This window comes from Lates calcarifer, linkage group LG23 (genome assembly GCF_001640805.2).
Source record: "Lates calcarifer isolate ASB-BC8 linkage group LG23, TLL_Latcal_v3, whole genome shotgun sequence".
Lineage (NCBI taxonomy): Eukaryota > Metazoa > Chordata > Actinopteri > Centropomidae > Lates > Lates calcarifer.
In genome coordinates this window covers 12,078,037-12,365,235 of record NC_066855.1, presented here as the reverse complement: position 1 = coordinate 12,365,235, position 287,199 = coordinate 12,078,037, and the positions used below count along the sequence as shown (strand labels likewise).

The 287,199-nt window shown below is 40.1% G+C and overlaps 17 protein-coding genes and 3 long non-coding RNA genes across 35 annotated transcripts; 10 read left to right on the top strand and 10 right to left on the bottom strand.

Moving 5' to 3' along the window:
• Nucleotides 1–35,150: 35,150 nt before the first annotated feature.
• LOC108899066 (uncharacterized) lies at nt 35,151–81,230 on the bottom strand. 2 transcript variants are annotated; one of them, XR_007809228.1, is made up of 5 exons: nt 81,094–81,230; nt 78,264–78,313; nt 69,055–69,119; nt 62,294–62,433; nt 35,151–35,923 (listed from the first exon to the last, which is right to left on the bottom strand). It is a non-coding gene; the product is annotated as an uncharacterized LOC108899066 (long non-coding RNA). The 2 variants fall into 2 exon arrangements; XR_007809227.1 differs by lacking the exon at nt 35,151–35,923 and adding an exon at nt 51,485–51,562.
• On the top strand, nt 37,098–67,904 carry pax2b (paired box 2b). Its single transcript, XM_051066410.1, has 11 exons — nt 37,098–37,169; nt 37,480–37,482; nt 38,944–39,109; nt 39,683–39,880; nt 43,217–43,296; nt 43,410–43,529; nt 51,416–51,591; nt 54,528–54,642; nt 62,267–62,368; nt 64,474–64,560; nt 66,006–67,904. Exons 1-11 carry the CDS (start codon nt 37,127–37,129, stop codon nt 66,125–66,127), a joined length of 1,212 nt encoding a protein of 403 aa, XP_050922367.1. The 5' UTR covers nt 37,098–37,126; the 3' UTR covers nt 66,128–67,904.
• Nucleotides 81,231–106,754: 25,524 nt separating the features above from the next.
• fbxl15 (F-box and leucine-rich repeat protein 15) lies at nt 106,755–110,048 on the bottom strand. Of its 2 annotated transcripts, none has more exons than XM_018699196.2 (5): nt 109,895–110,048; nt 109,392–109,554; nt 108,335–108,837; nt 108,002–108,220; nt 106,755–107,807 (listed from the first exon to the last, which is right to left on the bottom strand). In XM_018699196.2, the coding sequence occupies exons 1-4, from the start codon at nt 109,921–109,923 to the stop codon at nt 108,031–108,033; spliced, it is 885 nt and encodes a 294-aa protein (XP_018554712.1). In that variant the 5' UTR covers nt 109,924–110,048; the 3' UTR covers nt 106,755–107,807; nt 108,002–108,030. The 2 variants fall into 2 exon arrangements, with proteins under 2 accessions (XP_018554712.1, XP_018554713.1); XM_018699197.2 differs by having other exon boundaries at nt 109,392–109,551.
• Nucleotides 110,049–111,020: 972 nt separating this feature from the next.
• On the top strand, nt 111,021–112,865 carry gpx9 (glutathione peroxidase 9). Its single transcript, XM_018699199.2, has 5 exons — nt 111,021–111,173; nt 111,304–111,397; nt 112,162–112,292; nt 112,404–112,534; nt 112,623–112,865. The coding sequence occupies exons 1-5, from the start codon at nt 111,042–111,044 to the stop codon at nt 112,678–112,680; spliced, it is 546 nt and encodes a 181-aa protein (XP_018554715.2). The 5' UTR covers nt 111,021–111,041; the 3' UTR covers nt 112,681–112,865.
• Nucleotides 112,866–113,810: 945 nt separating this feature from the next.
• Nucleotides 113,811–116,701, top strand: ndufb8 (NADH:ubiquinone oxidoreductase subunit B8). Its single transcript, XM_018699198.2, has 5 exons — nt 113,811–113,950; nt 114,202–114,328; nt 114,521–114,620; nt 115,331–115,486; nt 116,531–116,701. Exons 1-5 carry the CDS (start codon nt 113,860–113,862, stop codon nt 116,621–116,623), a joined length of 567 nt encoding a protein of 188 aa, XP_018554714.1. The 5' UTR covers nt 113,811–113,859; the 3' UTR covers nt 116,624–116,701.
• A 142-nt stretch (nt 116,702–116,843) lies between these two features.
• On the top strand, nt 116,844–128,876 carry sec31b (SEC31 homolog B, COPII coat complex component). Its single transcript, XM_018699194.2, is given in 27 exon segments — nt 116,844–116,992; nt 118,205–118,456; nt 119,434–119,629; nt 119,743–119,838; nt 120,264–120,404; nt 120,711–120,782; nt 120,784–120,854; nt 120,951–121,050; nt 121,161–121,322; nt 121,866–122,018; nt 122,119–122,349; nt 122,445–122,519; nt 122,625–122,717; nt 122,820–122,937; nt 123,028–123,206; nt 123,320–123,446; nt 123,621–123,766; nt 124,031–124,204; nt 124,309–124,461; nt 124,588–124,783; nt 124,869–125,267; nt 125,431–125,469; nt 126,139–126,197; nt 127,244–127,369; nt 127,465–127,584; nt 127,702–127,773; nt 128,515–128,876. Coding segments are annotated over 26 exon segments (3,540 nt in total). The 5' UTR covers nt 116,844–116,992; nt 118,205–118,394; the 3' UTR covers nt 128,695–128,876.
• A 4,335-nt stretch (nt 128,877–133,211) lies between these two features.
• Nucleotides 133,212–139,035, bottom strand: scd (stearoyl-CoA desaturase (delta-9-desaturase)). The gene is made up of 6 exons (XM_051066288.1): nt 138,882–139,035; nt 138,364–138,622; nt 137,094–137,224; nt 136,742–136,950; nt 136,084–136,313; nt 133,212–135,645 (listed from the first exon to the last, which is right to left on the bottom strand). Exons 2-6 carry the CDS (start codon nt 138,596–138,598, stop codon nt 135,446–135,448), a joined length of 1,005 nt encoding a protein of 334 aa, XP_050922245.1. The 5' UTR covers nt 138,599–138,622; nt 138,882–139,035; the 3' UTR covers nt 133,212–135,445.
• Nucleotides 139,036–139,537: 502 nt separating this feature from the next.
• Nucleotides 139,538–140,424, bottom strand: LOC127139188 (uncharacterized). Its single transcript, XR_007809188.1, has 2 exons — nt 140,287–140,424; nt 139,538–139,986 (listed from the first exon to the last, which is right to left on the bottom strand). It is a non-coding gene; the product is annotated as an uncharacterized LOC127139188 (long non-coding RNA).
• A 149-nt stretch (nt 140,425–140,573) lies between these two features.
• dnajb12b (DnaJ heat shock protein family (Hsp40) member B12b) lies at nt 140,574–146,509 on the top strand. The gene is made up of 9 exons (XM_018699191.2): nt 140,574–140,892; nt 142,138–142,315; nt 142,417–142,562; nt 142,673–142,846; nt 142,933–143,003; nt 143,185–143,294; nt 143,883–144,055; nt 144,217–144,358; nt 144,467–146,509. Exons 1-8 carry the CDS (start codon nt 140,760–140,762, stop codon nt 144,336–144,338), a joined length of 1,107 nt encoding a protein of 368 aa, XP_018554707.1. The 5' UTR covers nt 140,574–140,759; the 3' UTR covers nt 144,339–144,358; nt 144,467–146,509.
• Nucleotides 145,895–147,777, bottom strand: ddit4 (DNA-damage-inducible transcript 4). Its single transcript, XM_018699192.2, has 3 exons — nt 147,614–147,777; nt 147,170–147,377; nt 145,895–147,040 (listed from the first exon to the last, which is right to left on the bottom strand). The coding sequence occupies exons 2-3, from the start codon at nt 147,348–147,350 to the stop codon at nt 146,541–146,543; spliced, it is 681 nt and encodes a 226-aa protein (XP_018554708.1). The 5' UTR covers nt 147,351–147,377; nt 147,614–147,777; the 3' UTR covers nt 145,895–146,540.
• Nucleotides 147,778–149,324: 1,547 nt separating this feature from the next.
• On the bottom strand, nt 149,325–151,778 carry anapc16 (anaphase promoting complex subunit 16). The gene is made up of 4 exons (XM_018699258.2): nt 151,629–151,778; nt 151,237–151,401; nt 150,090–150,164; nt 149,325–149,991 (listed from the first exon to the last, which is right to left on the bottom strand). Exons 2-4 carry the CDS (start codon nt 151,376–151,378, stop codon nt 149,882–149,884), a joined length of 327 nt encoding a protein of 108 aa, XP_018554774.1. The 5' UTR covers nt 151,379–151,401; nt 151,629–151,778; the 3' UTR covers nt 149,325–149,881.
• A 32-nt stretch (nt 151,779–151,810) lies between these two features.
• ascc1 (activating signal cointegrator 1 complex subunit 1) lies at nt 151,811–167,683 on the top strand. 5 transcript variants are annotated; one of them, XM_018699256.2, is made up of 10 exons: nt 151,811–152,082; nt 152,404–152,506; nt 152,635–152,732; nt 152,831–153,009; nt 153,185–153,318; nt 154,170–154,289; nt 154,414–154,538; nt 155,181–155,254; nt 156,841–156,985; nt 167,542–167,683. In XM_018699256.2, exons 1-9 carry the CDS (start codon nt 151,968–151,970, stop codon nt 156,955–156,957), a joined length of 1,065 nt encoding a protein of 354 aa, XP_018554772.1. In that variant the 5' UTR covers nt 151,811–151,967; the 3' UTR covers nt 156,958–156,985; nt 167,542–167,683. The 5 variants fall into 5 exon arrangements, with proteins under 5 accessions (XP_018554772.1, XP_018554770.1, XP_050922243.1 ...); XM_018699254.2 differs by lacking the exon at nt 167,542–167,683 and adding an exon at nt 163,891–164,778; XM_051066286.1 differs by lacking the exon at nt 167,542–167,683 and adding an exon at nt 161,313–161,516.
• A 25,492-nt stretch (nt 167,684–193,175) lies between these two features.
• LOC127139187 (testican-2) lies at nt 193,176–200,143 on the top strand. Its single transcript, XM_051066287.1, has 5 exons — nt 193,176–193,245; nt 195,028–195,142; nt 198,483–198,591; nt 199,152–199,266; nt 200,018–200,143. The coding sequence occupies exons 1-5, from the start codon at nt 193,209–193,211 to the stop codon at nt 200,140–200,142; spliced, it is 501 nt and encodes a 166-aa protein (XP_050922244.1). The 5' UTR covers nt 193,176–193,208; the 3' UTR covers nt 200,143.
• Nucleotides 200,144–200,273: 130 nt separating this feature from the next.
• Nucleotides 200,274–205,623, top strand: LOC108899031 (SPARC (osteonectin), cwcv and kazal like domains proteoglycan 2). Its single transcript, XM_018699253.2, has 4 exons — nt 200,274–200,498; nt 201,789–201,851; nt 202,859–202,996; nt 203,659–205,623. Exons 1-4 carry the CDS (start codon nt 200,327–200,329, stop codon nt 203,802–203,804), a joined length of 519 nt encoding a protein of 172 aa, XP_018554769.2. The 5' UTR covers nt 200,274–200,326; the 3' UTR covers nt 203,805–205,623.
• A 1,617-nt stretch (nt 205,624–207,240) lies between these two features.
• On the bottom strand, nt 207,241–212,647 carry sar1aa (secretion associated, Ras related GTPase 1Aa). Of its 2 annotated transcripts, none has more exons than XM_018699338.2 (7): nt 212,561–212,647; nt 211,541–211,613; nt 211,173–211,292; nt 210,555–210,620; nt 209,531–209,634; nt 209,308–209,439; nt 207,241–209,205 (listed from the first exon to the last, which is right to left on the bottom strand). In XM_018699338.2, exons 2-7 carry the CDS (start codon nt 211,596–211,598, stop codon nt 209,089–209,091), a joined length of 597 nt encoding a protein of 198 aa, XP_018554854.1. In that variant the 5' UTR covers nt 211,599–211,613; nt 212,561–212,647; the 3' UTR covers nt 207,241–209,088. The 2 variants fall into 2 exon arrangements, with proteins under 2 accessions (XP_018554854.1, XP_018554855.1); XM_018699339.2 differs by having other exon boundaries at nt 212,547–212,614.
• Nucleotides 209,710–218,214, top strand: LOC108899071 (uncharacterized). The gene is made up of 3 exons (XR_001963517.2): nt 209,710–209,975; nt 210,677–210,766; nt 217,123–218,214. It is a non-coding gene; the product is annotated as an uncharacterized LOC108899071 (long non-coding RNA).
• On the bottom strand, nt 213,568–217,116 carry ppa1a (inorganic pyrophosphatase 1a). Its single transcript, XM_018699336.2, has 11 exons — nt 217,044–217,116; nt 216,787–216,851; nt 216,128–216,181; nt 215,685–215,804; nt 215,507–215,593; nt 215,288–215,414; nt 214,981–215,108; nt 214,654–214,739; nt 214,381–214,450; nt 213,993–214,032; nt 213,568–213,905 (listed from the first exon to the last, which is right to left on the bottom strand). The coding sequence occupies exons 1-11, from the start codon at nt 217,102–217,104 to the stop codon at nt 213,877–213,879; spliced, it is 867 nt and encodes a 288-aa protein (XP_018554852.1). The 5' UTR covers nt 217,105–217,116; the 3' UTR covers nt 213,568–213,876.
• Nucleotides 218,215–218,344: 130 nt separating the features above from the next.
• Nucleotides 218,345–228,033, bottom strand: lrrc20 (leucine rich repeat containing 20). Of its 5 annotated transcripts, XM_051066328.1 has the most exons (6): nt 221,566–221,743; nt 221,282–221,370; nt 219,615–219,703; nt 219,229–219,378; nt 218,882–219,049; nt 218,345–218,784 (listed from the first exon to the last, which is right to left on the bottom strand). In XM_051066328.1, the coding sequence occupies exons 2-6, from the start codon at nt 221,296–221,298 to the stop codon at nt 218,648–218,650; spliced, it is 561 nt and encodes a 186-aa protein (XP_050922285.1). In that variant the 5' UTR covers nt 221,299–221,370; nt 221,566–221,743; the 3' UTR covers nt 218,345–218,647. The 5 variants fall into 5 exon arrangements, with proteins under 5 accessions (XP_050922285.1, XP_018554863.1, XP_018554865.1 ...); XM_018699347.2 differs by lacking the exon at nt 221,282–221,370 and having other exon boundaries at nt 221,566–221,740; XM_018699349.2 differs by lacking the exons at nt 221,282–221,370; nt 221,566–221,743 and adding an exon at nt 220,540–220,838 and having other exon boundaries at nt 219,615–219,697.
• Nucleotides 228,034–230,135: 2,102 nt separating this feature from the next.
• ndr2 (nodal-related 2) lies at nt 230,136–234,210 on the bottom strand. Its single transcript, XM_018699342.2, has 3 exons — nt 233,807–234,210; nt 231,421–232,199; nt 230,136–231,331 (listed from the first exon to the last, which is right to left on the bottom strand). Exons 1-3 carry the CDS (start codon nt 234,069–234,071, stop codon nt 231,179–231,181), a joined length of 1,197 nt encoding a protein of 398 aa, XP_018554858.1. The 5' UTR covers nt 234,072–234,210; the 3' UTR covers nt 230,136–231,178.
• A 910-nt stretch (nt 234,211–235,120) lies between these two features.
• On the top strand, nt 235,121–285,917 carry pald1a (phosphatase domain containing paladin 1a). Of its 5 annotated transcripts, XM_018699290.2 has the most exons (21): nt 235,121–235,333; nt 239,192–239,237; nt 245,541–245,738; nt 245,939–246,041; nt 247,599–247,778; nt 248,257–248,421; nt 248,531–248,691; nt 249,350–249,425; nt 250,270–250,424; nt 250,567–250,663; nt 251,292–251,396; nt 251,749–251,844; nt 251,954–252,088; nt 252,323–252,439; nt 252,935–253,114; nt 253,274–253,471; nt 254,074–254,214; nt 254,363–254,434; nt 258,144–258,284; nt 274,520–274,675; nt 283,998–285,917. In XM_018699290.2, the coding sequence occupies exons 3-21, from the start codon at nt 245,554–245,556 to the stop codon at nt 284,145–284,147; spliced, it is 2,613 nt and encodes an 870-aa protein (XP_018554806.1). In that variant the 5' UTR covers nt 235,121–235,333; nt 239,192–239,237; nt 245,541–245,553; the 3' UTR covers nt 284,148–285,917. The 5 variants fall into 5 exon arrangements, with proteins under 5 accessions (XP_018554806.1, XP_018554807.1, XP_018554811.1 ...); XM_018699291.2 differs by lacking the exon at nt 239,192–239,237; XM_018699295.2 differs by lacking the exon at nt 235,121–235,333 and having other exon boundaries at nt 238,730–239,237.
• The last annotated feature ends 1,282 nt before the right edge of the window (nt 285,918–287,199 follow it).

The following is a 287,199-nucleotide window of genomic DNA, read 5'->3' as shown; positions in this document are numbered from 1 at the left end:
ATCAACTAGTCAGAGTAATTAATAGGAATGTCAGTGACATTGTATTAATAGCATCATGCATAGCATCAATTTAGCATAAATTGTCGTTTTGACAAGCCATTTTAATTAAAACTATCACACAAGAATTAAAGGACCGTGGTTGTCATTTTGGGAGACTATCAAATAATGTTACCATCTGGTATTTTTTGCATGTCTTATCCCTGCTAATTATAAGTGATACTCAAAAGGTTAGAGGCACTTTGGCAGATGCAGTGATCACCACCATACTGTCCCTGCAATAACCCACAGGTCATTACACTATGCATGGTGAAGATATGATGGCCTGCTGTTAGATTATGAAAGACAATAATTATGAATGACCAGAACCTTAAATACCATAAGAGAGCCCTAAAATTATTCAATTTTTACATTATTTTTCATATAACATCTCTGGTTTTGTTTTCTTATCCAACCTACAAGGTCATGTGATGCACAAGCTCAAACCACAATGCACTTCAGTCTTCAGAGAGTGGTGATCTAGCCCTAGAATCAATCTTCCTGACCACTCTCAGAGCCCAGGAGTGAGCTCAATATGGGCTCAATTCCTGTGGGCTGCTCCAGGGATGAATTGAAATAGCACTCCTGAACAGTCGTCTCGCAGACAGTCGTTACAGGAAATGTTGCTTTTTATTCATCCAAATGCAGCTCCCGTGCTCCTCCAGAGAGCACAGGAGCTCTCTGTATGTCAGTGGGTTTCACTATTCTGCAGAGGTCACACACATGACTGAGGAAGATAACCCTGCTTCACAATAAGGTTTTTTGAAAGTGCATGTACAGGTGTGATATTTTAAGTCTCCATGTGTAATAACTAGAATAACCTGTCCTGATGAGTGATGGGGCTTTCTGTTGTACACTGCACCATGGTACTGTGTCATCATGCTAGAGACTGAATTACCATGCCTTTTTTTTTTTTTTTTTTTTTTTTTTTTTTTTTTTAAGGTATAACCATGGTACTGTTTTGAAAGGGACTGGACAAGTTACCACATAACTAGTCATAAAAATGGTGACATTTGCCAGTCAATTTAAGTGGGTTGAATTCTCAAATGTGTAGCAGCAAACACATCATATTTGCAATTTTGCTGTTCTGGTTTGTTCAGTACACACAACATCTATTACACAGCTTCCCATCTACTGATGAGGGATCCTGCCTCTGTTGCTCTTCCTGGGATTTCTTCCATTTTTTTCTGTATTAAAGTTTTTTTTAGGAGTATTTCCTTATCTGAGGATAGATGATGTCATATGCTGTACAGATTGTAATGCTCCTTGAGGCAAATTTGTGATTCGTTATAGAGAAGTATATAAATAAAACTTACTAGATGTGACTAAGCTAAGAGAGACAACTGTAAGATATACAGTATTATGTAATACAAATAAACATGATGATATGATGAACGACCACACACTGCTTTTCTTTGGTTGGTAACTGTTGTTTCATGTTTAATGGGGGCTGAAGAGGGGTGGAGTTTGTATGGGGCCAGGCATAGTTTGGTAAAAGAGAAAATTTAAGAGCAACTAAACAGGTAAACGACATGTTTGCATCCTTGGGTAGTCAGCCTGGTTACTGCAATGTGCAGCTCCTATGCAACTAAATAAAGAGATGTATGTTGTATAATGTTTCAACTCCATATGCTAGAAACATCATTCTAATTTAGGAATGAAAGCTCAAATTCCAACAGTTCAAAAGAACTTCACTGATGTGAACTATTTAACTGTGTTATGTGGATTTGTCAAATTGTCTAATGGAAAGTTAAATCATTGAGTGAGCAAGCGAGCAACAGATCAGTCAGGTGAAAGTGTGATGGGATGAGTAAATGAATGGGTGTAGCGAGTAATTGCAGCAAATGAGTGTGTGAACAGCCTGACCTCTTTGCTGACTTGTGTTTTCAGTCAGTCGTCCTGGTTACTATGCGTCATGCTTTGTTTCATCTGACGTGCAATTATTTTTTCCATTAAATACACAACATGTACTGCACTTAGTTTTTCCGAATGAAATTTCAATCAGAGGCCATTACACTCTTCAGACAGAGAAAGTTTAGAAAAATAACAAGACGCAATGGAAAAGAAAATAATGCTCTGTCAACGGAGATGGAAAACACAAAAATAATCATTTGCAAGAAGCAGGTGATGCATATGTTAAAGTGTCAAGAAGCAGAGGAGAAATTAATAGCTTTCTGCCATAAGCATTCCCTGATAAATATGATTACATTTGCATACTTCATTTTACTCTTGATCTGCTGTCTCGGTGATTCTTGTGATTCTTGCGCGCCTGTTCCAAAAGGAAAAGTAATTTCCATTACTGCTCAAACATGAAACAAGTATTTCGGGTCTCATTAGGGATTTCCCAGCTGCTCGTCCACCGACCAAATAAGATGACAAAAATACAGCAAACATATGTCAGCGAGACCATGTTGGATAATTGTAGATCAACAGCAAAGGAAATGGTTAAGTTACTTGCTCATGTGGACGCTGTGTTTAATTACCTAGGACTATTTCTGCAATGTAAACACTGCAATGTGAATAATGTACAAATCAATGATTTGAGAACATGGTTGTGGGTTGGGTGGCGGATGGGTCTTCTTGGAAGTGTTTTGTGCCTCATTAACTTATCAATAAGGCCATCTGACATTGTCTTCTATTTGCCCTGATGGGGAACGTTGTCCATTCCAGTGTAATGGCCCTGCGTTTGTCCCACATCTTGACATGTGGCTAAAGAATCAAGTCCTGCAGACAGAGATAACCTTGATAACTTGGGTTACATTTACTTTTACATAAGCGGATTAGCTTTAACGCTAATTCTGGTGTAAGTGACAAGCGACATTTAGCTGACAACTACAGATCTCATGGTCGTTCTCCATCGTGTGACGCTACTTTATCAAGGTGTTGCTCTTATTGTGTTTGCACCATAGGTCACTGAACATATGTGTGCCCTCTGGTCTGAGTATGTGCTTTTTATGTGGCCAGAGACACACAGTGATTGAGTTACCTTTTTCCAATCCTGTAATGGACCTGAATACTACACTGCATCTTGGAAAGTGAGCTCTACAGGGTCCCCAGCACTAAATAAATAATAAATGTTGCTCTCATATGATTATTTATCTCTATAAACTCCTATGCTTCAAAATGCTAAACAGTCAATTATCAGCTAAATTAAACTGTAAAATACTAAGAAATGCAACTTGCTCCTCATGACACATTATTAACCATTTGTACAAACTGTACTTCAACATTGTTAACATTTCATGTCTTTGCCATGGATTGGAATCGACACACATGTTCATGGTTTTCATATGGTGATTCTCTGGGTGACGATATTTGCACTTTTCCCCCGCCGTTTTCCAGTTCAGGATTCCAATTAACCTGTGCAAAGCGTGACGCCAATCACAGGACGCTGTATCGACAATGGGCATGAAAAGAATAATGCTGTTAGGATGATGTAGCTTACTGTGGGGGACTCCTCCCTCACTGGTGACAGAGAAGTTTGCTCCAGTCATTTATCAAGTCCTCTCTGGCCACCGAGGGGCTGGCGAGTCCCAGGGCCGCCTGCTGCTTGGGGGGCCAGCATGCAATATGTGCATTTTAGGCCTCTGGTGGGCTGGCAAAAACTGCTGATGTGCTCACTGCTGCTAAGTTTGATGGATTTGTTGTTGTCATTTGCTTTGGTTCTGTTCCCCGCAACAAAACAAAGGGAATCATTAACTCTTTTGTGCTGCATGGGACTTTTATGGGTTAGGGATAATGCAAAACGAGATGGGGTACAGATGGGGTCAGCTGGAGCGTTCTGTGGCTGGAGCTTTCCAGAATGGGGCGTTGAACATGCATGGATGATCCTGCATAGAGAGCTGATTACAGAATGATTTAGTGACCACTGATATCCCCTTTCTTCTCAAGCTCCCATCATCGGGCTCATTTCAGCCGCAAGAGTGCAACTGGCAGTGTTCACCACTTATATTTATAGCCAGTCGCTGTTTAGCACCTCATGCGATGTTCTGGCCAGGCTCAAGATCAGGCCATTACAGTGCATCACCGTTAGAGGCTTGCAGTGTTTACTGATGCAGGCTTGGCAGAGGGATGCTCCACCATTTAGAGCTGCTGCTATAATTCTGATACACTGGGAAGCTAAGTGCGGTCAACTTAAAAAGTCAACACTGATTTAACTAAACTACTGAGATTCTGTTAAAATACTTAAATAAGAGCTAGAATGAATAGAAGATTAATGGGTTAGCTAATCAACAGAAGTAATCAGCAAATATTTGATAATGAAATCATTCAGCCATTTTTTATTAAATAATACCAAAGATTCACTAGTTCTGGCTTCTCAAAGTTTGCTGCTTTTCCCTGAAACATTAGGTTAAATATTATTAAAAATTACATTATTGTTGTTTTTGACTCTTGGTCAGACAAAACAAGAAATGTGAAGGTGTCACCTTGGGCTCTGGGAAACTGTAATGGTTATATTTTCACTATTCTCTCTAAAAGAGAAACCAATTCATTGACAAAATAATCTGTAAAATAAAATTTTTAAAAAAGGAAGAAAAAAAAACAAGTCTGCATATGATTTAAATAATTGTGGATGATTGTACGAGTTCAGGCTAAACACATCATGTTTGTGGAATAACAGCAGCAGTAACAGATGAAGGGACATGTTTGGTCGGGAGCAGGCAGCCATGCGGTTGCTAAACTTCAAGGTGAAGACTTACTTCCTCAAGGGAGAGTTGAAGATCAAGACAAATCCTCTTATTTTTCTCTGTCAAGTCATCACAGTCTGAGACGAAATACAAATTGAGATTGTAGCAACGGGGCTGCGACAGTTTGCTGTTGACTGCAAGGGTTACAGGGGTGATTGAGTGTGTGTTTGACTGCCCGAGGCCGAGGGCTAACAGTACTGTTACACAGACAAGGTCGTCTCAGAGAGAGAGTAGCCTCAGCACATAATCCCAGTGTTCCTGACTACTATGAACACAGGTCTGCCACAAAATTGATTAAGGTGGAAGAACACTACTTGGGGAATAAGATCATCAAGACAGATGGAAGTGTATGGATTTTGGCCAAGAAATGATCTACAATATTTCAGTCACCTCTTGTGTTCAAATGAGCATGAGTCCTCACTTTAGGCATGGGTCCTCGAAAGAGTTGACAGTCATTGAAACTCAGCATAACACTTTGACCAGAGTTGACTCATATTGCCTACTGAGGGGTCAGCAGTCGCGATAATAATTCGATTTAGCTTAATGTCACATCCAAGAAAAATGGCTACAATATACAGTAGCAATATTTTATCAATATTGACCAGAGGCTCAAGCCAACCTTGATATGTTCCCCTTACTCTCATCAATAACACAAAAGAGGGAAGTTATTTCCCATATAAAACTAATCTTTCCTTTTTATTGTATTTTAATGAAACAGACTTGGTTCTAAGGCAGTAATTCATTGCATTTGTTATGTTTGGACAACTCATTAACATTATCATCTATTATCATTAGACTGAAATTTTAAGCTTCTTCTCCCTTGAGATGCAGTGCGTTTCTTCTCTTCAGTTTGCATTAAAACAAATGTGGACCTGCTGATGCATTAGATTAATGTGCTCACTCACTGCCTGCTACAAACCTCCAGTCCAGCTTGAAAACTAGACCGAGTTTCTGTCTTTTTCGCCTCATCCACAAAGGGAAACATGTATTATGACTATTTATTGTGCTGCACAAAAAGCTGGCTGATTGCTGGTTTTATTCAGACAAACAGACAGTAACAAGTGACTGTCAGTACAAGTTCATCATCATGTTACCAAAATAGACAACAAAGCTATCTAGTGCTAGTAAGTCTAGTATATCAGTAATGACTAAATGTAAACATTACTCTCTTGGAAAAACTGAGGGGCCTGTGTTCATTTACATCACATTATAGAATTATTTATCCAGAGATTAATTTGTCTGTTAATTTAGTGACTAATATAATCATCCACATGTCAAGCATTAGCAGCACTGTTTTTGCCTGACTTCATGTAGCATTTACTAAATCATAATGCTAATGAGTTATTTAGATTACCAGATCAAACTCAAAGTTCCTAATTCTTGCTGAGTCTGCTGCAACAGATCAAGCAATTTGCTAATTACAAAGTTTGCTTTTTTCCCCCCGAATAAATAATGTTGATTAATTAGCAAGTCAAAATAAGTGAAGATGATCTATGTAGTATATATCACTGTCACAAAAACGTACTGAAACGTTTCATTTACATTGCTTGACTTCTTAATTACATCCAAACTTTGCAAATTTGATGGAAAATTAATAACATGTAAGGTGAAAGGTTTCCTGGAAAAACCTGTCGACTAAAAATAATCAAGATGTGGGAGGAATGAAAAGATCTAAACAATACAGCACATCCACTGGTTTCTTTGCATCTAAGACAATATTTAAAGGGAAAAGTGTTTAGTTCGTCTGTCAGGTGGATCTACAGTTTCTACTATTTATACATCGGTATTCTGTTGACAAATAAATAATGTCTCCAGTTAATGTTGAGACATGTTAATATTAATGTCTGTGAAATAGTTTCACCCAATTCAGTGAAAATATTTGCAAACCAGGTAACATGACCAGGAACATGGGGTAAATAGATCATATTTATAATATAACACCATCACAAATTGATGGCCTCCACCTCTCCAGCTGTCTCCACAAAAATCTGAATATTTTAAGCTTCACAGACATAGGATTTATAACAGGTCTGCCATGCTGGACTGCATGGTTTCTATACAAATGAACTGTGAACATGCACTAGTCCTTATATGGTCAGCAACTTATCATATCATCCTGAACCAACTTTCACCAAAAAACAGTTAATTTTCTGGGCTTTAATTAAAAATTGAACAGTGTACATATACATCATCTACATACCTAAAGGGGGCAGGTCCTCCATTAGCAGTTTGCAGAGCAGCTTAAACCTCCCTTGGGCCTTTGGTGTTGCATTTCTGCTCTGGGTTTGCACACACTGGACAGAATTCATTCATTATCAATCCCTGGGGTGTGAATGGGGTTGTCTTTGTAGAAGTCAGGAAGAACAGAGGCTTATAACCTAAACAAAAACACATTTAGGTTTATATTACTCAACCTATTGCCAGCGCTGAAAAGTAATATGAAATGGGCCATTCTGCATAAGGACTAACTACTTTTACCTTTGGTGCTTTCAGTAAATTTTGATGTGAATACTTTTGCTGAAGTTAACCACATCCAAAACTCTGTGATACCGCGACTTTCACCGAGCTTTTACTGACAAAAAAAACATGTTCCACTCGCTCACGCATCAATTTATCCCTACGAGAATACCAATGTTTGCTTACCGGAAATACTGCAATTACTTAAGCATGCACCACTGCAAACGTTTTGGAGCTTTGTCGGGGCTTGTAACTAAAGTTTCAGCGCTACTGTTTTAAGACGACTGTTACGAATTACACGTACTTTTAGTAGCTTAATTGTTTACCGGTGGACGTCCTAACCTGACGTTCGTTGCGTGCCACTCATTGTGGTGCTGTGGATTGATTGGTTGGCATGGCAGGCACGTTTTTCTGTAGGCGGGACCTTTGTCATTCCACCACACCTGTCAATCAACATCTCACAAATTCATTGATTAATACACAGACAGTTGCTCTCAAAAATCCACTGCTGTATTGCTGCTTTTTACCTTAGTGATACTGACAGGACTCCCTTATTTATCGAATTGTGATGTGTTACGATGGTTAACACCTGGCACATATATAGTGTTGTTGATTAATGTGCATTGTTCCGGTCAAAAGTAAATAAATACAAAACATTCATATATTTTAATGTGAGAAACATAAGTGAGAATAGAGAGAACAGAACAGAGAAATACAGAAAGATATAGTTACTTATCTAACCATGGTTTGCAGTGACTATGCATGATCAGTGACACCTCCTCCAAGACACCTTCTTCCTATTCAGTGACATTACATTGAAATTGATATTTAGGCAATTGATAATCCCTGTGTGAGTAATGTTGTCAATTTGGCACCTAAATCCTATTTTGGTGGCCATCTGGGCTCCCTAAACTGCTCCCTTGAGAGCAGAGGTTATAGGTAGTAATTATTCAGAAGTCATTCACTTTTAAAGGTGTTCAGTACTTATCTGCTTCATAGTTAAAATGCTGACATAATGCCCAAAGACTGTAAGTTTTTTCCCCAAAAAATATTGTTTGGCCTGACACGTATAGTATGTAACTGTAGAGAAAATACTGTACATTTTATAGGGATTTTAAAGAGAATTTGATTGGATGTACAAAAGTCTTCATGTTGGGCTTCTTTGCTGGATGAATAGGAATATTTAAATCATTTCTGAGAGGGAAAAAAGGTTGGTATAAACAGAATTCAAAACTTTCCAGGCTCTTTTTCTTCGCAGATTACATTTGTGATGTGTGTGACAAATGTTAGACTTACACAGGCTTATCCGACATGCACTGTCTGTGCATTTCACTCACTTATTGCAGAGGCACTCTGTCAAATTGATTATCCAGTCAACTAATTCCCAGTCTATGTTTAGCTAAAGTATGATAGAATCATTGGGTCTCATGGGTGCAATTCTCATTTGTGTGTCTGTCTGTGTGAGTGAGTATTTATGCGAAAGAGGCTAACTAATCAACAAACTGAGCCAGAAGCTGAATATTGAGCAATCTGGGACAGTTGTGGATGTGCTTTAGGGCTCATCACAGCCAAATCCTGGGATGTAGTGTTTGACAGACAATAGCTATAAAGCACAATGATCATGGAGATGTTGTTGGGCTGCTTCATCTAAAACTGATCATCATATAAAGCAGGATATTTCCACTAGGTGATCACTGATGAATAAAGAATAAGAGTTTCATGATGATGGGGCATTTATTTTATGTGCTCAATATATGTTTTAAACAGTCCTCGCTTTGTTTACTGTGCTAAATGAGGTTTATTATTTCTTCTTGTGATATCAGGCTCACTGTTACCTCCTACAAGGAGGTTATGGTTTTATTTTATTTTATTTTTTTGTTTTAGTTATATTTTATGGTCTTATTTGTCTTCTATTCAACAATGTCTAAAAAATTTTATTATAAAAAATAAGGAGGAGAGGCAATAATAATCTCTGTGTTCCACTAATTTCAGTCACAAAATTTTATACGTATATGAATACTGACACTGAAAGAGGATCATAGGAAGCATTTTACAAACACTGAGACCATGTGTCCAAAGTTGTCGTCCTGTCCCTGTAGATTGTCATATATTTATTTCGTGATTCATTTGAGTATATTTCCCAACATGAACATGAAATGTCACAGCCTTCTCCAGATTGACAGAAATGAAACAGGTTATTTAGGCCTAAAAGCAATCATGTTTAATTCTCTCAATGACTTTTGCAATTGAAGCCAAATAAAACACAAATTGAACAATTAGCACGAATTTAAAAAGTATAAACATTTTCTACTCATTTCCATCTAATAATACATTTGTGCAGTCTTGGTAAAGATATTATTCTCTAAGTGCTTCCTAGTTTAGACTGTTTTCACTATGAGCACATGATACTGTACCTGTACTGTACTATCTTGTTGTACAGTAGCATGAACCACAACTCCACATGCTCACAGGTTAGCTCAGATCCATGGAAGAGCACAGTTCAATACCAGTCGGTCACACAAGGACACCTTCTTTATTTCCTATCGGAGCAGAAATATCTTTATTACATTATCTGGTGTGTCTGGCCAAGCAGAGTCCATGGAGAGGAGAGCAGAGGGTGAAAGAGGTCATGTAGAACCAGACAGAGACACTGGCATGACACTGTGACATGTTAAGATCCCCTCCACTGAGCTGTGCCTTGCACAACAACATGAAACAAGGAAATGAACCACAAACATTTTCCTGACCCCACCACCACCACCACCACCACCACCCCCAGCTACTCTAACATGTACACACATACAGACACGCACCAGTGTAAACACAAGGATGGGAACATAAAATAACTGTAAAAATGAACCGATCTCATTCTTGTCACAATAAAAGCCTCAAGTATATTTAGATGTCTGTTTTCAATATCATTTAAATATGACAGGATCTCATATGACGCCACGTCTTCTGCAAGGTTAGGGTTGTTCAACTAGACAGCAGCACTACGGCCATGTGTTCATCTTGTTTAGTGCACAGAGCTGACAAGACTCCGCTGAAAGGGAATTATACGTCCTCCGCTGGGTCTTCTCTCTAAATGAGAGCCATTGCCCCTATTAGATAAAGGTTAATAGTCATTTGGTGAAGAAAACAGCTGATTTTATGTCTGATCCAGAGCACAAACACAACCAAGTAATAGTGACATTTGTTGTCCACCTCATGAGGCCCTTCTTGTTCTTGAAAACCCTAAATATTTTTAATTTTGACCATGTGAAAAGATTTTATGTTCATTTTGTCTTTGCCCCGCAGGCAGGAATCAATGACATTTGAAATAATTGTTGTTACAGGGGAAAATCTCTGGAGGGAGAACAGGGCAAAACTGTAGAGAAGATTTGAGTAAATTACTGTGTCAGCTTCTATTTATTTGCGACCGGATTGCCAGAGGCAGCACTTCAAGATAGCCATTAGGAGTCAGGGCAATAAAGACAGAGCGTGTAGCCATTGTCGAAAAGTTAGCGTGTAATGCAGCAAGTTATCATCAAAGTGCTCCCTGTGGAGCGAGCAGGGCGCACACTGGGGAGAATACATGTGAGGAGAACCAATTATGGCTCCTCAAATCTCTCTTTCACAGAGGGAGAGGTCATAAATAGGTTGCTATAGTTGTGTACACTCGCTGTATATCACACCATATGGAGATGTTTGTCTGTCTGTATCATTAAAGGTAGCAGCTATTCTGAAACTGAGTACATGTGCTATACTTTTGGAGAGAACAGTAAAAAGCTACGAGCCAAAAAAAAAAAAAAACAGACAAAGTTCTGAAAAACTTTGTCATATGTTTGCAATGAAAATGACTGTTGACATTGCACTGATGCATTCATTTGTACATCACTTTAATGTGGTAGTGTTTTCCATCTTAAAAAGAAAACTGAAGGACACCTGAACCTTTCTGCACGTGCCTGAATTGTCACACAAACTGTTCAAGAATCACAGATTATTGGATCTCTATATTTCACAGAATCCAATGATGTGACATGTGATTATTGTTTGTTAAGACCCTGGCTAACTTTGAGGTCTGTCCTTCATATTACTTTTGTAAATATCGGGTCATAATGACCTGCTATAATCCCTCACAAATTACACACAGTTTACATTGTATGAGTTTCTAAAGTCTGATGCTGTTATTCTGACAGAGGTAGAATTCTTACATTTGACTGCTTTGTGTATAAAGCCCCCAAAATTCATATAAATGGATTTGATGTTGAGATAAATGTACAGAATGTATAGCTGAACAGATGAATGAAAATACAAACTTTACAGTTTAAGGGATATAATTTAGACTCATGACCTCAGTATTTTTTAAATCCTTCGTACAGCCCTGCCCCTTTATGACCACTTTTCTGTTAATATGGCTCTTTTAGCAGCTTCTTCTCTTGGTAATCACTCAGAATTTATCATTATGTAACAGATATCTACTCTGTTTCAGGCATACAGTGTCAGACTATAACTCCGTCTCTTGGGATATCCTAATTAAAATGCTAATTTCATGAACAATGTGAAAGCACAAAATTAGCTGCAAATTAAATCACACGAAGCTGCTTCAAATAACAGGAGAGCATGAACTGGTTAATCCTTTTTACTCCGTTTAAAATGAATCCTGACCTCTTTAACTGCATCTCTGAGGATATTAATAGAAGTAATGGTAAAACAGTGAATATGTAAGAAAGTCATAATCCACAGAAAAAAAAACACCTTTTTAATCCTCAGCCACTCAAATATGGTATGATAACCAGTGGAGGCAGTGACTTTTAAATCTGGGACTTAAGAGAGGAGGGGGGGAAGAGGATCAAACAATAAACAGGAAGTGGAGATGAAAAGGGAGGCTGCATTAATTAGATGATAGCGATGGGCTACAGCAGTGAAGACAAGGCAGGGAGAAAAGGGGATTGAAACTGTTTGTAGGGTCTGCCAAACAAATGGTGCAGGTCCCTACGGGAAAGAGATTATTATGGGCTCTGTGTCTGTCAAACATGCGAGCACAATACAAAAAAGGGGAATGGGGAGGTGGGAAGGAACGGGGGGGGGGATGGGGGCCCGAGGCAGTGCTGCAGCCTCAGAGGGCCTGCAAAAAGGGACCCGGCGCTCTCCGCAGCAACACTGGCCCTGCCAAAGAATGTCTGTAATCCGCAAGGCTGACTGAGGTGATCCCGTGGCTCTCCCCGGCAATGCAGCAGGCTTCCCTATTGTCAGAGGCGCTCAAAGAGGAGAGGGAGGAAGCCAGAGAGAGGGTGGTGTGTGGGTAGGGTGGGGTGGGGAGACGGCGGGGGCACTGGGGAGGTGGTGTCCCTTTCTCAGCCAGGCCTTATGAGAGCTCCCTGCCATTGTCCGAAAATTACAATTGCACTTTTCTGATCTTTTGTGCACTCCTGTTGACAGTGGTTATTGACTAAGCAGTTGGACATGGAAAGGATATGACCCCCACCCTTACACCCTAGCCCCCTCCCTCCCTTCCTCCTCCCATTTTTTTTTTCGTCTTTGGGGGGCCTCCATGAACAAGAGAGGAAGCAGGTCCGAGGTTTACATGTAGCATTAGACTTAAAAAGGGTTTGAGGAGGCTTATGCGAAAAAGGAAGACAGAGAGGGGCGGAGGCTTTTGGCTCTGACAAAGACGGCGGAAGATACAATGAGCAAGACAGAAAAAAGTTAGAAGAAGAAGAGGAAGAAGAAAGAACAGACTTTTTCCCTCAATGTGAAGATTTTTTTTCCCCCCAGTTTCTCCTCTCAAACAGATGCTAAGGCAGATGGCAGTGAATTAGCAGAAAATGGGCAAAGAAGAAATGAGACAGTATATTAGAGGTCCGGGGAGGACGGACATGACGAAATAAAGATTAAAGTGCCACTGCAGAGGGGAGGAAATCTCACCCAGGGGTTGTGGGAGGTCTGAGGTGTCATCTCCGAAACATAATGTATAATGGCTTTTGGTGATGAGCGATATGCTCTGGGCCTCGTGTTGCAAAAGACTCATCATACAGTAGCAGCAGGACACTGTGTTTCTCAGTGTGGAATTCAGGGTGAAAATCATCTTGTTAATGTAATGATGGGGTTAAATTAGATTGAGTTAACATTGGAGACACAGACTCAGCAAATGGACATTGATAAAAATGTTATTTTTAAGTAAGAAAATGACTTAGATATATATAATTATCATGTTAGGATAAGGAAAGATAAGACATGTTCCCTGATACTGAAACTGGAAAAAAGAGCAGAGAACATTTGTCAGTGAAGGGATCAGTGCAAATTTGGATTTCACATACTTTATTCAAAAGAAAAGACATGGCAAAGTTCTGTATTCATAGCCCTCATGTAAGGTTTTTCACACTGTAAAAAATGTGTGCGTCTAACCTCTTTTCGGCCTTGTGCTACATTCTATAACTCTATAAATAGAAAGCAGTCCCCAGCTATTCCTGCAGAGTATCCATTAGTTTGAGAGATTGACAGAAATAAAAATAGTGAAAGAGCAGACTAGGTTAAGACTACACAACATTACAACCAGTAATTCTGGCTGCCTATTAGATTTATCTGTTGCGGGCTGAGGGAAAGCATGCACTTTGTCTTCAGACATGAAAACAGCATCTCAAGTGTTACAATTCCAGAGGGGGTAAAGTGGAATTGCTGTTTTTACATTTCTGTATCATTTTTTTTGCCCATAAGGAATATGGATAACAAATGAAATATTCAGCCCCATTGTCTGATTTATTTCTTTTATTATCTGCAAAGATCACCCCAGCAATTTAAAGGATAGCTCGCTTCATTCTGGGCCTTTTCGCTGGGGGCCTGACAGCCTATCAACTTTATACTGCATAAACAGGTCAGGACAGTATGAGCATTCTTGTTATACTTTAAGGTTTTGAGCTCGCAGAATTTCTAAATAGAAATTGAAAAAAAGGGGGGCAAAGGATCCTTAAGGGGATGCTGCAGAGCCCCTTGCCCAAGAAATGATAAATTTGCGCTGTGTCCGTTTTTGAAACGGGGGAACAAAATGTTATTAATTTCAAACCAACTGGAGACCTCCGTATCACAATTCCTCAGACTGTAAGTAATATGGCTCTCCTGGAGAGGATGATTGACTGACAGGCGCTCCAGCTTGCCTTTTTGTGCGGGCTGAGTGTTTTGGAGCATCCCCACGCTCCAGTTTGTCTTGAAGCAGTCAAACGATATAATAAGCCTCGGTTCTTGTCCTCTGAAGGGGCACTGACTTCACAAAAACTATTAGTGTTTCATATCTGACCACAGATACATAATTAAGAGCCTCCATCCAGGCTGAAGAGCTCTGCAGTTAAAGAAAAGAAGGATATCATTTGATGACCTGAGAAAGCCAAGACCCAATGTATTGGAATTGAATGCTGGTTACATGTTGTGTACTCAGTATAGTTGGTATTAAACAAGTTGAATGTATAACAAGAAATTTTTGACCCTTCTACACATCTGTTGCTAAGCACTGCTTGAAGTAGTTTGTCAAAACAAATATGTGTGTAACTACCTTATAAGAATATTATTTGGAGGCTTTCTGTCCTTTGTTCATATACAATACAGTAATGCAAGTAATCATATAATTTGCTCTATGTTCTTCCCAGGGTCTGTTCTGGAGACCCAGGCCATCTTTACCAGCTCCGAAAAACATATTTAATGTTAAGAGACTTTAGCTGCAAGACATGATTAAAAACAATGGAAATGTATCTGAGTGGCATACTGTTACCTGTACTTTTTACGCAGCAATAACCCTCCCAAATATTCAACTAATATAACTGATGGAGTTTTATAATTACCTCAAACATAATGTCACTGTATAAGATAACATATTGTTTGTGAATATATAAAACGTAACATGTAAAGCATTTAATATTTTCCTATTTAATATATGCGAAGTCCAGTTTGTGGCAAAAGAAAGGGTTATATATTCAGTATTTGTTATATATTGTTGTTAATAAGGTCAGAAGAAAAAAATTAAGAAAGAATTGGTTGATTTTGCAGTTATTACACAAACAGGTTCATCCACAGTGGTTTTCTGTCACAGAAAATTAGGCAAATCTGCAGTAACGCTGCCTCTGAAAGCTGAATAAAAACAGACTGTGGCCTGCCTCATAATAACTAAAGGGCATTCAGTACAAAAAAATAAAAAATGTATCATAAACTTGACTGAGAAGAAAAGGTTTTGCCCTATGACCTTGAGGGAAACACTCTGCTGCAGGTTGCCTCGCCTCTCTGCTACTCCCAGGTACTCTGTCCCTTCTCTCTGCATTTCCAAACACGCTGCATGGCTAAAGATAGTTATTCCACCTTGAACCGATCTACATCGCCTCCCTGGAGAGGACCGGTCCCTCTTGTGAAACCTTATACAGTGTAGCATTTCTCACTTCCTAAAAGGGGAATTGAATGGCAGGAGGGGGGTGAGAGCGAATATTCAGCAAGTCCTCACTTTAAATCAAGATAAAAGACTGAAATGGAAAATAATAGGAGGAACAAACCCCTGGACAGCCCAGGGCCCCTAATGGAAACACATGGCTGAAGGCTGAGGTGTTGTCAGCAGCCAACACTGTGACATTCCTTTTTGATAATCTGGCCTGCCATAAAATTAGAATAGCAAATACTCCCTGACAAAGATGCATGTTTCTTCTCTATTGTGCCATCATAAAAAAAAAAGAAAAAGAATTCACTCCACTGGTGACTCTCAACACCACAAACTTCAATTTAAATTTACAGCTCTGCGAAAAGAGAAGTGATATGCACTCAAAAATTTTAATAACCTATTAAGTTATGACTTCAATTCCATTTTATGAATATTTTCCTTGGGGAGCGCAGCCATCACCAGAGAAAGATAGAAATTTAAAAAAGATAAATAGTGCCATTAATCTACAACATTTCTCTTCCATTATCCCTGAAAATGAGGAGTTATTTTTGCTCAGATCCTCACGTAATTAGCTCCTTACACTTGATTCACTAGCCAGAAAATGACCATGTTCAGAAAATTAAAAATTTGTCATTAAGTGGAATTTAACATAATATCATTTATCTTTATATATTCCTCGGCTGACAAGCGGCAGCATTGGGTGTTGATCGGGCTTTTGTGTCAGAGGCAATGTGCGAGGACTTAACATTATGAGAGGAGCAGGACTGTTCATGTGTGCCCGGTTACCAGGTGAATATTGGTGGTCTTAGCTGCTTTCACTCAGAATATTTATCCTACTAATGGTGCTGTCATTTGAAATGGGGAGTTGCCATTTGTGTTGAAATGTGAATAGGACCGAAACAACATGTTATACTGTTACACTCCATTATGAAGACAGATGTAAACATCCAGTTATGTGTCCACTAAAAAGGGACATTGTTTGTAGCGATCCTTAATACAGTGCACTCACTTTATTTATACTTTCTCAGAGTTCCACTGTAAAGAACAATGAAAAAAAATGTAATGATAAACCACGACTTAAAATTCAAATACACTATACAGTAAATCATTATTGTTTGTTGTTGACTTGTGCACTAAATGGTCTGAACTGTAATTACTAAAAAGAATAAACGAAAAACAGATAAACAAAGTTTTATCTGTTTTTCTGTAGTTATGTTGAACTACATACTGTAATTTGACTGGTTCAATTTCTGTGTGGGCAGACACTAAAAATGGCTCCTAATCTCACAGACATACCAACAGTTAACCAACACTGGGCAACATTATTAGCTGTTACTCCCTTCTGTGATTTCCGTTACTCCATGGCTCTGTATCTCTGTTACTCCATACCACTGATCAAATTATTGGATAAGTAAGTAGTACTGTGATACTGTTGCTGTGAGATATTCGCTGTTACCACCACCAGACCCACAAGACCCAGAGACAGCTAATGCTAGCCAGACTCATTTTAGACATTTCTGGGGAAAAACTAATGTTCACAAGATTACGTTTTTGATCAACATGGTGAGGTTTCAATACTACACTTCTTAACTGAAATCATTGCTAACATTAGCACTATTCCCTGAGTGAAATATAAACTCAATGGCAAAACATATTCAATCGCTAATGGTAAATAATACCCAGTTGAAAAAAGCTGGTTGAAAAAAGGAAAAAAAAAAAAAAAAATCTCATTGTATCAGTTTTTGTTGGCTATATAGTGCTATGGAAATCATGGAAGTTGACAGTGTGTCTCCTAGCAACAGAGGCCCTCAAATGTCAGTTAACTGTTGCCATGAGAAACAGACATCCAGAGACCTGAGACCACAAAAATGTCCAAAAACATTTCAGTCTTTTTTTTTTTAAACAAAAAAAAAAGGAAGAAAGAAAACTAAGCAGAATATCTGCAGCATCACTATAGTTCACACAAAAATTTTGGAGAATTCACATTTTAGTCCGACATAATCAGCCCTAAATGATTTACTGGTATTGAAACTTTCATCAAAGCCAGATAAGTTAACGTTCGTTTTAAATAAATGATTTGAAAATAAAAAAACAAATCCAGTAACAGCACATTTAAAACGTTGTGGATCAATGACTGAAACGTATGGGGAGGTTCACTTCTGTGCTGCTGGCTGCTGTGTATGGTTCTGTCATTTACTAAGTTCAACACAAAAACATGTTGGTCATCATCTCACAGCACAGCAGGCTATCCATTAAGATCTAATTGATCATCAGAAGGAATGGGAGGAAGAAATGGAGTTGATAATGGTAAGGGAAACCATTTTGTCTCACTCCCATTACAGAGTAACAACATTCTTGTTTAGTTATTATTCTCCTGTGACTATGAAAACAAGAAGTGAGGAGCCACATGCTGCACTTTTCTATTGAAAAAATGAAACTTTTTTATATTAGACCCGTGCAAATCTTGTAATCCTTTAGGGGCCATGGTAAAGACATTCAGTAACTAAAGAATTACATGAAAACATGTGACGTTGTGGCAGGAAACAATGCAAAATCATTCACTCTTCTAGCTCACACAGTCATGTACCACAGATGAATTGTTTTGCAATGTGCATGATGTCACGGTACTGAACCAAATTAGGGATACATGTAGTACAATGGAGCTTTCACGTCAAGTGGTTAATACAGGCTCTCGTCACCCATGCCTGCTCCCCTAAAGCAAAAGCACATTACTGCTAGCTTTAAAACTAATAAACTCATTTCATAATAATATGTGCAGCTGGGCTGGTAATAAATCATTATGGGACTCCTTGTTCCCCCGATACAGTATTGAGGCATTGACCCCAATCAAGTGCTTGCAACAAATATTTGGAATTACAGGGTGGAGCTGATTAATTTCACCAGATTCTGAGATTCTTTGAGGAGATAAATTATAAATGTGCTGCTTTTGGAGGAGAAAGTGTCAAATATATTACAAATAAAGAAAGTACATTCATCAGAATGTACACAGTGGTACCTTTCATGGAGGTTTTGTGTGATGTTTGTTGATTTGCGTGGACTGTTTTTTAAATGTATGTTTTATATGGATTTATAAGCAACATATAGGGCTTCACTTTGGTCTCTTCAGTTGTTATACTCCAGAATATCAGCGTATACCGTACCAATATGGTCATAATCTTCATATGAAAACTTTTGGGTTTAGTGTTAAACTAAAGGATTTTGTTCCCTAAATGTAAAGCTGTAAAAATGACCTCAGACTCCATGGGGTTGAAAAGCAGGATATTAACAATGACATCTTAAGTATGGGAGCAGGGACGCTGGTTGACACAAGTGTGGGAAGTGTGAACATGGTAGTCAATCACTTGTAATAGCAAAGGAACAAAAGTGCATCCCGAGGACGCGCCAAACTCCACCACACACATTTTTCACCAGCCCCTCCCCTCTAAACAAAACCAAGCAACCTTACATGCAACTCACATCCATTCAGCTCCCTGGGGTTCAAACCAATCTCTCTTGTCTCCAGCCAGTCTCTCTGCTTCAACCTGCACCAGCCATCAAACCCATTAATCCATCCTCCGAAGATGACTATGACTGATTTGGCCGCCAAACAATCAATTTGTATCTCTCTCTCACTCTCTTTTCTGGCGCGGATGTACAAAATATCATGAAAAAGTGTCAGTGGTAATAGTTCCACCAGAGTGAAATAATAGAGTAATAAGGCAATCAGCGTTTGACCTTGGAGGACAGCTAATTCTTCTGCCCATCTGTCTTAATTATTTCCTCTGAAATGGATACAAAAGGCAAACTGAACATTTCATTCGTTCTCACATGACAATTTCATTTTTTACCTGCTGGTAATACCTTCATTTTTTACATGATGCAGCATTTTTTTTTTTTTTTTTTTTTGGTTACAAATTGTGGATATTGGTCAACAAACACGTGCAGACTGAGTACAAGGACAGTACCTCACTGTGGAAAATGAGTGTGGAGGGTCTTTTTCTCTTGTTGTTAATGTTATGCAGATTCAAGTCATCTAGCAACTTCTCCTTATGAACTTCATATCACTTTTGTGATTGGTGTTGGGAATCATGATCTTGCCATTACAAGAATGAACGCAAGTTCGACTACTCGCAGTTTATTTCCACACCTTCCAATTTTTCTGTTAAAAAAGTAGTTAAACTAAAGGAATCCTCAGTAATATTAGTTATTGCCATAGGCTAGTTTTCAGCATAGGTCCAATTCAAAATCAAAGTAAATTCTATTTTTATGGCACAAAATCACAAGTCTCAAATTTGCAGAGGACAAATTCCATGAAAAACCATTTATGAATTTTTCTTGACAACGTGTCTTCTCGGGTGGCACCCAGTATCACTGCCAACAAACTTTTCGAAATAATCATTTTTGAACTGGCCATAACTTTAAACTAATACCTGAAACTGTGTTTGCTGGCAACACTACACAGCATGGCACTGTGGGAAGCCCTAACTTGTCCTTTCAGACTCAATGGAGGGAGGATATGAGTTTGGCTTCTTGGCTGGCTAACTGCACAGGCTGGTGAATACTGATATTGCTTTCGCCAACCTTCAAATTGACTGTTTTTAAAGTTATCAAAATCAAACCATCTCCTACATAGTACTAGAAAGTTTGTTGGCACTACATGGCATGGTAGGAGGCACTAAGGTGAAATTCAGGTGGGAAAAATGAAACGTGTGTCCAACTTCCTGGTTAAGGGCTACTGACAGTGCTTTGCCTCTCCATCTTACTGTTTTTTAAAGTTACCAGAACAAAACCATCTCTCTTTAAAAAAAAAAAAAAAAAAACTATTTGATGGCATGGTAGGAAGCACTACCAGACCCCAAAAAAAAAAAAAAACACATATCATTTGGCTAGCTAGCTTTGCAGGCTAGCTGAAATGTGAAAAACAGGACATTCTTAAGATTGTTACTGAACATATTGTGAATATTAAAAAGTTATTGAAACAACTGCATTTTATTGCAAAATAACTCAAATTACTGCAGGCACAACAAATTGTGAAATTTTAGCCCACCAAAAATCAGAAAGCAGGACTTGATTTAATGAGGGAAGTTAATGAGGGATATATATTGATATATTATTTATATTTATTTATGTACATTGTACATTATGAAAATGTAAAAGAATCCCCGTTATTTTCTACATTTAAATTCATCTTAAAAAGAGCACATGCATAAATGGTGAGTTGCCACATGTTATTTAAAAACATTAACTGAAAAAAGCTTCTTTTTCTGTTTCAATTTTCCATCATTTCTAACAACATTTTTTGATAAACTGATCATGTGATGTGAAGACATCAGTCACTGAAGTGTCCTGCTTTTAACTTTATTGGGGCAATAACAACTGCAGCTCTGCCAGTCCTTCAGCACTGAATCACTCAGGGCTAAAACTGTCTGCTGTCAGCTACAAAGTGCTGGTGAGCAGCAGTTGGAAGCACTTGTAGCTTGTCAGTCTCAGTTGGTCTCCATCAGCGGGAGTTTTTGAGACTCTGACAGATGATTCAACATGTGGGTTCGGCACTAGCTGTCGGTCAGCTGAGGGCAGAGGCAGCCAGTCCGTGTTTGACAGCTCTAAATGATGCCATGGACGGAAACAGAACAAAGCTTTTCTTGTCAATGACTGGTTTACCTTTATCTGTTCCCTCACATCCTCTTATTTATCCCTTGACATGAATGATTTTCTCTCAGTTTCGGGATTGCAGTTCATAAGATACTGTTCCTCTTGGTGAGTGCTGACATTTGATTTGTCAGATTTTCATTTGATTGTTTTCCTGTCAGTGTTGTTATCCAGTTACTTACGAACATGTGGTCTAGCTAGTGCTGCCCTTTACTCTCTGTTTTTTACAGTAAGAGCTGAATTTTCAAAAATCAACCTCTTGAAATTTGTTATTGTCTTTAAAAACAGACTGCTGCCAAACTGTCCATAGTAAACTCTGATTTAAGGTCAATAGACAGAAAAGGTTTTTAGTATAAGATCATTTCACTACAATATTCCCTCACACATGATTGTAATTTGATCAAATAAAGCTAATGGGGAGATGGAATGACATATAGGTAAATACATTTTAAAAGGTTTTAAAGGGAAGGAAATTATTTTTAGTATGTGTGAAATCAATTAACCTAATGTCTGTTGTTGACGTTGGTTTTATTCTCGTTTCATCACTTCTGTTTACTTATCAGTGTGGATCTGAGACATAGTCTAGAACACCTCAAATGATTAGATTACTCGATTCACCGGTAGGGCCTCATCAAATGACCCATGTTTGATCAGCCTGTGTCTGCAATTAGACATAATTAAGTGGACAGTGAACCCCCCAAAAATCCCTTTTTACCCACACTTATATTTGCAGAACAGAGCTTCCCTTGGTTTTAAAACTGACATATTTTTTGTCATGTAAAATCAAAGCATTCCTGACTGTTAAAAGTATCAAATTGGTGGAAGTTTCACATTTTCTCATCATATAACAGATTTTTTTTTCTTGGTAACCCCACAACATCACTGAAAATGTAAAGACAAGCTTCCATTCATATCATTTGTAGAGGATGTAGCAGTGGCTCAACTGAGAAAACAGTACACAGGTTTTGCATAATAATACCAGTTCAAAGCCAAAGAGGGAAAATGCATTTAGCAGTTTGGATACAGACCATAACTGTGAGTGTGATATAACCCCCCGTCTGATGCTGGGCTTCCAGCAGCCGTGGAGATAAAGCAGCTCATAGTGAGCCATGCGAGAATGCAAAGCAGGGCCATCTGATAGCAGAGAGCAGAAGGTAGGAAGGAGGCATGTGTCTGGGAGAGGCAGCCGAGGAGCATTTGTCAGGAGACAGTGACAAAAGGGGGTTGAAGGGGCCTTGCTCGACGCTATTCAGAGACAATTTGTAAGCCCGGCTGTTGAAGCCAGGCCAAAGACTCGCGAACAGCTGGAGCCCCGCCGTGATTGATAAATGCGGGCCTCCAAGAACTTCATTTTGATATGAATGAAGACAAAAGCGCGACAACATTCTGTGAGTGTTTAATATTACCGTCATTAAGTGGCGACAGTGGACAAACGCCCTGTCCTCAGCTGGGGATACACAACGCCAAAAGGGAGGTCAGTACCCCCTGGTAATTAACATTTTTATGACAAAATACCCTTTTTGAAGCAGATTTGTAATTAATTCAGGTTTCAAAGCTGAGTGATTAAAAGAACATTTAATCTGGATTTAAAAGTTTGGATTACACAGAGGAATAATTAACAAAAGAACTCAATTTTATCCTTCCGATGATGGAACATTATTTAGGTTGTTATAATATATTTTATATAGGTCCAAAATAACAGTATAAACATGTCACTGTGTTGACATACTTTATTTCCTAGCAAAAAATGTTGGACTTTCTCTCTAAATCTTCACAAATAAAGTATTTTTTTGGATAGTTACAACATTATAAACATAGAGAAAGGGCTCTCGTTCATCACACTGATATGTATGAACGCTAATCTAATTACACTGCAGGCAGTTTGTCATGCTAATCATGCAATAACCAAATTTCAACACATATTGACAGCAGCATGAAAAGAGTTTCTCTGTCACAGGCTTTTGCAGATGTTCTGACCCATGCTCACATGGGTCATTGAGAGCGAGGGTGACCAGCTATGATCCGATCACTTACTGGGTTCACTGACTTTTAAACCTGCTAGAAACATCTTCATCAACAGCTGATTTATATTTTATCACCCCTGTTGTTGAGAGTTTGCGTTCAGTCAGGGTTTTTTTTTTGTTGTTGTTTTTTTTTTCCATAAAAGAAACAATAAAGGCAGGCAGGCAGGCAGGCAGATGAAATTTAATCCTTTTTTCTTATTGATTATGCTTTTTCAAATAAGCAGTTTTATAAACATAACACAGGATTTCCCATCTCTTTTATAGAATTGAGAGTAAACTATGCACATTCATCCCTGACCTATTTAATGGCTGGATAGTGCCAAAGACCTACACAGGAAAATTGAAAAGTTTTCCATCATTAAGTGATATATATGGCTGTGACCGGAGTCCATAAAAATTGGGAATTGTTCTATTCTAATTTAAAATTCTATTTCAGACACTCCTCACAGTGACAAAGGAGGAACATCCATCCAGTAATACAGTTGAGAATTTGCTGCCAGGATTCACGATGAATGAGTGAATATTGATGAAGTTGAAAAACTCCACCGGGTCCCTTTTTCTACATCACTCCAGTGGAGGATGGGATGCGGGGGAAGGGCGGGCTTACACTGGGGTTTCCATGGAGAGAGGCACCTTTCTCAATATTCAGAATCCCAGTGTTCTGTGCCGAGTCTCAAAAGGAGATCAATCTCACTTTGAAGCGCTGGGGGCTTCATTTGTTTGTGAAGGATGTGAGGTGCTGCCTAAATGACTATGCCAATTCTTCAAAACCCACTTGCAGCTGACACTCGGTGCCTCTGCATTCATTGTTTTTGGGGCTCAAGTTCGCAGACACATGATTGAATCCGGCCCACTTTGGAAAGGCTCGCTCAGGATAAAGATTTAGACGCTTGGCAGTCATATTTGTTACTTAACTGAACCCCAGTGCCTCAAAGATCAGTAAAGTGAATCATAAAAGACAATGAACAGAGAGTAAAAAGAAGATTCGGTGAGGTGGAAAAAAGGTATCTGTAATAGATGTGCAGTTTTAAAATCTGCAGACGACAGCATCATTGCGAGTTTTAAAGAATCTTTCTCAGAGTTGAACTTATAAGACAAAGGATATAATTACTGGACAATAAAAGAAGTATATCAACTTAAAGAGGAAGCAGGAGCTTTGTTCTGGCAACGATGTTTTTCATTATGACGAGAAGAAATGTAATTATTGCTTGTGGGGCATCCAGATGTACACAATTATCCAAAAAGAATTTTCTATGAATTTCTCTACGACTGTTCCAGACTTGCAGTGGCTTGTTTATTCCACCTGTTTAAGACAGCAATGGCCTTTCATTTATATATTTTTTCTTTTTCTTTGGTCTTCTCTCCATATATTTATCCAGTCACTTAGGAAAATGTGACCTGTTGCCTCTATTTTGATTTTACTGTCCTTTTTTTAAAAACTACACATGAAAAAATGTGATCTTTGAGTTAATGTGTTGAAAAGATGCTTCAAAATAAACTATAAAAAAATCACAAAGTGGGCTAGAAAGCTTGCATAACTGATGCCATCTATTGCATGTTGTCACAAAAGCTTCCGCTCTCTAAGTTTAGAGAAGTACAGATGCCCCAGGTGCAAAAAACAACACAGGAAAGCAATTGTACCAGAAACTACTACACTGTTAAACAGAATACATATAGACTAGGTGCTTATTCTAATATAGGATACACACTTTAAGAATCTCCTCCCTGTAAAACAACCATTGGATATGAATACAGGAAAACCCAGACCTTGACATTGATATGACATTAATAACAGAAATTAATAGATCTTTTGCATATATTGCTATCTAATTTCTTTTTTCTGTGGGATACATTTTCTGCAGCCCAGCTTTTTAGGAAATGTAACAACAGTGTGAGTCTGCCAGTGGAGCCCAACATAAATAAGTCCTCCCTCAGATGCTGGTGCTTAAGTAGCAGCGCGTCAAGCCATTCTTCTCCCAGTTTTAGCAGTGCAATGGCCCATGCGGTTCTCTCACAGTGTGTTTAGAAGAGGACCCTCCATGTCTGCTCAGTTGTGCCTGGTTTACCAACACTATTGATTGCAGGTGATGTCCTGGACAGAGTCCATCTGACCTCTGGAGGGGCTTAAATACATCATTGTCCAGAGAGAGACCTCCTGAGACTCTGGTTATACTGTGTGTGCAGCCCTGTGCCTCACTCCCAGACACACTGATAAAGTGGCAACAAAAAAAGTCAACAGGACACATGGATAAGCACTTCTTACTCCTTTTCAGTGCTCTGCAAAATCTAAAAATACCACTGGAGGACGTATAACTATGTTACTCCTCAATGAAGCAGTTAACACATCTTCAGTTTGTCTTCTCTCAACCTCTGGACATTAAAGATGTGAAATGAAACGCTATGGCCGAGCTGGTTTATGTACGTCGTGATTCGAGACAATCTCCCTTGCTCTTGTCATAATCGTGCTGATCTGCTCTTCTGGTTGCCTTGCTGTGAATTCTAATTGCCGTTATTAATCAGCAATCATGTTAACACTCTCCCTAATCTGTGTGGCAAGCTTTTGTTCCATACACACCTCAGAGCCATTGATGGAAATCCAATGAGACATAGGTTTACCTGCCATGAAAGTACCTCAGCAGCAGTCATCAACACATTGCGGGGAGTGAGGGGGGAAGTACACTTTAAATTAATTAACATCAGACCTCTTGTAACACTTCATCTCTGTAAACAAACATTCTAATATGCAGTAATTAATTAAATATGCCAAGGTTCCTTTCTGTTCCTCTTGTTGATCTTTCGTCCTGTAGTTTGCTTTTTTTGGTCAATTCGTCAAGTTTATCTCTGGTTTGGAACATACAGGATATGTTGTCCTCAGAGAAGAGATGCAAGAGTAGCACTTGGTCTCCTTACTTTCATTTTGAGTTCAACTAACAGAGGTTTGATATGCTGTGCATGAAAAAAATGCAAGGGGTTCTTCCAGATGCCAATTTTGGCAAAATCTTCAAAACGCATTGTATTTCGCAAACATTCTGATATAATATAGATATTACATGAGAGTAGTGGAAAAATACTCCCACACATTAAGTATATCATTCTGAAATTTGGAAATTAACGTCAAATTAACACTATTAACTTATTAAAGATCAAATAATAAGGCTGAAATGTTCTAAATATTAAAGGAATAGTCCTTTCATTTGAAGTTCAGTTCACATACAGTAAAAGAAAAGTTGGAATATGAAGCATTCAGTTGATTATAACTTAAGTGTTTTTTAAACATTAAAAACCTTTAAAAGCATCAGAAAACAATATTTACTTACAACTTATTACATAATATAATACGCATCACCCAATTCAAGAGTGATAAGTGAATGTAAACTTTGTTTACACTGCGTTTTCAACATGGAAGTTTCATTAAATTGTTATGGTATAAAACTTATTTGCGAGTGGCACTCGTTCCAAAAATAGGGCCCCACTCTCTGTTTTCCTGATTTCCATTTCATATCTGCAACACTCATCGCGCCCCAGCTCTGCATGAGAGCTGCTCATGGGTGATGATTTTTGAATCGATTTGCCATTCTCACAAACGAAGGGCACAAAAGGCTGAGCAATCAGTCCAAGGCTGGCTGCTTTTGGCCCAGAGAGAGGAGAGATACTCTGTGAGTGGAGGGCAAGCATGGCTGATCTGAATCATGAAGAATAATGTTTAGCCTGGCAGATGATTAGGGATGTTAATTTTTTGGGGGGGGACGGGGGGAGGAGGGGAGGTGGGGGCAAAGGGGGCTGGCACTCGGTGATGTCACTTTGGCTATCCGAACAATCTGGCAGGGCCGATCCTGGCGAAACGCTGCTCAATTTGCTGGGGCTCCTGCTCCATTTGCCTGTTAATGAGCACTGTTGTTGGAGGTACCCATGTGTACCATGTCATGAGGCTAGCAGGCAGCACCTTCACCTGACGCTCTGACCACAGAGGAAAATGGCAGCCGCTGTGACAGATGTTTTCACAGTCCTGGGGAGAGAGCCACGGGAGACCTGCGCAGTCAGAGGGCCCGAATATATCGCCGGCAACAACTGCTACAACATGTGTCTGCATCAGTGTACATCCAGCATGCACAGAAAACAAGGAGTCAGCTCTTTTCTTTGAAACAACATCAAAATGACAAGAGTGTGTCCCTCAGTGTGACTAAATAAAGACAATTTAACACTCAACTACAATAACGATTTTCACAGTGGTTACAAAATCGTATTTTTCTGCCTATAATTGGAGGGAAAAGATTGTTGTAAATATTTAAACTTTTATGGTGCATGCATCTGTTTAAATAGATAAAGTGCCACTTCCTGTCGTGCAGTTCAGTGGGAGGGGGCTCACAGTGTCACAGGATGGATGGCCGTGGTAAACTCGTTACGTCACAGCATGACAGCAGCACTTAATTACTAATGAAAGGGTGAGCTCTCCACAGACTATTTCTGTCGATGAATCAATCCAGGATTAAAGGACAACACCTGTGACACTGATTATTTTGGACACTTTACTTGAATAGTTTACATTACCACTGATTATTCTGCTAATTTAGTTGTAATATTTCAGATTTTTCTTTTTTCTCATTTTGGCATTTTAGCCCTTATTGATAAAAGAAGGTAAAATCAGACAAGACAAAAATCAGATGACCCCCTTGCGAGGCCCAGACTCCCAGGTTGGGGTCTACTGCTCTTGGCTCAACCATTGATCTCCATTCATTTTTTGTAGGCTATGGCATGAACATCAATTTATTTTTTACTCCTCTAAATTTTCTTAGCTGCAATAGTTACTAGTTATTTTGCAGATTACAAAATATATGATAATCTTCCAAAATATGACACATTAGTGTGGATCAAACAACCTATCAGTACAGTTAAAATACTATGTCCTGAAGAGCTTCAACATTTAAATGATGTTTACATGTTATGAGATCAGTAATAATATAATATATATACTACTACATCAGTATGAATGGGATTATTTGCATGAGTACTTGATACCTTAGTACAGTTTGTTGATAAGCATTTGTAATTGAAGTATATTGTGCTTGATTTGTTGGCAGGGAGCTAAAACTTGCAAACACACAGTTGCCATATGCTGAAGACAACAACAACAGCGATTGCGGGAGAGGAAGAGGAAGCCTCCGAGTTGAGACGAAAGTTGACTTTTTCTGTGGTTATTTATCAATGCCACAGAGTGAAATGTGCCAATAGCCGAGCTATACGTCCTAACACCATTACACAGTGCATCATTAAACAGATCCATAAAAGAGACAAGCAACCAGACCAAATTTTAACGACAAAAGCGCTGATCTGAGATAAGTATAAATACAGTGTAATTCAGCAAGGTTTCATGCCTGGTTAAGCATGTACATCTTTTGGCGGCCCACTAACTGATATTACTTCAGTGCAATATTTCAGAGTGCATCAACATTCCGGTGAAATTAACTCTGATGTGTGAGCAGACCCGGGTCCAGCACTCCAAACTGTCTCATGATTATATCGAGATAGATAGGAACAAGTCGTGCACAAAACTCCCCACAATCTACAAGCTGTCCTGACAAAATTAAATACGCCTCAGACGAAAAAAAAAAAAGAAAAAAAGAAGGGGAGAATCACTTGCTAATGTTTGTGCTGCTAGAAAATAGGTAATAGATGCAATGCCCCGAGAGTGTTTTTGGAGGCAGTTGGTTTTTCCTCTGTCTGATTACTAAATCTAGGGTTGATAATATACAGATGTAAATATGCTGCTTAGAAGCCCCCTCCTCCTCCTCTGCAATCCCTCCCTCCCTCTTCTCTTCCATCTGGCAGACAATAGTTTAAAATTCTTAATCCATGAGCAACCATTGAACATTAGTGAATTGCAAATTACAGATGTTTTACTGTCTCTCCCTCTTCTTTTTTTCCCTGTTTTGATCTGTGCATCCCACTGTCACTCAGTGTCGCGTACGCATCCCTCGCTCCTCTGCATTCATTAGACACCCTGTGCCATCATGGCACCATATGACACTGTCATCATTTGGTAATTAAACCTTTGCTCGTTTAAATATGAAAAGCTGGCAAGGGTGTGATCATAAACAATGTTGCGCAAACCAGATTTTCCAGACTAAATGAGAACTCAAGCGACATCATGCCAGAGATGGATTTTTTTTCCCCCCTCTCTCTCTCTCTCGCTATCTTCACTAAACAAAAAGAAAGAAAAACAAACACTGGGAAAAGTTGCTCCTGTGCCAAACATATCATACTCTCACACATTAAAATTCATGTAAGCAGATACTTTATTTAAAGCACAAAAAACGCAACCTAGAAAACAAACTCCAGCTTCATGTCTAATGCGACCGACATCATAAAAGTATGTATTTTATGGTCATACCCGCAGATTACAGCTCTCCTCTTTCAGTTCAGAAGTAAACAATGATAATAAACCAACAGATGACGGCTTCCAACACCAATACGAGCGCAATAACATCATGATGGCAGAGGGATTTTTAAATTCTGCCCTTAAATGATGAGGCACAGGACATAACATCAGTGTTGCACTCTTCTGTCCCCTAAACACAGTTATGTGCTTGATCACGTTGGACCACCAGACAATAAAATCTTCCCCTGGTGCCCGAGGACAGGCGTCAACATCTCCCCAACTCTCATCTACATTCACACGGGCCTCCATCGCTGAAGATTTAGCCAAATGGCTGTGGAGAGGAGGAATGCCCGAACCATTACAAGCCAAACTACTGGCCTTTTATTACCACTAAACAATCTTCCTCAGAGCCGTCCTTTAGCGCACCTCCGAGCTCAGAGCCGGTGAGAAAGTGCGTGGGAGGAGGCCATTCAGTCACATTATGGCTTTCCATAGATCAAGGTCACAATTTTCATGATCATTACACCACTGAAGGTGACAGGAAGCATTTACAGAAGTGATCAGGAGCTTATGTGGGAGCTGCTCATCCGTAGATTTCTGGGGAGAGGAATATATGTGTATACACAACCTCACACACACACACACACACACACACACACACACACACACACAAACTAATCAGCCAATCACACTGTGCAGCTGACATTCCTCAATCATATTATCATATCATCATTACAGAAGAAGAAGAGAACTGGCAAAGACGAAGAGGAAAAACAAGACAACAAGACAAAAAGGGGGAAATTAAAGAAATCAGCTTGTCTGTGGAAAAAAAAATATCAACATTTGGGAGTTCAAAGCCAGCCACCAGGAGGTGACTGCTACATTATGCATTCACACGCCATAGGCTAACACATGTCAGCGGCCCACTGGACAGAAGCTCTGTTTCCCATATTGCTGACATGTGATTGGAAGCTGTTGGCTGTCTGGTTGGGACGGAGGCAGCTGGCGGGACACCTCCGAGCCGCCTCAGGCTGATCTCTGCTGCACACACACACACACACACACACACACACACACTAAGAGAGAAAGAGAGAGAGAGAGAGGCGCACACTGATCCACTGAAGGATCCAGCCTCTCCCACAGCGATGAACCCAGAGCCTTATGGGAGGACTGGCTGGTGTGTGTTGCCTTTATACAGTGGAAGAGGGGCTTCTGTGCAGCCCTGGAGAGTTGTTTTTATTTTACTGACTGTTGTGCAAGTAATAATAGAGAAAAAAATAGGATTGAATATCAGTGACAATGAGGATGAACTTTTGCAGCAAAAAAAAAGATACATGATCAAATCTTTGTGATTTCCTCTCAAAATTATCAGGAATGTTCCTGACTTAAGTTTCCAACGCCCTTATAATTTAAAAAAAAAAAAAAAAACCCTCTCCAGTCTTTGTTAAGTTCCCAACCAGAGGGGCACACATTTAACTATTCATGTGGAAAGTTTGATGGGGAGGAGAAGGGATTTAGCCCTCGTTCCCAGTACAATAAATGCAACATGGAGAATACTTTTTGAAAATGACAAGATACAGTCCTATTTTTAATCCAGCACTGCGGGGCATATTTAACAATTACTTGCAAATCTGCATAATGAATGAGGAGCAAGAGTGTATTTTAAGACTTTATTCCCCAACTTAGTGTGTTAATGCAGGGGAGATGGACAGAGAACGTGTCTGAAATATGTGAAATATTTATCTAAATGCAAAGGTTTTTTAAAAATATGAAACGACTTTTTTGTACATTTAGTAAATAATAATAATAATAATAATAATAATAATAATGTACTGAGTTTTGTAAAAGGCCCCTTTCTTCACGTTTAAATGCAAATGAGATGTTAATTTTTCTTAATGATTTGCTGTACCTGAGGCATGGAAAAGCTCAGAAACTCAACTGTCTGACTGCTTTTGTGCTCAGGGTATGAAAAGTAATTTAACAAAGTGTTTTCTAATCAAAGTAATGTAACCTGATCTCAGTTGCATTTGGATCTTTCATACAATACAGAATCACTGGAACCGCTCAGTCTGTGTGTGTGTGTGTGTGTGTGTGTGTGTGTGTGTGTGTGTGTTGGGATGGGGGGGGGTGGGAGGGTTGGTGCTGAGGACTCTAATGACGGGACAGATCATCAGCTGAACAGTCAACCTGAAACACACTGCAGACATAAGAAGAGTTTAATTGGAGTTAACACCAAACTGGATGCAGGTTTTTTTTTTTTTGTTTTTTTTTTGTTTTTTGAAGTCGCTCTGTGGATTTTTACAGTTACAGTACAAAGACTCACAGCAGACGTAATGCCCTTCCTGTGTGTGTTTTATCATCTGAAATACGACCCTGACAGCTGTAAACTTTCGCATTGACTTTTACGCCTATTCTTAATTTTTGATGATTCCCCATCAAAGACAGTAAACGGTTAAATTGGCTGCATTAAACTGACATATTTATACTTTTAAACACACTTTGAAAGCAGTGTTAGGGCTTGAAATATTGGCTGTAGAGTGGCATCAAATTGGCGATTAAAATTAAAAAATATATAATTTCAAAGAATTGCGATATTATTAAATCCATTTCTACTATGTTAGATGTTGATTCATCATCAATTTTAGCCTTAATCCTACCCGAATAAACTGCATTCTACAAATCAAACAGTCAGCTGACATCACTGAACTCAATGTAAAAGACGCTTGTCATTATTTATTCATGTCAGTTTATTGATATTGTGATGTGCAGTGGCCGAACATTTCAATTACTCCCCATCCTGCCTGTCACCTGCATATTATGGAAGCTGAAAGTGTCAACAGTCAATAAAAGTGTAGTTTTTAGTTGTGTATGCGTTTGTATTGTTTGGTTTATTTATTAAATATCGAGTGTATAAGGTGGTGGGGGGGTTAGGTGTTTGGTTTGGCTGCATTAACAGGACCTGACATCTGATTATTTACAAATGCATGATATTAAAATACAGCCCACAGTAATACTGTTATAAATTAACAAGGACATTGTACATATTGCTGTAAAATTACAGGGACATTGTATGAGATATTATAGGATTTTCATATATATCTAAAACTACAGTGTGAGTCTCAGCAAATGCAGGAAATTTCTAAGAATGTTGCAGCGATTATTCGTTGAGAAATGGTGAAGAAGATCAGTGTGTGTGTGTGTGTAAATCAATAATCTACAATCTGAGGTTATAATGACTTTAAAACTCTGCTATATAACAACAGCAGGATTAGTGCATTGTACAGGAAACAGACGCTAAAATAACTGGAGATTAACCATATTCGATTATATATATATTTTTTTAAATGCTGTGTGATGTTCTCCCTACAGGATAAATAAAAATAAAAGCAACGATAGGAAGCATAGATCACATTCTAATTCACCTTTAGTTTTACGTTTAAACGATGGGATCAATGCAAAACAGTTGTAATGATCCAATTAATTATGGGCAAAATTAAAAGCAAGTGCAAAATCAATCTTTCACGGTGTCGAGGATGGAATCAAATTGATGCTCCATCTGTTCACGCCAGCGAGATTTGTAGCCCGGAGTGTAGCGGTATAGCCTCGCTGCTGGAGCACAGGACACAGCAGCGTGGAAATCCAATATACAGTAGCTACAGTGTCAGGACTCAGGAGATATTTTAGTTAGTGTCACAGTATCACAATGCAGGTGGAGAGCTGTGGGGAGGCTGCAGATGAAACTTCTGAAATCTCCTCCTGTTTCGTTCAATATGGAAGACGCATTCAAGAGCAAGTAGCTGATGACTGAGGTAAATTTAGCCACATAAAGATCCTTAAATGACTATTATGTATCTATTATTTAAGCATGCATAAACTCTTAGACTCTATAAATTATTTTGGAGATTATTCACAGATTTACAGAACATCGATTTCATCCCAAATTCATCTAAAGCTCCTGTCAAACCCCTCCCTCCCTTAAATCCAAAAGGATTAATATTCAACTTACAACCGGTGGTGTCAGCTCCCCTCTGCAGGGAAACTCAGATCGATTGGTGACGTTGGATTAACGCAGCACAGGAGGAAATGACTACCTCTCCCCACCTGAACTAAAGACATAAAAGTTCACTATACAGCAGCACCACCACCACGACCATCACCACCACCCCAGACCGCCTCCATCATCCTCCTCACAGTTGCCCTGAAAGTGTGAGCTGATGTTCGGCGGGTGGAGCTGGATGCTGGACCCCCACCACCACCACCACCACCGCCACCTCGGTGCTCCTTCTTCTTCTCTCTCCTCCTCCTCCCACCTCCTCCTCCTCCTCCTCCATGCCACCTCTCCTCTCTCCTCTGCACAGGCCATTAGGAAGCGGGGCAAAAGATAAATTGCTCTCTGTCAATACATTACACCTCTCCTAATGGGTGCACGCGGGCTCCAAAAACATTTTCCAAACTCCTGACATGCAGTTGCGTCGTCTTAAATATTGCAGTTGTGTGTCAGGGTGGAAACGAGTCACCAGTGTGGATTTAAATTCTTGCATTTTACTTTTTTTTAAAATTTCCAAACTCATAATTTTTGGAGGCATCAGATGATTAGAAACATGTAGGGTTGTCATTATCGGAAATAAAAGTGAGATAATACATTCACTCGTCCTATTGTTTAATTTTTCCCTGAATGGGTTTTTAGTCGGGAGCTCTCTGACCCCGTGTTGTAGCAGCTGAATAGAGCGGGGCCCCCTTCCTTAAAAAGAGAGGGGTTATAGGGCCCATCTGACCACGTGCTGTTTAAACACACGCCAAACAAAGTAAACACGTGAAAACGGTGCATTCATTTGGATGTGTGTTTGAAAAAAAAAAACAATTTCAGCATTTAACCCCCCCACCCTCACCCCCACTTAATTTTTGCAGCGGAGAGATCAAATTGTGGGGAGCAGGAGGGCATGAGAGAGAGAGAGAGAGAGAGAGAGAGAGAGAGAGGGAGGGAGAAAACTGAGGGAGGGGTTGATGGTGGTGGTGGTGGTGGGGGTCTTATAGGGTGGAGGGGAAAAAAAAAAAAAAAAGAATGTAGCTTTAAGGGAAATGTGCAGCCGGGTGTGAAATTACAGCCTATAGTGCTACATATTGTACCAGAAGCTCACTCCAAAAACAGTAACAAAAAGAGAAATCATCCCCTAACCTGACCAGGAGGCAGACCGCGAGATGTGGCCCGTCTGCCCCTAAGAGATGCCCCCCACCACAACAACAACCCCACCCACACACACAGACACACACAACCCCACCAAACACACCCCATCCTAATTATAAATAAATACAAAAAAAAAAATGGACAAATGTGTGGCGAGAGCATGCAGGAAAAAAAACAAGGAAAATTAGCAAATCACCTGAAATTATTATCATTATACTTATTATTGTCACTTCAGGTTTACAGAAATATTAAATGGCTTATTGAGGGAAATGTCGAGACAAATCCAATAATTTTTATGCATTATTTATTGTATTTTTTTATGCACTTATCATTTACCATTGCCTTTATTGCTCACCCCTGTTTTAAGACTTTGTAACTTTATTATGAAAACTTTTTTTTAAGATAAGTTATTTATTGACAGAAATATTTATTCTCTAATTAATGTATTACAGATTTTAGATTTTTAAAAACAGAATCCAGAACTTGACTCTCATGTGACTCCTGACCACTGTTCAGTTTAATTTCAAATGTCTTCATACTGCAGGTGGAGGCCATCAGCTGTTTGATCCTCTGCAACACCTGACACGGATCTACAGCTCATAGATAATTGTTCCAGGGGAATATTTCCACTTCTCAGTTTGATCACAGGCGCTCAAGTGCACCCCAAGTTTTACTTCTTTTTTTTTTCGGGACTTTGACAGCACCTTTACATTTGAGAAACTATACAGCGCCATCTACAGAAGCTCAGCGGCACTGCTGCGCACAGATCATCACTTTCACCCCCCAACCTCCAACCAGACACCACTGCTCCCAGACTGGGACCACTGCGAATCATCGCACCATCAGCTGAATGTAAAAAAAAAGGTCAATACATCTGCATATTATACATATAAGCCACTGGTTTAACATTTAGTCCTTTAAATTAAATGAGGAAATAAAGGTATAAACAAATGATTTTAGGCCTACTTGGGTTCCAGAGCGGATATAAAGGCAGATGAGGGCAAAAATGAAATAAAAGACAGAATGTAAAGAATGATCGAGCTGAATCCGGGTTGTGCGAGCTGACCACACACAGATATCCGGTATATTCCCAGAGACAGCCTGTTAGTCCGTGTACTAAAAGTAAAAAAAGAGAGAGAGATCAGAAAGGAACACAAATTTAAAAAATAATCTCTATTTCATTGATTCAAAAACTTCCAGTAAGCGAGTATATAATTCACAGCAGTTAACTCTGATATTTGCAACTCCGAATCCATTCCTTATTTATCTCCCTCCCCTTCCTGCCGGTGTGTCAGACCCAGAGACCTCCTCATTTGGACCCCCGTTTTTTTTTTTTTTTTTTTTTTTTTTTTTTAGCGTTGGCGAATCACAAAGTGTTGGCATCTATTGCCTTTGTCTGACAAGTCATCCATATAAGCAAAAAAGGAGGGGGGGGGTCTGCAGAGGGGAGGAGAGGTGGGGTAGAGTGGGAGAGAGAGGGGGGGGGGGGGGTGGAGAGGAGAGGAGAGGAGGGGAGGGTTGCAGCTTTTAGAACCACAGACACACAGAGAGAGGCTTCATTCCTAGCCCCAAAGATCCAGCCTAACGCATCCAGCGCGAAAAAGAGAGAGAAGCACCCCCCCTTTTTTTCCTCGATGTGTTGTGTGTGTATGAGCGTTTTCCTCCTCCTCCGCCGCCGCTGCTGCCGCCGCTGCCTTTTTGACGCGTGAATCAAGGCCACCACCAGGACTGAGGAGATACCGGGCCCCCCTCCCAACACCACCACCGCCGCCACCACCGCCACCACCGCCACACCGCCCTCTGGCACGCTGGACCTGAACGTTACATTTCGTTAAAAAAAACAAAAACAAAAACAAAAACAAAACAAAAAACAAGAAAAAGAAAGAAAAGAAAAGAGAGAAACGCGGTCTGGTCTTTTGCTGGCTCGCTGTGAGAATTTACCTCTGTTTCACCCACGGGGCTTTGAAAACATACCGATAAACTGAACACAGGTCGAATTACTGAAACGAGCCTTTCGGTCATGCTGCGCACCTGCCAGACCTCCGCTCCAGGACCGGACTGCTGAAGGAAAAGCAAGGCAACTTTTGGAGGTTGTTGGGGGGGCGGGGGGGAGGGAAGGAGGGAGAGAAGTTGCCATCAGATCGTTTGTTGAAGAAGCCGAGAAGGAGGGGGGTGGAAGGGACCAAAAAAAAAAAACAAACAAACAACTTGAGTCCCTCCATCGAGTAGAATCACCTTTTTTTTTCTTCACATTTTCATCCTTGACAGGAAGGCGAAACGGCGACTTCAGTTGATTATCTCTCTTTCCTTTGCTATCCAATGGATATTCACTGCAAAGCAGACCCCTTCACAGCGATGCACCGTAAGTAGCACAACCTGAGTTTGTCTGCCCACTGCAGCTCTTTACCATGTATGCGGATAAAAATAACCGTGGAGAAATAGATCATTTCTGCATAGAACGAAGGCCTGCAGCAGAGAGCTTGGCGATTTTTTTTCTTCATCTTTGCGCATGCAAAAAATAAAAAAAAAATAAAAAAGACAAGTTACGAGCTAATAAACTGGTATACGAGCAAACAGAGCCAAACGTGGAGACACAGTGCTGCTGGTGGACTGATATTCTCCTCATTTATTTCACACCTCTTCTTACAGTGTGCAAATTGAAACCAAAATAGCGCGTATAAATTCTTAACTATTATTTTAAAAAAAAAAAACACCACATTATTTCTGTAAACGGAGCAGTGGTGTGCAGGGATTAAAGTTGTCATAGTAAACAAAGAACATGCTTTGGCAGGTACTCGGTAATTTACACGTGTATCACCCTGCAGCTTCCCGCGCAGTGTGTGTGTGTGTTTGTGTGTGTGTGTGTGTGTAGTATATGTGTGTGTGTTTAGGGCCTAATAAGTGCAGGACACATTAGTTACACATCTATTATTCAAATTATCCAAATAACAGCAAGCACCATAAATCCGACTTAAGCCCATATGTAGTGCGGTTTACTTGTAATTCGGCGAACGTGCGTGAATAATTGATGACCTCTTCGTTTACTAAATAATATGTAATATGAGTAATCAAAGCTCGTTCAATTATTTAGAATTACCGTGCAGGGAAAATGAAGGAAGCTGCAACTTAATACCAAACACAAGCCGTGGAGCTGCTGAGAAAATATGAAGTCTGTGTTTTGACTCAGAGAAACTTTTAAGTGCTGGAGACTGGATTAAATTCATAATTAAAATATATATATATACATATATATATTTAGACATTAAATAGCAGCTATGACACAGGCTCATTGGTCAGGCTGGATTTAATGTGCTCATTGTATAAGCTGCATAATAACATGAAAATATCTAAATATACATGCAGCATAATTAGGTGTCCAGCAGTTCAAGGTAACCTTGTGTTTTGGTTTAATTTATTATTAGAAGAATGTTGTTGTAATTTATCTTAATTTGAAAGGTTAAAGTTGAAGATAAATGACCTTGTTTTGAACACAAAGGGAGGAAATAAATACAGACTAACAAGCATTTACAAAAACGTATAAATGATCATATAAATAAGGCAACTTTTTAGCTGCAGTGTCTGTTTTTGATTCATAAAAAATGAAATATAAATATTTAAAAATATGTTGTTTTGCAGTGTTGTGATAATCTCTAGTCTGTCTTTTCTTAAATCACAAGAAATCATTTTTTAATCATTAATTATTTGGAGTGTTGACTACTGACTGACTAAATATTCTAACTTGGTCATTGTGATGTATGTGTGAAACGTTGAAAACACAGAGAAGTGACAGTGAGGCGCTTCAGTGACGCCAGTAAACAACCGTCTAATCACATCAAATTAGAAAAATTAAAAAATAGTTATTTTAAAAATTTTAAAAACACATTCTTTTCAATTTGATTTTTTATGTAGGGAATTTCATGCATCTTAATTGCTTCTCTGTAAAAAAAAAAAAAAAAAACACTTAATTCCACCTGCTCTATAGAAACTATTAGGGGAAGCTGACCTGCAGTTATGTTACAAGGTATTATATTTTCCGTGGATTTTTGTCTCCACCTTTTAAAGCTGTGTCTTCCTCTCCCTTTACGACTTTATGTAATGTTACGGTTGTGTGTGTGCTGCTGTTGTATCCCACGTAGGGCACGGAGGTGTGAACCAGCTCGGCGGGGTGTTTGTGAACGGCAGACCCCTCCCGGACGTGGTGAGGCAGCGGATAGTGGAGTTGGCCCATCAGGGCGTCCGGCCCTGCGACATCTCCAGACAGCTGCGGGTCAGCCACGGCTGCGTCAGCAAGATCCTGGGCAGGTAGGTGAAAAACTACAACCCCCCCTGCACAGTGGAGCCAGGTACAGACCCTGCTGGGTGTGTAGGAGGTGGCCAAAAAAAAAAAAAAAAAGGCAATGTATAGTAGTGGAGGAGGAGAGGACTGAAGCTCCCAAACTCAGCTCTTAATTTTTCAATAGATTTATTATTTTTGAAGATTACTAGAGTTAAGTCGGATTTCTTGTGGATATTGTGAAAGTATTGAAAAGATGGAGTAGTCATTTTACAGAATTACATTATTAATGCATGTACTAACGCATTTTTGTTGTTGCATTTTAATTACTTTTACGCAAATTTGTGCTTGTTTTGAGATATAATTAATGTTTGAGGACGCCAGTCATACTCATAAAACCCTCAAGTCTGATGGGGTTTTTTTAAAGAAAAGTTTGACTTTTGGCCCCTCACTGGTGGGAAAAAAAAAGTTTTAAGAAACAGTAAACCTCTAAAGTGTAATCCATGGATGCATCAAGTTATTAAATATTATTAAATGCCTATTTTAAGGGAGCTGTCGGCAGATTTATGTCTTAAATATTGCAAACAATATTATTTTTGCAGATACTACGAGACTGGCAGCATCAAACCAGGGGTGATTGGCGGGTCTAAACCTAAAGTGGCCACGCCAAAGGTCGTGGAAAAAATCGCAGACTACAAGAGACAAAATCCAACCATGTTCGCCTGGGAGATCAGAGACAGACTGCTGGCAGAGGGCATCTGCGACAACGACACTGTTCCCAGCGTCTCATCCATTAACAGGTAGGAAACAAAAATCTGAATATAACCTAAAAATAGATACAAAAGTGGATGATCTGATTTTTTTCCCATTTGTAAATTTAGTTGATTTAAACAACAGACTACACAGGATGTAATCACTTTAATGAAGAGCACCCGGACAGAGCGTAAATTGAAAATCATTTATCACAGCATATCTGTGCTGTGAGCGCACCACCCACAGTAGAATATTGTTTGACCAACTTTGTGCTGCCCGGCACGCCGAGGCTGCCTGCGGTCTCAGAGGTGCAATTCAATCTTTCAGACCAAACTCCCTCAACAATCAGCAGTACATCCAGGACTGAGTGAATCTGTCGAGATGAAAACCGATCAATATTCGGTGACCAGATCCCGTGGCGCTATAAAGCAGGCCAATTTTCTTTAGCACATCTAATGTGGCTGGAGCTGCTGCACAGAAAAGAGAGCAACGCTGGCTTTTTCTGCAAGATTTTATATTGAAGAAATGGATAACTGGAGGGTAAATATGTTGGTTGCAATTTGTAAAAGATATTGCAAAACGTAAAAATAAGGTCGTTCATTTTAAAAATGAAACAAAAATCTTTTATCGTGAGGCTTTATTACTTTCTGATTATAAATGAAGCTGTTGATTTAAATCCTTGCATTAAAATTCGACGTGTTAACTTGCTGTAATTAATACTGATGTAACATCATAATGATGCATTATATGTGTAGTATCAATTTTGCCAAGATTATGGCATTAAAACGCTCATATAGAGCGTTTATATGACAATTATCAGGTAAAATATTCGAATCTAACATTCTAAGTTTCACTATTTATGCTGCAAATCCTCAGTTTTCTCAAAGAAAAGTCATACACAGTGCTATGTTTTGAGAGTGGCAGCTACATGAGGACCTAGGACACCCCAACCCCACCACCACCACCATCTTACCCCTCCTCACCCCATCTCCCCCAACCCCCCCACCAGAGATCCCTGGTGATGAACTTTGGTTAAGAGGCACTGTTCCATAGAGCCAGCATCAGCATTACATTTTAATGAGCTGATGGGAGAGCATGGACAGCTCCACACAAGACATCTTTTAAATAGAGAAAAGGCTGAAGAAAATTCATTTCATGCTTCGTGGCTGCTTAAAAAGCCCCATTTAAGGAGGTTCAGACACATGTATGTGATAAATTCAAAATGTACATTAATATCATTAAAAGAGCCCTATAAAGTTTTTTCAATTCCAATTAAAGCTTTCTATTTTGGACCGGAGGGGGAAGAGCCTTATGTGTCTTTGTTTATGTGGGAAATTAAATTGTGAACACAAAGAGCTGTAATTCTATCAGCCAAATATGAGAGCTACTTTGAATTTCTATTATGGCTTAATGCTGAATATCTCTTTTTTTTCCTTTTTTTAAGCAGAAGAAATGTAAGATTTCAATGTGTTGCTCTGTGGTCTATAGTGTCCCACACACACACACACACACACACACACCCACACACACACACACACACAGACAGACACACACACACACTCAGTGGAGCATACATACACACAAACGAGATGACACAAGCATTTGTTTTGATTTAGCTGGAGCTAAATATTTCAATACATGTTTGAATTCCTAAAGGAGCAGTCCGCAAAAAAAAAAAAAAAATCAATGATTACAATAGCAGAATTTGCTCCAGATTATCTGATGCTACTTCAAGTTGTTTTAAAGAAAAGGAAAAAGAGAGTTTGTCCTAAAATAAATGACACATGATGTTTAAGCGGGGCTTTCCCGGTTAAGACAATTCAGGAAAAAAAAAAAAAAAACACTAAAGACTGCAGCCAAAGTCTTTTCCAGTTGGATGGTTCTGACTGGGGCCAGTCGTGGGTTTCTGTGGCAGACAGTCTGACCTCAGGACTGTTGACAAAAGAGGATGCTCTATTTAAACACCTTTCCCCTGCATGCATTATTAAATGCTACAGAGATAGTGTTGTACTACACGTCAGGGCCACCACAACCAACAAGTAACGCTACCCTGCTGCTAGACATAAAATAAGAGAAGGGGGGGGGGTCCTCAATGGTGCTCGATATTATTGATTCAGAAGTAAAGCAATTTTAATATTTCTTCAGGGGATTTTCAGCAACAGCCGGGCCATTAATTCATTCTTCCAAATTGCTTATTCAATATCAAGAACATGGATACCAAATAAAGTCTTTGAATTTATGTAGCGCACACAAGTCAAGGGGTCGAATAACTGTTATGGGGGAGAAGTGAAAAAAATTAAAACATCAATATGCGCTCTCTGGAAAAGCTTGTTGTTAGGTAGCTTTGCCTCCAAGGGGAGTTCTCTCTTTTTTTTTGTTTGTGACAGTGTTGGATTTATTCCTCTGAAGCCTTCTGGCACCACCAGTAACATCAATATCTAAATCATCTCACGTGTTTCTGGTTGATGCGGAGGACGGAAATAATAGGAGAGTAGTCTTTTTGGTTTAAAATAATAATCTGGGCGCTGCATATTGTGTGGATTTATCTGAGCGAGTAAATTCTTTCTTTGAATTGAAATAAAAAATTGCAAAAAATAAGAATAAATGAGCAAAATCTGAATTATGCAAAGAAATCAACCTTAAAAGGCTCTTTAGACGTCTATCCTTGTACTCTAAAATAGCTCCCGTAGCATACATGATGAATAGTTTTAAAGTTTACAAATTATTGTGACAGCTCCCTTTCTCCCCAAGTGCCATTCAGATTAAAGGAATCTAATGCTGGCGTAAGCTTGTGCAAAGCAATAAGGAACTATTGCTTTCCTGTCACATATAATTTATAGCTTTCTATTTGCATCTGTTTGCCCGTGTGACTAATCCCCAACTTTTTCTCCCCAAGCCCCGATCAATACAACCTCATCCGCACTGGCACACGGGGGCCCTGCTGGTTCTACAGAGACGTTTGATCTGGGGGAAGGAAAGGGCTACTATAGGGGCTGCGATCGGCCCCTGTGGAAACCCCCCTCGACAGTGGGGGAGAGAGAGTTGGGGTGGGTGAGGGAGTAGAGAGCTGATTAGTGTGGGCCAGGTAGAGTCAGTGAAGCTGATCATTGAGGTGAATTGATGTGATTTCATGCTTTGTTTGCAAGATCACTCAGACCAAAAGTGCAATGAAGACTTTTCTCCAGACCTCACCTTTAAGGTAGAACCAACTGACCAGATCCCTTCTCGCGTATGAGCTGCGTTTGATATCTTAATCACATAGTATCGCCATAGTACCTGCTGTGACATAACAGTACGCTCAAATTAGGGGCAGTCTGGACATCTCCAGGAAGAGAAGTCGGTCATAGAAAAGCAATAGTGACACCATGTCCTCTGTTCCCCAGGATCATCCGAACAAAAGTCCAACAGCCTTTCCATCCATCACCGGATGGGACGTCCCTGTCAACACCAGGACATACTATAGGTAATACTGCAGCAATGTTGTACAGACTCGCAGGACATACAGTACATACGAGCATGTATTCATTCTAAAATGCAAGCCGGTTGTTCATTATTTTGTTTCTTTTTCCCCCTAAGTACCAAGCACAGCCTCTCCGCCTGTAACCAGCGCCTCCAATGACCCCGCAGGATCCTACTCCATCAATGGGATTCTGGGTATTCCACGATCCAATGGTGAAAAGAGAAAAAGAGATGAAGGTAAGAAAGTTTCTTGTCATGAGGAAAAAAAAGACGAAGAGATATCTTGAGTTTAGGATTAGCATGCAGAAAATATCTAAAATCCTTAAAAAAAAAAAAAGAAGCTTTATGCTATAAAACCCACTTTGCTGAGCTTGCAATTACGGCATTAAAACCTGCTTCAGTTCCAGTAGATGACCCTTATAAAACACCTAAGTCTGAACTCTGTTACACCGCTGTGTCAATCTGCCAAGGAGTCTTTTGATTTGAAGACACGACCTCCGCTGTTGTCTCCTGCAATTAATCTTTATGGAAGTGATTAAAGGGCTTTAGATAATTACATGTCAAGATGATGTAGCCAACCACCCAGGTCAGTCAAGAAAGCCACTATAGCTCTGTGGAGGGGCTTTTTTTTCCCTTTCAACAAAAGTGGCTCCACTTCTTCTGCTGCCGAAGTAGTAGGTTAGTGGATATAAGGGGGCCTGAGGCGATATAGATTATTGGTTCTGTAAGCAATAGGCTTCCTTAATGTCACTACATAAGTAGCTGATGAGAATAGCTAAACAGATGCACCCACGTTACGAGGCGTGGATGGGTATGGAGGGATGATGTGGCTGCTGAAAAGGGGCAGTTATCTCAAACAGGGTGGGGAATGAGTGCCTTATTTCTGCAGTGCTCTGGAATGAGAGCTAATCAGAGCACGGCAGCAGTTTACATAGCGTTCTCTTTGTTCTGGCGTTTGTTGAGAAGCACGGGGGTTTGCGGGATATTGAGTGGAATTGATGTTTTATGTGCGTGTGGGGAGGGAGGGATGACTAATGGCCTGTCAGAGGTAGATTTCCTGGCAAAGATATAAAAACCAGCATGACGTGGACATGGCAAATGACATAATCAAGTCTTTCCCTGTAAGAGATGCAATCGCGGAGGCATAATGCAAACGTCTGGTATTTTCAAGGGTTCATTTTCAGTCGTTCGAGGACCTCTCATATTAGCCAGGGTGTAATGTCTAGTCACTGAATGATAGAATGCACACATTTCTATGCAGATTACTACTGAAGGGCAAAGAGGTATTAAAGGGCATGGAGAGGACTAAGGTATGTGTGTGTGTGAGGGGGAGAGCTGGCCTGTTTTGTGGAGGTCTTCCAGGTGACAGCGCCATGTTTCTATGGCTATTCAGTCTCAAATGATTCCCCTGATGTGCTGCCATTTCTGTGATTTAGGTGCTCGGCCAGTATTACGATGAAAGGGAAGGAAGCTGTGTGTGTGGATGGATGGAGGTGTGTGCTCGTGTGCGTGCGTTTGCGTCAGGGGCAAGACTTGTGCTGAGGGTGCAGGGGTTTCGGGGGGGGGTTCTTATATACGCTCTGGTTCTTATATACTCTCTCAGCGGCCAGCTGGTGCCTACCTGGAACCACAGGGTCAGGCATACTTTATCTTTCCAAAATATAAACCCCAGACCTTGGCCACACACACGGCTACAAAAGCAATGTCTTGCCTCGAGCCATGGTTTGTAACAATAGTATATAACATAGGAAGTTACCCTGTAGACATTATTGTTCTGTTGAAGTCTTCTCTTAAAGCGGACCTTGCCAAACAACACAGGCTAATTTCAAGATTTTGCAACTGTTACTCTGACATGTCCTCTGAAATTTAGGACACCTAGGTTACTGTAAGTTATCTGCTTAGTATTTTGGGGACTATGGAGGTTTATGTAACCTTTGCACTCATGAGCTGCTTAAAGTTTCGGTGGAGATCGAGTGTCACCAGGGAAATAGTGCATGCTTTTGTTTTTAAATTCAAATTGCATCTTGTCATAATTTCTGGTGTATATGGCTCTAAGTAACCATGCAGTGTTATTTTGGGGGGCAGATTGTTGAAAGAAAATCATCATGAATACTAGAAGTGATTTTGGTTAATAAAATACATTTATTGGTGTACATAAAATCTAATCTTTAAGGAAATGTGTCTAGCTGCATGGTCCCCTAAACCTGGGCTGTAGGTGTAATTTAAGTCAGTTGGGCGTGTGGAGGTTTTTGCAGCCATGAGCAGCTTTCAGATTTGGTGGAAATCAAGTGTCATCAGGAGAAGAGTGAGTACTTTTATTTTGAAATTTAGGTCACAGCCGTCAGTACATCATAAGCTATGGTGTATATGTCCGTAACTAAACCATGGATCCATGGACAATCATCACTGCTTCCATATTTGTTATGGATACCATCCTCTGTTTTAAGGGGCCATTTTTCTTAGCATCTATTCAAGCTTTTTTTTTTTTTTTTTAAACATTCAGACCATTTGTCACTTCCTAAGAAATATTTCTGTAAATGCAGTGCTATAATTGTAAACCAACTGGTAGGTCTTTTTTCTACCCAAACAAGGCAAAACACCCCTTATCCAATGAAAGCCAGATATAACAGCTCAGGGTTTGGGAAATCTTTTTTTCTGAAAAAGTAAGAAATGTGTTTGTGCAGCTATCGCGGTGTGTCTTTATAATTTTTTTTCTTTCAAAGCAGATCCTTTTTCAGCTGAAGCCTGTGTCTCAGTGTTGCCTTGTTTGCTATTCAGATGTATTTTGCTTCGCTCACTAGGCAGTAGTCTATAGTCAGTTAATGCTTGGATTAAATTTCCTCACAGCACAGTAGCTTGCCTGAGCCCTACTTAACTTGGTAAGCCTCATGATGATTATGGCACAAGCAGTCATTATCAAGGGCTGAAAACATGAACAAAAATGAGCGAAGGAAGGGGAAGGAAAGGAGGGGAAGGGTTAGGGGAGGGGAGGGTCTGTGCAACACAAGCCCCAGCGAAATGGATTGGCTGCGTAGCCCAGAGTATTTGTTTTAGGCAGTAGCTGTGGCTCTCTGCCAAGCGGGCAGACAGCTCCTAAGTTTCCAAGTCAGCAGTGCCCTTAAAAAAAGGTCCCCCCCATTACAGGAGGGATGTAGAGATAATGTAGTGTGACACACGTTATGTACACTGGGTCTCGGTAAGAGGAGCTTCAGGGACACAGGTGTCATAAGAGCCATTAATCTGCTATTGTCACGTGTTATTGCAAATTAAAAGTAGCATGTTACACTTGGCAGCCATTGTTGCAGACGAACAGAGTGGGGGAGAGGGAGAGAGAGACCCCAGGAGATGGTGCCTTTGGTGACCACTGCTGTCCGCACGTTTTACAAAGTGACATATATTAGAATTTGCAATTCTGCAGAGAAAAGCTATTACTTCACAGATTAACATCCAAGCACCCCACCACCCGCTTCACCCCTGCTTCCCAGCTCCACCACCCCCCCACAGCTTCTGACACTGTAGGCTCCAGAAAAGACAAAGAAGGAGCTCTAGCTGCTTTGCTTAGGACAAAATAAAAAAAATCCTTTCATACAGCATTGGATGTTTAAGTACAAACCTGCTTTCATTGGTGTTTTTGTTCACCTTCTTGTTATAAGTGAAAGTGTGAGAGGGATGAATTGACCTGAGCAGACAGCTCAGAGGTCTGTTGAGAACATGCGGTGACCATGAAGTGTGTCCAGTCTTTCAAAGTCATATCACTCGTCCTTTTAGAGCAACTCGCAAATTGCACAATCAGACCTGTAGACGATTCTTAATTTCAACCACTCTAAACGCTTTCTTGCTTTGTGTCGGGCTTTCTTCTTGATTTATGAGAGAAACGCCGAGAGAGAAATTTCATGATAAGACGATCATCATATATTTCAAGAGCCAACAACAATAGCCAGTGGCAGTCAGAATGGATGTGATTCTGTGCTTCAGTAGCTGTTGAATTAATTATTTCTCATCTCTGAGCGTCATGAGGACTGAGCTGACGTGTGTGTGGATGGAGATGAGTGATGGAGCGAGCCACCGTCACACCCTGCTCTGTGTATCAGCATCTGTTTTGGGGGAGAGGAAGAATCAACACAGGAACTCAGAGAGCAGCAAAATGTCAGCACCTGAGTGCAACATCCAAATTAGATTAATAAAGCTTTTGAAAGCTCCACTCAGAATCTTTGGAGTAATCCCAATTTTCGCAATTAATCAATTAATTATTTGGATTATGAAATGTCAGAGATATGAAAAAATGGCATTTGCAGTTTCCCTTCTCATATTTGTGAGGCTACAAATGGAGAATCCTTCAATTAATTGTTTACAAAAATTATTATTAATTATCCTGTTTTCTTATTGATCTACTATATTTAGCATCTAATCCCTTTCGGCACTAATCACAGCTCTTTTTGGATGGCGATTTCATTTACGTTTACATAATCAAAACATTCAATTAGAAAAACAAAATGCTGCTGAGTTCATCCAATTTGATGCAAATGAGTTTTAATTTGATTTCATCTAGCCAGGAATTGAATCAGGCGGGAAATTATAGAGGTGTATTATTGTGAAATACATAACAATGTTAAGGGAATGAGACTGTATGTATGTTGACATGTTATTTAAACAAGGAGCAGACTTGGGGAGATTGGCAGGGGGGCAAGCTCATTCATCTTGCAGGGGGCTTTCATGACCTCAAGGTGCGAGCTCAACTCCTCATGCCTCTAACAAGAGCTTAGAAATGTTTTGATTGCGTGACAGAGTTTAAACTTTTACTCTAAAATCATTCTCTTCCTCCATCAGACTTCCAGAGAAACCACTATTCATGCTCAATCTGCTCTTCATTCATGATAATTATTCTGTCTCTGTTTGGCGGGCAGTCACTCAGACTCGCTCCCAGACCCAGAGTTGCATTGGCTAAAGCCTCCTGCTGGGGGTCATGACCTCTGGGTGCCAAACCCGCAGAGAGGAGTCTGCTTTATAGAGCTGGTTATCTGATCTGATAGAGGCTGCTCCCTCGTTACCAGAGTGTTAATACAGACTGATGTCAAGATGAATACACTCAACTCCGGTGATGATCAATAAACAACCACAGAGCGGGACAAGCATGTAACGCAACAACAAAGCCACTGTGGTCAAAGATTAGTATCACTGCTGCATAATGGGCAGATTTGGAAATGTCCAAATATTGGATCTGACTTGTGGTGATGATAAGTGCTTATAGACACTTCAAAGCACCTGCAAACTAGAATTCTTCTTTAACAAAAAATATCTGTGAATAAATCAGCAGAAGTCAAAGTTAAAGTTGGACACCATAAATCAACGTTTGTCACTCAAACACCCAACTAACTTCTTTAGGACCACGCTGATGAGATTTGACCACATCTGATTGACAGTGGCAGCTTCTGGCCATCAGACTGAACAAACAGCCCAACAACTTGTCAGCTTTGGTTAAGGTTTGGTTAGGTTTAAGCTGCCAATAGGCTTTTTCACAAGTGCTTTCGAACAGCTTCGGAAAACCCTTTCTTCCATACCTGTCCGATGTCTGATTCAGACCGTGTGTCCGACCATCTCTGTAACTTTCAGAGGCCAACGATCTGATGATCACATCAACTTTATGCAGTGAACGGCCAACTGTGTGGAGGCGAGAAAGAAGACAAGGGTTGAATTTCTCTCGCTAGCTCTCTTTTTTCGTTTGTTACAAAACTATTTGCGGTACTTCATCTAAATAACCGTGAATGCCTTCCGAGAGAGGCTGTCTGAAATTTACACAACTTGGTTAGGTTTAGGGAACCATCATGGTTTTGGGTGGTTGACGAGTGACAGCAATCATGATTAAACAAATCAGTGTTTTCCTGGGGAGACCAACTAGAAAATGATAAAAGTTACCTACAATTCATTTATCCATCTTGGTGCAGGGTAATCACACAGCTCCATAAATGTTCTAAATGTCACCCACAACATCTTCATCACCAAAACAAAGTTGTTGCTGATGTGTCAGATGGGAAGGGCAGATGGGACTGTCTTCAGTCTGAGTGGGAGGAAGAGTGTGTAGGTTGACCCAGGATGGTTTGTCTTGTGTGTGGGAAGTGTATTCCACAGTGGTGAATGACAAATATGGTGGGGGGGTATTGATCAGGTGTTGTGGCTCGGGCTGGCTGATGGAAAGTAATTAATGACTCTATTTGCTTTGGTAGCAAAGAGAACAATTGAGTTTGATAAAGTGACAAGCAGCAGCTATAGTAGGCGAGGGCCTGAAAACATGTTGAATATTCACCTGAATGTGCCAAAATGTACGCTTATCCACCTTAATGCTGAGACTTAGATGAGTCTGTCTATTAAAAACATTTTGGAAAAACATGTATAGGACAAGCAGATAAAGAATATGTCTTCTAAAAAACACAATATCACTATGACAACAGCCCTTTTTTTAAAGCTTGGTGAAATTTTTTTTTTTTTTTTTTTTTTTTTTTAAATCTTTTTTACTAATAAGTGGTTTTACAGTCCAAACTCCAAATTTGGAGAGGGGTAAAAAAAATAGGGATGTATGGTGATCTCTCTGAAAAAGTAGCATTTATCATAAAAGAAAATGTGTGAAACTCACTCGAATCATTTTTATGTCAGGTAACATGGGGACAAGGAATGCTGTCCTTGTAAAAGCTGATTCAGCTGCCCACCATGACTGAATGAATATAAATGACATCAAAAACCTTTGATTTTTATAATAACATAGACAAAGAAACTCATGACTGATCCCCAATCCACTTAATAAAATCAGTATCGGCACCGATGGCGATCCAGCATTTCGGATCATGCAAATAAGTCCTCATGCAGAATAAACAGAATAACAAGCTAACAAGATATTGTTAGCAAACTCATAACTTATTTATTACTAACTATCAGCACAATTTGACACACTTCCAAGTGCTCTGACACGCACACACCCACTTCCACACTCTTTTATAGCTCCTTCAGCTCTTCACAGGAGAGCCAGGTTCATCCTCTGGCCTCAGTCTGTGAAAAAAGGTCAAGCAGCAGAATAGAATGGCAATAACCCTCCCAAATGGTACTATCACACAGACATGATTGATCAATTGAATTCCATGGCAGAGAAAAATGTGGGATTAAGTAGAGTATTATACGCACAATGAGTTGAGGCATGATGTTCATTTCAAGTTCATTTCAGCTCCCTCTTGCCACCAGATCAGGCAATCAATAGGGGCCTTGCATATCATATATCACCACTCTCCCACTGAGGGGAGAACATAATCTGCCGCAAATTTAGAATGACAGATTTGTAAGGGAGCTGAAGCTTTGTGGGATCCGGGGAGGAGACCTACAGACACACTGCCACTGCAGCCAGGAGAGGAGGTGGTGGGGGTGATGGAAAAGGACAGAGGAAGAAGGGAGGGAGGGAGGGAAGGAGGTATGGTAGAATGGTCTGTAAAGGCTTTAAAACATTGCACACAAGTGACAACAGGAAAAGCTAAGGCATCCTTCTCCCAACAGTTGGGTAATCAGGTCAGGAGTCAGGAGAAAATTCCTGTGTTTGGAGAGCAGGATGATTGAACTAGACTGTACGATTTTATTCAGGCTCTTGTCCTCCGCCGCTGTTTCCAAATGGAACCACACACTCGCAGAGAATGAAAGCAGTATTGAATTGTGAAAGGGAAATTGTGCTTTAAAAAAAACCCTGCTCTTGATTTTCAGGGAGCACCAATAGAGGAAAAAAATCCTCTTGGCTGGAAAGGAAAGGCACAATAATGGGCTAGCTGCTGCTTTCATTAGTATACATGCTTGCCACAACATGTATATATTTGCAAGTGATGGTAATCCATCAATTACCAGAGGGCTTTCAGATCATGATGGTGTTAATACTGTGGGGGGGGGGTAGCAGGGAAAAGCCTGTGTGATGTAGCCAGTGGCTCACTACAGCCATTAAGGTGCAGAAAAAGCTGCACTCCATCCTTTTCTGTCCTCCTCAGATCCCCCACAGAGGTGGTACAGAAAAAACATGAGGAGAATATAAAGTGCATAGCTTGAAGTAAAGGCCAGCTTCCCGGGGTCAGTGTCTCGATTGTTGCTCTTTCTTCTTGTAGATGGTTCAGATGGTTCTGGCCCAAACAGTGATTCTCAGGGTAGTGTGGAGAGTTTACGGAAACACCTGAGGGCTGATGCCTTCACCCAGCAGCAGCTGGAAGCATTGGACCGGGTCTTTGAACGCCCCTCGTACCCTGACGTCTTCCCTACATCGGATCATATCAAACCTGAACAGGTTAGTAGTGCTGCAACTCACCACCTTTTATCTCTTCTTCTCATACATTCAAACACAAAAATTGCATGTGATGCTGAATCAAGAAAAAAAACAAACACCTTTGTCACAAATACTCCCAAACCATATCCAGAAACAAAAGCTAATTAAACAAATGTCTGAGATGGTCAAGCACTGGATTACAGCCCAGCATGTATAATGCTGGAGGGATCACAAGGAAAACTCCCACACATTATTGATTTTGTGATGAAAAACACATTCCTTGTATCCCCTATAATTGAGAATAACAGTAAGGCAACATGAAATTAATCAATACCTAGATTTTTCTTCATTTTTGCTGTGTTATTCAGCTGCTGCTTCTTGCCTTTGTTGTTTATTGTTCCAATTCTGTGTCACATCTTGATTTTTAATGAAAGCTGCCTTTATTGTAACATGTATTCATGAAATGAAGCATTTGCAAACAGCCTCCATATATTCCTACTCCCTCTGATATTAAAGCCACAGCCGCCATCCATCCTCATTTCAAAAATTAGGAGGCATTTGAGGAACAGCCACCCCCACGCCAAAACGACAGCCAGAAACCACTGCTTATTAAAAGCTCTGGGCTTATTACAATGGATAACCTTTATTTACTTTCATTATACTATTAAACAACAAGAGACTATTAATTTCTCCCACCAAACTACAAGTCGGACCCATAAAGCAAAAGCAGTCGCCTAATTGAGTTCATTTTAATTTCTCTCCAATCGGGGCGAATTACGCAGGTGATAAATCAGTGGGACAGGCCTCACCTCCAGAAGAGGGCCTAATTTGCAGCTAATTACAAAACTGATTTCTACTGGAAGATCAATACCAAAACGAATTGGAAATGACTTGCAATCACAAAGAACGTCAGGGAGAGTATTAAAAGGCAGAGGGAAAAGGGTTGGACTAAAAAAAAAAGGGGGGGGGGGGGGCAAGTAAGGAAGAAAAAAGAAAGGAGGCCAGGAACAGTCCAGAAAAATCAGCTTTAATTTAATGCAATATTAATCAGAGCACTTTCCCTTTCATGGGTGCCTCACGTTTTTTCTTTCCTTTTTTTCCTCTAGAAAATGTGGCCCTATTAGCCAGTGTCTGGGTTCTGTAGCAAGGCATTAAAAACCCATTCTGGAAATGCAAAACTCAATGGATTCACCCCTCCCACACTTCTGCTAGCCATTTGGTCATCCTTTTCAGACCTATCTTTTCAGTTTTCCTCCTCCTGCCCTTTATCTGCATGATAAAACGTCTGTTTGGCGTCTGAAGCCTCTGAGAATAGAGGAAAACATCCGACATTGTGCCAGTGAACAGTTGTAGCAGACAATTAGAGTTTATCGGTGATAGTGGCAGACAAGAGCGGGGTCACAGGCGTCCCCCTGTGGGAGCGCGGCCCACTGAGCCACTCAGCCTCACACTGGGCTTTGGACAAACATTGTCAACACTCAGACTCCGGAAGTCTCATCTCATTAAAAAAAACCTGCTAACATCTGCCATGAGTGTGTTTTAGTAGATTTACAAAAGGAAACATGACAATGAAAGACAAGCTGGGAAGAGATTATTTTTTAAGAGTGAAATTATTTGGGTTTTTTTTTTTTTTTTTTTTTTTTTCCCTTTTGCCCAAATTATAAAAAGACATGTTTGGTTTCATCTGCTAAGGTTTTTAGATATGATTTCTGACTCTACATCAGTGTAATGGAGATGAATGAGAGTTTGTTTGTGAACTTATTTTTTCCAGAGACAGTAAGTCCGGATAATCCAAGGACTTCACATGTCAAAAGCTTTTAATGGAGCTACTTTATACTGAAGGAATAGTCCCTATGAAAACACTACATGTGAATTATCCAGAGTAACTAGCTAAGACATATTATCTTAAACAGGGCTTTGTATCAAACTTCAGAATGGTTTTGATGCCAAAGGAAACTAATATTTAGAAATGGCATCAAATGTTTGGAAAGATTCATAGTTTCCCTTACAGATTCAGATATTTACTGATTTAAATCGTAATTATGCTAATTTTAGACTGTATTTTATTTAGGTTTACAGCTGAGTTTGGAAATGATCAAACACTGGTGGCACTGGCTTCTTGTGCTTTGTAGAAAAATAGACAAGCAACAAAAAAAAGATGGTTTTGGTATTGGTGCTCAGGTAACTTGAGTATTTCAAATGATACAGAGACCTATCACTGACTTTTTTTAATTATAAATGTCAATGTTTTTTTTAAGAATTAAAGCAGCACAAATGCACAAATTTTATTTAACCCCAGTTAAGGTGGGGTTGAGATTCAGAGGTGGATATCTCAAAGCTTTGGCACACAAGTCCAAAATTGTCTGCACTGCTAGATACAGCTAGGGCTAAAAATATGTGGGGGGTTTTTGTGATTTGGGTGAACTAGTCCTTTAACAAAACATCTGAATGCCCACAAGAAGCAAAACCTCAAACAGTTAAACAGTAACAAAAAGTACAAGTTGTTAAAGTGATTCAGAGATAAGAGGTAATGATATTTAAAGGTGGTTTAGATGCCAAATTAAAAGCAAAAAGCAAGAAAAAAAAGGAAGGTGAATGGTGTCTCTCAAACAGGGCCACATGGTGTGCCTGTAACAAAGCAGAACTGCTTTCTCCCTTGGCTGATCAGGGGTAGGACTGCAGTCAAGCACAAAGGGCCAGCTGACGCCTTGGCTTTTCACTCATCTCAAAATCCCACTTCCTCTCAGACAATACCAAAATACATTCATGATATGCTTGAACTGCCACCCTGCAGCTTGAACTCCACACACACACGCACACACACACACACACACAATGCTCTCATACAAATTTATACTCACACAAGCCTGTGTGGAGCGCTTAATGGAGGAGGAGAAGGGAGGATTTCCATCTAGGTATTGTTTGGTTGTGTAATGATTCAACTGTCCTTTTCCCAGGCTAATGAGTACTCGCTCCCTGCCCTGAATTCCAGCCTGGACGAAGTCAAGCCCAGTTTATCCTCTAGCGCCAACCCAGACCTGGGCCCCAGCGTGTCGCAAAGCTACCCTGTAGGTAAGATCAAGTGCCATACAGTACGCCTTTATGCTGCCGAGCCACAGCTTCAGCTGAGGGGTTTTGAAGAATAATGTAAAAGGAAACAGTGATAAGCATGCCTGTGCAATTGACAAAAAAATGTGTGAAAATAAAAGCAAACCAAAAAGTTAAGTGTGAAGACTTTTTTAATACCATTTCACTCTGAGCTGAAAAGGTGGTACGATGATGCGATAAAAGCTTAGCAGCTGTCCTCCGTCTGTTTTTTTTGCTGAGCAAGCAGGGTGATAAGAGAGATGGGGGGGGGGGGGCTGTTCAGTCACCGCTGGACAAGGACCTTTGGGTGTCAGCACATCAGAACTATGACTGTGTATCAGAGCAAGGTCTCACATCACACAAAAAAAAGGCCACCATGCAGGACTGACTGCTTGTTGGCTGCTGCTGTGTTGCTCCTGTGATTTGTTCGCCGGGAGACAGTTTGTGTGTCTCAAAGCACGAGTAATGTGCCTCGGTAAATACGCTCTGGCATTTCTGCCGCCTAACTCTAACACCATGATCATTTATTTCACCCTCCTATTTCTCTCTCTCTCTCCCCCTCCCTCTCTTGCCCCCCCCCCCCCCCCTTCGTCTCCTCTCCTTGTCACAGTTAATGACTGCCTGGCTAATTGAAATATTGTTTCGTTGTTGCCGTGTTATTACCAAGAAGAAGGTTAAGTTTACTGAAAGTTTACGATGACTGTCGGAGGCCTGAGATTAATATACAGAGCTTTTATTAAAATTCATATAATTATGCAGCAGCCATCAAAGGCAACGAGTTCTGCATGGGGGAGGACAGGGTGATTGAACATTGCAGCAGCCCCCCTTCTCAAATGATAGCCAAGCAGTCTTACGAGAAAATAAAGAGCCCTTTTCTCATTAATATGTGGGAGGTAGATTTCCCCTGTAAGGCAGGCCTCCTGAGAAGAAAGGTGTGTGTTTGTCCTTTGTGCACCGATGGCCCCGCAGAAAGCAGGCCTGGTTCTGCAGGCGGCTTTGTTTGCACCTGGGATATTTTAGATGGTCTCTGCAGAGAGGGTCTCCTTACTGCGTTACAGGTGCAAAGAGACATGTAGAGGAAGAAAGATGGGATTGTATGCATGTAAGTGTGTAGCAGTGTGTGTGAGAGAGTGTATGTGTGTGTGTGTTTGCACATGAAAAGCACATTACTTGCTTTTGCATTAGTAAATAGTTTTGTTCCATGCCCTTTTCTGTTGATAGATCTCACTAGAGGCAGAGAAAAAATGCATTCAGAGGTCAAACTAATGGAACAAACATCGCTCTGACTTCCACTTGGTAATTAGTATTTGGTTAGTGGCTCCTCTGCTTGGTTTTCCCTCAGTGCCTGCCTGTGTGGATAATAGGTAATATTCAGGTGTGTGGTCTCTCTAATGGCTGAGTATTACAGTTTACTTGCCAGCGATAAGCCAACCAGAGGAATTTTAAGCCAGGCAAAAAGTAGTAAATTATCTGCAGTATTTAGGCCAAGATCCAATTTCAAATTAATTGTGTCTTTACGGGGGAAAGAACTGGAGATTATGTTCATCCTTAAAATGTTTTTGAACACCAATTAAAACGCCTGGAGTTATTGATCTTGTTGATTTTATGTCCCGGAATTTGCATAATCTATTAAAAATGAATGATTCATGAAGTGCTCTTTGCCAGAGATCGGGATTCTCAGTGAACTGAAAGACTTGCAAGATAGAAATCTATTGTGTCCTCTGCTTATCCTATTAAGGCTCAAAAGTACCTGCAAAGCAGGCTCAAATAAGAAAGGGATTTAAGGGCATTGTGGCACATCATCGAAATTCAGAGGCAAGAAGCCACTTCCATTAAAACAGTTTTTTTCTCTCTCCCTCTCCTCCACATTAATGCTGTATTACCTGCTAAATAGTCCCTCTTACCCCATAAAAACACCAAAGGGTTCCATGAAAAGGTGGATAGGACAATTGCATATTGTGAGGTAATTTCTATTGTTGATATGGGAAGTAATTTCTTTGATGAATTCCCTTCGAGAGATGGATTTCATCTCAAGTGCTTCTTATTCTTGTTCATTCAAACTGCTTAAAATTCAAATAGTGTGGGCTGTGGGTGAATCTATGAATAGCAGAAGGAGGAGCTCCGAACTTTTTTGTGTATTTTGAGAAATAAATGGAGAGATGGGCTCGATACGGGCCAATTGTCCACTATTTCTATAGCGAGTTTCTGTATTTCCTGAAATTAGTCAGAGCCCACCTGTTTTCTTGATGGTACTTCAGACCTAAGAGCCCTCTTCAAGCACTGAGTGGATTCCCTTGAGCATTTAGTGGGAGTTTTACACATCTCCACTCAATGACTGCATACTGAAGACTCTTTAAACATATTCCCTGCTGGGCCTGTTAATGGAGGCCTCTAAAGGCTTAAAGCCCCTTGTGTCAATGACACCTCTCCTCCTCAAGCATCTGCTTATGTACACTCCTTTATTCCCTCCTGTTATCCTTCTAAACAAAAACATCATCCAGCAAATACAACTAGCCACACTTAAAATTCAATTAAAGCGAGTGAGCGCTCTCAGGGTGAACTACACAGAAAGTATCAAGACCTGCCGTTGTCCAGTGAGCAGCGAGCAACGATCAGACAGCGAACCTGCCGTCAGTGATGTGTGGCCTCATGACAAACCGCTCGCCCGTCTTCCCACAGGGGGAAACGCAGGCTCAGGCACTGAAATTAATGCTTATTTCGTCTTCACAAAAGCAAACTAACCTTTGAGCACACATTTGATAATGAATGACTTTCAGCCGGTGTTTGGGGAATTAAAGCAATTTGGCTCTCCAAACATTCTTTACTTAGTTGTAATTAATTAGGGTGCTGAGATTTTTTGGCTTGTGATAAATTGCCCCATTCTGCATATAGCCTAGAAAATGGAGGTCAAAGATTTTTTGGTTGTTGTTGTAGCAAACATGAAGGTGTCCCTGTCATGCTAAATTTAATACTCTTGCAAGCAAAAGAGTCGTTCACAAATGACTTTGTTCCTGTGCCAGATAAAGAGAAGGTCACCCTGCTTTTCTGTTTGTGTTTTAAGAAACTGACTTGACGGTAATGCAGAAGCTGTGCATAATGTTTCTTGTCACGTTGTGGTTTGAGATAAAACCCATGCATCTTTATCTACAATATAATCAAGTGTTGACAGAAAGTTTTTTTTGTGGTACAATAGTTAAACATGAATGATGTGTTAAGTCACTCTGTGTAGTTCAAACCAGGAAAAGGACCAATAGTACTTAGTACCTGCAAAAGACACAGACAGTCAAAATCAGATATTTCTGGCCCACTAAAAGCAGGAAATACTCTATTCCCAGCTCAGCCACTTCTCAAACTAAGACAGAAATCAACAGGCTTTTGTGTCGGCAAACCCAAAAATCTCTGAATTGATTTTCACAGGGAAACAAAGAAAAGAGGGCAGGGGAAAAATAAATAGCTTGATTTGCTGGCGTTCAATCTAAGGGGACTGTCAGAGGAAGCAGACAATATAAAGAAGCCCATCTTTAATGAGAATCTGGACACACATCTCTGTTGTAAAAACAACAAAGGCTAGGAAGCAGCTAATGAGGCTATCATTGCTGTACAAAGAGTTCTCCGAACTGGCGCCTCTCTGAAAGAGGGCTTTAAAGGGGACATAAAGCAACAGTCACAGAGCTGCTGGCAGTCACTGCCAACTGTATCCTGGAATACACAAAAACAGGACCCAACAGAGGCTGTTATCATTATCAACACATGATGAAAAAAAGACTGAAGTTGATGGAAAACACAGATTTATTAACTTATTTATTATTGGGTGAAAATCATATTTCCCCTTCTCTTGTTCTGTGCGTTAGTATATTTTCATATTCAAATAATAACTCATGCTTTTACCAAAATACAAGATGATTTTCACTCATCTATTCCAAAAACGAATCAAAAAACACACCATATTGTGTCTTCTCGTTGCTTTTTAAGGTTAGAATGAAGGTTGAATTCTCCAATGAGGGTTAAGTTGAAAGTATTGATGCCTTGACCCAATACACTGGATCAGTATCAGGGCTAATATTGATCAAGTATCGGCTAAAAGTGACCACACCACAGTAAATAGTTTCTTGGCTGTTCTATAAACCTTCTGGAGCAGTGTAACTAAAATCTGTAGAAATGTTAATGGAATTTGGTCTATTAGCGTCTCCACTTACTACAGTTAAGAAGTGATGTGTAGCTACAGCCTCAGAATTTGTCAATGAAACATACAGATTGGAAACTGAGAAAGTAGAGAAAAGGTGAGATTGGTTCAGCTTTCAAAGTGAAAATGACATTTCTGGCATCGCAGCTTTGCCATATTTTGGAGAAATTCTGCATAGTAAAGGCAGGGATCCTTTGTTCATTATGCATTTCATCTCCTTCTGGTGAGTTAATGAAGAGATAAGAGTATTTACTTTTATTAAACGTGTACGACTGCTGTAGCTGCTGCAATAATAATGGAGAAAAGATTGGGTCACTGTTTGCTGAGACAGTTAGACAATAGTTACCAATGTCTACATACACACACACACACACACACACACACACACACACACACACAGTCACACAATGGCCTCACCCCTGCTGGACCCCCCACCTACATTACTCCCACAGCTCCCTTTGACTTATGTGCACTGGCTTGTAGCTAACTAATTCTTATTATAAATGAAAGGTCCAGCATGACCTCACTCTTCTCTGTAAAGCTCTTTAACTCCGCAGCCCTCTAGTCTCGGTGCTTTAACCAAAAAGACACATCTCGCCAGGTCCTCAAACAATACAGCCATCGGTGCTGAGATGTGCAAATAATAGAGAACAGTTGTTCAACATAAGACTGAATCGCTTCTTTGTCATACAATTTAAGAGCACAAATGGAAATGTTCCTATTTTGGCATGTGTTTTAAGGACAAATTCAGTGCAAAAATAGATTTCCCACATGCATTTTCTATTACATGTTACAGCTTTACAGTTTATTCTTTGACTGTAGTTGAAGTAGCTGACTGACAATCTTAAGTGATTACATCACCTAAAGACAAATCCGGGAGCTGCTCAACAGACAGGCGATAACAACTCTTGACAACAGCATGGTGGTGATTTTACTCAAGTATGGGCACATTTTCTGATGCAGAAGTGAAAGCTCTGCATTAAAAAAATCTTTTTGATAGAATTCCCAGCGGTGTAATTATTAGTCAGATCATTAACACAAGTAAAACAAACAATACTGCAGTTTAAAGTACTGTATTACAAGGCCAAGTACTACTTGGAAAATGTACTTCAGTATCAAAACTCTCTCATTATACACAATGACCCCTTTTAGAGCAGCACATTATCATACACAGTGTATAATAAGCTACTGAATTTGTATGCCATGTGTGAAAATGTAAGCAGCACATTTTAATGGTGTAGCAGATAAGAGTGGAGCTCATTTTAAATACTTTAAATACTGTGGTAGTTAGATCTACAACTGTAATGCTTCATATTCTATTAGCAGATCATTCAGTATGCTTTGAATATATTTATATGGGCTGTCACATCAGCTCCTGTCCCTCTCATATGTATCTTTCCTCTATTTACAAAAAAAGGCTTTCCTCCATTCATCATCACACAACATTAAGAAAAAGCCATATAAAGCTTTCATAGCTCCTTTCAGCCGCACTTCTTCCTCCCCCTCCTCCTCCCTCTACTCCTCCCCGGTTGCCCTGGGTCTTGTGGACCTCCAGGCCTGCCACCCTGCCACTTCACCAGATTTCCCGGCCGTTTCACTTCCTGTGGCCCCCGTGGCCCCCACTGTAGTCAGCATGCCTGCCAGCCTCTAGCAGCAGGTACTTCATTACCCAGAGGGCTCATTCACTCACCCTTAAATAAAAGTTCATGATATTGTAGAAATTTGATTTTTTTTAGTCAATATCTAAATTTGCCTGTGGTTTATGCTCTAATTAGCAATGGCAGCACAATGTTTTCAATATTTCCGCAGATACGTGTGTTTTGTGCTTTGGAGAAAAACAATTGTAACAGAGTTTTATTCTCAGTATGACGCATGAAATGTATTTTTCAACTAATTTTTTCTGGTACACTTTCTTTGCATATCCAAGGGGTGTTATAAACACTTTCAGAGCTGACCTTTTAGGTGGGGTGCATTCTATCAAACCAAGAGATACAAAATAGTCTAAATATTATAATTTCAAAAGCTCCACTTCTCCACCAGGCTGCAAATTCACTTAGTGACACAGTAAAGAACAAAAGAAATTCTAAACTATTTTTGCTCAAGATAGAAATGTTTTTCTTTTATGCTGTTGAGAGTTTCTCTGTTTCCCTCAACTTTGCAACAACATGGACAACTGTTGTCCTGTGATGTTGTGATGCATCTCGCCCACTACTTCCTCATTAAAGCTCCAGTGGGAGATGGTTTTCCCTTTGAGTCAGAGTGGCCCTCACGGCTGACAATATAGATGGGGCCTCTCCTACCCTGGCCCCTGCTGCAGATTGGGGTTACGTGCCGTAGTCCAAACGTCCCTGTGGCCAGTGAGGACGACCTAATTGTCACTCTCAATTACAGAGCTGAATATCTGCAGATGGGTGATGCTCAGCAGAGGGGCCTACATGTTTAGCCTTTACAGCCACAGCAGAAAAGAGAGGAAAGCCTTTATTGGGAATTCAGTAAAGGCTTTAAAGGTTTGAAAAGTCTACTGCAGTTCTACTAACTACAAAACACCAGCTGTTACCTTGTTTTTGTTCACCTGTTAGAGAGGTGGACTGAGGCTCTGGTGTTAAGTAGCAGGTTTAAATGACACAGTGTTCTTTGAAATGTTTGGCCCGGACAAGTGTTTCTAAACTCCAGTGAAAATTGAGTTGTCGTGCTGACTGACTTGCGGTGGTGGTGATGAGTCATGATGTCTACACAACAGCAGGTTTTTGTCTGTTGGCATGGTGGAGGTGTTGTACGTTTACAGGAGCAGCTTTGAATTTTCTAACTGAAGTAGCTAATGCTGTACTTAATTACATTTTGGCAATATTTATACTTCTACTACAAGACAATTCAGAGGAAAATACAGTACTTTTCATTCCATTCTGTTTATCTGAAAGCTACAGGAACTCATATTTACTTAGCAGAGTCCGATTTTACATTTAAAACATACCATGGGTTATGAAATATGGCAAGTTTGTAAACATTTAACTAAGAAACAGTATATAAAAGAGGTAGAATTAGCTCCATTTCCAGTTGCTACAATACTAAAATGTTGCTTATATTACACATATCAGATGCATTGAGCCAATAATGTAATATAAAGTATGTATTGTAACAAGTAAATTCCTCAAAACCACTTGTGGTCATGTAAACTTTGAAATGTAGGACTGAAGAGTGAGTTTTTGCATTGTTGCTTCTTTTAAATAAGTAAAGGATGGAGACATTTCTTATACCATTCAAATTTTCCATAGTTTCTAGCTCTGAATCAGAAAAAAAAACAATAAAATTAGCATGGACATTTTGATAAAATATTATCTTTTTCAGTATTTATATCAAAATTATATCGTAAGTAAACTCAGTCACACTCATTATGTGTTTTTTGTTTGTTTTGTTTTGTCTCTGCAGGTCGGGATATGGCCAACACAACCTTACCTGGGTATCCCCCTCACGTTCCCCCCACAGGCCAGGGCAGCTACCCAACCTCCACGCTTGCTGGAATGGTTCCTGGTGAGTGAGAGACAACGCCGCCGCTTCATATCGTCATTAGGGTCCATTTAACAGGTGGCGTGGCCCTGAAAAAGGAACAGGTGTAGAAGCTAAGAAGCACAGTGAGGAGACTTTAGCACCAAATTACACAGTGAGGCGATGAATATTGACCTGCAGAGTTAGAGGCACACACATTCTTATATTAGCTCTGTGTGTATGATTGGATTAGACAGGCTGAATAAGTGATCAGAGACGAGGGAGAGGACAGTCGCTCTCCTTTCCTTCCTGCTTTCCTCTCGGCCTTATTGGCTCATTATCTCCCCGCGTGGCCGTTCTTGCCGGCCGTCGATAAACAGCACCACCAGCCCTCCCCAGCCTTTGCGCTCTAGAGCATATCCCTTTCCCCTCCTCTACTTAACCCACAGTTCAGGTTCACAGCAAACAGTTAAGGGTCAAAAGGCAGAGGCCTGGGAGCCCAGTAAATATTCAAATCGCTGTCTCTCTGAGGAGGTCAGGCTTGTGTTTCGCTGCCAGAAACAAGGGGCAGGGATGAGGTTTTGGTGCTGGGCTTATACGCTTCTTCAGCTACAGCATCACCGCACACACACACATTTTTACCAAAACGCAGCCGGCATTTTGCTTTGATGTGATTAAACCACACGGATGGGGAAACCAGTGGAGTGTGCGCTGTGTTAGCATATCATTTACCAATCACACAACCCATCGCAGGCTTGGGCTGTTCCCCTTCTCTCCTGTATAAAGGGCTGCCATGAAACGTTTCGTTATCTCCTCAGCCAGGAAGGTCATATTTACTGTCACATTTGTTTTTGTCTGTTAGTTAGCAGGTAATCTTAACACTCACAAAGACATTTCACTGAAAGTCTGAAAATTAGGTCATGGAACAAAGAACAAATGCTTTTGTAAAGGATTTTAAAGGATATTTTTAAAGGCTCGGTTCATCCAAATTATAAAAATGCATATTTACTCTTAGCTCTAGAGCTACCTTGCTGTGAAGATTGTTGTATTTGTGCAGATAGTTAGATATCAGCCTCTTATTTTTCTGCCTGGGTCATTTGATGAAATGCATTCTGTGTGTGGTTGTTATGAACTGACCCTTTAAACTGACAATATAAACATTTACATTTTTGAACTAAGATAGAAATTTTCATTTTGTTATTTATATGGCAATTTTAGAGAAAGTGCTTTCTAGTTTTTCCTTTCTGCTTCTGTTCTGAGAAACGATTTTGAAAATATAGAGGCTTTACATTTTTTGACATACTTCTACAAACAGTTGAGTCAATTTAACAGCGACCAGTAAAAACAAAGGGAGACGTGGTAGCAACCCGGTGGCAGTGCAGTCCAGATTTACTTTTAGATTTGGGATTTTGGCTAATAAAACTGTTAAATCATGTGGGTGGAAAAGCATCAAGTCAAACATACTTTTACTTTCCATTTGTTCTTATGTGGCACAAAGCAAAAGATGAGGGCCTTAATCCCATGGCGTGTGGTTTTGTGTTACAACCCGTTCATCCTATACACAACCTCTAAGATTTAGTGACAGGCGCAAAACACTGTTAAAGCAAAGCCATTTCTCACCAGCTTCATATAAAATCTAGCCTTTATTGTCTCATAAAAGAAAGAAACGTGTTGAACCAACAGCAGTGCTCACTGACATGCTCCAAGTTACTTCCCCTGCAATGAAATTTCTGTCACAAGAAACACCAGAGCTCAGACTGGAGGGGTTTCAGATTGGAGACGTTAAAATTCCTCCAAGAAAGGCTGCAGGATTTATTGCAGCATATCAAAAATGTATGCATGAAACTGTTTATTACCACTCTGTATTTATTAGGCCAGTTTGGAATATACTGGAGGAAGAAGAATGGGTAGATATCCATAAATGGGACAGGGAAAGCCGCCTTCAGTGTCACATCCTGTATTGTTCAGTGTTGCATAACTTAAGTGAAATGAAAAAGAAATAAATTACTTGCTTGACTGGTCGCACACCGATGGCTATCATTTTCCCCCTCAAATTGCATCCTGTTTTGAATGACGAGAAATGACTGCATATGAACGCGTAATGGTTTGACGCATTGAAATGCTAATTGATTTGTTGTTTTGTTTTGCAGGGAGTGAGTTTTCGGGGAACCCCTACAGTCATCCACAATATACAACCTACAATGAAGCCTGGCGATTCAGCAACCCAGCATTACTAAGTGAGTAGAGAGTGAAAAACTGAACTATTAATTGACCGTTTGCTAAACCCCACCCCTGAATGCTTAGTGTCCAATTGTAGCCTTAGCAACCACAATTAGGTTTAGGATTTCATGCAAGGTTTTGGTTTCTCTAGATACCAAAACCTTGCATGGGGTATGGGGCTTTAGTAAGAGAAATATTCTGTCTTCCAAAACCAAAAACACATTAACTTTAGTGTAAGGAATGGGTTTAACAGTGTGTATATTTGCGCTACCTGCCTCTCTATATTCTAACTAGCTTACTATTTACAATTAGCATAATGTCTACAGCTAGAAGCACATTATTGACTAGCTACATAATTTTGTGGGATTACGGGTCATGACTTGCTATTTCCTATCTATGCGGACGCCTCTCCTTCTACAATATCAAAGTTTGAGCTAACGTTAGCAGCACTGTCCTTTTCTTTATTATACATGGGGAAGTTCACACTGTAGCGGACCCAGCCAAACCAAAGTATATTTGGCAAACTAATTCAGTAGTAGTCTTTATCCTTTAAGGCTTTTCTCTTATAACATGGAACGGGACAGGAACGAGCATGTAAGCTATGCAGCAAAACAGTTGTTTAGCATTTAAAGCTAAGCAAAAGCAAAAAATTTAAGGACTAATATCTCTCCTTTTTTACCTGCATATGTAGCTCTAGCTAAAGTCTTCTAGCACATCATGTATCTAGCCCTCAAATGCAAATTTAAGATCCTGTTTACAAAATTCTCACCTTAAAATGAGCCAGGTGGCAACATTTTAAGTTATTCAGACACAATATTTTAAGCCAACTCACAGACGTAACATTAGCATAATTACAAAATAAAATCTTCCAGTCAAAGCTGTCATTTTAGCCTATAAAACTGACTCTGGCTCAAAATAAGAAACCAACTTTTGTCTGCCTCCATCTCAAGGATGTAACACTAAAAAGTTCTTGCACGTCATAAAGTCATTTTCCTCAGGCAACATCTTGATTTCAGAAGTTTGCATATCAGAATTTTGCCCGATAAGTCTGGGGACTGAAGTGTTAGCTTATCAAAGCAAATTCAAGTGATGGATAGTGTGCGGTATTCTTTGGTTTTCTTTTCAAGTATGTCTGAAATCATGGATCCATCGTTTAAACAAGTTACTAAAATTCCAAGTGGTTAATCTGCCACTGACATCATTATAAAATGAAAGTTTGGTAGGTGTAACAGCAACAGTAACTAAAGGGGAACAGAGCTTAGCAAACGTGCAATTATCCATAAAAATTTTAAGATCTTATTGGTATAAAATGTTGCATAAAAAAGAACAGCTAAACAATTTAAATGTGCTGTTACCACTAACAATAATGGTAACAAATTTGGTAAATGGCAGTCAAAACTGTATTTGTTGTTTCAAACGGTTCGTTCTTCTGTTAACTTTCAGGTTCCCCTTATTATTATAGTGCCGCATCGAGAGGCTCCGCCCCTCCCACTGCTGCCACTGCCTATGACCGTCACTAGTTACCATGGAAACCAAATCAACCTGCAGGACCATGGCCTCAGCCTCCACATTGCCCCCGTGTGAGCAGCATGGTCCACTGGACACTGAGCAACTGCGCATAAAATGTTCCCGGCTCACACAATGAGAAACGTAACACTTCTTTTTGGGATTCCAGACGACTTCTCTCCTCTTTCCTCGCAGCTTTTTTGGACACTCAAAGCCAAAAAAGAAAAAAAAAAGAAAAAAAAATCAACAAACATCATCAGAGACACTTAAAGATGCTACACGCTCACAATGAAAATTGTGGCTAACTGCAGTGGTTTAGAAAAAAAAAAGAAAAAAGAAAAAGACTGAAAACAAAAATATCCAGAATTTATTTTCTCCACCTGTAGCGGTGTCATGGTTTCATCCCATCATGGATCAATACTGTACATTCCTTTTCTTGATGCCTCTCAGCAGGGACGCTGTCCGGAGCATAAAATGTAGCAGCAGCCTCTTTCTTTTTTACCATTCATCTCCCACTCAATTCAAATGGCAGCGCAGTGAGATCAGAGGAGATTAGCAGCAGCACATGCAGACTGTGGCAGGCTAATGATGTTGTTTTTTTTAACCGTCTGAACAGTCACCGACCAAACATCCAGCATGACTAAATCGATCACTTTTGATGCCATGAGAAGATTAGGACATGTTCTCTGTGATACACAATCAAGATGTAAAAATGAAAATGAAATAAATAAAGAAACATCAGCTTGAGAATAGTGGGAGCCATGACAATATATCAACCATGGCCCTGCTATTTGCAAGATTTCAAGAAACTAGTAAATATATTCTTAAAATAATTTTTTTATTTCATTTTTATAATTCGTAACGACTAAACTGCAGACTGCTTGGCTAGTGTTTTACTATTTCTTATTTGTCAGGATACAAGAGGTCATCAGGCGAAACCCTTCTGTGTGTTTTTTGTTAATTTTGCACTATTTTGGAGGTTTGCAACACTGGAGCGTTATTATGCAGAAAAATGATGATGATGCATATTTGCTTTATTTCATGAAGATGACTGTAAGTCTAATAAGTCTCAGTGTGAAAAGGCACTTACAGTTTCACAGTTTTTTCCCCATTGTTCTCCAAAACCCATTATGTCACTGCCTTGATGTGCACTATACTATGTTCTCACAGCTTACATTTTTTATTTAAGTTGATTAAGTCTTTGGCATTCAACCACAGAAAAAGGATATAACAGCCATCCCAAGTCAAACGTATCATCATTTGTCTAGTGTAATGCCAGACAGAAGCATCCAGATTCACTCTGATAGGATGATTCTGACGACTCCAATGACGTCACAAAAGCAGGGCGACGATTTCAGCTAAATGCCTTAAACATGTTCCCCCTGAACTTCAGCTCCCTCACATGTTTCAGGCCACGTCATTTCGTTGAATGAAGCTGGAATGATGGTTTCTTCATCTGTCAAGTGAATGTATTTGCATTTGCCAAAGACTTAGTTCTTGTTAATGTTTATTTACAGGCCGCCTATATGCATCATGAGAGCAGTATTATTGTTATTATTGTTAGGAAAAACCCACGTTGTTCATGAGGAAAGTATATGTATAAATTCTATGCAGTGCAGAGATGGTCATCATATGCATATTCAGCTGTAAACCTAAAGGTAGGTGGAGTTTATTTAATTGTTATGTTATTTACAAATTGTTCATTTTGTAGAAGGTTTTTTTGTGTGTGATGTGAAGACACTTCTCTGTAAATACAGTAAGAAAAAATGTCTTTCATGTTCATGGGTATTATCACTTTCATTACACTGGTCTCACTTGTACAATAATAAAAGTGTCTGAAATCTTTTACGCAAAATGGGGCTACATGGTTTTTCTGAATGTCTAGAGTAAAGCTCAAACTGAAGCTGATACAGAGATTTACTGACAACATCTCTGATAATAGGTTAATCATTATAGTTATTTATTTAAGAAAACATGGCAAACAATGTGCTGGTTTTAGCTTCTCAAAAGTGAGGATTTGCTATCTTTTTCTATTCCACTGTCATTCATTGTTTCATTTGTCATTGTGAATTGTATATCTGGCAACTTGTTAAAAGCAAAATAATGAACAGATGAAAATAATCCTTATTTTTGGCCCTAATTTCAACCAAATGGTGAACTTTTATAATCAAAACTGAATTGGAACAAATGGGCCTTAGAAGTGGTGTCTTTTTGCCCTATGTTGTCCCAGTAGTATATTTGGTATTCATTATCTAATGTATCATGAGCATGATTTTAATTGATCTGCCAAAGCAGTGATATTAAGTGAGGTCAAAGGTAACACTTTATTTTAAGCCCCTGAATACAATATTAACACGTAATACATGACTTTAACACCAGTGGTGAAAGGTAAATAAGTGCATTTACTGTCTGTCCTTTGAGTATTATCTTCTGCTACTTCATACTTTTACCTCACTACATTTCTGAGGGTAATGTTGCACTTTTTATTCTAATACATTTATTAAATTTCCTTAGTTTATAAAATATGGTGCATTGCTGTATATTCAACTGCCCCACAGTATATAGAATAGCTAAAATTGGATTCACACTGACAAACTACAACATGCTACTTTCACAAAACAGCATGAATAATGATGTTTCCATAACGTCATCTACAATATCATGATAAAAATATAACATTCTAGGGTGTCCTTTGAGTCAAACCTGTGACATTTGTTGAATGTCAACAACCCATTCTCTTTCCTCTTATTTGCTGCCTCAAAGTATACTCAATACAAAGTTTTTACATGTGATGGAGCATTGTTATACTGTGATATTACTACTGTTTCTCAAGTAAAAGTTCTGAATACTTCTTCCACCACGATAATACACTCTAATATTGTTGTAAAACAAGTGTTTATTGATGCATTTGTCAAAACTCCTAGTATGAAGCGTCTGTAACTGGTGTATAAACACTTACTAGAAATAATAGTTTGACCAAATAATTTTAACTTAGGTCCACTTACTGGATTTCTCTTGAGGCTTTCATCTGCATGTCACAGCGTAGGAGCAGGAGATGGAGTTCGCTCAGCTGTCATGGAGAGAGAGGATACATTTATAGATAAATAACTACTTTGCTAATAAATGGATACAATAAATGAATACAGTTACCATAATAATAAAGATAATACAACATAGTAAATATAATAAATACATACTTTATTATTTTCATTACAGCTGTCTTACAGATGCATTTTAGGAAAAGTCACCATGTTGATAAATACAGTCTTAAATTCCTTTATATCTGCTTACAACTGCATCATGTCCTTGTGGATTATAAACAAGATAAGTGTTTATAAACTGCTTATAAATACTAAATAATGGGTTAAAATAAAGTGTTAAGTCATGTCTGCTTGAGATGACACATAACTATCATTTCAAGCCTGCTGAAATAAACAATATGCCACAATGAATTCAGGCACCTAATCAGAGATAAATGTATTTACTTTTCAGGTATAAAGATCACATGGTACACAGGGGCTACAGTGAGAATGCCTCTGAATGTTTTCTCCATGATTTGGATCACTGAGCAGCACATAAAGTGTTTAACCTCTCCTCGCTTTGTAAAGCTGAATTAATTTTTCGAGCAGTGTGCCTGAATTCAATTTGTGCTAAGTTGCAGCGAGAGATTTATGCATGAAATCCCTCTTAGAGCTTATTTTCACTCTTTCTTCGCTCCGTAATCCCTCTGCCACTGCCGCTTTGTATGACATAGTTATATCGTTATTGATTTACAACAACTGGACACTGTCCTGATTAGCACTGTGCGATTTGCAGAGGATTTGGGCTGCGGGAGCTCATGATAAAGCAGCGTGTACATTTGAAATGATGTCAGAATAGAATAGAAATGTATAACACAGTAATTCAGAAATCCAGTGGTTGATCCAAACGCGATTCTCAATCTTGTTTTAATGGCAAAAAAGGGACTTTAACCCTTGGGTCCTGCAGTGATAGCAGTGATATGATATTAAATTAAAATACTATGATGTTTATCAGGTGAAATATTCCATCTCTAACCTTTTATCATATATGTTCCTTCAAATTTCAACATTGTAAAAGGAGAAAATAAGCTTCTCTAAAACATACTGAGCTGTGCTGTTTTTGGTGCATGCTGGTGCCTCTGGGCCCGTGAGGAGAGACCCCCTTTTTGCTTTGTAATTCAATTTCTCTGCCTGTTGTTTATTTCATAGCTCCCCTGTGAAGCATCAAAAGCTGATGTTCTGTCAGCCCCTAACTGTCGTATATGTTTGTCATTCACAGCCCTTGTTAAAGGAGGAGGAGGAAAAAAAAGAGCTTGACTTTTTCCTTTCCCCAGCTGAGAATTCCCAGAAGCAGAATTTAGATGGAAACTTTTTTTGTCACTTTCCTGTCTAAATTGGCATATCTGGCTCTCTCCTCCGAAACCAATAAACTGTGAACCTGGATGTATCTGTCAATCAAGCTCAAATTGACTGCAGTATGCCAGATGACAACAGCATCCTCTGGAATATAAATATATATGTTATTTACTGTATAAGAGCAATGGGATGATCTGATTGGATTATCAGCATCTGTCTTTGCTCATCAAACATTCAGTTAATAACAAAAATAGAATGAGACTGCTTGTCTCAGATTACCTAAATCTAGGTGAAATAAATATAAAATGGCATAGTTGATATAAAAACACTTTAATAAATAAAGGTTCAATGTATAGCACGGGGCTGAATAAGAGGAATTTTATTCACATGGAAAACTACCTTAATAATCAAGTTAATGCACAAGTACTGAAATCTTGATTTACTGTATATATTATACATGAAACAGGCTCTGCAGCTATGATTTTTAATTCATTTGAGAGAAAAAATAATCTCTTATACTCAACTTTTTGCCAACTGTGACATTAATGTTATTACTCCCCATTGGATGAGCAGTAATTATCTTAATGTGCAGATTTCATTCTGTAGATTGCTCTTGAGGAAGTTGAATCATTACATCTAAAAAAGTTGCACAAGACAAAAATATGTGCACAGAACTGATCTTGAAAATGTATGATCCATTAAATAATTAATTTTTAAGAAGAAACAGTAAAGAAACAGGTTGGAGCTCTACATGTGAGAGGAAATATAGTTTTGACAGCACTAAGAAACACTGCTGTTTCAGGTATTATAACCGCGAACCTCATCATCTACAACTTCAAACCACAGTGTCAGATCTAACTGTTGACCTTTCCAGTTGCTCTGCACTAATACATGCTGACTGAACACTGATGCGATTTGTACAGTGGTTCTATGAATATGCCGCAGCCAGCAACTGAATTATAATTTGGTTACTGGTGTGTCAAATGTACAATAAATCCTCAGGATGTTATCATTTGCAGTGACACACCAAGACCGGGGGGGTGGGGGGTGGGGTGGAGAAAATATGAAAATGCATTTCACGTCTTTATATCTGAGTAGTAGTTTGGACGTTATGAAAAGAGGGAATGGATCTGCTGCTTTATGTGCTGTATCTAATTGGATATGGCAATATATAATACGATTCTCCAGTATCCATCAATTCCTGTGTTAGACCTGTTTGTATGGCCGTGTCAGTGGGGCAGCCTAGCTTGTTATGATGCCTGAGCAGCAATTATGAGGTAATTTTTGACTCTTGCTGTGTGAGGCCATCCAGAGGATACTTGAGGGGAGGTTCCTAATGAGTGAGCATTGATTGATTGGACATAATAAGTGCCCTGCTTGACTGCAAGCGAGTGTGAGAAAAAAAGGAGGGGTGGGGGGTTGGGGGTAAGTGTGGTTTGGATGACAACATATTTCCAAATGAAGCAAATGACCAGCAATTACATCTGTTAGCGTATAGGTGAGCACCACACCTATGCCAAAACGAGCCTAGGCCGCCTGCCTGGCTGGCTGGCTCAGCCCAGCACCAAACCTCATTTACCCTTCACCAGTAAATAATTACCCTAATGGCTATTGTGTGATACATGATGCAATTAAAGCCTAATGCAATGCACCTCACTTAGTGAACGTGTCAGGTCCCACATAACAGGCACTGGTGGTCCTGGGCTAACGGGGTTTGCTACCTGACTGGCCAGTAATGGGGATATCCTCCAGTGCCGACAGAAGAGCTCCCTAATCAGCTGGATCTGTCAGTCGGGCATGTTTGTTTGCAACTGAGGGGAAATATTCAGAGAGAGAAGTGAGGGTGGGGAAAGCAGAATCTGAATCTGCGGGCTATTCCTGGTAGCGAAAGAGGGAATAATAGAAGCGGGTAGAAGAGAGGGCACAGTCATCAGCCCCCATCCCCCCCTGCCCCATAACCCCAGCTTCCCCTGCAGCTCCCCTCATCCTCACCTCCCCCCGCCTCCCCCACCTCCACCACCACACTCCCAACACCCCAGTCACTGTCAGGCCAAACACATGATGAATTGCCCTGTCAACAGAATTCATTCAGGGACCAATTAATTCAGCAGAAATGAACTAGAGCCATCAGTCGCTGAAAAACTCAGAGCAAAGAGAGCAAAGTAGCTCTCTTTGGAGGAAAGAGAGACAGTGTGTGTGTGTCAGGGAGAGAGAGAGGGAGAATGAGAGAGAGGGTGCCAAGGGAGTGCAGTGGAAGTTAGCCTGACAGGAATTGGTCATTTAATGCTTTAGCGCACTGGAGACAGCCCCTGTCATAGAGGAAGCCATGACAGGACTCCCCTGGTACTTTATTTATTAATTATCCAGAGCAGCAAGGGGCATTTAACTGTCTCACTCCAGGCCTGTCAACTCGACTTCTTGTCATTTCCTCTCCATAAACAGGTCCTTTAGAAACAAACCCAAAATCAACACAGGACAAAATGTAATTATTCAGAGCGGACAAATATTTTTGTTGCAATGGCTGTTACATAAAGAAAAAATCAATTGTCACGCTCAGAGTGGTTCAAAAGTGTGACCCTCTATGAAAATGTAAACACCTGACTGTCATCGAGGAAACAATATCTGGCGTGTTATGTCAGCTGATCAGCTGTCAACAGTGAAAGGGCTCCGGCGAGTCAGGTCACTCTCACGACCTCTCAACACAAAAACAACACAAACATAAACACCCCTCAAAGAGCGCACACTTCTGTTAGAAAAAAAATCATGCTTTTTATACAGCTGTTTCCTGTGCTTTGAACCCTCAATACGAAGGAATACCTCCATGTGCATACATGTGCTATTAACTTTCTAAATGCCTGGAGAGGTAAAACTTAAGCATTTCACAATTAACAGAAAAGACTGGAGAAAAGTGTGACAAATACAAATGGTTTTGTGCAGCGGAATTTAGTTATTTCTACCTGGGTTTTCAGCTTAATATGAGATCTGAAATAGTTTGCATGTAGTTTTTTTTGCATAATGATTAAGATATTTCTTTATTGCAATATAGTATTTTACTTAGTTACTACACCTTGTTGCTCATTTCAGCTTTAATTTTCCTTTATTTTACATCCATCTATCTCCTTTACAGTAGCACCCAACCTGAGGCTTCTTTACTGCAAGCTGATTGCAATGATCTGTAAACTGTAACTTACTGTTCTGTGACCTCGTTTGTAAGTCACTCTGTATAAAAGTTAATCTATGAAAGGAGGAATTAATAAATGAATGAATGACTGTCTGAATAATTGTAGCACATTGTGGTACCTTTCTAAATGTGAAGGGTTAATCTGAAAGAATACTGCTGACTCAATAATAAACTGATCTTCAGAGCAGTAATGCAATGATTTTTTTTTTTCACAGAATGTAACAGTACAACTACTGTCCTCCTGCAGAGTGTTTTCTCTGTGGTGGAAATTCAATGAGTCTGTGGCTGACCTATTCAGTCAAAGGTTTGATCTTTCCCTATTGTGTTGTGTTGATCAGGTGGTAAATATTTGATGGAACCTTTTCTTTAGCACAGTATGCATACTAGTGTAACAGGAGGATGAAGTGGCAGCTGGGAAGCTGCTAATGCCATCAGGTATTCCTTACCAAGATCACACAACAACCCACCGCAAAACAACAACGTCATCTGCCCTAACAGTATTACAAAGCACTTTTACAAAACAGGAAATACAGAGAAACTAAATGAGGGAATGTTAAATGATCCCTCATCTAGTCCTCTTAATGTCATGAGTGTTTCTAGACTTTAAATAAACATGTTGCGGTGAGCTAAACATCCAAGAAGTGTGTTAAATCCACACACTGGCATCATAGTCACGACCCCAAACTGATTACCAGCACCTAACTGAGAGCTGATCTTCTCTGCAAGTTTGAAACAAAGGCGATGAAATCTAGAGGAAGCCAGAAATAAGAAGTGCTGCAGTATATAATTAATTAAATGAGACTAATTAGGAACATGAGAGCAGGTGCCAGGCTATGGGCTGACAGCACAGACAGCCAGACAACAGGAAGGGGGAAAAAAAAAACCTATGGGTAAGGGGTGTAACGTGACAAGAGGAGGGACAAAGCAACTTTCTGTGTTTTGTCACATGAAACCTCCAAGGAATATACGTGACAGAAACTGTAGACCCAGACGCCATGGGGGTCTTTCCCTTTGTTTAAGACAGATTTTCATTTCGCCAATTTAAGGTTGATGCAAGCAAGAGATTTTCCTCCTCATTATTTCTGCACATGATAAAAAAAAAAAAAAAAAACAGAGCAGTGCGACTGAGACACAAGTATATGAATGTGTGCACAGGAGACAGCATGGAGGTGTCACACATTTAGAGATACTATGCATATAAATGGTAACACAGGGCTTACATCACAGACTGCACAGCCTCCGGTGTATTACAGAATTCCAGCATAACAGATCTCAGTGTTATTTTTTGCCATTTTTCAGTGATAAAAGTAATTGCAGCTCACTGGTTCCTGTTCCAGAGTGATATTAGGACACATAACATCATAGATTTTGATATGAACCATTCTGCTGCATAAATTGTGTACAACATAGGGGAAAACCTGTATTAGTGCCACAAAAAGCACCTCTTATCCTCTTTTTTGTCCACACAAATGTGGTTCCCATTATGGAAAGTCCAGCTTGTGCAGCCAGAGATGCTCAGAAGGGGCATCAGCCTATTTTATCACAATTTGCTCACTAACCAGTTACAAATGTGGCATGTGATGACAATAATGAGGCTTGATGTCACTTAGCCTTTGCGCCGTGTGTGTGGAATAGCAAAGCAGGATGTCAGAGTGCTGCAGGTCCTACACTGTGGCACTGAGAGGCCTCCTGCACGATTGGTGACAGACACCTCGGTTAGAGAGAGAGCCGCCTCTCTAACAGCATTATAAATTACTGTAGATCCTATTTGTGTCAGTGGAGGCAAGTGAGGGGAAAATTCAACATCAGCCTATTTATTCATTTACTTATTCCCTGGCTCGGTCAGGCTCAGTGCTGCCGGAGAGGAGCTCTGCTCCGCTCCGCAGTGCCACTCTGCCTCAGAACAAATGCTGTGTGTTTACGGGGACACATGGGCATTTTATTTTAGAGGCACTGGTGATATCAGAGTCAATCAGGCCAGAAGAGGGAAGGCATTACAGTAAAGCTGATTTTTTTTCTCCCTATCTGGATGGAGCCTGAATTTTTAAACAACCATAAAGTGTAAATAAACCTTCAAGCGTAGACAGGATGTCCACCTCAGGCGAAAACATCCTTGCTGAGACGTGACTAAAATGTCTAAGAAAGAGTTTACTCAGACATTTCTTTAAAAACATATTTACACCAAGTCCTCAATGACAAAACATGTTATGTGGGACAGTGTGTTACTATGTGGAGATATGTGTTATGTGTAGGTTGTTTTGCCAAAACCAATAGACTGTTTGTCCAAAATGACTCTCCAAAAATGAATTAAAGTCTAAGTGAGAGATTTTTGTGCTCAATAAAAAGGCTCACCTGACTGAATGTTCAAAACAAGAACCTTAACACTGCTTACTTTGCTAAATCAATAACAAATGACAGAGAATGGATTCTGAAAAAAGTCATTTCCCAGCTAACAATGCCACAAGTGATTTAAAGGAACAAAGTGACTGCAGCTCGATATGTTTTTGTATGCACCTGTTAATTCAAAAAAAAAAAAAAAAGCTAATACAGAAAAAGAGATAGAGCTTTTGTTTAATTATCATGGGATGGCTTGGACTGTGCATCATCATTAGTTTGACTAAATAGCATCGGTCAGTGACTCAAGTAGTGGTAAATGGCACAATTAGCAGGCTGAGCAGGGAGAGGTATATTCAATTTGAAAGCCTTCTTTCTTAATCCATCTCCTGTGATCATGAGAAATGCTGAGCTATGGGCTTTTACGCTCAATGACATTAATCGGGTTAATTCCAAGTAAAATGTCAACATTGTAATCAAGAACTAGCACACTCCAGCAAAACATAAATGTCTGTGAATGCTAAATTTAAACATCCTGAAGCTTGTATCTTTCCCATCTCCATCTTAATGTCACCCTCTTGTTTCTGTGCAAATTCCTCTGCTAACAAGTTGGCACATCTCCTCTTCAGCTGCGCATATTTGATTAACAGCTAAAGAAAAAAAGAAGCACAGATTAGTTTGAAACCTACGTAGCAACCAACAACAATGAATAGCTTAAGCGCAGACACCAGGGAGGTGTTGACATGCTTCCTTAACATGAACCTGTTGTTCCTTGTTCTACTTCTCCCAGTGCCCCAGTGCCCCAGTGCTTAATCCCTCGGTGCACTTACTCTGTAACCCCAGCAGGTGCAGCGGGAATCTATAAACACAGCTGGTGCGTCTCAGCGTCGAAACTCTCAGATCTACCCTCACCTCGCACCTCACCCTGCCGAAAACCCCCCAGTTTACCCTGAATACCATGCATAACCCAGATTCATGATGCTGGCTGATTCTTTTATCAGAGCTGCAGGCAGGACAAGGGTTCGTGTCAACTCATTACAAGCACTCAGTGTTGCCGTCAGGATTTTTAGAAGCTTGTCAGGGTTAAAAAGCCACTGAAAAAGCTTAAAGACCATCATGGGACACTAGCACTCTCTGAATTCTTGTCTGGTTAGTACCTCCTCAAGGCAAGGTAACCTATAACATGTACACAGTTAGAGGAAACTGAGATACATCGATGATTTTAAACAACAAATAAATAAACAGAACCCAGCAGTTAGAGGATATTCTGACCGAAACAACTGATGCTGTCGTTCATACTGGGTGGACAGTCTCTCTCATAACTACACAACAGCAGATTTGTCACTGTCTTCCAAAATTATCTATATGAGCATAACAACAATGTCCCAGAATTTTGAGGATCCATTAATATGGTTACTGCTTGGTTTATTTCAGACAAGTTATAATCCTATGATGCAAAATTGATGTCTTCTTTATAAATCCCTGTAGTTGTACTTGTACCAATACAAATATGCTTCCTCTGCAAAAAAAAAAAAAAAAAAAAATGCCCGCAGCCAGCTGTTCGGCTCTTCCGGGTTACAGCATTATGGGACATGTATTCATGAATTACGTGCAACGCACACATGCACCAACTGTTGTCTTCTGAATTTCGTTCAGTACACACATGTATCAATTCCCATGAATTCCTTGTGCATGTACAAGCTATGTGAATCTAACATGAGGGTGGCGGACACTGCCACTGTCGACACAAGCTACTGTTCACCATTACAAGTTAATTAGTGCACGTAAATACATTTAATATCTATGGCAGAATAAAAGCTTTTAACAGACGATGATAATTATTCACATAACCAAAAGAAGCACAATGGAAGCATAGGTCATTTTAAGCAAACAACTGATGCTAGTTCATTGTTCATTATAAATAAAAAGTGTTGTTCTACCTACCATCAACACTGGTAATGTGGATTTCAAGTAATTAAAAGATATACGTTTGAGGATAGTTACAGTACAATATGTGCACAGTGGTTAGAAAGGTGGATAAACCGAAGAAGTCTGAAATGAAGACAGTCAAAGACAAGTAAAGGATATTGGAGAAATGGTCTGAAAACTGAGACCAAACTGGCCTTATAAAATAATAGGTGTTCATGTACAATACTGTCCATTGCATCTGTTTCCCTGCCTTATGTATGTACAGATATGTCACCAGGTGTCTCCTCTCTTTTCTCAAACCTTGATGACTCTGGGTATTGGTTGTCTCATTCACTCTGATTTAATGTTCTACTTTGCTTTGCATTTTAACTCGTTAAAGTGTCGTAGTCTATACCTGCCTGGGAACGCTGGTCCTGATTGCTTAGGAAATTCACCGCAGCCTGCCTGTAATGAGAGCGGACAGAGGTTAGAACAGCTCAATAGAAGAGATAACCAGTCTTTGATCCAAACAGCCATGCAGAACATACAGGCAATAGCATCAGAAAATGTACTGTCAGGAATTTTGGATTTTAAATTACACCTGATTAACCTGAAGGGAAGTGCAGGAAGAGTTTGGTGGACTTAAACAGGCAGAAAAGAAACATGAAGTCAGTTGGCCACAAAACCTGTCAACTTTCCTGAAGTGTGTCAGGCATTAGCACTTTGCACAAAGACAAAAGAGAAAAAAAAACATACTGAACGTGTATATCAGTTGCCACATCTAAGAATGAAATGCAAGCTCTGTGTGATGAGGGATTTTATTTCGTGCACCTGTCATTCACTTCCATCTAAAGCGCTGCAGAAGTGTGAGAACAGCCCTTGCTGATCAAGATCAGTGAACAGTCTCATCGTCTGCAGATGTCTGCTGTGTTATTATCAGAAAACATCTCCACATCAGACTGCTGCCATGAAACATACATTAAAGATTTGATTCAGTAGAACTGAAGCTTGAATTACTTTGTGTGTAAGGAAACATAAACTATAATGATACTATATGAAGCATAAAACCATTTTTGGTCTTATTTAGACATTAACTATAACAAAACAGTGATTTAAACTAAATACAGCTGGAATTTTGACATGTAACTTCAATTCAATTCAATTCAAGAAATGACATAAAGAAACAATGCAAAGATTTACATAGGGATTAACTGCCTGTGAGGCCATTGTGACTGAAATGATATTATAATTCTGCAAGCCAGCCCTCACAGACAGGCTGACATTCACTATGTTTACATGCACCAAATATTCCAATTTTGGCCCTTACTTCCAAAAAGACAGTATTTCTATCAATCTGTTTACATTGCTAATGAAAATGAATATTCCACAAATATTCCTTTTTGCGGCAGTTTCGCGGCAAAATCCCAATTGAGATCTACATTCTGAACATGCTGTTTACATGACCCATATCAAATTAAGAATACAGCCATATTTGTAATAATAGCAGAATGTGTGCATGTAAACATAAGGAGTGTCGGACTTGAAACTCACTAAGGGACACAACCACTGGAGAAAAAAATAAAACTCCAATTTTCTTCTAAAGAGTTAACCTGCCAAAAACTCTCATTGTAGACTGAGGTAATAAAGACAATAATTAAAAGAAGGAAAGTGATTTTTCTTTAAAGAATAAAATTGTCCCAAGGTATGTCCTATTAGACTGGCATGAAAATGTATCTGTTGATGAGGTCATTGCCCTCTATAACTAATATTTTTCTTTAATCATGTTTTGACTTTTATTAAAACTGTAAATTGATACTAAACATTGTCTCAAATCCCTCAGCTCCTGAATATTCACGAGGGTCAGCTAAAAAAAGACTCAATCATCCAGAGTTGCCACCTCAGCCACAGTGTGACTGTGCCTTCCAAAACACCTGAGGGGGAAAATGATTTCCTCATCGCCAGGCTAATGGTGTTCATTTCTGTTAATCTATGGCCCAGTGTTTTCCAATTTGGAGGGTGTATCCTCACTCTCCACTGTCTATTATGCTCCAGGGCCGGGGAGAGGCCACTCTCTCCCCATCTTGTGGCACTTGAATTAAATGGAAGCAACTTGATTGCGGAGAAGCACGAGGCTAAGCGATAAAGCAATTAAGACACTCCAATTCTTAGCCAAAAGACAGGGCAGCAATGGCTCCAGAGAGAATTAATTTGTATATAATGATATCCTCTAGTCCTTTCATTCACATTTTTGTTTCATGGCTTTTTGGGGCTCTTTTGTGTGGAGGGTACACTCCTCCCTTTGCTTGTCAGAGAGATGAAAACAAATCTGTGGTTAATAGGTTCTCTGTGGACAGAAGAGGTCTATTGGAGAGTCATTTTTTGCAATGAATGGGAGGACTGACTGAAGTGGCCAGAAGAAAGGACACTGATAACAGGATGGATAAACAGCTGCCGCTCTGCTGTGGGTTGAGTTCAACCTGATAAGATTTGCTTCAGTTTGAGAAGCTAGCTAAGTTAGATTCATTTATTCAAATCAGCTGTGAAGCAGCTACAGCTGTTGGTTTTTACAGTACTGTTAGTTTATAAATGTAGGTCCAGTATGCTCTCAGTGCTGGTCCCTCCTTTTTTATTATTATTTCAACCTACAATACACAATATACAGATTTTCTTATTCACCTCACTGAGTTTTGGGTTTATTTGCAAACATTTTAAGATATCACACTCTGAGATTTCTGCCACCATCAATGAAGGTGAATGGGATGTTGTTTTAGCTCTCACAGGCACTATTTCTTTAGTAGAGGGTAGTTCAGTTTGTAAATGTTTAAGTTACGTTAATATACAGTTAGTTTGCAGGAGCACATTAGCACTTCAGCAGTTGATATCTCTGTATATGTTACCGGCTACCGCTGGGATAATCTTACAATGAAGATAAAACTACATAGTACCTCATTTTAACATGTATTTCAAACCTTAATACAAACTGAACTGAAAGAAAAGCAATTCAATTCAGTTTGTCAGTCTGACATTGAATGGACAGAATTACATTTAGCTAGCTAGCTAGCGAGTTACCAAGGTAATTTGCTAGCTAGCTAGCGAGTTAGCTAGTTAATTAACTCAAGTGAGACTAACCAGTCGGCATGGGCCGATTGACGTAGCACAGCCACACGGGAGCTGTTGGTCAAATGTTGTCTGGGAATGAATGACATGAAACTTCAAACAGTCTGTTTGTAAAATTATCTTTTTACCTGTTCAATCGATTCAGCTTCCAGTCCGGTCTGTAAAGTGGATGTACTAGAGAGCTCAGCCTTGCAGCATTTTTTTCCAGTGGCCACCTGCGGTACTGCAATGAAAAATCCCCCGCGGCCCAAAAAGCATTTCCCCATAGGCCCCCATTGTAAAAGAGACACTTGTAAAACTGTTGGCAGGACACCTCCAGCTATAAAGAAAGTCAATTATTACTCTTTGTATTTCAGAATTTTAAGTCATGGAGTTTTAAGCTTTATAAAAACTTTTCAAAAGCCCAGAAAAGTCGGGTTTCTCTGAGTGACGTCACAGCTGTGTGTGGGCAATCTGCGCGTGGTCATGTTATGTCTCGGGAACGAGGACCATTTACCTTATATGTGATAGTTTATGTGATCTGTGCAGTGTCTTATCTTTTTATATACAGTCTATGGTAACTTAAATTCATTCAACCTGTCATCTGTTCAAAACAGCCGACCATCTCCTCTTTACCAATTTATTATCTGTCTCCTGGGTTGGTAGTTGACAAAGCAATGCATAGGGTCAAATGTAATCTCTCATTTTCTCTCTCATAAAGAACCACTTGCTAAAAGTTCTTTAAAGAACCTCCAAAGGTGCCTCAAAGAACCAGATTTGTTCTCCCTGTTGTGACTTTTCTGATTGAGCAAGGATTTATTATAAGGATTTATTATAATAATACGCTACAATAACAATAATACTAAGAATACATAATAATAATAATACAACTATGGTTTGTCACCGTAATTGAAAAACCGCCATGTTTAGTAAAGATTTTGTTGTAAGCTCAGGATAGTTCACTGACACAAGGTATGACGCAGATTATTTTAAATATTTAACCAAAACTAAGATCTTGCCTTAGTCCTATGCTCATTTTTAGAAGCCTAATCCAGCTCCACATGGGTCACAAGTTGCAAACCCCAGTCTACTATAACTTAGTTCTTACAACTTCTGCCAAATATGGTGATGTCACGCCTCCTCGAAAATACTGTAATCCAGGCCAAAATTACATTTTCTTATTTTGCACCAACTTATTTGGCAAAGCAAATTAGTGTTAGTATATTTAGAAGATAGGATTGTTTAAATGCACTGAGTCACATTCATCTCCATTATAAAGTCAAAACTATTTGCACTGAATAGAAACCACTGCGATCATTATGAATTTTTTTTGTTGTTACTTGGTTTAACTGATATTTTATCTTACAGTTCATTATAACCTATTTTAATTTCTTTATTAAAGAATGTAACTATACTATTGTCCTAGAAAAAAACAACATGAAGGAGTTCAAGGAGTGATAATCATTTTCTAATCACGAATGTGATGGCTTATAGACACTAAATGTTTGAGAGCAAACAATTTTCTCTCCAGCTGGCCTCTTTATAGATCATGAAAATATACTACTTAAATCAATGGGAGACATCCCACACACAATGGCAGCCCTGCTGTTCAATGATGGCTTTTGTATTGGGGATAATCTACTAAGGTCATCAATCATGTCATGCATCCTCCCCCAAAAAAAAAAAAGAAAGAAAGAGAGAGAGAGAAAGAAAAAAAAAAGCTCTGGCTGATGTAATGGATTGAAACATACCTATTATAAAACAACTCCCTTCTTCCTCCTTCTTCACAAAAAGAAGATGTGAGTTTAAGTGAAATATCTGTAAAGAAATATATATGTTTAGCACCATACTAAGGGAATACTTTACACTAAACACCCAGGGAGTCAATAAGGCAAATTGTTCCAAATTCACTGTCAGGCATGTGGCGAGACAGGCATTTTCACAGCAAAAGACTCCCTGGTTGAGCTGGAAATGTACAATTGACCCTGTCTGCCTTTTCAAAATGGTGCAACATTATAACCTGGGGGAATGTGTTGTCATCCAAATGAGATAAGTTTATTTTCTGCGATGTAGCATTTGTTCCATCAGGCAGGGAGGCTATAAAGCTAGAAGGATCAGTGGGGAGTCGAGCTCGGCACATGTGGTGCGAACGAGGAGCCCGACGAAAAGGCTTGGCCACCGCCCAAATCTCTGCCTCTGCCTTCTGTGCGGGCCCAGCCTTGGAAAGCAGGAGGCCACAATATTGTGGAACAAATTTCCTCTAATCTGAGCGTGCTGGTCCGGGGGCTCCAGTGGGAAGACTGCTCTCCTGTGCCCTCCCCGCCTGTCCCACAGATCAGCCCAGTTTACCCTTCACAGTGCCAACACACTGCAAGACGGATGAGATGTCGGCGGGGGGGTTAGGGCTGTCGGATCCGGTGGACGTCATGTGTGCTCTCAGCAGGCCAGCGCTTTGCCCTGGAGAAAGGAGCCGAGTGGAGAAGAGCTGGCACGGGATTGGTCCGGCTCCCACCTGCATCCTCACAGCCAACACTGATACAACTTTCACAACTTTAAAGCATGTCAATATTAATCTGAGACTAATGATTGTTGCTGCTCAAATCAAGTCTAACACTAAAACATGAACTGACATTTTGTGTCTGCCTCTCGGGATGCTCAAATGAAACCATGTTAACTAAGATGACAAAAACAGATGGTGACACCTGTCCATTTTCAGGATAAAAAAACACAAAAATAACATTTATAGGATACATTTCCAATTGCAAAGACCCCACACAGCAGAGTGAGGATCCTTCTGTTGTCAAGGACTACATTTAGATTAAATGTGGTGCCATAGGCGCCGATGGAGACAAGTCACATGCTCTGCTAGGGACTGTATCCATCAGCTTCCAGTCATTTTACAGCAGCATGCAAGGCTCTTCGGCTCAGGATTGATCGAGACAGGAAAGGAGTGGGTGTGATGAAATATATAGCAGATAATTATTTATGGTGGAGATGCTATGAAGCTCCTCCAGCACTTTTTTTGTAAGCAGCTTCTCGGGGAATAAACATTGTTTATGCCACAAGTTTGAGTGTTAAAACTTTGAACTGACAGCTTTAAGATGAATTCCCAGCACTTCTTTGTGACTTGTGGTTGAGGGCTTACTCTTGATGTTAGAAAGAGTAATGAAAGGATTGTCATGACGGCACAACAATCAGAAAAAAGTTTGAACTTATCCAAAATTAAAGCCTTCACATAAAACTGATTGAATTGATAGTACTTTTTGTATTTCATACCTGTCGTCCTGCACCCAGGAAAATTAGCAAACATCTCTTTCCTCAACAATCTCCTAACTGATCATGTTTAGAGCATCTGGGAAAAAAAGTTCCTGATACCACGCAGGTGGAAAATATCAACATTATATATATTGTTACAGGGGTCGGATGAACTTTTCTTCCCAGTCAGCAGTTTATATTTACAGAACAAGACATATTATTGGAAAGCTAGCAACTGAGCACTTACCAAATACCTTATGATAGTTCAAATAAGATATCCCATACTCTACAATACAAGTCTCACAGTTCTGCTCAAAATGACGCATCGACTACAGGGAGCAGCTAACATGCCACGAGTGGCTACACTGTCACAACAGAAAAAGACCAACTAGGTGTGTGTATGTGTTTACAGTGCATCCAGATGAACTGTGGACTGAGAGATTTCATCCTCCTCACATTGTTTACAGAAGACTAAAGAAGACCATCACAGTGCTGTCAGACATGAATACGGAGGTTATGATCATTATGTCCGGTACGTACATGCTTTGTTTCCTGTGAATCCTTTTTGCCTGGGTACACAATTTGAATCCCACATGCCACACAGACTCTACCAGTGACCATGTAAACTACTATATAGAGAGGCAATTACAGAATGCAAATACATTGAATGGCTTTTTCCTGAACACAAATAGCAGCAAAAGTATGGTTTAATATATTGAAAACCTTAAGAATTATTCCTTGAATTTTAAGTAGTTGTATATATTCATCACATTCATGATCTAAAACATTCAGCTTGTCCATTGATATACAGTGTGTGCTTGCATCTGTTGTGGTTATTTAAAAATGAGGTAGACTGTGAAGCAAACAATTTCTCAGTCTTCATCTCTAGCCAGCTTACAGGAGCCCATTCTAGGAAATTTTCCAGCTGCAAAGCCGAGCTGAGCACCGTTAAGCACCCGAGTGCACCCCGAGCCATTTTCCATTTGCAATAAACCCCGTTTGAAACAGGGCAGAACAACAGAAAAGTTGACTTGTTAACACAGGGAGAAGGAGGAGGACTTGTATGGTCTCAAATGAGCAGTCTGGGGCATTTTCATGCACCCCGGGTGGGTGGAGGGAGGGAGGGGGTGGACAGGCAGGCAGGGAAGAGGACAAGGGGGGGTTGCGATTTCCATAGCAACAGTCAAGTCCCCAGCTGTCATGTTTGGGCTGAGATAGGTGCTGTGAGCATAGGGACCACTTAACCCCAGCCACACTTCAGCTTAGGAAGTTAAGATGCTGCTGAGTGTCTGTGCTGTGCCTCACTTAAAATGCAAACTCTATACCCCTGGGAAGATAAGGGAATGCTTCTGAATTAACCCAGGGATACAGGAGGTATGCAAAAAGCCTCCTCAGAAATAATTAACCATCAATGTTTTTGGATGTCATTGAATGAAGTGTAAAGGGGAGGAAAAAAGCAGACAGTGAGAGCATCGAGCCAGGCACACAAACACAATGAACTCCCAGTTTATCATCATGAGTCACTTGAAACACATTCGTTAGCTAACAATAATAGGAAGCAGGGTCTATTGTTCAGTAACCCACAAAGACACACTGTCAGAGGTAACATCATGAGGATATCAAAAGTTTATATTCGTTATGTTGATGGAGTCCACTTTAAACTTCAAACCTTTTCCTGGCAGCTTTCACATGAGCGATGTGGAATATGACGCAGCAGTTGGACAGCTCTAGCTCATCGATCTGGACTGTCAAAATAAAAGCCTTGAAAAATGGTTTAAATTGCAATCTACTACATGTACCCCTCAGTGTGAGAGCGATACTCACCTTACTTCTTATTCTCTGCCACCATCCAGGTCACAGGGTTTATCCCTCCAATTACGACCAGCTGAGAGCTCTTGATGCTCAAATGAGCAAAATGAATTCATATTATGTCTGACGCTACAAGCCTTTGGTCAGACAGCGTACATGGTATTATTACAGTGTTTAAGGCAAGGCCTATGTATGGGACTTATGTAAGGGCAGAGCACGAGAAGAAGTGAAAACGGAGGTAAAATGTCGAGGAAGTGTAGAACTTCAACTCAGGTATTTTTTCCATAAACAGCAGCTGCTGAGAGGACATTTATTTTGACTCTCTCAGCCAGTAAGTTAACTAATTTCAATCGTCTCAAACATTAAATGTGTATTTTATGAAATCAGCATCGAGCAAGTGCAGTCTGGTGTTCAGATATTAGGACTGTGTAATGGATTTCAAATACCCTCTGTGATTCAGGTCCAAAATAATCCAAAAAAGATGACTTTTTCTTTTAAGAAAAACACCATTTAAAATGACTTTTAACCATTTAACACCCTCTCTCCTTTTCTATATAGTTTCAAGTATGAATACCACTCTGTCCAACACACTACCAACATCTCCAAGGCTAAACTAACTGTCTAGTCTGTACTAAGAGCAAACTGTAAAGACAACAGTTCACTGTTTTACAAGGGTACATGTGCCAACTGTTGTTGAAATGGTGAATTGCCATTTTTGTACTTCAGCTTTTTGGACAAACAAATGAGATGTGATGTGTTAGTGATCTGATCTTCAAAGGTGCTGAGTTAGACTTATTCAAACACCTTTTGACAGAGCCAGGCCAGCTGTTTCCCTTGCATCTAGTCCTTATGCTAAGCTAAGTTAGCCTGCTGCTGCTAGTAGTAGCGTCATACTCACCTTACAGAGATGAGATGATTTTCTCATTTAGAGTGAACAAGCATGGGATTATCCCAACCCCCAGCCCATTCAGTAACAGACTCTACCATCAGGATGTGGTTTTTTTTCATGTTATCTATGGCATGTACTGATATACATCAATATTTAACATGAGATTAAACATTATTAAACTAAACAGGGAATTAAGTCTAACTGCCTCTTCCAGAGCAACCACAAAATGTGATCCTTGTTTTAACAGCGGCAACTGCTGATTGAGCAGAGAGTCGTCTTTACATGCAGGATCACTCCCGTCTCCTCTGAGCTTTCCCAGCAGCCCTCCGCAACATAACAGATATTGCTCACGACAGGCCAGACAAAATGTCCCTGTTGTTTTGCAAGGGAAAATGTGGCATTGTCCCTCCACGGCAGTCCCCTTCTGGGTGTGAATGGCCATCTAATCAAGCTCTGCCTTTCACTGCAGCTGGTTTACAGCGAGCAGCGGGGCTGACCTCTGAGGGGCCCGCCTCCCCCTCCCCGTCCTCTGGGACCCTTCAACAAGCTTTAGAGGCCAAATGAGGTGTAAGTCTATTAAAAGGGAGTTTGTGTGTAGATCACAGTCCCTCTGGGGGTGGGAGCCTTTGCCTTGTCATTCAGGTGCGGCTAATTTCCTTCTGCTCCACACGCAGACATGAGGCCTGCCCGTGGTCCTCATCGCGCTCAGACGAGACCCGCTGCTAGAATTTCAAATGACAGCTTCTTGCAGAGGCAGCAGGTGATTTATTAAAATGGAGCAGTGAAACAAAGAGACATCGCCTTAATGTTGTGGATTATATTCACAATGAATACAGTGTGGCTGTGCAGCATTCACAGTCTGTGATCCAGTTCATTTATTAGGCTCATAACTACAGTGCAAATATCACTGAATGCAAATTAGATGGAAAAACAAACTGTGACTTTTTTTTTCCTCACGTGTTTAAAAAAGCCAAATTTGGGTGGAATTTTGGAGGGATGTGAACACAACTGCAGTGATAGATATTTGGTCCTGCTGGCTGCTGCTTATTGAAGTGACAGAGTGAAAGAGAGAGAGGCTGGAGGAGCTGACAAGGGGAGAAGGAAATGGAGAAACAAGGCCACGGGCGATGCTTGAGTGAATACGAGTTAGAATTTGTGGCATAAATTGATTGGAAGTGAGGGTTGTCAGAATAACATGATGTTCTACCAATCAAGGTCCTATAAAGAGATCTGATTATCACAGCACCATGGAGGCACCTTCAACCTCAACACAGATACAATCACAACAGAGTGCTGACAGTTACAGTGCAGTCAGGACAGTGATGTCATTTTTATTATGGTGGGTCTGTGCTCCACCATATACCTGAGTTGAAGAGAAACAATAACTATCAGGTTTAAGTGCTGACTTTCAGCCGTAATTAGAGGCTATTCACATCTATATACAACTTGTAGCCCTTGGAAATACACCTGGAAACATAAGGACAAGACAACCAAGGAGTTTAATGGAGACAGTGACAGTCATCATTTGTTTCAATTGCTAAAGACCAGACTGAAGGCAAAAAACCCATGAAACAAGCAGAATTTTATGATGGCTGCAGTACAGGCCTGGCAGAACACTGCAGGGAAGATACCAAGTGTCTGCTAATATCCCCAAACTGCAAACTTCAGACAGTAATTGACAGAAAAGAATTTGATGCCAAATATTAAATATGATAACTGGGAGACCTCTGCATGACCCTATAATAACACACACATATCTGGGAACACAGTGACATCGCTACAATAAAGTTTAACGAGAAAAGAAAAGGTCAGATGATCAGACAGGTTGTAAACAAGCCAAGAGATCAAGCAGATTATCTAAACCACCTCACTGGTTTTGTGAGTGTATGTTTCAGGACCCCTTTAAAGCCTGTGTGGTCATCTAAATTTTTGTGTTTCTTGCCCCAGTCTGTCTTTGTTTTAGTGATGTCACCATGTTCCTAGCTGTCTAATAAACTACAATTATCCTTTTAAGTGTATGGTCATCATTTCATGTGGACTCGTACCGTACATGCTGGAGCACAGAGCCAACGCAATGAAAGATTTACCACTGTCCAATGAACACACTGTATGTGTAAAGACTTACTTTACTTCTGCACATCTGAGAACACCTCCTCTGTATCAGATCTCTTTGCACACCTGATGTTTATGAGTTATTCTTTATCTCTCCAGCTTCTTCAGGTGAGCTCATGAATATGCTGTTTGCTCCTATGACCTCAAGCAGAAAGAATCAGGAGTGCACTTTATGCACATAAAGGAAATTAACGGATCATCTCCAAATCATAAAAGCAACTGTGCTTAACAATTAAGAATAAAGTGGGTCTTTCGAACTCAGACGTGAAGCCCTGGAGGCACCTTCAGAACAAACTGACCTGATATTTGACTGAGGAAGAGCTTTTCCCGAATCAAGCATTGACAGTGTTTGTCAGAGGGGACCGGGGTCAGCCGAGCAGCATTAACCTCTGGGATGCCATTTCTGTGCAGTGCATTAGTCACATGGAGGAGGAGGAGGGATGTCCTGTAATAGATTATTGACCAGCGGGCAGCGGCCTGCACCGCGCCATGTGGTCCTAGCCAGCTACTGACCTCTTCATCACAGATGGAAGAGCCCACCTGCAGTCCACGAGCGAGGCTAGAGGACACACACACAAACACACATGCACTCCCACAGCAGCGTAACCCTGGCGACTAATGACAAACACACACAAGTAATATTCTCCTGTTTGGTGGCAAGACAGTTAGCAGGACAAGGAACCTGAGGGGTATGCAACCATATTCATTCATAGCTATAAAATGGGAGTCCTTGGCTCATCAAATTGAAAGTGCTGGGGAAACAACAATTGCTTCCATGAACTTAGACTACCTAATTAAAGGCAGGCAATTTCTCCACGAGAGTCACACTCAGGATCTTTAATTGAAATCAAAATGAATATCGCTGGAACACAGGGAGCAGGGTGGAGCGAGGGCTGGGGGTGGGGATGGACACATCCTTTGCCATTTCACTGGTCTCACTGCCAGCCCAAGTGACTTCATATTTGATTGGTCGACTGCTGAGGGGAAAAAAAATGAAATCAACCTTTATTTTTTCCTCTTTTTTTAAGCACCTCCTGCTGCAACAGCCAAAAGCACAAAAACAAGGAAATAAAACAAATCAGAAGACAAACTGACTTAACCCAGAAAGACAGAAGCATCTCAAAACCATTGCCAATATCATCTGTGCTCTGTTTCCCTTTGGCTCAGCTTCACTTTTTTTTTTTTTTTTTAATTGTTTGATAATTCATCTCCGAGCTCTAATTTACCCCCCATCGTCAGCCCTGTATGTTCGACCATTGTGTGAGACATTCAGCTGAATTTCAAATGAGCTGGTAGCATATAAAGTCTCTCTTCCAGGGAAAGCACCTATTTATGGACATGTTTGTTTGTTTTTCATCAACATTAACCCTTTGGGCGAGGAACGTCCGTATGCCGTCTTTTCAAGAGCGGTCCCAGGAACGTCCTTGGGCAGGAAGTCACACTGTTTTAGTTACTCTGGTTTCTCAGTGACTCCTAGGGAGAAAATACAAGATAATTAATTTTGCTTTCACCGTCAGAACATTTGACCTATAGGATGGTGTCTTTAAGCACTTGCCTTATAGCTCTGTGTGAAAATCACCTTTCCATTAGACAGCATTGCAAGGTCATGCTTTGCCGTAAAAGGAGTGAGATAATGAGAATATTGTTTGGGAAATATGTTGCGTGACGACCTGATGAAGTTGTACTCTTTCAGGGAAAAGGATTTTTTGAAATGTTGATTTATCTTAGAGGTGCTGTGTGACAGAAACATTAATGGTGTGTTCAGGTGCTCCTCAACAACCAGTTTTGATGCAGGATTTGTAACATATTGTACTATTTAACAGATAAATGGCCAAGAGGTATATGCCTATTTAACTGCATTCTCTCACACAACGACCCCCACCATCAACATAACATAGACTGTGCAATATGCCTCACTCTATGCCCTTTAATATTTAACTATTTAACTGTACAGCCATCCTATGCAATACAATACACCCATGCAATTCATTCACATTCACACCTATACCTCATTGTATATAGAGTTGCACTGTTTATATCTTTTCTATATATATTTTTTGTTTCTCTATATTTTGTATGTTTGCACTGTAAAGGAGAAGCTCTCCAATCTCGTTGTACTTTTAGTATAATGACAATAAAAGGCATTCTATTCGCTATTTATCTATAATGTTTGAACATTATTACAACAAATTATATGTGGTGATTGTCAACATTTACAGAAATACATGACTGCTTTCAAGATTTTCTTTTTATCTGTTTATTGGATTATTTTCGCGCCATGAAGTCACAACAGAACAAGCACTGTTTTCCAGGATGCAACAGTTTTCCAGTAGTTTGAAGTGCTCATTTCATAGAGGCCATTCAGGTAATAGTTGGTAGAGAAATTCATGTGGGAAATACACTTATTCATGTTTCAGTAGCAAGTTAGATGAGAAGCTTGATGCCGCTCTCATATCTATGAATATGAAGCTTGCACTAGCAGCTGGTAAAGGTGTTAAGAGGTGGATTTTGTGACATTTTGTGTGTGTTGGACAGATCCAAACTGTTTCCAGTCTTTGTGCTATCCTATGAGGGTGGTGTCAAGCAAGCAAAATAAGCATATTCCAAAAATGTTGAACTATTCCTAAGAGTTGGCAAGGACTGGTCAAATGTGTAAAACAGATGTGAAGGTAAATGGGGTTTTGCTACAATAATGAGCCTGTATTCACTTGAGTTTAGTCCTTTTGGGAGTTATACTAGGTAAATTTATTTTTCTTTTAATGGAAACTTTACCTCATGATCGCACCTTTGTTGATGCCTAATTCCCCCCCCCCAATATGAAAAACCTTGAAACTCATCAAGCATTACAAAAACATGTTGTGTTTCTCAAAAATGCTGTGAACCTTTCAATGTGCAACAAACACACACGGAGGCAAAAAAAAAAAAAAAAAACACCCACACACTCAAACAGGATTGAGAATATGAGGCTATCAGAGCCTTGCACATTACATTGACTAGTGGAGGTCTTCACTGTTTAAGTGGCGCTGCCTGCTGAGGTTTTCCTCCCCGGCAGCAGGCCTATAAGAGTGGTAAGTGGAGGTGATGAGACACTGTCCCCTGTGCCTCCTTCAGCTGCCATTCCCTTTAAATTGAAACAGAGTCCTGCAAATAAATGCCACATTCTGAGGAGGGAGAACGCCTGAAAGTTGCATTTCATATAAGCACCCGTTGGGGAATTGGCCCCGGCACAGTCTGCTTTATTCGCTCTGCTTTTTGTTATTTATATGATGAAGGAACACTGCTACGTCAGGGTCATTCAGTGTTCATTTATCTTTTTATGTTGTGTTCTGGGGCAAGCTACTATAGCAGGGCTGCCTACAGCAGTGGGTTCTGCAGCATGAGTCCCCTCTGAATATTACAGGCGATCTTATTCTGGCGCTTTTACCTCATCAGGTATCAATATGCATTAGTTTTACCCCCTGTTCATTAGCTTTAAATGGTATCTCTCCCTAAGATTAATTGAAGCTGGGATAAAAGAAGAGCGTCCCACTGTTTGTTATTCATGTTGGCCTGAAAACGGCAACAGTAAATCCTTGAAGTTGTTGTTAAGCTGGCTGTATTACCATATGTGTGCCATTTCCATGGAGTGACAGACCCCCCTGGATCAAATGGGGACTATTGATCCTGCAGCACTCCATTTCAAGTTAATTGTGCTTGAAATGAGGTGCACACACTCAAGCATACCTGCATTGGGAAGGCTTTATTTATTTATATTTGTCAGGGAACCTGTGTCAGATAAACTGAAAATATTCAATTCACGTCTTATTCAATTTTGCTCAAAAAAAGCCAGTTGTGCTGAAGTATGCTCTGAAAGTGGTTGAACCAGATTGAATCAGACTTTGATCCCCAGTAAGGCCAGTGCTACATGAGACTACAGGCAACAAGGGAACATGTTTAGGCTATACAATGCAGGGGATTGACTGAAATTATACTAGCATGGCAGTGATTTAACCTCATCAGTGGAAAAAGCCTCATCAGATTCTGGCAATATTCTTCCTACCCCACCCCCCACCCCTTCATAGGGGGCTCTTTCCCCTGCTGGTAAGTAAACCTGGCTGTAATATTTCAGCAGAGGGTCAGGTGAAATCTGGCCTCCCCCTGACCCCCATTCGCATCGACACTAACAAAGCAGGCTCTAAGGTAACCAGGCATGAAGAGCCTGGCAGAACCCGAAGAGGCTGGAAGCGCCGGAGCTCCTCAGCAGACATCCTGCTCAGCCTTCAGCGTCATCATGTGCCAGATTATGACTCCGAATGCACACCGCAGCCTACAAATCACTTATCTCCCTGCAGCACAGTGAGCTTAAAGTGGGGAATCTGGAGTGAAAAAGAGGCGCAGGAGATTAAATGTATCAAACATAATCAAATCAGGTACAGATCAAATCTCACCCTTAACATATTCTCATGATGCATTACATAACCTCACTAAATAAAAAAGCTCCATGTCCTGCAATGGAAAACTGAAAAATGTGTTAGAATAAAATCCTCTAGCAGAAAAAACATTATATAGGATAAATTCATGATTAAAGGTGGACTGATCATTCACAGTTTAAAATTTCTTTGAGTTCAATTCCATATTTTGCACTACACAAGCGGCCCCATTGTCAGTGACTGGCAGTGAAAATCATGGCTCCCTCCTCCGGCCCCCAGGGCCAGCACAGCCCCATTTATAGAACAAACCCCTCCCGCCGTTTGTTTATAAGCCTATTCTTTTATAATAGTATATATAAATAAGTGAAACTGTGTAATGGATCGCATTAAACAGGCAGGCATATTGAGGCAGGATTTAATTTGCATGCCAGATTAGCTCGCTATTGGTTGGGGCAGCGCCGTAGGGCAGCCTATTCATTAATAGGATCTAGTCTCTTCAAATCCATTAAGTCAATTGAACCCATACATAATCTGATTTCAGCGGCACCATGTAAATGTTGTAGTGGTACGCCTGTTCTAGGACAGGCCTTTGCACTCCCTTAAGTGCAGTGGTGTGGAAGTGAGGACTGTAAGCAGCCCCCGAACAAACAAAAAGGCAAAACAAATGTATTTGTTGGACCAATAAAGAGTATTAGCTGCTCATGAGAGTCTAAAACAAACATCTAAGCCACCTTATTTCTAGATGACAGCACTGATATTGAATGATTCTGCAAAAACTTGGAATATATTCAGTTTTTATTCAGCTTTGGCTTTCTATAGTATCTGTACATGGCAACTGTGAAATGGTTAACTTAAGAGACAGATTGTGGTAATAGCTATTGCTGACTCTACAGGTATAAAAATAAAGAGACATTCCTTGTTAGGTTTAACAAATAAAGAATAATAAATCTGTTTGGATTTGTGTGTTAAAATCAATTCAAGTATCTAGTAAAATGTAAATATGTGTAAAATGTGTAGACTCTATATGACAGTATCCTTAAAACTGCTTTGTTTGCAAAATCTGAACTTTGAAGAAAACAATTCCTACACATAGAGGTTTCACTTTAGCCAAATGGCAACTAGTTAGCAACTAGCTGGTGAGCTCAGTGAGGTATTCAGCTGCTAAAGACCAAGATATTTCTCTCAGGGGTTGTTCTAAATTGAATCAGAGCTAAAGGGAGAGTAGGTATTGGATTTATATTCATCAGGTGGCCAAACACATAAATAAATGATAATGTTGCTCTGTATTTGTTGGTTGTGCAAATAGGCAACTGTTTCCTAACAAGTTTGCTAGCATAGTATAGCATCCTACTGTACAGTTTGATGTAGGGGTACTACAGTAAAATCAGTCAGTGTTATAGATTGTAGTTAGTTGTAACTGTGTGTGTTTGCACATTCTGAAATCCTGCTCAGGCACTTCTCCAGGAACAAGGCTAATATAAACAAAATGATGGGTCACAATGTGCAGAACACTTACCTACATACAGAATATTTAAAATACAGTTCATCATTGTTTATAGGTCCTGGTGTAGAATCAAAATATGAAGCTATGAGGTAAAAAAAAATCTGTTCTGTGCAAAAACCTCTTGTAAACTTAAACTCTGCATCCTCAGATCACTCCCAGCCACGTTAACAAACTCATGGGTGATGCACGGTGCAGGGTTTTTTTTTTTTTTTGGGGGGGGGGGTTTCAAGATGACCTAAATCCTTGTTTGTGAGGCTGGCTGGTCAGAGCTGAGGAGGGGAACACTGCTGGAGGCGCTCAGAAGACAAGGCCCAACATAGTCCAGGTCATGCCTGAGTGACCCGACTAGCCCCAGATTTACGCACTGTACACACCCCGGCATCTGGGCCAACAGGGAGCTCGAACACGTGCGCGCGCTCACACAGACACAGATCTAACTCACACTAATACACACACATCCGCGCTATAAACATGAAGAGAGGACAGGGACTCACCATGGGGAAATCTATACAGTTTATAATTGGGGGGCTACAGAAGAAAGAAGAGAACCATAACAAATCTACACGAGGGTGCATGAGGCTAAATAGACCTGAATGTCTTAAAGGAGACTTGAAAAGTGGGATGATTTCAGGACAGGACATACAATGAATACACTTACAGCAGTGCTATCCATCGCTGTTTGTCATATTAATTCTCAAGTAGCTGTTTTTGACATTTTAGATATTCAAGATATTCATAAGGAAGTAGCCCCTGCTTTTACCTACCATCCAAATTCATGTTTCTCGGTATATAAAGAAGAAAACAGGTAGCAGATGTAATTGGTTGGTAGTAAAATATTAAATAAAGAATCACAGCGGGAGGCAGTTAACTACCCCTCACCTGAGGACTCAAAAACTTCATTTACAATCCCTAAACTGTACCACAGCGATTTCTATGTCAGAGGATTTGTCACCTCTGCTGTGAGGTTTTCCTGCTTTTCAAAACACACAATGGGAGAAAAATTAAATCCTTGGAGGAGGATTTAGACACTTATATAACTCCCCAATTATAAAGTTTTTTTTTTTTCCTTCAAGAAGCCTCAGTGCCCTCCCTACTGTTTATATGACTCACAAATATCTAATACTGAACTGTGTATAATGCCAGTATGCCCACATGACTGCAGAAAAGGCTCTTTTGCTTTCTGCCCGACTGAGTCAGGCATAATGGGAGGCTTGAAAAGCTGCGAGCTTAAACCAGCGCAGTCTTGACAAAGCCTTGGTGGCTTGCTGGGAGACTGTGCATCCCAGGAAGTTGCCAAAAAACTAATTTTCAAGAGCACTCAGCATGGTCTTAAAGCTATCTAATGGAACCACACCCAGACTGGACGTTAAATACTTCACTCCTGCATGGGCAATTTGCTGACAATGATGAAGGAAATGACTACAAAGGCCACTATAACACTAGTGTGTTTAAATTTAAGAGAGAAAAAATAACAATTCAAAAAACAGTGTGTTTGCGAGCTGCTATAGCTGAGAGAGCTGTTTTAGTGAATGCCTTTTACGAAACATATGTATCCCAGAGATATAACAAACTAATAAAAATGCACATACTTTACCTAACATAGACTGTATGGTCAAAAGTATGTGGATGCCTCAATCCCCAAACTATAGGCATTAATATGTTGCTCCACTCTTCTGTGAAAGGCTCTCCACAATATGCTGGAACCTGGCTGCAGGGATTTTCTCCCATGCACTCATAAGAGCATCAGTGAGATTGGGCACTGATGTTGATGGCCGCAAGGCCTGGTTTGCAGATGTTCCAGTTCATCCCGAAGGTGCTGGGTGGAGTTAAGGTCAGTCAAACCACAAACAAAGCCCCACGTTAAAAGTACACTAAAGTATATGTCCACATACTTTTGGCCGTAGAGTGCACATAGGACATAGGCATTAGAACAGGGATTTGTTTCAGCATGATCATAAGTAATACATAAGATTATATGCACATACCTGACATACATTTGCTCTATGCAGCCCTATGTTAGACGTAAATCAGATTCAGGTAAGAGTATCTTGTGACAAGAATTCCTGGTATTTTCCTTCGTTCCCTTACAAGACATATTTTATGATAAACCACAATGACGCCAAGTCATCGAGAGGTCCCAGTCCCTTTTGACCCCACCCCACACCCCCCACCTGATGGCTTCAAACCTCCCCTTCCCCCCTACTCATATTTCAACCCACCTTGATGTACCTGTTTATGTATCTGTGGGTGGTCTGGCTGGTACTAAAACAACCCCCCCCCCCACGCTGGCAGATCCAGACATAGAGTACCCGTTTATCCGATTTCAGGAAACAGCTAAAGCTGCCCAGCTTGTTTTGCAGTTTATGTCCTCGGTATGAAAGAAGCAGAAAAGGATCAAGGGTGGCACACTGGGAGGAGGGGATCATTCGGAAAAAAAAAAAAAAAAAAGTCCCCTGGCCAGGCCTCAGGACCACCTAACCTGTGGCTTCTATTCCTGACCCCTTAATGTGTGTGTGGGAGGGGGGATATTACCTTTTCGCCGACAGTGCTTCCCCATATTCCCTGACCCCACAGAGACATTACAGTGGGCAAATATAAAGCAGGGCTTCATGAAGCCTGAGCTTATCTGGGCTCTGAAAGTATGTGAGACATGCCTGGGAACAAAAGGCCGTCTCTGAGCCTGGGAGCAGGCCAGGGGGATCTCTTTCAGCAGCCACAGATTGCCCTGTGTTTTCTTAATTGACAGACCCCGGCCACATTTGATAGAAATGACATGCAGCTGGCAGTGAGCCCCGGCCTTCCAGGTAGACCACCTTTCAGCAGGAAAATTGTCCTCAATCTACTTCATAAAGGAGTTTGATGGAGGTCTCTCAGTCTGCGTCATGAACATATTCTGCTGCGGTGGGTTCATCTCGCTGTGGGTTACACCTGCGTGGGAAAAGTTGGTTGTTTCAGAGTGTGGGGGGCAGCTTTCTCTCATCTACGCCCACTGATGGGCTCAGTGGCAATTATTTCACAAAATCTATTTAGAAAATATCAAAAAGCAGCATGTTTTTTGGAAGTACTCAACACCCACAACTTTTTATTACTCAATATTTACATGATTATATATAACCGTGACCTTTTAATACCTGCTTTCTACCTGTTTTCTGTTTAAAACATAATCAGTCTACTGTTGCATTGGATTGTGTACACAACATATTAATATACAGTATACCTATATGCACATCGGTTACTGTGTGTACTGTCAAACCAGTGCAGTGGGTAGCTGAGACTACATAAAGCTATATGTTCCCTTTTCCCAGTCTGAGGAAAGCATGTCCTCAGCTGGCCAGATACAGTAGTGCACCCAGTCCTTTTTTTTCTTTTCTTTACTTTTCTTTTTTTGACAGACCTGTCAATCAAGCCTCAAAAGTGCAGCCATACTTTATCTGTGTTTATACATTAAAGCCCTAAATTGATCTCCAATAAAATTAAAAGCTATTTTAGTCAGACAGTGTAGGACAAGTTATTATTATTATTATTGGACAACGGGCTGGACATCTTTTAGTGTTATCTTTAAGTGTTATTTCAAGAAACAAGGGCAGTCCTGAAAAGATATAATTTTTTCTCAGTTGCACATTCCTGGTTAAATAAAAGTTAAATACATAAATCTCACTTATACAGAATACAGTAACTGCTTAAACTCAAGTACCCCACATTTACTAAATGTACTGTAATAATCTTGGCAGGGCAGGTAGTTAGATACATACCATTCAACTGTAAGAAGGATCACATCAAACATCAGACTAGATTCTTTTGTTCCATTAGAGTTTTTTTTTATAATTGTTTTTATTAATTATTGGTTGGTTGGTACAAAAGAAATCTCGATCTTATTTAGCAGGAACTATTCAAAACATAGACTAACAAGTATATATTATTCCATTAGAATCTTAATAAGCCCTGTTGTGTGCAACCATGTCTAAAGACAGTCTCCCCTTCAGTGCTGAAAAATGCTAATGAATCTCAGTGATTTTGCTCATAATGACAAACAACAACATAAACTGCCAAAATTCCTTTGTCACATCACATATTGTTCAAATCTCTTGTGTACGTTTTTCCAAAAGGCCTGAACTCCACAGAGGATAAAAAGGGGCCATATGGCATCCATGTCTCAAGCCCCCGTGATCCACCCGGACTGATTTCCCATCCGGTGCAGGAAAAAAGGATCTCAGGGTGCCAAACGGTGTTGGTCCCCTGTGGATATTAGTGGGCCATGGAAGATAAGAAACTAGCCATCCCAGACATCCAGTTCCATCAGCAGATAAGAGCTGAAAAAGGCCCCTCAGCTCCAACTGAACATCCACTGATCCACTTCAGGCTGGATGTGCTGTGACTTTACAGCATTCATCCAATATCAGAATTTTGTTTTTTCATTCATTTTTGCTTCATTCATAGTGTAATTATATAAAATAGATAACTATTTATAATAATTTCACAGGACCCTGATTAATGGATTTGTTTATTTACATGTCCTGCTCAGGCCACATGAACATCAAATGTACAATTGCAGATTTGAAGACCACCTCTGGTTAAGCAGTAATTCTAAATACATTCAGTACTGATGCAATTTGAAACAGAAATGATCATTAAATTGCTCATGAAATAAACAATTCACCTCCTTGAGCCCCATTTCAGGTTTGTTTACCATCTTTATTCCAAAGCCAAAGTATCTTTTGTTCGTCTCATATTTAGAGGTTCCTAAAACAAAAGTGTTTCTAAAATCAGGCTTGAATACAAAAATTGACATACTGTCTACAGTTGCGCTGAAACACTTTAAAAGTAAGGAACTATATAACAGTGATATAAATTGACACTTTGAAGGACACTGGGAGGATTGTGTTTTGTTGTAAGTGACTTATTGCCTTGTCTATAATGCATTGTTTTTGGTGTCAGTATGCACTTTTCCTTTAGTGAATGTTCACAAATACCAGGAAAATGTCGACAGTACCAGTGTTAGTGTGAGTGCAGAGAGCTGCAACTCAGAAAGCTCTCTGTCAGCTGTAAAACTGAAGTTTATTTTAGAGCAGAAATAAGCTCCAGTCAATAGTAGTTAGTTGCAGTTGAGACTGAAATATAAAACTTAATAATACTTTTTTTTTTTTAAATACCCAACAGTTTCTCAGCATTTTCCCACTAAAATGAATCACTATGACTTCACACTAGACCTGCTATAATTGATATTTTGGACACAATGTCAAGAGTGACCTTCTTGCCTGCTTTCAATAACCTGGACTTTGGGATCAAGTGTACTCAGATCCAAGTCCCTGATGAGAAAGCCCCCTAAAAAATCTGTGCAAGTTGGCCAGAAACAGTCTGTTAGTCAAAGATGTCCAGTCTTGTGTATGTTTCAGCTGGTTTTCAGGTTCATCCCAAGCTTTACAAGTAAACTGACATTTTGACCCATGTTCCTCTTTCTCTTATCTGACATTTCTCTTCTGAGTTTTTATACTTTGACTGACAGTAGCTCCACTGTACCGCTGTAAGTAGCATTTTAATTATTTCCAGCATTTGTGTATCGACTGCCTTTTCCACAGCAACTTTTACCTTGCAATGCACTCTTTTTTCTTTTCCTTCACACTTAATCTCCTGTGATGTGAAACTCTGTATTCCAAGCACTCTGATGCTAACAAAAAAGGATAGAGATATGAAAGGTCATCTGATAACTGCTGAATAAGAGCTGAAACAATGGATCACTCAGAGGAAATATCAGCATTGAGATTATGTAAAAAAAAAAAAAAAAAAAAAACTTCATATTTCAGACCTGAGCTGACTGAACAGACCCAACCGTCCTTGCTAGCACACATGTCATGCTCCAGATTATTTCATGATGGGGATTTACAACCAGATGAAACTCTTCTTGTGCACAACACTGGCTGATGGAGCTCCCGTCACATTGTTGATCCTCTCCACAGCTGCCTTTTCTGCACAGGGAGCTAGGTCTTTTCCAGCCTAGTAAAAGCAGAGTGGGGAATTTTTTAGGAAAAAGATGGGTCACAACTTCCCTCCCCTCCTCTACAGATGCTGGCCGGTTAATGAAGTAACAACAAATTGGGCCGCGGGCTAATTTGGAGTGGCGTTTCCTGGCCCCTCTTGGCCCATAGAGATGTGTTTCATTTTCTCTTATCAGTGATTCAGTCATGTGGATTTACGCATGGATGCCTCTGTCTCCCCCGATCGCTGTGCTAATGGAAACTTCGTTAATGTCATTAATCTACGGGCCGAGACATGTACTAAACACATATTTTGCTGTTTGTGCTCCATTTGTCAAATAATGCTGCGAGTTTCCTTTATGTCAGAGTTCCTAGGCAGCCAAGCAGAAACAAGACAGGGGAGGCTTGGCTGATATTTTGTTTTGGATTCAGGTGATAATAATCATTTTGTGGCTTCACACATGAAGACCGTATCACCCCTCCCCCACCCACTCACAAACGATCACATTCACCACATTCCGCAGATAGCTCCATCCCCAGACACTGATGGTCTATAATTTAAATTGTACAAGCCTCTAACCACTGCACACTGAATTCAGAGTTGCCTCTCTGTTGTCTTAAACCAGATCTCTGTCTCCCTGCAAAGTAAATGATGAGACGGCCTCTAGCATCTTTCAGTGTCCACTAAGCATAACAAGATGTGATCTGTGATTACGGCACAACGCTGAACTCTGATCTCTGCTGGCTGGAGGACACAAGTTCAACACAGTTACTTACAATCTAGCGGCCCAGATTAGTCGGAGGGCAAAATGCTCCTGCCAGGACGAATCCTCATCACGTTTATTGTATACGAACTCTCTGTTAGGTAAATCGGTGTGTTTATATCACAGGCAAATTGAGCGTATAGCTACAAAAACTTGGCCTCTGGGTGAGCGGGACTGGGCAGGGGACTCAAGGCCTGGGTGGCAGACAGCTCGAGGTCAGGCAGGAGGAAGGTCACCTATTCAGAATAGGCTGAGAAAGTGAAGGAATGCACCTGCTTTTAAAAGGACTAACAGAACCATGACTTGTAGAGACCATGAAGTGAATCATCTGAGTTTTGCAGGGATTAACTGATCAGCAAGTGCAAGAACGCAACCGAAGTTCTTAAAAATGCTTAACTATTAAAATGTGCTATTGAACAAGTTCTTTGACACTCACAGTGTTAAAGACCTAGTGCTTAGTGTTTAGGAGGAACACAAATGGACACAAATAGGATTACAAATTGGCGTGATCTGTAAGTAACCTCTTGTGTATAACCACATGCTACAATATTATAAATGGAAACTTGAACAAACCTACCAACAGTAAGACTAAAAAGAGACCAAACCTACACAATGACGATTCCAGGATCACTGTGTGATCACTGTGATCACTTGTAAAATCAGTTCAAATGCTGTCTGCAGTTGACAAAGTGTTCAACAAAACTTGCTGTATCAGATTCTTAAAGGGTAACTTCACAGATCTGACATTTTAAAGTCTGCTTACAGATCTTGGGTAGAGGTAGGCTACATAAGTAACTACTAGCATAACGCTCCCAAATCCCCAACCAAACTGTCTGCAGTTGAGTTGCATTGTGGGTAATGTGGGCACCAGGTCCTGACAAGGAAGATGACTGTGTGGATATCTCTGATTCTGCTCCATCAGTTTTGATCAGTTTTTTAAACCGTCCATGTAAGAATGTAGTGCTAACGCTTTAGAGTATTTCTTTACTTTAATTAACCTTTACACTGATATTTATAGTAGTAGTAGGGTTGCCACTAATGGGTACTATTATTATCTGCAGTTTTAATTAATCGGTTTATCAGTTAGTCAAAAAAAAAAAAAAAAAAAATCACATCACAAGTTCCCAAAGCTAGGAGATGACATCTTCAGATTACTTATTTTGTCTGACCCACAAACCAAAACCAGAATATATTCATTACACAGTTATTTTTTAACAACAAAACAGTAGCAGATCCTCACATTTGAGAAGCTACAACCAATTAACTTGCTATTTTTGCTGGACAAATAACTTAAATCATTACTAATAACAAGTAATTATATATTATAGTGATATCTAAATTGTTGTGATTAAATTTTATATATATTAATATATTAGATATTAATCTTATTATATTTTATGACAAATCTGTAATTTCTCCATATCAAACCTCTTCTATAACCCATCATTAATTAATTAAAACTGTGGTGTTGCTGATGCTCTAATAAGCTACAGGGTTCTTTGCAAAGAAGTGGGCCAGCACATTCTTCACCCAGGCAGTGAATGGTTGAGTCACATTGGCTGTGATGCTCTATTCATTCAGAGCAAATGACAAAAAAACCACCTCTTAATGAAGAGATAAGAGTGGACTACCTAGCGGGGCCAGAGTTAGCTGACCATGTGTTTCCTGTCCAGTCTGGGGTTAGGAGCACAGTAATTAGGAAGATGCTAATGGGTCTGACAGTTTTTAGTCCTTGGAAAGCTTGAAATGTCGCTTCAATTAGACGGCACCCTGAAGACGTCTTGTGTGGCATCGTCACTCATTCCATTCAGAGGTTGAAAACAGAACTGTTCTTGGCCTGAATCCCCACACAAGTGTTTTTATCATTGTTATTATTGAAGCCTCACATCCATGACTCACATATGACCCCTAAAGATGTCGTTTTTCATCACTATCTCTCATTAGTGCATCAACACCTTCAATTCTCTCTAAACTGAGCCCACCAGATTCTAAATACACATGTTTATTCATGCTGATTTCAAAATCCAACATTATTTCTTGCTTGGTTGATCGACATTTTGATGGCCACGCTCACAAAGCCACTTTAATGTTGTCATTAGTTATGCTTCTCTGGTGGCCAAAAGATGGATCCTTAAGTCCCAGGATCCAGTAGGGTTGTATATGAATGGTTGGAGGAGATAAACTACATCAAATAAATGAACGAAGGACTCATTCACTGATGGAAGACGGGGGAGAAAAAGTCTGTTAATTAAAAATATGAAAATGAACAAAATCTCTGACACAGTTTTGGGCCCATCTGAACAGCTACAGTAATTCTCTCTCCACCTTATAAGAACTTCATTTAATTAACAGGAAGCTGAAAAGTAGCCCTAAACCAATTTCTGATTATTTTCCTGAGCAAGATCTGCTTTTTTTTTTTTTTTACACATACTGAAGATGAAAGTAATATTTTACATTCATAAATATTTTTGCCAATTCTTACTTTATTATTCAGTTGGTTAATGTTAGGAGAAAGTTGCTCCCAAGTACACTTATTTCTCTTGGTTTTCGATGTATTTAGTAATAAGGAAATGCAATTTGTATCGGATGGACATGCTGCTAAGACACAAATAGTGTTGTCTTTCCATACCAAGAAATTGTTTGTGCCATGCATGTATCATCTGATTATCCTGATAAGAGTAAATGGAGTATAGAAATATGGAGAGAGAATTTTAATCCAGCGCAAGATCAATTAGAATCTTATACTCACCATTTACAACATGTCTGTACATACAAAGAAAAATGGTCTCTTCTGAAACTGAATCCAAATTGAACAGAAAAGGGAATTGATGAATTTGTAAGAATGAAACTCTATTATTAGATCACACCAATATGAAAGCGATGTTATTTTTTTTAGCTCCCTTCTGACTCAAAACCACATAGATAAAGCAAATTTGCACATAAGTAGGATTGAGCAACTCAAGAACACAACAGCCTTAATTGGTCTTTTTCACACATTTGATTTGTCACAGCAGGAAAAAAAAAAGAACAGGTGTAAATAACAACAGTAAGCCTCAAATTAGGTTCCAGGTGTTGTGCATGCAAGTGCTATACTATATTCTGTGCCCCGTCAGAGTCTTAGATTTTGAATACCTGTGATACTGGTATACTGAACTCTGTGACCAGTGTCAGATTCTGTAGAGAGGATCAACTTTGTAAAAAAGACCAAAAAATGTTGGGTGATGTGTTCTATAGACAGACAAAAAATTCATAAACAATATCTCGATATATTGGGTCATCAGCTATTGAAATGTGTCATCACTACGAGGGCACCATATTTGCCAATAGGCGTACCTATCAAAATAAATGCTAAAAAAATGCTTATAGCAGTTGAAATTTCTATTCAGGTCACAGAATACAATGTCACACTTGCTCACTGTCCCACTGCGACTGAGATAATTGAATAGAACTGAGCCATCGTTAATGTTATAATTAACACCTGTGCTTTTCCTACCACACCAAGTCAAGAAGTGAAAAAGGCCTGTATCACCTGTTTTTAATAGTTTAATTTGAAGGATCAAACTCAGTAAGTTACTCTGTCAGAGAGGACTTTAGAAGCAGCCAGAGATTAAACTTAAATTTATTCTTTGTTTTAATAAGTACAGTATATCACACGGCTGCCGGGGGCTGAAACTGCATCCTGAATAAAATGAAGCAACTACATTGTTGTGCCTCGGTATAAAATGATCAGTTGCTATTGATCAATAATTTAGACAAGTGCCAGATTATTGACAGGGAGACAAAATATGTTAGGCCGGCTATGTTTGAGAAATCCCCCCATACACTCAATCACTGGAACAGAAATTGCTCCATGGTATATAATAACACAGCAATGTTTCTTTCCCCCCCTGCAGATCAATGCTAATTGAAGTCCTACATGATGAATGTAGTCTGAAACCTTTTTAACCCACTGACTGCTGAACAACAACAACAACAACAAGGACAGGCCACTGAACACTTGAAAGCGAGACTGAGAAGTTGAATTTAATTGCTGTAACTCCCTTTGCATTCATGATGATACACAGACATAGGAGTATTATTTATTTTGCATCATTTGCTACTTAAAGGAGGAAAAGGCTTAATGCCAAGCATGGCTTCATGAATTGAAATTTCAAGATTTACTTTATACCGAATGATACTGTGATGTCTCCTCGGAGGCACACCAGTAGAATATGATGATCAGCACACAGCCAACAGAAGGGATGCCGGTCGATCCCTGAAGCCCTCCAAACACAACTCTCCGTTGGTGCAAATTCAGCTTGTGGACAGCAGGCAGCAGATGGGGTAAACCATGCCATCAAGTGGAAAATAGACCTGTTGTGTTGTCACAGAGACAAGTTACAATATAGTCCGCCCACCGGACCACCAGAGGAAACTGTAAGAGGGATTTTTAACACGTTTGCTGTGACAACAAGGGGACACATTAATTCTTATTGTGCATTCACTGCATCAGGTGTTAACAAGATCATAAAGCTGATGTTTCTTTTCACAACCTGCCCAACCAGTCAAACATTAGACTTTTTCTTGAATCATTAGCAAAGTAGATTCTTGGCCTGTGTATATGCTCCTGACACTGGATGTTGACATTTTTAAAATAGCAGACCGCCACTATGGTTTCTGAATACACTGTAGTTTAGGAAAAATGCAGCCTCTCAGAAACAGATTTAAAACTAATATCCTGACTCATTGCTGCCACCTTGTGTCAGTTTAAGTCATAAACCCACAGTTCACCAGTGCAATGCTTTGACAAAGGCCTCCTCTGCTTGACAATCAAGCGAATCACAGGAATCTTGTTTCGCAGCAGTTTACAGACATTTCATTGACAGAGAAGCATTTTATTAGAGCCTATGCATGTATTCTAAACGCTTTCACATGTTAAGTCTTTTAAAAATCAGGAGGAAGCTTCAACATTGTTGCTTAACTCACCTTAAAGATGTTACTAATGTAACTGAAGGATACTTTTTACTGCCATATTCAATTAAATAGGTTGAACAAATATACCATTCAACTGTAATACAAGTAACCAAATGTTTATATCACAGAAGTGACAGCAGACATTTCTGATGGTGTTGTATTTTACAATTTAATGCATCTTATATAATTCATATACTGTGTTACAGGGAAACAGCATTTCAACACAAGTTTTTTTTTTTTTGTTTTTTTACAAAATTCAATTCAAAGGCTTAAAGGAACAGTCATAATAATTTCCTATACTTATTTCAAACATGTACTAGGCTAACAATGCCGATTAAAGGGTTGCTTCACCCATACCAAAAAATATATACTTTCCCAGTTACCCCAGTAGCATCTAGCCATGCAGATAGTTTTAATGAAAAAACTGTTCTAAGCAACAGTTTTCATCAGGAAACTGTTAAAAACTGTTGACAATTACGAGGTCTGTGGATTATCCTGAGGAGCCAGGACACTGTTTCTGGAAGACACATGGTCAGCACCGTAAGCAAAACTGCATTCATTTTTATTGTTTTCTGACAACAGGCAGAAATCTCAGTAGTGGAGATAACAAAACCAGCACAAATAAAACCAATGGCTAGACAAAACTAGTGGTAAAAGAGAAAATGTTTGGTGGGGAATTGGATGAACTGATCCTTTAAGTTGGCACATACATGCAAAATGAAATGTTTAATTAAACTCAAACGTGTTTTAAATGTTTCTAAATGAAACATAAGATTACTGCTTTTTTTTTTTTTTTACAATATCATATACACAAAGGTACCAACAAAACAATACACTTTGGTTAGAATTGCTTTTCTATAAACCCACATTATTACAACAACGAATGATTAAGAGAAAAGTGCAGTGACATCTTTTGGATATGAGGCAGCAATTCTTAAAAGTACATGGCTTTCTTCAGTCATTTACAAATGTGGCATTATTTTCAGTTCAAACTTAAATATACATCTTGATCACATTCCAGTGAGTTTGTTGGGTTTTTATTGTATTTCATTATATTTTTTATCCACATTATTTAGCCACACAAAATCAAGTGCAACACATCCAGGTTCTCGTGGATTGTCTTGACATATTTAGAGCAAGTCATGTGCCCATGTGATTTGTGTGTGATCCGAGAGTGACTGCTGTCACAAAAACACCTGTAATGAAGGAAAGCAAATGTTGACTACAACTGATCGGCTGTTACTAACATTATCTGCTGCACTCTAGCAAAATGTAGAAGAAATAAATTCACTGTTGTTGAGTTCTGGCCATGTTTGTATATCTGACAGTCAGTTTTGGATATAAATGTGTCATAAGGTCATATAGTGGTTATACTGCTATGATTACTTACCTGTGTTGGGCAGATAGATGGCCCTTTGGTTATATCTGGAGATTGATAAAGGGAGCGAACCCCAGGACATCCTGAAGAAGTACCAGAGCCCTCTGTAAGGGCGGCTCAACATCTATCACAACATTGCGCTTTCGAAGAGGATCAAGGCTGGACTCTGTCACATTGTGGCAATGATTCACCTTCAGGGACTGCAGCTTTGGGCAGTACTCTGCAAGAGTCCTGTGAGCACAGCATGCAGAGGATATTATGAACGGGTGCACAAGTGAGGTGGTGCATGTCAAAATGTGGGCACAAAGTTAGTTGGATTATACTTGAAAATGGCATGTACAGTACCTGATGGACTGGTTCCTGACCCTCAGGCAACCTGTCAGGTCCAGCTGCTCCAGGCCCCTGCAGTTCTTGGCCACCTCCTCCACCGACTCGTCAGTGACGTTGGCATTGACTGCCAAAGACAGAGACCTCAACTTCAAACACTTCTTGGCCAGGTAGCAGATGGCGTCGTCCTTGAGCTGGCGGCAGGCAGTGAGGTCGATCGACTGCAGCCCCCCGCAGTGATCAGCCAGGCTGCGCAGGGACAGGCTGTCCACCCACTCGCAGTGCGCCAGGCCGAGGTGCTGGAGGTGCATGCAGCTCAAGGACACGGCCACCAGGGAGTGGCGGGTGAGCCAAACACACCCGCTCATGTCCACTCTCTGCAGATGCTGGTTCTGGCCGATAACAGGCAGCAGCTCCTTATCTGTCACCCAGTCTGAACAGTTCTGAAGTGACAGGCTCTGGAGAACTTTGTTGTCCTTTAACATGGAGCAAAATGCTTCCTTGGGAATGCATGGTCCAATCTGTAACATTGCAGAGCAGACTTCAAGTACTGCAAATATCATGCCTCTCTGTGTATACAGCAAAGTATCTGCAGGTCTTAAAATGCACTGTATATAGTACCCTTGAAGGTATTAAGAGGTCTTAAATTTCATTTAGTCAGGTCTTGAATATTTTTCCTTGCCTGTCATAGACAGTAACATTAGTTTGAACTTTTTGTATGTGATTACTGGCTGTGGGGAGAGGTTACACATTTATAAACTACAAGTGAGACTTGTGCCAGAGTGGACTGTGCATGCAGGAGACTTTTTGAGGAGTTATTCTGTATCATTATTATTTTATATTATTTTCAGTGCTTCTGCAAATAGCAGCCAAGTTCTCAATTTGGCAAGAATTGTAATTATTTTTCAGCTTGTTAATCTATCCATTTTCTGTGATTAATGGATAACTGTTGGTCTTACTGTCCCTACTATTTTTTCTTTAAACTTTGTGACCTGAATGAGAGTGAAAATTCTGTTCATTCTGGTATTCAGCTTCTTTCTGTACTGCATTAAGAAGAAAACCAACACTTCCTTACCGTCGACAGATCGAACTTCCTGCAGTTGGCTAGATACACCTGGATGAGGCTGTGGAACTGTTTGCTCACCCTCTGCAGGCTGACCAGATGTTGCAGCGGCAAATAGCATAAAATGTGTGGAACAAGTACATCCTCCCAGGGCAGGTCTAAAAGGTGACATCTGCTGAGGACGTGAAAACCATTGCGTTTAAAGCTGAACTTTGACACTGCATGCAACGCTAAAGCAGTTTAAAGGACCAACTATTACATGTTAATAAATGCTTTACGAATAAAGGAAACAGCGGTGGTATTATATTTGCAAAAGAGTATCTTATTAGTATCAGCATTTCCATAATAATAAGTGGTTAAACCGGAGTCCGCTGGCATAAATAAATGGGACAGCTACATTTCTCAGTGACTTGGTTGTTGTTGCTATCGCTGTTAGCCGAGAAGCTAGCTCGCCGGGGCCACCAACACAGCTGCTTTTAAATTAAAAACTGCTTTTTTTTTTTAGAAGCACTTACGTTCTCATCTTAGCTTCTTCACCCATCATGAGTCGGATATATTATACACAGTTTTTCAGGCCCTGTGTTCTTCACATAAATGCCAAAACAACGTAGTTTGTTTTAGCATCTTGCAGGCGTCTGAGGTGTTGCCCAAACCCAATGCTGCCTTCAGGTACCGTCGGAAGAACCTACATTAAAAATTAGGAATGGTCCGTGAATATAGCACAAAATTATAAAGTTTGTAATGTTTGGTTTTATTTTACCATAAGGCAACGAAAGTGATACATATATACAGTTTTTGAATAAATTACTATTATCTCTGCTTCATAGGGCAATTTCACCCATCAATTCTGTAGGTCAAGTAGCTACTTTGTGAATCACATGACTTTACTATGACGATAAATACCACCATACTAAGAAATAAATCTGTGGTAATTTGCAACAAGAAGTACAAATTACACGCCACAGTATTCGTATATGTTTATGTCTAATATAAGCACAAGCATGTAAGTTGACGAGGGACTAATGAACGCAGCAATTGTACTTTTCCGGGTATACGTCAATGTTGATGTAGGCAATTTGCATAATTGTTTGCATTGAAGATTATTATATATATATATATATATATATATATATATATATGTGTGTGTATGTGTGTGTGTGTGTGTGTGTGTGTGTGTGTGTGTGTGTGTGTGTGTGTGTATCGAAGAGACCTGCTTTTATTTTCTTCACATGATTTCATATGTCACAAAATAAATAGCCAGTGTCATAATTGTACATCAGTTGTCACAGACAAAAAATTAAGAAAATCAATATTAAAGCTCTCTAAGTTTCACTCTTAATCTTAGACTTTCTGATCATTGTAAAGAGGAAGTTATGCAGCGAAAAGAGTGTCTTCTTCTCTTAAGTGTTTATTTTGAGTATTCAATTTCCCAATCCCAATTAGCTGCCACCTTTTTATCAGCTACTCCTCCTGGTATACATGTGTTGAACAATTGGCCACACTGCCAGCTCACCTCTGCCCATGGGAACAATGAAGTCAGTCATGCTGAACAATTGCTGACCCATGAGTTATGTCTCAGTGAATGGGATGAGTGAACTGGATAGCTGAGTGAATGCTCACTCTTGACTGACTACGGTCCCATATACAAGCTTAAGTACGAGCATGGCGAATAAATCAGTCTATGATTTCTCTGCTGAGACCCTGGATGGACAGCCGGTTCCGCTCTGTAACTACAGGGGTAAGGTGCTTCTCATCGTCAATGTTGCCACCTTCTGAGGGTCAACGATAGAGGAGGTAATATTCTGCAAGACCACTGATTGATTACAACCAGATCTCATAATCTCATAACACGTAACCTGTGCTGTCATTTTTATTAGAGGCATCTAATCTTTAAATTTTATTTTATTTTTTCTGTTTTCCTCAGTACCACCGACTGAATGCACTGATGGAAATGTTTGGTGACCTTAGCTTCACTGTCTTAGGATTCCCTTGCAATCAATTTGGTCTTCAGTCACCTGGTAGGTACAATGGAGCTTTTGAAATGTGACAGTTTATCAACTCAGTGATATACTGCACCAGGAGAAATACTGCAATGCATACCTTCATCAGAGGTGGAAAGTGCATTTACTCAAGTACTGTGCTAAAAAGTATTTTGCAGTAATCTCTGCTACTCCACTACATTTATTTGACTGCTATATTTACTAGTTATTTTCCAGGTTGGGATTTCACTTGTGATAATCTTATAAGATTCAATACATGATTAGAGATTAAACAAGTGGCTCCCAACCTTTTTCTTGGCTTGTGACAGTTTAGAAAAGTAATGTCTGGTTGTGCGCCCTTGTCTCATATCAGATGTCTGATTTCCCCTTTAAACCTCAAGGCCTAATATTTCACAAAAATCAAAGATTCTGTCCAAAGTCCGAAAAAAGTAGATACAAATTTGTGTTGCAGAGCTTATTTTCTCTTATTTCTTATTCCATTTATCTTGTCAACTTTTGTGGGGCAACCACTGAACTGAACTACAGTATATAAAGTAGATAAAACTTACTCTACCGTGGCTTTTTCTTAAGTAGGATTATCATTAAAGGACCTTTATTTGTAACTGAGTGTTTTTACATTGATGTATTGGTGCCTTTACTGAATTAAATCTGAATACTTGACCTAAATGCACACTTTGTTTACATGCTTACATCTACATTTAACAAGTTCCTAATACATTGTTTTCATGAGGCATATGTGTAAAATAAATTAGTAATAACTCTTTTTACTTTTATACTTTCAGAAGTGAATCATGAAACCCTCAATATTCTGAAATATGTCAGACCTGGTGGGGGGTTTGTGCCAAAGTTTCCTGTCTTTGGCAAGGTGGAGGTGAATGGATTAAATGAAGAGCCTCTTTTCACCTATCTAAAGGTTAAGTGTGGTGTCCATAGGACTAGATAAATGGAAGAAATTCTTAGTCACATTATATTTATGCCATCAGAGCTGCAGCTGCTTGCAACTGTCTTTTCTTGTTCATCACAGGAATCTTTGCCATTTGTGAACCCTGTTATTGGAGATATAAAGAAATTCTACTGGTCCCCATTGAAAGTCAATGACATACGATGGAATTTTGAGAAATTTCTCATTACTGCAGATGGCATGCCCTTCAAAAGGTAGAGTTAAAAACTCAAAAAGCACTCTATTATGTCAAACAGGGGTTTTAATTGTTACAGTGGTTCCAATGTTTTACGTTCACCGCAGGTATGAACTTCACTGCCCCATTGAGACAGTGGAGAAGGACATAGCAGAACTTGTCTGATTGACTTTGTTCAGTTTAACACCGGTGGCAGAGTGACGATCCCCCAGTAAATGCACATGCGCACCTGAGCTGGATCTGATGGGAGGAGGAGCAAGACTCAGAGCTTCAGTGCATTCACTCTGAGAAACGTTCCCCTCGGCCACTGAAGGAGTTTTCATGTCACCATCACACTTTTCTCTAATGTGATGGGGTCTGCTACTCAAATGAATAAACCACTATAAAACAGTCTTCAAGGAGTCATGCTTGTTTTTTGTCACTCCCAACGTTACTATATCACTGCATTTAAAGCCTTCACTTAAGTATAAGTACTAATACTCCATTACAAGTAGAGGCCTTCATTCGAAATCCAACTTAAAAGTATTATCAACAAAATGTAGTTTGAAGAAATATTATATTTAGTATTATATGACTTTATTGGTAGTAGTGTAGCTACTTTGAATTACTCTGCATGTTGTTAGATAGTTCATCTCAGGAGACCGCCTCCTCCAAGAAGTCACAAAATAAAGCCTAAGCATTGTGAGATGATCAGTGGGAGAGAAAAGAAGAAAAAAAAGTGCTGATACACAAATCATTCATTGGTGTTGTCAATTTTGGATTTTTTTTCTCATCTTGGATTTTTTTTTTTCTCCAGTTATTTAAAGGAAGCAATGTGAAAAGTGTAGAGGGGAAATGTCTCTTTGTTGGGACTAACATCTAACTAGGCCATGTGACAAGGAGACACACTGCTTTTCTGTAAGAGTTCTCCAGTCAAATAGTTTTTTTTTTTTTAAGTTGATTGTCATGTATTTTTTATATATTTAATTCTAATTTGTAAAGTAACCAGGAACTCAAGCTGTCACATAATATAATGGCGTAAAAAGTGCAATAATTGACTCTGAAATGTAAAGGGGTCCAAGTATTAAGTGATGAAAAATGGAAATACCTTTAAATTGAAGCTATACTTATGTGCTTAGTTACCTTGCACCACCGCTACTTCTATGGTAAGGTAATAATATATTTTGTAAAGGAAAATGATTCAAATTTATTGTGTAAACATTTAGATGTTCGTTTAGATTTCTACAGTAAATACGTTGGCGTATGATAAGATGTTGAGTATAAAATTGGTCCTTATGTCGACCTATAGTTCCAATCTTGCGCATGCGCACCTCTTAATCTGTCAGACAGCAGCAGCCAGTAAACATGGCTGGTGTTGGTTTCCGACGGTGGGCCCAAGCTCTCTGTAAAGCGAAAGGATCTGGAATTCCAGCCCTTCTGTCGGGATGTAGAGCGGGTGAGTAGTGTGTTAGCCTTTTATCGTGCAATGTAATGAATGTCTGTGGAGATATGTGTTAAAATTTAAAATGTAAATCCCCGAATGGACGTAACCTTGACATGCTAACGTTAGCTTGTGCTAGCTGAGCAGCTACTCAGAATGAGAGCGAAGGCGAACAGCATAACAGTGTTGTTTCTTCGTTTTTATTGATTTTAGAGCTTCTTTACCTCGACTTGGCTTATTCACATATGCATTTATTGGCGTTTCAGCCTCTGGTGTGTCAAAGGATTCTCTGCCTGGTCCGTACCCGAACACCCCAGAGGAGAGGGCTGCAGCTGCAAAGAAGTACAACTTGACGGTTAATGACTATGAACCATATCCTGACAAAGGAGAAGGGTGAGCTTTATTTTTCCAAAGGTCTGCCATTCATAGTAGTTTAAACTTTATTAAAGAGTGTGTGCAGCTCATTCTTGGTTATGTTTACCAAATACATACAGTATTTATGTAGGTTAAAAAAAAAACAACAGTGTGCATCAGCAACAAACAACTTACTGCATGGATAATCGTGCCAACATTATGTCTTTGTAGGTATGGTGACTATCCAAAGCTACCGGATAGATCTCAGTGTGAGAGAGACCCCTGGTACCAGTGGGACCACCCTGACCTGAGGAGGAACTGGGGAGAGCCGGTAAGATGTCGATGACTTTATTTCCTGCCACTGAAATTAATTAGTTTGATTTAGTTCATTACATTTATTTATCAGGGACTATAGTGCAAAGACATGTAAAGAGACCAGATTTAGCTAAAAGCTAAATTCCATCTGCTGTATATCAAATCTCATGTTATAATGTAAAAAATGACTATAGACTTATTATGTTGTCTCAAATATCAACATTGATTTCTGTCTCGAATATCTATTATCAGCCCAGCTTTAGATTTTGTTTTTTACCATCCCTTATGGCATTCATAAGGGGCGATCAGTTGGCACATTAAAGTGCTTCTAACAATAACAATTCATAGTCTTTTCCTATAGCAATGAAAAGTCCCAGCTCATATATAACATTGAATAATCTCTGATGAAGATTGTGTGTGCATAATTGTGTCTCAGCTTTCTGGAAGCAGTGTTTTTAGCCTTACATTTTTACATTATATCCATAGATAATAACATATAACTATAACACTTAATGATATAACACTCAATGCATTGTGTCAGTCCTCTGTAAAGTACTATACAATGCTATCGCTGATAGTGCTTAATTGCACAGTGGCACTGCTTTGTCCTCACAAGGCAATGCCACTGTGCAAGTACTATTCACTTAAATCACTAAATAAATAGTTATTACAGTATGATATTGCCCATGAATTGTTAATCATTAATTGTTCTCTTTCTATTATTAGATGCACTGGGATTTTGACATGTACATCAGGAACCGTGTGGATACATCTCCCACTCCTGTGTCCTGGTCCAAAATGTGCAAATACCTGTTTGGTTATATCGGGTTCATGCTGTTTATGTTCTACCTGGGGGAGAAATTCCCAGCCTACCAACCTGTTGTAAGTACAGCTCAAGGCCTGAAATTACTGTGCATATTGCTTAATGATTCTAAAAGGAGAAGATTTCTGTAGTAAACTCACCATGCTGGTTTGGGAAATGATTGTTTTTTCCCACATTTGACAGTATCTAAATATTTTACTCTTCTCCTTTTTGTCTAAGTCTGTATGTTTCTTTTTCTTTTTACCTCCTCTGTGTGAATGCGTAATTAACATTCTAAATTGTGCCTTAGATACAGAGTTATAATCACAACACATGTCTGTGTAATTTGTCAGAGTTATTCCTCACCAACAAATATGTCTTTCCAGAAACTCAGAGAAAAATGTAGGAATAGTGCTACCTAATAGTTTAATGTGGAAATGCTGTGCGAATGCTGCCAGTAAAAACTCCTTTTAAAGGAGCACAGGTCTGTCAGAGAGCTCTGTGATTATGCATGTGAGGATAAACCATGACAAGGCTCTGAAGTTCTGTTTTGTGTCAGTTTGGGCTGACAGCTGGACTCATTAACCCAAATGTCTTTTTTTTTTTCCCCAAAGAAAATACAACATAATATTCAGCTGGCTGGAACTATCAGTACAAATTTCTGCTCAAGCTCTGCAAATATTTCAGAAAGTAGAATTACAAAGTTATCCATACATCTTTGAATTCTTTACCTTACCATTTTGAATACCTATTTGAATATGAAAATAAAATGTGTATAACTATTTTGGGAAAAAGCATGTTTCATACAAACTGGTAAATGTTACGCTGCTTTACAGTATTGTATAATGTTTGTCACTATTTCCAACTGATTTAATAGTTTAATATATATTGTATTTACTATTCATGTTTCTTTTTCAGTCATTCTGTGTTGATACTAGTCATGTGATTACAGTGTCAAAATGACTTTTAAAATAGAAGGCTGTTTTGTGAAAATATATATGTATATGTTAAGTGATTTGATTATTGTAGTATTACTTAAAGAAAATGAATAGAGTAGAATAGATTGTCCCCCTTTATCTCACAATGTGCATATTCACAATAAAGCAATTTTTTCTCTCTTCCAGGCACCTAAACAGTATCCCTATAACAACCTGTACTTGGAGAAAGGAGGAGATCCAGACAAACAACCAGAGGAAGTCAAACATTATGAGATCTAATGGTTAAATCTGATTCTACCCATGTGTGTGTATATATATATTTCTGTCAAGAATAAAGACATATGTTAACAGTTCAAATTTCATGTGTGGTTGTTTTTTCTTGTGTGTGGAAATAATATCAAAGTTTGCAGAATCATTTTTGACAACTCTTACATATATAACCAGGTTATATTTTTGCCAGGTCAGCTGTGACACTGGGGTTACCTTAGGCCACTACAAATGAGACATGGTCCGCGTCGGCCACCGTAGTGCAGTGACAACAAGGCAAAGCACTTTGGTCGGACTCCGCCTGTGGCTAAGCTGTTAGCTCATAAGTAGCTTTCTAGTTTGTTGTGGATGCGGACAGTCGGGCTGCGATAGACAGTTGACGTGAGTTACTCTCAAACCCATATGTATCCTTATCTTCTGCTGTGTTTAAATGCGTCTGAAATAGTGAAATGTGATAAGAAGGGTGGTGGCCGTTAACTAGCTTGCTAGCTCGTAGCAACATCGGCTCCGGTTATACGCTGGGATTAAACGACTGGGAAAGATGCAGTGCTAACCTACTGGCAAAAATGTATGACTTTTCTCTAAATGTAGAGGCATGCCTGAGCAATTAACTGACCCCTTAAATCTATAGCAATGAAAGGTAATGGTCTCAGTCAAATTGTGTTCAATATTGAAAGAAGCTCACGACAAGGAGTGTGTTTGGAGCTCTTAGCTCTTAGCTCATGTTACACTGATTTGTACGTGGCTTTGCGACAATAATAGATAATAACGACATTGGATCCATTACGTCGGAGCTAACTTAAAATGCTGGTATAACAAACATTTTGTGGTGGCTAACGTAAGGTGTATGAGCATGTGGATATGTTAGTTCACGTTAGCTACAATTTCAGGAAATAGTCGGAGGTAAGCTGTCAATAAGGGTGGCTCCCAGTTACTGCCAGGTAAAGTAAAAAGTAGGAAAATGTGAGACGTGAATACAGGTTTCTGGAGCTGATGTTAGCCTCTGATTCGCCACTTAAGGGGAAAGTTAAGGGAAACTTAAAAGACAAAACTGAAAGACCGATTCTCCGTTTTTTTTTTTTAAATTCTCTTACGGTTGTGGTTAGACATTGTAGTTAAACCTTAACGCTGCTTGAAACCCAGGTTCAGATTTCTAAAACATGTGAAGCATTTAACTGACCCCCACCCCACCCCATCTAGACCACGTCAGGTCAAAACTAAGATTTTAGAATTGTCAAATCTGGAATAAATTAACCAGGACAGGGTAAATATGTTTTTAAAACAGTTTTATATGTGTGAAATCGCTATTCTGTTTGTGAAAACACAAACGTAGCAATTTCAATAACAGGGTAATCACATTTTTTTGTACTTTCACCAACAGAATAAAGGAAACTGTGTGTTGAACTATTTGTTAATAAGAGCCAGCTTGGATAAGCACAAATGTATGCTTTTGACTCTTGACTTACAAATCAGGAGCCAGCTTCAGTGTCATATGTGTGTATCACATTTAGCTTTCCTTAATTTAAACTTAGTGACGTTCTTGTAAATCCACAACAAATGTTACACAAATAAATGTTTTACTTGTGATTTTAGTGGAGTCAGATCGTCTGTCCAGGTCTTGAAACTTGTAATCAGAGGAAGATGAGGCTGAAGGAGATTCCAGAGGACTGCCCACCAGGCGTGGAGTCCTGCAGGACACCATCCTATCTACCTGGCCTTAGGAACATCAGCACAACAGCTGGATGCCTCCTTCAACACCACAGCTGCCCTGGAAATATTTGAGATGGATTTTTCTGACCCCTCTCTGGACATGCAGTTAAAAGGGTCATTACCCACCTCAAACAGGTAATCTACAGGAGTGGTACAACAGTAAGATTGTAAGCCACAATTTATCTACTGTTGTCCATATTAGCCACTGTAGGGAAGTGATGTGGCTTAGTCCTTTGATACAGTACTTTGCTTACTACTCAGGACAGTAGAGCAGCAATGATTTGTTAATTAATGGAAGGCAATAAAATGGCAACTGTTTTGGTAACTGATTAATTCAGTCATCTCTTGAGCAAAAATAACTAAAATGTGTTGCTGCTTTTCACTGTTGTATGTCACTGTAAATTGAATATCTTTGAGGTTTGAACTGTTGTTTGACGAAACAAGGCATTAGAGCAAATTGTCTTGGACTCAAGGAACATGGGATGTGTGTTTTTTTCCCCTCAACTTTCAAAAGATTTCATAGAAAAAAAGATTAATCAATTACTTGAGGAAATAATCAGCAGATTAATCAATAACAAAAATTATTGTTTGCTGTAGATCTACAGGAAAGTACTGCACTTCTCAATTTTACCATTAGCCAGGGGTATTAACTGTCACAGAAGAAGAGCCTGTATATATTTGGAAGCTCCAGTATTTTGGTACAAGCCAAGATTAATTTATTATCTGGAGAACACAGAATATTTTAAGCAGTAGTATCAACAAACAAATGCAGCTCACCTCATGTTAGCAAGCCTTTTTAAAAAGTGCATTGTATAACAGTTGTTTGAGTTAGATGAAAAGCAATTAAGCAATTAGTTGCTTTATCAAGGAAATGTCAGAAAATGCTGAAAAATACCTGTGTTCTTCATTGATTTCTATATTTTTATAAATAATGGTTGATTTTGTTTTAAAAGATTAGAAGAGTTAAAAAGCTGAACACACAGCTTATGTTGTAGTAATCAGTCCTGAAGTAGAAAAAAAACAGCAAATTTTAGACACCTGGTGCACCTCAGCTTTAGCTATGAATCTGTTATTTGGTGCAAATAGTTCACTACACCTTTCATATTTCACAGGTTGCACAGTATTGTATGGGTGAACTTCGGAATGGGAGCAGATGGTACTGGAGGGAGATTGGTCGGTGGCAGTGAAAATGGCACATTGACTGTATATAACCCAGAGGACATAATGAACTCTGGAGCAGAGGCAGTCGTGGGACAGTCTGACAAACACACGGGACCCGTTAGAGCTCTCGATTTCAACCCTTTTCAGGTAAATGTCTGCAGTTTCAGATCTTCTGTGTCCTAGAGAGAAGGACTTCTCTTTTCTGTTACTGTGGTTCACAATATTAATCTTTCTCATTTACTCTCTGTTTCCTCTCTCAGAATAATCTTCTTGCATCAGGAGCAAATGATTCAGAGATATACATCTGGGATTTAAACAACTTCAGCAGTCCAATGACACCAGGAGCAAAGACACAGGTGGGTGCATGATTGGGTGATCGAAAGGTTTTATGAAGTTCACAGATTTCTGTTGTGAGAGATGAGTTGACTTCGTATTTTGATCCTAACCCAATACACTGGTACGGTTACTGATAATAGAAACCACACTTCTCTACAGGCAGCTGTGTTTCTTTACCTTTGTAGTTTCGTGTCTGTGAGTTAAGAGTGAAAGTAACATGAAAAGTAGATAATAGAGTTAATGATGCTTTTTCCCATGGGACATTTACTGAATATCTTGCTCACTATCAGCAGCTTGTTCTAAAAGTTCATATAAATAAGTATCAGAAGTGTTTGTGTGACGCATATTCATAATTTGAATATTGGGTTTTGTTTGTCTCAGACTCTGGTTGTGTCCGGAATCAGGTTTGTTTTGTTACAGTTACAGCCTTTTTTCCCTCTTTCAGCCTGCTGAAGACATCAGTGTTGTGTCCTGGAACAGGCAGGTTCAGCACATCCTGGCTTCTGCCAACCCCAGCGGGAAAGCAGTTGTGTGGGACCTGAGAAAGAACGAACCGATCATCAAGATCAGTGACCACAGCAACAGGGTTGGTGGCTTTGAAACTTCAAACAACAAACGAGTCCAGAGTTACCTACTGCCAAACCACTGCAAGTCGGTCATGGGTTAATCAGGCGGCTCATTGTCCACATTACCACATTGGCCCCTGCACTACACAGCAATCACTATAACAATATGACAACTGGCTAGTTATATTAATAGCTCTGTATCAAACAGGCTGATCAGCTTCTTAGCTTCTTGATTAGTGATTCTGATTAATTATTTTGAGAAAATTATGTTGCACGCTGTAGAAAACCCCTTTTGTCACTCTGTCTCATCTGTTACATGATTTCAGATGCACTGCTCAGGAATGCTCTGGCACCCAGAGGTGGCCACTCAATTGGTATTGGCCTCTGAAGATGATCGGACTGCCAGTCATCCAGATGTGGGACCTCCGTTTTGCCACATCACCCCTTAAAGTCCTTGAGAACCACACAAGGTGAAGCTTTTATCAGTTTGCTTATCATGCTCATGTCAGTTTTTTGTCATCTTGCAGAATATACTGTATGTGCTTTCTGTTGGTATTTTCTTTCAGGGGAATTCTGTCCATATCCTGGAGCCAAGCTGACTCTGAGCTCCTGCTGAGCAGTGCTAAAGACAACCGAATCCTCTGCTGGAATCCAAACACTGGAGAGGTATATGGCATTAAATGCTGCCTCTGTGTCACCCCTGAATTGCTTTGTCTCATTATTGTGACTTGTTGACAATGCCATGGGATTATGAGGTGTCATTTCCTTCATTTTAGGTCATTTATGAACTTCCCACGACGAACCAGTGGTGTTTTGATGTTCAGTGGTGCCCCAGGAATCCAGCCCTGCTTTCAGCAGCATCGTTTGATGGGAGAATCACTGTCTACTCTGTGATGGGAGGCAGCTTGAAGGCTCAGCAGCAAAGCACAGCTGATAAGGTAGTAGCTGTTCTGTCTTGCCTGATGGGATTAATTCCAAAGGCCTTGTGTTGTGTAGTGCATTATTTGGCCACAAGATGGTGCTGGTGAGAAAGGATTGATATGGACTAATGACAGAATATAACACTGAATTTGAAAAATGAGTGCATAGAATTTCAGAGATAATTACCTGAAGTAGGGCTGCAATTAATAATAGTTTCCTTTGTTTATTAATGACTAATTATTTGCTCAATTTTGTAAATAATCTTTGGTCTCTAAAGAAAAATTGTTAAAAATGTGCATCACAGTTTCAGAAAGCCCAGGTTGACATACAAAAATCCAAAGCCCAAAGATACCCAATTTACTATTGACTGGGGGACTGAGAACCAGATATTTACGTTGCAACAGCTAAATACAAACACATTTTTTTTACTTAACTGATTATCAAAATAGTTGCTGATGAATTTTCTGTCTGTTTTGTTTGACTAATTACCTAATTGTTTCAGCTCTTGCCTGTGCTTTGTTGTTGTGCTGGTTTTTAACATTTAACATTTTATTTAACAGATATCCTCGTCATTTGATACAATGGATCCCTTTGGTACAGGGCAGGTGCTGCCTCCCCTTCAAGTTCCTCAGCCTGCAGCGCAGGACACCATAGTACCCCCTCTGAAGAAGCCACCCAAGTGGGTGCGCAGGCCAGTGGGGGCCTCCTTTGCTGTAAGTACAATATTGAATTTTTTTTTTTTTAAACATGTTAATGAAAAAAGGCAGAATCGTTTCTTTCTTGACCGATCTTTAGTTTTTTTTAATTTCTCAGTTTGGTGGAAAGCTGATAACCTTTGAGAATCCCAAGCTGCCTCCAGCGCAGAGCCCCCAACCCATCCCCAGACAAGTGTTTGTGAGCCAGGTTACCACGGAGACCGAGTTCCTCCAGCGCTCCAGGGAGCTGCAGGCGGCGCTGCAGTCGGGTTCCTTCAACAACTACTGCCAGGCCAAGATTCAGAACGCCAAATCAGACGCTGAGCAAGACATATGGAAGTTCCTTCTGGTGTGTACTTATGTACTGACATTGAGACGTAACATTAAGTCTGTCAGTCAGTGTTGTGCCAGTATTTTAAACAAATTCAGTTTCTGTGTTAACAGGTTAATTTTGAGGATGAAGCTCGCATTAAGTTCCTCAGACTTCTGGGGTTCAGCAAAGATGAGCTGGAGAAAAAGGTATTCTGTCTCTGATTATAACAGCAGCTGTTAGCTAATACTTATTATATAAGCACATACCAGTGAATCCTCCTCATCCTGTGTAAAAATGTTGTGTTTATTCAGATTTCAAAATGCCTGGGGAAGAATTTTCAGCCCAACGGACATGGAGTAGATGCCAAAGATCTGGCAGAAAAGATGCAGCGGCTTTCCACTGAGGTCAGCAAGTCTGCACACACAAAGTTTATTTTCAGGTCTGTGTGGTCATTGTGTTATTTGCAGCTCCTGTTTACCGTGAAATATTCTTTGTTGTTTTTCCAGAGGTCTGATGAAGCCGCTGCAGTAGGTGATGCCAGAACATCAGGCTCTGTTTCCCCAGCAGACTTTTTCAGTCAGACCCCGAAGGAAAACTCCAACTTCCAGATCCCTGTATCATGTGGTAAAACCCCTCATCTGTTTCTCGTGCAATTATTACTCATATTAGCTCTGTTTAAGTATCTGACAGCTTGTCATTGTGTTTATTTTCAAGACACAGACGGGTTGATAAGCCAGGCACTGCTGGTTGGTAATTTTGAGGGAGCTGTGGACCTGTGTCTGAATGACGGCCGTTACGCTGAAGCCATCCTCCTGGCTATCAGCGGGGGAGAGGAGCTGCTCAAGAAAACTCAGCAAAAATACCTAAGCAAGCAAAAGAACAGCATTTCAATGGTGAGAGAATTAATGTGTCAGTTGGTGTTCATTGATTGTGGTTGAGTTGGCACAATCACAGGAAAAATATCTATATATAATGTTAGATTAATTAAGTTTCTCCTTGACCCTAGCTTATATCATCAGTGGTGACCCAAAACTGGAGAGACATAGTGCAAAGCTGTGAATTGGACAACTGGAAGGAGGCTCTGGCTGCTCTTCTGACCTATGCACACCCTGAAGACTTTGCCCGTCTCTGCGGTAAGTTGCTCAAACTGGTCATGCTGCGACTTGCCTCACATGCAGGACCTTTGTACCATTTAATAAGACTTGTTTTACTTGTTGAATAACATTTCTGCCTGTGTTCATCCCCTCTTCTCTCATGTCGGCTTTCCCTCTTTCTTAAATGCTGTTTCACTCTGTGATTCTCTGCAGATACGCTGGGAGGCCGGCTGGAGCGCGAGGGGACGGAGAAACGCTGCCTGCAGGCCTGTCTGTGTTACATCTGCTCTGGGAACGTTGAGAAGCTGGTGGAGTGCTGGGCCTTGCATAGAGACTGTTCCTCCCCTCTTGGTCTAGAGGTATAATCTTTACAAGGTTTGGTCTAGGCTGTAGCAGCAAAGCAAATTATTGTCTTCATTACACTTGTACCTCTTGCACCATGAGGCTAATTTAGAGTCAAATCTGCAAAGAGAAGATAATGAATTACACAAGCAAAAAAATGGCTTCTTTTTCTTTTACTTTCTAAAAATATCCTAAAGTATGTGTAAAGGATCCTGATCCTGTAAAGTGAGAGAACCGAGGGATGTATCAGTCACAGAGTCATGTGCTGTGTATTTTTCCAGGATCTGGTTGAGAAAGTAATGATGCTGCGCAAGTCGATTGAACGCCTCCGCAACAGCGAGGTGGCAGTCCAGAGCCCCATCCTGGCCGAGAAGCTCACCTGCTACGCCGGCATTCTTGCTGCAGAGGGCAGTCTGTCCACTGCCATGACCTATTTGCCCGAGAACTCAGACCAAGTGAGAGGCGTAGCAACAACCTCATTTCCAAATTCAGTTTTTGCTTTATTTGGGTTGTAACAAGTAACAACTTTTGTGTTGTTAATACCATTTTGTCTCCCCAGCCTGGAATCATGATGCTGAGAGACAGGCTGTTCCACGCTCAGGAAGAGGCTGCCATTGGACAGCAGCCTCCAAATTCCTTCAACAGAGTCAGTGTGTCGACAGCCAAGCCTGCTCCTGCTGCTCAGGCTCCTGCACCAAAAGCACAAATTATGGTATAAATGTATTGCCAATTGAAAGCATTACATTATTTCTGATTCTTCTCTTTGGAATTATGAACTTTTCTTGAAAATATAGTGTCCTTTATGGTAATAGTTTTTTTTTTTTTTTTGCATCTTTAGAGCCAGTACCAGCCCTCTGCCCCTTCCCAGGTGGCTGCACAACCTGCACAGCCTCCTATTCCATCGGTTTTTACTCCACAAGCTGCTCCAACCAACACTGGGCCTGGTCTGCCACCCTCTTCTCATGTACTGCCACCCAGTGTGACCCGCCCTGCTATGAGGCCTTCCTATCCGCAATATCCTGCTCCGGCTCCAGGTTTGACTATTTGTACTACATTTTAAATTATTGCAGGCTGATTATATTATTCAATGTACTAATAGTTATTTGTGTCCATACACAGGTTTCCTTCCTCATCAGCCATTCCAGCCTCAGCCTATGTCCATGGGTGGGCCCTCAGCCTTCCCTCCTCCAGGTCCTTCTATGCCAGCAGCTAACTTATCAGGACCTCCGCTGCCGCCTTCGTCATCGACCCCCGGAGGTCTGCCCCCCATGCCCAGCCCCGGGGTGCCACCGACAGGCTTCATGCCATCTACCTCTGTACCCTCAGGCCTCATGCCTCCCAGCTCCCAGCCCGGAGCCCCAGTTCCCATGTACCCAGGGGGCCTACACAATCAAGGGCCCGCACCCCCGATGGCATCTGGTCCCTACACTCCTCTCGGATCAGGGTACCCACAGGGAGGCCCCGGGGCTCCTGCTGTAAAGCCCTTCCCAGCCCCTGCTGTCGCCCCCCCCCCTACAGGTACATGCCATGTTGGTCACCTTTTTAAGAGATCAGTTACATTCATTCCATTTGCTCATGTTTACCCAAATATTTCTAGATAGCAACAGATCTTATAGCATTACAGATGTCAGCAGGATTCTGTTTACTTCTGTTCAGCTTTCACTCCTTATTTGACTTGCAGGATATTTTCCCTGGCTGAATTCCCAGTGTGACCATCAAGGTGACAGGGTTAGGGTTACGGGATATGGATATCAGAGTGCATTGAAACATACACTGGATGACAATAATAATAGATACAAACACTTGCGCAATATAATACAGTGCACATACAATACAGTACAATACAATATTCCTGTATAGTGGTATACATTGATATTTGATTGGATTCATTTACATTTTTCTTGTCACTCAGTGTTTGTTTGGTGGTGTTCGCTTGTGCTTCGTATGTTTCAGGGAAATGTAGTGACTTAAGAGAACATAACATGGTAAACAAAACTACAGTTTTTCCTTTATTCCAGTTCATACAGTGTCAGCCCCTGAAAGACAACACACACACACTTGTGTTAATAATGCAAATTAAGACATTTAGAAATGATACATCTATGTTTGAGCTTTGTATATTAGGTGCTTATGGTTATTATGTATTATGATATTGTTGCTGTTGACTGATTATGAGAATGCTGGCTGAACACTAGTTGCTGTTTTGTTTTTTTCATAAACTGCTGAAGTCTATGGCCTAATTCCATGTTCTCACTTCAAGCCTTTTGCCATCTAGACTAACCTCAGCACAAAGAGATTGTCTCATGTAGACAATCTTTGGTTGTTTGAGTGTGACCATATTGAAAAGAAAAGCTCCTAGTTTCTGATTCTCACTCTTCTTCTGATTTAGGACCTCAAGAAGGCTGGAATGACCCACCAGCTGTGCGAGGTGGACCCAGGAAGAAGAAGGTATTTTTAATAGTCTTTTAGGTCCTTGCAAATGCAAAAATATCCAGGTTCTCCTTACCCTGAAAAAAACTTAAGAGTTAAACACTTGTGTGTGCATTTCTGTCATCAACTTTTGTAGGAACCTAAATCATTTATGCATTTAATGACAAGACTGAATATCCCCTAAGATAATTTTTTTCTTTGACATATCTAGGGAAACTGGCTCTTAAGATAGCTTCATAGTTTTTCACCTCAGAGAAAGTCCTGTGGTGGATTCTGCACGTGAATTACACAAACACAGCGATACTGGAATATTGATGTTCAGTGTGTCCTCTTTTCATTAGAATTTTATGTTTATGTTACTGAATGGACTCACAAAATCTGCACATTTCAACCATTTATCTTTCACTTTTAACTGCCTATGTTGACTCCTCTGCTTGCTGCTTGATAGTTTTCTTTTTACTGCTTATTGTGACAGTAAACATACAAAAAAAATCAGCCATTCTGTCCACTTCTTGGTGGTTGAGTGCTATGATGGAATCGCTGAACCAAGATACATGGTACAAACGAGTCTGCTGTGGAGTAACCCTGGGAAAAGTTAAATAATTTAACCCATCAAGAGCAGTTCAATAATTTAAGTTATCATTCATTTTTAACACTCCTCTAGTAAATGTTTTATTACCAACAATGTATTAAATTACTACATATAATTTAAAAGGGATTGTGTGAAGTGACAAACCCACAGAGAATATCATTCTGCTCTCATTAACCTGATTTACAGCAGCAGAATGCACATGTTTTCAGAAAACAAGCTCTAATTAAGCCACTGTACGCTACCCGCTCTTCACTAAATGGCAGAAAGGCTAAGTTAGCAACTAGCTAACTTTGATTAAAGTAAAGTTGAACATCCAGTCAATAAGTTGTGGAATTCCTCTGCCCCCCAGATGACCCAAAAAGTCAGTTAATGTAGCTTTAAAAATATGTTAAATCTAAAGTGCCTAACAGTCTCAGTGTTTTATAACCTCTCTCTGTTTACCTGTTTGTGTGTTACTGTTGTCTGCACACAGGTCCCTGATAACTACACTCCACCAGCCCCCATCACAGCCCCTGTGATGGGATTCCCAGTGGAGGCCCCTCAGCCTCACGATCACGCCCAGGTCCCCCCTGGAGCTCCCCAGGAGCCCAGTGTGCAGGTTGGTGTGTGACAAGGGGCCCTTCTGAATTCTCAACAGTAACACTCACGGCAAACATGTCAGTAACTTGTATTTGCATCTCTTGTTTTGCACAGCTCCTCCAGCAGCTGCCAGCAGAGAGGGTGGAGCAGAAAGAAATCCCAGCTGAACACATGGTCCTCAAATCCACCTTTGACAGCCTGGTGCAGCGCTGCCAGCTAGCAGCGGGAGACCCCGTAAGTCCCACAGCCTGTCTGTGGCAGCATCCAGATTTTGCTGTGTTTTGTAATAAAGCTTGTATTGAAAAAAGTTTTGTGAAATATTAAAACAGCAAATAAATATTTCTATTTCAGCAAACAAAAAGGAAACTTGATGATGCAGCCAAACGCTTGGGATACCTGTATGATAAGCTGAGGGAGCAGTCGGTAAGGAAGTATTTCATGCAGACAAGGCTGACGTTAGAACATCAGTAGGTTGGGTGTTCTGGTGAAAATACCCCTATTGTCCTAGATTTTGTTTAATGCCGATGAAACAAAGAGCACCTCTGCTAATGTCAGAAGATTATTATATATTATATATACTATATACTATTGTTTTTAGGCGTCAGGTAAGGCCACTTATTGTGTGCAAAGAAAGCTTTTTCACAAGTAGGGAAAAGTAAAGCCAAACAAAACAAAACAAAAACAAAAAATCTGCACTCACCAGACTAAAGTTAGTTTGAGAATCACCGGTAGACATTTTGGTTCATTGCAGCAGGACGAGCACAGGTGTAACTAATCACGCTAACGATGGCTCAGTTCCATTTAGTGTCTGTGAGCTACTCTAACGAGGCTGCATGCAGAACACCTGGGCTGCAGAGCTGCCTCACTTTAACGGAGGGCAGCTGTTATCAACGTAAGCAGTTACACCTGTGTTTCTCCTGCTATGACATGTCAAAATGTCTGCTGTGAAAAAGGTCTAAAAGCTAAAAACCTTCAGAGTAGTAGTTAAAACACTTTGCTCCTCCCCAGTACACCATTCTTTATTTACGAAACTTTTTCAGCTAATAACAAACAATGCTGACAATTTCTCAGACAAAACAAGCAGTTTGTCTTTTTTGGACGCCAGGGAACTTGCATTTAAACATCAGGTGCCTCATAGTAACATACACTTTTTTTTCCCCTCAGCTGTCTCACAACATCCTGAACGGGCTCCACGAGATCAGCCGCTGCGTGGCGAGCCAAAACTACCAGCGTGGTCTGGAGGTCCACACCCAGGTGGTCAGCAGCAGCAACTTCAGCGAGATATCCGCCTTCATGCCCATCCTCAAAGTGGTCATGACCATCGCCAACAAGCTGGGTGTCTAAACCACCCCCTCCTCCTCCCCTCCTGGGAACTCCACCAACCAGACTTCAGTGTTATCATATTGTTATATATGTATTTATTTCTTTTTGACCTGATGACGTGCTTTGATAATGACAATAATTACTGATAATATTGCAGATTGTGATCTTCATCACTCCACACATGTTCCTTCCACTCAGCTGATTTTTGGCAGTGGGTGATTTTTTTTTTTGTAGAGATTTGTCAATGTTGCTGTGGTATTTTACAATAAGATGAATGTATACTGAAAGTTGTGATTCTGTGTAAATTCAGCAGTTGATGTAATATACGAAGCAAGCGGTGCAAAGTTTAAATCAAGCAGTGTTTGTACAAATAGGTGCGTTTTCATGCTCCACATTACACTCTACACCAGTGCAGATTTCTCCTCTCACTTCAGCGGTAGTCAAATTTACAATTGAGGCTATGCAGTGCTCCAACTGCAGAAACAAAATATCTTGGACTAGCAGCTCCTACATCTGAGATAGGGGCGAGGATCGCGTAAATAAAAATTTGGGTTGCACTTAGTATCCATCTGTCAGTGTACTTGTATGAGGAAGCAACAGACTAACACTCATGTTATTTTTAACAAGCATTGCACAACAAGCATCAAAAGCATTTAAAAAGACACTGTAAGATAAGTCCTGATTGTTTTCTTCACCTGCTGTAACAGATTGTGTCTAGTTCATTGTGCCATGAGGGGGGTTTTTGGGCCAAAGCACTGCAGGAGGAAGTCATACAGTGATTGTCAAGTTGTTTTCCTCTCTCATTTTGTGTTAACTAAGCCCTAAAAGCACTGTTACTCCCTGATAGCTTGTTTGAATGACTGAATGTAAATGACTTTTTTTTCCCTTTTCATCCACAGACTTGCTTCAGTGTGCATGTTTCCCGTGTTAACTCCACTGACTGCAGAGTTCACATGGCAGCTCGTAAACAAAACAAAAACTTTCATTTTCGTGAAAATGAATTAACGTCCGCACTGCTCCCTATGTTAAAGATGCTCTTACCCATCTTACTACCCAGGCTACATCTTATACTTTTGTAACTCTCAATGACTTTTCTTTCTTTCTTTTTTTTTTTTTTTTTTAAAATCATCCTTGTTTTAGATTAGATCATACAAATGAATGAAACATCCTAAATGAACTGTCAAAACAACATAACATAATATTCTGAGGTTTTGTAGCTGGACATAAAGCTGGATAGTTTGGCGTATCATGGCAGCAGAAGGCAGTAAAGTGCCTCAGTGTGCTCATTTTGGTTGCACAGATATTTATACAATCCCATGTTGCTTACTTTACTCATTTCGGTATCTTTTTCAAATAAAACTCCTCTTCAAAGGGTTTGAGCTGTGTGTGTGTTCATGACATTAATTTTTCACTTTTTGGTACCATAATCTAATTAAGACACCATTCAGGAAGTTGTAACTAACATTAACAGTTTATAATGTTATTAACAGTTTGTATGTATAGTATTATAAAGAAGGACGACTCTTGGTTTTATTTCTCATTCACTCATCATTACTAACTGTATTTTATGCTGTTAATGCAGGTAGTATAAAGGTGTATTGATATGTGTAACATGGGATGAGTAGCTACATTAAAATGAAGCATACACGACACATAATGCAATAAAACATTATGTTATAGCACTTTGAAAGGGGGCAGTGGGTACTTTTACTGCAGGTAGACTTTGCTTCTGTACTGTTATGTTGACATTGGTTTTGTTCCTTTGATATTCGCAGTTTCCATTTCCAACAGTAGATGGCTCTCTTTGTAAAATGTACTTGTCATACATTTGCTTTATCTTTTCAGTGGTGGTATACAACTACCATACACAACTACTTCTCCCAGCGTTCTCTACACCTTCAACCGTAGGTGAGCTACTTAAACCGATGCTCCAGTTTCCTATTTTTACCAAAAGCACGTGAATGCACCAACGTTCCCATTAAAGATTGTAGGGGCGTACCATAACTCACTGGTTTCATTCACTGTCACATCCCGAGGCTGTGAAATAAACGTCAGTAAATTTTGCAAGCTGGCACAGGTGGTTTACCCGCCCTTCCCCCATTGGCTCAGGCGGATCAGAAGTCGGGACCTCGCCGCTGATTGGCCGGTTGGAGTCAGACGCTGTGAGCTGCGTGGCGTGAAGGTTTTTGGGGGATTTTGAACTGCAGTAACCTCCGGTCATGTCATGCTGGGGTGACAGTCATGTAATGCAACCTCACCACACATCACACCACAGTAGCGTCCTGAGTCATGCTGTACTCTCCATTTATAGGACACTGGATTGGCTCAGTATTTAATTCAGTTGCTGACTGTAACTCTAACATACCAGTGGAGAACAGTGAGCCATGTACTGTAGTTTATTAAGTTATGATCCTGCCAAAAATCCTCTCATCTGTGACCAGTGGTGGCGCCATTTACTCAAGTACTTGCAGTTTACTCGATTACTTCCACATTACACTGCTTTCTACTTCTACACCACCTCATTTCAGAGACAAATATTGTACTTTTTACTCCACTACACTTATCTGACAGCTATAGTTAGTTTGCAAATTCACAGTATTAGTACAAAATGTGATTAACAAATATACTCTTGAATATTGTTACAGATAAAGCTAGCCAACAGCATACAGAGTAATAGTAGTAACATTAAAGTGATGCTTTAATGTGCACCAATAATTGTAATCCACTAATACAACATTTTAAAATGGGTCATTCTGCATGATGACCCATGATTACCTCTGGTACTTGAAGTATGTTTTGATGCTTATACTTTTGTACTTCAAGCACAATATGTTAAAGAGTATTTCTACAGTGTAGTGTAGTATTGCTACTTTACTCTGATGGAGGGAAGTAGATTAACTCAAGTACAGTACTTGTGTAGACTTGTGTATAATTTTCAAGCACTTGTTAGGTGGAAGACATGAGTATGTCTGCTACTGCCTGCTTCTGTTATTAAGGGGAATATTGTTCTTTTCCTCCATTATATCATCTAACTGCTGTACTGATTAGTTACATACACACATTAGCATAATCAACCGTAGAGCAGAATATTCTGAAAGAACATTCTGTATACTGGTGTACTTTACTTTGATACTTGAAGAACATCCTCGAGATACACTTTAAATTAAGGAGCATTTTAAGTACAAGGCTTTTACTTGTAACAGAGTATTTTTACACTGTGGTATTACTAAGTTTACTTAAGTAAAGTATCTGAGTACTTCTTCCACCACTGACTGTTAAGTTTGAATTAATCGTTTAGTCTTGCATTTAAATGCAAATAAATGGTGAAAATTGCAGAAAAGAACCTGGAATATTGACATTTTTACTTGATAAATGGCTTAAACTATCATCTAACTGATTAATTAACTGATTGTTTGCTCAACAAAAGCATTCACAACTTCCACAAACCATCTACTGCTCAACCTGAAAAAAGTCAAAATGGAATATAAACCAGTATCTGGTCAACACACTGGTCCCACATTCCTCTCTGGCCTGTGTAAACCATGTGAGAGAGCTTTACTCATCTGCAGGCAAGAGCTAATAACTGCAGTATTAAATAGAAGGGATATATCTGACTCACACACTTATGTCAGCAACGAACTGGATGTGTTCAGTTCTTTACCACAGAAGGCAAAGTCTCGCCAGGGAACAGAAAATCCCCAGACAATTTGTTGGATTTTTACCAGAAAATTGCAGATTGCCATCTTCACATACTCGCACAAGTAGTAGTATAGACATGGTGATAGAAGTATTCAGGTCATTTACTTTAGAGGGGTTAGCAACTGTGTCTACAGTGTAAAACTACTCCAGTTTCCCTGATGTAAAATTCCTAGCTTTATTATTTTCTGCTGTTCTAGTCTTACATAATATTACACTGAATGGGTTGGGCATTCTCATTCTCATGCTCTTACATGTTTAAGACGATGATTATTGATCAATCGAGAAAGTAAGATTAGGCTGTTATTAAAATGAGCAACATTTTCACAGCTACAACATAAAAATGCTGCTAGCACATTCCAATGTATATATATTCCAATATTCCAATATATATATATATATATATATATATATATACTGAAGAATGACTGATTGGTAATCAAGACTGTATGCTTTGTGTTTGCAGGTGGTTTAGCTGCTGTTGTTAGTTAGCAGCAGCTGAAGCTGGATCATCTGTTTCACTTGTGTCAAAACTGAGCCACAACAGCAAACATTAACAGACCCATTTCAATTACAAGGTCCAGATGGTAGAAATGTGTTTAAAATTTGTGCCAGAATCCAATTAAAACACGCTGAAAAGCATGAAGAGTCAAAAGGCTGTGTGTAATCCAAGGCTTCTCGTGGTATTACTAAAAATGTAAACATAGCCATCTGGTTAACAAAAAAAAAAAAAAAAAAAAAAAGCCCAGTCAGGAATTCAAAGATTATGTGGAGTAGAGATATTTATCAAAGCATACATAGTAAATACAAAGAGAAAAAAGAAGAGCAACAACTCAACTGAATTACGAGTGTATTGAAAATATTGTGAATTTTATTTCAGAATAGAATACAGTTGAGATTTGACATAATCATTCAGACCGACTAACCTTTTGATCCTCCCTGTCATTAGGAAAATGTTGATTTCGGCGCTCTGGACAGCGGGAGATGTTTGCATGGCTTGTGATATTTACTGTCTGGGTTTGGTTGGAGGGCTCTGACGGTGCTCTAACATTCCTCATGACAAGCACCTTTGTCTGGGAGAGTTCTCATACTGCGACGCTGTCACAGATTCAAAACTGGTTGGCACATCCATCAGGGACCATGTTTTGCAAGTTAAATCTCGCAATTAAACGCCCGCACCAGGCATTGAAGTTTGTATCAGATTCTTTGAAAATGAACCTCTATCCTTTCATTTGCATTTATCGTATTGATGCTGTCATGCAACCATTTGCCTAAATTAAATGCCTGTGTGGTATAAAAACAAAAACCTGGTGCTTCAGCCTGTAAACATGGACCTGTTTTGTGGTACTTGTGGTACTTTTTTTTAATTTTTTGTCTTAACTGACAGGAAACGAAGAAGATCAGGAATGGATGCAAGTCATAAGGCATTAGGTTGTATCCTGACTCTTGGGGAAAAAAAAAAATTAAGGTGCTTCAATTTGATGTATTTTTATGAGACGGTCTGCCAAATCTTGGAATGCAGAAACTTCAGATTAGAGCAATATATTTTTTTTAAGTCAATAAGAAAAAATAAATACATAAATAAGATAATGTAAGCATTCCGCACACCAGAATTAAAGATGAACATAAACATCGATGCACCTGAAATTTTGCAACAACAATCAGCTTTGTAGGACATCAAAGGGAAGCCAGACCCACCCCCCCCATCGTCTCAGAAATCACCACAGCAACAGTTCTGATGATCCAAAAGCGATGCAGCTCCACGGTACGTTACAAAAATAAACGCAGTTCTGCCATAAGAGTCACTGACAAGAAGAAGAAGAAGAAGAAGAAGAAAAAAAAAAAACCTCACTACAACACTTACTACAGTATAGCATCATGCATGGGTGTCAGGTTGTTTTGTAACACCAGAACTGTCATGTGACTGGCTGCTACATCGACCAGTGAGATCATCTCTCCCGCTGCTGCAGGTGTTTCAGGACAAAAAGAGGGACATGTTTGGATAAGAGGAAGCAAAAGCCACTGATGCCACAATATTAGAAAACTTCCACGATGATGTTGAGCAAAGAAGCGATATCGACTTTTAAGTGTGCTCTAGTGGACCACGGAGATGGTGAGAAATTGGCACGCTCTTGGCACTGTGATATATTCAGCAAAAACACAAAAAAAGTCAATTAAACATCGCATGGTTCTGAGGTGAAATAACATTTATCATTTACTGTTATAATTGAATGGCAGTTTTGGTTTAATGATAAATGTGTCCCTTATATTGTCATGAAAAAGCTCCATCCAATTACAGACTGAATACAGTATTAGTCTAAGTGCTTTCTCTTTTCAGCAGAAGACAACCAAAGTGCATGACCCACTTTCCACACAGTTCTGCCGCGCTGGTTGTCAAGTCATATATAGTCAAGTTATAAGAAGATGGTCTGGGTTCCCTCACTTTTCCATCATGTGCCATATTTCATTAAAGCCAGCAACATTTTTTAAACAAAACAAATGTGATTCAAACTTTTTTGTTGTAGATCTCAGAGCGCTCAAAAACTTAATTTATATCAGAGCTGTAAAAACTTGCTGTAAACTGCAATAAAGGCAACAATCCCAATTAGTTTCATACCTTATCAGTTAAAACATCATCACTCCATATTTCAGTGCTCCACATCTTGTCTATTTTTGATTAATAATTGAGTAATACTTACATAAAAATGGTCAGCTACATGACTGATCTTGCATGGAGAAATGCACACCAAAGTGGCAAAAACAGCGGAGAATGAAGTTGACTTTTAAAATGTATCTACTTCAAATCTAAAACATCTTTGCAAGACCTTGGTCTGACTGAACAATAGAAACCGAGGCCAAGAGCTTAGCAAAAATGTGTTTTTTTTTTTTTAATCCATCTTAAACAATTTGTTTACTTACAGCTACAAAAAACCACAAAAACAAGCAAAATGTGGTCAAGGCCCTCATGAAGCTGACTTTTATCCTCAGAAGATGAGAAATGTATAGCTGTCAAAGACTGTGAAGCTTCCTCTTTTTCGCCTGGTTCACCTTGAAGCTGACCACAACTCGATGATCTTTAGCCACTCCGGTGGCTTCCGTCTCCCGTGCGCTGTATTCGAGCCATTACTAACTCGCGGGACACTCTCTTGCGGTCCTTGGCCAGGCCCAAGAAGCACATGAAGTCGATGAAACAAGTGGTAAGGTTCAACTTGCAGCCAAACTCGCTGGTTGCATAGTCATAGGGGAACGTGTGGTGGTAGTTGTGAAATCCCTCACCTGTAAAGGAACAGGAAGCAGACATGAGCAGTTCATACTAAGAACAGGAAACGATTCACACCCCACGCAGCTGTTTGCTAGACATTAAGGGACATTACTACAGCAGAGACCTACAGCAGGTTTAAACACTGTTGGCTTCATAAGCAGGTGCTGGGCTGCGAGGCGATTTTGGTGCAGTGGCTGAATTTGTAACTGCAGGATAATGTGACGCCCACTACCATACACAATCAACAATTTGACAACTCTTGAACCAACTGTAAAGCAAAGTGCTGGCAACGTGTACAAATCCAGCAAAATGTAATGGGAGTTCCATGTATGGGTGGCGCTACAGTAAAGTCACAAATTGTCCTTACGTTGTGTCTCTAAGTTACTATTTACACTCTCTCTCTTTGTTTTCTTTGGTTACAGTGAGAACATGCCTGTGTTCATCCTCCATACCTATAGCGCTGAACGTGACAAACTTGTTCTCCCTGGGGTTGATGTTCTTGTCATAGGGCCTGTTTCCCCACATGTGAGCCGCGCTGTTGACCAGCCAGGTGGCGTTCAGCACCAAGGTGTACCTCAATAGGGCCGGGATGAAGTACGCCACCCACAGAGACTCCCCCCACAGGTACCAAGGCACGATCATGGGGATGAAGAAGCACATGAGAAGCACCGACGGCTTTGTAATACCTGCCAAGGAGACAAGAGTGGGTGGAGGACGGGAAGAATGGAACTTATTATTTACTCAGCACAAGATAAACATTAAACACAAAAATCTACATACATGGGATTGCTCACTCCCTTCACATGACACAGTTTTCATTGAAACCTACCTTTAGTCAATCTCAATGTGCATGAATGACACATTAGTAACTGTCATCTTGTTAAACCAGAATGACTAATACAACCTGCACTGCAGACACTATTCAGCATCAGTAAATTGTCGTAAGTGAAGTTTATTTTTTCTTCCTGCCCTTTCTATGTAATTTATTATCAGAGTTTATGCTTCCTGACAAAGGAGTAAAGTGCATCTTTTTTAATGATTTAACACTTTCAGGCTGTTTATTTTAGCATTTAGACGATGTGCATAAGTCAATCATTGACTGAAGCTACTTACTTCCTTTGGAACATTACTACTTTGTCTGCCAGCAGGTCGCTGAGCTCCAGCTTGCATCCCTTCTCAATGACATCAGGGTGTTTGCGCACCAGCAGCCAGCCGATGTGAGCAAAGAAGAAGCCGCGGACAGCGTTGTGAGGGTCGGCGTCCGTCTCTGAATATTTGTGGTGAACCCTGTGGTCTCGAGCCCATTCAAAGATATCATTCTGCAGGTTGAAGTTAAGACAGAGATTACATATGCTGTAGTCGCAACATGGTATTTACACGGTTATGAAAACAGCTATTATCACTGCTTTAAGTGTGCACTTGTGTGCCTGCAGGTCCGTGCCATGTGTGATTTTTAGTGTACCTGAAATGCCATGGAGTTAGCAACACCAAGAAAGATCCTTAGTGGTAACGACGCCTTGTAGGATCTGTGACTCCACAGGCGATGAGCTCCTGCAGTAACTCCTAAAGCACTTATCAAAAAACAAAGTACAGCTGTGGGGAGAAATGCATCAACAGATTAGTTTGACCACATACTACTCATCCTAGACACTTAATTGCACTAATACTGCACACTGCACCAGATATTTTCTGTGCACTTTTACTGCAATTAATGTATCACCCAAGCACAATATTTCTGTGTTGTTTAAATGTGTTGTTTAAATGTTTAAAATCTGCCTTTGACTGAACTGGTCTGTACATGCTATAAGTCAAACAAGCATGAACAAAACAAGGCACAGTAAACCGAACTGTGACACACATTGGGTAATGTAATTACATCATATCAGATGGTGACTGGATGGACTTAAACCATTTGATGATTGCATGTATGCCAATCTATCCAGAAGTCCAACTTCTTTGGTTTTGATCGATATAAAATCTACATCCTAATTCTGACATAAAGTTTTTTGTAATTAAGTGGCATTCATTTCATGTAATCAACTAAATCTATTGTCAGGTTGCAACCAATAATCATTTTCACTATGGATTAATTTGCCTGTGATTTTCTTGATTAATCTATTGATTTCCAGGATCCCAAAATGAGACCTTCAAATCTCTTTTTTCAACAGTCCAAAACCCCAAAATATTCAGTATTATTCAATTATATAAAAGATAGGAATACGTACACTGGTACAGCCAGGAGGTGTTGGAAAAGATTTGCCATTTTAGATTCCTAATTAACTCCAATGATTAATCATTACCAAAATAGCTGCAGATTCTGCTGATCAGCTGATTGATTAAGGGACAAATCGTTCAGGCCCTACTATTTTGTTACTTAATGGTGGCTCTCTTTTGTTAAGGATTTTCCTGACAAGTGTGCACCACACAGTTGGCAGCTTTGAGAGGCATGTTGTGACATTAAATCCCTGGTGATGTACTGTATGCCTCATCTATATTCCCCCTACAGGCAGGGTACTGGGAGGATTATGCACAGACCTATGTAACCACGTTTTTGCATGCACACAGCAGTGGTGGTGAGAGAGTGGGCTGGGCTGCTGATATAACAGCTGTGATTTGAAAAAAACAAAAAAAGCAAAAACATGAATTTAACTAAAAAGAAAATGCCACAATCATTACACAGCCTGTACAGAAATATTCTAACAGGTATATTTTCTTTCTTTTTTTTTACTTACACCAAAGCAAGGTCAAAGGAGATGCTGAAGGGATGAGGAACACGCCGTAAACGGCTCCTATATGCAACAAAGTCATCAATATGACATTTTTCCATACGATGATCCTGGGAGGTTTGGGGCCCTCTTTTTCTTTGTATGTGTGATCAAACGCGTCTTCTCTGGTGGTGGCCTCTGGAGGAACATTCCCGTTGCTGGACTTGTGCTGCTTCTTTTCTAACGCCTCCGCCTCCGTCATCGTGGCTGCGGTTTGGGTGATGCTCTGAGCGATAAACATGAGAGAAATCGGTCACCTCGGTGTTTTTGTTTGATGACGAACTACGAAATAAAAACATCCCTCACTCACACGATGAATACGAGCATTATTTTTTCAGCTAGCCCGGTAAGCTAGCTCTTTGACGCTTTATGGTAATGTAACCGATGATGCTGACTTCTAGCTGAGATACGACACTCGCCGCGTTGCATAACACTGATATTTCACCTGTGGGAAAAAAATAATAAACGGCAGATAAATAACTCACCAAAGACAAGGTGGACGAATAGAAAGAATGGTCCGGTTGTCAAACGGAGACGAAGCTGGTCCGTTTAACCCAAAACTACAGTAACCTAGAAAGGGAGAGTGATAGTCAGCTCTGCAGCGAACGCATCAATGGGAGCTGGAACTAGAGGTGCCAGTGACCAATCAGCGCCCAGATCTCGCCTTGAGCTCGGCCTCTGATTGGCTCCTGGTTTATCTGCTGTTCACCTTTTATTCATTCTCCAGCCAGATGTATATTTACCTCCCCGGGAGAGCAGCTGCTGCTGTCTAGACATGCATTGAATTAACAGCACTCATATTTCCATTCACGCGTGGATTAAAAACGAATCCGCAGCGACACGAGCAGGAGCGAAAGGGTGTTAAATTTAACGATGAAACAAGTTAGTTACTTACTGCGCTTGCAGAGGACCCCCCCGCCCGCCCACAAATACAGGGAAAATACAGGGATGCTTGCTCTGGCACGTCATCCTCACCCACATACAAAGAAATTCTTGGGAATTAGATCAGGAACATTATATATCATCAGGAAATAAGATATTGGCAACCACGTGCAAATGAGCCCACATAATTAGTTGATTTTGTAAGTGAAAAGAGGTAAATATAACCAGAGCAGCAAACAAACATGTCGGTGTTCAAATGTTAATGTACTGATACTTTTTATTTCATGAACTTAAAAGACAGAAAAACTGCTAAACAGGAATTGTGGCACATGCAAAAGCTTTGGCACCCTACTAAGCCAGCATTTGGTAATCTGTCCTTTGCCAACTATTAAGCATGGGGATGAGTGGAAATATTCTGCCTCAGGGTGCAGGAAACGCTGCACAGACAGAGGAAAGAATGGACTTCACTAAACATCAGCAAACTGTCTGCAAATATCCTGCAGTCAAGAAAGTGAGAGCGAAAAGAGGCAGGCAGGACAGTGATCCAAAGCAGACCTGAAAAAATCCATCATGAGCTACATCTAGAAACACAAGCTGAAGCTTATGGAGCGGCCCTCGCTTTCCCCTCACCTGAATGTCACTGAAAACCTGTGGGTCGATCTTGTGCCTGCACAACAGCCCTGAAAATATGTCAGAACTTGAAGTGGTCTGCAGAAAGAGTGGGTGAACAGATATCATGAAATACAAGTTCATGAATTTGTTAACATTGGGCCCCTGACCCTCTGTTTGAAATGACTGTTAATATTTATTTTCAGAAAGTCAATCAAATGACTAGGAAGAGACACACAATCACTATAGAACCACAAAGACATAAAATAGCTACAAAGAGAAGCAACAAAGAGACGCAAAATGACAGCAAAGAGACAGAAAACATCCACAAAAAGATGCGAAACAAACACAAAGGTGCACAAAACAATCATTAAGGGGCATAAAGAGACTCAAAACGACCTCAAAGAGATACATCCAGTCATTTTGTTTTTCTTTCAGTCTTGGGGTCTTGCTCCTATACAGGACAGGTGGTGGTGGGGGGGCTTATATGTCTGTTTCCAGGGGCCTGTTGTTCCATAATTCGTCAATGAACTAAGCTGATGTTGAACTGAGAGAGGCAGTCACAGATTCACCACACATGGCCTAATGTGAGAGGGTTACACATCCATGGGTTTTCGCCTCCATGACCTACATTCGAAAACAGACGACTTGTCTCCATCCAGCGGCGAAATGAGGCAGCGCAGGGAGCCGACGCTGTCTTCATGTCGTGCAACCAGGGCTAACCCATTTCCAAATTCTCCAGACACTCGGCAGCAGAAACGATCTCACAGCTGATGTATTTATGTCACAGGCACTGACACTATTTGCAGCATCCACATGACGGCATCAGCAGGCGCCTTTATTTACTTCTGGTCCAGTTAGCCCCCGCTGCAATGGAGGTAAACAGGGACGAAGCGGAGCGCTGCATTGACATTGCAATTGCGGCGTTAACCAGCGACCAGCCGGAGAAGGCGCAGAGGTTCCTGGAGAAGGCGCAGAGACTCTTCCCGACAGAGAAAGCCAAGGGTGAGTTAAAATGGCCGTGCCCGAGTAAAGGAGCGTTTCAGCTGGGGGGTACGTAGGTAGGTAGGTAGATAAGGTACGCAGCATCATCACCTGCAGCATCACCTGCATCCCGGATGAGCTGCAGCGCGTGCAGCCGGGGCCTTCGATAGCTCACAAGCTTTAGCCACTTTGTGCACCATACCAGCAACTGGGAATGTCATAATGTTGCCATTTCAAGACAAACTGCCCCTGTGGCAGCTATTGCTCATGAAGCATTCTGCACTCCGTCTCAACATGAAGCAGATGTCATTGACAGCACTCCGTATGGGCTGCTTTTCCATTTAGTAGCTGAACATATACGGTCAGTTAACTACAGGGCAGGAGTGGTAGAGGGACACAAAGGTCCTTGAAAGCAACCCCTGACAGTCACTCTGTTTATTAGTTTTACAACATATAACAACATAAAATATCTATAGACCCATCCCTTCCAGCACCAGACCACGAGATACAATAACACACAAGTACAATTTCAAAGCAAAAGAAAATCTTTAGTAAACTGTGATGAGCATTGAGACTATTTTCATACATTTTAGAGACATGATTCAGCAGTGAAAATAGAAATAAATTGCAGCTCCACGAGACTGTGCTGTTACTGTAATGTTGTAGTGTAGCGTAGCTCAAGTGTATGACTCTTCTAGCCAATTGTAAAATCTCCTGAGTGCACCATTCCCATCCCTAAAATGCTGTCATAAATGTTGATGAGTATCATGTATAGTGAGGCATTTAGTTAAAATAAAATAATAAATAATGTGCTGTTCAACTTTATACTTGTAGAATATGCACAGTTCCATTTGACTGCCTTCCCAATGCAAATAAATCCACAGATACAAACATATAGGGCCTACAAAACAATCTCAATACTAGATTCCTGAGGCTGCCACAGTGTCTGATCTGTCAGTGTTATGTAATGTATGTACATGTATGTAATGCTGTAGTTGCTGTTTGTTATAATCTGTAAAAAGGGCTTATGTAAGCTATACTTTATATGTTTGAGGGTCATAGTTACGGCCACCTGCGATGTTAATGTCCATATTATGGGATATTACATAGTAACACAGTGTACTCAAGTGTAATATTTCATGATTTCTACTCTATGTGTTACCGGACCTGCCTGAAAATCTGACCATGATCAGAAAGAGATCTTTCAATCACGTGCTCTCTGAATATGTCTTAGTGCTCACAACAGTGTTTTTGTATTGGTTCTAGTACTGCTGGACCATATATCAAAGAATGGATTTACACCCAGACATGGCAACTCAGAGTTCAGTGGGACCTCGGGGCCTCGACAGCGGCAGACCACCGCAGGTGAGAATATGAGACCCGAAGAAAAGCCTTCAGAGACCTCGAAATCCTACACGGCAGATCAGCTGGAAGCTGTGAGGAGGTAAGGCTGATACCCACATAAGAAGGAATTGTTTACTTTGTGGGTTTGTTGTCAGCCTTTATATAGATCCTGACACTGAGACTCATGTGTTCTCTCCACAGGATAAAACAATGCAACGACTTTTATGAAATTCTCGGAGTCCAGAAGGATGCCTCTGAGGACGAACTCAAAAGATCATACAGGAAACTTGCTTTGAAATTCCATCCGGACAAGAATCATGCTCCAGGTGCTACAGAGGCATTTAAAGGTAACCTGCACAAACTTAGGTTCACCGATGTTGGTGTTCCAGTTACCCAAAGGTGTCTTTTAGCCTTTAAACATAATTAGATTTTTTTTTTTTAATTTCATTCCCAACAGCTATTGGAAATGCATACGCTGTCCTGAGTAACACTAACAAAAGACGGCAGTATGATCAATGTGGAGAGGAGAAGAGACATCCCTCAAGACATGGCCCAGACAATGGGAACTTCGAGCCAGATATTTCCCCTGAAGACCTCTTCAATATGTTCTTTGGAGGAGGTTACCCATCAAGTTAGTGTCACTGTTTTGTGCTTTCATAGCTGCTTATACCAGTTATGATCTGTCTATTAAGTGCTACATGTGCTACATTAATCTAGGTAATGCTAATATGTACGCTAACGGGCGGATGCGTCATCAAAGGCGAGAGAGAAGAGAGCGACAGCGAGATGTAAGTTTGGTGTTATTATTAGAGCTTCTGCAGATTTGCTAATGATGTAATGCTATTGTTAGGCAGCGGGGGGAGACATTGGGTAGTGTGTAGTTTTACCTTTTTGAGACGGTGTCTGCAATTTCAGTGATTTTTGAAACTGTGTTTGAATCAGCTGTTTTTTGTGGTGTCTTCTTTGCAGGGAGGTCTTGCTCTCTTCGTGCAGGTCATGCCCATCCTCATCCTGGTCATTGTGTCAGCTCTCAGTCAGATCATGGTCAACAGCCCCCCCTACAGCCTCAGCTTCAGGCCGTGAGTGTCACCCTGCCTGTTCTGAAAGCCTTCTGTTGGTGTTAAATAACACAACTAACTTTTGTTCTGCAAAATTGTAAGCAACTTAGACAAAATTTTACATTACATAAAATTCAACACAGGTTTGTTCCATGATTGTTAATTCTTATAATTTAATGGCAGTTTTTGCACAAGTGACTACGCTTGAAACATAGGTATATATATATATTTATAGATTAACCAGCCCAAAAAACCATTTGCTTTCATAATACTTGAAGTGATTACACATCCTAGGACAGCTCCTCTGTGTTGACTTTTCACTTTCTTCATTGCCTCAAAGAGAACATCTTTGTACTGCCTCGGTTAGCTCCAAATAATCACAGACCTTCTTCTGTGTGTGCAAGTATTGCTGTCTCGATGCGTCTGGCCTCTCTCCATGCTGTCTGCCTTTGGTGCTTCAGATACACTTCTGTAGTTTCTGACCCCTCGTGAGCGAGCCATTATCAGCCACGAGTCGTGTCAACAGAGACAGGCGGTGCCAGGTCTGTCGTCCTCGCGCTGCCACTGTTGGTCATACATCTCCATCACCTTTTCGCTATCTATACGCAGGTCAGCGGGCTACACACAGAAGAGGCTGACTGAGAACCTGAAGGTGCCATATTATGTGGGGGAGCAGTTCTCCAAAGAGTTTAATGGAATGAATCTGAAGAATTTGGAGCGGACAGTGGAGGATGATTATATTTCCAACCTTCGCAACAACTGCTGGAAGGAGAAACAACAAAGTACGTTTGCCAGGAAAACAAACTGTGCTGACTTATTTCTTTATTTATTTGAATATTGACTGTTGATTCTGCCATTATCAGTTCTGGTAAAAACGATTGCAAGCATATTCTGATTACCCCTCACCCATCTTTCATGAACTGTTTCTGTTGCTTTCTTGCAGAGGAAGGCATGCTATACAGAGCTCGCTATTTTGGAGACACTGACCTGTACCAAAGAGCGCAGAGGGCTCGCACACCGAGCTGTGCCAAGCTGTCCGAGCTCACAGCGTCATTACACGGTTGAGGCTGCTTTCATGCTTAAAAGCAAGTTCTCTAGACTCACTTCCTTACCTCATTTTATAGCGGCTACCTGCACGATTTGTTGCCTTCATTCATTGTTTTCTTGTTTTGTCTTTTTCTCGTCCTCTCCAGGTTTCCAGAATCAACACAGAATACTGGCTGTAAATAGACGAGCTTTAACAATCTGGAGACTTCAAACGTCAAAACAGCACCAATCTTGCATCAAACTGACCACACAAGCTGGTTGAAACTATAAGTTTTAGTATGTGAAATTTAAATATAATGTTAATATAATGAAAAAGCCACTTAAAATAGCCTGTCCTCCCGACAAGATGCGGGTTCGGAAAACGTCCGAGCGCCAGTTTTGACTGCAAGCCATGATGCTTGAAGAGGTCACACTAAGGTTTTTGCGAGAACAAAATATGAAACCAGATCGTAGCGAGGTTAGATACTGTCGTACGGATGTTATTTATGTAGCAGTTGATTAGATATCACAGTGAATGCTTCCTCTTTCATTTTATGCAGTTAGATCAGTAGAGGAGATGAGTTTGAGTGGTGATTGGCTGATTTGACGTCAAATGCACATTCTGAAACTATGCAGGAATAATGTGAAACCTCTGATGAATACACACTCATGTCTCTGGTTTGTCAGACATATGAACACTGAGATTTGTCTTCGTTCTTCTTCTGATGTGTTTGAAAACAGTTAGGAAATGTCCCTTTACACTTTTCCTCTTTTAACTGTATTAAATTATATAATGTAACTTAATGGCACTTTACAATAAATGCCAAGAGAAGGAGAGACGTGCCTATCCACAAAGTGGAGCTTTAACAGGTTCTAGTTTTGGAGTGTAATGTCTCATCTGTTGGAGAAAGCAGTCTTTGTCACACTTTTTATGTTTACACTATGCTATTTATTCTTTGTATGATCAGTTGTTTTAAAAAACATTTATCAGACTAAGAAGCCAGTACAGATCTTGCTCACTTTTTCCACCCTGTTTTTACTCCCAGATGAAAAATAAATATGGATGCCTAAAAACGTGTTGGAAGTGACTGACTCATCGCTCTGAGCAGAACGAGCACAGAACGTTGAAAACAAAAGCTCAGTCAGCACATTTGGCACATAAAAACTCTGCCGGCTGGCTGACTGAGAGTGGGAACTGGAAACATGGCTCTGCGCACGTTCACATTTTGGTAAGACGTGCGGCATGTGCCCGAGAGGCAGGAGCTGCAGCGTCACATTCTTTAACCGCAAATGTACTCAGCTGTTTTTGCACATCCGATCTCTCATCTTGACTCACAGTTTGCATTTGCGTATGGCATATTTGTGCCTGTCAGCTGATCTATATGACAGTATAGCTGAACATTATTCCTCATTGCAACAAGTATCTTAGTATTGGTATGGTTTGATAAAGAATGGGTGTGCAGTTTCATATATGTGTTTGTATTTTAAGCAGAACGGAGCACACTTTTTCCATTATTTCTGAACCTGGATTTAAAACTGCAAGTGAGTTATCTGGATCTGTCAAGTTTCATGAAATAGGACAATAGAGAAGAGAATTATTAAAAAAAATAATTTATTTGGAATCATGAAAAGTACAAAAAACAGTGCAATGTTATGCGTATTTGAATATCAAATAAATAAAGTTGAAAGCAGGACATGTCTACACAGATACAAGATCAAGTTACATTTGAAGTAAAGAGCCACAGCCTACACATGTATACTGCACAAGGCAAGCACTGGATGGGCCTTTGCACTTGAATTCAAGCAGTCACTAAGGTCCCTAACGGTTCACTTATAGTACAATTCATCGCTTTGAATACAATTCGGTTAATTGCCTTATATAAAAAGAAAGAACACAATGGTTTTCAATGACTATAACCATATAGCTAGCTGCCATTGTATGTTTCAATAGAAACTGAGGTACACACTTCAATACTTGCTAAAAAATGCCTATTTACCAGATATAGCGTGATGGTTACACATTGTAAATTGAAAATCTGAATGTCAGTGAGGAGCAAGCAACACCTGCTCCAGGTACCATAAACTTCAACTCCCTTACAGTAGGAATAATAGGCTACATCATGTCAAAGTCCATCCTTTCACTTCAGAAGGCATCACACATACAGTAATAGTAATAAGGCCCTTCTGTGATTAAATGGGCATTTTAAAAATGCAGACAACATCTCTGGTCCCTTGCATTTCTCAACATTCCTCAATGAGCAGTTCATCAGAGCAATACAGTTTCTTCTTTATCACGCGGAAACCAGTACTAAGTTTAATAGCTTGTCTCACTACTGGAGTGGAAGGAGACTTTGTACTAAAAAGTCCTTGGATTTTGGGCCACAGCCCACCAGACTCCAGCCTCAACACCAGAGTCAGCTGAAAGGTGGGGACAAGGTAGGGGTCTACGGATAGCTGCCCCATGCTCTCACAGACACCCCCCTGCTCCACGCAAAGGTCGATGAGAGCCCCTCTTAAACCACAGGGTTCACTGGCCGCCAGGTGAAGGAGTTCCTGTCCAATGTGCTCCAGGAGTTTCTCCGGGATGAGCAGTTTGGTACACCGTAAGGCGCAGTCAGAGTCTTTGGCTTCTCTTAGGCTTCGTGCAATAAGGTCCACTACTTCTTTCAGGATTGTCTCCTCCATTGGATCATAGAACAGGTCTTCATTAGAGGGAGACAGGTCACTGGAAATGTCTGACCCTGTTGAAAGGACACACTGGGTTAGACCTGGCACCATGCATGAAGGGAAGACTCAAATTCACCTCTAATTTGAAAAAAAAAAAAAAAAAAAAAAAAAAGATTATTAGATGCACTTGCAGCACTGCTTACCGGAGTCTGAGAGATCACTCCTGCTGCCATTGTTGGACCCCAAATCAATGCTGCCGTTAGTGGATGTGCTGAAATCAGTCAGTCTTTGCACCAGTTTGCCCCAGGACAACCTCCTGGGGCTGCTGTCCATTGGAGAAGGGGGCGAGCTGCCCATATCAGTGGGTGCAGAGAGAGAAGGCATGTTTGTCCTCTATGGTTCTGTGGTCAACTGTTTATGAGGAGACAAAAAAACAACAGATAAGATCTCAAACTCGGGATAAATGATAGTAGCTAACAGTAAAAATAAACGTAAGTAAGAGAAGTTTAAAATAAAGCTCGTTTAGAGGTGTACTAACAACACAGGTTTGCAGCAAAAACACCTTTGTTTGGAGGTAGCTACAGCTGTTTGGCAGTTCAAATTAGCTACCAAGCTAGTAAAACTGGCAATAATAACATGGTACTTACAGCTTATTGTGAAACTGCGTCGTTCAAGTCCGTTGTCTATGTTGAAGACTGTTTTTTTGAACGGTTATTGTCTGCTAAAACAACTGTCTGGAAACTTCTAACCGCACCACTTCCTTGTACCCTCACCAGCTGCCGAGCTCCGCAATCTGTCCTGCAACAATGTTTATATAGGGGCTGCTAGGCCACGCCTCCGCCTCAGCGGCCAGCCAATCAAAAAGAGAGGCACGCCAACTGAGCCATAGCCTGCCTGGTAACATGCCAGCAGAGAAGAAGGACAAACAGGAGGAGGAGGAGGAGGAGAAGGAGGGGGGATGGGGGGTGATGAATAGCAGATCCCAGTGTTATGGAAATGTACAGGGACTTGCCTGGGCTTGCAAAGATCATATTGCATTTCTTTTGTTTAATATTCCACATAAGCATAAATAAACAAAAAAAATATCTGCTGTATGTGCATCTAGATTACTGACAGCTTTGAATAAAGTCCATGCAGGCAGGGCTCAGCTGGTTCAGTGTTGCAGTGCACATTACGTCACCTGTTTTGCTGAAGCATTACATCAGATTTTTTCATCAGCCACATAAAGATGCAAATAACACACAATGTGCTGCATAATACAAACACTGGGTACATTGTGAAAGGATGATGAACATTTTAATGCTGATAAAAAAAAAAATATTTAGAGAGATGCATAACAGCTCTTCCTGCATTTATCCTTAAAGAGAAAACAATGAAAACATGCAGAGCAATAGAAATGCACCAGGGGGGTAGCTGGTCTATTTCATTATTTCTCTCTTGCCTTTATTAAGGTCTCATATATGTCCTGTCTCTGTCTAACAAACACTGCATAAAAATGAAATTCATACATACAGAAACACAAGCAAACAGCAACAAGAAGAAGAGAAAAGTTAGAGCTCAAAGCAAGAAACTACAGCTGTGTTCCTGTCTGGCAGGGCCGTGCTGTACATGACATACTCAGTCTTTGCTCAAAGAAAAGTTTTTGGACAGCAGCCAGATATATGCTGCGTTGCTGCACGTGTGTGGGACGGGCTCTACTTTATGTTGGGGAGGAACTGAAAGACATAAACACGTGTAGAGCACAGTATGTTCTGAGGGGGATGTTATGAATTGAGAGTTGCCGTCTCGAAGTTTTGGTCGGGGGAAGAATGTTTTTTTCCTTTTTTTTCATATACAAAGAATGTGGACTAAGGCTTCTGCAGCTCACGGAAAAACACTAAACTTCTGAGAACTGTGAGCAAACAACTTGTAAAGTTAATTCCTAAAAAGTGTGCTGTAGAACGAACTGTTGTCTAAACTCTTGAAAAGGAAATTGAATCTCCGGCTAGAGGTGTGTCTTGCAATGTCCAGGGCCGTCCTTAGACATTTACACTCAGAACAGTACATTCTGTACGTTCCCACCCTGCATTTGTTTGAAAACACCAAGATCTGCACGTTTCCTCACTGTACACACAGAGGAGAAGCGACGCGGAAACAATCCCATCAGTGAGTTTCAGACTTAAGCTCATTCAAGCAACAGAAAAACATTTTCAGCAACAGCTATGTAAACTAAGACAACATAAAACAAGCAGCACAATAATTCAATTGTCATATCTACAACATAATACACACTAACTGAAGTGAAGTAAGTTGGGACAAAATATACTACCCTAACCTAACCCTAACACCAAGAAAACAAACAGCAACTGACTCAAGAAATGTTGAAGTATGACTTTATTTACAAGCTCTCTTTGTTTTCCACCAAGCAGCAATGAGGACCAACAGAGAGAGGAGGACAGACTGAACAGGCACCAGGTTTTCAGATTTATGAGTTACATTGCAGCCATGTAGAAACACAATGCCTCACTTCAAGGGATTTATTATGTTACCAAAGATATTTCTTGCCTGAGGCTAAGAGTAGACTGGACTGGCGGAACATTTTATTTGTTTAAACCAGCTGAAAAAAACAATTAACAATTTATTATAGAACCTTTGCTAGTTTAGCTATCAGTACATGATAAGAAGAATCTTGTTTACAAGGGTTTACTTTAATGTACTAGGTCACATATATAAAAAAAAAAAGTCATGCTCATATGATAGTAAAAGTGATAAAATAATAAATCTCACATTCATTATCTCCAGGTAACATTTCACACTTAAGATATAGAATAAAACCATAAAGAAGGAATATAAGTTATGAACTCAAATAGACCACCTCCTTCCCTTTTCCTTTTATTTGGCTGATTAATTAACCAAAGGCATCTGGATCTCTTTATTTAAGACGGTGTAAATCCCAACAACTGTTCAATCGGTTTGTACCGCCACTCATCCGCTTCCAGCTCCTCCACCAAGCTTGCGAGTTTCTCCATTCGAGACACTTGTTGATCTGGTTGAATGCAAAAAAAAGGTTGTTTAATCTGGGTACTAGTGTTTATTGGATCAAGCAAGATAAACAGTATTTTGCATACACAGTTACTGGCTTACCATGTTTAACCTGTTTCAGTGTTGAGGCAACTTGGTAGCTGAATACAGACTCGCATAAAAATCTGTCAGAGCCATCTAAAAAGAAACACACAAAATATTAATTTAACAAAAATAACATAATTGAAACCATGGCTACTTCAGAAAGAGAACTTCAGGTTAAATATTATGCAATTTCTGCATTATGTAAAAGGACTATTCAGAGTTTTGAGATAGTCTAAATACTAATGACACAAAGACAGGAAAACAAAGAGGAACAGCTTGAGACCTTCAGCTTCACTGCAGTCCTATTCATCACATTGTTGGTTGTTTTTAACCTCGTAGTGCTGTGCTGCCAAACTAACCACGTTAATTAGTGTATTCAAAGCTACACAGGCAGCAAAAGAAGAAATAAAGAACCAGATGGCCTTTAGCTTCCATAAACAAATCGTATGTGTAGGGGAAATGAAGATGGTGGACCAGTCCACTTGGCTGCTGGCTCACAACTGGCTTTAGGTTATGTATGATGCAAGAAACACATTGCAGGATTGTTATCTTTAAAAACAGGAAGTCAGATCAATAGGTAAATTAACCTGATAACAAAGCTTTCAAATAGGCAATAAATTTTATGAGAGAAGCAAAGAGATCTCACATCTGGCCAGTGATGGAAGAAGCACTCAGATCTTTTACTTAAGAAAAGTAGCAGTACTACAATGTACATTTACTCCACCACAAGAGAAAGTGCTCTGATAAATATGTCACTTTAAAGTATTAGCATCAAAATTTACTCAAAGTACTAAAAGTAAAAGTACTCATTGTGCAAAATGGCCCCATTTACGATAATATATATATTATTAAATATTATTAATCATTGGTGCATTAATCTGTGAACTACTTCCATGTTGCAGCTGGTAAAGGTGGGGCTAATTCTAATAACATCTACATACTGCTGAGAAGTTTAGTCTGTAATGATGGGACAGGAAGAACGGACATTAAAGCTGACTTCAGAGCTAGTTTTACGGTTTGAAAAGGCCAGACAGCCTTTGATTTTATACAGGAAACAGAGTATGATTTTTCATTTCTGAGTCACATGTTGAATATGAATTTTTCAGTCTGTTCAGCCTAACAGACTGGAGACACTTAAAGCCTTGGGCTGAGTGTTTAATCTTACCTTCCATCATTTCACCTGCACCTTTAGGATAAGTGTACAGGACTTTACGTGGAGGGATGAGCTCTGAAGCACTGAATCCAGAACCAGTCACTGAGCTGCCGCTTACACCTCCCGCAGAGGAGGACGAGGAAGACGCTGCCATTGCCTTAGGAAACTTTAGAAAACCTTTAAAACACACACGAAACCACGGGAATGCAGTTGACCTTACTCAAACCAGACTGCAAACATTAACGTTAGTGGGTTTCTAGTACATTCAACTGCTAAAACTACTAGGTGGCTAGCAAGAAAGCTAACTATCCTACTAACACCAATTCAAGCAATAACAATTCACCATTTGTGTTATTAGACACACCATGACATCAACGAACCTATTTTCTAACAATATGACCTACCGTCGATATCCCAGTGTATATGTAATGACTTTAAATCGGCGCTGTTTATTCTGTTGTTTGTTAGTGTAGTTGCCTTACCCCTGTTTTACGACAAATACAGCATTTTACGTTTACCACATATTTAAAACAATGCGGATGGATCGCTGGAGTCACCCTACCCACGGAGTAGTCTTTCAGTTCCATTTGTAGATCTACGAAGACGTAACTAGCAGCCCAAGTGATACGTGAACATCAACCTGCGTACGTTACCAAGCTAGCTACATTAGCAGCGAGCTAACAAGACTATTTTATGTGTTGTGAGTTTAGCTTGGGCTTAGTTAACATTATCAAGTTTACATTATGGACGTTTTGCGTCCACATCTTATCAATATAAATGGAAGAATATACCGGAGAAATGTCATTAAGGAAGAACATTATGAAGAAGAAGAGGATTTTTCGTACATGGGACCACCAGGTTAGTTAGTGCTAACAGCTACAACACACTCAGTTGTCAGTTTGTTAGGTACACCTCGCTAAAACTAATGTAGTCTAATACAACAGCCCTGCCCTGAACTGTAGCCCACTGATTTGAATGGGTAAGAAAAAATAATAGGAGCACCTGTCAACAGAAAGCAGTACAGTTCAACAGCACCACAGACTACATCCTCCAACATGATCATACAGTTGAATCAACACCTTTTTAACACAGTGAACACAAAAGCCTCTCTCGAAGGAGGATTAATCACACTGCTAATATAATGCCTATATTTGTATGTTTGTGATTTAACATATTCAGAGAGTGAAGATCTTGCAGCAGATGAAACCTGTGACACCTACATCATTGAACAGACTGACAAAGGATACCGCTGTGCAATTGATGTCCCAAGTGTTCTTTACAAGTGAGTTATTGACAAAATGCATTTGATGACTGTTGTGTGTCTTCCTTAACTTAAATGGCTTATTAGGTTGTGTGTTTAAACAGAATAACATGAGCCTGTGTTTCTGTGTTACCTTCATTGTTCCACAGATACATCATTGGGAAAAAAGGAGAGACACGCAGACGTCTAGAGTCTGACACAAAGACATCTATCAGCATCCCGAAACAAGGCATGGAAGGACAGATTGGTGAGGATTAAAGAGCGAATCTAGCCATCATACAACAAATGAGAGTGCACACTCTGAAACAAGAGCTTTTCTGTCAACTTTCTTCCATCTTCTGACAGTTATCACAGGTTCCCACAAAGCCGCAGTCTCATCTGCTGTCACACGAGTTGAGGTCCTTGTTGACAGTTTCCGGAGAAAGCAGCCGTTCACTCACTTCCTGTCATTCCCTCTGAATGATCCCAAGATTCAAGAAGGATTCGTGAGATTTAAAGACGAGGTGTTGCAGCAGTGTTCACAGGTATATTACACCTACATAATTATCATTTAATTATTTGTTGCACATCCCTCATTTAATCCTTTGCACTTAATATCCAATTTCACAACTATCATAATTGTCTGTAAAATTTTATTTTTTTATTATTGCCTTGTTTTTGCTCCATTTTCATTCTTATTCTTCTGTGTCTGATGTGTAGGATCATGGGGTAGAGGAAAGCATCTTTCAGAACCCTGCAAAGCTTCACCTGACAATCGGCACCCTGGCTCTGTTAAATGAGACAGAAGTGAGAAAAGCCTGTGAACACCTCCAAGAGTGTCAAAACTTCATTAGGTAGGGGCCAGACGAAGTTATTATATCATACTAAGGTTTTAACTGTGTCTTTATTTGAGATAAAAACAAGACTTTATGGAAACTAAACTAAAATGACTGCTTTAAAGGATAAATCTGGTGATATTATATATATTTCTTACTTTTAGCAAAGCCCGTGAAAATCAAGAATGAATTGATTCTGATCAACAAGAATTCCCTGTGAATGCAAAGCTCAACATAAATTATTCCTCTCATCTGCAGACCTCAATTGTTGGCCAACCTGTTCCTTCATTACAACGAACATGGGCACAGTAGTTTATTTTTAGTCAATCTCACATACACCATCCTGCTGATATGATTACTCACTGGAGCAGCAGATCCACAGCTGAAAATAGTCCCCAACAGATATGGTATTTACACCTGTGCAAGCAGTGTTTGCCAAAAATTAATAAACTACTGTGCTCAGCTGTTTTAGGAAATTATTAGGCCTGTTTTTCAAGTGAAAGTATATATTTGTGACCTGTTTGCAAACACTTAAATCTTAAGAATTAATGGATGGACTCTGGACTGAGTAAGACTCACAGGCTAGGGAGGTTACAAAGTACTGAGAAACAGATTATTGTATTGTTGGATTTGGTCCATTCATTGGATTTGCTGACGATAAGAAAAACATACATTATCACCAGCCTTATCCTTTAAGAGTTAATGAACTCTTTAATTGTTCCATTAAGAAGTTAAATTATATTAGATGTAATTATATTGGATTTGATTGTGTAAATTAGATTACAAGCCAGCTCACATACACAATAAGATATTACAGACAGCTGAAGTTCATTCCATCATATTGCTTAACCTGTGCTGTCTTTCATCAGGGACATCACAGAAGGAAACCCTCTGCCATTGGAGGTGACAGGTATAGAGTACATGAATGATGACCCAGCGATGGTGGATGTCCTGTATGCCAAAGTCAGTGTGAAAGATGGATCTGACAAGTAAGTGGATCAGTAACAAATCCTGTGAATAAATGAGTAGATTTAAATAGTTGACACCTCACTGTGTAGAAATGTTCCTCCTGCTCGAATCTCTGTTTCTGATTTCTTTGTTTAAATACTTCAGGTTGCAGGTGATTGCAGACCGGCTGGTAGAGCACTTTGTCTCTACAGGGCTGATGGTCAGAGAATGGGACAAAGTGAAGCTGCATGGCACTGTGATAAACACTTTGTTCAGAAAGGACTCCACAGGTAAAAACATTACATACGCATGACTGGTGCAGATGCAAACAGCATCTGTGCCTGTAGCTCGTGTAAAAACAAAATTATTGACCCGCCGTGGTAGCTCACATTGGTAGCTCCTGCTCTGAACGTATTTGCCAATGTTCCCTTGTTATCTCTTGGCTTGGGATGGAGCAGCAGTGACGACAAAGCTGAATCTTGAACAATTACAGCAACAGATTCCCTAAGAGAAGCAGCGTCAGGCAGCTAGTCCTGTGTTTGGCTGCAGCTCTGTTTACGTGCACCAAGCGGCGTGTTTTCCAAGTACTGTGACAATGGCTTCATTCATTTTGGCCATGGATCAAGTCCAGCCCCAGTTCTCAAATTTGTACTGCTCTGACCAACAACACAACACAAGAGAGGGGCCATGAGCACTGCTGACCATGTTTACCAGCATGTGGACACGTCCTATGAAAATCCACTGTACCCAAGTACCCATTTAACAAGCCAATTTCACAAACTAACTGACCTTGATTCTCACTTTACTGTTGCACAACAACTGTACAACTGTGTCAGCAAGCAAACATGTTTATTTGATCAGTAGATAATATATCTGTTTTTTTTCCCTGTGCTACATTGTTGAGCTTGTATTTAACACTGGTGTTTTTCCAGCTGAAGACTCGGGCAGCACAGGAAGACAAACCACGAGCGAAAGAGAGGCTTTTGATGCCAGAAACATATTAAAGGTTAGAAGAAATGTACTCCTGCCTGCCCTTTCAAACTACTAAATTACAAACATCCAGACATGTACTCACCACTTGACAGCTATTCTCTCAGATCCAACAGATGACAAATTACACATTAGGATTTAATTGTTTTTAGCTATAGTCCAAATGAAGAGCGTGAATATGGGCCTGCTTAAACATTCTGCTGTAAACACACAAGTCCTTAAATAACCTATAATTTTGGTCAGCTCTGAGAAATGTAGCCTAAAATGTGAAAAAATAGGTAATTTCTATGAGAGACTTTAGAAATAATAAACTAAAATGTGTATGGAAATTAACTAGATCTTGGTTGCTTTATCTAGGCAGCTGCAGCAATGTAGCTGAGGCAAGTTTGTCTGCATATTCCACATACAGTACACAGGTTTTCATCTGTGGTTGACATTTCCACTATATTTCGAATCCCACTGGGATATAAGAGCTCAACCAGTATATAAGTCTTTAAACGGAGATGTAGGTCTTTGGGTGGAACAGCATAGATGCATGTGCAGAGGATAACCAGGTTAATTTTTGTACTGATTTGTTCTCATTGACTATTGCAGAAGATGTTTTTGATTTCAGGCTTGGACTAAATCATTATGCTCTCAGATCAGATGCAGTGTAAAATACGTAATTAAATGATCTTCTAGAACCTAATCATGGTCGCCTTGATTCCAAAACAAGAGTAATATTTAGGACATTTTCCTCCTGTCTTTAGCAGTGTGGGGTCACTGATTCATTCTGGTGTGTTATTAGTGTAATGTGCGGTTGTGTGATGGTCGGTTTTGCCAAAAACACCCACATTGTAGGCTCTGCTGAGGGCGCTTCATCTGTCATTAGCTGTCATTACTGTGTTGTTTCTCTCAAAGTCTTCTGGTGTGTGACGGGCGTTAGACTGTCAGCATTCATTATGCGAAGCACATGTCAGCTGACAAAAATATCGTCAAGGAATGAAACATTATATTCATAAAAATGCAAAAATTCAAAACCTAAACAAGCAGTAGTCAGTTGTATGTTTGTCAGGCCATCTCCAGTGACAGCTGCTCATTTCAGTTATTTGTCCTCAATATACTCATAAAATTCAAAAAGGAGAGTTCTGGTTGATTTATTTTTTAAAGACACACTTGTCAGAGCCAGACCTAGAAGATCTTCCAGGTGCTCTTTCTATGTGAGTGACAGGTAAAATGGAACACCAAATTGACACTGCAGATAGAAAGCTCTGAAATTCACCTCCCTCTCCTCTCTGGTGCAGAGGATGTCTTTCTTTGAATACCAAAATCCTTGATTTTCCTTTCTCTGAAAATGACACAAGGGTGCCAACCAAATGCTCAGTCGCCTGTAACCATGGTAACACCATGTTTGTGACTGACAGCTCATCATCTTTTCACCACAGAGTTTGACAAGTAGGGCTGACTTTTTAACCTCAGTACCGACTTTTTTAAGTTATTCAGAAGTTGGACTGTTTTGATATCGGTAAGATGCTGTAAATGTTATTCAGAATTAGCGAAAAATGATGATGAAGTTTTGTATTGTTGAAGTTTTTTATTCAACATCTGCTGTTTTCATCACAGAAATTTGGCGCTTATCGTTTTGGAGAGTTTGAGCTGAACACTGTCCTGCTGTCCCAGAGATATTCAACAGATTGTACAGGCTACTACACGTCTGCAGGGAGCGTCAACTTCTCATGACCTGCTACACAGCTGAGTACATTCTGAGGTAAGAAATAAAATAGTGAGGAAGTTAAGTTTCTAGTTCAGAACACTGAAGCAGTCTTACCAGTGTTGGCCAGTAGGTGGCAGAATAGGATTTTTTTTGATTGATTTTTTTTTTTTTTTCTTAATTGCAGATGACTTGCTACACCTGTATCTGAACCAAATTCTTTGTTTTATAAAGCCCAACAGGAGCTGTTTATAGAGGAAAGTAAAACCATCAGGTTGTAGAATGATTGAAATTTGAGACTAAAGCTCACTCAAAAAGATGAAACATGCATGCAAATCCATTCTAAAATGCTCTAGGCAGTTGAATTTGGTGTTTTTGTACTTCAGTCTCCAGACAACTGGTTCTCTTCAGGGAATCTTGAGTCAAACAACATCAGAGTAAATGGCAGAAAATACATTTTAATGGAACAGACAAGCAACAGAAAACATTTTTTTTTTTAATTCCATCAATACCTTCACCGTTTACCCTCCTTTTGTCTCGACTTTGAAAATAGCATGTGTTTACTTTAGCTAAAAATAGGAGGATTTTATTTTGCATGCGAATCCCAGTAAAATAATGTTCCTATGTGAGCAATGTCGCTCTCTTAGAAGATGAGATGACAGACCAACTTTGTGTATGAAATTAGACTGTTGAAGAAAAAAAAGCATTTTTTGAACACAGTGATGAAATCTATCAGAGAAACTTGATGTGTGTGTTTCCATTTGCTTTGATGTATTACTTTATACCTCAACTCAACTACATTTCAGGGGCAAACATTGTACATTATTCTCCACTACATTTATCATTATCTTGAAATCAGGACTTTTACTTGTAATGGAGTATTTTAGTTTTGTAGTATTGCTACTTTTACTTGGTTTTTGCTATCACTACATAGCATACACTAACCTTTTGTCTTGTAAATACAATGATGGCTGAAGCTCTTGATAAGTAAACAGATGTTATATCAATGTTGACTATGTAGGAATATCAAAAACTTGCATATAACAGCTTTAAGTAAAGTATTTGAGTACTTCTTCCACCACTGGTTAAATGTCTACTGTTTATCAGCTTGTAGGTATCAATACCCAAATATCCAAATCCACCTACTAGCTGTAAAAAAAAAATGCAATAGAATATATTGAAAAGTGTCCCTCTTACTGTTGGCTGGCCATATGTGAAGTGATTGGCTGATGTATCTCATATGCTCTGGTCATACATGAAGTCAGTGTTACTGACATGTTATATTGAATAATTTATAATTAAAATATTTTTTTGTCTCACTGTCAAACACAATAACTGAAATAGCCGATGAAAACCTTCTTACCACTGTTTAGTTAATCCTGCCTGCTCTGTTTTGACAAACTCAGACTTTTACAAACAGATTGTGAGAGTTAGGTATTTCATGACTCAGCAAATATGTAGTTCACCTGCAAAAATCATAATAATAGTTTCAAAAATAAATCTTGTGCCAAACCAGAGAGCTTTCATAGCTGTTGAAACTAGCTGGTTGAGTTTCACGCCGATCCAGATCGGCTTATTATGACTTCCACTACTGGAAGTCATAATAAGTATTACCCATTTCCTTTCATCTCTCAGCCTCATGAATGTGTTAATGCGTCACTGACATGATTTATTATACCAGTCTGGGTATTTTTTTTTTTTCAGTCTTCTTTATCAGTGCCCTTCCTACACGAACCACAACCTTGTTCCCACTCCCGTCTGCTGAGTGTGTCAGTGAATACAGACATTGGACAGACAGCCTGGTCACTTGCTCTTGCTGTCAGAGGGTTTTTTTTTTTTTTTTTTTTTTTTTTTTTTGCAGCCCTCCCCTCAGCTGCCGATGCTCTCTGCTTGGCATGCAGGAGGGTGATTGCCGAATGGCCAAAAGTTACGCTGATGGAAACTGAGGGCCCTTTCTGTTTGTCAGCTCTACCATCCTGTGCTGTCCACCCTCCCGTTTCAGCAGTGGCGTGATTTTTTTTTCTCCCCCCCCGTGCTTCTGGAGCTGTGTCAACAGACACCATTAGACAGGGACATGCAAATTTCGTCATCAGAAAACAGCCAGCCAGCCAGTCGAGCTGTCCGTGCATTGGCTGTTGCACTGTCTGGGCATAAGATTTATCTTTTCAGACCCAGAAAAGAGGCCTAATTATCCACTCTCAGTCTCCTGAGAGCATGCTTGTTAGTGGGTCAGGAGTACACATCCAGCTTAACGCCACTCTCAGGTAACTGATACAGTGAGGACTCAGGGAATTGCCAATACTATTGCTCATAAAAGCAGAGAGAGAAAGAGAGAGAGAGAAGGTTTGCAAGTTAATGAAATTCATTAGACTGTGCGTCCTTGTTTCTTTTGGCAGGGACATGATTAAGGACGTGTTGGGCAGATGTCTTCTCTAATGATCCCACTGAAAACACGTGAAGGAACATACGTCATCTGTAGACAGACTCACACTCTCAAAACAGATTTCATTTGTATGGAGATTTCAGTAGAAGATGTTTGCATGTTTTTCATGTTTGCTGCATAGCATCTGGAGCGTATTGGACTACGGCTGCTCATCAGCTATTATTCAGTAATGTTTTCAATTAATCGATCAAAATGTCAGAAAATAGTGAAAAATTCAAAAACATTTTGCATTTATAAGCACTATACAACATTTGATAAACGGTAATACACCATAATATAGTTGTAATTTTGCCAACATATAGTGTGTAATAGACCATTTATTTATTATTTATACAGTATACTGCTCATACATTATAAGCAGGGGGACTGAGGTATTGTGGAAGAATGCCTCTCATAGTTTCCCAGAGTCCAAGGTGACATCTTTAAATCTTTTATGTTGTCCGACAAACGGAGCAAAACCCAAAGATGTTTCATTTATAAAGATTTCATTTAAAAACACTGGTACACGTTTGTTTGATTTCCATAGATTTCTGGAAGACGGATTGATTTGAACTGATTCTCGACAAAATTATGTTGCTATGCATGTCTGTGTGGGTGAGCTTGCTTACGCACTGCCCGACAAACATCTTTCTTCTGTCCCTGCCACATCTCTCACCCTAATTAGTCAGCTCTCCCCTTCCTGCTGTGGAAATGTCCAGTCTCACCCTTGAGATTTGGAGACTAGCATGTGTCCCTTTCAATAAGGCAGATAAATAAGACCTCTGTATCTGTTTGTGCTAGCCGCAAACCTGTTTCCTCAATGGATTTGCGTCTCTATTTCTGAAGATCTGAGGAGACACAGGAGCAGGATTTTAATTAAAATGTTAAACAGTTTGGTTGTCTTTGCAGGCATGTGTGCTTGTTTACATGCACTGATGAGTCAAATATGTAGGCTGGTTCACTGTGTCTGCTGAAAACAAGCCTTTGCGATGTAAAACCAGCTGAAAAAAGATCTCCAGTTTATTTACTTTTTTCTCCTGTGTTAAAAGTGTAGAAATAAATAAGCTGTGGTTTAAAAGAAAGTGAAAGCAAAAGCAATCACTTAGATGAGCCCATAGAGTTAAAAACTTGCAGTGAACCTTTCAGTAATGAGAATTCATATGTGTGTTATCTCAACCAAGTATTGTTTTGGCCTCTGTCCAATTTGCATATTTAATTTCATGCCAGTTTTCAAAGAAGCCTTTTTTTATGCAAAGGCTGTTTGAAATAGGTCTTACTTGATCAATGTCAAACTTTTTTTTTTTTTTAGCTCATTTTGGGTTTTGATATTCAGAAGCGCGCTGTGCAATTTTCATAGTATAATTAGAAATTAAGCTTTCATTCAGGAGGACTGGCAGTAACATTTGCTGGTGGGAAAATGCTGGTAATAGAGTAGATATGTTTGTTTAGCATGCTCGGAGCAAGTAACAACACGCATGAAATCGTTAAAGTGCCTATTTGCTGTTCACGGTAATGGTACGTTTTACCCACGTGTACCTTAAAGCGCAAATGCTGATCAGGTTCATTTAACAGAGCAACGCATAAAATAATTTAAAACAAACCCAATTAACTGAAAAGAAACAAACTGTTGGTGTCATGTTTTCCTCTAACAAGATTGAATCCTAGGACTGTTTTCAGGAAGTATTCATCTGATCAAACTCATCTATCCATGAGAAGTTATAAAGGCGCCCTATAAATGATCCTGTCAAACAAAGCTGATGAATCTTTCAAATTGAATGTCGTTAGCTGCGAAGTATGACAGGGTGCCTTCCTTTGATTGTTCTCTCATGTCGGATGTGACTCTACAGTCGAGTGTCACCGCCGTTTGAATTTCACACTAATCACTCTGTCACTAATGGGCATGAGTGGCCTTGATGGACAGCCAAGGCTGGAGTATTTGAAATGTCTAATCTGTGTCTCCAGTGAGAAGGCAGGTGATCCCTGCAGCAGCTCTTTATCATTCAGAGTGCTGAGTCTGGAGGCTGCCTGCAGCTGTCCACGTCTGTTTACTGCTGGAGGCATTCACACAGGGAGGAGAGGCACAAAGCCAAGTGTGTTTGAACAGCAGGTAGTCATTCAGAGCTGCTGTTTACTTTATGTACACTCTGCAGCAGTGAGAGTTTAAAATAGGGCTGCAACTAACTTTCATTATCGATTCATCTCTATTGCTTTGTTTTTCTGATAATTGTTTAATATATAAATCGTCAAAAGATACTGAAAAATGTCCCTGACAATGTCACAAAGTGGTGTCTTAAAATTGCATGTTTTGTCTGACCAAGTGATTACCAAGGTAAGAGAAAAACATGGAGAAGTAACAACATAATGTCTGTAAAGATAGGATTGTTTTTCTGTTAATTTAAACCTCAAATTCATTTAGTCAGTTGGGACATTATAACAGCCTTAACAGATCTTTTGGCCATTTGTGGGCATTTGTGTATGACAATAGAACAAGTTGTGTAAACACAAACTGAACACATCATCACATTATTTAGCATTAGCATTCACTTGGAATTGAGTTTCTGCCAACCTGACAAATACAAATCCATTCTTCACTCCTCTTTTTTAGCACTTATTTTTGCCTCCATCAACTCCTGGGGGAAATATCTTAATAAGTGCTCCACCATGTTCACCAGCTAGTTGCTAACTTTATCTGTTCGTTGTTAAGCACTGGGCAGGTAGTGTGCTGAAAATAGCTACATGTTGCACATGGAAACAACACTGTTGAGAGCAGTGAGAGTGAACCAAAACGGTACTGTTGTGAAATCAAAACAATTAGCTGAAAGATGCTAAAACGCTTCATAGCACTGAGGGGGAATGCAGAGATGGGTGAGGCCCCTTTCACATTACATACAGTCTTTTAATCTAGAATAATGACACACTAGTTGATTTCCTTTGATCAACTTATCATTTCAGGACAGAGGGTGATGGACTCCCTCACTGTGATTGACTCACATTTAATATGCAAAAGTGATGATTCACTGCTGTAAACTCTCCATATTTAAAGTTACAAATTGTTAAACAAATCCTCCTCCTGACTTCTATTCAAATGTTTCCATCCACTCCAAAGTGTAGCAGTGTGACATCCCCTCCTAAAATTTCTTATTGGTAGGATGTAGAGTGAAACTGATGGGGATTTGTCACTTATAGTAGTTGGTATAAACTTCGTATTGCAGACTAAAAATAAATCATCTACTGAGTCTGATGTCAAGAGTTCAGAATATTAGCCAGCTTCTGTCTATTGTGTACATTTAATTGAAAAAGGTGCTGCACTCTCTTCCACCCCTGCTGCTGCTGCCCGCAGTGCAAAACAGCAGCTACAGTTCTTGCAAACTGCTGTCAGACTGCTCTCAACTAACTCTGCACTTTTAATAGCTGTGTGACCCAGTTTGAATCCAATTGAATTAAATCTATACACATTTATAGCAGCTCCACTTACAGCTGTAAGTCACTCGAGATTACTTCACTAAATGCGTCCCAATGTGGTTTATTCTCTCCTCAACTTTCAAAATAACTTCTTTTGATGGCTCTCCTATCCAGGAATGTGCTTTCAGGCTGTATTTTTTTACAGTAGCAGCACCTATCACAGGCAGTAACTGCTTCACAAACAAAGCATCAGTAGTAGCTGTTGTAAAAGTACAGTCACACATTGTGTTTGTTTTTTTCTTTTTATCGCGTCATGAATATTTTATGTTTCACTATTCTTTTTGACCAACTTTTTACATTTTTTGTCGATTTAAACTTTCCATAACTGGCATATGCACATGTGTTAGTAGGAGGAGAAGCAAAAAATACATTCTCAATAAAGAAAATAACACTTAAAATAATACTTAATAATACTAATAATACTAAACTCCCCATCCTTGAAGGTCTAAGTCCTTTGATAGTCCCCCCCCCCCACTCATGTTTCTTATGAGTTCGTATGTACAGACTTAAAACCAACAACAGAAGGATGGAATATGCATGTTAATTACAAAAATATGAATAAAAGAAGAAGATTAAGGTAGTAATATTAATAGATATGTATGTCTGCCTCAACATAGAATCTACACACTCTCATACATTGCAAGTCAGTTGCTTGTATTGGTGTTTCTGTAGTTTTAACTAAAGACCTGAATTGATTATATATTATATTTAACCCTTTCTGTCCTTTACTGGGTTATGTTACACATTATACATTACATTATTCAATTAGTTCAACAGAAATTTAATTAACTGCAACTGGGATAATTGATTGAATTCCAGCTTCATTGCTAGATTTTCTGCTTGATTTTTTTTTTAGGTCATTGTAAACTGAACATGTTTTGGATTTGGAAGGTTGGTCAGACAAAACAAGCTATTTTAAAACATCGCCTCTAACAGAAATTTTGGATTCTCCAACATTTTATTTACTCGATAATGTCACTTCATCAAAAGACAAAAAAAACAGGTTAATCATTGATGAAAATAATCATTAGCTGCCTGCTTTAAAGTACAAATATTGATTACCGATTATGTGTTGCAGGTCACTGATGAACATGGCAGAAGGACAGAAAGTATTTGCTGATGTTGGCTGATGAAGGAGCTCTCAGCTGATGGTAACAAGTTTCCATCAGACGATGAACACGAATGTGCTTACAACAATGCGTCACCGCATCTTTGCTGGATCCTTTGTTGAAACAAGTTGAGGAAAATTGCCATTTGTTTGGGTTGGATTTTCCTTCATGGAGACAGGAGGTCCCTCATTTTAATATTGTGTACAAATTTAGCAGGAATAAATAAATGTGTAAAGCATGCACCCTTGGCCTGTTGCAACTGTTGTGCCCCGGGAATTCCTGAAGCGATACTTACTACCAAGTTGTTACATCATGTCAGCGTATGTAAAGCCTCGATAAGCAGTGAAGCTCGTGTTGGGGCTTGCAAGCTGTTTGCAAGACAGAAAAGGGATGCACTGTGTTTACATTTGTAGACAGCAAATATTTATAGATAAGCAAGCCTTCAGATTTTGCTGCCGTCTTGTCTGATGTTATTCAAATGAAGCCTCCTCTCCCTGAACTCCTTTTGTGTAAACTGATTATGCTTGGTGAACAGGATAGATAAGTTTTATCAACATCAGCCTAGAGAGGAACTGGAGGAACCGATGGCATCAGTTAATCCCTTTACAATTAAAGGCACTCTTCCACAGCGTAACTCTGATATGTAAAAGAAGATGTTAAACAAGTTGTGTGGAGCTGCTTCCATCAGCGAAGCACAAACTTGCTAGAATTTTTTTTTCTGTACCGTATATACTTTGATTATAAAAAGTGGTTTGCAGTGATAACTGGTCCTTAGGGATTCCTGGTCACTGTGCTGCTACTTCAGATACTGATGAAAGCTCATAAGAGCCCTCTGCATTAAAAAAAAAAAAAAAACATCCTTTGAGTCTTTTCATCCCTCAAACATCCCATCTGAAGTGATGAACAACTCAGAGCCTCTCATCAACATGTTTTCCATTTGCTGTTGCTGTTCTTGCACATGTAGGGCTCCCTCAAGAGATTTCCTCTTCCACGGTCCAGAGAGAGGCTCTCCAATAACATCTCAGCTCTGAAACAATCCTTAAAAGCTAATGATGCAAAGCACAACACAGTCTTTTAATGCCTCACAGCGACCCCATTTCAACTGTGCGACCATCGATCTGCAGCGCATTCATCCCAGTCGCGACATGACCGATGACAACCTCTTGATTACCACATCATGTCTGGCCTCTCGCTCCGTTGATGTGCACAGCTGCCCGACGCTGCGGGATGTTTTTTCCCGCTGCCTGCTTCCCCATTCTGGAGCTCTGCACACTCAGGAAAGCCTGCAACTGCCACATCAACTGTTTCAACGCCAGAGTTAGTTGGGCCAGCTAAGCAGCATCACAGGAATGTGATCCTGCCCCCAGCTACTCAGCCTTGACCAGTATTGGTAACCTTAAACTCAAATGAATCTGCACCGAGCACCGGATTATGTTTATCTTCATGGGGATGAAATAGAGAGTGGAGGAAGGCGAGAGGGAGAGGGCACGGAGAGTTTAGGAAGCAGCAGGAATAACGTGGGTAGACTTGAAATGATGTGCAGGTGCAGCAAAACTCGAGGTCACAGATTGTTGAGGAAAAAAACAGAATATATCACATTTTAGCCCTTCGGTCCCACAATCCAAAGGATTATTCTGCATTGTTCAAACCAATGAAATGACCAACCAATGAGTGTTTTCAATTTTAGTCAAGACCTCAAGGTTTCAGTATCAAATAGGTTTCAGTCATGCTGATTTACAGGGAAATGCGAGACACTGATAGGTTTCCATTTGATGTAAAGCTGCAGTTCCACAGTAAAAAATGTGGTCTTATTTTCTGACAGAAGTGAAGGATGAAATGGTTATTTTGGTTATAACTGATCACCAGTTTAATCTACTTTAACAGCCAATATAGACAATGCAAAAACAATAAAAGGCTGAGTTGATTTACAATATTTTAGACAAGAGAAGTGATCCTCTAATGTTGGACATGTTCCCTGAATGAAAGCCTGTACCACATTTGGGAAAACTGACTTAGACCTCGTATAAAAATCTTAAAGGATTCATCGAGATGTGGCAGCCTCCAGCTGGATGTCCATGTATGTTTAAAAATGCCTTTCTTGGACCTTGAAATAACATTTAGTCCTTAAAGAAATAATTTGACATTTAGGGAGTCTCTTTCTTTCATAGAGTTACATGAAAAGACTTTATATGGCTACAGCCAACAGCTGGTTATCTTGACTTAGCATAAATCCCTGGTAATAGATGGAAACAGCAACCCTGGCTCTGTCCAACGGCAAATTGTTGTTCTTTCTACAGAGTAAACAAAATAGATACAGTGTGTCAATTAGTGAGCTTTACAGGAGTCGGTGGATTTTGTTGCCACTGGATAGAGGCAGGTTTACCATTTGCACTGAACCTCCGCCTGAGGGTAACAAAATCTGCTGACCAGTACACTGTATATCCACTAAAACTTCTCAGGTGTGAAAATTTGCTGCTTTCCTTCGTCTTATTGTACAGTAAGATACATTTCTTTAGGTTTTAGGCTGTTAGTCAGACAAAACAGGACATCTGAAGACAACAACAATTCAGAAAATAGCAGATGAATTCATTATGAAAATAATCAGTTGCATCTTTGCTGGAGCTTATCATGGGAAAGTAGTAATGCTTTTTTTTTATCATGGTTTTGACTTTGTACTTCTGTGTTTACTGTAGCTTAAATAAAAAAGATTCAATCAAAATTGAATTTGATTACTTCACTCCATAAGTGTTATGTTGCCTCTGAAGGCACAGCATATGTTGTTAAACTGTTAAAACTACTTTAGGGGAAATTAAGCAAGAATGTTGGGTTTACATTTTAATGCTCAATCAGCACGAGCTATATAAAAAGCCACTGGTTAGTCATAGTTATTGTTGAGACCACAGAAGCATAAGAAAGTCTTGTTCCGGGTGTCTGACAAAGATTCAGATGTTACATTAAGACAGACACGTCTGGACTGAGTCACTCGTACACATCCTCTCTCTTTCTGTCTTTCTGCTACTGAATAAATTAAGAATGAAATGGAGCTCATTTTAAGCTAAATTGAACCTCATTTGGCCCAGGGCCACTTGGGAGTCCTTCAGTGACCCTCAGCAGTCTGGAGAGCCCAGTTTTGGGCACCACTGACTTATGGTATTAACTCAATTACAGCAATTTCCCCCCACATATTGTTCCAACTTCATTGTTTAATCGAGTCACTAATTTCACTGTCTAATTCTGTTATAGCTGGATCCAGTGAGTCTTGGCTGGCACAAATACTGGACAAACACTGGCCTTTTGCCAGAAACATTTTTAATACAATGAATAAAATCTGATTGATCATCAGTATAACAATAAAACATCTGTTCCACTTGTATGATTCATTTGCAGTGTGACTATCAGGATTTCTGAGAGAGTGTGTGGGCTGCTTACAAACAGGAAAAAAGCCAGAAAAGACACTGAAATAATGAATCCAAGTAAGCAGAAATAAATGATTAGTGCAGGATCTAATCTCTCCTTTTACTCCCTCCCTCCCTCTCTCTCTCTCTCTCTCTCTCTCTCTCTGTCTCTCTCTCTGTCTCTGTCCTGTCCTTCTCCTCCTCCTCTCTCTCATTTCCATTCAGTCTGTTGAAGCAGCAGCAGTAGCAGCAGTAGTCTTGCGTGTGTGTGGATCCTTGGCTAGAGGACAGCAGCAGCAGCAGCAGCAGCAGAAGGAGGAGGATACATCCCAGACCAAACTGCCCGAGCAACATGGTCGTTGTGAGAATCGTCGCTTGCCTGTCCCTGCTCGTGGGCTTCTCGCTCCAGGTGGACGTGAAAAGTGGGAAAGAGGCGGGAAAAGCCGGGAATTTCATGGAAGATGAGCAATGGCTGTCAACCATCTCCCAGTACAGCCGTAAGATCAAACACTGGAATCGCTTCAGAGATGTGAGTAGTGTTTCAAGTGTAATTATACTGTGTGTTGTCCTTTCCGATCTCATCCGTGCAGCCTGGTGTTTGAGATGCTGCCTGTGGAGGTAACGCGGGTTGGTTTCTCAGGTGATGCGCACAGTTAACTGTCGCTCTGAAGTGCAGACAAACGCTATACTGACAGTTTCTACATTACAAATACTTTTTCAATATGCAAATATAACAGGGGATAGTATGTTTAAAGATCGTGGGTACGAAAAGAAAAATCGCGTGCACGCGTGTGCTCGTGCCACATGAAATGTTTGATACATAACATTTTTACTTCATTTTTTTCAAGGTGCCTTATTTTCTGTTGATATTTTCAGAATTGACAGCACTTGAATTGACATGCCAAAGGGTCACTAGTTTCCAATGTATTTTGTGGTTAAATGGGGACTTTTATCTATGGATCTTCTTATATGACAGTGAATAAAATACAACTCAAAAGGAAATCTATGACATTAGCCCCAAGTCTCAAAAGCCATTTCCAAGCTCCTTCTGGGTAACTGCGATATTCTGAACTGTATCTGTATTCCCTGATCGATACTCATTGATCTGCCATATTGCACATAAAAATGTAGGGCTTATGGTGAGGAGGCTTCCAGAGCTCTCAGACTGAACAGCCACACAGCAAGACATCAGTTGTCTTGTCCTCTAAATCACAAATATCAGGTATAAGGGAACAAACAGTTCTTATTCTCATATGGATCTGTTGTTCAGATTGTTTTCTGGGCTGTCAAAAGACAGCTTTGTTTATTCTGTTCAGTCATGCCAGGAGGACTATTCACTGGGGATGGACGATAAAAATTATTGATAAAAGGAATCTCCTACTGACCTGAATTTAGTCATATCATTATTGGAGCTGAAACAATTAGTTGATTAGCAGATTGACAGTAAATTGATGGTAAACATGATGGTAAATACATGATGATATATTTGTATTTTGGACTGTTGGTCTGACAAAACAAGCAATTCCAAGACATCACTGTAGGTGCTGACAAATTACAAGGAGCATTTTTCTTTACTTTCTCTTTTAACATTTCAGATTAATTGAGAAAATTATCAGCAGATTAATTAAAAAAGTGTAGTAATTATTAGTCACAGCCCTACTCGCAGACTTTAAGAAATAAATAATTTGAAATCCACGTAGTTAAACTGAGAGAGGACATTTGATCAAATCACCCAGTCAGTGCCCTAATCCAGGTTATGGATTATCCATATAGCCATATAATGTATATTGTGACAGAGGAAATTTTCAGGATGTTCAATTGAGCAACCATTTATAGACAAAATAGCCAGCTGAAAATGTCTGTTTTTGATTAATCCACTGAATTAATTACCTGATAAATCAAGTTTATGCAGAAAACTGTAAATCGAATATAGCCTTAAAGCAGTTCTGCTCGTTAATTTGCACCATTGCCCAGATATTACAGCCTCAGCTACCTCTTAAACAGAATACCAAACTGATATGCACTGATCCAACAAGGTGAGGTTTTGCGTTGTCGTCAAAGTGTTTTATGCTTCAGTCTGCCATTTTTATGTTGGTGGGTAATGAAAAGGAACTTGGTTTGACCATTGAAGACATGGTGGGATGATGATGGCTGGACATCCACCAGGTGTTAATATGACATTGGCACTGATGTATGTTGTTTCATGTTCACTCATGAGGAGCATTTTAGCACATTTTCTGCATATTTTTGTGTCCTGTGTGTCTGGCCACAAGATAAATGTCCCCTTCAGGGCAGTTAGGTTAAAGCTGAGATGAATCCAACTTTTTCCTCTCCAATACAGACTCTCGTGCCTCGACACTGAGTATTGATCTGATTCTAGCACTCTCTTTTTCCCCACATTTAAATTCTGTGTATCTCTCTGTTTGCAGCTCAGTGGAGTTATCTTTATTTAGGGTGACATGAGACCTTTTTAAATATAGTCTATGCATGAGACCAGGGAATGGCTAAAACTAAAACCGCTGTGACTGAATGAATATAACTGATGGTGGAAACACTGAATTGAGTATGACATATTGCAAAAATACTGTATTCAACATGGGTTGGGGTATTGGAACTGCTTAATAAAGTCAGTGTCATGCCAGAACTGGTCTTGCATATAAGATGGGCATGGTAAGGGGTTATGATGCTGGGTGTGCCACATTGATACAGTGATGACGGCTCCCTGGTACCAAACGACATAAGACATGGCAGGAGTCATGATGCTAGCCATCTCTGAGGGGGTGTCGGTTAGCAACAGCTCAGATCCAAGCCTCTACTTTGACAGCCGGACAGTTGTTTGATCTCATTGCAGGAGAAATATCACCTCAGACAGATAGTCTTATCAATGTTGGCCAGACTGTAGCTGCATTACCTTTGACCATGCTTGGTGGTGTACACGAATGTGTCAGCCCAGGTTCCCCTATGGGCACAGAGAATTTGTAATTGACTTGCAAATTTGTGCTGTCATGCAAATTTGAATATTATCTTTTCTGGTTTTTGGAGCAGTTTACATTACCCTGAGAGGATTTGTCTGAGACCTCCAGAAGTCGGGTATTAGATGTGTCTTTAGTTTATCTGTATTTAGTTGCAAATGAAATCAGGAATTTGGCACATGCAAATGTTGGAGGACATCTTGACCTCATTATGTGATAAAAACAAATCTAGAAATAAACAAAACAGACAATGAATGATACAACAGGGCTGCATAAGTGCCACCAAAAAGGTGGTGGTGACTCAAAGGGCCCACAGCTGATCCATTATTACAGTAAATATTCTACAAGGTTACAGTGCAGCAACATTTGAGATGTTCTGAATTTTTCTTAATGAATGACCTAATCAATGTCTTAATCAATGATTCAGTTATAGATATTTTTTGTTGATTGTCTGATTGATTAATGTACTACTGCTCAGTCACTATTCCTGTCTTCTTGTTTTATTTTCTTTTACAGCTTATCCCAGGGTATTAATTAGGCTTTTCTGCAGATGATCATTAGCGAAAGTCTCTTAAATGTCAAAGCAAAAACAAATCTGTTGATCAGTTTCATTAAAGTTTTATTAATCTGCTTAAAAAAACCATTAAAGATGAAAAAGTCACAGTTGGTGGGTGGATACTTTTTATAACCACTGTGAGAGAGTGCGAGTGTGTAGTCAAATGTGTGTAGCGGTGTTTAATCAGGACCTCCTTAAAGGTTTAGCATTGGTATTCAGACTACAAATTCAAGTAAATACATAATTAAAGTGCAAGTAATTACAGGAAAGAAAGAAATAAGAAATACAGTAGCACAAACCAGATGGACAAAATATCAAATAAAGAATGATCAAACCACATTTCATAACAAGGAGGGAGACAATGTTTTCACTTTTGTTGGCTTTAAAGGAAATATAAGCAGCTTTGGTGTCATCATGTTGATATGTTATCATTTACAAAATTTTGTCCATTGCAGTTTGGTGGCAACAATGCAAAAGATAATGTTTTAAATTCTGACATGACCACATAGCTTTGTGACACTAACTTTTTCTATCCAGCCAGCTGTGAGGAAGGTGATTATCTCTTTCTAAAACTCTCCTTTATTTTTCACTTTGGGACACAAAATCCTTCACTTGCTCGCAGGAAGTTGGCAATCGTTGGTGCCACTCTCACATCTGTAAGCTAAATATGGAGCTAGAGCTAGCAGACAATTACCCTAGCTTAAAGACTAGAAGCAGGAAATGTACCTTCCACCATCTCTAAAGCTCACTAATTAACTTCTTCTCTTTCATTTTGTTACACAAACAGAAATGTAAAAACAATAATTGATGTTTTCACGGGGAGTTACATGCTTAACTATTCCTTGGCAACCAGTGCTGACTAGTTTAACTGACTAGCTAAGTAGTTGTGAGTTTCTTGTAGTCTCATTTTTAGCCGTTTCATTTCACCATCTTAGTCTGGTTTGAAAGAAGATAACACACAATGCTCATTAGTTGTTAATAGTTGTTAATAGTTACGGTTTTGATTGGAAAACATGGAAAGCATGGGAAATGTTTGTGCCTTTGCTTTAGTCCTGTTTCTCCATGTGAATCTCATCAGAAAATCAAGGTGAATGTTAAACAACAGCACATGACGAGATAGCGATACTGTAGGGAGACAGACAGCCAAGTTGGCTTGGTTGTGCTCAGATAGGACTATTCTCTGCTGCAGCGGGCAGTGAGATACAGCATTTGAAATGTGACAGGGTTGTATTTGTTTACTAGCCGTCCTGGCAAACAGGTGGTGTGAAAACAGAGAGCAAAAATATTCATACTGCATCTAAATAAAACGAGGGGAAAAAAATCTCAATGTCGACTTTATAAACATGATGATGGCGGTTTGATTGATCTGACTGGTGTTTAAATTGGACCAGTGTACATATGATTATCTGGCAGTGGGACATAATGAGGAAATTTTGAAAGGAAGAACAATAAGACCAACAGCTGCAGAGGCAGGAGGTGTTGGGATAATCCACAGCAGGTTACAGAGTGTTATACAAGCTCCATTATGACTGGCATCAATGTTCAAGCTGTACTGCAAATGTCAAGACATCAAATCTCACAATGTAGATTCTCCCACACAGAATTCATCCTCACAAAGCAGGCCAAGAGGTTACAAATGCACAGTGCACAAACAAGCTTTGTAATTAGTAGATTGCATCTTCCCGAATCTGCTCATCAGTTTAAAAACATTTATGACTACTAGATGTGTTTTTTTCCTCCCATCACAAGTTCCACTTTGCATTCTGGTGTGTTCGGGTGGATCTGCTCAGTGGGAGCTCAGGCCACGGCTCATGTGAACAATACTGTGCTGTTCACTCACAGCCGGATTCTCCCATTTCTCTGAGCAGTGCAAAGAGGGAACTCATTAGGGAGCTGTGCAGTCTTTCAGCCAACCACAGAGGGCTGTTTAAGGTTTGCACCTGCTCTACTGCCAGCTACATTTTTAATGAGGGAAAATTGCTACATCTTTTTCAGGTAAATGGCTCCTCAGCTGCCTTGATTGTTAAGATTAGCACAGTGAGTAAGGCAAAAATACGAGTGACCATTAGCCTTATTGGTGCTTACGGTTTAATTTGATTTAGGACAGTGATAAATGCAATAATTAGATAACAGTGAGTGGTTCCTTAAATTTTACCCAAGCCTCTCAGTGTGCTTAAATCTACATCCTCAATATTCATGAAGGAAAGTCTGAAGAAAGGGAGAACAAGAAAATAATTGTAATGTTTTATATACTGTGCACGTATGAACTTTAGGGCTGCAACTAAGGATTATTTTAATCATTACTGTTCTATTGATTATTTTTTAAATTATAAAATGTAATCGACTTATTATTTAAATCATTTTATCTTATCATATGGCTTCCTGCTTTTCAGTGTTTTATCTCATTGTAAACTGATCATCACTGGGTTTTTGGCTGTTGGTTGGACATAACAAATCATTTGGCTCTGTGTAGGCGCTGTCGAGCTATGAGCTAAAGGCAAGCAGAATTACACTGCTAGCACGCTGATGCCTACCATGACCATAATGTTTACCATGTCCACCATCTTAGTTTATTATGTTAGGATGTTAACATTAGCACTAAATACAAAGTACACCTGGTTTCAATAAAATAAAATCACAAAAAAAAATGTGAAAAATTTGCCAATTATCTCTTAAAATTCTTTATGTTTCACAGTCATTTAAGCACTCAACTAGACTCTAGCAACAATGACATATAAGCCCTTTATTTGGCAGCACATATATAAGGACAACAAGCAGGTTGGATAAACTAACTGAGCTCTAATAAGCAACCTGATGATTCATCCAAACATGGATCAGAGTCATTATTGTTGCTGTAAGTGAGACGATGGCGATGGCCTGGTCACTGATCCTACATTAGCTCAGCTCCTCTGTGAGAGCTCTTTGATGAATGTGAGACCAGGGTTCACTTTAGTTTTTCGGGTAGATGAACAGTGAACATGATGCTGTTGCATCTTAAATGACATTGAGCTCCTTTACCTAGCTCAAAGTCACACTGCCAGCTGTGGCTTTTTCTGCTCCTGTCATCTACCTCAGCCATTTATTAGCCTCCCACAGGATTTATGCTCCAACGCTAACAGCCAGTGTAATTATGGTTGTGAAAAATTAGAAAAATGAGAGTAAGAGGACAGTATGCAATTGTAGAAAATATGAAAATTTGTCCTATTTCCAATTAAAACTGAATGGCAGTGTGGGGGTGGAAAATTAAGACAGGAGAAACAATAGCAGTTAAATGAGCTATTAGTTATCTGTATTTCCTCTGCCGGGTGAATCTGAAGATCAGCCTATCAAATCAACTATCTGTGGAGTTCTGCTCGTTGCACACTAATGAGATCAAAATGGCAGAAGTGGTGGAGAGAGACGCTATCTTGCTTCTTGTCATTACCATGTATGTCTTTTACTGGAGGTGAATGTCGGGGGGGATTTGTTGCGAGTATTTTGACTGCTCAGATACGATTCAGAGTGGAAACAGAGAAGAAAGGGGATCCTGCTGGCTTCCCAACACAAGCGTGGGTGACTCTTAATTGAGTGGAGAGGCTGTTTTGTGTTGTTGCGCCTGTGGAAAAGCTGGATAGCAATTTGTGCTTTGGAAAAAAAAAAAAAGCAGAGGAAGCACAGAAAGAAGCGCAACGGCTGCCTTGAACAGCAGGAAAGCTTCTTCATAAGTGAAACCGTGTTCCACAGCCCAGTGTCCAAATATACAAAATCTCTTTCCTTCTCCCACCATGGCTCAGTACGAGGAAGCTACTTGCTGTGATAGGACAGTACATGTACTGTAGATTAATGTGTTTCATAATGGAGCGTGGCTGCACCTACTACATCAGTGTAACAACACACACAACAGCAATGTGAGTTGCTGAAATGTCGAGCTGAATAATTAGCCATTCCAAGGTTCTTCTTCTGGCTCTATTGTTCATGCATTATTTATAGTGGCATCTGCCTGAGAGTTGTCTCTGTACTGGTGAAGCTCCTCTATGCCTTGCTGCAGGCAGAGCGATAAATGCTGCCACTCTGCTTGTCTGTGTGTCTTCATTCATGGCTGGTATAACGGCACACCCAAGACTCAATCGATGATCCAACTTTTTAATAAACAAACTGCGGATAATGGAAACTTTTAGAAGGCTGGGTTTTTATTATTTACAGGATCTCCTTAACTTCCACAAGTGTGGTTGCTAGGCCTTCTGGAGTCAATGAACACACACACAAGAGACAAACAAACAAACAAAAAAACATAGTAAAAAAACAATATTCAGTTTACAGCCTTGCTAGCAGCTCTATGGGGCTGTACTGTACTGTGGTTGTGAGATATTTCACTCACCCTTTTTTCAGCCTTGTCATGGCGCTACAGGAAAAGCTATTGGAGTTAGAGGATTCATCATCAGTTCCCCATGAATGTCTGTCCAAAATTTCAATTTCAGTCCAAAGTGGTGGATTGACAAAACTACTAACCAACATTACCATCCCTTAAGCCACGCTGCTAGCATGGCTAAAAAAACAAAACAACAACAACAACAACAACAACAACAAAAAAACGAAAGAGAAATAAATACAGTTTTAAATATAACATTAAATCAAAATAAATGTTGGCTCAAAAATATTCTAATTATCATTTAGAAAACATATCCTGTTTATATTAGTAAAATACAGTATTTTTTGTGAGTGCTAAGAGGCTCTGTTTAATGCTATCTTCTGGATAAGCTCCTTGTAAAGTATATGAGATATATCAGATGTGAGTTGGTAACAGTCTCCAGTCTGTAGACCTGTATTAGTCAGATAATGTTAGGTTTAGGAGATAATTGACCCTTCTTCTGATTCCTGGTAAGATAAGATTCGCTAAAACCTGCTGAGGCTCTTCCCTTAGAAATATATTTTACAGGCTGGTAAAATAAAATCTTATAATATAATATATATATCATTACATGCATGAGGAACTTGATGATAAGAAGTCCACCTGTATATACTGACAGCTGGAAATTCATCTGCCACTCAACTACAACGACATATCTATCTGCATATCTGCAGTGACCTTTGTTGTTATTGCTCACAGACACAAGGCTGAAACCTCAGTTTACCCTTCACTGAGTAAACACTTTTGGAAAGGCTTCACCTGCTGAAATCTCTCTCCAGAAAGGGTGTAGTCATGGGACCTGTTATTTGAGTGGAAATTATTAAACCTGGGAAAAAAAGCCTGCAAACATAGCAGTGCATATATTAGCCAGGTGGAAATATATTGAGGCTGCAGAAAAGTGCTGTCCTGAATATATTCAGGTCTGCCTCGGGTGTTTTTTATATTTTTGATAGATGTGTGTTTGGGGCTGCCATTATTATTATGAATCATCAAGGACCAAGCTACACTAAACTCATGGTCTGAGCAAACAGAGTCACATCGCATATGTTCAGTAACAATAGATGTAATAATGCAAGGTGCACAGGTTCAACCTGGCATTGATAGATTCTTTGCTCTAGGCCACAAATCACTCACTGTTGAAACAGCAGGGCAAGTTCTGTACAATTAGGCCAGGGAGCTACAAAAACTTTGAGGACATGCTCTTGCCTGGGGAGAATCAGCCTCTTTTACTGTCTTCTATATGTTTGATTTAAACGTTGGACAAGATGGGCGCCTGTTCGTCTTTGGCCCGACTGTCCCAGAGCTGCATATGGAGGAGCAGGGAGAGCTGAGCCTACTCGCTGTATTTACGGTCGGAGCGAGAGGGAGGTGTCAAGGACATGCTTGGAAGGGACTGTGATCCTGTCTGTGTACAAGCTGTATTTAGAATGTGTGGCATGTGGTGGATATATTTGTTTGTGTGTGTGTGTGTGTGTGTGGGAGAGAGACAGAGACTGTTAATTTGTCGAGTTGGCAGGGTAATGGATACACACTACAAAGTCATATTGAAATGACCTTAATCAAGCAAATCGTATAGCAGGGATAGGGCGCAGAGCTAAAGCGCTAATAGCTTTTTTCTCAGTTGAAAGAATCCGACAGAATCTCATTTATGTGTGATGTAGTCCTTCATAAAGCCATAACGTGACATCTCAATGTGGCTCCCTGTTTTACTGTAATATCCCGCTGCCACTGCAGGAGATTAGCATTATCAGCAGCCACAACAACCCAATTTGTTCTCATTGCCATGGCAGACGGGGGGAATTAAATGTAATCAGCCAGCTAGCATATTTAACTTAGCTACCCCTGTGAGCTGTCTCATTCAGATCCCTGCGGCATTTCAACTGGGATGGTTATCATCATCATCTTCTCTTAACCATGCTGCTCGTTTCCAAACTCATGTGTCTGACAGCTGTAAAAAGAGCTCAGTAGCTTCAATGGACTTGTCATTGGAGCCTAATTAATTTTACCAGCAGGCGTAGCTGTTACAATTTTGGAAACTGCAAAGAACACAATAATCATCACACAGATAGACAGTGGTAAAATGATATTGTAATCACAATCGTTTGGAGATTTGATGAACACTCATGCTGACAGTGCACTATAGCATGCTGAAATGGTCGCACAGCTTTTCTGCACAACAAAAATCTCCATGCAGATTTTTGGTTAATGAGTAGATCAGTCTGGTTCAAGGAAAAGGCTGGTTTCATTTTGTATTTTTCTCATTGTCAACAGATACCATAAAAAGACCAAGCTCAACAATACATCTGTCTGCCTCTCAGTACTTTCTGACCTCTCTATCTTGTGTGTAGTACTCGGCTCCTAACCCACTGGTTTCTACTGAAGACATTAATCTCGAAAAGCAGGCCACAGATACACATACTTGTTTACTCTCAGTTTTAAAAAGCTGGGCACTGTAGATTACAGCAAACAGACTCAGGGTTTCATATTGCATTTCTTCTCTGCTGCATATTAATACACATTTAGTGCTCTGGTGAGACTTTACAGCAGCAGGATGGTGTATGTTAGCCTGAATGCAGAACTCTGAATCATGGCCCACATCTCTGATTTGTTCAACCATTCGAATGGACCCAGTGTCGTGCTTACTGGTAGACAGTCATCGTCCTACATGGCTAGCTAGCCACATAGTTACGTTGCTACGAAAAATAGCAACAGGTAACTGGCCACAAAAATTACGACAGGCGTTTATGAGATGGACACATCCGTGCACGTTGTTGTGAGTCGGCTTAAAGAAATAACAACTCTTAAATCTGGCATATTTCTTGGATTCTCTCGAAAGATGATCACTGAAAATGATGTAGGCAAAACAAACCATTCAGACTCATTTAAAAGAGATTCTTACTCACTCACCTCCTTTGACTGTAGTTAACATAACCTCACGTGAAACAATAACCAATAGTTATTATTGTCAGTCAGGAAAGGTGGTTTAATACACCATGGACTTTGGACTAAAGAAACTTTTTCAACCTAGCTAACAGTGACATCAGACTGAAAGCATGATGTAAAGGAATACTGTATTTAATGATACCATTATGTGCACTGTTTCTTTTGATTTACTGCTACTGCTGCTGCTACTGGTAGTAATAATAACAGCCACTTAATGAAGTCAATTTACAAAACAAGATACAACAATGCCTTAACAGCAGCAGGATACGGCACATCGCTTTGAATTTTTCTTTCTTGCTGTTTCCTGCACAGTTTCCTCAGATTGAAATGAATTTTATAAGGAGAGGCAGGCTTGAATCCGGTCCTGAAAATGTCTGTTTAATCCCTGAAATTTCTAAATCAGTCACAACTCAGTTCATAAAGATAGCCTGTGTTTTGAGTAGCAAAACCTGCGAGGCTTGTTTTATTCTCCAGGGATACAAAGTCAGTTTGTTAGAGTCTATTGGAGTGGAATTTATTTTCTTAGCCTCCACCACATTCAATATTGATTTAAGTCTCTTGGCTTGGATAAGTATGCCAACAACAAACAAGATTTAAGCTTATTCTTCTATTTATATATGCTGATAAGTTTTTGTGTTTACAGATCGATATTGATGAGTCCAGCTTCCACAAAGTGAAAATAGAAAACTGGCATCAGGTATTTTTGTTTCTGTGGAGCCAAATGCTTCAGCTTGTCTTATTATGGGGGTAATATTGTATGCAGAAGCAGCATGGCTCAGCACAGTAAAGGAGGCCTGCATAAGCTGTGAGCTCCCTGGGGCATCCGTGTTGAGCTCAACCTGAAGGCTCGCCTCTTCTCTCTCCGCTTCTTTGTTTTGCAAATGGGTGAGGAAGGGGTGGGGCGTGGGGGGTAACATGCTGCAGAGACTCTAGCGTTCTGGGGTTCTGCTTGGCTCAGCAGTGGGGTCCAGCAGAATCCATTTTTCTGCATCCGCTCCGTCCTCCTCCTCTCCAATTACTGCATCTCTCAGAGCATGCAATGCCTCGACTCAACTGCGGAGTCTGCTACAGGAAAGTGAGCCTGGCTACTGTTTCATGTGACACTTCATCAGGGATTTGGAGACCACAGCTAAAGGGCTCCCGAGAATGGAAAAAGGTTCATTTCTGTGATGCAACTTCTTGAAACGCGGTCTTATTAGCCGATGGCAGTAGCTCCAAAAAAAAAAAAAGGGGGAAAAAGCCTCTCATCAGAAGGTTTTAATGTTTTTACACTCTTGTTTCAGGTTGAAAAGAGCCTCTTTTATTTAACTACACATAAAACAGCCCGTGACTTGATAGAAAACGTCATTGTCAGTTAGTTCAATCATCTGCATTTGTGGGCAAGACCTAAACTCCCCAGTCAGCCTGATTATTTCAGCATTTCAGTGCAGTGCAAATGTTTCAGATGGATGCACGCTTGACATTTGCCTACTTCGTGGCTCGGAAGGAGAGAGACATGCCCTTCAGTGTGCAGAGATGGCTGCATATTGTGCTCTGTACTGTACTGCATTGCAGGCAGGCATCTTACCTTGTGAAACAACATGCGTCCTTCGCCTGCAGGCCCCCGAGCATTCTCGGCTCAGATGATCAATTTGATCCAGCTCTGTGCTGCTGGGCTGCGACTTAATCCCATAATGCCCTGGTGTTTTGTTGCAATTCAGACACCCCCATTTTTCTGTGTGGGTTTCTTCTTTTATCTTTGTAGTGTGATGAAAATTCTCATGCTTTCATATATATGGCATGTAATGACCTTAAACAGTCTGTAATACAACCATAGATCATGTTAATCGAATTCGGTGCAGAAATCTTAGACCTATCGTGCTTCAATGAAAGAGAAAGTCTCTTATACAGGCACAGGACCCACATGAGTTGGTATGTGGAATCAAAGGAGATGTGAAAATATGTCCTTAATTGTTTCGGCCTGATTTCTGCTTCACGTTCAAGTGAAAATGCAATGTTTTTCCACTCTAAAGCCAGTGGGTTCAGGCTGAAAGACACACTGTGTCATTTTGGAACACTCTAATGCATTTCTAAGTGGTTCAGTCTGTGGTGGGTCTGCGCCATTAGGGTCTCTCCCATTTCTCCATCATTTTCAAAGGCGGCGGGGTACAAACAGAGTGAGACATTACCTCTACCACTCAGGCCTCAGCATGCTGAATCGGGGAGCCATAATGACACGGCAAAGGCGAGATGCACTCCCGCTGCTCCCTGGTAACTACAGAGAGACGGAGGGTGGAATGTAGATTCACGACAGCCTCCGCCTGAGTGCCCTTTTACAGCCATTCAAAGTAGGGAGTTGTACCTAATTCGGCTACATTAATCAGGCAAAGCACATTACCGTGCAAATGACGGCGGGGGGTGGGGTGTGTGGATGATGAGCTGACAATGTCCTGTCAGTCAGAGTGGCAGATACACCTCAGTGATCTGATAGGATGACACGGCCCCGGCACAGAGCAGAGCAATCAGCTGAGGGAAGCCTCTCGCAGGTCTCTGTTCATTACAGACATGACCCAGATCACCAGCCCATCCATCAGCCTGTGTTTATCCAGTCACCGCCAGAGTAAATGACTTCATGAAGCAGGATAAATGACAACTGGAGGAAATGCAAAATGTCCAGATCATCATTTAACCTCTAACTCATATCCTGCTGCTTAAGTTATGTCTTAACTGCAAATATTGCCCTCAGAATATCAATAAGAACTCTCATGGAAGACGAAGCTCACAGTTATTGCCCTGACAGAGAAGGATATGATCTGAAAAGCAGAGCCCCTGTACTAAAACTGTTGAAATGTGTGTGTTTGTGTGGGCATTTACAAAATCTGTTTGCTGTTGGGACTGTCTAGAAATCTGCATCTAGGGTCAAAAAGACCCAGTGACAGATAAACATGTTGATGGGCAACCAGAATATCTTAAAGAATACATCCTTTCTGAGAGTATTCGAATAGAAGGACAAACTATGATCTCTGGGTAATGGCCATTTAATCCGATAATGTTGCTGTCGTGCCACCTGAAAGCCAAATGCCATTACATTTTGTAGTCTCACTTGAAGTTGGTATGTACACTTCAGTCATATAAATGTATAACTATATAAGAGTTAAAGAAGTTTGGAGGCCAATTTGTGGAAAATGGCTTGTCATCCAGATGTGTTGAATGAAGTGACGTTTGGTTAGGATTGAGTGAAATCTATTTTGTAGAAATTCATGGTATTGTGTTGCTATTGGATCTGGATGCGCAACAAAAACAAAATTAAAATACTTGTGTGTCTAGTGGCTTAAACTTCCCCCAAATTTTGCTGAAATCTCTAGACTATGTTTAGGAATAGGTTGACATTTTGGGAGATACACTCAAACACTTCCTTTTTCTTTTTCTCTTTGTTGTTTTTACTTTTTGGTCTTTGTACAAATTAAACAGATGAGTTACAGTACAATGTGTTAATTAGTGGTTTAGGGGAAACAGTTAACCTGGCTCTATTAAGCTGTAACAAAATCTACCTACCAGCTCCTCTGAAGCTCACTAATTAAACACATTACCGTATATCTCTTTTGCTTAATCTGTTCAAAGACCAACAAGCAGAGCCAGGCTAGCTGTTTCCCCCTATTTCTAGTCTTTATGCTAAGCTAAGCTAACCAGCTGCTACCCATAAAAATATCTAACTGTTCCTTTAAGGCAGAATAAATATTCATTGGAACAGGCTGTTTGGATATAGTATCCATAGATAAGGACTCAGTCAACAACAAAACATGATCTTTCTGAATTAGATTAGGAAATATGATGTTCTGCGGTCAGAGAGGAGCTTCTCATCGTTTCAGCTGTAGATGAGAAGATAGACATATAATATTTGTGTGTGTGCAGGGTGCAGGGTGTGTGTGTGTTTGGAGGTGTTGTGGTCTGTAAAATGTACCGTCTTTATCATTTGATTTGAAATGTTTTCTCCGTTTCTAAAGCAGACAAAAGTTGAAGGCATATGTGTGTATGTATCTGTGTGCTTGTGTGTGTGTGTGTGTGTGTTGAAGTTTAGGATTGGGTTTATGTGTGTGAGTGTCCTTTAGCACCCAGACTGTACTGACCCTGTCACATTACAGGGACAGATGAGCTGCAGTGATGGAGCGAGCGGGCTGCATGCACGTGATGGATCATTGCAGCAGGGCGAAGAGATGCAGATTTTCACTGTGACATTTCTTTTACTCTGCGAGCATTTCTCCAGCGAGCTGAAGCGAGGTCGTGCTCCAACAGCTCTCGGTTTGAACACTCGGAGCCTGCAGGCTTCTCTTCAACACTTTTTTTGAATCTACTCTTTGGAGATGGATACACCGTTAATTCTTAGATTACCTTACTTTGTATTCTGTGTTCGACGTGCCAGGGATTCAGGGCGTCGCTTGTAAATTGCACTTGACCTCTAACACTTAAGCTGTGGATAAACACATGTAAACATTACAGATGGTTCAACACCACTTTTTCAGATACAAATTACACAAAACTGAGTATCTGCTAGTATTGATACTGATCCAGTAGTCATTTTTTCTTCTTGAGCCACAATCACCACTAAAATGTGATGCAAAAATTTAAGATACTTGGATCACATAAATTAATGTTAATAACTTGATTCAAACGACTCATTACTAGCATCAGGTGCATGCTGAAGTCCTAAACTACAGATGTAAAACCATTTTGTGGGTAATTTTCTAAATTGCTTTGACAGATATGAGAGCACCACCTCAGAGGAGAAATGTTGGTTTGGCAGTGAGGTGACAAGGTTTTGTAGTGAGACTTCTGCAAATGCAGATCCTTTGTCAGCGCTTGTTGACACATGTATTTTTAAACATTTTCCATAACCACAGTCTTTCTCTAACCTTAGCCATACCATAAATGCCACATGCAGCTGTTGCAGGAGGCTCAAATTAAACTAAATCTGAGATTTTGTGGAATTGTCTTGTGATCTTGTCTAATGATATGGTTGCATAGACTAGACCGCTAGACTACCCTGGCATCCATGATGTTCAATTTTATTGTTTTCATATTTTCTTCTGGTATCCAAGCCAGTGTTTTTGCTACTTCTGGGTCCAACCGATATTAATTAATGAACAGGAGCATTACTGTCTAGCTCACATACACAAGCAGCATACCAATTCCTCACTGCAGACATGCAGTGAAATGGTTTAGGAGTCAAAAGTTCAGCTTGGCCCTGTGGTTGTCATGCGGGGCACGGATGTGTATGAACATTTTGGTGTCACTCAGGACGGGCTGGGTGTGGGTGATGCTGGGGTTGGGTGGTTCAGGGTTATCGGCGGTATTTATGTCGCCAGCAGACGGGGGTTCGGTCGAGGTGAGATAGACGTTAACTCAGAGGAGCGCAGTCAGGCTTGTGGCCAAATGCTGTCAGCCTAATACCGGTGAGCGGTCCAGGAGGAGCAGTCGCAGCATCTGGATAGTCAAGCTCCATTAGCCTCCCGGCTCTGTTTTACACCAGCTGCATTACAGCCTTGTTGACAAATGGCAGAAGAGGTGGTGTGTGTGATATGAATCACATAACTCTGGGGACCTCCACCATGAATATCATACCCCCATGATCCCTGATCTTTCCCCTTCTCCCTCCCTCCCTCTTGTCTGGGCTTGCTGTGAACTGTAGCAGCAGCCTGGCTGGGATTCAGTGGGACAACATTAGTTCTCAACCTTGGTGAAGGACTAAATGCAGCCTCAGCCTGGTGTCCTTGCTGTCACACTGCTGCTGGGAGAAGATAAGCACTCCAGCCTTTAGGACACGCTGTAGGGCTCCCTTCACTCGCTGCAGCACTGAGAGAGCTGGGTAATTGCAGAAGCACTGCAAATAATTAATTAAGTAATCGTTATATCTGACGCTTGACATGCTAGAGTCGTATTTTTGATGATGGGGGCGGCTGTTTTGTGGGATTTTATGACACTCCACATTTTTTTCCCCAGTATTTGCAAAAGCAGATTCTGTGCCTGATTTAAGGGTTTAGAAATTATGTTGGCCGTCTTTATACTGCGGTGTCAGCCTGAGAGTTAAGTCTCATGGCTATAACCTTTAAAATGCCATGTAAAGATGCAGATCAGAATAGAAAATGGAATTTAATGCAGCGGTGGAGGCCTTTACATTTCATATGACATGTTTAAAGTTTCGTTTTCTTCTTCTCACATGACTCATCGCAGACATCCAGCCAATTTGGAGGATTTGGACATTTTCACTGCTATTGAGAAAATATTTACCTCTGCGAAACAGTCTCTGAGGTGAATTCTAAGAGTCCTGCTGCGGCTCAGTGATGAATTCTTGCTTCAGCCTTTTAAAGCCTTCTGCTGGCTTTTTGGCTTGTCCTTGTGCGGCCTGTAAATTGTTCATAGTGATATATTAAAATGCTGTCACGGCACTGTTAAGTAGACAGGTATGGCTGTGTGTGTGTGTGTGTATGTAAGAATTAGGTTTATTTACTGGGTTGAGTTGCTGAAATAAACCATGCAGTGCTATATTTCTCTCAAACACACCAGAGCATTGAATGATGACACACAGGGAGAGGCTGTGGTGGGTATTGATGTGTAATGCCCTTGGACCGAAGCCAAGATGGTGAAATGGAATGAAAGGAAAGCATTCACTCCCCTGTTAACTCAAGGTTGTACTTTACAGGAGCTATATCTGTCTGTTTTGTCAATGCTACGCTTAGTAAATGTGCTCTGTGTGTCTGCTTCAACTATATATATATATATATATATATATATACATATATAAAAAAAACATCTAAATCACATCTGCCTGTCGACTTTGAAGATTCCCGCCAATTTGCCTGTATTTTTCCAAGGCTGATGTGGTATGTCATGGCTTATCTACAACTTCTGGGCTGGTGGGAAGCTGGTGTTTGGCACTCACTTGTAAACGCAGCCAGAGAATGAGCCCTCGGTGATCGGGACCCCTGCCAGCTCATAGAAGTGGCAGCTGATCATCCTCGGTTAATAGGCGCTCATAATCCTCTGTGAATGTCTTATGTTGTCCCACGAGAGGAGCGAGACTGAGGCATGTATTTTCAATCAGCATGCATTAAGGGCTGACAGTTTAACTGCTGCCATAACTGTAATAAACCAACCCACTGTTTGAATGCTGAATGGAAGCAAAATGAAAACTGTTAAGTGTTTTTTTTTTATCTCTAACAATAGCTCTCCCTTTCTTTCTCCCCCACTGCTGCTTGTCATTGCCACAGGAAGTTGAGGTTAGTGTCTCTTTTGTTGTGTACACGGCACTGTCTGTCTTTCCTTTGACATCTCTTTTAGCCTGTTGTTGTCACCTGCCTGATGAGTAAGAGCTCATCTTGCCTAAAGAACAAAAAACTCACTGCCCACCCTAAGGGAAATTTGTCTTGGACTCAAGTCATAAAGGCAAGTAGGATTAGAAAGAATACCATGTATTAATAAAAGAATATCTGGTGTGGTTCATCAATTGAAATATATTCTTCATTTTAGAAACTCAATCAATGTTGAATTACCAATTCAGTTCAGAAAAAGTGTAAACACAAAAGCTATAAGCTATATATATAGCTATATACTAGTTTTTTTTATACTCACCCAATGCGCAGTGTTTAAGATGCCCTCAGCTATACTTGTTCAGCTTGACTGAAAGCTCAGTCTTCGTGTCCCCCTGAGCAGAATAAGACCAAGTTAAACCGAACAGACCTGATCCTCAGGGTCCTCTCTGGGCCTCGTGCCGAGTAGTAACCGCTTTATAGCTGATCCTCTCTGTCCTGACACAGAGAGAAATGGGTCAGACTGGATACAGCAGTGGGACCCTGACTTTTTATTATCGTTCCAGCGCAGCGCCGGCAGGGACACAATCTAAAAAAACAGAGTTAGTTTGCAAATATTCCCTCTGCAACAGTGCGGGAACTAAGATAGTCTAAGTCCTTTTATGAGATACATTTAAGCTTTCAGAGTCAAGCTGTGGTCGTTTACTCAATGTTAGAAGCTGCATTTACAACAACAACAGCCACAAGAATAATGAAAAGGAAAATAAGAATTTTGGTGTTAATACTGTACATCAAAAGAAGAGCTTCCAAGTGTTTGATAAGAGTGATACAAAGAGTTTGACAGCTCAAGTTTGGCCTTGGAAATTACAGAGGACAAAACAATCTAAACTCAAGGTCCTCTTACTCACTTGTTCTAGTGCTTTTGACTGTACATCATTGTCTTTATCTGCAGATTGAGTGTCACAGAACTATAGATGTTCAAACTCTTTAATGATTGTTAATGATTTAACATTATCATTCTTCCGAAATGTATCTCCACTAAAAAAAAACTGCCCTGTTTTCAGCCTTGCGATAACAAACTTTTCTGATACTCCAGTGGATCTGTAAGACACAGGAGAATTTTCTCATTCCAAAAGGAATAATTTGACATTCTGGGTAATGTGGTCGTTTTCTTGCTAAAATGGATGAGAAGATTGATACCACTCCAATGTCTGTATCCTAAATACGTAGCTGGAGCCAGCAGCCTGTTGCCTTAGCTCAGCATAAAGACTAGAAATGGGGAAACAGCTAGCCTAACTGTACAAAAATAACAAAATCTGATACGACAGGAAGCAGCACAAAAAGGTAAAAGTAAAACATAAAAAGAGATACAATTATCTAAGAGTATAAATTTGTTTAACAAATGAGGAAGTGCAGAATTTGACTGGACATGTATGTTATTATCCTGACAGAAACGTTTATCTATCCACCACTTATAATTTACGTTTAGCCCGCTTGCTACCTCTTGAAGCCCATCTATTCAACACAGAGAGCTGAATATGTTTGAATTGCTAAAATCAGACTCACACATTTAAACTGTCATTCATGGTGTGTAGCAAAGTTTCTGTATCATTTTGCATGTCAGTTACCTTCCTTCATTATTTATGCTCTTCTGAATTATTCTCTTAATGACTGAAAAATCATTAAGCAGGAGAGCGTCTCCATTGTGTCACCTAACATGAATTATTGAATTAATTAATGCAAATATATTTCCTTTCCAGGATGACTACATCAAAAACATGGAGGAGAACATGGGTTCTGATGAAAGTAAGTCAGAAAAAATGATTCTATTGGCCTGAAAGATTGCATGGACATATGATAATGGGTGTGTGGTTTCATTTGAGTCGGTTTATAGAGACGTTCAGTACTTGGTCAGTTCTATTGTAACGACAAAGTGCTGTTACTCTGATTCTGTGTGCATAAGCAGTATGCATAGTCCAGGCAATGGAATAGCATGGTGCACATTATTGAAGTGCTGGCTTCCTTTAATTGCAGCAGTTGTCTGGGGTCAGCCAGCTTGTGGTGAGTGCAGGTCCGAGGTGTCAGAGCTTGTGGAGGGTGAGAATGCAGTTGTGATTCAGTAAGGGAGAGGCTGAGCCTTCAGTCAGATCCATTAGTTTGAAAAGCCTGCTATAATTGCCTTTGTTGCTGAGGGCTCAACTCAGAACTCCCACCAGGCTCCATTTACCTCCATGGGGTCTGTTCCTAGTCAAAAAAAAAAAAAAAAAATCTCACTTTTAGAAAATCAGCCGTGGAGGAGGAATGGAGACTATGTGAACATATTGAATAGTTTTATGTAATATCAGTCAAATGGTCTTTTTGTATTCAACAGAAATGAAAAATGGTATAAGAAAGCACTTAGAGAGTTCATTCTTGTGCAAATGTTTCATAATCTTCCAAATCTGTCATTTTGAATAGTCAGATTACCCAAGTCATAAAAAAATGACTGAGTAGTATTGAGCCAAGCATTTGAAAAATTCAACAGCAATGTGTCTCTCCAGGGACAGGGCTGGGGTTACTTTAGTTTTAAGTTTTACTGCTTCCAGTAGAAAATATGTAGTTCCCAATGAAAACTGCATGAAACCTGACTACTGTGGTTTAAACCAGACTGCCACTGTAAGTAACTGTATCTGACCTTTAAGCTAAACATGCTGCACACATGCTTCAGCTGAGGTTTAAAGCATCAATAATCAATATTTGTTTGTTAACAATGGATCACAAGACTACTTGTATGGGAATGAGGGTCGCTTGAAATGATGAACCCACAGAGAATTCCAATCTGACTTTGGAGTGCCCCTTTACTGTTTTGGTTCACCTTCACCTCTTTCTTTAGCTTTGTTTTTAGCCACAGCAGGTAGCTGTTTTATTCTACAGGCGAATTTAACAACAAGCTTGTGAAAACAATGTAACATAGCAGCTAAAGAGCCAGATATTTCCATCAGATCTGAGTGAGAAGAGCAAAAACAGAGCTAAAATAGAGAGTGAATATTGGACTTATATTCATCAGGTGACCTGAAAAACCTCTAATGATGAAAATAATGTCACTCCATATCTGCTGGATATGTAACCATTTGCTAACAGGTTTGCCATATCAACTTAAAAGTCAAATTAGAAATCAGATTGTACAGTCTCAATTTAAGCCACTGGTATGTTATGTTGCTATGACTTATCCATGTTGGTGGATTTTAAGATAATGCCATTTTGCATCTGGTTTAGCTGCCAGTTCAGCTGATTTTGATGCTTCCTTCAGCAGAGGAATCACACATTAACATGCAGCTGTGGGCTATAAGCACTGGTTTAACCAAACTGTGCATTAAGCTAGTCAAATGCTAACCCTTCTCTGGTAGAGGTTACAGAGCAAAGTATGAATCATTCCACAGGTCAGGTAATGAAGGTATTACTCATACATGTTGTAGCCAATTTAGCAGGCCTTTAGGGTTACTATTGTGTTCCTGCTGAGAAGGTGAGTGTGGGAGGTCAGTTGCTAGCACCACACCCACACCTCCTGCACTTAAAATTCATTGAGGACTCGCCTCAAAGAAGAAAGATGTGAGAAGAAGCAGCTCCAGACATTATCCCAGTCATCTGTTCGTACAACAGGAGGAATAACTAATGTAATCTCAAGAAAACGCTTCGCTTGCTGTGGTGTGGGCGATGTTCATTTGAATACCATTGATTTCATCCCCATCACAGCTCCCACTGGGACTAATTCTGCAGACCTAATTGATCATGGTCCTCTTCATTGCAAATTCAACAAGACGGCAGAGACTCCGGCAAGGTGTACCTGCAAGACCTGGATAGAACAAAAAGACATAACAGGAGACTTCAGACACCTCCAGGGCTTTTTTTTTTTTTTGAAGTGAGCTGATTGAGACGTCGGCTCAGTTCCGCAGAGTCATTTCAATACAGTGAAGTGCCCACTGCTCTGACTTCACAGAGGAGCTGTCATATTTGACCTTGACATCCTTTATTTGTGCTGATAAATTAGACTTGTTTTGTGCCTGGAGAAAATTTTTACTAATTAGATCATAAAAACAAGTGACTGTGATTATGCATATGGCAACATCAGGAACTCATTCAGACATAATGTGTTAGATAGAGGTGAACGTGTGTTGTGTCCTCTCTAATTATAAGTAAATAATTTTGTATCTCCATTGGGGTTGAATAAAAGCTGCGGGCTGCTTTAACTCAGCGGCCTCCAATTTAGTCCAAGGATAAGAGAGATGAGTTCTAAGATGACAGTAATTGCAAATCCAGTTGAAACTAATTTACTTAAAGCTGTCAAATGGGCCCATCTCTTTCATGCTTTTAATATTTATCAGAGCTAAATCTTTTCAGTTTCAGATGGGTGCTACTATTTCTTGGCAGCCCATTAACAGGTCTTTTGTAGATTTTTTTTGTGCAGAAGCACTGAAGTACTTTATTAAATGCATGCTCTGACAATTTGAATGTAAGACAAATGGTTGATGAAAGGTTTTGATGGAGGATGCTGTCCAACTGGAAGGCGCCATCCTCAGTAGAGAATTCAGATGTGACTGCAGACGACAGGGAGAGAGTTGATCGCAGATGAGAAAGCAGCCGTGTCCTGATGTGTTTTTGATCACAGCGCAATAATAATAATAATCTCAGAGAGATTGGATGCGGGCTCAGTGCAGTCACATCGCCTTTGTTGACATGATTACAGGAGGATTTAAAACCCATAATGGCCCTTACAAGTCCCGGCCCTGCACTGAATTCTCAATGCAGCACGAAGCGAACAGCAACCAGGAGAGCAGGCGAGGTAGAAAACACTCTTGTAATGCAAATTAAATCTTGTGTTTGGATTTAATTTTCAATATGTAGGAGTTGCATGAGAGCACTGCATGAGGGTTGTGTCTGGTTTTAAGCTGTTGCTTGGAGGCAGACTTAGAGTAAAGGTGCTCATAAATACTGAACATGGGAGCAGTGAGAACCGAGAACTTCACATCACTAACTGAAACTATACTGAAAACACCAAGCTATGTTTCTATGGGAACATATAATAAAGCAACGATGTGTTACTTAACATGATAAAAAAATATCTGATTTAGTACAAGGTCAGGTCGTGGAACAATTAACGTGAAGTGAGGCACAGAAGCAAAATTATTTTGTGTCTTGGATTAGTTCATTCAAGATGAATCTCTCAGTATAAGACGTGGCTGCTGTGAGACTGTGAGCAGTCTCTGTATCTAATTTTTAACATGAAAGGGGTCGCTCATGACAAACCCAGAGAAAGATCATCTGACTCTGCAGTTCCCCTCACATCATTTTAGCACTTTTCAACTCATTGTTTTGCTCTTTCAGATTTTGCTGCTGTGATTCAGTCCCACGGCTCTCATTAGCACTGTTTCCAGACACTGCAGCAGCCAGCTGTTTTCCACGAAAAACCATCAGTAAAGCCACTGTACGCTACCGGTCGAGCATCAAACGGCAGACAGACAAATTTAACAACTAGCTGATCAACTTTGTGGAGTATTTAACATTTAGTTTGCCATATCAGTGAGTTGTTAACATGCAGGTGTTGTGTCTCCAGTTTGTTTTTGCTACCCTAAGTGGCCAATAAATCAGTTGATTGTGGATTTAAGGATTTAAGGCTTTACGTCATTACAAATTGTGTTCACTGGTCACAAAAGTTTGTCATACAGCTTTTTTTGGATGAGCCTGAAAATGCTGTTTGTATTTTTATATCCCAGTTTTTTTCGAGTAGGCAAATGCACACCTGTTGCAGTGGTCCAGCTAAATTTGATGCCATTTCATCTGTAGATAGCAAAATCATAGCAGTAAGATAAATATAAGATAAAAGTAAAGACTGAGACCATCTCCCTTGAAATTTTGTACCATTCAGGCCTTAAAATCCTCAAACAGGAAATATGTATTCTGCAAAAAAACAATCTGCTGTAGCTTGGATGTTTGATTGTCTATCACCATGTGTGTTTTAATGCAGATCTGGATTCAGAGGCAAATTAAAAATGTTTTATTATTCAAATAACATGAAGTGGATTATAGAGCCTTGGTGGAGGTTTGCTCTCTGAGTGCTTGCTGGTTTTATTTGATTCTTCCTCATATATTCGGCTGCTTCCCTGCACGGCTCACAGCACAGCCTTTAGCTCTGGTTTCTCTGTGAGCAGTTGGCAATTGAGCAACTGCTCACTGGTCAAAAAAATAAAACAAAATTCCACACATGAAAGTGGGAATAGTTTACGGTATATTGCACCACTAAAAAAGAGTTTGGTTCCCTGCTCCCATAAAAGTTTATGGTCCATGACTGGAACCTGTGTTAACAAGAAAAAAAAAAACACAGACACACATCAAAATATACAGTGACAATCTCTCTAAGATCACACAGGAGAAAGCCTGAGGAAAACCTGAATGATGAGTTTCACTAAAGGGAACTGATGTGATCCACTGAGGCATACAGACAATATGAGACATCTTAACTTTCTTTGTTGTCAAGAAATAGTCAAAATGACATGTACGGTGACAGTTTGGGATGATTTTTGGGAAGTTTTATGTCTTAAATCAGAAGAGAAGCAGGAGACAAATGTGCCGTCAGCCGTAGAGTCTGGAAATTGTTCAGCCGCTGGGGTTAAATCATGACAGAGCTGAATACCTGTTGGAACAGATGAAGTGAATAAAAGTCAAGTGGTCACAAAATCTTTTATATGGAACGACTGTTCCACGTTTATGAGCTATCAGAGCTGCCAGAAACCAGCTGTCTGTCTTTAAGCTTCTCTGCTGAGCCTGAATGCTACGTCTTGTACTTTTGAGTTTCTCCCCCACTGAGAGGTGGAATTTAGATAAATTAATTTATAATTCATTTACAATAGACAGCAAATATAAAACAAGTCCTAGCTCACAGTTTCTAATTTCTTTCTCACTGTTTGCTAGTCATTGCCTTTGATATGATAGCTGCTACCCTCTCTTTAATGCAGAAGAAGCCTAAGTCCAGCTCTACTTCAGACTTAACTGTTTTATGAACCTAAAGGTATTTTTACATACAACAGAGGGTTACTTCAGTCTGTAGCTCTGTGAAGATAAACTGGGGGATTTTCTGCTCATATTCGAAATCTTAATGCAACCAGAAAGAAGGCAAAAGATATACCAGTGCTGAGGCTGAACAGTCATCTGAATTTATTATTTTAACAACAGAATATTGTTTAATCTGCATCTGTATCCAAATCTGCACCAAATACACAAGATCGTCAAACAGATTGTCGGCAATTGTGATGAACATGCTATATTTATATTTATCTAAGAGCAAAACTTATGCAGAAAATTGTGGAAATGATAAAACATCTTTAAATATTTAAGAGTAACTGCACCCTGTCTGATAATCCTGCTAGTCCTGACAGCTACATCCTGTGTAGCAGCATGGTGCTTCATAATACCATGCTATATCGCAGCATGATCATACCAAGCTGTGAGGCTGTGTTAGTGAGAGGTTGAGAGGTTAAACCCACAGAGACCAGTGCAGCTATGGTACCCATTTCATTTTCCTCTTTCCAAAATATAGTGTAGAATTACTCTTAAAGCAGTTCCAGGATCTGTACCAAAAGCCAATCAATTGTTCCTTGGATCTTGGCCAGACTTTTAACCAAATTAAAGTGAACTCTGTAAACAAGGTTTTGAGATACCCAGCCCCATTTGTGACATCAGTATCAGTAAAATGTTTCTAAGTCAGACAGTTGCAGTCCATGGAAATGATAAGGCATTTCAGAGCTCAGTTAACACGTGAGTCATTTTACAGTTTCTGGTCAAGATTTCTTATTGGTTTTGAGTTATTTATTCAAAAACAAAAAGTCCTGTCGCAACATTGGGTGAGAGTACACATTTGTCTACTTTTTGACATCTAAGTTATGCATGAATAGTGGATAATGTGGGAGTGAAAAGATAGTGGAGAAGTATTTTTAGCGATCACTTGCAGGACTGACACAAACTCATTCACACAAGCCAAAAAGACCCATTAAATTTCAACTGTGACTCGAAAAATATAGATGATATCAAAGTCCCATTTTAGTGTGATTTTTTTTTTTTTTTTTTTTTGGTTATTTCAGGACAAGGATTAGTTTGATCACTAACAAAAGCCATTTTTTTGTGTGTAAGTGGTGGCAAGTTTGAACATTTTTGTAGAACACCATGATGTGATGTGACTGAATTGTAGCATCACACTGTGCTGAGGTCACAAATGGGGGTGAAATATTTCAAAAACTTGTCTAAATGGGACAAAGAGATAACTGCTATCCTAACAGACAAACCAACAGGACCAAACCGTAATGTAAGCTCTATAATAAACTGTACGTACTGGCTGGTTGAATGCAAGCCAGCTCGGAAGTGCTGCAGGACTTCAGCTCTTTATGAACTCCAGTTGCCAGCTTAGTCTCATACCTGGTCTTATAGCACAAAATTACCACAGGTGCACAGCCTCCTACCAGTATTTTTGGATTCCCTCCGAGTTGTCTTGTCATCCACTGATTCCGTAAAAGTCCACTGTTCCCTCGTACCTCCCTGCTGAAGCATCAAAGTATCACCTATTCGCAGGATTTGCGGGGATCTGGCTGGTAGCCACCTTGTCTGTTGACCGTGTTGACTACAAAGCAGCTGCTCAGAGCTGACTCAGGATTTCACAGCTTAAATTTCTCCCACTGACTGCCGCTTGCCACTCACTCTTAAATTTATCTGAGCATGTGAGTTTTTTGAGGGCCTCTCCAGCAAGGCGGTAAATGGACCGGGGGACAGTGGGACATCCAGTTTTCAGATGGCATTGACCACAGGCAGGGGAAGGTGAAGGACACAGTGCTATTTCCATCTCAGTCTATCAGTGGAAAAGAGGCTGGCATTGAACCATTCAACTCTCTGAAGATATAGGGAGAGAGAGATGCAGCGGAGGGAGGCAGGGAGGGAGGGAGACAGCAAGCGGGGGAGGGAAGAGGATAGAAAGAAAGGGAACGTGGGAGACAAAGATGGAGTGTGTGTGTTAGAGTGAGAGAGAGTAAAGGCAAGCCGGGGAGAGACAGTGATAAGTTGACGTGGGGGAAGTGAGATGTGACAAGCCGAGAGAAAGAGATGCTCAATCAGTGCTGTCACGGCTTCTCGCAATCAGAGGCAGCCATTGGAGACTGCAGGCAGTACTATTGACGATGTTCTGCCTTGCTAATGACAGCTAGGCGTCCATGTTTTCAGCAGTGCTGACTGTAAAATCAATGGACTCATTTGTGCACACTACTAGAATATTTTTCATTACACATTTCGTGATTTTTATTGCATACGCCTGTGAAAAAGATAGTAGCGTTTAGATGGAAGATCATTTTAACTTGGTCATACAGCACATAAAATAGCTGCTTTTCTCTTTTTTTTTCTGTTTAACACATGTTCCTTGTCAAAAGATGAGTAACAAACACCCGGAAGCTCAGTATTTTTTTTTACCTTTAGGTGAAAAAATGAGACTTCAAGCCAAACACCTGAGCTGTGAATGACACCTCTGGATTTTCACTGTTGTTATTTTTGTGTTTGCAGCCATGGACACCACCAAGGACCCGTGCCAGAATGTGAAGTGCAGCCGCCATAAGGTGTGCGTCGCTCAAGGCTACCAAAGGGCCATGTGTGTCAATCGCAAGAAACTGGAGCACAGGTAGGCGGAGGCTTTGTGTTTTCGTGTTGTGCAAGATGTGCTGCAGGCACTCAAGGCGATTTCTGTGTGGACAGAAACCTCCTAAACAGGACAGACATTTTCTGTGGCGTTGGTGTCAACAGCCGTTAGCTGTGTGTCAGTTAAAAGCCTTTCAATGTCTGGTTGGAGAGCTATTGATTAAACTTGGTAAAAGGACCAGAGAGTGTCATGAGTCAGGAGTGAAGTCATTTTAGCTGGGACACTCATGCTGAGCAATGACTAATTAACTGTGTGGATGGAAGGTGGTAAAAACCGAACACAGTTATGGACGCAAATAAGGGCCATAAAGATTTGATATGCAAACTGAATACCTAATTTTTTATCACTATTGAATACTTTTTTATGGCACTGGATATTTGTCTCGGTCAGATCTTGAGGCAATTTGAGCTACCTGACTTGTCTTGATCTGAATTCAACAGACCAAATTTGCGTAATCTGAATGTAAATTTGAATACTGGGTACCTGGTATTTTATATTTCAATTAATTAATCTTAAAAAAATCTGTAACCCTGAAATTGTTTGTAATGCAATGTATTTTAAAGCTTGAAATGCACAACTGAACATTACAGGGGGGAATTCACACTGCATAAATTCATATAGATGATTTTCAAAGTAAAATATATCAGCATTATAAATTCACTGGTAGTTGAATTTCAGTATTACATTAATAATTATGTTAATTATTCAGTAGTGATGATTAAACTTTAATATTAGGTATTAAGTTGCTTATAAAACTTTAATCTTTATTACGATTTTTTGCTCTCGCATACAGGCCTGTGTACACAGTTACATCAAGACAGCCAAGCTCCCATCAGACAAAGAGGCAAGAGATGCTAGTTTAATGGGCAACACTTAATGTACCTTATGATTAATTAATACATAACTAATACAGCACTCATTATGATCTAATGCATCATGTATCATGAACTCCCGTGGCTCAGTATTCATTATTAATGAAGTCACTATTACTTAGTTTAATTACTTAAAACTACACGGATCATCAGATGGGGAAGTCATACATATATGTAGTTAGGCCAGAATAAAATTAACATCCATCCAAAAGCAAGATAACACAAATTATTATGTTTAGAGCGTACAACATGAAACTGGCTTCTTCAGCTACACTGTGTATTGATGTATGCTCCAAACGCTGCACTTGGTCATTGTGTATACATTCACACATACAGTGTATTCATAAATATAACTTACTTTGTAAGCAGAACAATTTGTCTGTCAAAACTTACATGGTTTTGCTTTCAACAACTAAAAACGTGGGCAGCAGTTAACTGGCGGATCTCGTACTGTCACCTACTGTGTATTGATGTTTTACAAAATTCCCAGTGCCCATGGAAGCAGCTTTTTTTTTAAAGGTTTTACTATAATTGTCTAGTCCTTTTTTTTAAGCCCTTAGATTGACACTGAATTGCAGAAAACACAAAGACATTCAGCATTTTTATACAGGAAAAAAAGAAAGAGTCAATTTTCTGACCGTCACTTAGCAACAGTGTTTTTACGTCTCAAAACACTTGAATGCTGATTATACCGTGTACTTGACTTCCCATGTTGAACATAATGTGTTACTGAACTTTACATGTTGATAAGAGAGCAGCTTTAGAAAACATGGTACAGACTAATAATTGGAAGCAGTGGAGGGAGGAGGAGAGGTTGAGAACATGACAACTTAAGCATATAGAAAACGCTCTTACATTTTGGCCAGTGTAATACTTATGTTATACTTATGTAAGTATTTCAGATGGTCGTCCTCCTCCTTTCACAAAGACCTTTTAGTTTTCTGTAGTAAACCTCACAGAAAAGCATTTATCTGTTCCTTCACCCATTCATTCCACTTTGACTGGAAAACAAATGAGCAGGGTTGCAGCCTGAAAAGAATTAATGGAGTGAATTATTACTACCTGCAAAGTCTATCTGCGGCGACAGGCATTTATCTTTTTCAATAAAGTGCTTCATTTACAGAGTCACTCCAGAGATGAGAGAGACTGTGTCGAATAATGGGTAATAAGCACGAACGCAACCGCGCTAAACCATCCCGGCATCATTAAGTAGCCGCCTCAGAAGTCGTACCGCTGTGCTCACTGAACATGAAGTCAATCACTGTGTGAGAGGAAAAGCAAGCAAAGGGAAACTTTATGAAGCAGTGCATCCAAATATTAACAGGCAGATTATGACTTTTTGGTAATTATGATCAGAAATGTCTGGTTTAGCTGTGCTGATGTGATACAAATGAGTAGAACAGAACAGAAACATCCTGTTAGAGAAGATTTGTAACTGTACCTGTGTTTGACCTCAAGGTGGTAGATGTCATTAATAATGGCCAGTTCACCCAAATTACAAAACATATTTTCACTTAAATCTAACAGTAGGCACCCACGCAGATAGTTTTGCTTTTATTACTTTTTTTTCCTCTGAGATTTCCTTTGTTACTCCGTGACTGGATTTTCCTTTGTGCTCACAGCATTCAAAGATTACATTTAAAAAATTCAACAGCAACGTGTCTTCTTCAAAACAATGTCCCATTACATTACATTTATTTAGCAGATGCTTTTGTCCAAAGCAACTTTCAATAAGTGCTTTCAAACTTGGTAGGAACAAGAGCTAGATGCCACCAAAAAATTGGAAGTGCATCCCTCTCAAACAAACAGCTTGCAAGCATCTTCAGTGCCACGTGACCTTGCTCGTCCTGGTGTTAGTGGGCAGATCGTTCGACCGCTGTCTTGTGGAAGACAAAGACAGGCATCTGTTATCTGTTACTCTGGATAATCCACAGACCTCTCTGTCAACGATTTTCTCTGGAGCTGCTGTCTACCAAACAAATAGTCCCTAGGAAAACTGTTCAGAGTGTGTAGCAGGAACGTTGTTTTTAGCCACACTAGTGGCAAATTAGTGAAGGCACTGTTGGTTGGTTGGTTGATCTAACACTTTGGTCCAGACTGAACTATACTTAGTATACTGTATGTCAACATGGATTAGCATTGGCACAAAATTTGGTAAAGACGGTAAATCCTAAAGACCTTGGTGATGTCCTCTAACGCCACCATGATTTTGATATTTGTGATTGAGCAACATGGAAAACATTATACATTAGAATGCAAGTATTGACACTGTGAGCGTGTTAGCATGCCATTGTTTGAATCCACTTACTGTTGCTTTTGGACAAAAGTGTGCGTTGGGGAAGACAAAAAAGATACCACTAGGGGTAGAGATAAGATGATTTAGTGGTTTTTCTGTAATTTGGGTGGACTAACATTTTAACTTCTACTTATTTTTCCCCTCTTCTGTTCAGAGTCAAACAGCCGGTGAATCTGGAAGCCCATGAAAGCAGCTGCAAGCCTTGTCCTGTGGCTGCCTCCTCACCTGTATGTGGCTCCGACGGACACAACTACGCCTCCGAGGTAAAAGAAAATACTCTGCACCAGCATCTCTCTTTGAAAGCACTTAGACTTGAAAGCTCAGATAATTTTTCTTTTGCTTTACTACTGGCTCCTGGCACTGTAAAACCCTGAAAAGAAATGGAAAGTGGCCGTGTCATCGTTTTTAAATAATGAGAGGAGTCCAGTCAAGTGCTGTTTCCTGCTACGCTGACATATACGTGGGCGCAGCAGGGCAGCACAGTTCATCACTGCTCGCGGGAGGACGAGTGCACCCGCTCAACGTGGCCACATGATTAATGACTGACGTTGTTTTGAGCGGCATCACCGTACACCGGCTACTGCCAGGACTCTTTATTGATTTATGCATAGTTTTTAATTTTGACCTTGCATGAGAAGACGGCAGAAAATGACAGCTCATTCTTGCTGCCGCTCTCTAAGTGCAGTGTCTCATCTGAATGAGCAATCCTCTTTTTCCTGCGGTCACCCCCATAAATATTTTAACTGCATCCGTGCCTCTCTCTCTCTCTCTCTCTCTCTCTCTCTCTCTCTCTCTCTCTCTCTCTCTCTCTCTCTCCTTACAGTGTAAGCTGGAGCAGCAGGCCTGCCTCACAGGCAAAGACCTGAACGTCATGTGTGCTGGATTTTGCCCCTGCACCACAACCACCATTACCGACACAAATGCTGACACCAAACGTGGCAAGTGCCTTTTCCTCACCTTCTTATAGTCATGCATCTTAATTTTGGGATTCACACCTCCCTGTCTGCATCACTGTCATCGCTTTTATGTGTCAAGGCTGGAAAAAGGGGAAGTTATGATATGTGCTGGTGGCCTCACACAGCGCACTGTTTGTAGAGCAGGACTACAGGACTCCCAATTTCCTGAGACAACTAATCAGCCCAGTGCGTGATGTTTTGGATCAATACTCAACAAATTCAGAGATTACTGTTAGCCAAATATCCCCCATGTGGTTAAACTGCTCTTTCAATCATGTAGTAATTAATTATTTAGAGTGTACACTATCTATCATTGCAGCCAAACAGTATTGATTGTTCAGGCTCTGGGGCACGTGAAAATGCCAATTGATCAAAAGGATGAAATGTTACTCCTGTTTTTCATCTGTAGCCTGGAATAAGTGGTCGACTAAAAGTGGATTTTTATTGAATAACAGCAATTTGCTGCAGTAGAGTTAATTGCAAAATAATGTTTTCTTTGATTAGCAGATCATACACTTATAAATCACAGCGTGAAAACCCGGCAGTACACCTCAACAGATTTACAGTGAGGGAAACCTGTGCCTTTTTTATTCCGTTCACTGTACATCAGTAAGAGCAGTATGAAGCAGTGCTCAGGCCCTGCCTGCCTTTTGGGAAGGTGAGTCAGATCGCTGTTAAGTGTCTGCCAAGGTTTTGAATGCTGGGATTCCCTTTTTTTTTGTTGCTCTTTTAGAGAGCTGCACTGGCCAGGACCTGGCAGACCTAGGCGACCGCCTGAGAGACTGGTTCCAACTCCTTCATGGAAACGCAAAGCAGAATAACTCTGGCAAGCTTGGAGCTGGCACCGCTTCAGGTTAGAAACTCATAAAGGAGGTTTCATTCTCTGCTGCCTCCTAACTTACAACTCAATTGTCTATGCAGAGAAACATAGCGTAAACAAAAGGAAACTAAAACGCTATGCTTTTTTTTTTGTTTGTTTGTTTTTATCTCACAGCGTTGGATAAGGAGCCTGGTAGCCAGCTGCAAGGACTCCATCGGCTGGATGTTCTCGAAGCTGGACACCAACAGTGACCTGTATCTGGACCAAGCTGAGCTGGCTGCCATTAACCTGGACAAGTACGAAGTCTGCATCCGACCCTTCTTCAACTCCTGCGACAGCTACAAAGATGGGAAGGTCTCGACGGCGGAGTGGTGCCTCTGCTTCTGGAGAGAAAGTGAGTGAAGTCATCTCGACCCAAGAAGCAGCGTCAAGATGCTGAGTCTGTTTTGAGTCCGATCTCTAAGCAAGGGAAATAATTGCAAGGTTACAGTCTATCACAGGTAGATGGAACGTTTACCAGACATTTGTTTTGACATATATACTGCATGTTTGTACTTGTGCCTCAACACCAGGGAAACAGCAGTACCCTTAAAGGAACAGTTTGTTATCTTATAAAAGTATAAAGTGTCCCAAAATGTCAAACTATTCCTTCAACCAAATCATGACAGCTATTTTCAAGCAGGATTTGGCAGCCCGATCAACATCTACAAAGCACGTTCTGCTTGTCTGTCCCCTCTCTTTATTTTAGACTTCAGCAGTTTGTACAAACTTATGCTTGGATTCTCCATCCATTCATCTATTTTCCAGCGCTTATCTAGGTCCAGCCATATTCCCAGCATGATTAGCAGGTCCTCCCCCGCCTGCTGAGAACAATCTGGGCAAGACCTCTTTTATCCGAGTCATCTGACAGTTTGCCAGATTCTCTCTCTGGCCAATTGAAAGTCCTCCTCCTCGACCTCGCTGAACCCTGCCCGCAGTCGAATTTTGTCTCTCCAACATTTTATGTGTAGTTAAGGTGCTGTGAAATGTAAAACCATCACCTTTATGGATGTTTTCTCACTGATAACTTCTGCTTGCAGTGCTTTTCCAGTTGTGCATGTGTGCACCATTTGACCTTTACTAAACAAATACAGGATATTCCTGGCAGTAACCTAATTTGCACACTGATTATGCCATTGATCAGGCATTAAACCTGCATGCAATAGGTTTACACTAACTCCCTAGTCAATTTTTCATTATTAGCTGGAGATATTTATAGCCTACTTCACACATAACAAGGGTTTATGCTTTGGACACATACCATATGTAAAGAAATAATAACAAACCACTCTAACAAGCCTTTCCCTTTGTGACTTGACAGTGAGGCCTCAGAGAATTCATCCAGTTTTGTGCAGACACAATAGAAATTCTGGACAGCTGAGAAAACTTTCTCCTCTTTGTTTCTATTTCTATCTATTTTGGAGGTTCAGCTCATTTCCTTGTCATTCTCAGGCTACATCCATATGTTCTTTCACCTAAGCTCTCACCGATCGATCAGGCTCCGAGGGAATGAAATATAAGACTTCTTAAACAAATCAATATGGGCAAAAAGTGTAATTATGAAGAGCATTGATTGAGATAAAGTTTGAGGGAGAGCAGTTTTAGGTATTAGGTGTCATCACTTTTCTTTCTCTGATCCTCGCAGAGCCGCCGTGCCTCGCTGAGCTGGAGAGGATCCAGGTGCAGGAAGCGGCCAAGAAGAAACCTGGTAAATACATTCTTCCTAATGGTGGCGTGAAGTTCAAGAGGATTTTTTTTTTTTTTTTTTTTAACGCCGCACTTGCACAGTAAGACCTTTTTGGACAGGAAATTACCACTTACACACTTCAGATCCTTTCCGGAGCCACACCATGCTGAATAGTCAACCATAAACTGCACCATGTAGCTGGCATGCCCCCGCATTCGCTTCAGGTCTCTGGGTGTACTTACGTAACGAGGCGCCTAGAGCAGCAGGCGAGGAGCTGGAGGAGGCTCATTAAAGAGATCACAAGCTCACGGCTAGGATTAGGCCCTAATCAGGCTGGTAGTAGTGGTGGTGGTGGTGGTGGTGGGGATTAGGGGGCAGCGCTGGCTTTGGGAAAGAGCAAAGCTAACGCGCCCGCTCGGCTCCCTGAGAAAACCGACGCTAACAATATCATCCCAGCATGCTCAACATGCTGCACAGCTGCTTTTCAGTCTTCAGCTCCAAGCCCAGAGATGCGTCCTCCCATCCCTGAAGCCCACTTGTCTCCTTGCTTGTGTTTTCTCTCTCGCAGCGGTGGGGGGGTGGGGGGTGGTGGCGCTTGTTAGAGAACTCCGCTTCAGGTTTGACAAGAGCATCCTGAGGGAGGCTGAAACAGTGGAGCTCTGTCACCGAGGCTGTCACTACATTTTTTACATGCCTCTCTCACAGCATAAGGAAAACACACTACGCCAACTGAATACAGTACTGAAATCACATCCACCAGCATATGCATGCTCGTGTAAAACAAACAGGGGAAGCTCTCTCTCTGCCTACGTGGTATCCTCTGCCAAAAAAGCTGCTTCTCCATCCTGACTGATGGTCTTATCACAGGTTCACCAAGGCGCGCTGGCATTCTCATTTATGGTCACGCTCATCTCAGGCATCAGCATGAGGCAGCTACGTGGTGCTGTGGGTATAAATATTTAACAGCTAGACGTGTGCATGTGCGTGTGTGTATGTGTGTGTGTGTGTGCGCATGTGCACCCTGGCAGGGATGTACATTCCCAGCTGCGATGAGGACGGCTACTACAGGAAAGTGCAGTGTGACCAGAGCCGAGGGGAGTGCTGGTGCGTTGACCAGCATGGTGGAGAGATGATGGGCACCAGAATCCATGGCAACCCTGACTGCGGTAAGGGTGGTGGTGGTGGTGGGGTTGCAGCATTTGGCAAGCAGATATTTCTCACACTGTGCACTCCAAGAAAATCACCCTCTTACGAAGTCATCTTTTGTCCGTGATTTAGTCCATGAAGTCATATCTTTTATTTCTGGATTTTAGTGCACTGACCTACCTTACCATTTAATCCTTCAAATTACAGCCACTCATTTCTAGAAGATTATAGAAAGGCTGACAGGTCATAATATTCTTTCTTCATTTGCTTTTAACTTTTTTAACTTTTTTTTTTTTAACTAAATTCAATTACAGCCAAAAAAAAGATTTTAGCAGATGGAGGTTTTTGGCAGTGTAGGAAGTAATAGCTGCATCTGTTCAAAACCTTGTGTTAGATCTCAGAATCAGAAATAGAGCTGAAACAAATGGTTATTTTTGTTATCAATTATTCTCTCAATTATTCTCTTGATTAATCTTTTATAAATCTTCAACTAATCTCTCAAACATCAAAGATTGTGAAAAATGCCCATGACTAGTTCTCAAAGCCCAAATTTCTTGTTTTGTCTGATGACCAAAACCTTGAGATATTCAGTCTTCAATGATATAAAAAAAACAGAACCAGCACATTTTAGAAGATAAAACAAGCATACATAATAGTTTCTTATGCTTTTACCGTTTTCCAGATGAAGTGGCTGGATATTCCGGAGATTTTGGGAGCGGGGTGGGATGGGAGGATGAGGAGGAAAAGGAAGCAGAGGACAACGGCGAGGAGGCAGAGGAGGAGGAAGAGGAGGAAGGCGAGGCAGACGACGGAGGGTACATCTGGTAGAACTGTCTCGACCCCGCGCAGAGAGCCGAGTCACAGCTGCTGGCCTGAAAATCTACAGGGGATGGCTCTCTCCTGGCAGCGAAAGATTTTGGAGTCGGACTGGGGGAGGCATGGAATTGTGTATCATCCTGGTGGGATATGTGGTGCCGGCAGTTCTCAGTGATGAGATAACGACCGGTTTTTGTCTTAGATAGGTGTAATTGCTTCATTCTCTTCTCTGTTTTTTAAGCAACAGAGCTTTTTGTTTTGCCGTCCTGAAAAGCAGGACCCACTGACTACTGCGCCATAGGTAGCTAAAGTCCATCAGAATTCCTATCTTGTCCGACCGCCATCTATGCATATAGAGATTACCAGTAATTTTGTATTGTGTGAACAATTGCTTGAGTATCTAGAGCCGCCGTCCCACTGGAATGACAAGAGATCAGAATTTAAAGGAATAGTTTGACATTCTGGGAGATAGGCCTGTTTGTTTTCTCACTGACCATTAGGTGAGAAGATTGATACCAGTTTCGTCCTAGTACATTAAATATGATGCTAGAGCTAGACAACACTTAGTTTAGTTTAGCTTAGCTTAGCTTAGCTTAGCTTAGCTTAGCTTAGCCAAGCTTAGCTTAGCATAAGAACTGTCCTGCCCACCAAAATGTTTTTTGTATATGTCAAAAAACATATTATATCCTGGTTGTTTAATCTGTACAGACATACTCCAGTACATAACACCCAATAATGCAAACAGTTGTTTTTACACTACATGCTTGAGATGCTCTGTCTTCACTATTGTATAGTATAATTTTCAGCCACAGCAGGCAGCTGTTTTCAGGATAAAACCTCAAAAACCCACTGTACTTTATCCTCTCAGCCCCAAACAGCACACAGACACAGTTAGCAACTAGCTTGTGAATATAGCAGAGTATGTCTTTCCCCAGGAGTTGGTAGAGACCAAAAACAGAGCAAAAAGGGAGTGAATATTGGACTCATGTCAGGTGGACAGATACATGACTCTAAATCAAAGCTAATGTTGAATGAGTAAATATTCAACTGCAATTATATGTTGATGTTGTGCTTTCAAGTTGTTTTCTGCAAAAATCAATTATTACAGGTTTGAGCTAAATAGGCTAACCATCTGCTGGTTCTTACTTCGTATTTACTGTACAGAGAGTGGTGTCAATCTCCTCCAACTCTCTGCATTAAATCAAACAAGCCTATTTCTCAAAACGTCAAACTGTTATTTATAGCAGTTCAGCGCAATGTGATAATGTATTTCTAAACCGATTCTGTATATAAATCCAGTGTAAATTATCTGTGAAGCAAGCTTAGAAGATTTCAGGTTACTATGGTTTCAAGCTACCTTTATGATGAAGGTACACCACAGATCACACCAGTTTTTAAATTGTACATGCTTTACAAATTAAGTGGATACACACAACTATACAGGACCTACATTTCCAGTTGGATTACTTTTATTGAAAACCTGTAGAATGTACTTTAATGACCAAACTGCACCTACAGTAGAAACCACTAATCTGTGTCCTCTGCTAATGCTGAAATCATGTCGAAGAATGTGGCACAACTACGTTTTATTCTGAGTTTGCAACTTGAAAATCTGTATTTTGTGTTTATGAAAAAAAATGTGTGCATTACTTGAAGTTCTGTGTGTATACTTGAATTCACATTGTAATTTTTTTTCTATGAGAATATTGTTGCCATGTCTTCATTCATGCTATTAATAGGCCAGGCATTTGGTTGTTTTTAGTATTGCATGTTAGTAAATAAGAATGTAATTCTAGGCTGAGCACTTTACTAATAAAGGCACTGGAGCCAAGCTGTATGTTGATTTTAATCTTTTCCACTCTTTCAGGGTTGAAAATTATCATCCAGGGAGAAATTAGGTTGGGTTTGTGGCTACTGTGTTCCACCAAGTCACACATCACTTCCCCCAGAAAAGAAAGAAGCATTGTGCTAAGGTAAGGGAGTTAAATGAATTTGTAAGATAAAGGTAGGGTTTTTTTTGTCCTCACTGTGGTCAGGAGAGGGTATGTATCACCAACTGTAGCTCTCAGCTTTTTTTTTCCACAGCAGATCTGTATTTTTAAAATTTAGCTTGTGGACTAAAAACACATTTTGAGCATAAATGAATCAACCCCAATCTGCATCTAAAACATAAGCTGAATGTGTGAGTGTAAATATGAATATTTTGAAGCACAGAACTACTTTCTCATGACCTCTGGGTTCCCCACCTGGTGTGTGAAGCACTGATTGCTGAAGATTATTACAGCTACAGCCTGTTACAGCCGCGATTACATCTGATTGTGTTTAACAAGGCGCTAACAAAATACCATTTCATCATCATCATCATCTACAACATGGAACCTGCAGTGGAATAAAAACAAGAGGAGGTTGAAAGCTCCAGAGTTTCCTCTCAGTTGAGACTCTGACAAGCAGATGGGGATATTTGCTGGGGCTATTTTGGTGCTGAGGTGCCACCCCATGCTAGAAGAACAAATTACAGCAGGATGGCTGCCAAATGCCATGCTATTAAACAACCACAATGTGAAAGACAGCACTGTAACAAGGCATATGGATGATAAATCCTGCAATGAATGGATCTTTACCAGTTTACAATCCTACACTGAACATTCTTAAGTTAAAAGTGAGCAAGTATTAGCAACTTGAGTATCAAGGGTTGTCGTAGTGTAAACAATGGCAATCAAATCAATTCTTAATTTGATAAATAAAAGCTCTATTATAACTCCTTAGATCAATTTAAAGGTGCATTGTGTCATTGAGCAGAAACAAAGAAAGTTCCCATGAAAAGCTGACATTTGGAGATGCTAAATTTTCACTAATTCCAAAATCCAAAAGTATCAGTCCTATTTTATAAGTAGTGAAGCAAATTGAAAATGGATGTAATAGTGGAAACCTGACCGCAAAGTTATACTGATATACAAATACAAGAAGCAATGTTTTCAAAGCCAGCAGTTAAATCCTTTCCAAAAGTGATGGGTAGCTGCTGAATGGCAACATTGATTGGAGTGAAGTGATCACTTCATTTGTACTGAATTACATTAGAAACCTAGAAGAAGTGCTCTAACAATAGCTGCAGTCAGTTGATATCAAAATCACAGTAATTAAGCCTGGAGATAAAAGCATCAAAGCCTTTCTCCTCATCTGACAATGAAAAGAAAATATCAGCCATGTGGCTCGAGTGAGCAAAACATGACTGCACCACGTCTGAATTTAAGCAACATTAAAATCACATTGGATGTAATTTCAATTTTTATACTTTGTCAAAGTGAAAACAAGTCTCAAACAAAATGATCTTAATTAAGTAGCGACATTAAAAAACAATGGATTGCAAAAGCCCTGCAAATGTTGAATAAGGAATATGTGCAAATGAAAGACACTGCAATTGGAAATAAAAGCAAATAACACACCCAGGTGAGTCTATAAAAGGCAGATTTTTATTACAACAGCTCATCACATGGACCAACATTCTCATCTTTAAATCTGGATGTTGTCATTCAAATTGAAACTATTTGCACAAACACTGAAACTGCTGAAAATATTTAATATATATTATTCAAGTTCTAGCCAGTTATTAACAACTACAGCACTTTATGGCATCAGCTAAACGGCATTTACTGTACAAACATTTACATCTGTATTATACATCATTTACAGGAGTTCAGCGACTGGTACAGTACACTGTTCAAAGTGAATATTTAAAATATTCCCCTGTAAACATGGGATGCAGAAAACAGTAAACGGGGCACAAAGATCACATGCTTCTGTGTCTACTTCCAGCTTCAAATTCAAATAAGTCACTGTAAAAATGTACACACTTACATCCACAGACTCAAAGAACAAAAGTATCTAAGTATCCAGAATAAGATTAGAATATTAATTCACAGGTTAGCATATTCATGTTTGCAAGTGCACTTTCATATCTTTTCAGATAGTCAAAAAGTACATTACCTGCAGCACCTAAACCCTGTTCATGCTGTACTGCCTACATGCTGATTATATGCTGATATATTGCTCAGGAATAAATAACAAATAAATTAACCAATTAACTCATTTTAATCTTTTATATTGCCACTTCAAACTGGATTTTAATCCATGGTTGATTCAAGTAAGATTGTAACCAATACTACACAGAAATATGAAACACTGTATATTATACAGTTCCAGTTAATACTTTCTGAAAAGATGAACAGATTTCAATAAACAGTGTATTTGTAATACAAGTAAGACTGTCTCTGCTACAGTACAGTCTGTCATTATTCTTTATTGCTTCTTGACATTTCAAGGGCAATGCAATACTGCTGCCTCCATGATATAATAAAGCAAGGGCAGCCACTTAAAGTCATAAAAACTCCCAAAGTCAAAGATAATAAAGACTTTTTTAAGTCCAGCTAGCACACTTCAACTTAGCTGCCTTCAACACAACATGTAACATCACTTTGGGTCAGCACGTATAGGAGAAGATGTAACTGTCAGAGCAAAAAATTAACAGGAAAGTGAGCAGCACATTAATCACAACACACTCATCGATGAGCCATTCAGTCTGACTCAGTTTACTTCATCATCTTTGCCTTTATTTGTGGGACCTGCTGTCTTTTCTCCTTTTTTTTTGGTTTTAAGAGGGATTTGATGTTACTTTGGCTCTGTACTCAGCCTGGAAGATATCTCTAAATATATCTCTTTTCCTGCTAATCCCAAAGTCATTAGCATACATCTTTGGCTCTATACTTTGAAGGCGGTGGCTGCGTATCATTAGATTAAATAAACTACAATTAATCTTCTGTATTTACATATTTGTCTAATTAATTACTTTAAAATCTGTCAGATAAGCATTCAACTAGTCTCCACAATCAGCAGGAATCCTTAATTTTAATCACTCACTTCCTAATAAATAACAACTCAAGCCATTGATCTATTAAATAATAAATAATGCACACTGATGTCTACATAACTACATTCTTGCACAATGCATGGCTGCATCTTTATTGATATCAGTTATGATGTAACTTAATTAACATACCATGCAGTTGGACAACTCAGTTAACTCTCACATTTGTAGCACTCAGTTCACCATGAACCACTTTTAAAAGTTTGCATAGAAACCTTTAAACCCTGAATACATATTTTAAGAATTGAAAAGAATATGCTCTTAGTAATAGATTTGAAATTTGGGCTGATCGACACCGGCAAAGAGACAAATTCTTTGTCACGTTTCATCAACGTGTCAAGAAAATCCCCTCTGGTAAAGCTTCAATCCCGCGTGTCAGTCGATGTATTGTGATAACCATCTGAAACCTTCCCCATAGCCTTGTTTTTTCAACACGCTGCACATGAAAATCTCCAGCGGTCGAACATTCTGCTCCTTCAATGAGACGTTTCCCTGTTGATAGCAATAAGGATAAATGAGGACAACGGACATGTGCCCAGACACACACACATGGAGAGATTGTATTATTTCTGAGAACTGAAACGTAAGGCTCACCTTTCCTGTAACCTGACCATCAAGAGCAAAAGCTCCTCTCAGTCCTCCTTCACTGATAGCCTCAGGACGGTCAATTTTATTACCCAACACCAACACTGGTACGTTGACTATGGTTTCATCTGCTAGGAGAGCCTAGAAATACAAGAGCAGCACAATCATCATAAATCCACTGCTGACAATGCACATGAAAACAGTTTGGTTAATCTGTGATGGTTAATCTTACATCCAGTTCAGTTTTGGATTCTGTGAGTCTGTCGTGATCTGCGCAGTCTACAAGAAAGACGACTCCATTCACAGCCGGAAGGTAGTTCTTCCAAACTCTTCGAGCTAAAAAACAAAGGAGAAACAGTTGGTGAACTGACTGTCCTGTTATGAAGTTCAATATGACAGTGAATGCACACAGTTATATTCAATAACACTGACTATTTGGTCCTCTGGTCAGGTTGAAGCTGTGCCGGGAATTATGTGAAGTAACCAAACTCTAAAAACTAATAACAGCATAATGGCATAAACTGTCCCGCCTTAACAGATGCCACACCCTTAGTGTAATGGAGCTGTCAATCAAGCACAGCATGTACACACCCACACAGTCTTGAGAACAGCTCTGACAAGGTAAGTGAAAACACCTGTGTGGGTGGACAGTGAGCTCTTGTCTCTACAAGGCAAAGGTAAGTTCCCTGTTTTACTAGAAGATTTGGAATACTGTGATAATTATTCTTGTCCAGTCATACTCTAGTGGATTAATATTGTCTTTCTTCACGTGTATCTTTAGCGGCACAAGCACAGCCTCTATTTACCAGCACATTCTGCCTTTAAATTCCTCTTCAGATGTGCTCAATATTTAAGCTTTTAAGCTGTGTCATTACATATCAGCACTGTGGAGACTACAGAGACACCGTGTGGCAGGCACAAGAACTGTGATTGGTCCGCTTCAGTTTTTTTCATACATGTTCCTGAACACAACAGAAATTGGAGTAAGTTGAAGAAAGGCTCATCAATGTGCCTTTTTCACAGAAGATATTTTGACTTATGACAGTAGGGTGTAAATATGCTTCAGTGCTTCAAGTTTCTGGTCATAATGTTAATTGTAACACCTGTGCTACACATACTGTACATGTAGTGTTGAGGCAACACTGTGACATGCTACAGTTTAATCCTGCACTGAATCTTACATTTCTTTCACAACAGTGACAACTACCTTCTGTTTTTCTATAATATGCCATTATTGGCAAAAATGAAGCTCTCACCTTGTACGTGTCCTCCCAGATCAAATGTAGTAAATGTCATGCCACCGATTGTTAGCTCCTCAGAAGCTTTGTGGGAAAGAAAATGAAACTGCTTTTTATGCCTGTGATTATTTGACCTGCAGAGTACGAACAAGGCTGGGAATCATGGGATTACTCAGGACACAGTACTGTGAAGATATTTTGCAAGTAATGAGGACTGCAACACCATACAGGTAATTCTGCAATACAACACGTGAGAATATACCTTTACATGATCAAAGTGTTTTTAATTCTTTTAAAAATCAGTTATCTGTTATTTATTCATTAAGTAATAAACAGTTTTTAGTTTCACTCATTTCCATTACATTATATATAGACACAAACAAATATGCAGTCATTTAAGTCAGAGTGCCAAAAACTAGCAAAAGGCTGGACTGCCAGAAAATAAAAAATTGCAAGAAGGAAAACACCTGGGTGATAATGTATGTGATAATGTATATCCTATATTTTCAGAGGAGAGCATAACAATACAACCTGCATTATAACATGCTGTGGTATAATATAAACTAGAATACTGCTGGCACAAACTGTACACCACCCAGTATGGCACACTACTATCCACTGTATATTGCTCCTTACTTGGATGCAGTGTGGGTACGTGTTGTCCTAGTCGGTCATCTTTCAACATATGCAGCAGTGTTGTTTTACCAGCATTGTCCAGACCCAGGAAAACCAGCTTCCCATTCTTTTTGTACAGACCTAGAAAAAATCACAGATGAAAAAATGGTGTACATTTTATTCCACTACTGCAATGGATGTAAAGAAGATTACTATGCAGTAATTAAATCATTTGAACTTAGCACCACCTGGACCACATCCAACATTTAAATACTGATTACACGCCAATAATTAAACTAAGCTGGTGTTATTGATGCTTTCCTTAAGTTTGGGATTTTTATATTGTATTGTTTGTGTACTGTCATTTCAGACCTGCAGACAGTACTTACCTAAGAACTGTAAAACACTACTAAACCCCCTGTAGATCCAGTCGAATAAAAATGACATCTCGTTGGTCTTTGCCTAAAACAGAAAAAGAAAAAAACAATTAGATTACTACCACAAAGTACTTCACTGACATAAAAGAAGTCTAATAATATGTCAATAAAAAATAATATGCAACAATGTTGATAAGCAAATAATCTGAGTATTAAATATGAGAATGGCTTGATACTTTTCTTTGCCTCACCTGATAGTAAACTAAATGTCTGTGGGAAATCATAACAGGTTGGCATTTTAAAGGTAAAACAATGAATCGAAAAGTAATCGGTATATTAACCGATTATGAAAATAACAATTACCTGCAGCACTAGTCTGCAATAGCTACTATTTTGTATTTTAACAATTAGTGGTTGACATTGTGTCAGTGAGGTGTTTTATCATTTCTTGAGGTTATAGTTTGTGCTAAGGTATCATTATAGCTCTTCCATGTAATCAACAACACCCAGTTGTATGTTAGCAGCTTGTACAAAAACAGAACATTATTAGAACAAACAATATTTATCTGCAGAGTTTTAATTGTATTATATGACATCATACGGATGTTTTAATCTCCCGGAGTATATATCCGTGACATAACCCTGTAACTCCATAGGTGTAGCAGATGGCTAGTTACCTTTTAGCAAAAAGATCATGTAGATCAAACTTAAGTGTCTCCAAATATCCGTACTCACTGTCATCTACCTGCGATAGTGAATGCAGCTGAAATTATTTATTAGCTTCATCAATGGCATCCTTATTAAACAGCGCTCCTTACCGCTGTTTGATCCATAACGTAAACCAGGTAATGCTGTTTGGCTAGTTAGCATTAGACATGTTAGCTGACATTAAACCTCTGGTACTTTCTAGAGTCTGACCTCATCATGTGGGTCAACAGCGAGGAATTTGGTGATTAATAGACGTCGATAGCACAGTTTGCTGTCTTGTCATATTATTACATTGTAATTATCTTCTTACTTTAGCTAACTCACCTCTCGGCACCGACCAGCGCCCAGTAGTGTCGGTGGTCTCCTTGGAAACAGTCAGGCGAGGTGTTCTTCTTCGTGTTTTAAAATTGACATCCAGTTTGTTGCATTTGCGCCCCCTGTTGAGGATTGCCGGTAAATGAGAGAAAATCCCTTCTGTATGAGGTGCGCTATGCTCTTACTTCATAAGCAATAAAGTATACTTACCAACAAAGTACATTTTGACTATTAAGCACGATATTACAGATATTACTTTGTGGAATGATTATTTCATCATTCATCAGCTCAAGATTTAGATGACTATTTGAGAAATTCTCTCAACTCCTTATTCTACTATATCAATTCCTATTCAATAACTTCAATTCATTGCAATCAAAAAAGTGTTGTAGCTTAGTAGCTTTGTTGAGTGGAAAATATCAACTGTAATGGGCTAAATTTCACTTTATAGAATGAGCTATGTTAATTTTAAGCACATCTATAACAAAACAAAGGGGTTATCTAGGCAGTAACTTAATTTGAATGTTATATAAAATATAGCAAATCTGATGTCTGACACTGTTTTCAGGCTACATTAGAACACTTGTTAGCTGTTGTGACCAGAGTTTCTAACCACACTGTAAAAGAATAAAGAGCTTATTGAAGCCTATTGTTAACTGCATTCTGCAGAAGCATCCTGTGGCTTTCACAGCCAGGGGCTTTAATAATCAGTCATTTGTACTGCTAAGTAGCTATTACATGTCAGGAACACTAAATACATCATGTATTGAAATTGCATATAGGGAATGTGCAATTTATTCTAAGTCCACAAGAATGATTAGGCTGTGGAGGATTGTATAGATACAATTGTGCACCTCTTTTTATAGATTACTGGCAAAACATGATTTCTCTCTCGCTGTCTTTTCCCATCAGGGCACCATTATCTATTTTAGATCAATATTCTGTTGGTGAGCTCAGGTCTAAATGATAATGAGAATATGTAATAGCAGCAATAAAATCAATTCAAGACACTATAGCATGGGGATTTAGTGTGATTTATTATAGTGTTCTGTCAAGCCTGAAATTATGGACTATTATCTTAGAACATAAATGATGACAAAGCATAAAGTGAGTGTAAGTGCCACAATCTCACAGCAGGAAGTTTTGACGACAGCATCAGACAACCAAATGTGAACAAAACAGCTGGTAAAATGTGATCTGCAATATGAATCCAATCTGTCCAGTTCACGTGCTGCTCTGATGTATAGAGATGAGATTAGGGAAGACAGGAATAAAAGGAGGAATAAAAGTCACATCTTCACGTTTCTGCCTCAGGCTTTTCCCTCCTACTTCTCATAGTAGAACCATTTGTCAACTGAAAAATAATCAAACATATGTGACTTTCACAAAGTAAAAACATAGAGTTGCTGCAATAAAACAAAGAAATGCACAAAACACCCACCTGAACTTGGAATTGGATCCTCAGCTCCAAAAGCATGTGCCTGTAAGAGTTAGTCGAATCATTATATGGTGATATTTTTGCTTAACAAATGCTTCTTGAGTGTCATAGTGTGTAGCTTAGATATTTTGGACTCATTAACTGCTGTCAGAAATAGTGTTGTACGTATCTTGGGAGACAGTTTTCCACAACATGAAAGCCATGGAATTCTTGTTCCTTTTGAACTAAAACCCAATAAACTGAAAGAAACCACCTTCAGCATTTCTCTGTCCTCACTAATGATTCTTTACTTTTGTCTTGGGGCTTGGTTATCATCTCTATTCTCATTAAGGAAGGGATCATTGTAGAACTTCAGGCTACCAGTATGATGGTAAAAATAAAATAGACTTACAGAGTTAACCACAGCCTCTGCATCTCCAGCAGAGCAGCAGAACGGACTGTCTGAGACGCTGGTGTTCATGCTGACAAAAGAAAAGAGATAAAACAAAGGAAACTATTCCAGCTTTAAAAGTATAAGGGACATGGAAAAGCATATGTTCACAATATTACCTCTTTTGCTCACTGTTAGATAACTGTTATGTAGTGTTATGGCAGGAAATGTCACCATCACACATACTGCCTGTAGTTGTAACAATAGAGCTTAATCTGATTATGGACTGCTCACCAATTTAACTCGCCAGCATTGGTCCTCTTTGAGATCAGTGCCTTCCAAAACTCATGGGTGCTCTTTACTGTTTTAATGGCAAAGTCCTAGAAAACACAGCAGTTTCCTCATTTGCATCCCCCACAAAACAATAGTATACCAGGAAAAATGAGATATAATAGAAAAGATTGGGGAATATTAAAAAACCCCTTCATATATAATTTTCCCCACTAAGAAATGTTTAATTATGTCAATGGTTTTCTTTTGTCAGTTGCCTCTTATATTTAACATGTCCCTGGGGAACTTTTTCAAAATACAACGCTGTAAATAAAGTGTTGAAAGGTTTACCCTGTCTTTGAACTCTCCATTGAAAGCAAACTGGTTCTCTGGTTTCCCATCAGGGACTTTATATCTTTTGAACCAATCAAAAGTTGCCTCCAAATATCCAGGCTTAAGTCGTCTCACATCATCAATATCTGTAACAACAAAGGATCAGTATAAATACAGCAGGAATTCAAATGTAACTGGTGTGTGTGTGTGTGTGTGTGTGTGTGTGTGTGTGTGTGTGTATGTATATATATATATATATATATATATATACAGTTTTATATACAGTTTCTGGCAGTGAAAAACTTGTATTGCAGGTTATTCCTACTGTTGAAGTCGCTAGCTTCAGGGTCCTCAGTATTGATCACAATGACCTTCCAGTCAGTTTCACCCTCATCTATCAAAGCCAGAGTCCCCAAAACCTTCACTTTTATTATCTCTCCTCGGGAGCACACCTGCAAAGTGAGGATACATTCTTTAAGAACCTGCAAACAGCTGAATGCATTTCCTGTTTGCCCAATGTCCATAAACAGAGCTGTTTCAGCACCTTATTTCCTATGTCACATATGTCAATAGGATCATTGTCTCCACAGCATCCTGTGTCGCCGTCCTTGTGGTTAGGGTCTTCCCATGTCTGTGAAAAGGGAAAGCGAAGAAAGATGTTTGCTGGAGCAGAGGCATGGTTTGGTTTCCTGCTATTTAAATATAGTCTGAGTAAGGCTTGCCTGTGGAATAGCTCCATAATTCCAGATGTAACCTTTGTGAGGAAATACATTGGCTACATAACGAAGATTCCCCTTCTTCACATCTTGTTTGAGTGGGTTGAGAGGATCTTTGGTGGCAATCTGAGAAACACAGGCACAAAAAGTAAAGAAAATGTAATTGCCATAGTTATGTTAGCTTCATAATCACTTTATATATGCTCTATAGAATGATTTAGTGCTACTTCATATCATTATTTAATAGTGTAATGACAACAAAGTCATCATTGTGTATCAAGTCCTGAGAAATGCCTATAATGAGTACAAAGAGTACAGTTCACTAGACTGATTCATTCAAGATCCAACCATTATTTACTTCTCTATTTCATAAGATTACCACATTTATGAGCTGAATATTGGGAGGGAAAAAGAATATTAATGAGTTGCCAAAATATGTAAATATATACCTCCATCTTTGCATTTGTCCATCTTGGAACCTCTACAACAGCGTGGAAAATATTCTGCAAGATGATCAGAAATAGTTTTATTACTCCAAGGATGAATTCCCATACTTTTTCATATTAAGACCAGCATGGCAGTGATTACAGACTGAAAGACAGAGCAAAGCATTGCAGCCTGTCGAGTGAACATGAACATTTTGAGGCACATTTACTGAAGTCAGCTAAGGTGGTACGCAGACTGAGGCCTCTAGGTGGTGCTGGGGAAAAAAACATCCATCCATGCACCATTGCAGAGAAACACAACTGACACTAGTGTCTGGAACTCTGTTCTCCATCTGTCTACACCCACCTACAGCCAAAAATACAGCAGGAAAAAAATAAATGACACAAAATTTATCATAATGTACTTGTACAGGTAGAGTCTACAGATTAGGAACTCCAAATGGCACAAATTTGGCTCTGTATCTCAGAAGTCTTAAAATGCTGTAGAAATATGTCCAAGATGGTGCCATCCTAGCAGCAGCTTGTTGTAGTAGCTCCATTACCGAATTTCCCTTCAGGGATGAATAAAGTCATCTATCTATCTATCTATCTATCTATCTATCTATCTATCTATCTATCTATCTATCTATCTATCTATCTAAATAACACATGATGCTCCTCACCTCTGCTTCATTTGCGTAGATGGGTATGTCATGGAACGGAGAGATGTATTTACCCTCAGAGTTTTCTGTGTAAAGGCAATGAACATTTTAGCTTGTATATTAACAGAAATGAAAATTCAAGACTGCAACCAACTGAAAGATGTGTGATCCCTTCATAAAGGTCTATGATTACTTGTCAATATGTTGTAGCCAGTTATTCAGACAACTATTACACCATTCACAAACACAAACTAGTTCACTCAAAGAGTTGTGCTTACTGAAAAACAGCCTGTACTCCTGGGTGTTGGGCCTGCCTCTCTCCTCGATGGTAAAGCTCATGTCTGTTGTTGGTTTCAGACTCTCCCTCTGCTACCTGTGCACTAATTCAAGAGGACTGAGCAGCTCCTGACTGACAGGCAGTCATTGAGGCAGAGGAGCAGACATGCGTACTGCCTAAGCCAAGGCCAGAGACTGACAACTGCCTGCATGTGACAACAGAGCTGCTGCATGAAGAGTGTAAAGGCCAGATGACGGGGGCCACAATGGCTTCTGTTTGCCTCTTTATTGTTACTGAATTCTAATCACATCAAGTATTGGTATCCTAAGCTAACATGAGTAAACAAACCTCTGGAAGAAGCAGAATTTCTCAGAACAGTAATCACACTAATCCTTCCTCATTACCACTTCTCCATGCTGCAGCATGAATGTGAAGTTTCTATCTCTCTGTGCGTGCAAAGTGATTTGTTTTCCATTTCCCTGTTGTAATCTGTGGCCCTCGAGAGCTCTTTTCAGACAAAAACAGATGGAGCTGACTGGCGTTAGGTGTAAACCAATTAACAAAGCAGGATTAGGTGGCGTGCCCATGTTGTGACTTCTTGCCTCCTGAATTTCACTGTAACTATTTGATAACATACTTATGGGCCTATTTTAGAGACATTCTGTATGAAGGTATGAAACTTTTCTTATAGTTTCTCTAAAATCCATCATTTTTTAAAACCGCTAGCAGGATATTTTGATAGTCAATGATAGCATTTTATGGTACTTTCTGAATTATACTGAAACCATGTAAACCTCCATATGTTATCTTTGAAGGCAGCATGATGCACAATGCAAGGTCACAACCTGGGCAACAGAAGAGGAGTCACGTGACACTGTAAGCCTGCAGCCTTGCTAAATATTTCTTTCAGCCTAGGAGACATTCTCCTTTGGCTAACTTGTAAATGTAAGAGCTCTTTTAGCATAGAAAAGGGGAACAAAATAAACTGGTCATTAGTGAATTCCTTATATATCACAATGCCATCTTCTTACTCTTCTTGTGTCGGTATGACAGAAAGGCTTCAGTTGGCCCAAACATCAGCTTAAGGATCCAGACTCAGCAGTGCTGCTATTTAAAGAATGCCTGAAAAGCCTGAGCGAAATACTTTTAATCACTCAGTAATGGACCAGTCTCTGTCATCTGCAGCCTCCATTACAGATGGAGGATTTAAGAGCTTGATCAGCACTGTCACTGCTATCTGTACTTCCTCTAGCTATCTATCTACTTTCACCCAGTGAAAAATAATGAAACAAGACTCAGTAGTTTTCTGTGTATAGGCTTTAATTGAAAAAAAACTTTTATACTATCAAAAGTAATAAATAGGTAATTGCAAGTGTCTCAACTGAGACACAAAAAGATTAAATGGTGCATTAAGATGGATTGATTTTTCAGCCCTTTGCAGTTTATGCAGAGAAGATAAAGACACCTTTGTTTCTTGTACAGCATTGCAATATCTTCAAGTATAATGTTTTCTCATGTCTCAGGCACATGGAAGCATCCAGCTCAAGTAGTTAAAGGCACACAGCATGCAGTGTAAAGGTGATGAAATACCATTTATGACATCTCTTAGGACTCTGTTGTGGACAAAATGTCAAAGTTGTGGGGAGACTGCAGTGCAGACTGAGTGTTTGAGTCCAGAGGGTTTGACCTCACGTTTAGCCACTTCAGTGCCGGCATAGCGGACAACTTCTCCACTGGAATTTCTGCAGAAAAAAAATATAGAACACAGCATAAACTGAAGCTTTAAATATACAACTCTTTCTCTGACACATACAACATGCTTTAATATGTTATTATTACCAGTGATGCTATTTCCCTCCAGGTTAATCCTCTCCAGTGTGGCTATCTCAGTAAGCTTATCAGGGAAGATGGAGAAGCTGTTATTAGCCAGATTGATGCTGGTCAAATGCTCCATTTCTCCCACGGCGTCGGGCAGCTTGGTGAGAACATTGCCTTGCAGGTCCAGCTCTGCAAGGTATTTCAAGACACGAGTAAATTGAGGGGGTTTCTTGTCTGTTTTTCCATCACAGCATGAAGATACTCTGTCAACATTTGTGAGGTGAACAGCATGTGAGATGAACAGCGCACAGCTACACAATCTTTTCATCCGTGAATCAAATAGCTGTGGTGTATTTATTATTCATTACCTCTCAGCTGAGTGAATGTTGAAAAGAACTTGCTGGAAAGGGCCTTCATCTCATTGTCAGCCAATGTGATAACACGGATGTTTTCTGAGACACTCCTCAGAACCTTGAACACACCGTCTGGGAAAGAAATGAGCTTGCAGTTTGACAGATCTGCAGAGAATAAGAACATAATTATGTGATTATCAAGGCATTAACATAGTAGGATAATCAACAAACACTTTAAGATATTAAGTTATGGTTACTTGAGCAAACAAATGTAAGTCTCTGTCACCATCTGCTGGTGAAACGTGAAATAGCATCAACTAGAAGTTTGAATCAGAGCTATTCATTCACATGCTAGAAAAATGTCAAGAGACAGAGACAAAGATGAGTAAGGAGAGTCTTACCCAGAGCATCTTTCCCCTCCTCTACCGTTGCATTAATCCTCCGGGCCACATTTGCAACTGCCTCAGCCATTTCTCTGCCGTAACTGTTCCTAAGGGAGGTCATGCAACATTACACTTACATACTATGACAGCAAAATATTACAGTAAGAATCAATGACAGTATATTATTACAAACATGTTTCTTCATGCCATTGCCACACTACTATACTGAGTCAAAAATAAGTCAGTGATGTATGTGTTCCCCTGACAACGAGGGAGGACACACAAAAAGTCACAATTTCCCAAGGTGCCATCTTCATGTTTTGTTTGGTCTAACCAAGACTCATAAAAAACCCCACAGATATTCAGTTTACAGTGATAAAAGTCATAAGATGCTCACAAATAATCAATTGGGACCAGAGAATGTTTGGCTATTTTGCTTGAAAGTGACTGAATACTGATCAAGGACATTTCTTGTGAGAGTTACCAAACATAATTCCACTGTATGCTTATAATGCAAATGAAGAGTCTTATGCCCTCAGATCAGTTGGAGGATCATCAAGTCAGTCCCCTAAAACTGGTTGAGTCCCTGAAACACAATGGCAGTGTTGACTGTCCTCTGTCATTACAGTCGTTATTAAAATGTAATAAGTACTCCAAGTGGAAATAGCAACATACAACATGAGTAAGCTACCTCAATATTGAATTCATGATTGTTACTTTGTACCTCTGGATAACCCAAAAGCTGAAACCACTTCACTACTATACTGAACCTGATAGCCATTCACCATCATATTTCCTCCAAATATACATTTAATGAGCTTTAGGCCTACAGCAGTACCAGAGCCCTACAATGTCAGTCTAATACAAATACTGCCTGTTGAGCTATAGATAGTCATTATTTCATTAGTGTCTCATTAAAACCACGCCAAGAAGTCACACTTACCCAGACTAGGAGCTACTGTTACACAGCCTGGCAGCTGTCAGTGTTAGCTAAGGTTTGCCACACCGGCTCAACCACAGACTAATTTGGTGAGTATGTATTTTTAGCCCAGAGAGAGGAGGCAATTCACTTAACATGTTCCGATATTCATTAGAAAAGTAATACCCAATGGCAACACCCCACGCTGTAAACAATATTTGTTAAACTCGCTGCTGCTTAGCGACATGAATTAGCATGAATTAGCTTTAGGCTACTAGCAAACAGTCGGCTCGGAAACATAGTGAGTGTCAGTCCTGCGCTGTGAAGTCGCAGACGATGGAGCTTAAGTGAACCACCAAAGTAAACAAAACAGCTATTGAAAATTAAGTAATTTCACATATTGAATAGTAATACTAACTATTACTTAAGAAAGTTTTTTTCTTCATATTTTGAGCAATCATGCCAACCACAGTTTCCCTGAGACCAAGGTGCATTTGAAGACGTCAACAGTCCAAACATAAAAAATATCCAGTTTACAATGAGGTATGACACAAGACGAAAATCCTCTCATCTGGGAGGCTGAAACGGTGTTTTTTTTTTTCATTATCTGCTTGAAGAATGACCCAAGCAACAAATCAATTATCAGTTGCCAATTTGTTTTTTTTCTGCCATCAATAGACTTTCAACCTCATAATCAGCTAATGTGCTGATTATTTTCTCGATTAATAGTTTAGACTAAAAACATAAGAAAACAGTGGAAAAATACTCATCACAATTTCCCATATCTCAAGGTGATGTCCTCAGATGTCTTGTTTTGTCCGAGCAAAAGTCCAAAACCCATAAGGGTTTCATTTACTATCATGTTAAGATAAGGAAAAGGAACAAATTATCATTTTTGAGAGGCTGGAAAAATCAAATGTTTGACATTTTTTGGTTGAAAAACTATTTAAATGACTAATCAATTATCAAAGTAATAGCTGATTTACTTTTCTGCTGATCTGCTAATCCTTGTAGCTCCAATATATATGTAAGTAGACACTGCTGTCTTACCTCTGAGTCCTGGTCCACTATTCCCACTTTGACTACTGTCATGGTCATGACTCTGGCAAATTCCTGGTTAGTCAGTGTATTTTCAAAGGATTTGAATACAAAGAGCCCTCTGGCTTCAGAAGAATAGAACTTAGTTTTGCATTGTCAAAACTAGCAGCCACTTCACCGTATTTGCTGGATATTCCTCTGTTATACAGAGCTTTTATTCTGAATTAGTGAACATCAGTGGAATTTGACCATGACTCACCATGGATGGTTGAAACACTGTGAAACTAGAATGGTCCGCCTCTTTTGGTGTGGCTGCTCTATTGAATTACACACAGTGGTAAATGTGTCAGTGATCCAAGCAGGGACCTACAGTATACGGTGTGTTGTGGATATGTTTGCGGGTATGTTATGATTGTATTTTGTCATGACAGCATAAACCAAACCAGACAGCTCAGAAAAAGTTAGACTGGATATCACATATCATATCTGATCAAAGAATATGACCACCAGTGCCATCTCTTGTTTATAACCCAATATAAGTAATAAAACATAACAAATACATATTCCATGTACAAAAATACACATTTTATTTTAATATTTATAATAAATATACATTAATTTACAGTTACACAAATGGTAGTGTACAATAAAACAGTGCTGGAATATTCAATAACATTGCCATTTCATGGTTATATTGGTGAAATTGATAAGTTAAGGAGACTAAACTTTTACATTAGATTGTGACAGCTGCACACAGCTGGAGAGAAAGATGCTACCTTATTGTTATATTTATGTTTCAGCACATCTAAAAAAAAAAAAAAAAAAAAGACAACATTCTCCTTACAAATCAGAGCTCACATCACAAATTAAAGTCATATCTCTGCACATAAATCAGCTACAGTCTTAACACTGTACAGTGACAAATATTAAGTTATTTATAAATTAAATATTAACTCTAGCAGCGATGTGGAATTGGATTCAGCAGCGGGGAGGGCTGTCCTCTTGTTGGCTGCTTGTACCACCATTAAATCCCGAGCTCTAATCTAATCAAGCCAAGTGTGAAAAAGAACTGAGGGAAGTTGTTGATTTGACTTAACAAGAGATTTGTATAGGGGGATGTCTGGCGAAATATCTAATCAACATCACCTATTTAAGAAAAAAGAGGTTTGCTTTGAGAATTAGACAGAAAACCGGCCTTTTCACACGCTGATCCCTGCGTGGTCATTCACCCCCCCTGAGCTGGATGTGGATTGAAACCCTCTGAGGTGGTCTGGCAGTTTTGACAGGACAACACTCGAGTCACTAAAAACTAACATTAAAGAGGGTTAAAAAAAAAACAGTAGGGGAGAGATCTGAGTCTGAGTGGAACCACAAAACCACAAGGAACAAATACATTTCTTTCTGTGCGGTTACATTCCCCATCATCTTGTTCCCATTCGAAATTATGATCCATGAATCACTTTTTTTCTTTGGAGAAAAATCAACCAAATCTTACTTTTAGCCATCACACTCTTCACTGTGTCTGCTTGCTTCGCGGCGTCTTGCTCCATACTATCCATCGGCCGGGAAAAGTTTGACTTGAAATTCCTGTAGAGGTGCACCATGTAGGTCGGCAGGTGATACCCGGTGGATCGCTCCATGACGGAAAGACGATGCAGCGGCCTCATATAAACTCCATCTCTGGATTTCTGAATCCCCTGAGCCAGCAGCACCAGCAGAGATGCGTGCAGCGCGACACTCAGAGCTCCCAATGAGCGCATGTTTTAGGCCGGTTAATGACAAATTCCTGTACTGGGAGATTAGGGGTGCCTTATATACCCTCACCCACCCCCTTTCATGTTTAACAAGTAGCTGAGAACATTAAAGGAAATTGACATGCGTCCTCAAGACTTGTTACCTGACAGCTCATCATCCATTCACTTGGTAATGAGGCGTCCGGGTGCGTGTTTACAAGGAGCGCAACTTTTTGTTTACGTCGTGATCTTTGAGCTTCTGCAGCCTGATTCCCCATCCGTGAACTAATTGTTTCAGCTATTTGTGCTTACACTAATTGTTAGCCTTTCCCATAGTGTAATGCAGTCTACTAAATACCGTCTGAAATGGGTATAGGGTTAGAGATTGGGGCTGCTGTGCTTATTAGGGCACAGACAACATTGCAAACATCAACATAAAGCACATGTCCAAACACCACTCAGCAGTCAGTATTATCAGGATTATAAAGAACATGATTGCACAATTTGGCCTTGGTGCTATTTCTCTAGATATTTGTAAACGCCTGTTGTATAACTATGATGTGCTTCACACAAGCTTTTCAAGATAAAAGATGAGAAAGAGATAAAGGAGATTTAAACAGGAAATGGCACTTTATCTGTCTTTATCATATTCAACTTCCTGAGGTTCACTTATAAAATTCATGCACTCTTTTTACAGCTTGTATATGGTAAATGTACATTTTTTGTGACCTTGACCTTTGGTTTTTCCTATCATTGTGCCCATAATACTAACTGTCTACAGTGTCTATTGATGTTTGCAAAGTGAAGTTTACTGTATTGCTCAAACTGTCCTCTGAAACTATAGAGCAACGTTAACTTTTAATGTAACAAAGCTCAATAACTCATGTTTTAAACTGTAAAAGATTTGAATTTTAATATTTTTGCCTGGAGAGACTTTAGAGCATCCGAGTATGACGCCAAACTGCGCATGCGCCGTACGCGAACTCCTGTTCCTCGTAAATTTCCCGAGAAAGGCCAAAAAAAAAAAAAAAAAAAAAAAAAAATCAATGGCTATCTTTCCCAATGGTGGAAAAAACAGAAAGCGGTGCACCGGACAAACCGAGCTCTGAGAAGCTCGTTAAGGCCAGACGCTTCATCTACGTGCTGAAATGGTGAGCAGCTTTAAAGTTTACGGTTCTTGTTGCACGAGCCACGGCAGCCTAAAAGTTGACATTAACGCCATTTCGGACGCTCATAGTCTCACAGATTCTGCCGTGTCTTTATTAACTATGCATTGTGAATGTCTGCAGCAGAACGACTCGAAGACGATTTTCATGAAGTGTTAGTGTGGTTGATGTGCTTGGCATTCCCCACTCTCCATGCCTGCACGTATTGTGCACTGCATTCAATGATTTGCTGAGATATGACGGCTCTTAGAAAACCCAAAACAAGTATTTCACACATGGATTACATAAGTAGCAAAAATGTTGATCAAAATAAAAAAAAAGTGATCAAAATATATTTTTATACACTGTTCTGTATCAGAATAGTTACTTATTAGCTTCATCATCAAAGAGATCTGTAACATGTGGTTGAAAGCCCTGAACAGCTAGTAAGTGCACCTTTGAACTAAGTTTATTAAGTCATAAATATGGTTTTCAAATGTCAAAAATGAACTTGCATGCTCATGTACACTGTAAAAACCCATCGTCTTAGACTACATCTCAACGATTCTTGCAAGCAATTGGGCAAGTGACCATATATGGTCACTTCCGCGGACATCCAAAATGGCGTCGCTACGTGGCCAGTGAGGTCGGAGAATTATATATATATATATATATTTATATATATATATGTGTGTGTGTGTGTGAGCGCGCGCGCGCGCGCGGCCGTGTTATTTATGTTCAATGAAACATGTTAAAAATAAATGTTCCTTTAACTTTAATATATACACCTTTTAGATTTTTTTTTACCCTAGATGGGCAAGGAACCATATATGGTAACTTCATTGATCTTGATTTTCTACATGAAAATTGAATATTTTCAAAAATGTCACAAAAGTAAAAAAGTCTTGTGCCCTGTTATGACACTCTAGGGTTGAAATTTTGAATTTCCAAGTATTTCAATGAGTGCTTGATAAAGGGTTAAAAACACACTTCAGCATATCCTGTACTGCAGCAACAAACATATTTTTAGTTGTTTTTTAGGTACACTCACAGTTTTTGATTAATCTTCCTTCATCTACATGTTTGATACACTTATTGTAAATCATGCTGACAAAATCATCGCCAAATGAATATAATGTAATGTAACTTTAAAGCTATGTTACATGCTGATAGGAAGAAAACATATTTTTAAACTAGGGCATATTTTGAATGCAATGCAGATGTAAATTTGGCAATCTTGTGCATTTGCGATCATTAAAGCATGCCTTTAAATCGATTATGACAGTGCAGGGGGGTTTCTTGGTCTTAGATGTCCATAGTCATGGTCAAGATTCATGAAATATACCAAGACATGTTCATTCTTTGCCATTGAAGTTCAATGTAAAGTATGAAAAGTCAGTAAGACAAAGCACATGATGCCCTTTGATGTATTGTAGTCTCAGCTTTTGTTTGATTTAGCCCGTCCAACTGGGATCAGTCTTCCTCGCTTCATATCACTTTACTTCACTTACATCCTGGGGGAAGATAGAAACTGACTCTTGACAACTGAGAGTGCAGATCAAACTGCGAACATCACAATTAATCAAGAGTGAGAGCATGAAACTCCTCAGTGAATGGACACCTGGATCATAAATGATTGAGCTGTTTTATTCTCGGTGTATCTTGATAAGAGACATAGAGCAGAAACTTCACTCCTGTCGGGCTTAACTTGAAAAGCAGCCAATTTTCTGTCATGAAATGCTGCTATAGCTCATGCTTTATTGTAAACTATGCGTGGTTAGCAGGGATATGGGTTGAGAATTGGTCAACTAGATTTTATCAAATCACTAGGTTTGTGGTTTCTTTGGGCAAGTTTACACCACTAAAACCCAGGGATGCTTGAGTAAATATCAGTTAATTTTCCCTATTATTTTGAGTCCCATGAAAGATTTTAAAGTCTGATAGTTAAGCTATCATGAGTAAACAAACCTCTGGGAGAAGCAGAATTTCTCAGAACAGTAATCACACTAATCCTTCCTCATTACCACTTCTCCATGCTGCAGCATGAATGTGAAGTTTCTATCTCTCTGTGCGTGCAAAGTGATTTGTTTTCCATTTCCCTGTTGTAATCTGTGGCCCTTGAGAGCTCTTTTCAGACAAAAACAGATGGAGCTGACTGGCGTTAGCTGTAAACCAATTAACAAAGCAGGATTAGGTGGCGTGCCCATGTTGTGACTTCTTGCCTCCTGAATTTCACTGTAACTATTTGATAACATACTTATGGGCCTATTTTAGAGACATTCTGTATGAAGGTATGAAACTTTTCTTATAGTTTGTCTAAAATCTATCATTTTAAAAAAACAGGTAGCAGGATATTTTGATAGTCAATGATAGCATTTTATGGTACTTTCTGAATTATACTGAAACCATGTAAACCTCCATATGTTATATTCCAACCTCATATGTCATTTTGAGCTATTGTAACAATATTTTTTTGTTTGTTTGCTTGAACATTTTCATGTCAAGGTAAGATGTTTGACTGCACTCACTGAAATGCAATTCATAATGTAGAGTAGCTAATAGAGCAACCAAGTAACAAGCAACCAAAGGGGGAAAAAGGAGAACACTGAAGTGCTGAAAAAAAGAGAAGACAAATGACTGTAGTTTTCCTCTGGTTTACAGGTGATAAAAGCACAGTAATAAAGAAGGCAGCACGATGCACAATGCAAGGTCACAACCTGGGCAACAGAAGAGGAGTCACGTGACACTGTAAGCCTGCAGCCTTGCTAAATATTTCTTTCAGCCTAGGAGACATTCTCCTTTGGCTAACTTGTAAATGTAAGAGCTCTTTTACATAGAAAAGGGGAACAAAATAAACTGGTCATTAGTGAATTCCTTATATATCACAATGCCATCTTCTTACTCTTCTTGTGTCGGTATGACAGAAAGGCTTCAGTTGGCCCAAACATCAGCTTAAGGATCCAGACTCAGCAGTGCTGCTATTTAAAGAATGCCTGAAAAGCCTGAGCGAAATACTTATAATCACCAGTCTCTGTCATCTGCGGCCTCCATTACAGATGGAGGATTTAAGAGCTTGATCAGCACTGTCACTGCTATCTGTACTTCCTCTAGCTATCTATCTACTTTCACCCAGTGAAAAATAATGAAACAAGACTTAGTAGTTTTCTGTGTATAGGCTTTAATTGAAAAACTCAAGCTGGGAGGATGCCATCTTTACACACCTTTGTTTCTTGTACAGCATTGCAATATCTTCAAGTATAATGTTTTCTCATGTCTCAGGCACATGGAAGCATCCAGCTCAAGTAGTTAAAGGCACACAGCATGTGGTTAGGGTTAGTTAGTTAGATGAACAGCTCACAGCTACACATTTTTTTAAATCTGTGAATCAAATAGCTGTGGTGTATTTATTATTCATTACCTCTCAGCTGAGTGAATGTCAAAAAGAACTTGCTGGAAAGGGCCTTCATCTCATTGTCAGCCAATGTGATAACACAGATGTTTTCTGAGACACTCCTCAGGACCTTGAACACACCGTCTGGGAAAGAAATGAGCTTGCAGTTTGACAGATCTGCAGAGAATAAGAACATAATTATGCGATTATCAGGCATTAACATAGTAGGATAATCAACAAACACTTTAAGATATTTAAGTTATGGTTACTTGAGCAAACAAATGTAAGTCTCTGTCACCATCTGCTGGTGAAACGTGAAATAGCATCAACTAGAAGTTTGAATCAGAGCTATTCATTCACATGCTAGAAAAATGTCAAGAAACAGAGACAAAGATGAGTAAGGGGAGTCTTACCCAGAGCATCTTTCCCTTCCTCTGCTGGAGCTGTAAACTCTATAGTGACCGTTAACAGTCCTAATCACAGGGACATATTTTTCTGTGAGAGATTTTTGCTTAACTCAGTTGATTTGAGAATTAAGCTGACCTGTGCCAGTGATGCTTTTTGCCTCACAGGAGCCCGCGACTGCTTTTTGTCTGAGAATATTGGGAGCCTCTCTATTTGTTAAAAAAGTGTCTGTGTCCCCAGCCGTCCAGTTAGGTCACACTGCGGCCTTAATGAAAGGTAGCACGTTCTACCCCCTCTCGCGGGTCAATGTCAAAACATACTCCATCCTGGAGAACTCTAGGATATGCAACCAGGAGAATCTCTTTCTGGGCGCCATGCCTAAATTCATGGTTCTGGCTATGGTGCACCACCAGGCTTGCCTTTCAAAAATGTGTGTATGTAGTCAGTAAACACCGTGTCACTGGTCTTGTCAAACTGCCAGACTTCTGTAATTTTACTCACTCTGTACCCCATTTCCAGGGCTTTGTTAAATTCAACTGTGACCCAGACCCCCGTCAGATCTCTAGCATCCTCGTCGTGTTCGTAGGGACCCTCTTGATTATTGGTTTCTGCACAAGTGCGGCAAAGTAGAAAGTGTAATTTACCTTCTAAACTTTTGTAAGGTAACATGGGGAAGATAAGACCGTGAGGTCGATACACAGTAGTCCTGATTAAACCGTAGCAGCTGCTTGGATCCCCAAAATCTTTGTAAATGATGGTGGGGTGACCTAATGGGTAAGAGCAAGTACTTTTGACATAGGGGTACAGAGATAAGAGACAAGTGACATCTACATAGTGGACAGTTTCATCAGACACTCGGCGTCGGGGAGCCTCCGTATGACGCCCCGCCGTTGGGTTTTCCACCTCTTGGATGCCTCCAATTTCACCGTAAACACACAGCAGGACTTTGAACAGAGTCAGAGCGGCCTTCAACCTGCGAAGGGACGACATACTCGGTGGAACACACTTTATTGTAAGTTTACTAAATGCTTACCAGGATACCTTGGTGCGTGGTGAACCTCTCTGGTAACTTCTAAAACACACAGCGAATATTTAATAATAATTTTACTTTCTACAGAGAAGAAACAGCGAATATTTTAGGATTGCAAAGTTTGGTTTTACCAGTGGTCATCTTTGCTCTCTGCAATTGAAGCTTCTGCTGGACTCAGCAGAGAGATACTCATATATATATCCCGCTTGTGTTAGAAACAATTGTCTAAAGATGTTTTTGGTAAAGACGGATAGGACATTGTTTGATCTTTACATCCATTATGGTCCGTTTGCTCCTAAAAGGTTTGCATAGTTTGCATGGTTCCTGGAGTGTTAGAAACAATTGTCTACAGATTTTTTGGTAAAGACAGGTAGGACAATGCCATAACAGGATGCTGATTGAACCTACCAATTATCTCACCATCTGTGGCACAAAAGTGCTTTTTTAACGTTTCTTTCTATTTTTTTTTCTCACATTTTAATTTGACCTTTGTCCCCCAAGAGCCTCATATAATCAGTTTGCTCCTAAAAGGTTTGCATGGTTCGCATGGTTCCTAGAGTGTTAGAAACAATTGTCTACAGATTTTTTGGTATAGCCAGGTAGGACAATGCCATAATGGGATGCTGATTGAACCTGCCAATTATCTCACCATCTGTGGCACAAAAGTGCTTTTTTCACGTTTCTTTCTATTTTTTATTCTCACATTTGAATTTGACCTTTGCCCCCAAGATCCTCATATAATCAGTTTATAATCAGTTTGCTGGAATTTGCTAATTCCTAAATTGATGGATGCTGATTGAACCTGCCAATTATCTCACCATCTGTGGCACAAAAGTGCTTTTTCCACATTTGATCTTTAAGAAAAACTGAGAAAAGTGCTTATAAGAATGGGGAAAAGGGTGTATAGGTGGGGTGAGGTTGGGGGATTGATGGATTTATACCTTCTCTTCTGTTATACAGAGCTTTTATTCTGAATTAGTGAACATCAGTGGAATTTGACCATGACTCACCATGGATGGTTGAAACACTGTGAAACTAGAATGGTCCGCCTCTTTTGGTGTGGCTGCTCTATTGAATTACACACAGTGGTTCCAGGTAAATGTGCCAGTGATTCAAGCAGGGACCTACAGTATACTGTGTGTTGTGGATATGTTTGCGGGTATGTTATGATTGTATTTTGTCATGACAGCATAAACCAAACCAGACAGCTCAGAAAAAGTTAGACTGGATATCACATATCAAAACAATCCTTTTTCCATACCTTACTTTAAGAAATGAAACTAAAATTCTCAAACATTAAATGCTGTCAAAAGACATGGCAGCAAGAACTAATTAACATTGTTTTAATTCAGAAGATATCTGGTCAAAGAATCTGACAATCAGTGCCATCTTTTGTATATAACCTGGTATAAGTAATAAATAATAACAAAATACATATTCCATGTGCAAAATGTACATAAATACATGTTTTATTTTAATATTTACAATAAATATACATTAATTTACAGTTACACAAATGGTAGTGTACAATAAAACAGTGCTGGAATATTCAATAACATTGCCATTTCATGTTTATATTGATGAAATTGATAAGTTAAGGAGAGTAAACTTTTACATTAGATTGTGACAGCTGCACACAGCTGGAGAGAAAGATGCTACCTTATTGTTATATTTATGTTTCAGCACATCTAAAAAAATGACAACATTCTCCTTACAAATCAGAGCTCACATCACAAATTAAAGTCATATCTCTGCACATAAATCAGCTACAGTCTTAACACTGTACAGTGACAAATATTAAAGAGCTTTTTTTCCCCTTCTGGCTAAGTGTTATCTTTTGTTTTCTAGAAATCAGTTGCTTTTGCACAGCATTTTTGGGCTGCTCAGCAACACGGGTCACGCTTGGAGATGGTTGCAGCTGTCACTGGCAGCCACACTCATCCACAATCATGTCTTCGTGATGTCGAAGGAGCATTTCTCCATTCTCATAGTACAGCATGCTCAGTGGGCTCATTTTTGTTGGAGCGCAGCAGGGGGATGCCACTTTGTCAGGGTGGTAATGTTTCAGTAAACTCTGGAAGAAGAGACAAAAAAATTGTCATAATTAATTTCTGTTATTAAAGATAGTGAGACATAGATAAATAGATAGGCTGTAATTCTCACCTGCATGTAAGCATGATTTGTAGGATTTAGGTCTTCTCCCACAGGACCAGGGCAAGATCCCTCACAGCGGTAGGCATTATACCTTTTAGGAAAGATAATCCAGGACCCCCAGCCTATCTGATTAAAGTCTACATGCAGGTCGACTCTGCGACAGAGAGATTTTTCACTCCCTCTCTTGGACACCTGTGGGCTCCTCGCTGTTTGTTCTCTCTGGCCCCGTTTGCTCCTGCGCCTCTTTGGCCAGCGGGCCTTTTTGATTTCAGCAGGGGACAAGAACTTGGATTGTTCAGCTGTGTGAAGTAAGCTTGCTTTGGCCTTTGAGTTTTCATCTGAGCCAGTGTGTGAAAAGACGACCAGCAAGGCTCGATCACTCACATCCTGCTCCCTCCTCGCTGCGTAGATGGGCTGATCGGGAAGCGACAGGCCTCTCTTTGTCTTTACCACCTTCTTCCTCCTTGACACTCTTTTGTGTCGAATTCTCGCTGTCGATTTTTGTCTGAGCCAGTCCAAGAGAGGACTTGTCATGTTGAACACTTTCCAGCTCTGTGATGAAGTGACCAGTGATGATTCGGTGAGCAGCCCCACCAGCTGCTGCTCTTGGCAGATCTTGTGTGTATGGCATGCCTGACCGTGCTGGTGATAGACCTCCACAGAGATGTTGTGATCGCTCAGTGTCCGGGGAAGCTTGATTCTCAGCTCTGCTGCCTGGATCTGTTTGTCGGCCAGCAGGGTGTGGAGGTCAAAGGTCACAACCCAGTGCCTATGTCTGTACGTCAAACCTAATGTAGCAAAAAGAGACGGATTAGCATCATTGAGGTTCAAACTTTATCACATAGCTTATCATTAGTGGAAACTATGTTAAAATCAGAGTTAATATCAAAATTATGAATATTATGTAACAATAATATGAGAACACATTAAAATGAATGTGCCGGGAAAGCAGAATCCACCTGCTGAGGAAAAAATGCAACACATGTAACATGTTGAAAGTGTTGTGCCAAAATAAATGTTGCCTCTTCAATACTATATTTAAGTTGAGGTAACTCAGTCTCATGTCTCTCAGTGATTTAAGATTTGCTTTTGGAAACACTACTTGGTAATAAATCAGGACACATATGGCTAAAGCAAAATAGTTTTTTTTCTGTCTCTGCTCTAATATGACTATATATCCCTGAAAACACATGCGATTATATAAACTCAGAAGAGCTTTTTCTCACTGTTTGTGCGGATATTTCTATGTTTTTTATACTTCATTGTAAGCAATACATGGTCTGTGGAAATTTCAGTTACCAGATGTTAGAAAAACATCACTATTGTGCATCCCTACTCCAGAAATAATACACCTGTTTTTATTATCACATAAAATCTCTAAAAGTGAGTAGTCTTCATGGTGGCATCCCTCCAATTTTTCAATAATAACTGCAATTTTGGTGCAATTACTTTTTTGTTTTGCAAAGTGAGGTGTGTCTAGCTTCAAGATTAATGCTTGTATTGATGGAGATTTCAGCAAATCAATTAATCCAGTCATTGTTCTAGCGTGGGACAACATGTGCTGCGCCCACATCTGTAACGGGTGGGGGGTGGTTCCCATTGTGATTCAAAGAGCAGGTGTGGCTCAAATTAATCTAAAGGATTAAAGCATTTTAAATGTCTAACTCCGGCATTGTCCAGTGCATTGGTCCTATTTAGCTGGACTGTTAATCAAACGTGCAAATCCATCTTCGCTATTAATCCACTCAAACCCCACAAAACACCGAGCGCCCCGAAACCAATCATTTAACACATCTCTGCCTGCCCTGGCTGCTGCATATCCTCAGACAGACAAATAGGTAATAACTCTAACACCTAGCAGCGATGTGAAATTGGATTCAGCAGCGGGGAGGGCTGTCCTCTTGTTGGCTGCTTGTACCACCATTAAATCCCGAGCTCTAATCTAATCAAGCCAAGTGTGAAAAAGAACTGAGGGAAGTTGTTGATTTGACTTAACAAGAGATTTGTATAGGGGGATGTCTGGCGAAATATCTAATCAACATCACCTATTTAAGAAAAAAGAGGTTTGCTTTGAGAATTAGACAGAAAACCGGCCTTTTCACACGCTGATCCCTGCGTGGTCATTCACCCCCCCTGAGCTGGATGTGGATTGAAACCCTCTGAGGTGGTCTGGCAGTTTTGACAGGACAACACTCGAGTCACTAAAAACTAACATTAAAGAGGGTTAAAAAAAAAAAACAGTAGGGGAGAGATCTGAGTCTGAGTGGAACCACAAAACCACAAGGAACAAATACATTTCTTTCTGTGCGGTTACATTCCCCATCATTTTGTTCCCATTCGAAATTATGATCCATGAATCACTTTTTTCTTTGGAGAAAAATCAACCAAATCTTACTTTTAGCCATCACACTCTTCACTGTGTCTGCTTGCTTCGCGGCGTCTTGCTCCATACTATCCATCGGCCGGGAAAAGTTTGACTTGAAATTCCTGTAGAGGTGCACCATGTAAGTCGGCAGGTGATACCCGGTGGATCGGTCCATGACGGAAAGACGATGCAGCGGCCTCATATAAACTCCATCTCTGGATTTCTGAATCCCCTGAGCCAGCAGCACCAGCAGAGATGCGTGCAGCGCGACACTCAGAGCTCCCAATGAGCGCATGTTTTAGGCCGGTTAATGACAAATTCCTGTACTGGGAGATTAGGGGTGCCTTATATACCCTCACCCACCCCCTTTCATGTTTAACAAGTAGCTGAGAACATTAAAGGAAATTGACATGCGTCCTCAAGACTTGTTACCTGACAGCTCATCATCCATTCACTTGGTAATGAGGCGTCCGGGTGCGTGTTTACAAGGAGCGCAACTTTTTGTTTGCGTCGTGATCTTTGGGCTTCTGCAGCCTGATTCCCCATCCGTGAACTAATTGTTTCAGCTATTTGTGCTTACACTAATTGTTAGCCTTTCCCATAGTGTAATGCAGTCTACTAAATACCGTCTGAAATGGGTATAGGGTTAGAGATTGGGGCTGCTGTGCTTATTAGGGCACAGACAACATTGCAAACATCAACATAAAGCACATGTCCAAACACCACTCAGCAGTCAGTATTATCAGGATTATAAAGAACATAATTACACATTTTGGCCTTGGTGCTATTTCTCTAGATATTTGTAAACGCCTGTTGTATAACTATGATGTGCTTCACACAAGCTTTTCAAGATAAAAGATGAGAAAGAGATAAAGGAGGCCCACCACGAAATAAGTGAAATCTTGATACTGACATCATAGACACTATCAGGCCCAGCAGCTGTAGATTTAAACAGGAAATGTCACTTTATCTCTCTTTATCATGTTCAACTTCCCGAGGTTCACTTATAAATTTCATGCACTGGTTTTACAGCTTGTATTTGGTAAATGTAAATGTTTTGTGACCTTGACCTTTGGTTTTTCCTATCATTGTGCCCATAATACTAACTGTCTACAGTGTTTCTATATAAGCTTTAAGTAGTCCTGGTGGACTATTGATGTTTGCAAAGTGAAGTTTACTGTATTGCTCAAGCTGTCCTCTGAATCTATAGAGCAACATTAACTTTTAATGTAACAAAGCTCAATAACTCATGTTTTAAACTGTAAAAGATTTGAATTTTAATATTTTTGCCTGGAGAGACTTTTAGAGCATCCGAGTATGACCGCAGACTGCGCATGCGCAGTACGTCTGTTCACACAGCGAAATCCTGTTCCTCGTAAATTTCCCGAGAAAGGACAAAAAAATTTAAATAAATAGAAAAATCAATGGATGTTTTTCCCAATGGTATAAATAGAAAGCGGTGCACCTCGCCTACATCCACTATACCGGACAAACCGAGCTCTGAGAACATGTTCTCGTTAGGGCCAGACGCTTTTTCATCTACCGTGTGCTGAAATGGTGAGTAGCTTTAAAGTTTACGGTTCTTGTTGCACGAGCCACGGCAGCCTAAAAGTTGACATTAACGCCATTTCGGACGCTCATAGTCGCACAGATTCTGCCGTGTCTTTATTAACTATGCATTGTGAATGTCTGCAGCAAAACGGTTTGACGAGACTCGAAGGTTTTTTCTTCTATTTTCATGAAGTTTGTGTGGTTGATGGAGCATGCATGTGCTTGGCATCCCCCACTCTCCATGCATTCAATGATTTGCTCACAGGCAGTGATGAAAAATGAAAAAAAGGTAAACTATGAACCCAGGTTAGTGCTGATCAGTAGGTAAACACACATTAAAGAAGCACGTTTTCAGAAAATGTCAATTACACATCTATTTTCCTTAAAACCACATAACACTGTCACATGTTGTGATGTACAGCCTAAAGACAGTGAATGCCACGAACACTTCTCTGTCTTTTGATGTGGTGAAAATAGGGCTGCATTATCAAACAGCTTTTTATCAGCTTTTTACAACATTTGCACCCCCGCAGGGGACTTTTCATCATGGATTACTTAAGTAGCAAAAATGTTATTTAGTGATCAAAATATATTTTTATACACTATTCTTTATCAGAATAGTTACTTATTAGCTTCATCATCAAAGAGATCTGTAACATGTGGTTGAAAGCCCTGAACAGCTAGTAAGTGCACCTTTGAACTAAGTTTATTAAGTCACAAATATGGTTTTCAAATGTCAAAAATGAATTTGCATGCTCATGTACACTGTAAAAACCCATCGTCTTAGACTACATCTCAACAACTGTTGCATGCAATTACGTCTCGTTAAAGGGTACCCTTTAGGGTACACTCACAGTTTTTGGATTTGAATCTTTCCCTTCATCCTACATGGTTTGAATACACTTATTGTAAATCATGCTGGACAAAATCATCTGCCAAATGAATATAATGTAATGTAACTTTAAAGCTATGTTACATGCTGATAGGAAGAAAACATATTTTTAAACTAGGGCATATTTTGAATGCAATGCAGATGTAAATTTGGCAATCTTGTGCATTTGCGATCATTAAAGCATGCCTTTAAATCGATTATGACAGTGCAGGGGGGTTTCTTGGTCTTAGATGTCCATAGTCATGGTCAAGATTCATGAAATATACCAAGACATGTTCATTCTTTCCATTGAGTTCAATGTAAAGTATGAAAAGTCAGTAAGACAAAGCACATGATGCCCTTTGATGTATTGTAGTCTCAGCTTTTGTTTGATTTAGCCCGTCCAACTGGGATCAGTCTTCCTCGCTTCATATCACTTTACTTCACTTACATCCTGGGGGAAGATAGAAACTGACTCTTGACAACTGAGAGTGCAGATCAAACTGCGAACATCACAATTAATCAAGACTGAGAGCATGAAACTCCTCAGTGAATGGACACCTGGATCATAAATGATTGAGCTGTTTTATTCTCGGTGTATCTTGATAAGAGACATAGAGCAGAAACTTCACTCCTGTCGGGCTTAACTTGAAAAGCAGCCAATTTTCTGTCATGAAATGCTGCTATAGCTCATGCTTTATTGTAAACTATGCGTGGTTAGCAGGGATATGGGTTGAGAATTGGTCAATTAGATTTTATCAAATCACTAGGCTTGTGGTTTCTTTGGGCAAGTTTACACCACTAAAACCCAGGGATGCTTGAGTAAATATCAGTTAATTTTCCCTATTATTTTGAGTCCCATGAAAGATTTTAAAGTCTGATAGTTCACAGCCTGTAGAGTCTGTAAACTTTTGCAAAACTACTGTATAAACACCTGTTTGGAGTTCCAATAGCTGACATTAGAGAATGAACATCTGAGTGTACTGGATAATTTTTACCACAAGGTGTCATGTTTGATCACTGGACTCAAGATAATATTATATATCCCCAACATTGGTTCCTTTGGGTATTTTAAATTCAGTATAATTTTAGCCTCCAGTGAGCTGAAGTACTTGCGAATACATTTTTAACAGGGCTATATTGCAGTAATGATGCAGTAATGTTATTTTTTAAATACTATCATGCTCATACTGCTCCTAGGGGTTCAACTCTTGCTCAGGTGAAATATTTTCCTATACCACATCTCCTCCTTTCCTGTTCCTGTCACAAGGCTTTTAGCAAATTGACTTTTTGGGGGGTGAGACAGACACCAGGTCTGAGAAGGAATTTGGACAAGACAGGTGATATTAGCCGTATGCTCCCCTTTTTCCACTGGGGGACATTTAGCAGAGAGGATGTTTCTTTGAATCTGTCACAGAACATATTCTCCTTATCCCCTCACTTGAACCTGTGCTCTGTTTTATTTCCTTCTAAAAGAAAAAAAAAAACTGGAAGGAAATACAGAATTTGTACCTGTCAAAATAACTAGATGTTTCATTTTGAGGCTTGATGTGTATGGTTTGGCTGTTATAAAATCACCCCTGAAAAACGAAAATCAGGTTTATAACTGCTCCCTCCCCTGGACCAGCTCATTCATGTTCTGAGGTTTGCGGTATATTATGGGAGGGTTTTGTTTCGCATTCACGGTGTTGCAAGCGCAAGATGAGCCTTGGCCCATGCTGCTGCAGGAAGGAAGGAACAGGTGTGGCAACAGCAGATTTTACATCCATATCTCGAAAACCACTCACCACTTTTGCAAAAACGCTTGATCTGGGCATAATCTTGTGACACATTGTTGATAAGACAAACTTTTTGGGAAAATATTCTCACAGGCAGCCACTGTGAAGTTTGTGCTTGCATTGGGTATTTTGTTTACTCATGGTTGTTGTCAGGTATGAGTATGTTTAGTAGAAAGTGATTTCCCTTGCAAATGTGTGCCTGTACAGGTATAATATCGCTGGATGCTGTTGTCTTTGTTATTACTTCATACAACCCAGAGGGTGAAATAGGACACTCGGCGCATGATAAGTCAGTCTGACCTCAGGGTTATGACTCCAAGAGGTAGAGCACACAGCCCTTTGCAGCTGAACCTCAAGCTTAAATCTAAGTATTTGCCCAGCTGTAAGCCTGTTTGCCTTCGACATGGCATGTGTTAACCGCTAATGAATGGAGTAATTAGAGCATCGTAGTGAATTAGGCTTACGTGATGTCATCTGTGTGCAGTTGTTACTGATCGTCAGCCTCCTGGCAAGTCTACATTACGCCGTGCCAGTGAGGGTTAACGGCTGTGGCCGATTTGCAACAAGTTTAACAAGCGAAGGTTTAATTTGTGTGTTAGAGACAGTTGTTAAAGGGTCTGCCATGTGTGGGAGGCATTGTGGTGCCAGGAGGCTCTGATAGTGATTGGACAATGAACTGGATGATGAGTAAGCCTCTCTGGGTCCGCCTCCACATCCTCTTTTACACATCTCCACACACACACACACAGTTGAATATTTGACACACATACACAAATCCTGGCGTACGCGAGCAGGCTTGCACCTTATGCGCAGGGGATGCATACAAAAAAGTAACAAAAAAAAAAAAAACAACAAGAGAGCATGCTGTCTCCCCTCTGAGACTCAGACCGAGAGCTGCGCCCCCACCCCTCATACCCCCCAGCCCTTACCCTCCTCCCCTCCTGCCTTCTCCTGCTGAGTGCCTGTCTGGGATCTGTCCTCACTGAAGGACGCGCTCATTGACTCGCTTTATTAGGACGCGTTTAATGATGCGAGACCGCCGCCTGCCGTAGTGTGACCAGCGAGCAGAGAAAGATTACCTCACAGATCAGAGAGAGACATGCCAGAGAGGATGTCCGACTGAGACTGGTGCTGCTGCCCTGCCGGAGAGAGCTGTCATTTTTTTTTTTTTTTTTTTAAACCCACTATTTTCTGTTTTCTCATTGTGTTCCTCAGAGACTTGGGCACCTCTCGGATGGTGGACTGAACAGCTGAATGTCAGGTATAGTTGTGATACTTTACATTCTCTGTTTTACGATACTTGCTTCAGGCTTGTGGTGGCTAGACATGTCTTCAGTATGTCTCTGAAGAATACGAAAGGAAATGGCATACGTTGTTGTGTAAATATCACTTCAGACGCCAACTGTGATTTTATCTCAGACTTCAGACTGACATGACTTAACAATTCAAGCTTTTCAAACTATAGAATTCTTTAGTCTATCATAGAATATACAGTTAAGATACTTTTCATTTTGCAGAGAGATCTTCACTGGTGGTATGTTAACATATTCTGTTATAGTACCAGTGATGTATGATATCCACATAGCTACATGGATTACATTCTTAAATGCATGTGATGAAGTGTTTATCAGCTTTCATTCCTTTACCAGAGGGCCAGTGCCTGTTTGACAGGACTCTGGCATCCCACACCAACTTAGAAAAATGCTGCTACTTAGTCAGGATTTGTTTACACATACACAAGTTTGCACATTTGCGTCTCGAATGGCAAGCAGAATGAAACATGCTAGCAAATTGGTGCACAATCTGCCGGTGGAGAGCTTCTCCCAAGGCCGTGACAAATAAAAATGCTGTCAGTTGGCCTGACAGAATATTGTGGTCAGACGCTGAGGTTTAGAAAAAATGAAAGGCACATTACTGCAGCCTTGAAATCATAGGGGGATAAAATTGCCATCTTGAAATAAATTACAGGCAGGGTTTTAAAAATAGATTTGCACACCCTTTTTAGCAGCTCAGTGTCAAGCTGTGATGAAAGCAAGAATGTAGAAGGCTAAAGGTTATACATGTGATTTATGTCGCATTCACTGCTGTAGCATAGTTTGTTTTAGTCTCGTTTGTGGAGTCCCAGTAGATTTGCTGCTTGTACAAGAAAAAGAGTGCCTTTCAGTTAGTTGTTTTCCAGCCATTTTGGGTGCTTGGGTGCTTGGGCTGTTAATCTGAACTATCTATCTTGCAGTGCAGAATCTATTCCGGGGAAGTTTGATCAGATCTGGAAATTGCATCCTTGAACAATTCATCGCACGGCTTCCTTTTTAGCCCACAGTCTTCTTTCTGAACGTGCTGTCGGGCGATTTATTTCGGACAAAAACAAACATCAGAGCTGTGAGTTGACACAAACTCACAATGAGGTCTTTGGAACAGTTGAAGGAAAGAAAAAAAAGATTTTAATGCGGAGGAAGCACTGAGCTCATTTCCGTGCAGCACTGATATTTAGCTCAGGAACTAGCAATGTCCTGTGGAATCACGTCTATATGTAACCCTTAACCTCATTGGTGAAATATGTGTACAGCTGCAGGGAGGAAGTTTCAGAGAGTACAACTAAGCGTTTCCTGTCAAGGTGTGCTCACACTTCCCCTGCGTTGCAGGGTGTGACTGGGTTGTATAGAAGGGTTTGTTGCTCTAGTATCCTGTAATGAGTGAGAAAGTGTGGGAAATTGTGACATTGTTGTAAATAAGACCAAGATCTACCTTTAAGGTAGGTTTTTGAGCAATGCTTAGCAGTCTTTGCAACATTCTTGCATATGTTGCTGCCAGATTCCCAAAGCCGTATCAGCTCAAAACAGGCCAAACATATTCATAAAGTTAGTGCTGCTTTAGTAATGAAAACCTAACTTTGTCATTCAACATCAGCTTCATATAATTCTGTCATTTTATGCGGTTTTGTGTAGCCAGCAGGCTTTCAGACTTCACATTGTCAGACTGAATGAGTGGCCTCCGTGGAAACCATAAATGCCCAGGATCCTTGAATAAGATGAGCGATGCTGCCAGGAAAGCAAGCTGCATTCATTTTGGACTTTCTTCGGTGGTTTCGTGCTGCCATGCCTGCGGCTCTCCTCTCCATCTCGGTATGGGAAGTCGCGTCGAAAGATCTTCTCAGCGTTACAAAGTGATACCCATCTCTCTTGAACCTCTGCATCTCTTGTGAATGAAGAGTGCTCTGCATCCTTCCTCGGGGCCACCAACAGATGCATCCTGCAGCTGCACGCTCCTTCCTGTCTGCACTCAGACCCTTTTGTCTGAAGACGTTGCTACAGCAAAGTTGGGACACCGGCTGAATTTAAATGGGACAGCCCTGAATGGAGCAATGCTGGTAGTCTGGCAGCAGGTTCCAGTTTCCATGGTTTTTTATTCTTACTGTGCCATCAGTGAATTTAAATATTAGTGCCACTAGCTAACTTTGGCCAGCTGTTCACAGCCTGGCTGACAGTGACATAGACAAACTTTGTACATCGTTGTTCCATGTTGTCAGAGGAAGTCAGAGTTTGTCTTGTCGTTTTATTGGCCTCACGAGCAGTGCGACACTACTCTGGCTGACATGTGTGATAAACAGCCTCTCTCTGATGAGTTGCCTTGATTGGCTCTCCAGGAGGATGTTTATGACTGAGGGCTATTTCTACTCAGGCCTCCGCCCCGGCTGCCCGCTCGCTAGGCCGGGCCTGCCTGTGTTGAAATCAGTGCAGCTGACGAGCTGAGCTCGCATGCAGCAGGAACTTCTGTGTCAAAGTGCACCTGCACCATGATCTCGCAGCAGAGGTGACAGGCTGTCAAGGTAAGACAGACTGGGGTTTCCGATGTGCCGAGTTTCAGTGAGCAAGCTAGTGGATGTGCTGCAGCATTAATTATGTCACATTTCCTTTGGAGGCCATTAAAACAGAAGCCTCTGTCAGGAAGTGTCAGTTAGCCTCGTCTAACACTTGTTAGATGTTTTACAAATAACAACACCACATGGCATAAGACATAGGAAGTTCTAGTGTGTGGATGAGGATGATGGGAGAATCTGTTGTCAGAGTGTTTTATAGACTTCGACTGAACCACATAGGAACATGCATATTATCATGCATGACTGTGGTGGTGTGTAAAGGAAACCTACTGATTAAATGTACTTAAAGTGACAGAGAATGAAAAAGGTTTGCTATGTAAGTAGCCTTTACTGTGAGGAATGCACAGACTGTAAGCTCTGTTTTCAGCCTGAATAGGAAGTCAAGGGAGCACAGCAAACATCTCATGTCTACCATGTCTCATACCACACATAGGTAACTAAAATTTGTAAGTAACTAGTGCACTATTAATCACATCTTCTCATTGCGACCTCGTCTTATGCAATGGTTTGATGGAGCCAACTGGAAAAATACTGCCAGACTGTTTATCCCAATGTGCCCTGCTCCAAACATTCACATAACAATAGTGGATGTAGAAACGTGCAGTTATTTGCATTTTCCTGATCACGATTTCCTGGAAACTTGGTTAAAATTTGCATTACATTTGGATGGAAACTGGTGGAAAAAAATAGCATTATAGCAGTGTGGAGAAACAGAATGACAGTATCTGTCTATTAAATGTCAAAGAGTTTACGGTGATGTCTTCAAATTATTTTCTTTGTATTAATAACGGAAAATCCTCAGATTTGTGAAGCTGCCACCAGTAAATGAAGCATTTGATTAATGACCTTACTAATTATTAATTAATTGTTAATTGGTAATTAAATTGTTGTGGATTAATATTCTGTTGATCAGTTAATAGAGTTATCATATCAGTGTCTTTGTTTGGTCTGTCACTTCCTCAAAAAATCAAGTTCAAATAAGTTTGAACTTGCATTTAATTCATTTGAACTACTTCAAGCAGAATTTTAAGAGGACCTCTGCTGGACCACACAGTGAACTACTTCAAATGGTCTGACAAGCTTATAAACTATAGTCTAATTTTGTCCCACATTCAAACGAGTGTCAGAATTTCACAAAAAAAGTGACAGCCCTACTGTACAGTACAAGAGTCAACTGTGAGGTCTTTGTGCCTGTCCTTGTGAAAGGGAGCTGAACTTTAGCCATCTGGCTGCCAGATGTACCATTACTTCCCCCGGTCCCCTCCGTAGAGACTTGAGTCTGTTTCATGAATCTACTAACCCAACATCAGACTGGGGATAAAACGAGGACGTGGAGGGCGCTGCCTGAAAGCTCTTGAAGTTTTTGCCCAATGCCAAGCAGCCGAGCGCTTTGAGCACCCATGAGGGGTGTTTCCCACCGACTGGGGGTGGGCGAGGGGATTCAAAAGAGATTTCTTTTTGGATGTGATGCCAAGTTCTCACACTCCTTTGGACCATGGCAGAAAACAAGCAGCAAAGAAAAGGGTCTGCAAGTACAGATCGCTCCTCATCGCACACGTAAGATGTCAAATTTGAGTGGATTTGTTGCAGTGTGGACGGTTTTTGTTGTTCTTCTTGTGGTCGTCACAAAGTTATGGCAACAGAGATGCTTTTGGTATGTGGTGAGGACTCAAATAGATTTGGGCAGCGGGAGCACAGTATTCTTGAAAACTTAGCTTCCTTTTATGGAAGCTAAATTTTTTTATTGGATAGAGACCGAGAGTCTTTTTGCCCTGCAGTTATTTGATAGCAGCATGTTTTCTAAAATCATACAATCATTCAAATCAAGCTGTAAAAGCATTTTCAATGTGCCAGCAGAATAAGACAACAACATATCGATTTGCTTGTTAGCACTTTGTGCTTGTGAGAAGAGAATCTCTATTGAACCAAAAGGTACAAGGCTGACCTGCCCACTCAGCTCCAGCCGCAGCGAAGAGAAGAGTAGCGGTGACTCACCCTGCACTTCTCTCTCTACAGAGCCTCTCTGCACAATGAGAGTCCACTCTGTTCAAAGCTGGAGATCACACAGAGGTACTTTGAGGCTTAGGCGGCAACAGACGACCCTGCCATACTGCTCAGCTGTGTCACTTGAAGTAGTGATGTTGGATTGATTCTGTGCTCTTGGTCTACACTTTGCAGCTCCGGTGTGACAGTATGTGTATCTGTGAGTTTGTGTTGGGTGACATACTATGCCATTGCTATGTTGTTGTCTTTTTTTTAAAAGGTTTTATGTGGGAATGGTGTATTTTTCTCAGACTGTGTGCTCTGGCACTGACGGCTCCCAATCAGCTACATGTTATAGGTGATGTTTAGGAGCAGTGGTGTTCCTGACACTGACTGCTAGCTTGTCGCAAGACTCGTTTGTTTATCTGCTGAGCTCCCTGCAAGGCTCACTGTTTATTCAAAGGGGAGGAGGGTTGCTTGAAAGCTGTGGCTGGCTCGCATTGGGGTCTGAATGCTCCGTATCAAAGTTGTACGATTAGAATAGAAATACTGTCACACTTGTCTCTAACCCTCTGCTGCTGTGTTTTTAAATTGCAGAGATATGAACTTAAAGATGTTTGGAATGTATTTGAGTGCTGCTGACTAAACCTGTAACAGGGGATGCCATGAGTCACTGTATTAAACCTCTGCTTTCCTATCTCTCTCAAAATTCTCAAAATAATACCTGGAGTAGTGTGGCAGTTTTAAAAGAAATTACTAATATTTACAGTTTTAGGCAGATGGCCGCCCACCCTGAACCCAGTTCTGCTTGAGCTTTCTGCCTCTTAAAAGGAAGCTTTTCCTCACCACTGTCAGCAAGTGCTCGCTCATGGTGGGAATTGTTGGGTCTCTGTAAATAATGTAACGATTGTGGTCTAGACCTGCTTTAGATGAAAAGTACCCTGAGATAATCTCTTTCATGATTCAGCGCTTTATAAATAAAACTGACCTGATGTTAAGTTTTTGGATTCAACAGCTGATCAAAATAAATGTGAGCGTGCTTCCACATTGTTTTTAAACCTCAGCACAAATAGGTATCATGCAAATGATGAAAATTGCATAGTCCAGGAATAATAGTTTGTTAGGGAATTGCCTATATTCACTTTCTTGCAGAGAGAACACAGATATTGCTAGATTGTTGACCTTTAGTAGGTATAATATTTACCATATTCACCATCTTAATTTAATGTGTAGGTGTGCTATTGCTGCATGTATTTGCTAATTAGCCCTAACGGCTAATGGCAGATGGGAATGTCATTATTTTTGCAAGTATTTCGTCTTAAATCAAAGTGAAACATGATGAAATTTTGACCTGGTTGTGGCATGAGATAAAAGGTCAGTGGATCAACGTTCATCCAGAGGGGACCATAAATGTCATGGCAATTCGTCCAGCCACTGTGAAAATCGGAAAAAATCTGTCGGACACCTTAGATATGTATTATATTATATATTATTCATAAAATATTAGGTGGCAAATACATTTTTTTAATCACTTAAGAGTACAAGTGTGAGTCATGCTTTGATTCTCACACCTTTAAATACATCTGCAAGTGTTGTCTCTTCCAAATATATCTGTATGTGTTGCCACTGTGTGCAGACTTTTATGTAGGTGTGTGTTTGTATGTTTGCTTCCTGTTTCTGAGTCCGCTGCGATGTCATTCACAGCTGCTTGTGGAGCATGGGTACAACTGCCAGTGCCGCACCACAGCCTGTTTCCGTAGCGTCGCCGCTTGAGAGTGTCCATGGCAACGGGATGGCCGACAGCAGGCAGTCTCTTAGCATGAGCCCCTTTCAGACAGTCAACATCCACAACAACAAGGCCAAGTCCATTATCACCAACAAAGTCGCACCTGTCGTCATCACGTAAGTCCATCCCCGAATCTGCGTTCTCACGATTGGGTGTTAATCTTCTTTGATCACTGTGGTGACATCCCCCGCCCCCTAGCCAAAGTGTTTGTCCCTGTTATCATCTCATTTGTCAATCCAGGCCTGGCAAATAGTAGCTGATAATTGAATTGACCTCTTTTTACCATCTAGACCTGCTGTTTTGTTCTGTTTTACAGGTATAATTGCAGACAAGAATTCCAGATTCATGATGACATCCTCAAGACCAACTACAAACTTGGTCAGATATCAGACACTATGCCTGAGCACTACCTGGTGCAGGTAAGGACAACACATAAGCCCCCCATTCCAACTCCAAGAAAGCACCACGCTGTCATGGAAAGACGTGGTATCATCTTCACCTATCTTTATATTTGCTCTTTTTCACATTCACACGTTAAAATGGCAGAGTGGTGTAGGAACATTGTCATGCGTTGTTTTATGATCTGGTGCAGCCACTGAAACAGGAATCGTTGTCACCTACCTATCAGGGCTTTGATCTGCTCTGTCACCTCCTCTGCTGAAGCTGGTCAAGCATGCAGTGTTTTGTCAGTGTTAACCCACAGCTTTTGTTTACATGTATGTATGGGTTAGCAGCCCCACCGACAGTGAAATGATGACTACATGAGGGCAGATGACTTTGACTTCTCTTTGCTAGCCATCCATCCATACCACGCAGGCGTAGCTGTGGCTGCTTATGTTAGTTACCTCAGAGTCCTGTTCTCGGATCCAGATCATTTCAAAAACCAGTGACATACAAATTTTAGATTTTTCTGCGTGCACACTGCACTGAACATTACCTGAGGATGAAAACTTATGGGTCATAGAATCTGACGAGTCAGAGAATGTGGTGTCCTTTGGTTTCTGATAGCAGTTTTATTTTGGATCCTTTTCCAAATTGGTAAAATACCACGATTTGTTGAGCTAAGTGACCAAAAAATCCAAACTGAATCTGTCATTCATGTTCTTGGATGTCCTTGCATGCTCTTGCTTTGGCAAAAAAAAAAATAAAAAAAAGATCAATGATGCATACAAATGTGTGATACCTCAGCAACAACAAACTGGCCAAAGTGGGTACTTACGACGAAAGGGGGGAACAAGAAGTTTCCTGTTTCAAACAATCCACTGGATTCCTGTAAATATTTATCTAAAGTACCACCCAGGGTTTGGTAGCCTTTTTTTGAATCTGAATCCATTGCGAACCGCTTATTGAATCAGAGCTTATGAATGCAGATATTTAACCAACCTGAAATCTTCCCTAGTTGTCAGAGACCTGTATTTATGTAATCCGATAGGTTTAGAAGAATGATTCGATTGATGAAGTCTGGCAGTGTAGGAACTGATGTTGACTTCTTATTAACCCCTATCATGTCACAAATTTTTTACTTCACACTGATAATAGAAGCTGAAAAATATGTCCGTAATTTGACTCAGCTCTATTGAAACACAATAAAACTGATCTTGGGGAGATGGAGGTGACAGAGCAGAGATTTCATCTGTTGAATCAACAGAGTAACCAGACTGTGTGAGTTTTGTTGTTTGCCAACAGAAAGAGGAGGAAGAAGAAGAGATTTAGAAGTTTTCCAATTGTTTTTATGTTGCATTGTGCGTGAAGGACAAAGAAATCTTGAATAAAACTCAGCTGAAAGGCTTAAAATGCCAGTGAGGATGCCAGTCATTTTCACATTTTTATCTTTTATCTTTTACCTTAGTGTTGACATATTTGCTCTACAGAATTTACAAATGCTAATGAATGCTGGAGTGTGGAGGCTGGGGAAATGTTGTGAACAGGGTCATGCTCCAAGATGAATTCAGATGAAACTTGTATTGTTTTTCCAGGGGGAGTACTTCATGGTCCAGGATGTGTACAGCAAGGCAGATGTCCTGAATACCACGGGCAGCTACGGGGCGCCCAACTTCCGTCAAGTCAAGGGATCCTACCCGCTGTATGGGATGGGTCAGCCGAGCCTGAACGGCTTCAAACAGGTTCTCCAGAGGCTCCAGGCGCAAGGACATGAGGTCAATCTTATTTTCCTTTACAAACATTAACACAGGCAGAATTTCAGATGACTATGCTTAAGCTGACATAAGTGGTTGATAGGTCCTCTGGTAGATTTTATTTTCCTGTGTTGGTGCCTGTGTTGCTCTGCCTGGGCTCTTTTCTAGCCATGTTGTCAGTAAATATTTGAGGAGTCAAGTGCTCAGTGGAGGCTGTGGCTGAATTGTAGAACTGAGCAAACAGAAAGTTGCGGTCATGTGTACCAATGGAAAATGAATCTCTCTGCTTACGGCAGCTACAAAACTGACCGTAATTGAAATGAAATTGACAAAATTATACATCAGGCCTCTCTAAACTCCTTACTCATGTACTGCATGCCATATGACAAGAGATTGTTTCCAGTTGCTCTTGGAAGTGGTGTAGTTGGTGGAAGGCAACAACCACTCACTTTTAAAACCTATCATTTGATTTCCTATCTTGCCTTGCTTTTGCAAACAGGAGGTTATATTCTTCTGTGTACGAGAGGAGCCGGTCGTTTTCCTGCACAAGGATGATGACTTTGTGCCATACACCCCCAGGAGGAAGGAAAACCTACATGAGAACCTTCATGGTCTGGAAAAGGAGGTGCTGGTGGAGAGCCTGGAGCTCACCATCAGGAAGGAGGTGACGAATGTACACTTACTCAGCATCTACATGTGACAAAGTTTTGTTCAGTACAATGCAGTTTATAGCAGCGTTTAAACACTCATCCCCCTTTTTCCTTCCTCCACAGCTCCACGACTTTGCCAAGCTCAACGAGAACATCTTCTTCGTCTACAATGACATAGAGTACTTTAAAGACGAGCCGCAGAAGATCTCTATCACGTGTGAGGAGGACATCCATGTGACCGAGGAGGTTTATAAGAGGCCCATGTTCACCATGCCGGCCTACAGGTTGTTTACATTGTTCCTTTATTACCTCCTCAGCTCCCATGTCAGTTCATACAGAGTAGTGTGTGGCTTGAATGCTGCAGAATATGCACGGCAGGTTATAAATAGTGGCGTTTGTTTGTGCAAAGGCTGGTTGCCCTGCTTTTTTGGAAGAAAGGGGCGTGCAAAAAGTAAAGACAGCAGCATCCTGTCTGCAATCAGATCAGCAGAGTCAGCTTTATTGAGACAATATGGGCCGCTTGCAACATTTCCAGGGCTATACATACATACACGCACACACGCACACACGCACACACACACACACACACACACATATATATATATATATATATATATTTATATATATCTTTCTCACTGACTTTTGCAATCAAAAAATAAAGCAGGATCTTTTATCACAGTTTGTGCAGGTCATGGTGTTTTTTTAAAGGAACACTAATAATCTCATTATTCTGATCTCCCCCATCGTCCCTTGTGGATTGTTGGAAGAGGCGAAGTTTCTGTCTGAGATACATGTGGTTGGTAAACACAACATGAGGGAGGTCAGCTGTCGAGTCTTACTTTAGGTCAAATGAGCTGTGTGTCTTGACCTACATCAACTACGACAATATTGACGCAACACAGGCACAGGTTCAACTTTGGGTAACAGTCTGTTGTGTTGCAGGTACTACAGATTACCATTACCAATGGAGGGAGCACCATTGGAAGAAGACTTTGACGCATTTGTTAACATACTCAGGGTAAGCTTGTGTAAAAATGACAATCACAGTACAAGGCCACCAATTAAATAGACCTTTTTTGGTTGCACTTCTCCTTGTTGTGGTTGTGTTTTGATGTGCCATTAAAGTTATTAATGGCTGGAATATTGGAGTGTGTCTGGACTTCCTCACTGAGGCTAAGAGAAGGTCATGGTCGCTTTTTTTAATCCACACGTAGCCATTTGATACTGTCCTGTCTTGTGCTATCAATCACCAGTAAGTGTGATAGTTATTTCAAAAAAGTGGCAGAAAACCTGCAGCTTGTAGTCACTTCATGTCCGCTCTTTGGTCATCCGCTCTGTCTGGTTTCCGTCCTGCCCTTCACTCACACAGGATGTTCTTTTGGTCTTGTTTTGCCCTTTTTTGGACTGACTTGCAGCAGGCGGTCCAGTTCCCTGTGGTTGGAAAGTGGCTCCTGTTTTTTTTTTTTCAAACAGTGTTTGGATCAAAGCTTTACTGAGTCCTGCCATACTCTTTCTTCCATTCTTGCACTCTTTCTTTATATAATTCTCACTTATGACATTGTCCTCTCAGAGCCTTCCTTGTTGAAACTTTCCATCTCTGTTTTTTAAGTATGCTTTAAAAAGACCCTAATCTTATCTTAGATATTTCCAAAATTGTAAACCTCATGACACATTAAAAACCGATTTGGAGAATTCAGACTGGATTAAGCAGCTCTCCAAAACCACACTCACTGGGTCACATTTTCATCTTTTGTACGGCTGTCATAATAGTAACATGTCATTCCCACCATGAAGATATAAAGGCATTGCTCTCTGACCTGAGCACTACTGAGACTCTGTCCTTTACACATGCTGTTTTCCAGGAGCGCCCCAGCTTGTCTCTGGGCCACAATGCGTCCCGGCCGCTGCCTGCTCTGCTCTTCAGCTGTCAGGTGGGCGTCGGCCGTACCAACCTAGCCATGATCCTGGGCACACTGGTCATGAATCGCCTGAAGGGTGATTCACAGCCTCCGCCACAGTAAGAACTCTAAGCATCTGGAAAACCGAGAGGATGACTTCATCATATGATTAATAATATAGTCTAATGATGTTTTCATTCAGCTTTTTCTTTTTGGATGTCAGGATAAATTGGAGTTGACTGTGTTTACTTTGTTTTGCAGAGTTGAGGAGGCAGCAGCTTCAGAACCCAAACCACTTTTCCAGGTCATCCAGTCCCTGATCAACAAGCTGCCTAATGGACAGCAGGTCATGGAAGAGGTAAAAATCAGACTTGCACCATCATAACATTTGGTTTAAAGGTGCTATACGTAAGCTTTGCTACTTGCTACATAACCAACATTAGCATTAACAACTGTTTATTTGTCAAGAGCTTCAGACTTGGTTGTGTTTAGACAAGAGGTTCGAACACACCCTCTGGGCAGTGCTACTTCTTCATCCTCTCATGTTGGACTGGGAGCAGACTGGATGCTCCAGAGACTCACTATCAGTTAACTTTTGTTTCGCCTCAATTTCAGCTAGCTGTTGTTCTCCACTGCTGGAGACAGCTCTTGGCAAATAAAGGAATGAAGTTTGATGTTGAACTTGCAATGTTTAAGTTAACAGCTGCTAATGCACACTGGCTATGTAATGATAGCAAAAGCTTAAGAGAAAATATTATGTAGATAATCTGTAGGTCCTAAATGACAATTCTTAAAGTAATACATCGTAGATGTTTCAATGATGGCAAAGGATGTAGATGCAAATGTAATTTTAAGAGTGTGCCTAATATTTCAGGAGGAAATCTTTAACTTCATTTAAATCAAAAGTCAAAATGGTTTTATATTTAATTCTGACTCCAACAATCAGAAGATTTTGAAGTTGATGATCTCTTGTTTTTATCTGACAGGTTGACCAGGCTATTGCCCTGTGTTCAGAAATGCACAACATAAAAGAAGCAATATACGAGAACAAGAGTAAGCTGGAAGGGATTGGAGAAGATTATCAAATTCAGGTTAGTGTGATGTCACGACAGCAACCTGCAATTTCTCTTCAAAGACAGCACCTCGTACCACAATTGGCTCTTGATTTCCAACATCATCTTCTACTCAATTTATGTTCAGCTAAATAAAACTACACCTGGGTAATGATGACGCATAATAAGTCCTTATCAGTGTGGGCCCTCAAGCTGATGGAGGACTCAAGTATTGGAGTTGAATTATAATGTTCTCCTGTCGGTCAGGAAAAAAAGTAGGATTTTAAATGCACATTTACTTAGGGCATTTCATTAGAGATATAAAGAAACAGCTTACAGAAATTTGAGCTGCTACTATGAACAGATTTTGATGCTTTTGTTTGTTTTTTAGGGAAGCAGTACCAAAGATTACTTTCTCAACAGAACCATCCAGAGCTTGGAGCGCTACTTCTACTTGATTGTATTTAATGCATACCTTCATGAACAGGTGGAGTTATTTTTCCACATGTCAGTTTCTTCAAGTGAATATTCATCAGAGGTAGACTGCAAGCCATGAAAAATAATCTGATTTGTATCCATGTTGTTGCATTTTGCAGTATCCTCTTGCCTTTGTGTCCAACTTCAGCCAGTGGATGTGCTGCCATGCGTGGCTGTACAGGTTGCTGGCCTGCATGGACCTATCAGAGCTGTCAGCTCCAGCTGAGCTGGTCACCAGAGGAGCTCGTGTTCTGGTGAGGAAATCAGAAGCAGAAACAGACGGCTGATTTTGTGGTCCCTAGATCTTTGATTACAAAACCATGTCGTGCAGGATATATTCTCAGTGTTTGTGCAAGCAAATGCCACTGCTGTTTTTATCTTTTTTTTTTAATAGTGATAAAGCTATCTCAAATCTGTCCTTGTCCTCATACAATCATCCATATTTTCAAATGCTTCATATACTATGTGTGTAATGTGTGTCTACACAGGTTGCTGATGAGTACTTGGCTCCCGATGTGCTCAGCACAATGAAAGAAATGAAGGCGGTCAACTTCAGACGAGTGCCCAAGATGCCTATTTATGGAGTGGCTCAGCCAACATCAGAGGTGCAGGAGATCCCTTTGTACTGTCATCAAATTGATACAAAAGCTTTTATTTACTCAGTGACAATCCTTAATCACATAAATCCTAAACATGATCTTGAAGGATTTGAAAGGGGATTAAGATTACACTGATAGTTTATTTTATGGTCTAACACCTCCATCTAGAAAGGATGTATTTGTAATAGTTGCATCGCTAAGTTTTTGGGCTTATTAAAGATTATTAAAGGTTGAAGGCTTACAAATCCAGTGCATACACATGGAAGAGAATGAATATTTAATATAATTTGTTAAAGATGGATTTTGCACATCCTCATCATCACAGAAATGGTGAAATCATCCCCAATATGCAGCCCTGCACTCCTGAATATTTATGAGAGTGCAAATAGACTCAGAAGAATGACTCATAATGATTATACGGAGACTCACACGCCCACCTCAGGATGCTCTAACCGGACTTCCATCTCCTTCACCATCTAATTGTAAACTCGCTGTGTGCAGGCTGCCGGAGCAGTTTTGGCCCATCTGACGGATGAGAGGAGGAAACACAGCCACGTGTTGTGGGTAAATCTGCAGGAGGAGTTGGTGTTAGAGGGAAACGGTCAGATTTTCACCCCGAGGGAGCCCTCGTGCCTGGACCAGCACATTCCTCTCCCATCATCGGACCCACAGCTAATAGAGGTAGAGCAAAAATGTGTTTTTTTATGTGTTTTTCAGGGCTGATGCAGTCAGATTAATGATCAAGAGTGTATACGGCAGTCACAAATGTAATCATTTGCAGCTATAGAGTCGCTCTAGCTTCAAACAGTTGAAGTGAAAGTGCTCTCGTGTGACTTGTAGAAACTGGAGACTTCTTTGAAGGAGGCAATCCTGCAAGCTCAGAAGTGGCTGGAAGTAACGCTGGAGCAGGAGAAACAGATGAAGATGTTTAAAAGCTGCCTGACGGTCCAGGAAATCTTCAACCAGCACAAAAGCTCCCACCAGGGCCTGGTCTATAAACGCATCCCTTTGCCGGACTGCAGTGCACCTAGGGAGGAGGTAATGATGGGAGGGGGTGCATAAACACACATGTACTCTCAAACATGCAGGCACGAGGTGCAGAAAAAGCTTTGGTAGAATGAGTGCGTTAAGAGAGGTGACAATTAATAAGCCTTGTGCTCCCTCTGGTGGTTCAGATTGTTACTATCCATGCTTCAATGTAAAATAATAAACAAATCAAATTACTATTTTACACTTTTTCCCCAACCACTCAAATTTGATTGTTAGCATTTTCTTCATTATTATTCATTAATTTAGCATATTTCTTTTAAAATGTTTGTTTGAATTTGAGGTAAAAATGTAAAATTAGAGTTATTAATAAAACAAATAAAACAATCCGATTAAGCATTAATTTAATATTTTAATTCAAGTAACATGCATGATATCTGTTCATAGAAAAACTGATGACACTGAGGATTCCGGAAGAAAAATAAGTCAAGATTGTGATTAAATATGATATTGATATGTTGTTCTATCTTTGATTTCCATGAAGGTCAGATAAAGAGGTATTGTTGTAGAGTTTGTTTGTTTTTGTTCATGAACTCTCTCTCTCTCTCTCTCTCTCTCTCTCTCTCTATGTGTGTGTGTGATTTTGTTCTCAGGATTTTGATAAGCTGCTGGAGGCCATGAAGAGCGCCTTGGCCGAGGACTCGCACTCAGCCTTCGTTTTTAACTGCTCCAACGGCAAAGGCAGGACCACCACAGCCATGGTTGTCGCTGTTCTGACTCTCTGGCACTTTAATGTGAGACTTTTCCCTGAATTTTCTGCCCATGTTCATTAAGGCCCTTGTCCTTGCATTTTTATTTTTATGTCATTTTGCCTAAAAATGACCAAATGTGGCTACAGTGTTTTCTTTATCCACGATAACAGACAATCTGGTCTCTTTCCAGGGTTTTCCAGAGTTTGCAGATGATGAGATTGTAAGTGTTCCTGATGCCAAGTACACAAAAGGAGAATTTGAGGTATGTAAACTTGAATCAGACCGTTGCCCTCTTTAACGTTTAGAGACGTGATATCTATTTAAAGCCTTCAGTTCCATCTGCTCTGTCATGTCATGGTCAGTTCCCATCACAACCCTTGGCAGCCATTTTCACTACAGTGCTGGTTCTGAGACATGACCTGTGGCAGCACCTTTAAAGTAAATATTGTAGAAAATAAACAGTGCGGGGGCGGTGTCTGGAGTGCATTCTAATCCACATCATGATTAGTTTTAATTGTCATGCCAATACATTTTAATTATGTTTATCAGCTCAGTGATCACACCAATAACCATTATTTGAGTATAGAGTAAATCATGACAATGTTAAGGATCAAAAGTGTGTAATCATCTAAATACTTCTTGCAGTGAAAACATGCCGTCTGTCAGCCTGTATTTGTATTTTACTGTTGAGTTATTATTTCCAAACAAAATACCACACACTTGAACCTTTGAACCTTCTGACTCTGATGATGAGGGCGGTGGCACTCATCTCTTTCATTGCCCCACTGTAATGTCTGTTATGCTGCAGCTGGAAGCATAAAATGCATTTGTACACATTCCTGTGGGTCTGGAAAAGCAAAGCTTTCATTAACTGAGTGCAGGTGAATCACTGAAAGCAATAGAGAGCAGCAAAACCTTGAAATGTATTTCAGACAATACTAAACTATATACTATTTCAATGCAGGAGATGTGCTAGTCTCTCTGTGATATTGTAAGGTCTTGTCCTTTCACTCTGGAGTGCCTGGAAATAATGTTTATGATTTGGTACTAGAAAAATAAAATTGAATTGAAATTCTGATTTATGTGACCTTCAAACAAAGAACACATGCAGTTCAGCTGTATATTAAAGCAGTAATGTATGGCCCTTGTTAGTTTTCTAACCTCTAATTCTGCACCTGTGATCGAAAGCCTCAGCCAAACAAAGCCAGAAGCCAAGGCTTTTCTCCTCTGCTCTGAATAGTTGCTGTGAATTGGAGCCGTTGGGTTCCTTTCTTTATTCAAAGTTGTGACAATGAATCAGTGGTTGGAACCTGTTGACTGTGTCCTCAGCACTGTAAACACGGACACACAGAAAGAGGCCGCTCTCTGCAGGCACACAATACCACATGCCAGTCACAGCAGCACGGCCACCAGGGTTTCTGGGATACACAGAGTGGTCGCCACGGAAACCTTGTCTGCCTCCAATTCAGCCTCTGAAGGAAGTGTGATGTTGCCATCCCCATTGCCGTATTTGCCAAGAAAGGTGTCCCTATGGTTGTGAGGTCCAAGGAATTATGTGATGGAGGAAGTGGATGGTGTTACATAATCCTCTCCTAGTGTGATATAGAAACTTCAGGTATGATATAATATGAAGTGTATGAAGCATCTTGAGAAAATATACCTTTTGTAGTTCTGTTAACACAGCTGTAAGTGATATTTTTATGACAACAACTTATTAGACTTATTACCCAAATTTACAGCTCTCCTCGGCTTTATGGAGCTTTAGGGAGGTGAAGCTCACTGTTAAGTTGCTGCTTTACTGTTTTGATTCGCTGTCACCATTCTCATAGTGTAATTTGTGGTTGCAGCAGGCAGTTGTTTTCATCGAGAAAGTTCTAAATACCCACAGTACGTACACTACCTGCTCAGCACCAAACAGTAGACAGATAACGTTAGCGTCTAGCCTGTGATCATTGTAGAGCATTTGGTAGTTGAAGACCCAGATATTTCCCTTACAAATTGGTAGAGACCAAAAACAAAGCTAAATATCAGACTTCCATTCACCAGATGACCACAAACATGATCCCCAAATGAATGCGAACAACAATAGTGTTGTTCCGTAATTGCTGGATGTGTAAATAAGCAGCTGTTTGGTAGCAAGCTCATCACATCAACTTAAAATGTGATACTAGTCTGTGTTGTGTTCTTATAAGTTGTTTTCTGCTGCTCCCATGTGGCCAAAAAAGGATGTGATTAACTTAAACTCAACTTTTTAAACACCTTATGTGAACTGTTTTTAATCTTTGTGTATATTCGAAGCTCTAGGAAATTAGCTACATTTTATTTCCCATGAATGACACATGCTGAGATGCCCATTTAATCATTTTTAACTATATCAACCTAAGGTGCACACAAACTCGTGAAGGAAGAGTTTATGTTATAGGTAGGAAATTTGTGTAGAAATGCTCTCAAGAGCCTGCTCTGTCTCTGAAACTAATGTGAAAACTAAAGTGTAAACAAACCATTTAAAGAAAGAAAGAATAACTCTGATAACATAAACTCAGTTGTACTGCAAAGTTGGTCTGTATTAAAAGGCATGTCAAGCTCCAGTACAGTAAGGGGAAAAAAGTAACATAAGAGAAATCCTGAGGAGAATGGCACAGATTGTGTATGTTTTTTTTCTTCCCCCTAGCACAGTGATCAGGCTGCATGCTGATGCTGCTTGTCTGACACACACTCTGAATGAGAAAATAGGGTTTTGCCTGCAGGCCTGTTCTGTTCTATGATCCTGCTCTTTGGCTCTCCTCCCTCTTTGCCTCCAGCTTCCTCCTTAATATTATTGGTGTTATCATTAGTATCTGAAGTAAACCAGCTGCACAGGGGCCACCAGCAAAGTTCATTAATCTAGGTTGCAGCTGATTGCCACACAGTGTTGTGGTTTTACATCATACAGACTTGCTGATGGAAATATCTCCCTGTCTCAGCCAGGTCAGCGCTGTAAATGAACATGCTGACACAATATTTCATTTAGGTCAGGACTGACAGGCAGTACTCCTCTTATCAGTTCAGTGGAGTGTTGCACAAAGAACCATTATCATCAGGCTTCACAAGATGGATAGTTTTCCTGGTTGTCACAATATTTGCAAGAATATTGTTTCATCGTAATGGTACAACAGCAGACATGGTGTGCCGATGCCAGATGCTGCTGTTGCTTCTAGCCAAGGCAAGATTACCCGCATAGCCCATTTCATACACAAAATGATTCAGAATGCTTTACATAATCTGTTCAAAACACTGAATAAAACATGCAGCGCATGACATAAAAACACAAACTCCAGGCAAGGCGGTTTCGCTTTCTTTACTTGCAAACATAACTACAAGTCACGTCGTATTGAAAGCATAATTGACATAAATACCTCACCACAGATCATGTGATATGACTGAAGACTCTAGCACAACTAAATGGACATGAGATTTCCCAGATTGGGAATAAACTTTCAGTTACAACTTTTAAGTCAACATTGGCGAGATATTTGAGCATCTACTATAGTGTGACAAGTGGGCAAAACTCCATCTGTTGAGGAAGATTGTGTGATATAATTGAAAAATTTGGAACAGCTGCTAAATTGATTTTGTGATGAGACTAAGGCACAGAAGAAAACAGAGAAATTGTAGCTTTAGTGCATTTCCGTCCACATGATTTTATGTGTATTTTCAATTTAAATTTGAATTAAAATTACAGAAATTTGGGGAAAAAAAAAAAAGTGAAAAAGTTTTTACACCTGGAGAACAGATTTTCCAGGTAAATGATGATCTTGGGACCTGTCTCTGCTTCTGCGAAATGAAAATAACATAAGCCATCTTATATTGGAGGCAGATATACCAGAGTTAGAGGTGCTTGTTAAATTTTGCAGTCTTGTCACGAATCTGGAAACATTTCTTGAAACTTTTGGCTGGAAACATAGTGAGTGTCTGTTCTGTCTGCTGTTCAGGTTGTGATGCAGCTGGTTCGATTGCTCCCAGACGGTCACAGGATGAAGAGGGAGGTGGACATGGCCCTGGACTCCGTCAGCGAGACCATGACCCCCATGCACTACCATCTGAGGGAGATCATCATCTGCACGTACAGACAGGTACACCACATGCCCCTCTAGTATTCATTACCCAGTACCTAATACTCAGGGCAAGCTCTGAACTTGAAGTGAAGGACATAGGTTAGATTCAGCTTTAGTTGAAGGTTGGGGCTGGCATTACAGTTTGCGTTTGATACACATGTACCCAAGGACAAACTGTAACAAATACTTCTTATTTATGAGTCTGTCTTCCTAATGCTGGCACACAAGCATCATCTAATTGTGGATTCAGGTGCAGTTTCACATTAGCCCCATAGATGGCGTGAAGAACTAGTTTTAATGTCTTTCACAGCAACAGCTGCCATGAATGAGAGGGATCCACTGCTGTGTAGGCAAGAGCTGCAGAGTGTGGAAAAACGATTGTGGTGCAACATACGTTATCTCTAAAACTCAATGGCATTCCTTTGGGTTTAAATTGGAAAAGAGTGAGAGGAAAAAGGGCAGGAAAAGACATGATTACTTGTGGGATTTTGTGGCTTGCCCTCTTAAAGGTTTATTATTTTGTGCCATTCATGGTCCAAGTAGTTTTGAATAGCATCTCATATTAATGTCAGCTGAAATCGACTGAGGAGTGCATTTCCTTCAGTGAATATTCTGTAAGGGGGAGATGCAGGTAAGGAGAAACAAGACAGAGGAGTTTTTCTTGTCTTTTTTTTTTTTTGCAACATGAAAAAAGGATGAAAAGCAGCCATAGCTCCAGCTCTGAAAGCTTTTGCTGGTAGTTTGGACATTTGTGTTTAATTAACAAAGCATAAATGGAACAAAAGAAGTTTGTAGTGGTGTTTCAAAGACCTATCTGGACAAGGTTTCTCCTGATGCTGTGGCCTCTGCAGGACCATGGCTCTGTTTTAGCCATTTGTAATGCAGACTGTAATCATTGTGCCTCTGTGCACCGTCAGCCGTTCCCAGCGTGCTGGAGGCACCCGGTCCTGTCTCCACCGTATCAATGGGCCTCATTGTCCCATGAACTCTGTCTTTCCCCTATATTCTCCCTCTGTCTGTCACTTTCTGGTGCCAGGCTCAGGGAAAAGTCTCACTATCCCAGTTAAATCAGTTAGGTAGTTTTTTTTTTTTTTTTTTTTTTTTTTAAAGTAGTTTCATTTTCAGCCTCATACATATACATTTATTGTACATACATTTGTATTTAAGTATTATTAGTTAAAACGCACTGATCACCACCTACTCCCATAGTTCAAAAAGATCATTTTGGTTAGTTCTCATTTTTGCTGCTGTGACAATAATTCAGTCATATTTACACTGAACCTTTTGAAGTTTTTGAATGAGTGGGTCCTGGATGTGATATTCCTGCCACCACTTTCGATGCTCCTCTACTGACTTTGTTGGGAACACAAAAAGAAGCATAGAAAGTTGTCCACAATGCTGGTGAGGGAGACTGCAATCTAGCACACATGGATGTAAACAGTGCATGAAAATACTTAAATCGGTTTAGCAAACGTTCAATGACGAACAATGTTTTTGTTAGGCCTTCAGGTTACACTGTTCTGCTGAGAAATGCTAGATATAAGCCTAACCTTTGTTTGTCTGTAAGACTCCCAAGTTAATTGTAACTGTTGTAAACACAGATTCCAAATTCCAAGACTTTTTCTGTTCAGTTTTCACTCTTTCCCAATCTTGGGAAAAGTTTTCCCTGTTTGCCTCATCAGACTTTCGTTCTCGTAGCGCCTCTGATTTTAGTGATGTTGTGTTTGCAGATTTGTGCACTTACTTTGCTATCATGCAGTGTTATCGCAACCAATAGACATGATTGCCAAAAGCACAGACTGTAATAAACGGGAATGATCTGTTAACCCTGCTGTAGCGGACCTCAGGTTGGCACCGTGTTCCCCTTTCAGCCTGTCCCCTCCTGCCTGAACCAGCAGGCCAGGTGATAAACAGTGCCAGATGTTGCTAGAACCCGGCAGGCAGCAGCAGCAGCAGTGGACGACAGAGGTGGGAGAAAAGTGGGGAAAGAAGAGGGGGGAAAAGAACTACCCCCATACACTCTCTCTCTCGCTCTCTCTCTCTTTCTGTCTCTCTTCTTGCAGCCCCACCCGACAGTGGTTGGAAAATGTGTCTTTGATAGAGAAAAAATATATTTACATTGGGACCTGAACCATCCGCCAGCTCTCAGAGGGGCCTGGGAAGGGGGGTGGGGTGAGGTGGGGTTTTTCTTCTTGAAGGGCCTGTAAATCCCTACTGCTGACCAGACATGACCCTGCGTTGCAGATGCATCCTCCAACATCAGGGCAAGCGCAGCAGAAAGCCTACTTCCTCTTCACCTCCTCCTCCGCCTCCCCCTCTCTCAGCTACAGGGGCCTTTCTTTCCATCACCAAACCAGTTTGAGGTAGAAAATTGCCCCAAGCAGTCTATACTCACCAGCTTTTACTTTGATTGTCCTCCTCCTTTATGAAGCTTTGTGTGTTTACAGGTGTGTGTTATTTAGTATGACTCACAGGCTGAATTTGTTTGATGATTAGAAATGATTGGTAAGGGAGCATAATGGAAAATATCAAAACATATTTATTTGATAATACAATCACCATGTTCACAGTCTCTTAATTTCCATCTCTCAGCCTCCTGACTGTTTGTTTTGCTTTCCGTTTCTATCATTTGCCTACATCGTTCTGTTTTCTTATCATGATATCCAATTTCCACAAACAATTATATAGCTCTAGCATGCCTAGTGTTAACTTTCAGACCACCAAGATCTCTGGCTTTAATCCAGTGCAATAAGAAGTTCTTAACGCAAAGGGAGCAGAGTTGCAGAAACGGAGGCTGTCAAATCTGACTGTAACAGATTCCCAGGTCCCAATGCTTTTTGTTGGGCGAGAGTTTCAGATTGTTTTTTGTTTTTTTAATTATATAAAAATTGAATGCCTTTTTGCCCAGGTGGTGAGAAAACTGAAACGCATGCAGCGAGAGTGAACGAGCGGCAGATCATGCTGTGCGTGTGTGTGTGTGTGTGTGTGTGTGTGCACGCACGCGTGCGCACACTTGTCTGTCCAAAGAAAGGCCCTCATGGTTTGGACGGGGCAGTGGAAAAATATTTTTAGAAAGGGGAGAATGCTGTGAGCAGGTTTTCTTGAGGAAAAGGTAGTGGACGTCTTTAGGAGAGAAGAAGGGGGAGGAACGTGGGCTAAATGCTTCAAGTTGCAGAGGTTGAGGAGACCACCGCAGCACTGACAGCCCAATTATTTTTTTTTTTTCAAAGAAAGAAGAACAAGGGATTAGAAAGAAAAAAAAATCAGAATTAGGCAGAAAAAGTGGTAAGGCGAAAGAGGTTAATGAATCACATTGTCCACTGTGGAACTAGTGTTTTGCAGCTTTGCACTTTATTCTTTATCTCTAACACCACTTTGGCTCAAGGGTCTTTGTGTTTTTTTTTCTCAATTAGGATGACCACTTGATCTAAGTGGGCAAATTGCAAAGTGGAATTGCAATAGCCAAATGAAATATTGGCAGCAAAATGAGCCCACCTGAACCAGAGACAGGTTCTTCTTCATGTTCCCTGAGGTGTGAGTTAACTCCTGAAAAGAGGCTCTTATTTAGATCCAAGACAAGGGGGGGGGGGTGGTGAGCAGGTGAGCCAGAGGTTGTTTTTATTCACAATTTCCAGCCCCTCACATGCCAGTGCCAATAGCGGTGTTTGCTGCGGCTGTCTGCAAAAATGACTTATTTTGACAAAATCCCATCTGAGCAGGTGCAACCAGCTGGGCTATTTGTGGGACTCTGTGCACAATTAGTCCAGAGAGTAGGGTGTAAATGATACAGTTGGTGTGTGTGTGTGTGTGTGTGTGTGTGTGTGTGTGTGTGTGTGGCAGTACACATAGAGGTAAATAAAGCATCCCTGGGGACTTTCCGGAGGAGTTTGATGAGCATGGGGGGTTACACACAGCTGCTGTGGGTTGGTTGCTATTAAAGAACCCATTTATTTTAAGTTTCCACAGCTGTAAATGACACTAATACATCTAGTGAGTGTTTAAAGTGATCACTGATGTCTAATATGACATGATCCATTGGAGGGCTGCTGCATTTACTGGTAATACTGATGCTAGCATCATATATTTGTCATTAATGATTTATGTGCCTTATTTAGAGTCTAAGGAGCAGGTACCAGAAATGAGAGGAAGAAAAAATACATGCAACAAGATCCTTGTGACTTCCTGCCAAAGTTAACTCAATGAATGAGCTCTTTCCATTTTTTCTTACTCTCTGTCAAAGGACCTGACACATTCCCCTTGAATTATGATTTGGGGTATTTATAGCAGTATGTGCCATAGACGGCAGAGCGTATACAGGTTTTTGTTCAAGCCATGTGCATGTGAAATCACCTGATGGCGCTGCTTCATCAGAACTAATATTCTCAGTTTTCACAGTGAATAATCAAAAACCCCTGAATTATAATCAGTTTCAGACTCCTTATTATTTTTGACTTTTGCCACCACCTCAGCCGTGTTTCATTGCTTTGTCACTGTGTACTGTGTAACACCACCTTATCATTTTGCTGCTCAGTTATTCACATGCAGAACCAGCATGTTTCCAATAGCTGACCTGCAGTAATTTAAGATGTTATTTTCAACACAATGACACTTTACAATCAGAACTTGTGTATAGTGAGAGTGTCGGGTTTCTAACCTTCCATTATGGTGAACTCTCAGTCCTTAGTATAGTGTATATAAGTGCACTGAGGACTAGTATAGTTAGTGCACCTACCTAAAATGCTACATTTAAATTGTGTAGATAAAATGTGTTGTAAAAGTATAAAGTATGAAAAATGAATTAAAGTAATTGTTGATTTCCATCACTGTGCAGCATAGATTGAAGTTACTAAATATAGTAGTTTTTTTTATTAGAGTATAATGGCCTTGCATGATTGTGTTCTTCATTCATTAGGCCTTTAACCTTTAAATTTCTGTTTGATTTTGCCTTTATGATCCTGCAGCCACTGCCAATGCAGTTATCATAATGTTGTGCCATTTATTTCAGACTTCTTTCCCCAGACTTTTTACTCTCTACATGCTGGTCACTTTAGAAATCGTTGTTTGCCTCCTCTGTCCCCTTTTACCCTGAATAACTGAACTGCCCTGGCCTGCCCTTTGCCCTGACCTCCTTTATGTCCCCCACTGGCCCCAGAGCAGCGATTCAGCCCTGGCTGGGCGCTGCACAGAGGGGTTGCCATTTCCTGCCCCCACACACTAAACCTGTCACAGCCCCAGGCCCACAGACCAGGAATAACTACCCCCAAAACCATGCACGGGTGTTCAAGCATGCCCCCAGTAGCTGTGGTCATACTATCTGTTGGATCCTGCAAAGCCCCAAATCATTTCACCAGGGAAAAGGGCCTCCTTTTTTTGTCAAAGCTTTCACACTAGCAAGCCACTGGCACTGAAGGAATACCTGTGGGAACACAATCCCAGTGGTGAAGTGGCTTAAATGCCAGCCATGTGGGATATGCAGAAAACGTGACTGGGCTGAGTTGCTCCAGGAATGGCACTTTCAGTAATTCCCCAATGGGGAAGCCATGTTTCATACGTGACGACAGTTGAGCAACAGATGAATCCCGTGTTAACGACACCATAACTACCCCAAAAGTGCCAACAACTCACACAGTCAGCAAGGAACATTTAGATTTGCCTTGTCAAATGGGCTTTTCTTTCCTATGGACACAGCTCACAATAAGGCACAATGTAGCCTCTTTCAGCATTCTTTAATTGCTGGATGTAATCATTATAAAAATATAGATTTTACACATGCTGGCATTTAAATTCTGATGAAAAAAATGCATTGCATATGTTATCTGTTAATATGAAATAGGTTCATGGCCTAAACACATTCCACAGATTGACAGAGACAGCTGCTCAGGTGGTGAAATCCATGTGTTGCTGTTTTTATGACTCAGTGCTAGACCGGCATATTCACAGATCAGACTGAAGATAGAGAAAAGTCTGTATCCATGCCAGCAGCCACATGAGGATATAATGATTGTTAACAGAAAATAAAATTGTTGGATATTGAAAAATGGAGAGAGACCTTTGCTATTCTAGGATCCGTTTGACTAATAGGGCAAAAAATAAAATAAAAAATTAAGCCTGAGGGTGGTGCCAGTATAGCCTGGTTCCAGACCTGTGAGTCACTGCCCACATCTCTGATTTGTTTCAGTGATTCAAATACATCTGGGGTATTATTGTCATTGCCAGCTTTCTATTTCGGTTGGAAAAACAGTCAAGCCAATCAAAACTTAAGACATGATTAAGAATGGCAACATCATCTTCTGGCCAGAGTAAGGGAGAAAAACGGTGACAGAAAACTAGCACAACAATAGTGGCAAGTTTGGATGAGATAGATAGATACATAGATAACTATACTGCTATAAGCCCACACACAGAATTAACTCATAAAGTAGCATATTTCTTTCAGGATTATGACAAACCTGTAATGGACTTTTCCTAGCAACTGTTACTACAGATTCTGTATTGAGTGCAAATGTTGAAAAGGATGAATATGTCAGTCATTAATAATAATAATAATAATGATAATAACTGGTCAGGCAATGTAATTTATTTCCCCGAACAGAACATGGCTAGTATAAACGCAATGACACAAATAAGTTCCTGAGATCTTATCCCCTGGGATCCAAGAATGTCTGTATCAAATTTCATGGCAATGCATCCATAGTGATTTAGAAAATTTCTCCCCGGACCAAACGTTGACAACTGTAGTGTGGCTAACAAACAACATGGTCTTCACAGAAGCTATGTGGCGACGAAAAGTCAACCATCAATACATTTGCTTTCTATTAACAACAAGCACCAATAGCAAATGTCATTTGTGGCCAAGAGTACAAATTTGATTAGAGGAACTCCAGTGGGTTTTGAAATATTGAGTGTCTGATTATGTATAGCTCGCAGACATACCATTTTAATGTGCCAGTGTTTGGTTTGCATGCACAAGATATTTTGATAGTTCAGTAAATGATTGATTCACAGCGGGAGTCTCGATGTGCTCTGTTGACAGGCATGTGCACGTACAGAATGTACCATAATGCGTGTGGTTAATGTGGGTAGATATTCCAGTCTGTGTGTAGGCTAAGTTGATGAGCCCTGTCTCCTTCTGTGGCTTTTGTAATCTCTGCTTACCAGACATGTGATGTGTTTTTGCTTGTTTTTTTTGTCTGAGAAACTGGCCGTTTTCAGTCAAAAGCCTATTGCTCATTGATTGTATGGTACTTTCCTTTTTAGTTCCTCATGGTTTTGACCCTATATTTTAGTCTTAACTAAAGCTGTTAGCTACTCAGTTTAAATATTAAAGGAAGGCTAAATCTATACCCTGATAGGGATCATAATATACAAGAGTTTTCTTGTAGTATTTTAAACTCTGAGCTACATTTTCACATTCATTTTCAAGCCCTTGGTTAGATGGACTGATTGGTTGATGGCAGATCGGCATATACTGTATGTGGATTGACACAGCTTGCCCCTAAAATCCACCTCAACTTCTACTTCATGATTTAATCAGTGTAGTGTGGCTGGGCGACTGGAAAAAGACAGACAGAGGATTGGAATCTGTAGAAACCATTAACATAAAGGCATCTCCGTCCCCTCCTCTCACTGGCTGCTACATGGCTTCTCTGCTCCTTTGAAAAAAAAGAGTTTTGGGCACTATCTTTATCCATAAAGATCAGTTCTACAGCTTGAAGCCAGATGATATATAACTTTGATTGCTTTACTACTTGCCAACCTTGGCAGATGGCAGACAGGGTGGGCGGGTTTTCAGAAAAATAGCTTTGAATGTAAAAAAAAAAAAAAAAAAAAAAAAAAAAAAACATACATATGCTGGTTAGGTTCATGCACTCCAGAGGAATATATAAGAAGTATGTTCATATACTTTTTTCACTTTAACACATTACAGGATCTAGGGTATGAACATACAAGGATGCTAGAGATATTAATAACACTAATATTAGTATTTAGAATAACAATATATCTCACCCTTTAAATCAAAGTTACAACTTCACGCAGACTTTAATAGATATAAAGAGTTATAGCCAAGAGAGTGAAAATACTATAATGCAAGTCTATCAGAAATATTCAGAAACGCCTCCATCATTTCCATTACTTATAAATTGAGAGGAAACAAGGTTGTGCCACAATACCTTGCTGGATATTGCATCCAAAATAATGGCAGCATTTGGAGAGATAACAGCTAATGTTGAGTAAAATGATAGTTTTCATGCTGGCCTTCTATATCTTGTTCACAAGAGAGCAGAATAATACTGTTATAATAATTTCTTCTACATGGAAATTGCCTTTGACTGCTACCAAAGGAAAACTCACTGAAAATGAGCCAATTTTAACTTGCAAGAAAGATGAGCATATTTTACACCTTTAGAAGCTGTGTGTTGATGATAAGGTGCCTTTTGATCTGTTTGAAGACAGCTGGATGCTATGTAGGCTGGTCAGTGGTAATGAATGTACCCAGCTATATGTTAGCACACAGGTAGGTTGAGTTAACTCTGTTTATTCTAGTTTAAGCACAGCTCAGTCTATGTATAGCCTAGTCTGATGGAAGTTTAGCCAAGTTTGACAGTGTAGAGTTGAGCCTGACAAGCAGAGTTTGAGATGTCCTAAAATGGGAACTGTACAGATCATTAACCTTTTTCAGTCATGTGATGATGTGGTGGCATCTGAGGGAAGGCCATAGTAATGCATCTTAATGAAGATGAGTCATTTGTGAAATAAATTATATGTGTTGTTGTGTCTGTGAGACAGGAATGGACAGAGAGGTATCAAACAGTGAAGTTTAATCTTCAAGCATTCTTAATTACTGTTTAATTTAGATATCAGATACACTGTCTCATTCAAATTGTACAATGGCATCTGTTAACTTTGGCAACAAAAGTCAGGCAAGATGCAAAGTAGTTCCAAAAATTGCAGTTGAACCCTGGTTTAATGAACCTCCCTGAAAATTGGTTTGTATACTTGACTTTGAGTCATTTGTACATTGAGTCAAGGAGCCATGTGTAGGCTGCCTGTCCACTCTAGACAGGTTGGGGTTTGGTTTAGGATTTGGGTGGGAGGTGTTCTCGTAGAATCTGATGAATGGCTGCTTGTGCAAACCTGTCTGGGAAGGGCCAATATGGATTGGCCTTTTTACCTCGGCAACCCCATCAGTTGGTAATTGGCACCATATGTCAAGCAGACGGACCTCTCCATAATGTGCGCTTTTCACGTTCAGTCCTCACCCACATGAGCCCATAGAGAGGTTGACCCTCAACACTTGTCTGCCACTATTCAGTGATTAAACTGTGATGCTCCTTCCAGTAGCTCTATATTACTTTTCCTCATAAAAGAGCCATACTTTATTGATTTTGAAAAGCATAAATATGGTAAATTTTCTGCTTAAAATTACTTTCAGCGACACTTTATGTCCTTATATACTCTCAAGTTGTTGAGTTTCCTCCTGCAAAATAAATCTAATAAGACATTTGCATAAAACAATATCCTCTTATTACAAACAAAGCTGAGAAATCTTCTGTTTAGAAAGTAAAGAGGAACAAATGGAGAAAACTCAAATAAACTGCAAAAACCAACAAGACTTAGGTAAACAGCTGTTGTTCTCATGCCAGTTGGTGTCTTCAGTTTCTTTTGTATTAATTCACAGCTAATCAAAGCGCTCTCTTTTAGTGACTGCCTCTGCTGCTGATTCAACAAGCTCAGCTGGCTGAATGGCTGGCAGTAAGCGCAGATTAGTGCCAATGGTGCCAGACACACTGCAAATACTACGGGCAGTGGACCACCTCGCCTACAGAGGCTGATGGCTAAGCGAGCTTGGTGTGTTTAAGACCGTACATGGGCACTCACTGCACTCACTGTGTTTTTGTTGCTGTTTTTTTAGTGTGAGAGGTAAGAGGTGATATGACAAACAGGCCTATGAGATGTCAGTTCTGTCATTGCTTGTCACACACATGGAAAATAGCCTCCGAGTGATTCACTGCAAGAGATAGACAGAAATTTCTAGTGCCCTCAGACACCCTGGTGAGCAAAATGTCAGTGATTTGATAAATCAATAGCGCTTGCCAGCAGCAATTGACTGACATGCCTGTCAGTCTGTGTGTGTGTGTGGAGGGAGAGGGGTAGGGGTTCACAGCACAGCTGCAGTTTTAGACTGTAAATAAGCCTGTTTGTGTGAATGCTGAGCACTCATCATTGTTGCTTATTTTTGAGTGTGCACAGCTATGAAAACAAGATTTTCGGATAGACCTGTTAACCCTGTTAAACATCAAGGCCCTGTGATTGCTGGACATGTTGAAGCCCCTTATATCAAACCTTATGACATGCAGTACCCCACTTACACAGGACATGGGCACAGGTCAGGCAGAATGTCTCATAAATGCGTGGTGTTTATCTTTTATAAACCTACACCTGCAGGCTGCACGCTGTGATGCTTGTCCGGGGATTATTGTGAACTCTAGTCTGAACTCGGATCTGATGTGTCTGTACGAAAAGATGGAGACTGAAACAGTTGCCTGGGGTTGTATTAAATCGTTCTCAAACAGATATCAGGTGTATTTGTTTCTGCAGAGTACATTTATTCTTGGATCATGCAAATGAAATCAATTTAGTTTCGTGGAGAGAGATTGTTGCACAGAGCTAAAGCTTTTATTGCCTGCAGTAGTTTCGAAAAAAGGATGAAGTGAACAAGGGAGGAAGAACCAAGCTTAAATCTGTCTGATTAATTCCATATAAATGTGACTTACAAACAAATGTGCACTGTAAAATGCGGGGATTATTTTCATGGACCCTCTAAATCCACTTGTAACCTTTAAGAGTCCATATCACTAAATCAAATTGAAAACTTGAACACTGTTCTTAAACTGTTTTCCACTTTATAGCACATATTACCCAAAATGTTGACTGAATGTGACTGCGTTGCATTTTGTGCCCAGTAGTGAAGCATCTGCTCTTCAGCAGCCACGTATCCATTGTAGTTTTGAGTTGTTTTGCTGACATTTTTTGTGTTTTACAGGTTTTCAGGTCATTTAGATGTGGTTACAGATGCTTTGTGACTGTACTTGACTCAGTTTAATGACTGTATAACCCCCCTGCTGTCTCGTACGGTGTCTGGATTTTCTGACCAGTGTATAATAGCAACAATAAAAACATCACTCTGTCTCCCTTCCTCCCTCTCTTTCTATTTCTCCTTGTCTCGGGACTTACTTACAAACAAGAAAAACTAGTTTGACTGAATGTGTTAAGACATAGTCAGTAATTTTAAGTCAACTGTCAAGTAAAGAAAGGTATTTAAAGGAATAGTTTTGCATTTTTGGGAAACACACTTACTCGATTTCTCAAATGTCTGTCTGCTCACTGCAGACAGTATGACTGTATGAAGCTGGAGCAAGGAGACGGTTAGCTTAGTTTAGCTTAGAATCTTAGACTGGAAATGGGGGCTAAAGGCTACCATTGCTCTGTCAAAAGGTAACAAAATCAGTCTGCCAATACCTCTGAGGCTCACTCATTACAGCTCATTACTAAAATGTGGGCCGGTGGACACTGGAAGACAGAAAGGCTGAAAGCTGATATGTAGACATGATTTATTGTATTTGTTTTGTAAATTCCTTGTATGTGTATATGTGTGCTGTCTGTGTATACATGTATGGGGTCTAATGCCAGTGATTTAATGATGAGTAATTCCCTTAAAAGGTAAGTTTAATGACATTGGCATTGGGTTTGTGCCGGATATGTTTTGACTGTAGGCTCCTTCTACTGTCCCTATGATGCTCCTAGTATGGTCTTGGCCTGCTTGATATGAACAGTGCCCTGAGATAAATCCTGTTATGATTTGGCGCTATATAAATAAAATTGATTTGACTTGACTTGACGTCAAACCAACTGGTAAAAAGTGTCTAATCTGTAGTGTTTGAATTGAGGAGAAATAGATTAGGTTTTCCAGTCACGCATTTAACAGAAAGCTGTCCCTGCTCTCATGAGTGTGTGTGCAGTGATAACATACTCTACCTCTACTTTTTCTTAACCTCTTCCCTCTCTTTCACATTGTTCCCTCTCAGAGCTTTGCTCAGCCAACCGACACTCCTCGACTCTCTCAACAATGGTATGTGTTGGCCAGCCTCCCATCCCACTCAAAGCTGAGCAGAGCTGAGGACATTCACTGTCACACCTCAGCGGCTGGTGGAATAATGGTTCTCACCTTTGACAGCAAGCCAGGACCAACCACTCACCTCCTTTGTTCTGAAAGGTTGGGAGAGATGAGAGGATTCTCTAGTTCTCCACCTTTCCCCTTTTCTTCTCTACTTCACCACCTTAGCAGAATTTTTTCATCTTTAAAATTTATGAAAGTGTTTCACCTTTAGAATAAAACGGACCTTTCATTTCAATCATCTCAAGTATAATTTAGCTTCAAATAGCAAAATTTCTTTTTGTGACATGTTCTAAACTTTTTAGCTTGTTGAAACAAAACTCTGAGAGGTGGATATGATTATCAGCACAGTATGGGATTGTACCAGAACTTAAGAAAATTGAATCCACGCAAATCCAAAGCTCTCAAGGCTGTTTCTTTTACATGGAATGGAAGAAATTTACTCTGTTTCTTCACCACATCTTCCCTAGCATTGTTTTCTGAAGGAATTTCTCAGAGTGCACGAGAGGCCGCTCAACCACACATATGGCCCAGTCGATGCAGACAGACAGATGGCAACCACAGAATTAGGGTTCAGCAGATTGTAGAGGTGTGAATTATGTAATCTTTGCAAACTGATCTGAGTGTGTGTGTTATTCTGTGTGTGAGCTTGGCATTTGGCTGTGGCTTTTGCACGGCTAAGTGTCAGGCTTTGGCACTGTGGATTTTCAGGCTATGCGATGAAATACTGAAAGCCCCCTGGGGGTGCAAGGCGCTCAAGGAGATTGGGTTCACCGGTGTTTCCCTGCCCTTCCACTGTGGTTAATGTTAAATGAGAAAGATTGTGAGAAATAAGGTGTGTATAAGCATTTTTTTCCTGCCTCTGTGCCCTGGGAGAGTTGATAAGCAACAGACAGCACATCCATTGTTTGCCTAGGTGTAGTTTCTCCTCCGCTCTGCTGCAGATGCTTGGAAAACTGGGATCCAACTGTTTGGGAATGGACAGGAAACCCCACTCACCCCCCCTTGCTCTGTTGCGTCATTCAGTGCTGGAATGATCGTATTATGGTGCGTTGTGCACATTTCAAATTACTTTCAGTTCTAGCCCACCTACTTTGTAAACTTTTGTTATTCTTTGTGCAGCCCACTAGCCTTTAATGTGCTTCCCTTATATGCAGCAGACTGTGAGCCGATGACCTTTAAATCTGTTTTATCCTTCCGAGCAAAGACCACAAGTAGTCAAATGAGCATATCAATGCAGATAACTATCTGCTGTAAGAAAGTGAAGACTTGCTGATAGTTAATTGAGCTATACCTCTCCTTGTCCCTGTGTGTTGCTTTCTCTTAACCCCAATTGACATGTTATCCAATCCACACTCAGCCACACAGACACACAGCTGGATGGCAGACCTTGTCACTTGATGCCTGGAAGTGCTCAAGGCTCTAAGCAATCAGAAAAAAGGAGAAAAAAAAAGAAGGGAAAACATCTTGACACTGACTCGCCACATTGATGAAAGCCTGTCTGCATTTACCTTGGTGCTGCGCAAAGCCTATAATTGAAAAGCAACCCAATTACCAGACTTATTTTGTGTGAAGTGGCATGTAATAGTGCTGTTACCGAGCTGCTTTTTCTTTGCAAGGTTACGTAGGCAAAATGTTCATTTATGCATCAAACTTTTAAGTTGATTGACTTTGAACGCAATCTCTTCTGTGTTCTGTGTCCCAGGTTGGCTTGCAAAGGATTTTCCACTCACTCGTGACCATGAATTAGTACTGAGAGAGTACTATTTTTGTCTCTCTTGAATAATAATAAAGGGAATTATAGGAGTGTCTCATTCTTTGGATAATTGCATTGTTCTAGTGTTTCTGACCATAGGGATTTGCCATGAAAATTCAAATTCTTAAGTAATTATAACAATAACCACTTACTGAAGAAACATGTGTTTAAACAGAGTTTAAGGGTAAGCACAAGGACGGTCTGAATATCAGGGTGTACCATCGGGGGACATTATATGTTGGTTGACAGCTTGGCTGATGGCTTACTAACTGAACTCCTTCAAATGTCAAAAGGGGTTTCTTCAGCAGATGAAAGGGGAGAAGAGATGAGAGAATATGATAGGGTAGGACAGTTTTTCCATGGAGCAGTTTTTTCTTTTTTATCAGTATATGATCCATGTCACAAGCAGCTTGAAGTTGTCTGGATGCAAGTACTTTATTTGGTCAGATAACTGTGATCACTATGGTCAGATAACTGTGTGGGTGACACAAGGTATTGGAAGGTATTTCAAGGCTGACACATTGGCTGGTTGTGTTATCAGTTACAAGGGATAGATGCCATTCATTGTAACATGTTTATAGTTTATATATTGGCACACATAGCTGAGTTAATACAACGTATATTACCCCATGTAAACTTGCATTATGCAGTAATTGTTTTGGTTGCACAGCATCAAATGACTGTAACCTAAAATCTCTGTGCAGCTTTTAGCCTAATTTAGCTCAATTGTTTTGGTTCTCAGGCTCCACATAGATGGCATATCTGAGTGTATTTAGAGCTATAGTTTTGTCAGTTGCAATAACCCTTTGATTTGGTTCTCAGGATTAAACACAATTACATTCAAATAAAGATTAACTGATGAGGGGAAAAATCTCTGCAAAATGGCTATGTTGCTAATTGTCAGTTAGCTCATTAACTCAGCGACTAACAGGGCTTTACACAAAAGATTCACCCATATTTACTGTGATGTTATTTGAAGATTTACATTTAAATTAATGGTCACACACACTTTCTAGTTCTCTTTTTACTGTGTACCTCATATAAACATATATCTTATCCATGCATTTTTACATCACTCACCATCGTTTTTGTTTTTTTTTTTTTTTTTGGTTTTGTTTTGTTATTTAAAGTGTCTGCTAAGTCTTCCATTTTGGATTCCATTGTGGTGGGTGTGTGGAAAGAGTAGCGCTTTAACACTTGAACACTTGAGGCTGAAATGTGAAAATGAATTTAATTTGTGAATAAATTCAGATTGGTGAGCACTGTGAATTAATGTTGTGACACTTGAAGATGAGAAATGTATGTCCCCCGGCACCTTTCAGAGTCTTTTTAGGAGTATTTGCTATTCCCTTGTCTCCACTGCCTTTAGCTCCACTGATACTAAAGTACTTTGCTTGTTGCTTTTTAATTTTTTCAAAAAGGAAAGGAGGGAAGGGGGTGATAATGTAAAATGGTTGCTAAGAGCCTCTTCTTGTTTTATCTTGGTGGGCTTTCTTTCTGTGTGTGTGTGTGGGTGGGTGTTTTTTTTTTTTTTTTGTATTGTAACAGTTGTGGTACATGCACTTTAAAGGACATAGACCCTCCACTGGTGGAGCAGGTGGCCTTAGGGGGAGTAAGATAAACAATATTACGTTGGCACTAAGCGTAATTAATGTCCATGGTGGTGGGGGTAGGATATAGGAGAAACACACTGCAGGAATGAGGATGTTATATAAGCTGAAAACAAGTCTGATGCCTGTGTCCACCTAGTTCATCATGCCTGTCCTCAACCTCTGACTGTAAACTGTTTGATTGAACATGAAAATAGTGAGTTGTTATTGGACCAGTTTGTTTGTTTGTTCATTAGCAAGATCAACAGATGTCAGTGACGTATGGTGGAGAGTTAGGCCATGCACTGTTAAAATGATTTGTTTTTGTTTTGGGTGCAAGAATCACATTTTTGCTGTTTCTGCGAATTACTGCACTTTAGTTTAATGGAAGCCTTGTCATTCTTGTCTGTCGTGGTCTGTTTTAATGCTGGTGAAATTTCTGAAACATTTTCTGTTACCACAGTTCAATTTAGATAGAGTTAGATATATTGTGATGTTTGTGTGGCCTTGGTGAAAGTCTTTGCTCTCTGAGTGTTTTCAAAAAAGGCTGACATTACGCAACACAGCTGACATGCAGGAGGCAATTAGAGACACTGTACTAGCTATGGTACAAGAGAAACAGCCCACATGTCTGCTTAGTTGCTAAGTACACTGCTGTCAAAAGTTGTTGATGTATAGGAAAACTTCTTGTGCCCACTCAGACCAATTTGTCTTTGTTTACCTGTTTTCTTAGATCAAAAGTGGTAAGACGGAGAAGGAGTGTCAGCAGCTGCTTCTGAGGAGCCTGCAGTGCCTGGAACGCTACATTTACCTCATCCTCTTCAACACATACCTGCATCTAGAGAAGAAAGACTCCTGGCAGCGCTCCTTCGCTGTTTGGATGGAACAGGTACAGGACCTCTGCTCCAGTGCTACTGTTTTCTAATTTATTCTATTTCAATTTAGCTCTGACAGCTGAAGCATCTGCAGAGTGGATCTGCACCTCATTGAATAAGTCAGGTATTGCACTTAGGCACAAGAGGAGGGTGAGAACATCCGCTGGCGTCCTCCCAGACTGAGATTATCGCAGCTCTGTTTAAATAGTGGCAGGAAAACAGCTCTTTAATTACCCACAATGCTACGTGTCAAAAGCTTGGTGATGAAAAACAGAAACAGGACATAAGGGACAGTGTTTTTTTTTTTCATGCTCAGTCTGTGCACACTGTGAACCGGTTACCAGAGATTCATTTGGATTTTCCTCCAGGAATTTACAAGCTGGTTCTGGTTCTATTGTGGCCTGGTTCTTCACACACTGAACTTCATAGTGTCTCGGCTCTGTGTTTTTGTTGGTACATTAATCGTTTGGCCACCTGTGCCCCTACAGTAAAGTCAAGAATTTATGTGCATTCCAAACAAATGAGTAGTCTGTAAGTGGTACCCGTCGACACTCACACTCTCTCTCTCTCTCTCACACATACACATACACACACACACACACACACACACACACACACACACACACACACACACACACACACTCTAATTAAAATGTATGTTGCAGTATGTTAAACTTGGATGGTGATAAAAAATAAGTAGTTTGGCAGGTTGACAAAACACATTTCAGGGTGATCAGTTAAAGCTGCAGTGCACAGGGAATTTTACATAGGGATAAATACAGTTAATTTGCACTATATGGTTTTACTCATATTTTTATACATTTGGTTTTAATTGAAAAGGTGTCTTGTTGTTATACCTGATTTTGCAGTGAGGCTCAGCAAGTGTCTTAAATCTTTTTTTAACTTTATTTTTTTATTGAAGTCACCCACTTTTCTCAATACTGAGACATTTTTATGTTTGTATTCTCAATGTGTGAGAAATGAGTGCTTAAAATGCATGTTAAAAGCAAACAAACAAACAATTTGGACTTTAGCCTGCAATTTTGCAGCCATTTTCTCCTCTTATTAGCGAGCAGACTGCCCAGAGAAACACGGCCAAGAGGCTGGAATGTTTGAAAATCACTGAATGAACGTCTCCTCCTTCTTTGTCTTTATTGAGGTGGAATAAACTCAAACAAAAAACGTGGAATTCCAAAATAGACTTGAACAATGGCTGTGAAAACAATTGTCACAGAAATATGCGCAGTCAATCGGTGCATATTCTTCCTGTTATGAATAGCAAATATATGTGGTGCATCAGAGTGACTCTAATGGCCCAGTTATGCCATGAGAAAATACAGACGTGCACACAGAGGACAGGAACGCTCTGCTTTAAAGCAGGCAACAGAAAGCGCACCATAACATAATATGAAAAATGGTCAAACTTTCAGCTTCTCCATAGTTTGCGTAAACCTACAATAACAGTTCCTTTGTCCGCTTGGGGGCAGTGAACAAGTTGTGAGCACAGATGTATCATCACCTTTTACGACATGGAGAACTTGTTAGCGAACAGTTGCTTATTTACACATCTAGCATTACACAACCAGAGCAGGATTAGCTTTAACCTGGCATCATGTTTGTGGTCACCTGATGAATCTAAGTCCAATATTCACTCTTCGTAGCTCTGTGTTTGGTCACTGCTAACTCTTGTAGGGAACTCCTGGCTCCTCACTAGCTAGTCACTGTCTGCCGTTTGGTGTTAAGCAGGTGATACAGTGAGTTTTAGAGCTTTTTTGCTGACAACAGCTGCCAGGTGCAGCTGAAAATGATGACAACAGTGATGAACCAAAACAAAATCGCAGCAAACAGTGCTCAACTCACTGGTTCAGGAGTTTGTGTGGTTATCCACAACCCAAAGGTTGTTGTTCGATCACCTGCTTCTCCTCTCCGCACGTCAGAGTGGCTCAAAGCAAGATACTCAGGCCCAAATTGGCCCTAATAGCTGTGCTATTAGGTATGAATGTGTGTGTGAATGTTACATGTGGTGTAAAGTGAATTAAGTGGTCATTACGCCTAGAAAAATGATACGTATGCGCACACCTTTTACCGTTTATTGTAAAGCAGCAGCGTACTGTAAAGGAGAGCTGTAGATTCAGGTGAAAATTCTCTGTAGGTTCATCACTACAAGTGGCTTTTTTCACATTTGATTTGAAAATATTGAATATAGCCACTCTCTTGGAGTGGAGTGCATACTCTTGGTGTGAATAAAAACTGGACACAAACTATGAAGTTTTAAATTGTGTCGACTTCTCTGACCTTTGTGTGGGATGTGAAGCATCCTTACAATTTCTACTGTTGCCCTAGCAGTGTTCATCCTGTCTTACCTGAAGGTGTTTTTTTTAGTATAGGCAAGTAGAGCTATAATCAATCCACAAGAACATGAGTGCTCATAGTGATCATAGAGGTAATGGTTAGGTCTCTTTTTGTAAATATAATAATAAATATCAAAATATAGATATAAATTCAAATATAAAGAGTACAGTCTAAACCTGCTCTATGCTGTCATGTGAAAAAGAAAGTATACCCTCTTTGAATTCTACGGTTTTACACATCAGGACATAATAACAAATCATCAGGTCTCCTCAGGCCTCAGTTAGTTTGTTAAATATTGAAGTTCATGACTGTGCAATTAGAAAAAGACTGAACAAGTATGGCTTGTTTTCTAAGGGTGGCCAGGAGAAAGCCTCTTCTGTCTAAAAAGAACACTGTAGCACAGCTTTTCTCTGCAAAGTTGAACAAAGCACAATAATTTTGGAAAAATGTCCTTTGGACAGACGAGACCAAAGTGGAGATGTTTGACCATGATGTGCTGATATGCTGTGCATATCAGCACAAACACCTCATACCATCTGTCTGGCACAGTGGTGGAGGGGTGATGATTTGGGCTTGTTTTGTAGCCACAGGACCTGGGCACCTTGCAGTCATTGAGTCGATCATGAACTCCTCTGTATACCAAAGTATTCTAGAGTCAAATGTGAGGTCATCTGTACACCAAGCTAAAGCTTGGCCAAAATTGGGTCATGTAAAGGGACAGTGATCCCAAGCACACTGGCAAATCTACAACAGTATGGCTGAAAAAGAAAAGAATCAAGGTGTTGCAATGGCCCAATCAAAGCCCAGACCTCAACCCAAATGAAATGCTCTGGCAGGACTTTTAAGAGAGCTGTGCCCGCAAACCTCAATGTAATGAAGCAACGTTGTAAAGATGTCTGGACCAAAATTCCTCCGCAATGGTGTAAGAGACTGATAAAGTCATATAGAGAACAATGACTTCAAGTTATTGCTGCTAAAGGTGGGTTTACAAGCCACTGAATCATGGGGTGTACTTAGTTTTTCACACACTGCTTCTGCATTTTGGCCTAGTTTTTGTTAAATACATAATGACGCAGTGTAATATGTCATGTGTTGTTGTTCATCTGAGGTTGTATTTATTTAATTTTAAGATTTAAGATAAAATTGACTTGACTTTTATTTCTAAGAATTATTTCTAAGAATAAATGACTACAATAAACATTATTTATGATTTTTTTTATCCTTATCAGCAATTCTGTCATTAGCTGCTTATCATGAATAATAATCATAATATCAGTCTGTTAATTTGCACCTTCAAACCTCAGTGGTGAATTTGCTGTGGCTGGAGCAGCATTATCGACAGAGCAGGCGTTGTGATGCCTCACAGGTGTTTCAAATGGACAACTTCCAACAATTTTCCTGCATCTCTTGCAACACCTGAGCCCATGTCTGACCAGTACAATAAAAGTGACCCAGTTTGACCTTTAGATATGCTATTTCAGTCAGCTCTCACCTCTGGGAAAGTCTGGAGGGAGACGGTGTGTCAGAGCCATCCAACACCTGTGTGGAGAGAATCATTCCAGATCCCACTATAATATATCACATGATCTATTTTCTGTTGTGGAACAGATTGAAATCAAGAGACTGGAGACTGGAATACACATGGGCCTGACATTTTTTTTGTTTTATAAGAAATATTTCTTTCATACTCTAATCAACAGTGATGAAAAGTACATTTATTGTTCTTAAGTACAGTTTTGAGGTACTTACTTGACTATTTCCTGCTATTTCTGCTGCTTTATACTTCTACTCCATTACATTTCAGGCAAATATCATGCTTACCCCACTACATATGTTTGATAACTCTAGTCAGATTCATATTACTCATACAAAATATAATCAACAAATACATTATGATGGCTATATTATAGGCTAAGATTAGATCAGACTTTTATTTCTACTCCTGTGGAATTGGTACAAGTAACAATACTTCCACCATTGCTAATGAATTCCAGTCATTTTTTTCTTTGCTGTATTCCTCATCTATTTCACTGCAGTGGAAGCAGCAGCAGTGGTTTGTTTGGACTGTAGAGGAAGAAAGAAGAAGAAACTTCATCAACCTGCCATAGCCCAGACACAGTTTGATTGACAAGCCATATCTTGGAAGGTGCACAGCAGCGCAGGCACAAAACTGTTTAGCACAAAAAGATGTTGCCAAACATCCAATTAGAATAAACAGAATTACTTCTTACAGGCAAAATGTCTCTCAGTTACACTTTCCCTACAAAAGGTAGAAATTGGTTTGAACCAATTGTGAGGTGAGATGGTTGCTGTGGCAACTGTTCTCTTTGGCATTAGGGTTTGGATTAGGTGTCTTCTCATAGAGATCTTTATTCTGATTGATTTCTGTTCCCATGAGAGGACAGCAAAGATGTGAACATCCAGGTATCTTGTTTTGCACTGTGTATTTGATGCACATTTTGCTGTTCACTCTGCTATGTTCCGCGTGGAGTCTGTGATGTGTTGACTCTGTAGTCGTTTTAACATATTTTGCTGTCACTGAATAATGTTGAAGCAAGGATGTGAATCTCACACAGCCATTCTCATGCTGTTCTCCAAATGAAAAACGGGTGATTGCTTGACAACTGCCAGCAGTTTGTGAAAAAGGCTGCTGGCACGTAGAGAAATTATTAATGCAACAGAATTTAAACCAGGTCTGCTCACAGAATGTTCCTCCCAAAATGGTGACTCTCCAAAGCGTGCCACAAGACATGACTAGTTAAAAATGAAAACCATGCAGACTCTGCAAACCTTCCCTCCAGGACCAATTATCTGTTTAAAGAACATTTAATTAAAAAGAATAATCTCTTAAAAAAAAAAAAAAGTCAGACACAAATATTGTGCAGGAGTCTGATGTGATACATTTTGCCCCTACTGCTGTCTGTATTGTGATGTGTTTACTGGCCCAGTTGCAGAAGAATCTGGCAACAGCCCAACCAATCTGACCCAACCAACCCGAAGGCACAATCATTAGCCTATCACCAGTGACCGTGGCAGGACCATTAATGACAAACTGCAACGCCAGAGGCGGCGGTCAAGGGTCATCACCATCCCTGGTCATGCATTTGAAGCATCGGTTACACAACCAGCATGATCTGAGCAGTACAGTCTGTCCCCCATCCTGCACTGGCTGCATGCATGTGTGTGTGCACATAGACTAATTTGATCTCTACAGTGGCTAAAAGCAGGAGCACAGTGTTCCCAGTCATGCACGGCAGCACCCAGTGCCAGCTGATATGGAGCTTCTGATCTATTTGGTGTTCCTGCTTCTGTTCAGTTCACTTCTGTGTGTGTGTATATATACATATACATATATAATTGTGCACACACCGTACAAATATTGTCCCTCGCAGCCATGCAGTGAGATCAGAGCAAAAACATCAGAGGAGCTTCTGGAATTGAAATCCATGTTTGCTAATCCACAACATGGCCCTTTACACAATGGCACGACTTGTGTACAGTGCATACCACAGATGCCTGCAGGAGGGGTTCCCTATCAGTCACTCCAGCTGTTTTGATGTGTGGCACAGAGGCCTCCCTGTCCCCATGCATGAGCCAGGTATGCACAGCCTTTGAGATAGCCGACTGTTGGAAGGACCAGCGCCTCCTCTCTGTCCTGTCCCTCCCACCAGCCCCAGAGGTCTAATGAGTTTGGGCATTTGTGATCTCCTCAGTGCAACATGAAAGGCATCTCTCTGGCAGCTCTGCTTACTGTCACCCAGAAAGCTTGTCACCACACACAAACTACTTCAAGGCTTTTTTTTTTTACAAGCAGAATCCAAAGACGCTGCAGTGTAACCAGAAAGATCTGATCTGCTTTGATTAGTTCTCTGACATTTTCTTGTAGAGTTTGCAAGTGTATTGATCTGACTGAGACTGAATCAGAAGCTAAAATCAGACAGTGGAGTGGAAGTTGCCAGGTTTATTGTTTTTAGCAATGTGTTGGTTAGTCAGTCTGTCCACCACTTCAGCCAACCATGAAATATCTAACAGTATTGGGTACATTGCTGTGAAATTTTGTACAGTTATTTGTGGTCCCCAGATGATGACTCCTAAGTGATTTTAGTGGTGATCACCCAACATCTACCACACACAGAATTTGGCACTGATATCCGTCTTTCTCAGGCAGGCAGTGTATCCTAATGACTTTGGTGCTACCCTGACTTTTCCCCTAGCGCCACCATGGGGTTGACATTGTGGTTGTGGTTTTGACTTAATATTTCAAGTTATCGGTCCGATTGCTATCAAGTGTCTCGTCTACAAAGAAAACGCCTCAAGTCTGTGTGTTTGATAGTCATTGCTGTAAAAAAAAAAAAGAAACTATGAATTGATAGCACGGTTTAAAGGAATACTCATCTGAAAATCATTTGTGTCAGAATGTATCAAAACCTCTTCCCAAACCTCTCAAAACCATTTCTGCAGCATAATCATCTTCACTGTTGGTCCAGATGGTCAGTATGTTCCAAAGAGTCATCGCTTTGCCAGAAAATTGCTAAATACACTACTTTCGGCAGAGCTTCAGAGAAGTGGTGTATTTATCTCTGTGGTGGAGAAACTATGTTTGGAAATATACTAAACATATAGATAGATTAAGGAGCAAGTGGATTGTGTTGCAGTTTTTCTGGAAGTTTTGATGCCTTTTTTGGCAAAGTATTAGATAAATAAAAAGATTTTGGTGCATTATCTTTTTTTTTAAGATAAAGACAACAACATGTCAGTGTTAACTCTTACCCACAGGGAGTGCACAGAGTCGCTCTTGATCCTCTCCATTTCAGCCCAACAACATACTTTTGAGACCCTTGGTTTCACCGTGAGCAGAGGAACCTCTGTTACACGACTTTTCACTGTTTCAGATTTTTCACACATCCCTTATTTAGACAGCCGGTCTGTGGAGTAGATGAGTCAGGTTAAGTACCCTGGTTAACAGCACAAATCCAGAGTGTTTCTTGGGAGTCCCATCCACTGACTAATGGTTCCGCAGCACCCACTCATTTGTTCCTACCAATGAGTTCATAGAGCAGTGGGGCTGGCAGCCATCCAGGGATGCATGTTCTCTAACTCTATTAAGACAGGACAATAGAAGCTACATGAGCATAGTTTATAGTGAGACATCTCACAGGGCCGAGGAAAGTTTTAGTTTGAACCAGCGTTGACTCTACAAAGCACTAGTTTTAGCGTTACATGATATCTGTTGTAAGATTTGATTTTGCATGGTCAGCAAGTAGGTAATCTAGACCACACTCTGCGGTGCCTTGTGTTTATTTCTGCACAAAGCTGGCCAGCTAGGCTATAATCATTGTAGTGAAAGGGATATCTTGATATTATTATTCCTGTTCATTGTTCCAGCATGTCTTCCTCAGCATTCAACCTGACGGTGCGTTTTTAAAAGTATCCCGAGCAGCGCTTCATACAGGATTACCTCACAGCCTCACGAGCTTAACCACAGTCATACTCTTCATTTTTGTATAGTTTTAAAGTATGTTCCCACAAATGTTGCCCTTACTTACCCCGACAGTTCAACATTTCTCATCTTGCGCATTCCTTTCTTCTCCAAAATTTGCAGACTCTTCGACTGCCCGAGGAGAGGGGGGAGAGGTTAAATTGGCAAAGCATTTTAGGCCACGTTACCTCAACTGAGTCATTCCCTGATGTCCTCTAGAGTCAAAGCAAAAAACTTGCTAACAGCTAGTGGTACAGCCTTGTTCTGTATTGATTCCATGCTGACAGAGTAAGATGCAAGAGGAGACTTTCCTCTGCCCCAAAAATGAGCTGGAGTCCCTTAAATGGCCTGTGATGTGAAAATCGATACATGGATCAATAGAAATAAATAATATTTAACAGACTCTGTTAACAGGATTTGATTTTCTTACTCTTTTGTATCCTCTTTAATCAAATCTAGTGGCTGAACATCACGGCCCAGCAGTTTCTTGAAGTGTTTCCTGCAGAGTAAACTGGGACAGCTGTGGCACTTTTTAATGGGGTATTCAATCCTCTAAGTTTTTACAGGGTTTGTTTGTGTTTGTTTGTATTGTTTGACTTTATGGCCAGATGTTTCTGGTTGTCCATGGCGTTTCCCATCAGTCCTACGGTGTTTGACAGCCACTGCAGACCATGAGTCAGCGTGACCTGCCACTTAACACGAACGCTGAACTGTCTCCCGAGGGAAATCTTGCCATGTTCCTCTCCGTCCTCATTCATTCAGTAATGACTCAGACACAGAAAAACTGAATAACATATACTGTGTCCATGGTGTTGTTCCAACGCTGTCCCATTGCAGTACTTCAGTTAAACAGTGAGGTAGCTGTTTTTTTTTTCTCAGCATTATGTGAATTAGTACTTCCAGTCTGCTACATTTCAGTGGTAAAGATTGTACTACAAAATCAAAAGTGAATTATCGCACACAACGAGGATTGTAGCCTCTCGTTCACTCATACACCATTGCCAACAGTCTATCCTGCGAGACACTGGCCTAACCATTGGGAGCAAGTTGGGGTTCAATATCTTGACAATGTCCTGCTTTTCCTACAATGCAATTCAATAGCTTTTTTTCATTGGACTGTCCCTCCTAAATAGTACTGTATGCGATAAGTGAACAAAGCTTGATGTAAAAAAAGTGGTGAAGCGCCCTGTCTAAGTAAGCTCACCATTCCTGGGGTTTTGTTTGTAGTTTTGCATTTTTACACTGTGGTGTTGATATTTTTACTGAAGTGAAGGATCTGAATACTTCTTCTGCCACTTCCTGTTGTGTCCAAACCCTCAGTTGATACCCATTGTTCCAATGTAGCAGCTGCATGTGTAAAAAAAACCATCAGATAACATGTTTAAACTCTGAAAAAGTGGCAGTTACAGCATTCATGTGGTCATGAGGGATACTTTTTTTATTATTTAAAAAGCCTGGCTGGCTGCATTGCCTGTTCATTAACATCTCATGTATTTCTGTGGTAGGTGGCTGCCAGGGCCGGAGTTTATGACATCCTCAACCAGCTGGGCTTCTCCGAGTTTGAAAACCCAAGGGACACGCCGTTGGCCAGGCTGCGCTGCCGCTGGCAACAGCAAAACATTCAGTCACTTCCTTTCCGAGGGGAGTTCGTTTGAGAGAGGATCACTGTGAATGCACCAAAACAGTACTGTGCTTTTCAGAATAAAAGACATTTACAGTAACATTGTCATGCCTTTTATATTTAGCCCTGTATTATGCATACCTTCACTTCATCTATGGTTTGTTTTACTGTTTTTTCATTTTTTAGGTGTTTTAATGTCAAGTCTTAGCAGACTGTTGCTCCTGAAATAGAAGTTGATATTTGTGCCTTTGCCTTTTTTTCCCAATGGTAGAACATATGATTGACTAATATTTATGTTACTTTTTTTTTCTTTGTAATTCAAAGTTTTTTAAAAAGTTTTGCTTTTTTTGCTCAATCTTGAAGCTGAGATAGCCTTTCAAAACTTCTATTGTACCATAACAAAAGTTAAATGTTGTTATGGAGAAGAGAAGCAAATTCCATTCTGTTGTCAGCCAACAATTTTCACTGTATGTCACAACTGTTTGCTGTTGTGTGACCTGATATTTTTCTTGAGCCCTGTCCTTTTCTTCTCAGCACAGCTGTCATCAGTGGCTGTGAATTTGTCTGACTTGAGGTTTTCCAACGTTGAGTTTCTTTTGCTACAGTATAACAACAGTAGTGTGTCCCTCTGTTGTACCTGTTTGTTTTTGCATTCATTCATATGTGTCATGATACAGGTACTAACAGTACAGCATGTCAGGAATTTTTAGATTAGTTTGATTTTACTTTAAAGTTGTGCATGTGACATTTTATTTGCCTTTATGAACAATACAATATTCACAATGCATCCCACCCACTGACAGTTCAGTCAAAGATCCGGGTGTACAGTAGTGCTACTCAAGACCTGTAAACAAACTTTGATGTATGAAATTGGCGGAGTTCCCCTTTTAATCAGCTTGGCTCTCGCACACTTCACGACCCTTGCCAGTAAACCGTTACGATGTGACATCACCGGTCCGTCAGCAGGAAATTATATGTCTGACGGTTAAAATTAATGGTTTGAAAATGCCAGGCCTGCAAATACTTGGGTTAAAGAAAACACTTGGTATTAATTGATGTATGATAAATATACCCTTTAACAACTGCAGCTCGTGTTGGTGACATCAGTTGAGGCAGAGGTGGAGGACAACAGCTGCCTGGCTCACTGTTCAAAACAATAAGTTAAAACTGCTTTGTCAGATCAGCAGTTAGAACATTACTTTTATTCCACACAATGCCAATTATTGTTAGGCGTGTCTGCATTCCCAGAATGAGTTTAACTGTACAGTATTTCTTTAAAAAGTCCTAACACCTTTTATTTTGTTTGAGTATTTTGTTATTCTTGAGTTTGCTAATATGTCTTTAGTTGTCAAGTAACTTGTAGCTTCACGTGTTCTGTAAAAACCACGAACCCTGCCTTAAAACCAGAAAGATAAGCCGGGAAAAAACCCTCAAAAATCCCTCCTCCCGATGCCTTTCATTCCGATTTGTTCGGTTCTGTCAGTGTGTCATAACATTTGCACTGTATATAACTCATCCAGACTAATTGAGCAAAAAGATTGTGATGATGAAAATGAAATGGAAATTGAAATACTTTTTTAATGCTTTAGAGACTATTACAAACCTATCTTTGTGTGACTTGACAACACAAGAACATACATGTCCAGGTTGCAATAACACCTTAAAGTCTTAGCTATGTTCTTAATTTAATGTTTTTTTTAAACAAAAGAACTCTTCATAGAAGCAATGTATTATCTTTTATTCACTGTATGTGCCAACTATTTTCTTTTTGGGGGGCTAAAATAAATAATTCAAATAGATTTAACAGCCTGTGTCTGCTTTTAGAATCATTTCACTGTCGGCTTTTCTGAGGAGAAAAATAAAAGGGATCCATCTGCATCACGGATTTGGGTTTTTAAGTGTGGGTGGACTCTCTGACCATGGATACTTTGCACACAGCTCTCCGCTGTGCATTGTTTCATTGAAGTTTCCGATTATAGCAATGGAGCCAAATAATTGTCTCTTCCTTTCTTGGCTTCCTTTCTTTTTCCGCCTTATCTCGGCATCATCTTTTGCCCTAGATACACACCGCTAAGGACCCACTGGTATATCCGGACGGTCTCTTTGTCTTGTGTCGGTGCCAGCCTCGGAGAGCGGGGCAGGTTATGAACGTCGAGCAGAGTACATTTACACAAAACAGATAATTCATTGTTGGGCTGAAATCTTAACATATTCCATATACAGTAATAAAGAGCTTAGGCAGATCAAAAGACTAATCTGAGTTGCCTTTTGATGTGGACAGGTAAGGTCTTAATTAAAAAAAAAAGGTCACTCTGTCAAGAATAGAGGGCTGTGTGGGGATTAAAAGCCACAGGCCGGCACATCAGTGAAGCTCACTTGGCTTCGCTGGCCTGCTTTGAAAGGCTGATATCCCAGATCACTTCCCGTCTTGTAAGTGCATAGCAGGCTTATCTTTGGGAGTGCGGAAGTTGTTAGGATTTTATCACACCATAGCCTATCCTGGATTATTGTAAATGGAAACCAAGTGGTCCAGATTGAAGCATTCCTTTTATAGTTTGTTACACTTGTTTCCTTTCTGCATCGTCTCAGTTTATGAGCTTCTTTATCCCTCTTTGTTATAGTGTTGGCAGGCATCTCAGAGATGTTTCAGATAAATTCACAGAGACACAAACACACACTTACAGAGCACATTGTCTGTTTGTGAATTTCTCCCTAACTCTACCAACAGAGACAAATTGGTTAAAACAACATGCGGATATGGAGAGGGGTTATTCAGTTGCAGCATGTGGCCAACTTGACTCCGGGTCAAGATAAGCTCAGGACATGAGGACCATGCTTGGATGATATAGCGGCCCCCTCGCCTTTGAAATCCTTTCCAGACTCATTGAGATACTCCCCAATGTGAAACTCTAGCTAGCGGTTCGGAGGGATCCCGAGATTACAGCGGACAAAGAGCGGCATTGAGAGGTGAGCAGCAAGAGGGGATGTAATGAACTTCATGTGAAAAGCTTCCCTCTGCAGATGAGAGAGGTGCTCAGGAGAGGAGGCATGGTGCCGGGTGGCAAGGAGTGCATGGGTGCACCACC

Bases quoted from the DNA above. Each gene is read 5' to 3' on its own strand.
- pax2b (XM_051066410.1), top strand. From the start codon at position 37,127: ATGGATATTCACTGCAAAGCAGACCCCTTCACAGCGATGCACC. The intron at 39,881-43,216 runs GTAGGAAACAAA...TCTGTTCCCCAG, and splicing joins AGCGTCTCATCCATTAACAG to GATCATCCGAACAAAAGTCC. The intron at 64,561-66,005 runs GTGAGTAGAGAG...TTATTATTATAG, and splicing joins CAGCAACCCAGCATTACTAA to TGCCGCATCGAGAGGCTCCG.
- fbxl15 (XM_018699196.2), bottom strand. From the start codon at position 109,923: ATGATGGGTGAAGAAGCTAAGATGAGAAC. The intron at 109,555-109,894 runs GTAAGTGCTTCT...TCACGTCCTCAG, and splicing joins GAAGAAGCTAAGATGAGAAC to CAGATGTCACCTTTTAGACC. The intron at 108,221-108,334 runs GTACTGTACATG...CTGTGCTCACAG, and splicing joins GTCAGGAACCAGTCCATCAG to GACTCTTGCAGAGTACTGCC.
- ndufb8 (XM_018699198.2), top strand. From the start codon at position 113,860: ATGGCTGGTGTTGGTTTCCGACGGTGGGCCCAAGCTCTCTGTAAAGCG. The intron at 113,951-114,201 runs GTGAGTAGTGTG...TTGGCGTTTCAG, and splicing joins TCTGTCGGGATGTAGAGCGG to CCTCTGGTGTGTCAAAGGAT. The intron at 114,621-115,330 runs GTAAGATGTCGA...TTCTATTATTAG, and splicing joins GGAGGAACTGGGGAGAGCCG to ATGCACTGGGATTTTGACAT.
- scd (XM_051066288.1), bottom strand. From the start codon at position 138,598: ATGACGGAGGCGGAGGCGTTAGAAAAGAAGCAGCACAAGTCCAGCAAC. The intron at 137,225-138,363 runs GTAAGTAAAAAA...TTCTCCCCACAG, and splicing joins TCCTTTGACCTTGCTTTGGT to CTGTACTTTGTTTTTTGATA. The intron at 135,646-136,083 runs GTATGGAGGATG...GTTCCTTTACAG, and splicing joins TGTCACGTTCAGCGCTATAG to GTGAGGGATTTCACAACTAC.
- dnajb12b (XM_018699191.2), top strand. From the start codon at position 140,760: ATGGAGGTAAACAGGGACGAAGCGGAGCGCTGCATTGACATTGCAATT. The intron at 143,004-143,184 runs GTAAGTTTGGTG...TCTTCTTTGCAG, and splicing joins GAAGAGAGCGACAGCGAGAT to GGAGGTCTTGCTCTCTTCGT. The intron at 143,295-143,882 runs GTGAGTGTCACC...ATCTATACGCAG, and splicing joins TACAGCCTCAGCTTCAGGCC to GTCAGCGGGCTACACACAGA.
- ddit4 (XM_018699192.2), bottom strand. From the start codon at position 147,350: ATGCCTTCTCTCTCTGCACCCACTGATATGGGCAGCTCGCCCCCTTCT. The intron at 147,041-147,169 runs GTAAGCAGTGCT...TCCTTTCAACAG, and splicing joins GAGTGATCTCTCAGACTCCG to GGTCAGACATTTCCAGTGAC.
- anapc16 (XM_018699258.2), bottom strand. From the start codon at position 151,378: ATGGCAGCGTCTTCCTCGTCCTCCTCTGCGGGAGGTGTAAGCGGCAGC. The intron at 150,165-151,236 runs GTAAGATTAAAC...GTTTCTTTTTAG, and splicing joins TGCAGGTGAAATGATGGAAG to ATGGCTCTGACAGATTTTTA. The intron at 149,992-150,089 runs GTAAGCCAGTAA...GCATTCAACCAG, and splicing joins ACTGAAACAGGTTAAACATG to ATCAACAAGTGTCTCGAATG.
- ascc1 (XM_018699256.2), top strand. From the start codon at position 151,968: ATGGACGTTTTGCGTCCACATCTTATCAATATAAATGGAAGAATATAC. The intron at 153,010-153,184 runs GTATATTACACC...TCTGATGTGTAG, and splicing joins TGTTGCAGCAGTGTTCACAG to GATCATGGGGTAGAGGAAAG. The intron at 155,255-156,840 runs GTTAGAAGAAAT...TTTTCATCACAG, and splicing joins ATGCCAGAAACATATTAAAG to AAATTTGGCGCTTATCGTTT.
- LOC127139187 (XM_051066287.1), top strand. From the start codon at position 193,209: ATGGAAATGATAAGGCATTTCAGAGCTCAGTTAACAC. The intron at 198,592-199,151 runs GTAAAAGAAAAT...CTCTCCTTACAG, and splicing joins GACACAACTACGCCTCCGAG to TGTAAGCTGGAGCAGCAGGC. The intron at 199,267-200,017 runs GCAAGTGCCTTT...TTGCTCTTTTAG, and splicing joins AAATGCTGACACCAAACGTG to AGAGCTGCACTGGCCAGGAC.
- LOC108899031 (XM_018699253.2), top strand. From the start codon at position 200,327: ATGTTCTCGAAGCTGGACACCAACAGTGACCTGTATCTGGACCAAGCT. The intron at 200,499-201,788 runs GTGAGTGAAGTC...TGATCCTCGCAG, and splicing joins CCTCTGCTTCTGGAGAGAAA to AGCCGCCGTGCCTCGCTGAG. The intron at 201,852-202,858 runs GTAAATACATTC...GCACCCTGGCAG, and splicing joins AGCGGCCAAGAAGAAACCTG to GGATGTACATTCCCAGCTGC.
- sar1aa (XM_018699338.2), bottom strand. From the start codon at position 211,598: ATGTCATTTTTATTCGACTGGATCTACAGGGGGTTTAGTAGTGTTTTA. The intron at 210,621-211,172 runs GTAAGGAGCAAT...TTTCCCACAAAG, and splicing joins CGTACCCACACTGCATCCAA to CTTCTGAGGAGCTAACAATC. The intron at 209,206-209,307 runs GTGAGCCTTACG...TGCTATCAACAG, and splicing joins ATGGTCAGGTTACAGGAAAG to GGAAACGTCTCATTGAAGGA.
- ppa1a (XM_018699336.2), bottom strand. From the start codon at position 217,104: ATGAGCTTTACCATCGAGGAGAGAGGCAGGCCCAACACCCAGGAGTAC. The intron at 214,451-214,653 runs GTGAGCAGTCCA...TTCTTTTGTCAG, and splicing joins AATGCTGGCGAGTTAAATTG to CATGAACACCAGCGTCTCAG. The intron at 213,906-213,992 runs GTGGGTGTTTTG...ATTATTTTTCAG, and splicing joins GGATCCAATTCCAAGTTCAG to TTGACAAATGGTTCTACTAT.
- lrrc20 (XM_051066328.1), bottom strand. The intron at 219,379-219,614 runs GTAAGACTCTCC...TATTCTCTGCAG, and splicing joins GGAGGGGAAAGATGCTCTGG to ATCTGTCAAACTGCAAGCTC. The intron at 219,050-219,228 runs GTAATGAATAAT...AATACCTTGCAG, and splicing joins AACATTCACTCAGCTGAGAG to AGCTGGACCTGCAAGGCAAT.
- ndr2 (XM_018699342.2), bottom strand. From the start codon at position 234,071: ATGCGCTCATTGGGAGCTCTGAGTGTCGCGCTGCACGCATCTCTGCTG. The intron at 232,200-233,806 runs GTAAGATTTGGT...TTGCTACATTAG, and splicing joins GAAGAGTGTGATGGCTAAAA to GTTTGACGTACAGACATAGG. The intron at 231,332-231,420 runs GTGAGAATTACA...CTCTTCTTCCAG, and splicing joins CAAATCATGCTTACATGCAG to AGTTTACTGAAACATTACCA.
- pald1a (XM_018699289.2), top strand. From the start codon at position 243,349: ATGGCAGAAAACAAGCAGCAAAGAAAAGGGTCTGCAAGTACAGATCGC. The intron at 252,089-252,322 runs GTGAGGAAATCA...GTGTCTACACAG, and splicing joins CCAGAGGAGCTCGTGTTCTG to GTTGCTGATGAGTACTTGGC. The intron at 254,215-254,362 runs GTGAGACTTTTC...GTCTCTTTCCAG, and splicing joins TGACTCTCTGGCACTTTAAT to GGTTTTCCAGAGTTTGCAGA.